The sequence below is a fragment of the Tachypleus tridentatus genome, chromosome 10 (assembly GCF_004210375.1).
Source record: "Tachypleus tridentatus isolate NWPU-2018 chromosome 10, ASM421037v1, whole genome shotgun sequence".
Taxonomy (NCBI): domain Eukaryota; kingdom Metazoa; phylum Arthropoda; class Merostomata; order Xiphosura; family Limulidae; genus Tachypleus; species Tachypleus tridentatus.
Window position 1 is genome coordinate 183,001,770 of NC_134834.1, and position 288,358 is coordinate 183,290,127.

The window sequence follows — 288,358 nt, forward strand, 5'->3', positions numbered from 1 at the left end:
GAAAACTATGCATAGTAAATAAATAAATGACAAATCTGATTGATGCAATAATTTTCCTACCAGTTCTCCTACTTTATTTAAAAATGGTTTTCCTGATTCAACTGACATGTTTTGAAGTCCTTATGCTTGGTCAATCTGATGGTAAAATTTAGATTAAATAACTTAAAATTGAAATTTTTCTTATAGGTCTAACCATTGTTTTCTTATATAAAGTAAATAAATAAATAAATAGAAGAGTTACTGCTAGTACGATCTCTTGGAGCAGAATGCTCAGGGTTGTAATATATAAACTTAAATCTTCGTTGAATAAATTAACAAATATAAAGGGCACCACCATGCAAAACTAATCTTCGTACATGTACTTTTTCTCTGTCAGAAGGAGTTAACGTACATTATTTGACGATAACTTTACGTCATACACGTTAATTCGTTTACGTGCTGCTGATATGCTTTAAAATTGTATATAAGAAACATTTATTTAACAAAAGTGGTTTTAAATTCGATAAATACTGTTACGAAACACAGATGGCACTACCAGTACTGAGTAAAATATCAACTGCTTCTAAGTTCAAGTGACCGACGTCGTAACCAAATGTGAGAGTTTTGTACTATTTTTGTTGTTGTTTATGTTTTTAATCCGAAGTTACTTAATTCATAAATTCTGCTACATTTCTTTTATTAATAAGTTTATATTTTAATGTGGAATTATTTTCATTACACAAAGAAAGGTAAATGAAAGAAGTACTTTTAAAGATGTTTTTTAAGTTACAAACCTTAAGTTCTAATTATATTTTAAAATCATTTCCTGATTGTATAAATGGCAATCTGCTGCTATTTATTAGTATAAATTTTACTGGATTTCTCGTGTTATATTAATGTAGAATTGTTTGATTGTTTTGAATTTTGCACAAAGCGGTGCCAGCTGTACCTAAGTCAGCAAACTATAAAAGCAACCTAATCTGGATCTACTCTTTTACCACCAAGTAGTGGAATTGACCGTCACATAATAGCGCTTCATGGAAGAAGGAGCAGACATGTTTGGTGTGACTGGGATTCGATCTCGTGACTTTTAGCTTGCGAGTCGAGCAAGGTGGCGAGTATATTATAAACCTCGGAAGTTATAATTGTGATAAACGCTTACTATTGTGCATTGAAAATTTCGTGTTGCATATACATCCTTTGAAGCGAGTATCAAGAGGTTTTAACGTTATTGTTTGTAAAACTTGTTTACTTTATTTCAAGTGTGTTTTTAACAATGAACATTCTTTATCACCTATGCATGTAAGTTTTAATAGCTATAGATGAACGCAAATTATTATTATTTAATTATATTAACAATATTGCTAATGATTCTCGATAGTACTTTAGTTACTATATTGTGATCTTCACTCTTTTTTAACCAATGATTCGAAACTGCATAAATTAAATCAAAAGAACTTTATGTCTTGAACAAATAATGTTTTCAATACGCAAAACATTATTATACCAAATAAAAATAATTATCTGAATAAATAATGAAATATTGTTTGAATTCCTTTAGTTAAGGCATCACTTGACTTCAGATTTACACAAACGTAGTTAAATACAATAGTAAAGCTATTTCGTATTATTTTTACTTTGATATGGATAGTGTTTTTACTTGCGTGATGTAGGTCTTTTGACTTATGACGCAAAAAACAAAAAATAGGACTTCGATACTGGTGGTCCCGGGATGGTCAGGTGGTTAAGGCGTATGACTCGTAATTTGAGGGTCGTGAGTTCGAATCCCCGTCTCCCCAAACATGCTATCTCTTTCAGCCGTGGGGGCATTATAAATATGACGATCAATCCCACTATTCGTTGGTAAAATAGTAGCCCAAGAGTTGGCGGTGGGTAGTGATGACTAGTTGCCTTCCCTCTAGTCTTACACTGCTAAATTAGAGACGGCTATTGCATATAGCCCTCGTGTAACTAGGCACGAATTTCAAAACACAAACAAATCGATATTGCTGAGGCGTAGCATAAATAAACCATTCTTTAGTTTTGTAGTTTACAACAAACGAACCAGCTGCTGTTTTCAGTAGCTGGCAATAGTTTGACTGACGGGTGTTATAAATGACGTAAAGAGAGCCAACCGAAACGTAGCTTCCTACCGCTTCGCTCAGTACTAGATGTTTTTAATATCATTAATTACTGTAGTACTTCGTAGCAGGGGTCATCGTAGGAAATGTTTGAATATTAACAAAGACTATTTCACGTTATTGTCTGAGCAATACTTACACTTATTGTACTTGCAAATTTGTCCTGTTCGCAACATACGAGTTTATGTGAGTCAAAATTTCACAGTTTCACTGAATTTTTTACCGAACTAGGTAAGTGACTTTTCTATGTAAAAACACAGAAAATATAACGAACCTAAATATTCTAATTCTTTCACCGAACGTTTTCAAGGTCCCAATAATTCCTTTCTCATATCGAAAAAATAATAGTTTGTTTGGAATTTCACACAAAGCTAATCGAGGGCTATCTGTGCTAGCCGTCCCTAATTTTGCACTGTAAGACTAGAGGGAAGGCAGTTAGTCATCACCACCCACCGCCAACTCTTGGGCTACTCTTTTACCAACGAATAGTGGGATTGACAGTCACATTATAATGCCCCCACGGCTGAAAGGGCGAGCATGTTTGGCGCGACGGGGATGCGCACCCGCGACCCTCAGATTACGAGTCACACGCCTTAACCCACCTGGCCATACCGGCCAGCAAGAATAATGGTACAGTTGCATATATATATATCATATATAACGGACAATACGCGACTTTGAGCATATAATTAGATGTGAGGGTAGATTAGTTACCGCTCTGTTCAATAATAAAATCGATTCAGGAAGACATTTAACCCACGTTTGATATTACTCACCCACACAAATACAGACAATAAAAAGGAAACAAACAAGTGTAATAGAAAATTGTTTAAATTTCATAAAGACAGATAAGGATAGATATACACATAATCTATCTGGCTATATTAATATAGAAAGTTTTAATGCTACAAAACGTATTGAAACAAGGAAGGCAAAAACATTATCGTTTGATATTATCAAACCAAATACTAAAGTACTTAATATTTATGTGGTGTATCAGAAGCTTCGCAGACTGCTGTAAGGAAGCCATGTTTCTCCTTTTTAAATGAAGTGGAAATTGGAAACTTCATCTTGTCCAAAAGTATAGTAGATTTTATTGTAACTAGCACTAAGTGTGTCTGTTTATGATATAAATGAACCAAAGTTTGTGTTAAAAAATGTATATTTGCTGACTTACGCAAAAGTCAGAATGCCTGTCTTAGCCCACCACTACAACAATGTTGCAGTTTTAAGATAAACAAATAGATACACACACAAACCATACTGATCAGATCCCACGTTTGTACGCTCTGTAGGTCATCATAGTTGAGAGGGTGAGTACTGATTGGGCTTTGTGTGCGTTGGAAAACTGAGGCAGCGAGTGATTGAGTTCTGAGTGACCTAGAAAAGTGAAGCAAGGATTGGTTGAGATGTGACTGACCTAGAAAACTGAGGCAGCGATTGGTTGAGATCTGAATGACCTAGAAAACTGAGGCAAGGATTGGTTGAGATCTGAGTGACATAGAAAACTGAAGCAAGGATTGGTTAAGGTTTGAGTGTTCTAAAAAACTAAGAACGAGAATTAGTTGACTTTTATGAGTCATAGATATTTCAAACATTGGATTCATTGATCATAGTGTGTTGTGGAAAATAGGGCAGAGTTTTAATATGAACAATTTGAAAATGACCAACTTCATAAAGTGTTTCGTGGAACGAATTTCTTTATTATTATAAATTCATTTCCAAAGTCTGCAACATAAAAAAGGTAAGTTCATTTATGCAAATCTCGCCCCTCAAGTGTCTGTCCACCCTTCCAGCCGTTATGCATCTACTGTACGTCAAAACCAGAGGTTTCAAGTTCTCCTAATTTCACAACTAATCACATGAAAATTTAATAAAGATCCTGGAAACATAGCACGTGTGGCGTTGGAGCAGATTGTCGAACCACGGTGCGTGATATTATAGAATTAATGTTTTTATGTGTGAATGTAGAAAGTTGAGGCATATATTCCTCTAGGATGTTCGTGTTCTCGAGAGAGACAAAATAATATTTCATCTACTTCTACTGTAATGTTTACTGTAACTTTTAATTGTTTGTTCGTTTGTTTTGAATGTCGCGCAAAGCTACACCAGGGCTGTCTGCGCTAGCCATCTCTAATTTACAAGTGTAAGACTAGAAGGAAGGTAGCTAGTCATCACCACCCACCGCCAACTCTTGGGCTACTCTCTTACCAATGCTAGGCAAAATCTATTTAAAGCAATTCAACTGTGTACTAATGCTGATATTCAGTTTTATGTAGGATTTCTTTATATCATTGTGTGTTAGAAAAATAAAATACATTTCGAATAGTTTATCACTTCAAAATTTAAGTCCCCTCAGTGAAACAGCAGCATGTCTACACACTCACACCGCGAAAAAGCAGGTTTCGATACTCGTGGTGCGCAGAGCATAGATAGTCCATTGTGTAGCTTTGTGCTTAATTCAAAAAAACAAAACAAAAAAAGAACTAACAACTAAAGAAAGATAGCGTGCATCATATATAACGATATTACATGATATGAGTGGTGTACACTAAACTATACTAGTTGTACATGATACAGGTGGTGTACACTAAACTATTCTAGTTGTACATGATACAGGTGGTGTACACTAAACTATTCTAGTTGTACATGATACAGGTGGTGTACACTAAACTATTCTAGTTGTACATGATACAGGTGGTGTACACTAAACTATTCTAGTTGTACATGATACAGGTGGTGTACACTAAACTATACTAGTTGTACATGATACAGGTGGTGTACACTAAACTATTCTAGTTGTACATGATACAGGTGGTGTACACTAAACTATTCTAGTTGTACATGATACAGGTGGTGTACACTAAACTATACTAGTTGTACATGATACAGGTGGTGTACACTAAACTATTCTAGTTGTACATCATACAGGTTTGTATACACTAAACTATACTAGTTGTACATCATACAGGTGGTGTACACTAAACTATACTAGTTGTACATCATACAGGTGGTGTACACTAAACTATACTAGTTGTACATGATACAGGTGGTGTACACTAAACTATTCTAGTTGTACATGATACAGGTGGTGTACACTAAACTATACTAGTTGTACATGATACAGGTGGTGTACACTAAACTATTTTAGTTGTACATCATACAAGTGGTGTACACTAACCTATTCTAGTTGTACATCATACAGGTGGTGTACACGAAACTATTCTAGTTGTACATCATATAGGTGGTGTACACTAAACTATTCTAGTTGTACATCATACAGGTGGTGTACACGAAACTATTCTAGTTGTACATCATACAGGTGGTGTACACTAAACTATTCTAGTTGTACATCATATGAGTGGTGTACACTAAACTATTCTAGTTGTACATGATACAGGTGGTGTACACTAAACTATTCTAGTTGTACATGATACAAGTGGTGTACACTAAACTATTCTAGTTGTACATCATACAGGTGGTGTACACTAAACTATTCTAGTTGTACATCATACAGGTGGTGTACACTAAACTATTCTAGTTGTACATCATACAGGTGGTGTACACTAAACTATTCTAGTTGTACATCATACAGGTGGTGTACACTAAACTATTCTAGTTGTACATCATATGAGTGGTGTACACTAAACTATTCTAGTTGTACATCATATGAGTGGTGTACACTAAACTATTCTAGTTGTACATCATACAGGTGGTGTACACTAAACTATTCTAGTTGTACATCATACAGGTGGTGTACACTAAACTATTCTAGTTGTACATCATATGAGTGGTGTACACTAAACTATTCTAGTTGTACATCATACAGGTGGTGTACACTAAACTATTCTAGTTGTACATCATACAGGTGGTGTACACTAAACTATTCTAGTTGTACATCATACAGGTGGTGTACACTAAACTATTCTAGTTGTACATCATACAGGTGGTGTACACTAAACTATTCTAGTTGTACATCATACAGGTGGTGTACACTAAACTATTCTAGTTGTACATCATACAGGTGGTGTACACTAAACTATTCTAGTTGTACATCATACAGGTGGTGTACACTAAACTATTCTAGTTGTACATCATACAGGTGGTGTACACTAAACTATTCTAGTTGTACATCATATGAGTGGTGTACACTAAACTATTCTAGTTGTACATCATACAGGTGGTGTACACTAAACTATTCTAGTTGTACATCATATGAGTGGTGTACACTAAACTATTCTAGTTGTACATCATACAGGTGGTGTACACTAAACTATTCTAGTTGTACATAATACAGGTGGTGTACACTAAACTATTCTAGTTGTACATCATATGCGTGGTGTACACTAAACTATTCTAGTTGTACATCATACAGGTGGTGTACACTAAACTATTCTAGTTGTACATCATACAGGTTGTGTACACTAAACTATTCTAGTTGTACATCATACAGGTGGTGTACACTAAACTATTCTAGTTGTACATCATACAGGTGGTGTACACTAAACTATTCTAGTTGTACATCATACAGGTGGTGTACACTAAACTATTCTAGTTGTACATCATATGAGTGGTGTACACTAAACTATTCTAGTTGTACATCATATGAGTGGTGTACACTAAACTATTCTAGTTGTACATCATATGCGTGGTGTACACTAAACTATTCTAGTTGTACATCATATGAGTGGTGTACACTAAACTATTCTAGTTGTACATCATACAGGTTGTGTACACTAAACTATTCTAGTTGTACATCATACAGGTGGTGTACACTAAACTATTCTAGTTGTACATCATACAGGTGGTGTACACTAAACTATTCTAGTTGTACATCATACAGGTGGTGTACACTAAACTATTCTAGTTGTACATCATACAGGTGGTGTACACTAAACTATTCTAGTTGTACATCATACAGGTGGTGTACACTAAACTATTCTAGTTGTACATCATACAGGTGGTGTACACTAAACTATTCTAGTTGTACATCATACAGGTGGTGTACACTAAACTATTCTAGTTGTACATCATACAGGTGGTGTACACTAAACTATTCTAGTTGTACATACAGGTGGTGTACACTAAACTATTCTAGTTGTACATCATACAGGTGGTGTACACTAAACTATTCTAGTTGTACATCATACAGGTGGTGTACACTAAACTATTCTAGTTGTACATCATACAGGTGGTGTACACTAAACTATTCTAGTTGTACATCATACAGGTGGTGTACACTAAACTATTCTAGTTGTACATCATACAGGTGGTGTACACTAAACTATTCTAGTTGTACATCATACAGGTGGTGTACACTAAACTATTCTAGTTGTACATCATACAGGTGGTGTACACTAAACTATTCTAGTTGTACATCATACAGGTGGTGTACACTAAACTATTCTAGTTGTACATCATACAGGTGGTGTACACTAAACTATTCTAGTTGTACATCATACAGGTGGTGTACACTAAACTATTCTAGTTGTATTTCATACAGGTGGTGTACACTAAACTATTCTAGTTGTACATCATACAGGTGGTGTACACTAAACTATTCTAGTTGTACATCATACAGGTGGTGTACACTAAACTAGTTCATAGTGGTGTACATAAACTATTCTAGTTGTACATCATACAGGTGGTGTACACTAAACTATTCTAGTTGTACATCATACAGGTGGTGTACACTAAACTATTCTAGTTGTACATCATACAGGTGGTGTACACTAAACTATTCTAGTTGTACATCATACAGGTGGTGTACACTAAACTATTCTAGTTGTACATCATATGAGTGGTGTACACTAAACTATTCTAGTTGTACATCATATGCGTGGTGTACACTAAACTATTCTAGTTGTACATCATACAGGTGGTGTACACTAAACTATTCTAGTTGTACATCATACAGGTGGTGTACACTAAACTATTCTAGTTGTACATCATACAGGTGGTGTACACTAAACTATTCTAGTTGTACATCATACAGGTGGTGTACACTAAACTATTCTAGTTGTACATCATACAGGTGGTGTACACTAAACTATTCTAGTTGTACATCATATGCGTGGTGTACACTAAACTATTCTAGTTGTACATCATACAGGTGGTGTACACTAAACTATTCTAGTTGTACATCATACAGGTGGTGTACACTAAACTATTCTAGTTGTACATCATACAGGTGGTGTACACTAAACTATTCTAGTTGTACATCATACAGGTGGTGTACACTAAACTATTCTAGTTGTACATCATACAGGTGGTGTACACTAAACTATTCTAGTTGTACATCATACAGGTGGTGTACACTAAACTATTCTAGTTGTACATCATACAGGTGGTGTACACTAAACTATTCTAGTTGTACATCATACAGGTGGTGTACACTAAACTATTCTAGTTGTACATCATACAGGTGGTGTACACTAAACTATTCTAGTTGTACATCATACAGGTGGTGTACACTAAACTATTCTAGTTGTACATCATACAGGTGGTGTACACTAAAGGTAGGTGTACACTAAACTATATTCTAGTTGTACATCATACAGGTGGTGTACACTAAACTATTCTAGTTGTACATCATACAGGTGGTGTACACTAAACTATTCTAGTTGTACATCATACAGGTGGTGTACACTAAACTATTCTAGTTGTACATCATACAGGTGGTGTACACTAAACTATTCTAGTTGTACATCATACAGGTGGTGGTGTACACTAAACTATTCTAGTTGTACATCATACAGGTGGTGTACACTAAACTATTCTAGTTGTACATCATACAGGTGGTGTACACTAAACTATTCTAGTTGTACATCATACAGGTGGTGTACACTAAACTATTCTAGTTGTACATCATACAGGTGGTGTACACTAAACTATTCTAGTTGTACATCATACAGGTGGTGTACACTAAACTATTCTAGTTGTACATCATACAGGTGGTGTACACTAAACTATTCTAGTTGTACATCATACAGGTGGTGTACACTAAACTATTCTAGTTGTACATCATACAGGTGGTGTACACTAAACTATTCTAGTTGTACATCATACAGGTGGTGTACACTAAACTATTCTAGTTGTACATCATACAGGTGGTGTACACTAAACTATTCTAGTTGTACATCATACAGGTGGTGTACACTAAACTATTCTAGTTGTACATCATACAGGTGGTGTACACTAAACTATTCTAGTTGTACATCATACAGGTGGTGTACACTAAACTATTCTAGTTGTACATCATACAGGTGGTGTACACTAAACTATTCTAGTTGTACATCATACAGGTGGTGTACACTAAACTATTCTAGTTGTACATCATATGAGTGGTGTACACTAAACTATTCTAGTTGTACATCATACAGGTGGTGTACACTAAACTATTCTAGTTGTACATCATACAGGTGGTGTACACTAAACTATTCTAGTTGTACATCATACAGGTGGTGTACACTAAACTATTCTAGTTGTACATCATACAGGTGGTGTACACTAAACTATTCTAGTTGTACATCATACAGGTGGTGTACACTAAACTATTCTAGTTGTACATCATACAGGTGGTGTACACTAAACTATTCTAGTTGTACATCATACAGGTGGTGTACACTAAACTATTCTAGTTGTACATCATACAGGTGGTGTACACTAAACTATTCTAGTTGTACATCATACAGGTGGTGTACACTAAACTATTCTAGTTGTACATCATACAGGTGGTGTACACTAAACTATTCTAGTTGTACATCATACAGGTGGTGTACACTAAACTATTCTAGTTGTACATCATACAGGTGGTGTACACTAAACTATTCTAGTTGTACATCATACAGGTGGTGTACACTAAACTATTCTAGTTGTACATCATACAGGTGGTGTACACTAAACTATTCTAGTTGTACATCATACAGGTGGTGTACACTAAACTATTCTAGTTGTACATCATACAGGTGGTGTACACTAAACTATTCTAGTTGTACATCATACAGGTGGTGTACACTAAACTATTCTAGTTGTACATCATACAGGTGGTGTACACTAAACTATTCTAGTTGTACATCATACAGGTGGTGTACACTAAACTATTCTAGTTGTACATCATACAGGTGGTGTACACTAAACTATTCTAGTTGTACATCATACAGGTGGTGTACACTAAACTATTCTAGTTGTACATCATACAGGTGGTGTACACTAAACTATTCTAGTTGTACATCATACAGGTGGTGTACACTAAACTATTCTAGTTGTACATCATACAGGTGGTGTACACTAAACTATTCTAGTTGTACATCATACAGGTGGTGTACACTAAACTATTCTAGTTGTACATCATACAGGTGGTGTACACTAAACTATTCTAGTTGTACATCATACAGGTGGTGTACACTAAACTATTCTAGTTGTACATCATACAGGTGGTGTACACTAAACTATTCTAGTTGTACATACACATATTCTAGTTGTGGTGTACACTAAACTATTCTAGTTGTACATCATACAGGTGGTGTACACTAAACTATTCTAGTTGTACATCATACAGGTGGTGTACACTAAACTATTCTAGTTGTACATCATACAGGTGGTGTACACTAAACTATTCTAGTTGTACATCATACAGGTGGTGTACACTAAACTATTCTAGTTGTACATCATACAGGTGGTGTACACTAAACTATTCTAGTTGTACATCATACAGGTGGTGTACACTAAACTATTCTAGTTGTACATCATACAGGTGGTGTACACTAAACTATTCTAGTTGTACATCATACAGGTGGTGTACACTAAACTAAACTATTCTAGTTGTACACTAAACATCATACACAGGTGGTGTACACTAAACTATTCTAGTTGTACATCATACAGGTGGTGTACACTAAACTATTCTAGTTGTACATCATACAGGTGGTGTACACTAAACTATTCTAGTTGTACATCATACAGGTGGTGTACACTAAACTATTCTAGTTGTACATCATACAGGTGGTGTACACTAAACTATTCTAGTTGTACATCATACAGGTGGTGTACACTAAACTATTCTAGTTGTACATCATACAGGTGGTGTACACTAAACTATTCTAGTTGTACATCATACAGGTGGTGTACACTAAACTATTCTAGTTGTACATCATACAGGTGGTGTACACTAAACTATTCTAGTTGTACATCATACAGGTGGTGTACACTAAACTATTCTAGTTGTACATCATACAGGTGGTGTACACTAAACTATTCTAGTTGTACATCATACAGGTGGTGTACACTAAACTATTCTAGTTGTACATCATACAGGTGGTGTACACTAAACTATTCTAGTTGTACATCATACAGGTGGTGTACACTAAACTATTCTAGTTGTACATCATACAGGTGGTGTACACTAAACTATTCTAGTTGTACATCATACAGGTGGTGTACACTAAACTATTCTAGTTGTACATCATACAGGTGGTGTACACTAAACTATTCTAGTTGTACATCATACAGGTGGTGTACACTAAACTATTCTAGTTGTACATCATACAGGTGGTGTACACTAAACTATTCTAGTTGTACATCAGGTGGTGTACACTAAACTATTCTAGTTGTACATCATACAGGTGGTGTACACTAAACTATTCTAGTTGTACATCATACAGGTGGTGTACACTAAACTATTCTAGTTGTACATCATACAGGTGGTGTACACTAAACTATTCTAGTTGTACATCATACAGGTGGTGTACACTAAACTATTCTAGTTGTACACATCATACAGGTGGTGTACACTAAACTATTCTAGTTGTACATCATACAGGTGGTGTACACTAAACTATTCTAGTTGTACATCATACAGGTGGTGTACACTAAACTATTCTAGTTGTACATCATACAGGTGGTGTACACTAAACTATTCTAGTTGTACATCATACAGGTGGTGTACACTAAACTATTCTAGTTGTACATCATACAGGTGGTGTACACTAAACTATTCTAGTTGTACATCATACAGGTGGTGTACACTAAACTATTCTAGTTGTACATCTAGTTGTACATCATACAGGTGGTGTACACTAAACTATTCTAGTTGTACATCATATGGTGGTGTACACTAAACTATTCTAGTTGTACATCATACAGGTGGTGTACACTAAACTATTCTAGTTGTACATCATATCATACAGGTGGTGTACACTAAACTATTCTAGTTGTACATCATACAGGTGGTGTACACTAAACTATTCTAGTTGTACATCATACAGGTGGTGTACACTAAACTATTCTAGTTGTACATCATACAGGTGGTGTACACTAAACTATTCTAGTTGTACATCATACAGGTGGTGTACACTAAACTATTCTAGTTGTACATCATACAGGTGGTGTACACTAAACTATTCTAGTTGTACATCATATACAGGTGGTGTACACTAAACTATTCTAGTTGTACATCATACAGGTGGTGTACACTAAACTATTCTAGTTGTACATCATACAGGTGGTGTACACTAAACTATTCTAGTTGTACATCATACAGGTGGTGTACACTAAACTATTCTAGTTGTACATCATATGAGTGGTGTACACTAAACTATTCTAGTTGTACATCATACAGGTGGTGTACACTAAACTATTCTAGTTGTTGTACATCATACAGGTGGTGTACACTAAACTATTCTAGTTGTACATCATACAGGTGGTGTACACTAAACTATTCTAGTTGTACATCATACAGGTGGTGTACACTAAACTATTCTAGTTGTACATCATACAGGTGGTGTACACTAAACTATTCTAGTTGTACATCATACAGGTGGTGTACACTAAACTATTCTAGTTGTACATCATACAGGTGGTGTACACTAAACTATTCTAGTTGTACATCATACAGGTGGTGTACACTAAACTATTCTAGTTGTACATCATACAGGTGGTGTACACTAAACTATTCTAGTTGTACATCATACAGGTGGTGTACACTAAACTATTCTAGTTGTACATCATACAGGTGGTGTACACTAAACTATTCTAGTTGTACATCATACAGGTGGTGTACACTAAACTATTCTAGTTGTACATCATACAGGTGGTGTACACTAAACTATTCTAGTTGTACATCATACAGGTGGTGTACACTAAACTATTCTAGTTGTACATCATACAGGTGGTGTACACTAAACTATTCTAGTTGTACATCATACAGGTGGTGTACACTAAACTATTCTAGTTGTACATCATACAGGTGGTGTACACTAAACTATTCTAGTTGTACATCATACAGGTGGTGTACACTAAACTATTCTAGTTGTACATCATACAGGTGGTGTACACTAAACTATTCTAGTTGTACATCATAGGTGGTGTACACTAAACTATTCTGTACATCATACAGGTGGTGTACACTAAACTATTCTAGTTGTACATCATACAGGTGGTGTACACTAAACTATTCTAGTTGTACATCATACAGGTGGTGTACACTAAACTATTCTAGTTGTACATCATACAGGTGGTGTACACTAAACTATTCTAGTTGTACATCATACAGGTGGTGTACACTAAACTATTCTAGTTGTACATCATACAGGTGGTGTACACTAAACTATTCTAGTTGTACATCATACAGGTGGTGTACACTAAACTATTCTAGTTGTACATCATACAGGTGGTGTACACTAAACTATTCTAGTTGTACATCATACAGGTGGTGTACACTAAACTATTCTAGTTGTACATCATACAGTGGTGTACACTAAACTATTCTAGTTGTACATCATACAGGTGGTGTACACTAAACTATTCTAGTTGTACATCATACAGGTGGTGTACACTAAACTATTCTAGTTGTACATCATACAGGTGGTGTACACTAAACTATTCTAGTTGTACATCATACAGGTGGTGTACACTAAACTATTCTAGTTGTACATCATACAGGTGGTGTACACTAAACTATTCTAGTTGTACATCATACAGGTGGTGTACACTAAACTATTCTAGTTGTACATCATACAGGTGGTGTACACTAAACTATTCTAGTTGTACATCATACAGGTGGTGTACACTAAACTATTCTAGTTGTACATCATACAGGTGGTGTACACTAAACTATTCTAGTTGTACATCATACAGGTGGTGTACACTAAACTATTCTAGTTGTACATCATACAGGTGGTGTACACTAAACTATTCTAGTTGTACATCATACAGGTGGTGTACACTAAACTATTCTAGTTGTACATCATACAGGTGGTGTACACTAAACTATTCTAGTTGTACATCATACAGGTGGTGTACACTAAACTATTCTAGTTGTACATCATACAGGTGGTGTACACTAAACTATTCTAGTTGTACATCATACAGGTGGTGTACACTAAACTATTCTAGTTGTACATCATACAGGTGGTGTACACTAAACTATTCTAGTTGTACATCATACAGGTGGTGTACACTAAACTATTCTAGTTGTACATCATACAGGTGGTGTACACTAAACTATTCTAGTTGTACATCATACAGGTGGTGTACACTAAACTATTCTAGTTGTACATCATACAGGTGGTGTACACTAAACTATTCTAGTTGTACATCATACAGGTGGTGTACACTAAACTATTCTAGTTGTACATCATACAGGTGGTGTACACTAAACTATTCTAGTTGTACATCATACAGGTGGTGTACACTAAACTATTCTAGTTGTACATCATAGTTGGTGGTGTACACTAAACTATTCTAGTTGTACATCATACAGGTGGTGTACACTAAACTATTCTAGTTGTACATCATACAGGTGGTGTACACTAAACTATTCTAGTTGTACATCATACAGGTGGTGTACACTAAACTATTCTAGTTGTACATCATACAGGTGGTGTACACTAAACTATTCTAGTTGTACATCTATGCGTGGTGTACACTAAACTATTCTAGTTGTACATCATATGAGTGGTGTACACTAAACTATTCTAGTTGTACATCATACAGGTGGTGTACACTAAACTATTCTAGTTGTACATCATACAGGTGGTGTACACTAAACTATTCTAGTTGTACATCATACAGGTGGTGTACACTAAACTATTCTAGTTGTACATCATACAGGTGGTGTACACTAAACTATTCTAGTTGTACATCATACAGGTGGTGTACACTAAACTATTCTAGTTGTACATCATACAGGTGGTGTACACTAAACTATTCTAGTTGTACATCATACAGGTGGTGTACACTAAACTATTCTAGTTGTACATCATACAGGTGGTGTACACTAAACTATTCTAGTTGTACATCATACAGGTGGTGTACACTAAACTATTCTAGTTGTACATCATACAGGTGGTGTACACTAAACTATTCTAGTTGTACATCATACAGGTGGTGTACACTAAACTATTCTAGTTGTACATCATACAGGTGGTGTACACTAAACTATTCTAGTTGTACATCATACAGGTGGTGTACACTAAACTATTCTAGTTGTACATCATACAGGTGGTGTACACTAAACTATTCTAGTTGTACATCTAGTTGTACACTAAACTATTCTAGTTGTACATCATACAGGTGGTGTACACTAAACTATTCTAGTTGTACATCATACAGGTGGTGTACACTAAACTATTCTAGTTGTACATCATACAGGTGGTGTACACTAAACTATTCTAGTTGTACATCATACAGGTGGTGTACACTAAACTATTCTAGTTGTACATCATACAGGTGGTGTACACTAAACTATTCTAGTTGTACATCATACAGGTGGTGTACACTAAACTATTCTAGTTGTACATCATACAGGTGGTGTACACTAAACTATTCTAGTTGTACATCATACAGGTGGTGTACACTAAACTATTCTAGTTGTACATCATACAGGTGGTGTACACTAAACTATTCTAGTTGTACATCATACAGGTGGTGTACACTAAACTATTCTAGTTGTACATCATACAGGTGGTGTACACTAAACTATTCTAGTTGTACATCATACAGGTGGTGTACACTAAACTATTCTAGTTGTACATCATACAGGTGGTGTACACTAAACTATTCTAGTTGTACATCATACAGGTGGTGTACACTAAACTATTCTAGTTGTACATCATACAGGTGGTGTACACTAAACTATTCTAGTTGTACATCATACAGGTGGTGTACACTAAACTATTCTAGTTGTACATCATACAGGTGGTGTACACTAAACTATTCTAGTTGTACATCATACAGGTGGTGTACACTAAACTATTCTAGTTGTACATCATACAGGTGGTGTACACTAAACTATTCTAGTTGTACATCATACAGGTGGTGTACACTAAACTATTCTAGTTGTACATCATACAGGTGGTGTACACTAAACTATTCTAGTTGTACATCATACAGGTGGTGTACACTAAACTATTCTAGTTGTACATCATACAGGTGGTGTACACTAAACTATTCTAGTTGTACATCATACAGGTGGTGTACACTAAACTATTCTAGTTGTACATCATACAGGTGGTGTACACTAAACTATTCTAGTTGTACATCATACAGGTGGTGTACACTAAACTATTCTAGTTGTACATCATACAGGTGGTGTACACTAAACTATTCTAGTTGTACATCATACAGGTGGTGTACACTAAACTATTCTAGTTGTACATCATACAGGTGGTGTACACTAAACTATTCTAGTTGTACATCATACAGGTGGTGTACACTAAACTATTCTAGTTGTACATCATACAGGTGGTGTACACTAAACTATTCTAGTTGTACATCATACAGGTGGTGTACACTAAACTATTCTAGTTGTACATCATACAGGTGGTGTACACTAAACTATTCTAGTTGTACATCATACAGGTGGTGTACACTAAACTATTCTAGTTGTACATCATACAGGTGGTGTACACTAAACTATTCTAGTTGTACATCATACAGGTGGTGTACACTAAACTATTCTAGTTGTACATCATACAGGTGGTGTACACTAAACTATTCTAGTTGTACATCATACAGGTGGTGTACACTAAACTATTCTAGTTGTACATCATACAGGTGGTGTACACTAAACTATTCTAGTTGTACATCATACAGGTGGTGTACACTAAACTATTCTAGTTGTACATCATACAGGTGGTGTACACTAAACTATTCTAGTTGTACATCATACAGGTGGTGTACACTAAACTATTCTAGTTGTACATCATACAGGTGGTGTACACTAAACTATTCTAGTTGTACATCATACAGGTGGTGTACACTAAACTATTCTAGTTGTACATCATACAGGTGGTGTACACTAAACTATTCTAGTTGTACATCATACAGGTGGTGTACACTAAACTATTCTAGTTGTACATCATACAGGTGGTGTACACTAAACTATTCTAGTTGTACATCATACAGGTGGTGTACACTAAACTATTCTAGTTGTACATCATACAGGTGGTGTACACTAAACTATTCTAGTTGTACATCATATAGGTGGTGTACACTAAACTATTCTAGTTGTACATCATACAGGTGGTGTACACTAAACTATTCTAGTTGTACATCATACAGGTGGTGTACACTAAACTATTCTAGTTGTACATCATACAGGTGGTGTACACTAAACTATTCTAGTTGTACATCATACAGGTGGTGTACACTAAACTATTCTAGTTGTACATCATACAGGTGGTGTACACTAAACTATTCTAGTTGTACATCATACAGGTGGTGTACACTAAACTATTCTAGTTGTACATCATACAGGTGGTGTACACTAAACTATTCTAGTTGTACATCATACAGGTGGTGTACACTAAACTATTCTAGTTGTACATCATACAGGTGGTGTACACTAAACTATTCTAGTTGTACATCATACAGGTGGTGTACACTAAACTATTCTAGTTGTACATCATACAGGTGGTGTACACTAAACTATTCTAGTTGTACATCTATGTACATCATAGGTGGTGTACACTAAACTATTCTAGTTGTACATCATATGGTGGTGTACACTAAACTATTCTAGTTGTACATCATAGGTGGTGTACACTAAACTATTCTAGTTGTACATCATACAGGTGGTGTACACTAAACTATTCTAGTTGTACATCATACAGGTGGTGTACACTAAACTATTCTAGTTGTACATCATACAGGTGGTGTACACTAAACTATTCTAGTTGTACATCATAGTGGTGTACACTAAACTATTCTAGTTGTACATCATACAGGTGGTGTACACTAAACTATTCTAGTTGTACATCATACAGGTGGTGTACACTAAACTATTCTAGTTGTACATCATACAGGTGGTGTACACTAAACTATTCTAGTTGTACATCATACAGGTGGTGTACACTAAACTATTCTAGTTGTACATCATACAGGTGGTGTACACTAAACTATTCTAGTTGTACATCATACAGGTGGTGTACACTAAACTATTCTAGTTGTACATCATACAGGTGGTGTACACTAAACTATTCTAGTTGTACATCATACAGGTGGTGTACACTAAACTATTCTAGTTGTACATCATACAGGTGGTGTACACTAAACTATTCTAGTTGTACATCATACAGGTGGTGTACACTAAACTATTCTAGTTGTACATCATACAGGTGGTGTACACTAAACTATTCTAGTTGTACATCATACAGGTGGTGTACACTAAACTATTCTAGTTGTACATCATACAGGTGGTGTACACTAAACTATTCTAGTTGTACATCATACAGGTGGTGTACACTAAACTATTCTAGTTGTACATCATACAGGTGGTGTACACTAAACTATTCTAGTTGTACATCATACAGGTGGTGTACACTAAACTATTCTAGTTGTACATCATACAGGTGGTGTACACTAAACTATTCTAGTTGTACATCATACAGGTGGTGTACACTAAACTATTCTAGTTGTACATCATACAGGTGGTGTACACTAAACTATTCTAGTTGTACATCATACAGGTGGTGTACACTAAACTATTCTAGTTGTACATCATATGCGTGGTGTACACTAAACTATTCTAGTTGTACATCATACAGGTGGTGTACACTAAACTATTCTAGTTGTACATCATACAGGTGGTGTACACTAAACTATTCTAGTTGTACATCATACAGGTGGTGTACACTAAACTATTCTAGTTGTACATCATACAGGTGGGTAGGTGTACACTAAACTATTCTAGTTGTACATCATACAGGTGGTGTACACTAAACTATTCTAGTTGTACATCATACAGGTGGTGTACACTAAACTATTCTAGTTGTACATCATACAGGTGGTGTACACTAAACTATTCTAGTTGTACATCATACAGGTGGTGTACACTAAACTATTCTAGTTGTACATCATACAGGTGGTGTACACTAAACTATTCTAGTTGTACATCATACAGGTGGTGTACACTAAACTATTCTAGTTGTACATCATATGGTGGTGTACACTAAACTATTCTAGTTGTACATCATACAGGTGGTGTACACTAAACTATTCTAGTTGTACATCATACAGGTGGTGTACACTAAACTATTCTAGTTGTACATCATACAGGTGGTGTACACTAAACTATTCTAGTTGTACATCATACAGGTGGTGTACACTAAACTATTCTAGTTGTACATCATATGGTGGTGTACACTAAACTATTCTAGTTGTACATCATACAGTGGTGTACACTAAACTATTCTAGTTGTACATCATACAGGTGGTGTACACTAAACTATTCTAGTTGTACATCATACAGGTGGTGTACACTAAACTATTCTAGTTGTACATCATACAGGTGGTGTACACTAAACTATTCTAGTTGTACATCACTATTCTAGTTGTACATCATACAGGTGGTGTACACTAAACTATTCTAGTTGTACAGGTGGTGTACACTAAACTATTCTAGTTGTACATACAGGTGGTGTACACTAAACTATTCTAGTTGTACATCATACAGGTGGTGTACACTAAACTATTCTAGTTGTACATCATACAGGTGGTGTACACTAAACTATTCTAGTTGTACATCATACAGGTGGTGTACACTAAACTATTCTAGTTGTACATCATACAGGTGGTGTACACTAAACTATTCTAGTTGTACATCATACAGGTGGTGTACACTAAACTATTCTAGTTGTACATCATACAGGTGGTGTACACTAAACTATTCTAGTTGTACATCATACAGGTGGTGTACACTAAACTATTCTAGTTGTACATCATACAGGTGGTGTACACTAAACTATTCTAGTTGTACATCATAGGTGGTGTACACTAAACTATTCTAGTTGTACATCATACAGGTGGTGTACACTAAACTATTCTAGTTGTACATCATACAGGTGGTGTACACTAAACTATTCTAGTTGTACATCATACAGGTGGTGTACACTAAACTATTCTAGTTGTACATCATACAGGATGTGTACACTAAACTATTCTAGTTGTACATCACAGGTGGTGTACACTAAACTATTCTAGTTGTACATCATACAGGTGGTGTACACTAAACTATTCTAGTTGTACATCATACAGGTGGTGTACACTAAACTATTCTAGTTGTACATCTATACATCATAGGTGGTGTACACTAAACTATTCTAGTTGTACATCATATGAGTGGTGTACACTAAACTATTCTAGTTGTACATCATACAGGTGGTGTACACTAAACTATTCTAGTTGTACATCATACAGGTGGTGTACACTAAACTATTCTAGTTGTACATCATACAGGTGGTGTACACTAAACTATTCTAGTTGTACATCATACAGGTGGTGTACACTAAACTATTCTAGTTGTACATCATACAGGTGGTGTACACTAAACTATTCTAGTTGTACATCATACAGGTGGTGTACACTAAACTATTCTAGTTGTACATCATACAGGTGGTGTACACTAAACTATTCTAGTTGTACATCATACAGGTGGTGTACACTAAACTATTCTAGTTGTACATCATACAGGTGGTGTACACTAAACTATTCTAGTTGTACATCATACAGGTGGTGTACACTAAACTATTCTAGTTGTACATCATACAGGTGGTGTACACTAAACTATTCTAGTTGTACATCATACAGGTGGTGGTGGTGTACACTAAACTATTCTAGTTGTACATCATATGCGTGGTGCACACTAAACTATTCTAGTTGTACATCATACAGGTGGTGTACACTAAACTATTCTAGTTGTACATCATACAGGTGGTGTACACTAAACTATTCTAGTTGTACATCATACAGGTGGTGTACACTAAACTATTCTAGTTGTACATCATACAGGTGGTGTACACTAAACTATTCTAGTTGTACATCATACAGGTGGTGTACACTAAACTATTCTAGTTGTACATCATACAGGTGGTGTACACTAAACTATTCTAGTTGTACATCATACAGGTGGTGTACACTAAACTATTCTAGTTGTACATCATACAGGTGGTGTACACTAAACTATTCTAGTTGTACATCATACAGGTGGTGTACACTAAACTATTCTAGTTGTACATCATACAGGTGGTGTACACTAAACTATTCTAGTTGTACATCATCATACAGGTGGTGTACACTAAACTATTCTAGTTGTACATCATACAGGTGGTGTACACTAAACTATTCTAGTTGTACATCATACAGGTGGGTACACTAAACTATTCTAGTTGTACATCATATGGTGGTGTACACTAAACTATTCTAGTTGTACATCATATGGTGGTGTACACTAAAACTATTCTAGTTGTACATTCATACATCATACAGGTGGTGTACACTAAACTATTCTAGTTGTACATCATACAGGTGGTGTACACTAAACTATTCTAGTTGTACATCATACAGGTGGTGTACACTAAACTATTCTAGTTGTACATCATACAGGTGGTGTACACTAAACTATTCTAGTTGTACATCAGGTGGTGTACACTAAACTAGGTGGTGTACACTAAACTATTCTAGTTGTACATCATACAGGTGGTGTACACTAAACTATTCTAGTTGTACATCATACAGGTGGTGTACACTAAACTATTCTAGTTGTACATCATACAGGTGGTGTACACTAAACTATTCTAGTTGTACATCATACAGGTGGTGTACACTAAACTATTCTAGTTGTACATCATACAGGTGGTGTACACTAAACTATTCTAGTTGTACATCATACAGGTGGTGTACACTAAACTATTCTAGTTGTACATCATACAGGTGGTGTACACTAAACTATTCTAGTTGTACATCATACAGGTGGTGTACACTAAACTATTCTAGTTGTACATCATACAGGTGGTGTACACTAAACTATTCTAGTTGTACATCATACAGGTGGTGTACACTAAACTATTCTAGTTGTACATCATGGTGGTGTACACTAAACTATTCTAGTTGTACATCATACAGGTGGTGTACACTAAACTATTCTAGTTGTACATCATACAGGTGGTGTACACTAAACTATTCTAGTTGTACATCATACAGGTGGTGTACACTAAACTATTCTAGTTGTACATCATACAGGTGGTGTACACTAAACTATTCTAGTTGTACATCATACAGGTGGTGTACACTAAACTATTCTAGTTGTACATCATACAGGTGGTGTACACTAAACTATTCTAGTTGTACATCATACAGGTGGTGTACACTAAACTATTCTAGTTGTACATCATACAGGTGGTGTACATAAACTATTCTAGTTGTACATCATATGGTGGTGTACACTAAACTATTCTAGTTGTACATCATACAGGTGGTGTACACTAAACTATTCTAGTTGTACATCATACAGGTGGTGTACACTAAACTATTCTAGTTGTACATCATACAGGTGGTGTACACTAAACTATTCTAGTTGTACATCATACAGGTGGTGTACACTAAACTATTCTAGTTGTACATCATACAGGTGGTGTACACTAAACTATTCTAGTTGTACATCATACAGGTGGTGTACACTAAACTATTCTAGTTGTACATCATACAGGTGGTGTACACTAAACTATTCTAGTTGTACATCATACAGGTGGTGTACACTAAACTATTCTAGTTGTACATCATACAGGTGGTGTACACTAAACTATTCTAGTTGTACATCATACAGGTGGTGTACACTAAACTATTCTAGTTGTACATCATACAGGTGGTGTACACTAAACTATTCTAGTTGTACATCATACAGGTGGTGTACACTAAACTATTCTAGTTGTACATATTCTATACATCATACAGGTGGTGTACACTAAACTATTCTAGTTGTACATCATACAGGTGGTGTACACTAAACTATTCTAGTTGTACATCATACAGGTGGTGTACACTAAACTATTCTAGTTGTACATCATACAGGTGGTGTACACTAAACTATTCTAGTTGTACATCATAGTGGTGTACACTAAACTATTCTAGTTGTACATCATATGGTGGTGTACACTAAACTATTCTAGTTGTACATCATACAGGTGGTGTACACTAAACTATTCTAGTTGTACATCATATAGTGGTGTACACTAAACTATTCTAGTTGTACATCATACAGGTGGTGTACACTAAACTATTCTAGTTGTACATCATACAGGTGGTGAACACTAAACTATTCTAGTTGTACATAATACAGGTGGTGTACACTAAACTATTCTAGTTGTACATCATACAGGTGGTGTACACTAAACTATTCTAGTTGTACATCATACACAGGTGGTGTACACTAAACTATTCTAGTTGTACATCATACAGGTGGTGTACACTAAACTATTCTAGTTGTACATCATACAGGTGGTGTACACTAAACTATTCTAGTTGTACATCATACAGGTGGTGTACACTAAACTATTCTAGTTGTACATCATACAGGTGGTGTACACTAAACTATTCTAGTTGTACATCATACAGGTGGTGTACACTAAACTATTCTAGTTGTACATCATATGTACATCATAGTGGTGTACACTAAACTATTCTAGTTGTACATCATATGAGTGGTGTACACTAAACTATTCTAGTTGTACATCATACAGGTGGTGTACACTAAACTATTCTAGTTGTACATCATACAGGTGGTGTACACTAAACTATTCTAGTTGTACATCATACAGGTGGTGTACACTAAACTATTCTAGTTGTACATCATACAGGTGGTGTACACTAAACTATTCTAGTTGTACATCATACAGGTGGTGTACACTAAACTATTCTAGTTGTACATCATACAGGTGGTGTACACTAAACTATTCTAGTTGTACATCATACAGGTGGTGTACACTAAACTATTCTAGTTGTACATCATACAGGTGGTGTACACTAAACTATTCTAGTTGTACATCATACAGGTGGTGTACACTAAACTATTCTAGTTGTACATCATACAGGTGGTGTACACTAAACTATTCTAGTTGTACATCATACAGGTGGTGTACACTAAACTATTCTAGTTGTACATCATACAGGTGGTGTACACTAAACTATTCTAGTTGTACATCATACAGGTGGTGTACACTAAACTATTCTAGTTGTACATCATACAGGTGGTGTACACTAAACTATTCTAGTTGTACATCATACAGGTGGTGTACACTAAACTATTCTAGTTGTACATCATACAGGTGGTGTACACTAAACTATTCTAGTTGTACATCATACAGGTGGTGTACACTAAACTATTCTAGTTGTACATCATACAGGTGGTGTACACTAAACTATTCTAGTTGTACATCATACAGGTGGTGTACACTAAACTATTCTAGTTGTACATCATATGGTGGTGTACACTAAACTATTCTAGTTGTACATCATAGTGGTGTACACTAAACTATTCTAGTTGTACATCATACAGGTGGTGTACACTAAACTATTCTAGTTGTACATCATACAGGTGGTGTACACTAAACTATTCTAGTTGTACATCATACAGGTGGTGTACACTAAACTATTCTAGTTGTACATCATACAGGTGGTGTACACTAAACTATTCTAGTTGTACATCATACAGGTGGTGTACACTAAACTATTCTAGTTGTACATCATACAGGTGGTGTACACTAAACTATTCTAGTTGTACATAAACTATTCTATACACAGGTGGTGTACACTAAACTATTCTAGTTGTACATCATCATACAGGTGGTGTACACTAAACTATTCTAGTTGTACATCATACAGGTGGTGTACACTAAACTATTCTAGTTGTACATCATACAGGTGGTGTACACTAAACTATTCTAGTTGTACATCATACAGGTGGTGTACACTAAACTATTCTAGTTGTACATCATACAGGTGGTGTACACTAAACTATTCTAGTTGTACATCATACAGTGGTGTACACTAAACTATTCTAGTTGTACATCATATGAGTGGTGTACACTAAACTATTCTAGTTGTACATCATACAGGTTGTGTACACTAAACTATTCTAGTTGTACATCATACAGGTGGTGTACACTAAACTATTCTAGTTGTACATCATACAGGTGGTGTACACTAAACTATTCTAGTTGTACATCATACAGGTGGTGTACACTAAACTATTCTAGTTGTACATCATACAGGTGGTGTACACTAAACTATTCTAGTTGTACATCATACAGGTGGTGTACACTAAACTATTCTAGTTGTACATCATACAGGTGGTGTACACTAAACTATTCTAGTTGTACATCATATTCTAGTTGGTGTACACTAAACTATTCTAGTTGTACATCATACAGGTGGTGTACACTAAACTATTCTAGTTGTACATCATACAGGTGGTGTACACTAAACTATTCTAGTTGTAAACATTCTACATCATACAGGTGGTGTACACTAAACTATTCTAGTTGTACATCATACAGGTGGTGTACACTAAACTATTCTAGTTGTACATCATACAGGTGGTGTACACTAAACTATTCTAGTTGTACATCATACAGGTGGTGTACACTAAACTATTCTAGTTGTACATCATACAGGTGGTGTACACTAAACTATTCTAGTTGTACATCATACAGGTGGTGTACACTAAACTATTCTAGTTGTACATCATACAGGTGGTGTACACTAAACTATTCTAGTTGTACATCATTGTACATCATACAGGTGGTGTACACTAAACTATTCTAGTTGTACATCATACAGGTGGTGTACACTAAACTATTCTAGTTGTACATCATACAGGTGGTGTACACTAAACTATTCTAGTTGTACATCATAGTTGAGTGGTGTACACTAAACTATTCTAGTTGTACATCATAGGTGGTGTACACTAAACTATTCTAGTTGTACATCATACAGGTGGTGTACACTAAACTATTCTAGTTGTACATCATATGGTGGTGTACACTAAACTATTCTAGTTGTACATCATACAGGTGGTGTACACTAAACTATTCTAGTTGTACATCATACAGGTGGTGTACACTAAACTATTCTAGTTGTACATCATACAGGTGGTGGTGTACACTAAACTATTCTAGTTGTACATCATACAGGTGGTGTACACTAAACTATTCTAGTTGTACATCATACAGGTGGTGTACACTAAACTATTCTAGTTGTACATCATACAGGTGGTGTACACTAAACTATTCTAGTTGTACATCATACAGGTGGTGTACACTAAACTATTCTAGTTGTACATCATACAGGTGGTGTACACTAAACTATTCTAGTTGTACATCATACAGGTGGTGTACACTAAACTATTCTAGTTGTACATCATACAGGTGGTGTACACTAAACTATTCTAGTTGTACATCATACAGGTGGTGTACACTAAACTATTCTAGTTGTACATCATACAGGTGGTGTACACTAAACTATTCTAGTTGTACATCATACAGGTGGTGTACACTAAACTATTCTAGTTGTACATCATACAGGTGGTGTACACTAAACTATTCTAGTTGTACATCAGGTGGTGTACACTAAACTATTCTAGTGTACAGGTGGTGTACACTAAACTATTCTAGTTGTACATCATACAGGTGGTGTACACTAAACTATTCTAGTTGTACATCATACAGGTGGTGTACACTAAACTATTCTAGTTGTACATCATACAGGTGGTGTACACTAAACTATTCTAGTTGTACATCATACAGGTGGTGTACACTAAACTATTCTAGTTGTACATCATACAGGTGGTGTACACTAAACTATTCTAGTTGTACATCATACAGGTGGTGTACACTAAACTATTCTAGTTGTACATCATACAGGTGGTGTACACTAAACTATTCTAGTTGTACATCATACAGGTGGTGTACACTAAACTATTCTAGTTGTACATCATACAGGTGGTGTACACTAAACTATTCTAGTTGTACATCATACAGGTGGTGTACACTAAACTATTCTAGTTGTACATCATACAGGTGGTGTACACTAAACTATTCTAGTTGTACATCATACAGGTGGTGTACACTAAACTATTCTAGTTGTACATCATACAGGTGGTGTACACTAAACTATTCTAGTTGTACATCATACAGGTGGTGTACACTAAACTATTCTAGTTGTACATCATACAGGTGGTGTACACTAAACTATTCTAGTTGTACATCATACAGGTGGTGTACACTAAACTATTCTAGTTGTACATCATACAGGTGGTGTACACTAAACTATTCTAGTTGTACATCATACAGGTGGTGTACACTAAACTATTCTAGTTGTACATCATATGAGTGGTGTACACTAAACTATTCTAGTTGTACATCATACAGGTGGTGTACACTAAACTATTCTAGTTGTACATCATACAGGTGGTGTACACTAAACTATTCTAGTTGTACATCATACAGGTGGTGTACACTAAACTATTCTAGTTGTACATCATACAGGTGGTGTACACTAAACTATTCTAGTTGTACATCATACAGGTGGTGTACACTAAACTATTCTAGTTGTACATCATACAGGTGGTGTACACTAAACTATTCTAGTTGTACATCATACAGGTGGTGTACACTAAACTATTCTAGTTGTACATCATATGGTGGTGTACACTAAACTATTCTAGTTGTACATCATACAGGTGGTGTACACTAAACTATTCTAGTTGTACATCATACAGGTGGTGTACACTAAACTATTCTAGTTGTACATCATACAGGTGGTGTACACTAAACTATTCTAGTTGTACATCATACAGGTGGTGTACACTAAACTATTCTAGTTGTACATCATATGGTGGTGTACACTAAACTACTAGTTGTACATCATATGGTGGTGTACACTAAACTATTCTAGTTGTACATCATACAGGTGGTGTACACTAAACTATTCTAGTTGTACATCATACAGGTGGTGTACACTAAACTATTCTAGTTGTACATCATACAGGTGGTGTACACTAAACTATTCTAGTTGTACATCATACAGGTGGTGTACACTAAACTATTCTAGTTGTACATCATACAGGTGGTGTACACTAAACTATTCTAGTTGTACATCATACAGGTGGTGTACACTAAACTATTCTAGTTGTACATCATACAGGTGGTGTACACTAAACTATTCTAGTTGTACATCATACAGGTGGTGTACACTAAACTATTCTAGTTGTACATCATACAGGTGGTGTACACTAAACTATTCTAGTTGTACATCATATGAGTGGTGTACACTAAACTATTCTAGTTGTACATCATATCAGTGGTGTACACTAAACTATTCTAGTTGTACATCATACAGGTGGTGTACACTAAACTATTCTAGTTGTACATCATACAGGTGGTGTACACTAAACTATTCTAGTTGTACATCATACAGGTGGTGTACACTAAACTATTCTAGTTGTACATCATACAGGTGGTGTACACTAAACTATTCTAGTTGTACATCATACAGGTGGTGTACACTAAACTATTCTAGTTGTACATCATACAGGTGGTGTACACTAAACTATTCTAGTTGTACATCATACAGGTGGTGTACACTAAACTATTCTAGTTGTACATCATACAGGTGGTGTACACTAAACTATTCTAGTTGTACATCATACAGGTGGTGTACACTAAACTATTCTAGTTGTACATCATACAGGTGGTGTACACTAAACTATTCTAGTTGTACATCATATGGTGGTGTACACTAAACTATTCTAGTTGTACATCATACAGGTGGTGTACACTAAACTATTCTAGTTGTACATCATACAGGTGGTGTACACTAAACTATTCTAGTTGTACATCATACAGGTGGTGTACACTAAACTATTCTAGTTGTACATCATACAGGTGGTGTACACTAAACTATTCTAGTTGTACATCATACAGGTGGTGTACACTAAACTATTCTAGTTGTACATCATATGGTGGTGTACACTAAACTATTCTAGTTGTACATCATACAGGTGGTGTACACTAAACTATTCTAGGTGGTGTACACTAAACTATTCTAGTTGTACATCATACAGGTGGTGTACACTAAACTATTCTAGTTGTACATCATACAGGTGGTGTACACTAAACTATTCTAGTTGTACATCATACAGGTGGTGTACACTAAACTATTCTAGTTGTACATCATACAGGTGGTGTACACTAAACTATTCTAGTTGTACATCATACAGGTGGTGTACACTAAACTATTCTAGTTGTACATCATACAGGTGGTGTACACTAAACTATTCTAGTTGTACATCATACAGGTGGTGTACACTAAACTATTCTAGTTGTACATCATACAGGTGGTGTACACTAAACTATTCTAGTTGTACATCATACAGGTGGTGTACACTAAACTATTCTAGTTGTACATCATACAGGTGGTGTACACTAAACTATTCTAGTTGTACATCATATGCGTGGTGTACACTAAACTATTCTAGTTGTACATCATACAGGTGGTGTACACTAAACTATTCTAGTTGTACATCATACAGGTGGTGTACACTAAACTATTCTAGTTGTACATCATACAGGTGGTGTACACTAAACTATTCTAGTTGTACATCATATTCTAGTTGTGGTGTACACTAAACTATTCTAGTTGTACATCATACAGGTGGTGTACACTAAACTATTCTAGTTGTACATCATACAGGTGGTGTACACTAAACTATTCTAGTTGTACATCATACAGGTGGTGTACACTAAACTATTCTAGTTGTACATCATACAGGTGGTGTACACTAAACTATTCTAGTTGTACATCATACAGGTGGTGTACACTAAACTATTCTAGTTGTACATCATACAGGTGGTGTACACTAAACTATTCTAGTTGTACATCATACAGGTGGTGTACACTAAACTATTCTAGTTGTACATCATATGAGTGGTGTACACTAAACTATTCTAGTTGTACATCATACAGGTGGTGTACACTAAACTATTCTAGTTGTACATCATACAGGTGGTGTACACTAAACTATTCTAGTTGTACATCATACAGGTGGTGTACACTAAACTATTCTAGTTGTACATCATACAGGTGGTGTACACTAAACTATTCTAGTTGTACATCATACAGGTGGTGTACACTAAACTATTCTAGTTGTACATCATACAGGTGGTGTACACTAAACTATTCTAGTTGTACATCATACAGGTGGTGTACACTAAACTATTCTAGTTGTACATCATACAGGTGGTGTACACTAAACTATTCTAGTTGTACATCATACAGGTGGTGTACACTAAACTATTCTAGTTGTACATCATACAGGTGGTGTACACTAAACTATTCTAGTTGTACATCATACAGGTGGTGTACACTAAACTATTCTAGTTGTACATCATACAGGTGGTGTACACTAAACTATTCTAGTTGTACATCATACAGGTGGTGTACATTAAACTATTCTAGTTGTACAGTTAAACTATTCTAGTTGTACATCATACAGGTGGTGTACACTAAACTATTCTAGTTGTACATCATACAGGTGGTGTACACTAAACTATTCTAGTTGTACATCATACAGGTGGTGTACACTAAACTATTCTAGTTGTACATCATACAGGTGGTGTACACTAAACTATTCTAGTTGTACATCATATGGTGGTGTACACTAAACTATTCTAGTTGTACATCATATGGTGGTGTACACTAAACTATTCTAGTTGTACATCATACAGGTGGTGTACACTAAACTATTCTAGTTGTACATCATACAGGTGGTGTACACTAAACTATTCTAGTTGTACATCTAGGTGGTGTACACTAAACTATTCTAGTTGTACATCATACAGGTGGTGTACACTAAACTATTCTAGTTGTACATCATACAGGTGGTGTACACTAAACTATTCTAGTTGTACATCATATACAGGGGTGTACACTAAACTATTCTAGTTGTACATCATACAGGTGGTGTACACTAAACTATTCTAGTTGTACATCATACAGGTGGTGTACACTAAACTATTCTAGTTGTACATCATACAGGTGGTGTACACTAAACTATTCTAGTTGTACATCATACAGGTGGTGTACACTAAACTATTCTAGTTGTACATCATACAGGTGGTGTACACTAAACTATTCTAGTTGTACATCATACAGGTGGTGTACACTAAACTATTCTAGTTGTACATCATACAGGTGGTGTACACTAAACTATTCTAGTTGTACATCATACAGGTGGTGTACACTAAACTATTCTAGTTGTACATCATACAGGTGGTGTACACTAAACTATTCTAGTTGTACATCATATTCTAGTTGTACATCATACAGGTGGTGTACACTAAACTATTCTAGTTGTACATCTTATGCGTGGTGTACACTAAACTATTCTAGTTGTACATCATATGAGTGGTGTACACTAAACTATTCTAGTTGTACATCATACAGGTGGTGTACACTAAACTATTCTAGTTGTACATCATACAGGTGGTGTACACTAAACTATTCTAGTTGTACATCATACAGGTGGTGTACACTAAACTATTCTAGTTGTACATCATACAGGTGGTGTACACTAAACTATTCTAGTTGTACATCATACAGGTGGTGTACACTAAACTATTCTAGTTGTACATCATACAGGTGGTGTACACTAAACTATTCTAGTTGTACATCATACAGGTGGTGTACACTAAACTATTCTAGTTGTACATCATACAGGTGGTGTACACTAAACTATTCTAGTTGTACATCATACAGGTGGTGTACACTAAACTATTCTAGTTGTACATCATACAGGTGGTGTACACTAAACTATTCTAGTTGTACATCATATGCGTGGTGTACACTAAACTATTCTAGTTGTACATCATACAGGTGGTGTACACTAAACTATTCTAGTTGTACATCATACAGGTGGTGTACACTAAACTATTCTAGTTGTACATCATACAGGTGGTGTACACTAAACTATTCTAGTTGTACATCATACAGGTGGTGTACACTAAACTATTCTAGTTGTACATCATATGAGTGGTGTACACTAAACTATTCTAGTTGTACATCATACAGGTGGTGTACACTAAACTATTCTAGTTGTACATCATACAGGTGGTGTACACTAAACTATTCTAGTTGGTGGTGTACACTAAACTATTCTAGTTGTACATCATATGCGTGGTGTACACTAAACTATTCTAGTTGTACATCATACAGGTGGTGTACACTAAACTATTCTAGTTGTACATCATACAGGTGGTGTACACTAAACTATTCTAGTTGTACATCATACAGGTGGTGTACACTAAACTATTCTAGTTGTACATCATACAGGTGGTGTACACTAAACTATTCTAGTTGTACATCATATGCGTGGTGTACACTAAACTATTCTAGTTGTACATCATACAGGTGGTGTACACTAAACTATTCTAGTTGTACATCATACAGGTGGTGTACACTAAACTATTCTAGTTGTACATCATAGGTGGTGTACACTAAACTATTCTAGTTGTACATCATACAGGTGGTGTACACTAAACTATTCTAGTTGTACATCATACAGGTGGTGTACACTAAACTATTCTAGTTGTACATCATACAGGTGGTGTACACTAAACTATTCTAGTTGTACATCATACAGGTGGTGTACACTAAACTATTCTAGTTGTACATCATACAGGTGGTGTACACTAAACTATTCTAGTTGTACATCATACAGGTGGTGTACACTAAACTATTCTAGTTGTACATCAGGTGGTGTACACTAAACTATTCTAGTTGTACATCATACAGGTGGTGTACACTAAACTATTCTAGTTGTACATCATACAGGTGGTGTACACTAAACTATTCTAGTTGTACATCATACAGGTGGTGTACACTAAACTATTCTAGTTGTACATCATACAGGTGGTGTACACTAAACTATTCTAGTTGTACATCATACAGGTGGTGTACACTAAACTATTCTAGTTGTACATCATACAGGTGGTGTACACTAAACTATTCTAGTTGTACATCATACAGGTGGTGTACACTAAACTATTCTAGTTGTACATCATACAGGTGGTGTACACTAAACTATTCTAGTTGTACATCATACAGGTGGTGTACACTAAACTATTCTAGTTGTACATCATACAGGTGGTGTACACTAAACTATTCTAGTTGTACATCATACAGGTGGTGTACACTAAACTATTCTAGTTGTACATCATACAGGTGGTGTACACTAAACTATTCTAGTTGTACATCATACAGGTGGTGTACACTAAACTATTCTAGTTGTACATCATACAGGTGGTGTACACTAAACTATTCTAGTTGTACATCATACAGGTGGTGTACACTAAACTATTCTAGTTGTACATCATATGGTGGTGTACACTAAAATTCTAGTTGTACATCATAGTGGTGTACACTAAACTATTCTATACATCAGGTGGTGTACACTAAACTATTCTAGTTGTACATCATACAGGTGGTGTACACTAAACTATTCTAGTTGTACATCATACAGGTGGTGTACACTAAACTATTCTAGTTGTACATCATACAGGTGGTGTACACTAAACTATTCTAGTTGTACATCATACAGGTGGTGTACACTAAACTATTCTAGTTGTACATCATATGAGTGGTGTACACTAAACTATTCTAGTTGTACATCATACAGGTGGTGTACACTAAACTATTCTAGTTGTACATCATACAGGTGGTGTACACTAAACTATTCTAGTTGTACATCATACAGGTGGTGTACACTAAACTATTCTAGTTGTACATCATACAGGTGGTGTACACTAAACTATTCTAGTTGTACATCATACAGGTGGTGTACACTAAACTATTCTAGTTGTACATCATACAGGTGGTGTACACTAAACTATTCTAGTTGTACATCATACAGGTGGTGTACACTAAACTATTCTAGTTGTACATCATATGAGTGGTGTACACTAAACTATTCTAGTTGTACATCATACAGGTGGTGTACACTAAACTATTCTAGTTGTACATCATATGAGTGGTGTACACTAAACTATTCTAGTTGTACATCATACAGGTGGTGTACACTAAACTATTCTAGTTGTACATCATACAGGTGGTGTACACTAAACTATTCTAGTTGTACATCATACAGGTGGTGTACACTAAACTATTCTAGTTGTACATCATACATGGTGGTGTACACTAAACTATTCTAGTTGTACATCATACAGGTGGTGTACACTAAACTATTCTAGTTGTACATCATACAGGTGGTGTACACTAAACTATTCTAGTTGTACATCATACAGGTGGTGTACACTAAACTATTCTAGTTGTACATCATACAGGTGGTGTACACTAAACTATTCTAGTTGTACATCATACAGGTGGTGTACACTAAACTATTCTAGTTGTACATCATACAGGTGGTGTACACTAAACTATTCTAGTTGTACATCATACAGGTGGTGTACACTAAACTATTCTAGTTGTACATCATACAGGTGGTGTACACTAAACTATTCTAGTTGTACATCATACAGGTGGTGTACACTAAACTATTCTAGTTGTACATCATACAGGTGGTGTACACTAAACTATTCTAGTTGTACATCATACACAGTTGGTGGTGTACACTAAACTATTCTAGTTGTACATCATATGGTGGTGTACACTAAACTATTCTAGTTGTACATCATACAGGTGGTGTACACTAAACTATTCTAGTTGTACATCATACAGGTGGTGTACACTAAACTATTCTAGTTGTACATCATATGCGTGGTGTACACTAAACTATTCTAGTTGTACATCATACAGGTGGTGTACACTAAACTATTCTAGTTGTACATCATACAGGTGGTGTACACTAAACTATTCTAGTTGTACATCATACAGGTGGTGTACACTAAACTATTCTAGTTGTACATCATACAGGTGGTGTACACTAAACTATTCTAGTTGTACATCATACAGGTGGTGTACACTAAACTATTCTAGTTGTACATCATACAGGTGGTGTACACTAAACTATTCTAGTTGTACATCATACAGGTGGTGTACACTAAACTATTCTAGTTGTACATCATACAGGTGGTGTACACTAAACTATTCTAGTTGTACATCATACAGGTGGTGTACACTAAACTATTCTAGTTGTACATCATACAGGTGGTGTACACTAAACTATTCTAGTTGTACATCATGGGTGGTGTACACTAAACTATTCTAGTTGTACATCATATGAGTGGTGTACACTAAACTATTCTAGTTGTACATCATATGAGTGGTGTACACTAAACTATTCTAGTTGTACATCATACAGGTGGTGTACACTAAACTATTCTAGTTGTACATCATATGGTGGTGTACACTAAACTATTCTAGTTGTACATCATATGCGTGGTGTACACTAAACTATTCTAGTTGTACATCATACAGGTGGTGTACACTAAACTATTCTAGTTGTACATCATACAGGTGGTGTACACTAAACTATTCTAGTTGTACATCATACAGGTGGTGTACACTAAACTATTCTAGTTGTACACTCTATTCTAGTTGTACATCATATGCGTGGTGTACACTAAACTATTCTAGTTGTACATCATACAGGTGGTGTACACTAAACTATTCTAGTTGTACATCATACAGGTGGTGTACACTAAACTATTCTAGTTGTACATCATACAGGTGGTGTACACTAAACTATTCTAGTTGTACATCATACAGGTGGTGTACACTAAACTATTCTAGTTGTACATCATACAGGTGGTGTACACTAAACTATTCTAGTTGTACATCATACAGGTGGTGTACACTAAACTATTCTAGTTGTACATCATACAGGTGGTGTACACTAAACTATTCTAGTTGTACATCATACAGGTGGTGTACACTAAACTATTCTAGTTGTACATCATATTCTAGTGGTGTACACTAAACTATTCTAGTTGTACATCATACAGGTGGTGTACACTAAACTATTCTAGTTGTACATCATACAGGTGGTGTACACTAAACTATTCTAGTTGTACATCATATGGTGGTGTACACTAAACTATTCTAGTTGTACATCATACAGGTGGTGTACACTAAACTATTCTAGTTGTACATCATACAGGTGGTGTACACTAAACTATTCTAGTTGTACATCATACAGGTGGTGTACACTAAACTATTCTAGTTGTACATCATACAGGTGGTGTACACTAAACTATTCTAGTTGTACATCATACAGGTGGTGTACACTAAACTATTCTAGTTGTACATCATACAGGTGGTGTACACTAAACTATTCTAGTTGTACATCATACAGGTGGTGTACACTAAACTATTCTAGTTGTACATCATATTCAGGTGGTGTACACTAAACTATTCTAGTTGTACATCATATGGTGGTGTACACTAAACTATTCTAGTTGTACATCATACAGGTGGTGTACACTAAACTATTCTAGTTGTACATCATACAGGTGGTGTACACTAAACTATTCTAGTTGTACATCATACAGGTGGTGTACACTAAACTATTCTAGTTGTACATCATACAGGTGGTGTACACTAAACTATTCTAGTTGTACATCATACAGGTGGTGTACACTAAACTATTCTAGTTGTACATCATACAGGTGGTGTACACTAAACTATTCTAGTTGTACATCATACAGGTGGTGTACACTAAACTATTCTAGTTGTACATCATACAGGTGGTGTACACTAAACTATTCTAGTTGTACATCATACAGGTGGTGTACACTAAACTATTCTAGTTGTACATCATACAGGTGGTGTACACTAAACTATTCTAGTTGTACATCATACAGGTGGTGTACACTAAACTATTCTAGTTGTACATCATACAGGTGGTGTACACTAAACTATTCTAGTTGTACATCATACAGGTGGTGTACACTAAACTATTCTAGTTGTACATCATACAGGTGGTGTACACTAAACTATTCTAGTTGTACATCATACAGGTGGTGTACACTAAACTATTCTAGTTGTACATCATACAGGTGGTGTGTGGTGTACACTAAACTATTCTAGTTGTACATCATACAGGTGGTGTACACTAAACTATTCTAGTTGTACATCTTATGCGTGGTGTACACTAAACTATTCTAGTTGTACATCATATGCGTGGTGTACACTAAACTATTCTAGTTGTACATCATATTCTAGTTGTGGTGTACACTAAACTATTCTAGTTGTACATCATACAGGTGGTGTACACTAAACTATTCTAGTTGTACATCATACAGGTGGTGTACACTAAACTATTCTAGTTGTACATCATACAGGTGGTGTACACTAAACTATTCTAGTTGTACATCATACAGGTGGTGTACACTAAACTATTCTAGTTGTACATCATACAGGTGGTGTACACTAAACTATTCTAGTTGTACATCATACAGGTGGTGTACACTAAACTATTCTAGTTGTACATCATACAGGTGGTGTACACTAAACTATTCTAGTTGTACATCATATGAGTGGTGTACACTAAACTATTCTAGTTGTACATCATACAGGTGGTGTACACTAAACTATTCTAGTTGTACATCATACAGGTGGTGTACACTAAACTATTCTAGTTGTACATCATACAGGTGGTGTACACTAAACTATTCTAGTTGTACATCATACAGGTGGTGTACACTAAACTATTCTAGTTGTACATCATACAGGTGGTGTACACTAAACTATTCTAGTTGTACATCATACAGGTGGTGTACACTAAACTATTCTAGTTGTACATCATACAGGTGGTGTACACTAAACTATTCTAGTTGTACATCATACAGGTGGTGTACACTAAACTATTCTAGTTGTACATCATACAGGTGGTGTACACTAAACTATTCTAGTTGTACATCATACAGGTGGTGTACACTAAACTATTCTAGTTGTACATCATACAGGTGGTGTACACTAAACTATTCTAGTTGTACATCATACAGGTGGTGTACACTAAACTATTCTAGTTGTACATCATACAGGTGGTGTACACTAAACTATTCTAGTTGTACATCATACAGGTGGTGTACACTAAACTATTCTAGTTGTACATCACAGGTGGTGTACACTAAACTATTCTAGTTGTACATCATACAGGTGGTGTACACTAAACTATTCTAGTTGTACATCATACAGGTGGTGTACACTAAACTATTCTAGTTGTACATCATACAGGTGGTGTACACTAAACTATTCTAGTTGTACATCATACAGGTGGTGTACACTAAACTATTCTAGTTGTACATCATACAGGTGGTGTACACTAAACTATTCTAGTTGTACATCATACAGGTGGTGTACACTAAACTATTCTAGTTGTACATCATACAGGTGGTGTACACTAAACTATTCTAGTTGTACATCATACAGGTGGTGTACACTAAACTATTCTAGTTGTACATCATATGAGTGGTGTACACTAAACTATTCTAGTTGTACATCATACAGGTGGTGTACACTAAACTATTCTAGTTGTACATCATATGAGTGGTGTACACTAAACTATTCTAGTTGTACATCATACAGGTGGTGTACACTAAACTATTCTAGTTGTACATCATAGGTGGTGTACACTAAACTATTCTAGGTGGTGTACACTAAACTATTCTAGTTGTACATCATACAGGTGGTGTACACTAAACTATTCTAGTTGTACATCATACAGGTGGTGTACACTAAACTATTCTAGTTGTACATCATACAGGTGGTGTACACTAAACTATTCTAGTTGTACATCATACAGTGGTGCACACTAAACTATTCTAGTTGTACATCATATGCGTGGTGCACACTAAACTATTCTAGTTGTACATCATACAGGTGGTGTACACTAAACTATTCTAGTTGTACATCATACAGGTGGTGTACACTAAACTATTCTAGTTGTACATCATACAGGTGGTGTACACTAAACTATTCTAGTTGTACATCATATGCGTGGTGTACACTAAACTATTCTAGTTGTACATCATACAGGTGGTGTACACTAAACTATTCTAGTTGTACATCATACAGGTGGTGTACACTAAACTATTCTAGTTGTACATCATACAGGTGGTGTACACTAAACTATTCTAGTTGTACATCATCTAGTTGGTGGTGTACACTAAACTATTCTAGTTGTACATCATACAGGTGGTGTACACTAAACTATTCTAGTTGTACATCATACAGGTGGTGTACACTAAACTATTCTAGTTGTACATCTATTCTATGTACATCATACAGGTGGTGTACACTAAACTATTCTAGTTGTACATCATATGGTGGTGTACACTAAACTATTCTAGTTGTACATCATACAGGTGGTGTACACTAAACTATTCTAGTTGTACATCATACAGGTGGTGTACACTAAACTATTCTAGTTGTACATCATACAGGTGGTGTACACTAAACTATTCTAGTTGTACATCATACAGGTGGTGTACACTAAACTATTCTAGTTGTACATCATATGAGTGGTGTACACTAAACTATTCTAGTTGTACATCATACAGGTGGTGTACACTAAACTATTCTAGTTGTACATCATACAGGTGGTGTACACTAAACTATTCTAGTTGTACATCATATGCGTGGTGTACACTAAACTATTCTAGTTGTACATCATACAGGTGGTGTACACTAAACTATTCTAGTTGTACATCATACAGGTGGTGTACACTAAACTATTCTAGTTGTACATCATATGAGTGGTGTACACTAAACTATTCTAGTTGTACATCATATGAGTGGTGTACACTAAACTATTCTAGTTGTACATCATATGAGTGGTGTACACTAAACTATTCTAGTTGTACATCATACAGGTGGTGTACACTAAACTATTCTAGTTGTACATCATACAGGTGGTGTACACTAAACTATTCTAGTTGTACATCATACAGGTGGTGTACACTAAACTATTCTAGTTGTACATCATACAGGTGGTGTACACTAAACTATTCTAGTTGTACATCATATGAGTGGTGTACACTAAACTATTCTAGTTGTACATCATACAGGTGGTGTACACTAAACTATTCTAGTTGTACATCATACAGGTGGTGTACACTAAACTATTCTAGTTGTACATCATACAGGTGGTGTACACTAAACTATTCTAGTTGTACATCATACAGGTGGTGTACACTAAACTATTCTAGTTGTACATCATACAGGTGGTGTACACTAAACTATTCTAGTTGTACATCATACAGTGGTGTACACGAAACTATTCTAGTTGTACATCATTCAGGTGGTGTACACTAAACTATTCTAGTTGTACATCATACAGGTGGTGTACACTAAACTATTCTAGTTGTACATCATACAGGTGGTGTACACTAAACTATTCTAGTTGTACATCATATGCGTGGTGTACACTAAACTATTCTAGTTGTACATCATACAGGTGGTGTACACTAAACTATTCTAGTTGTACATCATACATGGTGGTGTACACTAAACTATTCTAGTTGTACATCATATGAGTGGTGTACACTAAACTATTCTAGTTGTACATCATATGCGTGGTGTACACTAAACTATTCTAGTTGTACATCATATGCGTGGTGTACACTAAACTATTCTAGTTGTACATCATACAGGTGGTGTACACTAAACTATTCTAGTTGTACATCATACAGGTGGTGTACACTAAACTATTCTAGTTGTACATCATACAGGTGGTGTACACTAAACTATTCTAGTTGTACATCATACAGGTGGTGTACACTAAACTATTCTAGTTGTACATCATACAGGTGGTGTACACTAAACTATTCTAGTTGTACATCATACAGGTGGTGTACACTAAACTATTCTAGTTGTACATCATACAGGTGGTGTACACTAAACTATTCTAGTTGTACATCATACAGGTGGTGTACACTAAACTATTCTAGTTGTACATCATACAGGTGGTGTACACTAAACTATTCTAGTTGTACATCATATGCGTGGTGTACACTAAACTATTCTAGTTGTACATCATACAGGTGGTGTACACTAAACTATTCTAGTTGTACATCATACAGGTGGTGTACACTAAACTATTCTAGTTGTACATCATACAGGTGGTGTACACTAAACTATTCTAGTTGTACATCATACAGGTGGTGTACACTAAACTATTCTAGTTGTACATCATATGAGTGGTGTACACTAAACTATTCTAGTTGTACATCATATGAGTGGTGTACACTAAACTATACTAGTTGTACATGATACAGGTGGTGTACACTAAACTATTCTAGTTGTACATCATATGAGTGGTGTACACTAAACTATTCTAGTTGTACATCATATTAGTGGTGTACACGAAACTATTCTAGTTATACATCATATGAGTGGTGTACATTAATCTATTCTTGTTGTATATTTATAAAGGAACTGATAGGTAATTATTATTTCGATAGTTGGTATTTTTACTTGCACTTTATGTGAACTTTCACACAATTTTGTGTTTTTAATATCATTCGTACTCTTCAATAAGAAGGTAAAACTACGTTTGTTACTTTTCTGTTTCTTGTATTTTCAGCCATTAAACTATAATGTAGTGACAGTAAGACAATGATAGAGACAATTTTAAATCGTATTGTACACATGAATTGGAAAAGTCTACGCGGGTGGCTCTTTATTCGTCAAATGGGCTGAAAGTCCAGGTCAAGCTCGTTATACGACAAGTATAATGCCTGGGTCAGAGATCCAAAAAATAGATTATTGACTTGTGAGAGGGAGAGAGAAACCAGTGAGGGATGAGTGCTCCTATTGCTACAACAGCTTTGCCCAGCTTTTCTGAATCGAAAATATTATTTCATTTTGTACTGAATAGGTCTTTGTGTTGACCACAGAAGCCTACTTTTTCGCTCTATTCTCAAGACATAGGGCAAAAGTGAAAAATGAAACGATGCAGTAGAGCAATAATTACTTGAGTCCTGAAAAAGTGATGAATAGAGAGGTATAGAAACCAAGGCAGTGAGGTGTATGATCTTCTCTAAAGGAGGCTCAGTTAGGAAAGAAAACATTATATTTACTACTCACCCACACTCTTTGTATTCACATAAATTTAGAAATGAAATATCATTATCCTCAAATAAACTGATAATAGTGAAGAAAGAATAGAGTTATTTAAACCACGTGCAACACCTTTCGTCCTTTCATTTCCCACAGATGCTTCTTGGTGGAGATTCGGTTTAAATTGTGTGTTTCTCCAAAGCTACTCTCTGCTATCTGTGAAATAGACATCTTGGAATGGACGACATCAGAACAGTTGAAGCGTATCGCAACGTGATACAACATTTGTCGATAAACCAAACCAAAAAAATATATATATATATATATATATATTTCTTTTCCCTTCCCAAACTTCTGTTTTAATAACTGGTTCATTGATGCTTGAAACCTTATCACACCGGCTGTTTATAGCTTCTTGGATGACGCTTCATTTCTGGTTACCACATCTATGTCTGGATAGATTTGAAGCAGCTTGAAAGAGCTGTGAGGCAAGAGAAAATGCGTTACTGTACGAGAATTTCCATTTCTTTCACTATATCATTCTTTCAGCAAGTGGCCTACTTATGGTGACGCAGTAAATTTATTCGTTATTTCAATTTAAGTTTTATTGATTCCAATGGCAGACCATCATGAATGATTATAAAGAAAAACAGGGAAGATAGCCCTGGTGTGGCTTTGCGTGAATGTTCAAAACAAACAAATAAACAAAATAAAGAAAAACATTGGCGAAGAAAGAAATAGTAAATGATAAATCTATCAATCTGTTTACGTTCAACATCTTAATTGTTTATTTATTTGTTTAATTGAAAGCAAACCCATGTTGATCTATCTACTGTGTCCATCGCAGAAAACCAAGTCGTTAATTTTTAGCGTTATAAGTCCGTACACTTACCGCTGTCCCATCGAAGAATGACTTTGCTGTATATCTTTTATATACTTAGAGGTTTATCATATAAAGAATCCATCAAATACGTCGTTCGTACACGCAAATTTCTTCCACAGCTTGTTAGTAAGTATATTCAAAACGAAAGTTTAGAACTTTGTTGTTGTTGAAATAAACGATTTCCACCGATAATTAACAAAAATGAAATAATGATCTTTAAAAAAACTTTAATTTTTGTTTTCTTTTTTTATTAACCGCGGCATTACGGTTCATAAAATAGCTTTGTGTTTTTCAGGTACAAACTTTGCATGGCCGAGCGCGTAAGGCGTGCGACTCGTAATCCGATGGTCGCGGGTTCGAGCCCGCGTCGCGCTAAACATGCTCGCCCTCCCAGACGTGGGGGTGTATAATGTGGTGGTCAATCCCACTTTTCGTTGGTAAAAGAGTGGCCCAAGAGTTGGCGGTGGGTGGTGATGACTAGCTGCCTTCCCTCTAGTCTTACACTGCTAAATTAGGGACGGCTAGCACAGATAGCCCTCGAGTATCTTTGTGCGAAATTCCCAAACAAACAAAGTACAAACTTTAAGCTCATAGCTTTGCCATCTCTTGACCGATTTGAGATTTAATAATAATTTTGGATTCAGGAAGTCACACAAATTCGATTAATGTACTAGATCATGACGAAGATGTCATAAATTAATTTAATCTGAATCTGGCTAAAAGAACTCCAATTCGAGAGTAGGCTATTAGAGATTCTGGTAAATAGTAAAACTGAATCGGGTATAGGCGTCTCTCACACTTGTTATTGTTGGAGCACAAAAATAAAAGTTAATAAAAAAACAGCCATCAAATAATATACTCTAATCCTGCCTAAAATATTCAAGCGCCGTCGATATTGAGGATTCCTCTTGTCGTTCTATTTGTTAACACTGTTTTTCAGTGTGTATGTTTATTAAGTGGATAGAGGCCTAACTTTCAGTCTGCGCCATCTGCTGGCAAATATGCAATATAAATGTAAAAGCCATCTCCTTTTTTATTCTTTCATTTATTTTGTTTTTGTGTTTATGGGAAGAAAAATCTAAAGAACGAGAACAGTCGAAAACTGAGCTGCATTATAAACGAACTTATATTCGAAGGTTGTTTCTTTTGATTTAAATATACATTAATCATAATGAACTGTCAAGTGCATTGAAAATACGAACAGCTTAAGCAGCTTTTGAAGAAATGCAGTATCTCAGAAAGCTCGAGGGATCCAACAAAATCTTTATAAGCTTACGTGTAAGGGAGCTGGGTAAATTAGCATTTATTAAGCATCAGTAAGAGAACTGTCTTATTAATATTAACTTTGGCCTTATTAAACAGAGATTAAAGGTCCTTTAAATCAATGGTAAGACAAAAAATTATCAGTGTGGTGTTGGTATAGTAAAAAAAAAAAGCTTAGTCTGTTCGCTGGTAATTTATTTGTTTTCTTTTATCATTATTGATTTCTTCTAATAGTAAAAGCACCAGAGTTTGTAACACCAAACAATATGTTACGCATTGTTATTGCATAATTCATTCTCAACACTATTGATGATTAATAACTGTAAACTCCTACGACTTTACCCTCATTAAAATATTTGTATAAAGTAAAGAACTATTTCAGCCAGTCAAAATTTCATTTTTTGATGTGCAGGAAGTGTCTTGTTATGAAATGATTAACCCCATCTCGTCACTGTGATTCGTTATCTTATCTGTTACTTTGGTTCACTTCTTATTAAACAAACTACAAAACTTTACAATGTTACATATATTCCCAACATCACTGAAAAATAACCAACATTTAAAAAAAAAACAACTTATAACGAAACACAGCATTTCAGTAAGCTCCAAATTTATTCAAAAACCAGGTACAAAACGAAAGTCCATACTTTGTAAAAAACACACTGACAAACACAAAACCAACATTATTTACAAAATAAATGCTTCAACTCTCACGACTTCTGTGTTGACGAAACAAGCAGAAAAAATGGAAACCAGATTCAAAGAACAACAACAACAAAAAAACACCTTCACACGTTTTTGAAAACTGCAAACCAAATAAACACAACACAACATAACTATAGAAAACACTCAGATACTAAGTTGGAAAACAAATATAAACAAACGCAAAATCAAAGAACTCCTACTCAAATAATAACTAAAATCAAAATTAAACCAATGATAGGAGCACCTTTATATCCGCACTAATTAATAACCAAAAATCTAACTGCAACGCCCCCTACAATCCTGTACCCATTTACTCTCTCGTCCCTAAGACATGTGTCCGGCAACGGTCAGTTGCAATTTATTAACGTGAAGAAGATGTAAACATTGTTCTGTACTTTATTTTAATTAAAGTTATTATACCAATATCAGCCATCTTTAGAATACATTTATACTTCAAGTGTGTTTCTCATGATCACGAGATCTAGAGAAAATTACAATAGCTGATCCTTCCATCGATTTCAAGAAGCGTGAATTGGTGCATTTTTGTTTATAGGTGAGTGAATCTGGAATATTATATTTCTACACTTTCTCCATGACCGATGGGGAACCGCTCCCAAACCTTAGGTCTTCGTGTGTGTGTGTGAATCGATTCAGTGAAAGAGACTACTCATCTCTTCTGTTTGCCTTGAGCACAGAAACTCTTTTTTTTGTCATTATCCGGAGCGCTGACTAAGCAGGACGAACAAAAACTGGCCAACCAGAGTAACGTTTTGTCTGTGTGCATTATCGGACGGAAGAGAAATTTGAAAATTATTTGCTGAAGTGTGTGGCTGACTAATTAGTCTGATACATTTTCTTCGATATTTTTCCCATTTAAAATATAAATGTTAGAAGACGAATTTTTTTCTTAGTCAGAAATCGTGTAGCCAGAAGTAAGGCGCTTTTCAGTGCAAGGCACAAAGGATCCATGTTATATACGTGTACGTATACTCTCTAAGAAATAATGCTGAATTATAAATTATACGTGACTATTTTTAGTGAGTTATTTGTAATTAGCCCAAAGCTAATAACAGTAAGCTATCTGTGTTATGCCCACAACGAGTATCGAAACACAGATTCGAGAGTTGTAAATTCGTTCAAATACTGTTATGTCACTGAAGAGCATTTCCAATGGAATTGAATATTGACTGTGAGTTTCTAAAAGTTTTCAAATCTGGTTTTGGCCTATTGTTTTCTACTTCATAATATTTTCTTAATTTATTTCAAATACTTCCCACGTATATACATACGTATGTGTGTCAAATATCTATGAAAGCACTAGTTGCAGTTTTTATTTAAAATGTGCAGTGTTTTAAAGGGCCCGGCATGGCCAAGCGTGTTAAGGCGTGCGACTCGTAATCTGATGGGTGCGGGTTCGTCGAATCCCGGTTGCTCGCCCTCCCAGACGTGGGGGAGTTATTATGTAACGGTCAATCCCACTATTCGTTGGTAAAAGAGTAGCCCAAGAGTTGGCGGTGAGTGGTGATGACTAGCTATCTTCCCTCTAGTCTTACACTGCTAAATTAGGGACGGCTAGCACAAATAGCCCTCGAGTAGCTTTGTACGAAATTAAAAAACAAACAAACAATTGTTTAAAAGAAAGATGGCGTATTAGCTTTTAGAGATTTATCAAACTTTTGCATAAAATTATATAACAGGCCATTTTTAAGAGGGAGAGAGATAAGTGATATAGAATATTAAAATATTTTTTTTTAAATTACACAAACAAAGAAATATTGGCTCTTATCTTCTTACACAAGAAACCATCTCATGCCCAAATTAATATAAAACAGGACAGAATGAAAACAGAACACATCAAACCGCAAGAATAAAAAGTTCTAACATTTATTAACTCAGATTAAAAGTAATTCCGTCAATTTCGGTGTGACAGACTTGCCAAAGAATGTTAGGTCTGGCAAACCGAAACTATCGAAACACGTTTGGTTTGTGCTAATGTTGAATACTGTAGTTTAAAGCTATTTGTTTTCATGTTTTATTAACAGTTTTCCAATTTGCTTTTTTTTTTTTTGTATTGTCTCGCAGTAGCAAATTGATAGACTGACTGGTTTACCACTATTGAGTTTTCGTGATTATAAAATTTATGGAAGTTTCAATAAATCAGTCTTTGATGCAAGAACATTGACTATGGATATTTATTACAACTAGTACTTTCTTTTGATAAACATATATGTATATAATGTTTTTATCAATAAAAGGACCATTTTACCTTTTTTTTTAAATTTCGCAATTGATAAAGATATTTCTGCTTTGTTAATGAAATAGAGGAAAACATTAATTTAATTATTTTTATTTAGTTTTTTTTAAAGCATAACGTGATACTTTTCGGGTTTCGATACCTTTGGTGGGCAGAGCACGGATAGCCCATTGTATTAATTTAAGTTTAATTACAAACAATACATTTGACAAAATAGTTTAGTGGTAATAAAGGTGCCACTGTGTGCGTGTGTGTCTTATTATAGCAAAGCCACATCATGCTATCTGCTGAGTCCAAGTTTCCTCTCCAGAACGGATGTTGTTTCATAAATGATTTTTGAATGAGTATTATAAATGTTAAACTGTTATTTAGTTTTACACTTTTTAGTAAAGTTCAATTACTGTAACTTTTATGTTGTTGTTTTTTCTAATTTCGCGCAAAGCCACACGAGGACTATCTGCATTAGCCGTCCCTAATTGAGTAGTGTAAGACTAGAAGGAACGGAAATAGTCGTTACCACTTACCGCCAACTTTCGGGCTACTCTTTTAACAACTAATCGTGGGATTCATCACAACATTATAACGCCCCCAACACTGGAAGGCGAGGATGTTGGTGGGACGTGGATTCGAACTCGAGACCTTTAGATTACGAGTCGAGCGTCCTAACCACCAAGCCATTTTAATGAAACTGTACAAAGATATATTGCTCTGCTAACATAAAACATGGATAAGTTTGTTTTTTTCTTAAGAACCCGGTTATACGTTATAGACATTTCTTCGCATGAAAGAAGGCTAGTTAGCAGTATAAACGAGTTTTAATGCATGTTTCTGCATGAGAAACATGCCTGAACTCTAATGTCACTAACCCGACATATTAAGACGTTCTTCTTTCTTATGCCTTTTGAGATTCATTACTGAACCTTTTGTGGGATCCAATTCACTTATGATGGGTATTGCACATGTAAGCAATATCTTGGAAAGTTCTAATCAACCAATCAGGAAAGAGACGATTAACCTAATAAATCTTTCTTTTCCATCAACCATTTCCCTGATGCTGACTCAATGAATGCACACAAGCCTTGTGCATGCGTAGAGGTTCCCTGAGATCTGGAACACAAAGAAACAGTAGGAATATAGGGTGATTTTACTGTTATATAGACTTTCTGTAGAAATATTTTTGGTAGCATTATAAGGTGCTGATCACAATGCACGTGTTTCACATATAATAATTTTTGTATTCGAAAATTTAAGATAATGAAAATAATCAAATTTCTTCCACAGGAATTTGTTTCGTACTTTAATTAATTAAAATAAGGTTTTACTGAGAGACTCGTACTGTTTTTTAATGGTGTTCTTGTTTTGATAAGTGACAGTTCATGTGAAATATTTAGTTAATTTTATGTGGCCCCCGTGGTAGCTGTGGGTCACGAGAACACGTGGATTAATTAGCTAATCATGAAACCTTTACTTGTAGACACTGAGTAAATCTAATTCCGTTATATCAGTTATACCTTGACAACAACATACGTTTCTAGAACAGAAGTCTATGAGCTCTTTTTTATGTTTAAAAAATATTTTTATTTCTACGGTCTATAGCCCCTCCTTAAAAATCAGCTTTTAAACGTTTTACTCTTTGTCTGTTTTTGAATTTCGCGCAAAGCTACACGAGAGCTATCTGTGCTAGCCTTTCCTACTTTAGCAATGTAAAACTAGAGGGAAGATAACTAGTCATCACCACCCACCGCCAACTTTTAGGCTACTCTTTTACCTACGAATAGTGGGATTACTCGTGACGTTATAACGTCCCCACGGCTGAAAGGGAGAGCATGTTTGGTATGATGGGAACTGGAACCCGTGGCTCTAATATTACGAGTCGAGTGTTCTAACCACCTGGCCACGTTTTGTTACGGATAAAATTTTAAAAAATATAATTATATTAACGGCGCGAAGTGGTGGTTAGAACACTGAACTCATAAGCTGCGGAATGCGGGTTCGCATCCTGTCACCAAACATGCTCACACTTCCAGTGGTGGTGAAAGTTATAAATTATTAATAAATTACACTAGCAAAAGAAAAGAAAATATCCAAGAGTTAACGGTAGATGGTGATGATTAGCTGCTAAATTAGAGACAGTTAGCACAGACAGCCCTCGAGTGGTTTTACGCGAAATTCAACAAAACAAACAAAAACCAAACTAAGAAGAAGCAATCGGAAGGATCTTTGGTTCATAAGTTTTGCAGTTGTGCCTGATTGCTTCGCGTGGACCGAGCTTATTCTAGTTCTTTCTTCTAATTGGCTTGTGTATCTGTTATAGAAAATTTGCACGGCTGGGTTATTTTTATAACTTGGTCCTTTCTTACATCTTATGCGTTATCGTAAACATAATTACAAATTCAAAATCACGTGGAGTTTAATAGCATAATAAACACTTTGGTTAAAGCAAGTCTTGTAATTACATAACCAAAAACCAGGAGATGGACTCCTTCTATAAATAAACTTAACATAAGCTGTTAATACTAGATAACGAAAGAATAGGTGTTTTATAAGTTGATACAAGTTATAATGGTGTGATTAAACACTGTACATAACAGCGGTGGTTGGAATGAGACCACGCGCATGCGCCAAGGATTAAGCTATTCGAGAAAAATTGGGGAAACTCAAAAAAGCTGTAAACCAGATACCATTAAGCACATACATGAGGCTTATGTTACGCAACTAGTAGAATATGGTGACATGATTTTACGTAACATGTCTGAAAAAAATGCTGTTTAATAAACTACAGAGCCAACAACATTATCCGTTCAGAATAACCTACGTACTATAAATAAATACCCTAATAACCTGTCTCGCTTTAGTTAGAAATGTTCTTGCAATCAAGAATCGAATACATAAATAAGGCCGTTAAAACTGTTAACCGTAATTCGTTAACCAGTTAATTCTCAACCAGTTCACCCATTCCTGAAACACCTATATTTCTCCATTGAATCTAATTAACACCTTGTACAAATGACTGATTTTATGCACTAATAAGAGTTCAGATTGCAGAACAGAGCATGGTTACCTTCATTGGACCATTGTTATAGTTCTACACATCATAGTAAATTAACCTACGTTATAACCCTTAAAAAACATAGACCCTTAAAGACTATTCGGCATTCAGGTAGTGAAAATGAGTTTTTCACAGAGTACTCCAGTTTTACTCCCAAACCTAAATTTTGGGTGTTGGATCACCAGTCAAGTTTTTAATTTGGAAGAAAAACTACTAAACCTCTAGTTGTTTTCAGATTTCTACTTACTGTAGCCCCCCTTCTTTCTTTCTTTCTATTTTCTCCCTCCTCAAAGGGATCTCTCGTTACAATTCATCATTCAGCAGTGGGGTGAAGAGAAGCAACTTTCTGATCCCACCAAGACTTCATTTTACCCCGAATTTAGGGTAAGGAGAACTTATAACTGAAATCTTCACAAAGTTGAAGTAAGGAAATCGTGCCCGCGTTAATAATGTAACCCCAGCGTAGATATTTGGTTTATTGCTTTGAAATTTTTTTTTAGAATGCAGAGCATGTATGTGTCTGTGTTTTTTATTATATGAAAACCACATATGGCTGTCTGTTGTGTCTACTGAGGGGAATCGAATCCCTGATTTTAGCATTGTAAATCCAAAGACTTAATGCTGTCTCACCGTGATACGAAGGTAGAGCACGTGACTCCCTAGCTTTTTTTCAATATTATATGAAGAATAAAGTAACCGGTTACATAATATTCCATAAAATATTTAAAGTCACTAACATTCTTTGGGAAAATAGCACCAACAGACCTCGTGTTGTATAATTTAAGAAATTGCGAATTATTAAAAAAAACAACAATTAAAATGATCCACAAAATATAAGGAAAACCTCACTCACTATCAAAATATTTTAATTAGTCCAGGATATTTGCTAAAGTTTACAGGCCCGGCATGGCCAAGCGCGTAAGACGTGCGACTCGTAATCCGCGGGTTCGCGCCCGCATCGCGCCAAACATGCTCGCCCTCCCAGCCGTGGGGGCGTTATAATGTTACGGTCAATCCCACTATTCGTTGGTAAAAGAATAGCCCAAGAGTTGGCGGTGGGTGGTGATGACTAGCTGCCTTCCCTTTAGTCTTACACTGCTAAATTAGGGACGGCTAGCACAGATAGCCCTCGAGTAGCTTTGTGCGAAATTCAAAAACAAACAAGTTAAAGTTTGCTTTAACAAGTGAAATTGGTCGTAACACTATAACGTCCTCAAAGCTGAAAGGACGAGCGTATTTAGTGTTACGAGGATTCGAGCCCGCGACCCTCAGATTAGGAGGCGAGTGCCTTAACCACCTGGCGATGCCGGGCTGTCTGCTGAACTGTCATGAACACTTTACAAAATATTTTCTACATATGTTCAGTAATTCTATTGTTTTACGACACTTTTAACATAACTTTAATGTTTGGATCTAGATAATTTTATAAAAAATACTAAAATTAAGCCAGTTTAAACCTTCATTCCCAACATATAATAGTAATCAATGAATCTGACCAAGTGCGAAATCACATTAATCAACAATGGTATACGTTTTCTCTGCTAACATAAACTATATTTGTTGAACTTATAAACAGACTGTTTAAAACAACTTTTATTATATTTGAGAGTTGTTTTCTGTTTTGTTTGTTTTTTCTACGGAGCCCTCATTGGTTAATAATGTAGAATTGTTGTAGTTCTATATATTAATTTATCTACGTATTGACTCTCAATAAACGTTTGACTGTTTTTTTTATTAACAATCGTATAAGCTTATTACCAAAGCAACAGAGATGGGTATATTTTATTTACACCTAAGGCGGTTTCTCTTATCTGACGAGTCCCCAGTGGCTCAGCCCTACGTATGCAGGGTTACTGTGTTAAGAATCCGGTTTCGATACCTGTAGTGGTCAGAGCACAGATGGTACTTGTGGTACGAACCAGATTTAACCGATGGTAAAATATTCATAAATAATATAATAATTAAACAGTACCAACTATTATGAGATGTGTCTGCTTAGGTTCATTCATTGATAGTTAGTTTATTATTTGCAATGACTAGCTATAACTAAACCACAACACGCATCAAATGTAACTATTTATAAAAAGAAACAGGCAACAACTTTGTATATATAAGTCAAATGTAACAAATGCCATTTTACAATCAGCGGAGTTGTTTTTTTTAGCTAAGCCAACCCTCTGGTAGTCCAGCGTAGGACTTGTGGACTTATAATTCTCGGTACTCAAATCCCAATGTTGACACAATGCAGTTAGCCAATTGTGTTGATTTGGTTTTAAACTAAATAACAAACAAATATGAAACTTTAACTCTTCACCACTGCAAGAAGACGTTGCAAAATTAAGTATACTGTGATTAGGTTTTATTAGGAGCTCCGAAAAGACTTAACACATAACTGTGCTGGCTTAAGTAAAGAGTCCATCCTTAAAGATGGAACGGGTACTTAAACACATATTAATAACCACTTTGTTCAGCAAAATTTAAATCCTTTAAGATCTTGTTCAGGGGTTAATAAAATGCCTTTGTTTTTTACTATCTTCACAGATGAACTGTGGCTACTATCATCACACTACATGTTTTATTCAACAAACCATAAATTTTTTAACATCGTATTTTCTGTTGGTGTATTAAATTTAATAATATCCTGATATAGCACGTGAGTGGTAATGCTCTCCAGCGAAGTTTATAATTATAAGCCTATTAGTGCAGTCATGTAAGGTTCTAAGTATACACGCATCGGTGTAAGCTCCAATCTTTATTTTCTCGTCACAATAAATTATCTTTTGATTTATGGTTATAAGCGTAGTCCAGTCACCGAATTTTCATACAGTTTTTTCCCAAATGAAAATATGAACTCTGAAAATAAAAAAAAAAAAAAAAACGCAGTGAGCGCGAGGTTTTATTTTCAGATATAGGTCGGCAGAGAAAATGAGTGTCAATAGCAAGTAAGACTCCATTTTGTTATGTATTTAGAAATAGATTAAAACCAAATTCACAATTTCTGGTAAGTTGACTTACGTACATCACTGTATACGCATATAGAACGTCATTGAACGGTTGTTGAAAATGCGATTCAGCTGACGTTTCAATTCGTCCTTCTTCACGTAATTCACTTGAATTTTCTTTTTACTAAAACGGGTTGTTGATGGAAGTTATGAAACCAGGACGATTTTTTTTATTTTATTAAAAATGTTCTGAATGCACCAAGTGAACACGGTCCCTTAAATTTCAAATGTCTCTTGAATAACTTAATTCAATAATCTATCGATTAATTAATTGATTGATTAATCTATTGATGTTGCATAAAGAAAATAGATAGGAATAATTGTGAATAAAATCACTTTATTTCAAAATAATTTTCTGTTACTTTATTTTGAAGTTCGTGCAAAGCTACACGAGGGCTATCTATGCTAGCCGTCCCTAATTTAGCAGTGTAAGATTAGAGAGAAAGCAGCTAGGCATCACCACCCACCGTCAACTCTGGGGTTACTGTTTCACCAACAAATTGTGGGATTGATCGTAACATTATAACGCCCTCACGGCTAAAAGGGCGAGCATGTTTGGTGCGATGGGGATTCGAACCCGGGACTCTCAGATTATGAGTCGAGTGCCTTAGCCGGACCTGGATAAAAATTAAAAGAGCAAATACACCGGATCTGTTTTATGCATCCCTAAATTCAACTTAAAATAACTGAGATATGTCTTTTAGTTGTAATTTTAAAATTTTATTAAGAACAATGTTAAATGTATCGATTCAAATCCTACATCTTCCTGTAACTGCTTTATCAGGGAGCTTAATATATATAAGCACTGAGAATCTGAGTGATAGCATAATGTTGTTTGAAGATATCATCTAATGACTAAGGAATAATATTCTAGATGTTATGACAGTTTCTTAAAAATATTGTTTTAACTTTTGTTTGCATTTAAGCACAAAGCTACACAATGGGCTGTCTTCTGTGATTTGCCCACAAGGGGTATCGAAACCCGGATTCTAGCGTTGTAAGTCTGCATACATACCTCTGTGCCACTTGGGAGGCGTTTTTGTTACTAGCTTCTAGATTTGAAGTACGAAGCCGAAATCCATTGGAGCTGCTATGCCAGCTGGCGCAACCTCATGATCAACTTGTCTGGAATGTAAATCCGAGGATTCAAGTTTCGCGACCTGTCCCTGTAATAACGTTCTTCTCGTCATTAGATAAGACAAGAGTGTCTCAAAAGTTGACAATAGGTACTTTTGTCTAGTTGTCTTCCCTCTGGCCTGCTAGTTCGGAATTCAGAGCAGCTGTCAGCATGTGACCCTTGTGTCACATTACAGTGTAAAGCAGACAGATGATCATCCATACATCGGACATTTTCATTCTTCGTGCGATTTAAGTTTTAAGAGTTCCGAGACAAAAGGTAGATACATCCTATTGATAAAGATATTTTGTTAATGAAATAGAGGCAAACATTAATTTAATTATTTTTATTTAGTTTTTTTAAAGCATAACGTGATACTTTTCGGGTTTCGATACCTTTGGTGGGCAGAGCACGGATAGCCCATTGTATTGATTTAAGTTTAATTACAAACAAAACATTTGACAAAATAGTTTAGTGGTAATAAAGGTGCCACTGTGTGTGTGTGTGTGTGTGTCTTATTATAGCAAAGCCACATCATGCTATCTGCTGAGTCCAAGTTTCCTCTCCAGAACGGATGTTGTTTCATAAATGTTTTTTGAATGAGTATTATAAATGTTAAACTGTTATTTAGTTTTACACTTTTTAGTACAGTTCAATTACTGTAACTTTTATGTTGTTGTTTTTTCTAATTTCGCGCAAAGCCACACGAGGACTATCTGCATTAGCCGTCCCTAATTGAGTAGTGTAAGACTAGAAGGAAGGGGAATAGTCGTTACCACCCACCGCCAACTCTTGAGCTTCTCTTTTACCAACGAATAGTGGAATTAACCGTCATATTATAACACCCCCCAGCTGAAAGGGCGAGCACGTTTGGTGTGACAGAGATTCGAACTCGCGACCCTTGGATTACGAGTCGAGTGCCTTAACCACCGGTCATGCCGGGCCTTTTATTTTGATAAAAACAAAGCATGAACAAACTTAATTATTTCTGTAAGATCATGATAAGCCATTTGGTACGTGTATAGAATATTTGCCTTGTAACCACCATATACTTTTCACTGCCCTATATATAATTAAAAGAACATGGAACTAGTTTTTAGATAATTATTGGGGTTGTTTAGATATTGTTCGATAATACTTGTTCAAGGTAAATCGTAGATCTGAAGAATGTCAACGTAGTTTATGATAATAAGAAAAATAATAAAAAAAGCTCGAAAGTAACGTAAAAATAGTCTAGTTTTATTATTCATTGGGTCATGTCAACTTACCTACAGTTGAGGCAATTAGGCACCAATAGTTTCTACTGAAACTGCGTAAATTGTAACAAAAAATAAAAATCTATCAAACAGCAAATAAAAACATCATTCGGAAATTACTTTTAATATGATATTTTTTTCTCTATAAAGATAAGTTAATAAATGCTTGTTTGTTTTTGTGCAAACCTATTCAATTATGGACATCATAGTGGTTGGTGAAGGTTGGCAGCAGATGATTCGCCTCCATAACATGGTTTGATATTATGCCCTTTGAACATGAAACTGTAGGGCACCGGTTGATAAAAACAGTACCTTTACCCTTAACGATTTGCATTAGTACCACATGAAAGTACCACATAACTTCTCGCTTCTGGTACATTGCACGTCCTGAAAACTAATTTTTCTACACTTTGGACGTTTTCTTTTCCAAGCGAGGATCAGGTAGCCTTCTTTCTGTACCCAGTAAAGCAGCTCATTATCGCATTAAAGGCAGACTGATGTACAATATGAAGTGACCTTAAAGGATTATGTTACCCTGCATTTAGCATCTCTATATTTGAAATCCCGTAGCTTCTACCTCACAGTGGTTTCTTCTTCAATAGAAGTCATTCCCTTGGTTTATCATAACTGATACACTGGTCTAGAAACATGAGAATAGACCTCTTGGAACCTGCTAATGGTTTCATTGTAGATCTGAAAGGTAAGGAAGAATAATATTTACTGTACAAAACTTGATATGTTTTAAACGTTTGTGATAACACGTGCTATAGAAGCAATTCGAAAGATAATCCTTTCTTCGTTTGTCCATAATGAAAATGTGTTCATTATGTTTGTAGATTAAAACACTCAAAGGATTAAACTTTTCTAGCATATAATTAAGAGATATTTATTCTAAGACCGATCAATGTCTTTATAATGTTTGTCCATAGCTTGTAACCTAATAATGATAGGAACATCATGTTTGACTCTAATGTCATGTTTGGTTTGGTTATCTACATTTGATGATGTACGTGGCAGCCTTTTGTTTTTTCTTACAAATTTGAGGCCAACAAACTAAATTTTGCTCTTAGTTAAAAAAAAACACAAAAACAAGGCTCATATTATTTGAAAAATAATGATTTATCCATTTTTTTTTCTAAAAGAGTTCTCCAAAATGTATACAGAAACATATCTGTAAAATTAGTCTAAACTGACACTGGGATATTTGTCGTACTACTCAGATGTAGAGCAAACTGGTCTAAATGACAAACAATAAGCCCTTATTATATAGAACGAAACATCTTAGTTGTCACCATGATGCCCATGTTTCAAAGGCCAACCTTCAGTGAAGACTAAAAAAATTGCTACAACATGTTTTGATGAGACAACTGAAAGTAACTGGATGAAAATTTATGCTTTCATCAAATAATCTTACGGTAGGCAAAAACAAACAACAAAAAGTAAGGTGTAGGAATTGTACTTTTTTATATCAATTAAACATGTTTGTTTCGATTATTCGATCAAAGCAAGACAAAAGCTGTATTTTTCTGTTCTGTCTATAAGGAAGAAAATTTGTCATCAACGTCCACCTTTTACTGTTGGACTACTTTAATCAGGTAGTGAGATTTTACCTTCACTTTTTTTATTACATCTATCTCCTCAAAGTGCGGAGCGCCATTTTGTGTCAAGGAAACGCAAACCGTGGATGGTACACTAAAAACTATACCATACCTAGTCCTCATATTAAGTACTTATTAGAAAGTAATAAATAAAGTTCTTCTGTAAAAATGAGTGAAGCCTAACTTCGTTGTCGTATGACACAACACTTCTTTACTAGAACTACTTTTTGTTTTATGGATACTTATTTAATTATAGAATGATTTCATTTTAACCATCATAAATAAGAACGGTATATTGAATTAGCTATATTAATTGCAGCGGTAATCTGGTTTGATCAGAAGCCAATGATACCATCTGAGGTAACTTAATTAACAAATCTGCTTTTACAAAGTAATTACAAATGGTCTCAGATGTCATGTGAATATTTAAAGGATTTTTCTCTTGTTTCTTTATTACAGATTTTGAATGAAAAGCTTGTTCGTTCGTTTCTTATTAAGCACAAAACTGCACAAAAAGCTACCTGTGATCTGCCCATAGTGGATATCGAAACCATATTTTAAGCATTATAAGCCACTGGGAGTTTGAACTAAAAACATGCAAGCTTTGAAAAATAAATTATAATATCATACACATGTTTATTATTGAAACCCAAATACATGAACTGACACTTATTTAGCGGCGACGTATATATTTTTATTCTTATCTTCAATATTTTATTGAACGTTTCTAGAAATACATAACTTCATGGGGAAAAAAAAACTGGAAATTTCACACATACTTATATATTTACACAACTTTCATAAATCTCAGCCCACTCCCTTCAGTGGTACAGCGATATGTCTGTAGACTTCCAACGCTAGAAACCTGGTTTCGATACTCGTGTTGGGCAAATCACAGAGAGCCTATTGTGTAACTTTATGCTTAACTTCGAAAAAACACAAATCTCAAACCAAATCTCAAATCTCTTTGTTAACCTGAAGATGACCTAGAAAGGTCGAAACGTTGTTCTCTGCTTATCAATAAAAGTGTTAGTATCCATTAGAGCCATCTGAGATACATTTTATTTCAAGTCGACTTCTCTTCATTAAGGAAACTCAAACCAATTAAAGGCCTGAAGAAGCCATTTAGAAAAAGTTCAGTAATACCCCAAACCAAAACAAATCTTCTCGTACTCGAAACAGTAATTAAAAAGATCCGAAGTAATTGAACTTTAACTGAATCTAACTAGCTAATAGCGAAATTCGTTATATTATAAAACAATTTACCTTTAACTAAACTGAAATAATCATAGATGAGAAAAAACAACAAAACTCATTAAAATTATGAATCCAAACCTACTCAATCTTTCTGGGGTAATTGTTTTTCTCACAGAGTTGATAAAACTGCATATTTATCATTTTAATAATGTCAAGACATATAATAAGAATTATGATTAAAATTTCGTACACTGAGCTTGTGACATAGCAGAACATGCCACAATGGTATGTGTTGAATCAATGATTTATATGATACAGCAGAACATGCCACAATGGTATGTGTTGAATCAATGATTTATATGATACAGCAGAACATGCCACAATGGTATGTGTTGAATCAATGATTTATATGATACAGCAGAACATGCCACAATGGTATGTGTTGAACCAATGATTTATATGATACAGCAGAACATCCCACAATGGTATGTGTTGAACCAATGATTTATATGATACAGCAGAACATGCCACAATGGTATGTGTTGAATCAATGATTTATATGATACAGCAGAAAATGCCACAATGGTATGTGTTGAACCAATGATTTATATGATACAGCAGAACATCCCACAATGGTATGTGTTGAATCAATGATTTATATGATACAGCAGAACATGCCACAATGGTATGTGTTGAACCAGTGATTTATATGACACAGCAGAGCATGCCACAATGCTATGTGTTGAACCAATGATTTACCATTGCTTCATTATATGTCTGTAACGCGAGCAACAGTATATTCTAAAATTATTATTCCTTTCAATATTATTTAAGTTAATCTTACAGATGAATAATAAGCAGTTGTAATTTAGTTACTTTGGTTCGTATATTGTAATGTTTACTTGCTGTACATATACTGTACTTCAAATGACAAGCAGACTGACGTATGAAACACACACCGGCAAGAAGTTAGAAATCTAAGTTTTCAAGTAACAAGTATGTTGCTAGTTTGTATCAAGTAATCGTGAATTAAAAGTGAGGCAAGTAAAAGAGTCATTAACGTCACAAGCATATTGTGACATCAAACACGAACAAGCAAATAAGAAAACAGATTTCTTGAAATAACAAGCGAGTTGTACAACTTGTAAGTAATCGTTATTAAAATATTCTAGGCTAATTCGTTGTACGTGTGTGTGTGTTTTCGTATAGCAAAGCCACAAAGGGCTATCTGTACAGCCCACCGAGAGGAATCGAACCCCTGATTTTAGCGTTGTAAATCCGGAGACATACCGCTGTACTAGCGGGGAGCGTGCAACTTGTAACTAATTATTGTTGAAACATCCTATACTAATTACGAATTATATACAATAATTAAAATAAATTTTACAATAACGATAAGAACCAATGCTTGGAAACTTAAATTACTATTATAATTAGTGGGACTATATTTATTTTACAAACAAGTGTAGAAAGTACCAACATAAAGTGAAAATAGACTCAATGGCTGAGTTTGCGTATGAACCCGCTTCCTCTCTTATAGATCTCTATGTAACATTTTGATTCTAGAGAAACAGAATTGCCACGCTGTGTGCAATCTGTTCAAATAAATTACCACAGGAAAAACACGAGAATAAACGTGATTAGATATTAAGTTCGACTATAATGACTGGTCTCTAGGATATTCAAAAATAATTTTCTAATAATATTTTTAAAAAGTAAGTGTTTTGACAAAGAAATATCTAATCCTGGATCCTACACAGAGACACGCTGTAGTTATATTACTCTAACCCCTTTTGGCAGTTCAACTTGGAATATCCATAAAATGAGCTCCAATGTTTCAAGAGAGATTTATTCCATAAACTAATAATAGCCTCACGAATAGCACGGTTCTATATTAAACTTTGTCAAAAGGCTGTGATTAATAATTAATACCTTTCTTTTGTTGGACAAAATTCGCGCCCCATTTACTGAACAGATTGGTAGTTTCTAAAGGTACCACTTCCTTTCTGCACCCCGTCTCTGACACAACAATGGAACATAGCGTTGGTAAAGAAATAATGATTTCCTGGTTAGTCAAGTGTACCTTGAAGATAAGGGTCCGTATTTTCTCCATTTATTATAGCATTTTCTGTCGCTTAAAATATATTTTGCAACCACATTGCTGAGCATAGGAAAAACAACAACAAACAAAGAAGCTGTTATATACCATTCCGCTATGAGCAAACTCTGTGCGAAGTTAACTTTGACAAGAAAGATTATATAAACTCACGGACTGAAGGAGGGTGCCACTTTCTCTTCCTACACTATTAGTCATAATATTGCTAAGAAGGCGACTTCCGCAAGATAATAGAGTTCGCAAATCCAACATTTACACCTTTGTAAACAAGGCATCGAAGTCTAATAAGAAACTTTGCTGTTCTTATAGGTAAAACCGTGACACTGATTAATGTTTCTCATTGAAACTTATTATGTTTATTCTAAAGCAAGGCAAAACACTCGTCTCTGATTCGTGAATGAAACAATGTTGTCAGCAGCTTTTGATAAATAGGTAATAAAACTTCGTTCCTTTTTACTTTGTGATCTGCTGTCGTTGATAAATCATGTCAGATTTCTGCAAACAGTTTATGTAACTAACACTACTTTACTTTCGTCTTTCTTTAAGAAATAAAGTGAATTGGTGTCATAGCTCCCGTTGACATGCATGTATTTACACGGCACAGCTGTATCTAACTGTGAACTACTTAGAAGAAAAAAACAGCCAAGCGATCGGCATTCGTCGTCATAAGTTCAGTGTCCAACTCCTGGACTGTCCAGCATGGTCAGGTAGTTAAGGAATTCGACTCGTAGTTCGAGGGTCGTGGGTTCGAATCTCCATCGCACCAAACATGCTCGCCCTTTCAACCGTGGGGGAGGGTCATAATGTTACGGTCAATTCCACTATTCGTTGGTAAAAGAGTAGCCCAAGGGTTGGCGGTGGGTGGTGATGACTAGTTGTTTTTCCTTTATTATTACACTGCTAAATTGGGGACGGCTAGCACAGATAGTCTTCGTGTAGCTTTGCTCGAAATTTAAAAAAAAAAAATTCAAACCGAAATTCCTGGACCTATTACCTGGCAGAAATGTTTACACTCAATAGACACAATCTCTTACATTCTGAAGCGTGTAAAAGTGGCATCTAGATCAAATGTTAGGTTTTGTATCGCAGAACAGCTGGTATGAGTATTAACACTTTGATTGCTAAGGAGAGAACAACGTTTCGACCTTCCTAAGTCATCTTCAGTTTATGAAAGAGGTTTCCCGTCATCAAGAAATATTAGGTTCGATCCATTTATCGCAAAATTTAAATATTTGAAGCAGTGGTTCTTCTGCACAGAATTCTCTTGGTGGCTTAGCAGTAAATGTGCAGACATACGAAGCTAACATCCAGTATTAATTTGCCCGTTATAAAAACATTTCTACAAGAAACTTGTTTTCTTGTTCATTTTAGCGCTCGTTGAGAAAAGCGATAAAAATTTCTTTGAAATAACCCAGAAAAACATTTAAAATAAATAAAATTTTGATATACATATAGTTTAGTTTAAGAATCAGGAAATCGCAGTTATGGTCAGTCTTGTGTATGTAACTATATTATGCTTACAATATTAGCAAATCAACAAACAATAATTTAGAAAGCATAATGGAGGAGCACATCATATCCTTCGGTAGAACATTGGTCAAACACACCGCATAACAGTAAATAAATATCTATATATCAGTAAATGCAAAGCCATGGAAAATTTGTAATATATAATAGTATTATTGAAAAACGAAATTGCACTATTTAACGCGATTTATTTTTACTTATTATACTCCTGTGTTTCGCACGAGAGGGCAGCACTATCGCAAAAGGCAAATGTTATTGACTTGATTAAGTAGGGCAGCCCGCGTGGTTGGACAGTTAGTTTATAGACAGACGGCACAAGAAGTGAATACCATCTGGGTAGATGTTACAAGAGTAAATTTATGCATGACGGTATATGTTTATTCGTATGTGTACACATATCTGTCTCTGGGGTAGAATTAACTTAAATACTGTCTCGAACAATGTAGTTCTACTTCGATAAAAATTTCTGACAACTATTTTACGAAAATGAGGATACCAGTTTTACAAAATATTGTCGTGTTCCATGTGATAAATAGTTCCATATATTTTATCTTTCTTTCTCATTTTTGCCTTTTAAAAGGTGTTTCCTGCTTGATGATAAAACGTACTTTAAAAGTCTAGAATGTTTGTTTCACACACGGATAAATTGTTCGGTTTCGTGTAGATTTTTTCTCTCCTTCTGTCCGATAAAACCAGAGACACTAAAGCCTGACAAAACAAGCCATTTTGTATATAAAAATGATTTCCAGAATACAAGTATTAAGTCGTGAGCTTTGAAGCCTGCGAATGCCCTCAAAAATGAAGCTAAGATTCGTCTTATGTCAGCTACTTCTCTACTTCCAAGGTAAGAATTTTTGTTTGTTGTTAAATACAAAGCTTTACAATGGGTTGCTTGTGCTTTGCCAATCGTGGGTATCGAGACTTGTTTATTTGTTTTTTCTTAAGCTCACAGAGATACCGTTGAGCCACCGAGGGCTCAAAGGTAGGAAATGAGACTGACAGTTATATTTTTGGACTTTAGTTATGTTTCATTATTTATAATAAGCACCCAACAAAGGTAAGTAATGACACGAACAGTTGTATATTTGGACTTTATCTATGTTTCATATTTATAATAAGTACCCAACAAAGGTAGGTTATGAGACCGACAGCTGTATTTTTGGGCTTTAGCTACGTTTCATTATTTCAATGACAACCCAGCAGAGGTAGGTAATGAGACCGACAGCTATATTTAAAATAATAACAACAAAAGTCATTGTAATTGCTGCTTATTATACATTTACGATAAGTACCCATTTTTTTCGGAGCAAATGCTTTTGAATTAAGGAGTGATAGAAGTATTCAAATGAACCAGTACAGTAAATGAAATATGTCGACACGTCTCTGAGTAAGGTTTACCATACGTCATTCACATCAGCTTAAATTATCATATTAAAAGGTTTGCCAAGCAATTGTATGAGAATAACTCTTTAAAATGTTAACAAAGTTTCTGAACAACGAAAGTAAATTGTGTTCATGTTCGAAAACTTTAAGTATAGCTTCACGATGCATAAGTGTCTGCTGTAATGACTTCATAAATCATTAGAGTAAAACTTAAATTTTAGGACTTATATGCGTATTTCTTATTAGTTGTTGTGTTCTAGTTTCATATATAGTTGAACAAAAACAATAGTATGTATTCCTTATTAAAACTCTGACGAGATAAACATTTTTTTTACTGTTCTTATTATTACACATATATTTAACTACAGTGTTTATTATTTCGTGAGAGATACTAAGTACAAGCCGAGAAATTCAACCACAAAGCATCAAGACACAACACACACACGCACGTATACATAGAATGTTGTTGGAATTTAACCCTGAAAGCTCAGATATATAGTATAAGGGGTTATTAGAAGTTTTCTCTGAAAACTTAGGCTAAGAAACGTTTACAGGCTTTTCGAGATTCTACTGTGAAACTGCAATGAAACGTTTATAGTGTCTAACAAACTTTCTTCAATATGACATTATTACACTCGTCACATAGACCTATTTTGTGTTTGAATCTGCGAATTCAAACATTTTTCAATTAGATACTACCTTGTGTTAACCTGTTCGTGGCTAATCACTGAAGAGTAGCTAGATATTCTCTGCTGCTGTCTCAAAATAAAATGGCCCAAGCGTGGCTCAGTGATAATTCTACAGGCTTACAATGGTAGAAATTCGGGTTTCGATACTTTAGATAGGTCCAGTATAAATTGTTCACTGTGTAGTTTTGAAGCCCAGCATGACCAGGTGGTTGTTAGAGCGCTCGTCTCATAACCTGAGGGTCACGGGTTCCAATCCCTGTTACACCAAACATGCTCGCCCTTTCAGCTGTGGGGGCGTTATAATGTGACGGTCAATCACACTATATGTTGGTAAAAGAGTAGCCCAAGAGTTGGCGGTGGCTGGTGATGACTAACTGCCTTCCCTCTAGTCTTACACTGCTAAAATTAGGGACGTCTATCGCAGATAGCCCACATGTTGCTTTGTGCGAAATTCAAAACAAACAATGTAGCTCTGAACGTAAAATTAATCAAACTTGACACCTGTCGTAAGAATTTTGCAGTTGAAAGGGCACCTACTTTAACGTCTCATTTTGATTTTACTTCGTTGTAAAATATGTATATACATCTTTACGTTTGGAAAGATGTTGTTGATTCTAAGGACTTTAAGTAAACAATTATATTAGATTAAAGTAAATTTATAACAGCTGATGGCTGCTCAAATTTAATCAGCTGCTTCACCAGATCGTTCTAGATTTTACTCTACATGGATTGTAATATTTTCGGGCCAGTAGTTGTAGAACCATTTCAATAGAACTTTATTTTTCCTTTGTCGAATATTTGTAGTGAACTCAAAATGCAATTTGAGGTGATTGAAAATACCTAGAACCAGCTTCGAAGAACAATCTGTATTTTGTCCTGTTTCATAAAATTTGGTTTGGTTTGTTTTGGATTTCGCGCAAAGCAACACGAGGGTTATCTGCGCTAGCTGTCCCTAATTTTAGCAATGTAAGACTAGAGAGAAGGCAGCTAGTCATCACCACCCACCGCCAACTCTTGGGCTACTCTCTAATTAACGAACAGTGCGATTGACCGCCACATTATAAAGCCCCCACGGCTGAATGGGCGAGCATGTTTGGTGTGACGAGGATTCGAACTCGCGACCCTCGGATTACGAGTCGAATGCCTTAACCACCTGACTATTTCGGGCCTTCATAAAATTAGTCGGAGCTTATGTTTCCTGATTTTCACGGCTTTATCATATGAAGTTTATCAAAAAGTGATTTTTAAAGCAGTTTTCTAGTAACCTCTCAGTGTATTTGAGAATGGTAATGAGAGTGTCCCAAGGTATTTTCCTGAATATTCAATTTAAAGTTACTTGAAATATTTTTACCTCGTTTATTTGTTACAGCTGACTCCGTAGTGCCCAATGCAGGGATCGAATGATACATTTCCGCGTTGTAAGATCTCATATCGATCGCTGAACTTCTGGAAGTTACGAATTACAAGTTTGCTGTTATTTTGTAACAGCAAGAGCCGTTTTTTTTAGACATAAAATTATTAATGTTTTCAGTATCATTTTCGTCACATTGAATAGTGATTTTGTTTTTCATCTTCATGAGTTCTTAAGTGTCATTTTTTGGAACGTTGAGTGGTTATTTGGTGCTTTATTTTATGGTTATTTTCGTCATGTTGGTTGATGTTTCGGAATATTGTTATCAACACTGTAGGTGGCGCTTCTAGCTATTATTTTCATAATGTTGAATGGCTATTCTATCTTCTATTTTCTAAAGGTTCAGTAGTTATTCTACGTTATTTTCCCAACGTTGAATGATATTTTAATTTTTTCGTAATGCTGAATAGCTATTTTAAGCGTTCTTTTCGCAATATTGGTTAACGTTTGTAAGTGTTATTGTTGTAGCATTGGGTGGATTTTCTAAGTACTGTTTTCAATTGCGAGTCGAGCGCCCTAACCACCTGGCCATGTCGGGCCTAACAGTTACTTCTAACTGCTTTTTAATATTCTAGAGAATCAATTTTCAAGTGTGTTTTTTTTCTCGTGCTCATAATGATTCTCTTTTTCATAATCCGCTTTTCATATAAGTAAATAGTAGTATAAACTGTATGTTGAAAATGGAGATTATACATTTACTGGAAAATGGCTGCATGAGAAGTTAAAACTGTAAAATTTGCAATAAGTAAGTTTGTTTTGTATTTCGCACAAAGTTATACGAGGGCCATCTGCGCTATCTGCCCCTAATTAAGCAGTGTAAGACCAGAGGGAAGGCGGCTAGTTATCACCACCCACAGGCAGCTCTTGGGCTACTCTGTTACTAACGAATTGCGGGATTGGCCATCTCTTATAACGTCCCCACGGCAAAAAGGGCAAGCATGTTTAGTGTGACAAAGATTCGAACCCGCAACCCTTAGATTATGAGGCGAATGCCATAACCACATGGCTATGTCGGGCCAGTCCAATAGGTATTATAAGATTAATCGTATATGCACTGCTGGCCAAAATCTTAAGGCCAATGAACATAGAGAAAAAATATGCATTTTGCGTTGTTAGACTCACCCACTTATTCGAGTAGAGCTTTGAAAGATGAAAATAAGAAAAGGGAAAATAAAAATAAAACTTTTTTAACAATTAATAGGGAAAAGTGAACACTATGAAATTAGCCTAAATACTAGCTGGTCAAAAGTTTAAGACCATACTGAAATGAAGCATTAATCGGTAAACACGTAACGAAATTTATTCATTTGTGTTCAAGCATTAGCGTTGTCAACATCTCCTGTGTTATATTGGGTAAAAACATGGTAAAGACTAAAAAGTTGACAGTGCTTGAACGTGGAAGAATCGCCGAGCTGCAAAAGCAAGGTCTCTCTCAACGTGCCGTCGCTGGTGAGATTGGGCGTAGTAAAATTGATGTTGCAAATTTCTTAAAAGACCCTGAGGGATACGGAACGAGAATTTCAAGTGGTCGGCCCAAGAAAATTTCGCCGGTGTTGAGCAGGAGGATTCGATGGGTTGGCCGGCAAGACATCAGACGATCGTCGAACCAGATTAAGGCCCATACGGACGCAAAAAGAACAATAAGATAGCATCTACGAGATAAAGACTTTAAAAACCGTAAACGTCTTCAAAGGCCACGCTTCCACATCACGCATCAACTCGGTTAAACTTTGCTGAGTAGCACCAAATATGGGACGTAGAAAAGTGGACGAAGGTTTTGTTCTCTGATTAGAAAAAAAATTAATCTGGATAGTCCAAATGGCTTCTAACGTTACTGACACGATAAGAATAACCCATTGGAGACATTTTCTACACGACACGGTGGAGGAGGTTCCATCATGATCTCGGGTGCTTTCTCCTTCCATTGAACAATAGGGCTTCAGGTTATACAGGGGCGTCAAACAGCAGTTGGCTACATTGGCATGTTGGAAAGAGCATCCTTATTGACTGAAGGCCCTGGGTTGTGTGGAAATGACTGGATCTTTCAGCAGGACAACGCTGCAATCCACAATGCCCGCAGGACAAAGGACTTTTTCATGGCGAATAACGTGATTCTTTTGGACCATCCAGCGTGTTTGCCCGAACTGAAACCCATTAAAAATGTTTTGGGGTGGATGGCAAGGGAAGTCTATAGAAATGGACGTCAATTCCAAACAGTGCATTATCTTTGTGAAGTTATCTTCACCACAAGGCGTAACATTCCAGCCAGCCTTCTGCAAACGCTTATATCGACCATGCCAAAGCGAATGTTTGCAGTTATTTGCAATGACGGCCGTGCAACTCACTACTGAGATCTCTTGTTGGACATTTCCTACCCTGTTTAGGACTTATTTTTGGTATGGTCTTAAACGTTTGACCAGCTAGTATTTAGGCTAATTTCATAATGTTCACATATTCCTTATTAAATGCTAAAAAAGTTTATATTTTTATTTTCCCTTTTCTTATTTTCATCTTTTGAAGCTCTACTCAAATAAGTGGTTGTGTCTAACAACGCAAAATGCATATTTTTTCTTTATGTTCATTGACCTTAAGACTTTGGCCAGCAGCGTATATATATCTATACAGCTAAAAAGACGCTCCCATGTGTCACAAAATAGATATTTAGATAATGTAAATTAATAGAGCACACCGAAAAACCTACTGGAGCATAATTTATAAAACCTCAAATAGTCGTAATGATACTCGACTTAGTTTTCGAATACTTGCTAATGGTACGTTGATGGTTTGTATATTATTATCTGGATCTAAATAATACATACATATAGATATATAAACATTGCATACTTTTTTATTCGGTTTATTTGGCATATTCGAGCAAAGCTACACAAAAACTAAACCGTTCCACCTAAATTTGAACTGACAAATCAGATAAAAGGCAGAATAAACAGCGATAACTGTCAATTATTTGGCTACTGTAATCGAATAGTGACATTTAACTGTCACTCGTATAACGCAAGCACATTGTAAAATCAGGAGAGTGATGTTTTTCGAAGTACCGGGAATCGAACCTTGGACCCTCGTACCGTGAGTCCGGTGCAATAACTATTGTGTTTGATATACACAAAAAAATCTCGTTTCTGGTAAAGTGATGCAAATACAGAATCTGTCGTAAATTAACTATAGCACATTTGAGTGATTTGTTTAATTTTATTCATTTCGAGTTTTTTGTGTTTATTTGTGTTATTTTGTTGTTGTTTTTTCGAACCAATCGCTGTTCGTTTTGAAATCGCACGTTCAGTATCTCAGGTTATAGCAGGGAACTTCAGCTTTGATAACGGGATTTATTAACATTGTTCAGTGTTGTTCTAAGCGGTTGTAAAAGAGATACTTTGCTGATAAGAATCGCTGAACTCCTTACAAGGTTTAATTTGTGTCAAACTCACGTGGCTGTCCAGAACTTCAACTTTACAGGGCACGTATGGCAACTTTAGCAATAAATCCATGTCCAGTCTGATACAGCCACCTCAAGTTACACGACCGTGGATTCGGTAAGGATCTTTAAGTGCTCGTAAACGGAAATTTTTATTCCCGACTTTTTTATGTGTGGGGGCGGAGGCGGGGGTATAATATAGGAATGTCTGGTCTTCCGGAAACGTGGAATTATAGGAAACTGATAGACATTTGGGCAATAAGACTTAATGCTACATGAATAAGTTTAGCATAAATTTTAAAACTAATATTAATGATGAGCTGTTTTGTAACGAGAATGAGGCTCAGTTTTCAGTGATGTCGAGAAAACCCACTTGTAGAGAAATATATATGTAAAAACGGCTCGTTTGGGTTGAGAAAATATTTTACGTCGAGGAACTGATGACCGAAGAAGGTCGAAACGTTGTTCGCTCCTCTACATAAAATATTTTCTCAACCCAAACGAGCCGTTTTTACATATATATCAGGCTTAGTGTTAGTTGAATTGATACACAAACGCGTAAAGTGAGTACATAAAATAAGCAAAATTTTGCACATTTTATTATTGCAACGCCATCTGGTGACAAGCACATGACAGGGAAGTCTACTGAAGCTATATTTGTACTCTTTAATCGTATACAAAGTACACAAAGAAATAAAATATGTTACATATTATTTTTAATCTTATTCGTTGAGGATAAACTGAAATAGTAATTTTACTTGTGATTAGCTTGATCTGATTTAACCAATCATAACACAATAATCAACTCATTTGAAAACAAACCAAGATTGTTTACTTTTTAATGTTGCAAAAAGCTACACGAGAGCTATCTGCGCTAACTGTCCCTAATTTAGCAGCGTAAGACTAGAGGGAAGGCAGCTAGTTATCACCACCCACTGCCAACTCTTGGGCTACTATTTCACCAACGAATAGTATGATTGATAGTAACATTATTACGCTCCCAGAGATGAAAGGACGAGTATGATTTGGTGTGACGGGGATTCGAACCTGCGACCTTCAGATTACGAAATGATCGTTCTAACCACCTGGTCGTACCATGCAGTCAAGATTGAAATTATAATCTCTGTCCAAAGGCACTATCATTCCTGACTTAATAAATAAAATTTAATAAAAATAATCTCGCTTTACTCACAATATGAGGGTCGCGGGTTCGAATCCCATCACACCAAACATGCTCGCCCTTTTCAGCCGTGACGGTGTTATATATTACAGCCAATCGAAATATTCTTTGGCAAACGAATACACCAAAAGTCGACGATGGGTGGTGATGACTAGCTGTCTTCCCTCTAATCTTACACTGCTAAATTAGAGACGGCCAGCGCAGATAATTCTCGTGTAGCTTTGCGCGAGATTAAAAAAAAACTTACACCCAACCACCTTAGTATGCTCTCTTACAATAAACAATATTCATAATGTGTATAAACCGTTCTTTATCAATTTACTGTTATATTAACAAAGTGTTTTCTCGTATAAGGGTAACGGAATATCAAATTTGAGTTATGATCCTTTCAGTATTTTATTATCACTGAAACTGCACACTAAACCCCATACCAGTAGCTTCCTCTATGAAAATAATGATACTTCTTATAGAATGTAGGAAATCAAAATTTCTATCGCATTTCATAGTGATCTATTTATAAATGGTGAAAGTTGATATATCTTTTTTTGTATATTCTTAGATGCTTGGTCGAGTTGGGAAGATTGGTGGACCTACGATGGCATATCAGGTAAGACTCTTCCCGCCATTTAACATAACTTTTTATTTTAAATTATTTGATGAAATTAATTTAATCTCTTCCTTGGCAATTTTAAGAGTACTTTAGATGTAACTTTACACACACACGTTTATAGAATTGTATTAAATAATAATTTTATTTGGTAAAACTTACTGGAAGTGGAAATGAAACATATTCGGTTCATTTTCGTGAGGGACGAACAGAGACGAACTCTTTGCAAAATTGAATTTAAAGAAAATATTGTTTGTTTGTTTGTTGAATTTCGCACAAACCTACTCGAGGGCTATCTGTGCTAGCCATCCCTAATTTAGCAGTGTGGGACTAGAGGTAAGGCAGCTAGTCTAGTCATCACCACCCGCCGCCAACTCTTGGGCTACTCTTTTATCAACGAATAGTGGGATTGACCGTCACATTATGATGCCCCTACGGCTGAAAGGGCGAGCAGGTTTAGCGCGACGGGGATGCGAACCCGCGACCCTCAGCTTACGAGTCGCACGCCTTAACACGCTTGGCCATGAAAACTTAGGTGTTAGATACGATGTAGGCCTGTTTGTACCTAAGTTCCTTTTTAAGATAATAGTCACTGATCGTTAATGTCTTCTACCTGGAATTGAATAAAAAAAAAGACTTTTGACGCTAGATTTGTAAAGTAACTATGCATAAATTGAAAATGTTTTCTTTCTGCCTCATACGTCAGAAAAGACGAAGGTAGTTTCGAGTTATCGGAACTGCAGTGTGGGACTCCCACTTCAGAATGTTTTAAATGCTGTCCTTGTTTCAGGAATGGTACACGAAGTGGACGGTAAACGGAAGGCGTGTTTCTAGCCATGCATTAGTCAAGACGCTTTGAACATTATAAATTATTAATATAAAATTTATAAATCAACTAAACTCGTTTATATTGTATATATGTATTAAGGTGAGATGTAAGGTAATGCCATATATTTCAGAACAATTCTCGTATAACGGAATAATCTTAAAGTTCTTGAAACCTGTAACACTAAACAGCGAATGAATCACAATCGGTGTACAAAAAAAAAGAAAAGACGTACAACAGAAGAATTGAATATTTTCAATATGATTTTACGTTACATCTTTTATTAATTAATGCTGTAACATATTTATATTTATGTGTTTAGAATAATTTTAAAAATGTATATGAATAAGTTTTAATTAGTATTAACTTCAGATTAGAGCAAGTTACGTGCTTAGAATGATATTAAAATCAACCTGGCAAACAGTGTAGCTAATTAAATATACTTTTTGCGCTTTCACTTATAAATGTTATAATTTTTTCATCATTTGGGCGTTCTCAGCGGTAATTTTAATAATAACTGATGAGCAACACATATATATGTTAAGTTGGCAATGCAAACTATTTTTATGATAAAAGTAAAACAGGAAACCATAAATTAAAATAAGTAACGGCATTTGATATACCATGTAGTATTACCACTACTAGTAATCATACCATAATGGAACTCTTGCTTATATGATACTAAAATAACGTTTTTATTACGAGATGAGCAACACCTAAATTCGCGACATTTTTTTCTGTGTGCATGTAAATTTGCAATAGGTGTCACGAGTTTTCCATTTCATCTCCGTTTCCCGTCACGGAGAACATAATGTTTTGCATTTTAAAGGTGCAAATATGACGTCATGAACACTTCACACACGGATCTGCACTAGCGTCATCTATATAAATGTAATAGTACTATCTGTTGTATGTCCATGTAAATACTTCGCAGGGTGTGGATGGATCTTCATCAAAAATGGTATGGAGGTTCATTAGGTTTATGGGGAAATAAAAAAAAATTTTCAATTTTGCATTTTGCAGTTTTTTTGAGTGTTTTTGCAGGTTTTTTTTACAACTACTTTGACCCTGTTGATGGATCTTCACGAAATTTAGTGTGAAGGTTTGTTAGATCCATGAGGAAATGCATGCAAATTTATAGTTTCACATTTTGTGGTTTTCTGTTATTATGGGTGTTTAGGTATTTTAAAATTATATATAAAGGAAACAACTTTTCATGTCTTAAGATAACCGTTCATTAATCGTGAATTTACATAACTTCCGTCCAGGGTACGGTACCCTAGCGAGTAAAAGTAGAAATAAATACCCTACTTATCAAACACAGCAATTCTAGATTTAAACTCCAATTACAGTCGTAGAAGAAATTTGTTTAAAAAACATAACTTTATTTTTTCTTCCCCTGGGCCTTGAACAAAAAATTATTTTAGCCACGCCTACTATCTAGCGTTACACACAAGGTATATCTGTATCCAACATCACGTCTCTGCTTAAACTGTGACGAATTACAGCAGTATTTAGCCATAATACAACCAAAAGAATTTTGGTTTGGTGTTTCGAATTTCGCGCAAAGCTACTCGAGGGCTATCTGTGCTAGCCGTCCCTAATTTAGCAGTGTAAGACTAGAGGGAAGGCAGCTAGTCATCACCACCCACCGCCAACTCTTGGGCTACTTTTTTACCAACGAATAGTGGGATTGACCGCCACATTATAACGCCCCCACGGCTGAAAGGGCGAGTATGTTTAGTACGACGAAGATTCGAACCCGCAACCCTCGGATTACGAGTCGAACGCCTTAACCCGTCTGGCCAAGCTTGGCCTCCTAAATATCTCTCTATGGAGAAATGCAATAAGAAAAAAAAATGGACACCACATTTGTAATACTACATGAACTCTACCCGAGTTATGCCAGCTTCCTACTTTCATCCGTGAAACATTCTGCGATCAATGGAAGTCAATCAATTAATCACATGAAACACTGTAGAAGGACACTAAGAGCTGGGTGTTGAAAGCTGGTAACAGAAAGCACCCCTACCTTTTCCTACAAAGTTATTCTGACCACGTTACAGTATTTATCTTGTTTTAAATATAAACATATTGATTTTTTAAAGCTTATACAACACTTTAGGTGAGATGATAACAAACACTGTAGTAATATGTTATGTTATAAATAACTTGTGTGAATATAGTGAACAACTGTAATGTATGGGCCATCATTTCACATCCAATTAATTTAAGATATTAAATATTGTTAATATTAACTATGTACCACTAAGATATATTAGTATGACATTACTTTGCGCAGTTAGTTAAATAAGGTTTTGATTATTACTTTCTAAGCCATTCTAATGGCCGTCGTAACATTTCTTAGTATTATTATTGATTTTTATACTTTCCAGTGACTTATCGGTTTTTCTTTTACAGAAGATTTAGTACTATTTTTTTATTTGTAACCAACTCTATGTGTTTATTTAAATGAATCGTTAAAATAAGAGTGTATAGGTTTTATACGTGCATGCTTTTTTTATAGCAAAGTCACATTAGGCTATCTTCTGTGTCCACTGAGGGGAATCGAACGCTAATTTTAGGGTTGTAAATCCAAAGACTTACCGTTGTCCCAGCGAGGAAGAAGTTTCATATGCCCCACAAACTGATGTTTAGTGTTTTGTATTTATTGTATTACGTTTAAAATTGTTGCGTTTACACAGCCAGTTCAGCGATTTATTGTCTTGTACCTTAATAAGCATTAATTATTTTAGAAGTCCCGGCATGACTAGGTGGTTACGGCACTCAACTAAATATCCGAGGATCACGGGCTCGAATCCACGTCATACCAAACATGCTTGCCTTTTCAGCCGTGAGGGTGTTATAATGTGACGGTCAATCCCACTATTCGTTGGTAAAAGAGTAGCCCATGAGTTGGCGGTGGGTGGTGATGACTAGCTGCCTTACCTGCTAAATTAGGGACGGCTAGACCAGATAGCTCTCAAGTAGCTTTACGCGAAATTAAGAAAACAAGCAAACATATAGTTAAGACGTTTATGTGCCCTCTACCCGCTGTATGTTGTGTTACAAAAAGTTTAGTAGTTTTCTCATTATAAGCACATAGCGCCATCTATGAATTAGATAGCGTTAACATACGTCAAATATTGTAAATGCCGAATAATAGCAATAATTATAGGGAGGGATGGAGTGTTATGAACCAATACTAACATGCCCCTTGTTCCAAACTATCATCTCACAATATTTGATTTATATTGGCCCAGCGACCTAGAAGAAATTAGATAACGGACAAACAGACAGATACACGTATATTTGTGCTTTATATATATATGAATGAATTTATGAGTTATACTCACAAAATCTTCTAATGACGAATCAATTCTATTAGTAGTTAATAACCTGAAAGTAATAAACATTGCAACATTACTTATTTGGAATATTCATATGTGGAAAGTTTTAAGTTATAACTTTAAAGCTGTGAGTGTTCGTTTTATATAAAAGTTTAAATACAGGTGCTCATTTGACGATACATATTTAATTGAAAGAGCTTATTTGACACCGACTATCAATAAATGATCGTATTACTCTTAATATTGAAGATACTTCGAATAACTTACTTCTTAAAGATCATGTTTGGCTACAAATATAGGGAATTTTAGTTTCTCTTATCATAGATATAAATTGAAATTAACACGTTGGCTGCTATATGCATTATCAGGGAAACATTATTAGTACGATACATTTTTATTAAAAGTTTCCTGAGTCTGATGAACAAACGAGGGTTACTTCGAAAATATAATTTTATATACTAAAAAGACCATACAGTCGGTGTTACACCATCAAACTGAATTTTGTCTTGTTACCACGTGTATTCCTAATGAACCTTTCCCTTTACAGTAGTTTATAGTAAAAAGCATACTTATAATAGACTGAAATGTTTGATATAAATTCAAACAAGTCTCCAAAAGACAGTAAACCTACAACACAGGAAGAACGTGTTTTTTTTTTCCATTTACTGTTCAACAGCTAACGTGTTAAGTTTTCTTAGCCCACCAAGATATTCAGAGTATTTATTATAAATTGCTAAGTAGAAAATTATTATAATATTCAATATTTACGACCTGGTTTTCATATTAAAAGAAGACATACAAAAGTCCTAAAAATGCATTGCATCCTGCAACCCACAACAAGGTGTTACTGAATACCCGTAACACCAATACCGTTCTGGTAAATATTCATAGGATATTTATGTTTTAGAATATGATCGATTACCTGATGGATTTCTTAGTAAAAAGAAAACAGTTCGAAATGGAAACGCAAATAAATACACGGGCTTTATATTTTTATGCAGTGTTAGAAGAATATTGAAGAATACTTTTAAATTGTATTTTCTGGTTTAGTAACAATACACGAAAAGCAATAAAAATGGAATCTCAAGAATTTAGTGGATGAATTTCCCTTTCAGACATCGGACACCTTCCCATATCGTCACAGATACTCCCACTTAGAGGCTTCTCATTGTTGGATTTTTTATCTGAAAAGTACAGTAGTACTTTTTCCGTAAAAAGTCATTTTTTGCAAATACGAAGGAAAACATTTGCACCTCAAGCTTAGAAAGGCATGTTCAAATATGCTTTATATCGAACATTTAATAACAACAATGATCAACATTCTTCTGAAGGTCAACCGACGTTCTCTCTTCAATATTAGGATATTATTACTCCGTTGTTGTTTGTTGTTCTGTATTAAGCTCAAAAGGTACACAATGGGCTATCTGTGCTCTGACCACCACGGGTATCGAATCCCGGGTTTTTAGCGTTGTAAGTCCGAAAACATTCCGCTGTGCCACTGGAGAGGTAGATATCACTATGTAGATGAGGCGTAAGGTAGCTAATAAATCAGTGCGTTTTTTATTAATATTTCGAAATAAGCAGTATACAAAATACATGTATTTCAAGCAATAGCTAAAAAAATCTCCCTTTGAATCAGCTGGTCATTCGTTTCTTTTACAGCATAACATTAGTGTATATCTCTGTTTTAATATTGTAACACCAAAATGCACCGAGAAAAGCTGTTTTTACATAAACGAGGGATTTTTTTTCTTATAATTCCAGATCTGTTTTCCCACTGGAGTGGGGGTGAAGAACTTCAAGGGGGTTATGTACAAGTGTAGGTTCCCAGAAATGTTTAAATTCAAACTACTAACTTTCTTTATATAGGTGCACATGTTGCTTATAAATGAGTAATTTTATAATTGTTGCCTATTATAACAATCAACGTAATGGAAATAAACTGACCGAAAACAATTACGTAAACTCACTCATTCACGTTGTAAAACACATAGGAGACATCAATGGTAGTGAGTAGTGATATTCAAGCAATGTTGCTGTGCTTACAGCAGTACTGAGGGTATGTTTGTTTACATTTTTTTTTGTATCACTGCTAAAGTATTAGGGAATCTGTTTACAAAAAGTTGTGGACTCACAACCAAGTCCAAAACTACTTCGTTATAGAAAACAACTTTTGGCCATTGACTGCAAATCTCCATAACTTTGATTGATAGTGGTACAAACAAGTGAGTTTGCCCGGGTTTATCTGTGTATTGTACAATATTTACATTTGGTCTCCCTGTGGGTCACCAGTAAGCTTACAATGCTAAAATCCAGGATTTGATTCGTCACAGTGGCAGCAGGTAGCCAAGTGTGGCTTTGATTTAAAAACAAACAAACTTTGACAACTCATTAAATTAATCAAGACTCATAACTGAGTCATGTTTGAAATCACTCTTTGCTGATACTGCTGTTTGCTCTTTGTTGTTTTTTTTTTTGTGTGAAGTTAAGCAATAACTTATAGGCACTCTGACCACCATGTGAAAGAATTTCATATTGTAGCATTGTAGTTCGGAAACTCACCGTTAACAAAATTATTCCTTTTGCATGACATATAACTGAGAATTATCATTGTGTCATATATTTAGGACACCCCCACATTTATTCCCACTTAAAATGGCTCAACTTACACACAAGTGTATCACACCAGTTGCACATAATTAGAAGATTGTTACCCAGCATTTTGAATAAGGCTTGCTCTATTTAAACCTCAGATATTTAGTTTGGAGTGCTCCTGACTGTTGAAGTGAGAGTGAGCACCATGGTAAGAGCAAAAGAGCTGTCTGAGGCCTTCAGAAAGAAAATTGTAGCAGCTTATGAGTCTGGTAAGGGATTTAAAAAGATCCCAAAAGATTTTTAAATCACCCATTCTACTGTCCAGAAAATAGTCAACAAATGGAGGGCTTTCAAAACAATTGCCAACATGTCTAGGTCTGGTCGTCCAAGCAAGTTCACACCGAGAGCAGACCGCAAGATGCTAAAAGAGGTCTCCAAAAACCCTAAAATGTCATCACAGGACCTACAGCAGGATCTGGCTACTGTTGATGTGAAAGTGCATGCCTCTACAATCAGAAAGAGACTGCACAAGTTTAACTTGCATGGGAGGTGTGCAAGGAGGAAACCTTTGTTCTCTAAGAGAAACATCAAGACCAGACTGAAGTTTGCCAGAGAGAATGTAGACAAAGACCAGGACTCCTGGAATAATGTTCTTTGGACAGATGAGTCCAAAATTAAATTATTTGGACACCAGAACAGAGGACATGTTTGGCATAAACCAAATACAACATTCCAGGAAAAGAACCTCATACCAACTGTGAAGCATGGAGGTGGAAGTGTCATGGTTTGGGGCTGCTTTGCTGCAGCAGGACCTGGACAGCTCACAATCATAGAATTCACCATGAATTTTACTGTGTATCAGAGGGTGCTTGAGGATCGTGTGAGACTATCTGTACAAAAGTTAAAGCTGAAGCGGAACTGGACCCTGCAACACGACAATGACCCATAACATACCAGTAAATCCACCAAAGACTGACTGAAAACTAAGAAATGGAGAGTCCTGGAATGACCGAGTCAAAGACCAGATCTTAATCCCATTGAGATGCTGTGGGGTGACTTGAAATGGGGTGTACATGCAAGAAACCCCTCAAACATCTCACGGCTGAAAGAATTCTGCATTGAGGAGTGGCGCAAACATTCTTGAGACCGATGTCAGAGACTGGTAGATGGCTACAAGAAGCGTCTCACTGCAGTTATTTCAGCCAAAAGGGGTAACACTAGCTATTAGGGAGTAGGGTGTCCTAACTTTTTCCTCAATTGGAAGATGCATTTTTGTAGAATTGTATTTACAGAAGATCTTGAAAAGTCTTTTCTTCAGTTTTAATTGTTTAGATATATTCCTATAATCTCTCAGTATTGTTGAAATTGAGATTAAATATCTATATACCCAAAAATGTTACAAAAATACACAGGCTTTCATAAGGTGTCCTAACTTTTTCACATGACTGTATATATATATACACCTCATCTATATAAATGGATTATATATGGTGTATGTGTGTTTTCCTATAGCAAAGCCACATCGGGCTATCTTTTGAGTCCACCGAGATATATATGGATGGATTATACTTTCGATTGAATGTCTATCAGAGTGTATCAACTGTAATTATGTCATGCTTTGCAGTGCATGTCTTCATTGTCATATATCGTACATTATAAAGTGGATTAACAGACGCACGTTTCTAGTCTGTGGTTATAGGTCATTAATAAAATGTGTAACGGGCGCTTCACATCCTTGTTAGTGACATCATCGAATGGATAATAGTGGAACTATTGGTATTATATACATCACAGTATCTAAAATATAGTTTCCACATAAATACACGTGAAATTGATGATACGTAACCATTAAGAAGATTACAAAATTTTCTTTTTCTTATTATCGTGTATGGGGTGTATTACAAAGTGTCATTACTTACTAATACTAACAGTGTCATCATTTACTAATACTAACTGTCATCACTTACTAATACTAACAGTGTCATCACTTACTAATACTAACAATGTCATCATTTACTCATACTAACAATGTCATCATTTACTCATACTAACAATGTCATCATTTACTAATACTAACAGTGTCATCATTTACCAATATTAACAATGTCATCACTTACTAATAATAACAGTGTCATCATTTACTAATACTAACAATGTCATCACTTACTAATACTAACTGTGTCATCATTTACTAATACTAACAATGTCATCACTTACTAATACTAACAATGTCATCATTTACTAATACTAACAATGTCATCACTTACTAATACTAACAATGTCATCATTTACTCATACTAACAATGTCATCATTTACTAATACTAACAATGCCATCATTTACTAACACTAACAATGTCATCATTTACTAATACTAACAATGTCATCACTTACTAATACTAACAATGTCATCATTTACTCATACTAACAATGTCATCATTTACTCATACTAACAATGTCATCATTTACTAATACTAACAGTGTCATCATTTACTAATACTAACAATGTCATCACTTACTAATACTAACAATGTCATCATTTACTAATACTAACAATGTCATCACTTACTAATACTAACAATGTCATCATTTACTAATACTAACAATGTCATCACTTACTAATACTAACAATGTCATCATTTACTCATACTAACAATGTCATCATTTACTAATACTAACAATGCCATCATTTACTAACACTAACAATGTCATCATTTACTAATACTAACAATGTCATCACTTACTAATACTAACAATGTCATCATTTACTCATACTAACAATGTCATCATTTACTAATACTAACAATGTCATCATTTACTAACACTAACAATGTCATCACTTACTAATACTAACAATGTCATCATTTACTCATACTAACAATGTCATCATTTACTAATACTAACAATGTCATCATTTACTAATACTAACAATGTCATCACTTACTAATACTAACAATGTCATCATTTACTAATACTAACAATGTCATCACTTACTAATACTAACAATGTCATCATTTACTCATACTAACAATGTCATCATTTACTAATACTAACAATGTCATCATTTACTAACACTAACAATGTCATCATTTACTAATACTAACAATGTCATCACTTACTAATACTAACAATGTCATCATTTACTCATACTAACAATGTCATCATTTACTAATACTAACAGTGTCATCATTTACCAATATTAACAATGTCATCACTTACTAATAATAACAGTGTCATCATTTACTAATACTAACAATGTCATCACTTACTAATACTAACTGTGTCATCATTTACTAATACTAACAATGTCATCACTTACTAATACTAACAATGTCATCATTTACTAATACTAACAATGTCATCACTTACTAATACTAACAATGTCATCATTTACTCATACTAACAATGTCATCATTTACTAATACTAACAATGCCATCATTTACTAACACTAACAATGTCATCATTTACTAATACTAACAATGTCATCACTTACTAATACTAACAATGTCATCATTTACTCATACTAACAATGTCATCATTTACTCATACTAACAATGTCATCACTTACTAATACTAACAATGTCATCATTTACTCATACTAACAATGTCATCATTTACTAATACTAACAATGTCATCATTTACTAATACTAACAATGTCATCACTTACTAATACTAACAATGTCATCATTTACTAATACTAACAATGTCATCACTTACTAATACTAACAATGTCATCATTTACTCATACTAACAATGTCATCATTTACTAATACTAACAATGCTATCATTTACTAACACTAACAATGTCATCATTTACTAATACTAACAATGTCATCACTTACTAATACTAACAATGTCATCATTTACTCATACTAACAATGTCATCATTTACTCATACTAACAATGTCATCATTTACTAATACTAACAGTGTCATCATTTACCAATATTAACAATGTCATCACTTACTAATAATAACAGTGTCATCATTTACTAATACTAACAATGTCATCACTTACTAATACTAACTGTGTCATCATTTACTAATACTAACAATGTCATCACTTACTAATACTAACAATGTCATCATTTACTAATACTAACAATGTCATCACTTACTAATACTAACAATGTCATCATTTACTCATACTAACAATGTCATCATTTACTAATACTAACAATGCCATCATTTACTAACACTAACAATGTCATCATTTACTAATACTAACAATGTCATCACTTACTAATACTAACAATGTCATCATTTACTCATACTAACAATGTCATCATTTACTCATACTAACAATGTCATCATTTACTAATACTAACAGTGTCATCATTTACTAATACTAACAATGTCATCACTTACTAATACTAACAATGTCATCATTTACTAATACTAACAATGTCATCACTTACTAATACTAACAATGTCATCATTTACTAATACTAACAATGTCATCATACTTACTAATACTAACAATGTCATCATTTACTCATACTAACAATGTCATCATTTACTAATACTAACAATGCCATCATTTACTAACACTAACAATGTCATCATTTACTAATACTAACAATGTCATCACTTACTAATACTAACAATGTCATCATTTACTCATACTAACAATGTCATCATTTACTAATACTAACAATGTCATCATTTACTAACACTAACAACGTCATCACTTACTAATAATAACAGTGTCATCATTTACTAATACTAACAATGTCATCACTTACTAATACTAACAATGTCATCATTTACTAATACTAACAATGTCATCACTTACTAATACTAACAATGTCATCATTTACTAATACTAACAATGTCATCACTTACTAATACTAACAATGTCATAATTTACTCATGCTAACAATGTCATCATTTACTAATACTAACAATGCCATCATTTACTAACACTAACAATGTCATCATTTACTAATACTAACAATGTCATTACTTACTAATACTAACAATGTCATCATTTACTCATCCTAACAATGTCATCATTTACTAATACTAACAATGTCATCATTTACTAACACTAACAATGTCATCACTTACTAATACTAACAATGTCATCATTTACTCATACTAACAGTGTCATCATTTACTAATACAAACAGTGTCATCATTTACTCATACTAACAGTGTCATCATTTACTAATACTAACAATGTCATCATTTACCAATACTAACAGTGTCATCACTTACTAATACTAACAGTGTCATCATTTACTAATACTAACAATGTCATCACTTACTAATTCTAACAATGTCATCATTTACTAATACTAACAGTGTCATCATTTACTAATACTAACAATGTCATCATTTATTAATACTAACAGTGTCATCATTTACTAATACTAACAGTGTCATCATTTACTCATACTAACAGTGTCATCATTTACTAATACTAACAATGTCATCATTTACTCATACTAACAGTGTCATCATTTACTAATACTAACAATGTCATCATTTACTCATACTAACAGTGTCATCATTTACTCATACTAACTGTAATCATTTACTAATGCTAACAATGTCATCACTTACTAATAGTAACAGTGTCATCACTTACTAATACTAACAGTGTCATAATTTACTAATACTAACAATATCATCACTTACTAATACTAACAACAGTATCATTACTTATTAATACTAACAACAATGTCATTACTTACTAATAATAACAACAGTGTCATTACTTACTAATACTAACAACAGTGTCATTACTTACTAATACTAACAATGTCATCACTTAGTAATACTAACAACAGTGTCATCACTTACTAATACTAACAACAGTGTCATCACTTACTTGCATGTTTAATCCAAGCAGCATCTTTCTGAGACATGTGGGTTAAATAGTCAGATGAGAGACCTCAAGATGCAGACAGAGGCGTCCTTCTCTTTAAGAACTGCTTACCAGAAAAAGGTAAACCAGTCAGAAGAATTCACAGCCCACTCAATTACTCTTGGACAATTAACACGATTGGTTGTTACTTACATGACGCTTCTACAGCTGAAATTGTGAATCATATTTAGTGTCATGTCTCGGCTGGAGCCACAAATTTTCCGATTCAAAAATGGCACGCTAATCTTCTGGTAACACCCTGCCCAAATGCCTGTCTGTAATCCAAGCAAATTTATCAATTAATAGGCATTATAGCTATTGCACAAGGTTGTTAATTAGAGAACCCATGTTTCGTGCGACTTTGATGCAAAATCGCGCTCTGTATTTTAAAGCATCAGTGCATTATAAGTGTCATAACGGAATCTCACTGTTAGATTAGAGTAGTAATTAATGCCTTGAATTCCCAATGATTCAAGGGTAAAATTGGTTTGGTTTGGAATTAGCCACAAAGCTACACAAGTGGCTACCTGTGCTCTGTCCACTACGGGTATCGGAACCCGGTTTCTAGGGATAAGAATCTGCAGAGATTCGTTTTTACAACTGGCGGGGTGCGGTTCAGCTTATTAATTCCCCCTCCCTCCTTCCATCGCTAAATCTGAAAGCTTATAACCTTGAAAACCAGGTTTCGATATTCGCTGTGAACACAACAAAGAAAGGTCATTGTGAACACACGAATTATAATATACTGAGAGATGCATCATTTGCTTTTAGTGTTCTTAGAGAAGATTGTATAAACGTAAATAACAAATTATGTTTATTTGGAAATTCCGAATATACATCTTTTCTCTATTTTTTTTATTTCCAATGGACTAACCAAACGTAGTATGAGAAAGTAGAACAACAACTTAGTATTTGAATAGTATCGGATAACGAACTTTCTATGTTTTCACGATAAGACGATCAGAATAACAAAGAGACAGATATAAATGATATATGTAAATAAAGTCCTACACAACTGCACAGTAAGACTCTGAGTAGGAATTACAATTCATAATTTATTGACCAAAGTCAATTTTCCTAGTTTTTCACCCTTTCATCAATGAAAGAAGAAATACACTAAAAATGTAATGTTTTCAGTGTCATCTATCTTGGTCATATTACGAAAGTAAAACGTCGTTTGATCTATGGTGAGTGTCATCTTCTTTCCAGTTTAAAATCTACTGAGTACAATGGAACTTCTGGGAAAACAATTCTTTAACGTAATTCTTAATACCAAAAGAAAATCCAATAATTTAGAAAGAAGAAAGTTATGACAGTAGGAAAATGAAAACGCCCTAGTATTCAGCATAATTTTTCTTAGATCCATCTTTAGGTGAAATATTTTGAATGATCAAAATATTGGTTTTGTGATCACACAATAAAGATAGACACTTATTCCTTGACATAAAGCAGGTTGAAATCAAAGACTTGTGGTTACATAATACCATTATTAATCCACTAGTTTACATTTCCACTTCACTGTTCTATTTTTTCTAAATTGACGAACAATGTACCTTTGATATTGAATCTTAATTATTAATTGTCAATCATTTACAAGTTTTCCGGAACTGTGATAAATATTTGAATAATATTTTATTATCTCAGCATCTCATATTTTCGAGACAATATTTATTTTGTATTAAAATATTTTTAAGCCGGCCGTTAAGCTCTTCTTATGTTTTTGTGGAACACTGGACAGAATGAACTGTTCCTAGAATAATATCGTAACAAAGAGACTCCTTCTTCAGGAATGAACTGTTCATAGAATAACATCGTAACAAAGAGACTCCTTCTTCAGGAATGAACTGTTCCCAGAATAACATCGTAAGAAAGAGACTCCTTCTTTTGGAATGAACTGTTCCTAAAATAACATCGTAACAAAGAGACTCCTTCTTCAGGAATGAACTGTTCATAGAATAACATCGTAACAAAGAGACTTCTTCTTCATGAATGAACTGTTTCTAAAATAACATCGTAACAAAGAGACTCCTTCTTAAGTAATGAACTGTTCATAGAATAACTTCGTAACAAAGAGACTCCTTATTCAGGAATGAGCTGTTCATAGAATAACATCGTAACAAAGAGACTCCATCTTCAGGAATGAACTGTTTATAAAATAACGTCGTAACAAAGAGACTTCTTCTTCATGAATGAGCTGTTCCTAAAATAACATCGTAACAAAGAGACTCCTTCTTCTGGAATGAACTGTTCCTAAAATAACATCGTAACAAAGAGACTCCTTCTTCAGTAATGAACTGTTCATAGAATAACATCGTAACAAAGAGACTCCTTCTTTAGGAATGAACTGTTCCTAAAATAACATCGTAACAAAGATACTTCTTCTTCAGGAATGAACTGTTCATAGAATAACATCATAACAAAGAGACTACATCTTCGGGAATGAACTGTTCATAGAATAACCTCGTAACAAAGAGGCTCCTTCTTTTGGAATGAACTGTTCATAGAATAACATCATAACAAAGAGACTCCTTCTTTAAGAATGAGTTGGTAATTGAATCATTCTTAGCGAACGAAGACTCGCATATCGAAATCTATCGGGTCACTGAATTCTTTATATTGTAATTTATCCCATTTTTTGTTGTACGTGTTTTCTAAAACCTCACACACACACACACACACATATATATATATATATATATGTATAATATGACCATTTCCAACACATTCTTGGCTATGCATTATGTACATGTGCTGAATAATCCCCACGGAAAATATCAGAGAAGCAGAATTTTGAAATAATTTTAGAAAAACAAAAATTATCTTTGATCTTATAAATAAGAGTGCACTTTACTCAAGAACTGAACAGTGAAATATTTAAGAATTTAAAAAAATACACAGTAAATTATGTATTATTCAAAAGGCGCACAACTAGAAATAAAATCTAAAATACATAAATATAGACATGAAACATGAAGGTATAAGAAGAAGAAAGATAGATCTAAAAAAAACTATTTTCCACGGGCGGAGTGACAATGAGTTATATATGTTTCCAAACCCCAATTTTTGCTCAATTTCTCAAATTATGTGAATAATTTCAGAGATTAATTTAACATCACTCATACCTAACCAAGGTATTTCTCTGAGAGATCCCAATCTTTTTTTAAAAGTGCTGACAATAAATTGTATTTTCACTATATGTGCGTTTGTTTTCAAGCAAAGCCACATTAGACTATTTGATGTGTCACCTAAACTTACCACTGGAACCGTGAAACGAGTATGCGGAGAGAATTAAGATATTTTGATAATGGTTTATTTATTTGTTTATTTATTTTGAATTTTTCGCAAAGCTATTCGAGGGCTATCTGGGCTAGCCGTCCCTAATTTAGCAGTGTAAGACTAGAGGGAATGCAGCTAGTCATCACCACCCACCGCCAACTCTTAGGCTACTCTTTTACCAACGAATATTGGGATTGACCGTAACATTATAACGCCCCCACGGCTGAAAGGGCGAGCATGTTTGGTTCGACCAGGAATCGAACCCGTGATCCTCGGATTTCGAGTCGAGTGCCTTAATCACTTGGCCATGCTGGGCAGTCGTCCAACGAAACGAATTTCGACAGACAATTTGGTTACTGGATAATTGAACCCGTAGGGCAAAAGTACTTCATTTAGAACATTCTAAAGCGTAAAAATAACTTCACTATGTTCGTTATTTCAAACACAATAATTATGTAACAAAAAAGAAACGTCCAAAGCACCATAATTGTCACAATTAATTTCAACGTATAAATGTATGGGGAATCGAAACGTAACTGAGGCAATACATGATAAACGACCCTTCTGCCCCCCGAACCTCGTTGATAAATATTAAAAGTTGTCTAGTAAAATGTAATTGTGCAAATAATTTCGTTCAGTGCTGAGAATGTGTTTTCACTGCATTCGTAATAAGTAATGACTCATTGTTGACTCTATGTTTTTGATGCATTTAGAATAGTGATTGTTCAATGTTTACTGGTTTGTTTTTACAAGCAGAGCAGATGATAGCTCACTATTGATTATTTGTATTGATTTTTTGCATGCAGAGTAGTTGATGTTTTAGGGTTAACTCTGTAATTTAATATCCATTTTATCATTAAAATCGACACATTATTTACTTTTTCTTGACCTTTTGATTTTTTTTATTTTTAGTCTTAATACCCTAATGTTTCGTCAGACAACAAGTATCACTAACTCCGAAACAAACGTGTTTGTTATGGTTTATGTAATTTACTACAAACGTTATGAATTTTACTGTCAGTCTTTTATTCATTTTCGTAATGTATCCCTGAAATTCCGCTGGTATAAATGTCATCTGATCATACAAGCTAAGGTTTCTATTACAACAGATCCAAGATGGGGTCATTTTGCGTTTTTTGTTGGGTTTTCTTTTTAATTTCGCACAAATCTACACGAGGGATATCTGATCTAGTCGTCACTAATTCTGCAGTGTAAAACTAGAGGGAAGGCAGCTAGTCATCACCATCCACCACCAACTCATGGGCAAATCTTTTACCAACGAATAATGGGATTGACCGTCACATTATAACGCTACCACGGCTGAAAAGGCGAGCATGTTTGGTGCAACGGGGATTCGAACCCGTGAGATAAGGGTCTTAAATGTTTTATAAAGTACATTTATCGGTTATTTACTTATATCTCACGATGTTTTCAATCCGCTATTAAAATTAATGCTTTAGTTAATGTTTTATAAAAGTTTATTAAAGAATGATCTATAAATATAAAACATTTTCCGCCATGACGCTTCGCTCCTGCAGAGAATGCAAGAACTAACATAAAAATCTGTCTGCAAATTATGATATTTATTTTTTATTATTTTGTTTTAACTTTGCTTTGGAACGCTAATGTTTTACGTTCCTTAATAGTATTTGTCGTCTAATACCGATAATTGTCAAATGCGATGCTTTGTTTATGAGTTAACCCTAAAAATTATTATTTTTTCCCTGAACAAGAGAACAGCAGAAATGGAAAGGGAAGTTATGGTTCTGCGACGTGTTTTGTTTAATCGTTAAACAAAATGATAGGAATTCCTCCCACGTAGAACTTAGAAGAGTTCTCATTAATGGAATGTAAGTTTCTTCTATTTTTTTCTTCTACACGAACCAAATAACGTTTTCAGTTCTTTTAGCTCACATACGTGGTTTGATGTAACACAGGTGGGATACTTCAGACAGACAAAATGAACATATAAAAATATCTTACGAAATTAATTTCGTATCTAATTAAGTTTCAGGGTTCTCATGGAAGAGTAAAACTGCTAAAGATCTATTTCTCCATATTTCACCGTTTAACGTCATTTATAATTATCATATTTTAATTAGTATGATGTAACACTGAAGATGGCCTGGCATGGCCAAGCGCGTAAGTCGTGCGACTCGTAATTCGCGGGTTCGCGCCCGCGTCGCGCCAAACATGCTCGCCCTCCCAGCCGTGGGGGACGTTATAACGTGACGGTCAATCCCACTATTCGTTGGTAAAAGAGTAGCCCAAGAGTTGGCGGTGGGTGGTGATGACTAGCTGCCTTCCCTCTTGTCTTACACTATTAAATTAGGGACGGCTCGGTGCAGTGGGCTAACAACCTACTCACTTAAATACTTGTTGAAGAATCCGCAAGCGATTGCGGCCCTATGTTCCTAGATGGAATCTAATGGTGATAACTCACTAACACTAAAGATAATTGTAAGTTGTAGATAATTGAGGAGCTTCACTTTACTCGAAATGCTTCTGTAGAAGATAGACACCCAGCGCTACTCAAAATTGGACCTTTCTTCTTCAGGGACAATCGGTTTAACATTAATATTATTGTCAGCACTCTCGGATATATTCTCTGGTCGATTGATAGTACAGAGTGTCTGAAAAGTCTGAAGCCTCATGTACTTTAGTAGTTTGGTTTGTTTTGAATTTCGCGTAAAGCTACACGAGAGCTATCTGCGCTAGCCGTACATAATATAGCAGTGTAAAACTAGAGGGAAGAGAGCTAGTCATCACCACCCACCGCCAACTTTTCGGCTACTATTTTATTAACGAATAGTGGGATTGACCGTCACATTATAACGTCCTTATAACATTATAAGGAATTAGGTAAAATAAAACAAAACCAAAAAGAAGGATTGAGTTAGAAACAGCAGATCTAAACCTGTGACTAGTGTTAGTTTGTTGTAATCAAAAACAAGCCGAAACAAAAATACAAAAAAAACACTGCATCAATTGAAAGGATGCCAGGATACACGTTATAATGTAGGATATAAAATGTATCATAGGTTTTGGAGGTGTCTGAAGAAGTAGGACCCACATTGCGGTGGGAATATGTCGTCTATTAGCCTTAACCTTCATTCGCCAGTCTCGCAAAAAAGAAATAAAAATAATAGAAATAGAAATTGGGAGAGAGAGATGTAGGTGCGAAAGCCCACAATGTCTCACATCTATATCGCCCTTCATTCTCGCAGACAGCAGTGTGAGGGTGACTGCTCCCCAAAGTAAAGAAGAAAAAAAATGAAATGAAAAAATAAGAATATGGTATTACTATTTGAGAGGAAAGTAAACTAAATAAACTTACTTTTTGAAATTAGCATTCCAGCCCTCATTATAGCAGAAAGGCACTAACTGGTAGCCCAGTAAACGAATTATTACCAGTTACCTAAACTGTCTAGTACAGCTTCCAACCACCACCCATTAAGTTTACTGTAACTGTTAATTTTCATACTCTAAACAATTATGTATATACGATGAGACGTTCGTCTACATAAAGTATTGAGTGTCAAGTTGTTAAATGATTTTATTCATCAGCAAATATAGTTATTTTTAGTAGAATTTATTTATATTTACTTAATACATTCTTATATTTATTGCACAATATTTTAATAATTTTTAGCATTTATTTATTAAATCACCTTGCCGCATATAAAGACTTGTTTAGTATATGAAAACTGATAGTTTTATTATTATATATAATAATAAACATCAGGAAATGTTTCGTAAAATCCATTATTAGTTAGGTCCGGCATAGCAAGATGGGTTAAGGCGTTCGACTCGTAATCTGAGGGTAGCAGGTTCAAATCTCCATCGCACCAAACATGCTTGCCCTTTCAGCCGTGGGGGCGTTATAAAGTGACGGTAAAACCAATTATTTGTTAGTAAAAGAGTAGCCCAAGAGCTGGCGATGGGTGGTGATGACTAGCTGCCTTTCCTCTAGTCTTACACTGCTAAATTAGGGACGGCTAGCGCAGATAGCCCTCGTGTAGCTTTGCACGAAATTCAAAAAACAAACAAACCATTATTAGTTCAAGTTTTCATCTTAAAGTTAAAATAGATAATGACTGTGGCAAGAGCTACTAAATGCTTTGGGTATATCCCATCTACCGGACAAAACACAAAGGCTGATATTAAGCTGCCCCAACAAGCCTGTGAAATCAACTAAGGGCATGGACTTCAGTGTTTACACACGCAACGTCTGCAGCCATTTGTTGAAATCCAATTAAAAATTCCTAATTCTGAACTAGAAATGAAACAAGGATGTACTTCACGATATTCCACTGTGTAGAATGAAGTGTAATTTATTTATTAACTTGTGATATGTGTGGTCTTAAATATGTAGGACAAACAACCAATCTCTTACATCTATGAATCAACCTGCATAGATCTCAAAATAATAAGTTTCTCTCATTCGATTGAAAGTATCATTACAACAAACATTAATTTAGTGATGTCAAAACTATATACAATGAAAAATCTGTTAAGAGAAGGAAAATAATATTTTGTTTTGAAAGAAAAACTCTATGGATCAAATGAAGATATTTTCAAAATAAAAATGCAAAAGCTTTAAGTAAAAATATTCGTATTAGAAACTTGTTTCAGGTACATTTGTAGCAACAGATAAAATAAATGTAGGTGGATGTAGAGAATATAAAATAAATTTGAAACATTTTGTAAAAGTCTATACTCTTCTATTGAAAGGTATGTAAACCTGTTAAACTATATAATAACATAATAATTTGAATTAAAAAATACAAAATTTAAATATTTGTCAAACGTGTTAAATTTCGAATTTGAACAAATTCACAGCAAATATTTAATTATGGATTTAGTTAAATTTAGGTTAAAATGGAATCACGTACCAAAAAAAACAATCCTTAATGAAGAAAAAAAAATTGTATTTATAAATTTTATAAAGAGGTTATATGATGACTTAGTTCTATCTATATTAATACATAAAATATTCAAGAAAACATTTTCTCCACAAAATCAGGCTCCCCGTTGGTACAGCGGTATCTGTGGGTACTCAAAACTCTAGAAACCGGGTTTCGATACTCGCGGTGGGTAAAGCATAAGTAGCCCGTTGCGTAGCTTTGTGCTTAACTTCAATCAAACAAATCATTAAATCAACCTAGCCTATAACTTGCTTTCACTGTAATAGACCATAGGGCCTCTTATTTTCAACTAAAAATATTCATTAAACGATTTAATCCAATAGAAGTTGATAAATTGCCTTGTTACTGTAACAATCATTAATTTAAGGGCCGTTTTCACAATCATATAGAGTAATTTAGATGTTAATAAGAAATTATAATCAGTATTGGAGAAAGGTACTAAATCCAGAATTTGAAAAAGCCTAAAAATATAAAATCTTAAAAGATTTTGAAAAAAAATATTGATAACTATATTACAAAAATAAATGAAAAACACATACCATTTCTCATGTTTATTTTTGAATAGAAATTATATTTTATCAATTACATAAAAACTCTATTAATAAATTTAAATATATCTTAATATAAAATGGAAACTTCTTGGAATACCTTCAAAAACAAAACACAAAAACTTAAAAAAAAAATTATTATTACCTGGATTTAATTTTGGCTTTATATGTAAAAATATTATATGCTTAAAGTTTAATTAAATGAATCAATAATACAAGAATATTTATATAAAGTATTTTAATGAAATACATTATTATTACTGATATAGAGAAATCCATTAAAAATAAGTGTGTGATTATGTGTTTTCTTATAGCAAAGCTACATCAACTTATTTAGTGAATCCACCGAGGAGAATCAAACCCGCAGATTTTAGCATTGTGAATCCGTAGACTTACCGCTGTACTACGGGGGGGGGAGCATATTAAAAGTTGAATATACATACAGATTCTACTTCTCAACTACCATTTATTATACAATTCAAAAATTGTATAAAACCCCTTAAAGTTCAGATTTATAACTGATTCTTTAAATACGGTTACTAAATCCGCATTTAATTTCCTTATAATGTTCTGAGTGTTTTGTTTAAAAATATTTTAGTCGCTATTTTAAAATAATTCACATAATTATTTTTGGATTATTAAAACAACATTCCAGTATTGGTATGTTTAAATAACGTAAATGCTTTATGTACGGTCATCTCTGTTTCTACGTTCGATTTTACTACACTGTGTGCTAAAATAGATTGGAAAGGCACAACCAGAGTATTCCATGTGTAGTTCGATAATTTAGTAAATAAAGAAATAAACATTCCGAAGTTTAAATTTACTGAACTTTAATGTAAAAATTTTTCTTCAAGTACAGCCAATTTGTATTGTAGGCTTCTCATCATATTTTTTATTACTGAAAACAAAGTTGAGTGTTCTTAATAAAGAAATTTAATGTTCACTTCTCGGTATTCCCCTTCCCAGTAGTTTAAGTCCACTCATTCTTTATTTTTCAGCTAAAAAGATTTTTAACAATTTATAATAACGATAATGCTTTAATGGATAATGTTATATTATTAATAAATAAACTAGAAAATTTATAGCTACAAACTCTGGCAATTAAGATTTTTTTACACTATTTTATAAGAAATATGAAAATATTTTAAGAAACTAATTTTCTGTAAAGTAAATATCTCTTGGTCTCCAGAGGTCGTTAGGTATTTTTAAGTAGCTAAGATTAAAATTATAATTTTATTCAATACACCAGGACAGAAAGTAGATGGACTTGTCTCACCTTTCTCGTATTATACTTGAATAAATTTTCAAAAGTATCTGAAATAGGTTGGGAGTATGAAATACATAAAAATATTAAAATAGGGCTCGTAGTTCTATTTAAGATCTTCCATTATTTCATTCATTTCGTAAGGACGGAAATTGAGAGTTACGTATAGTAAAAACATTGGGATGGTTTCATTTCTATTTTATAAATTAAGAACTTTTAAGAGAAACTCCATTCCTACAACTGGAGGTAGGCAGTAAGATTTGAGACGTTGTGGGTGTACGCCTTCAGTTCCATAATCTTAACTGATTTTTCATGATTGCTGTCTTTGTTTGATATCAGCAGTTGGATTTTGTCCAATAGATGGGATATTCGTAACGCCATTTATTTAATTTTTATAGTTTTTGTCTTATTATTGGAAGCTCAACTGTATGTATATATATATATATATTAGTGAAAATAAATACATTTTAATGAAGTTAAATAGTAAAATCACAAAAAAGAACCGCTTTAAAAAACAGGAAATCCAAACTTCTCTCTAATTATATTACTTTGTATAACTCAAAAACATGCCGAAACAAAAACAAATTTAAAAAAAACGTTGCATCTACTGAAAAGATCCCAGGGTACATATTATAATCCCACATTATAACTTATATTATATCTCTGATATCATTCCGTGACTTTTCTGGTGTTTTTCAGTTCTGTACTTTCCGGAATACTCTTTTCCTTGTATTTAAACAACAACATTAATCACTCACACCTAGTGACGTTAATACGTGTACACTACAGGCAAATACTATTATCATTATGTGATAGATTAAGGCACATATTGTTGGATCAGATCTGTTTGTTTTTTTCATCTGCAAGTTTCAACTGTTTTATAAGACTGGTGTCTAAGTTGTATGTTATTTTGTTTTGTTTTGTCATGGGTGTCCTACTGATTCCACTGTTGGACAGACGGTAAGTCTGTGGACCCGCAACATTAAAATCTGAGGTTCGATTCCCGTTGTGGAACAGAACAGATATCCCAAGTGGCTTTGTTCTGACAAAAACAATCCGCCTGTCGGATGAAAAGGGTTCTCTTCTGTATGGTTTGGTTTTAGTAAAAATTACTCCATTTATTTTAAATTTTTAGAGTGATTTTCTTTACAACCCTCAATAGCTTCTTAAATTTTAAATTAAATTATTGTAACACCTTTTATAAACAAACAAACTGGTTTCATCCCGTCCACTTTCGCATTTGCCTTTTGTAATAAACTGAGAGTTTTTAAATATTTAACCGAATCTCAGATTCTTCAGTTAAAGTGTCATCAGCGACAACCATTGGATAGACCTATAAAATCTGGAATGTAGGCAAGTAATGAAAACAAATGATTGTTGTAAAAGTTCTAAGTATCTTATTATTTGATAGACGTTTTTCAAGTTCTTGCTCTATACATGTGATAGAGTTAACATTTAATTACAAATTACGTATTGTTCCTTTTACCTCAAACAAACAAAACATAATTACAAATCATTGATATGTTTCTTTCTATCGAGACTTCACACAAATCTACACAAGGACTAATCGTCCCTAATTTTGAATCGGTGGATTAGAGACAGGCCTGGTATCGATTGGCAATCTGCGGATCGCTGGTTCGAATCTACATCGTCTAAAATACTCGCCCTTTTCGTCGTGGGCACTACTATGTAATTATTCGCTGGTAAAAAGAGTAATCCAAGAACTGACAATGGATAGTGGTGACTCACTACTTTCCCTGTAGTCTTTTACTGCTAAATTATGGACGGTTATCTAGAGAGGAAATCGTCGACATCAGATAATTATATCTCAAATTTACCAATGATGCATCAGCATCCAAGATACCTCAACGATCGTAAGCGGCTAGAACTTCTAACATGAAGTCTTGGGTTCAATTCTTGGCCACGACCAACCCTACGATACCTCAGTCGTGTCGAACGTAAACTTAAACTAAAAGACCAAGTTCTAATTAAAATTATTCGACATGTTCTGTGTAAATAACATTAGATCAAAATCAAAATCCGAAATGAACCATTCGTTCTACAGTAAATATTACAGTTTAAAAACAGGCGAGTATAAAAGGAAACAATTCGTTAAGCCTTAGACGATCCAGCTGATTATCTGTTTATTTATTTTTGAATTTCGCGCAAAGCTACACGAGGGCTATCTGCGCTTGCCGTCACTAATTTTGTTAGTAAGACTAGAGTGAAGTCAGCTAGTCATCACCACCCACCACCAACTCTTGGGCTACTCTTTTACCAACAGGTCGTTGGGGCGTAGTGATGACTAGCTGCCTTCACTCTAGTCTTACACTGCTAAATTAAGGAGGGCTAGCGCAGATAGACCTTGTGTAGCTTTGCGCAAAATTCAAAACAAACAAACAAGCAATTTTACCAACGAATAGTGGAATTAACCATCGCATTATAACGGCCCCGCGTCTGAAAGGGCGAGTATGTTTGGTGTGATGGAGATTCGAATCCGCGACCCTCAGATTGCAAGTCTAGCGCCTTAACCACTTGGCCATGCCGGGCCAGCTGATTCTTTATTGGATATATCAGGAAAACATACAAACTCCAGGGTATTACCTTCACAACGGTTCATTGATTAGGTATTTCTATCATACGATTACTTAATCTCGTCATAAGTGCTTGCTGTAGCAATGAGGTTTCACTTCATTAATAGTTAGATGTTCAGTTAAATTTTCAAGACGCTTCCAATTAAATTAATTGAAGTTCTTCGTGTATGTAGAATTTTTTATATATTTTTTCTAGTTTTCGTGACAGCTCGTTCACTCGCTGCAAGACCCCTCCCTTCAGTGGCACAGCGATATATCTTTACACTCAAAACGCTTGAAACTGGGTTTCAGAACCCGTGGTGAACAGAGCACAGATCGCCTGTTGTCGAGGTTTGTGCATAACTACAAACAAACAAAAAAAACTCACTACAAAATTATGTGCAAATAATCTAATCAAAAATTAATAATGCTTTTTTTAGTTTTTGTAATTACCCGTTAATTTGATAATTAACGGTTTTCTTATTACTGTTATTATGTGGAATATGACATTGTCCAGATGGCTATTTGTTTCGTCGCATGAAACATTCTTTGAATAGCAACAACTAATTCCTAGCAAGTCATGAACGTTCTGAGCATAACATGGTTTTACGAAATGTATGAAATGCTTTGCAAATAACAAGCCGAAGTTGAGACCGAATCCAGTTGTCACGTGAGAATAGAAATGACAATGTGCAGTCACTCCTTCGACAAAGATCTCTCGGACAACACGAGATTTTGTTGCATTTGGTCGAAAAATTTGGTTGAAGTTTAGAATAAACAAAAGGAAGCGCACTCACTATATATGCAGATTGCAGAAATTTAATAAGATCCACTGTTACCATTTATCTTTATCTGAGGTAATCTGATCGATAACCAAACTTTTCTGGATGGTTGTCCTTCCTCCCCAGTGGCACAGCAGTATATCTGGAGTCCTACAACTAGAATCTCGGTTTTGATACCCGTGGCGGGCAAATCACAGATAGCTCATTTTGTTAATTTCTGTTCAACTTCAAACAAAATAAAAATTTGGGTGATTTTAATTCATTTGCTTCTTTTTATGGTTACAATTAAGGATGAAATATATATTGAAACAAACCACCATTCAATTAATTTTTGACAATATTAATTAAAGGAACATCTCGTTTATCATTTAATTATAACAATTGTGTTTCACAATTTCCATGTAAAGATACATACAGAATCGTCTGCACATATTCGTCCCTACTTTTAAATTAATAGACTAGAGAAACTGTAGTCTGTCAACATTACCCACCAACAACTCTTGGTCTTTTCTGATCAAATAAAGCGTTTTGTTTCATATACAATATCTTACTTTAATTATGTTCGTATTTTATCTTTACTACAAGTGTATTAATAACGAACATACTGTCTTGCTTATATATTAATAACAAACACATTGTCTTGCTTATTAATTACAAATACTCCTCTAATGAACACATTGTCTTGCTTATAATTATAAACGCGTCAATAATGAACACGTTGTCTTGTTTATAATTATAAATACGTCAGTAATGAAGACTTTGTCTTGCTTTTAAGTAACAAATACATAATGAACACACTATCTTGCTCATAGGTCAAAATACTTTAAGCATCCCATCCAACTAGCCAGTAGGATCATTTCATGAGGAGCAGTACATCATTACGTGGTTGTACTGTAAAATATGAGGAGCAGCACATCTTTACCTGGTTGTACTGTAAAATATGAGGAGCAGCACATCATTACGTGGTTGTACTGTAAAATATGAGGAGCAGCACATCTTTACCTGGTTGTACTGTAAAATATGAGGAGCAGCACATTTTACCTGGTTGTACTGTAAAATATGAGGAGCAGCACATCTTTACCTGGTTGTACTGTAAAATATGAGGAGCAGCACATCTTTACCTGGTTGTACTGTAAAATATGAGGAGCAGCACATCTTTACGTGGTTGTACTGTAAAATATAAAGAAAAGGCACATCTTTACACGATTATACTGAAAAATAAAGGATAAACGGACTTTATGATTTACCATAAAAAGTTACGTTTGACGTTTTAATACCGCAATATTAACCAATCATAATAGGTTTTGCTGTATCTTCAACTGCGGAGGGAAAACGCAGTCTGAGTGTGTGTGTATGTATATATATAGAGAGAAAGTACTAATTTTCTTGACTTTAAACACAAGTTAATTTATTTAGATAAGTAATGAGCGACTTCACCAAGGAAAATGTACTGATAAAGGCATTCTAAGTATCACATCAAACACCATATTAAATGTATGTGGCTACGCAGATGAAGCATTATCATGACGTATTTCATGGAACGAGGAATTTAATACTCTTAAGTTGTAAATAATTTCAGAGGAAAATGCATGAGGACGTTTTGGGTTTGAGAGCAAGTAATATAAGCTACTATAACGGTGTTCATTACATTGATGAGTCGTATAATGATCGATACAACAATATTTTTCCTCGCGGAAAAGTAGTTCTTCACATACATACACACACATATATATATATAGAGAGAGAGAGAGTAAGATAACCCTTGAAATTAAAATAGCTTTTTTATGGCCTGATATTAATTAAATTACAGCTTTATAACACTGAGAGTTATCCTGGGATCTCTATAAAATTTAGTTTGTAATTCTATGAGTGGATGGATGTACCTCCTGAGATCGAAATTGATAGTCATGTGTTTACGGTATATTTGTCATGATTATTTCAATTTTGTATAAGCGTTACAAAATTGCACACGCTCATCTAACTCTACATGATCGCAAAATCGTAAATTCTGAACGCGCGCGTTTACACGTGAGTTTCTGTACAAGAAATTGATTACTTCCTACCAGCCAGCAGAGTGAGCCAAGTTCCGGTCTTTCTATCGTTTAGCTACAGAGCAGTGAAACACGAAGGATGTATGGTTCACGTGACAACAAATAACCCAAATTATTCATTCTTAGATCTTAAAAGTAACTACTGTTACTTTCTATAGATCATTTCACAAAGATTAATTTTGTTCTTTCACGTTCCAAAGTTTAGAAGATTATTTGTTTGTTTATAATTAAACACAAAGCTGCACAATTGGTTATCTGCACTCTGCCTAACAAGAGTATTGACGTAAAATAAACAATTATTCAGATAATTTGGGAAATGAATTAATCTATAGAAACCTGACGTATAAAGCTGAAGACAGTTGTGCAGATTAATGGCATAAAAGAAAATTTAAAGATTTTAGCTACACACTGCATAAAAACATTAAACTACAATATTGTGCTTATTAACTTAAAAGGCTCGGCATGGCCAGGTGGTTAAAGCACTCGACTCGTAATCTGAGGGTCGCGGGTTCGAATCCCCGTCACACCACATATGCTTGCCCTCTCAGCCATGGGAACGTTATAATGTGACGATCAATCCCACTATTCGTTGGTAAAAGAGTAGCCCAAGAGTTGGTGGTGAGTGGTGATGACTAGCTGTCTTTCCTCTAGTCTTACACTGTTAAATTAGGGACAGCTAGCACAGATAACCCTCGAGCAGCTTTATGCGAAATTCAAATCAAACCAAACAATTACCCTAAAAAAAGTAAAGCAGGCAAATTCAGTGTATATTTGGTATTTACGGCGAAGCTACTTATGCTATATGCAGCAGCCCCTAATTTTGGACTACTCACCAGAGAGAGAGAGAGCAGCTTCTTTTCAGGATCTTACCTCTCACCATAAAGGATTGACTGTCACTCTTATAAAGCTTCGTCAGCCTTGTAAGTACCGAATTGCAGCACTCTGTTCTTTAATAATTCAAATTGGTTTTGAAATTGTGTAAATGATGCATAAAACTCTGTATCCAACTTATCGTTTGAAGGAAATAATTTCATTTAGAAATAAGCTATTAAACTAGTTCCAAAATATGATCAGTCAGAAACTAGAGATGGATGTATTTAAAAACAAATTAACTAAGCTGATAACGAGATTACTGATCATTATTTTACTTCTTAACTTTGGCGAAAAATTAATAACCAATCATTATTTGGTCGACTGTAAATTTGTTTCCAGAAATTTGTGTAATAATAGATCTAAAATCGATTTCTTCATCCTGAAAAGGAGAAATATTCAACTGTTTTTTTTTTTATTTCGCGCAAAGCTACACAAGGGCTATCTGCGCTAGCTGTCCGTAATTGAGCAGTGTAAGACTAGAAGGAAGGCAGTTAGTCATCACTACCCACTGCCAACTCTTGGGCTGCTCTTTTACCAACGAATAGTGGGATTGATCGTCACATTATGACGCCCCCACGACTGAAATGGGGTGAGCACGTTTGGTGCAAAGGGGATTCGAACCCGCGCCCCTCAGATTACGAGTCGAACGCCTTAACCCACCTGGCCATGCCGGGCATATTTAACTGAAACCGAAAGGCGTGTTTTATATTTTAATCTCTTTAAATAAGTCATCACGAACAACTTTTTCTTTCAGATATATAGGTACAGAGAGTAATCAGATAGCAGTATTATCCACTCTACAGAATTACACATTTCTGAAAAATGAATTACGTTAAGGAAGAGATTCCTGGAAGGAAAGGAAACAACAACTCCGTGAAACACTTAATAACCGCCATTGTTGGAAAGAAAATTGTTATCAAAGTTTAGTGCACATTAAACAAATGAATGGCTGCGACACCTTTCCAAAGAAATAACCTATGGGCATCATAAAGCCCACCACGGGTATCTGGAGCTTTACACGATAAAGAATACGAGAATAAAATATATCATAAAAACTATGGAAGACTACTGAAGCGAAAACAATAATAAAGATTTACAGGCGTTGATTGAACAATTAATAGAAAGTTAGTTAATTAGTTAGTTATCACCATTAGATTCCATCAAGGAACATAGGGCCGCAATCGCTTGCGAATTCTTCAACATGTATTTAAGTGAGTAGGTTGTTAGCCCACTGCACCGAGCCGTCCCTAATTTAGTAGTGTAAGACTAGAGGGAAAGCAGCTAGTCATCACCACCCACCGCCAACTCTTGGGCTACTCTTTTACCAACGAATAGTGGGATTGACCGTCACTTTATAACGCCCTCACGGCTGGGAGGGCGAGCATGTTTGGCGCGACGCGGGCGCGAACCCGCGACCCTCGGATTACGAGTCGCACGCCTTAACGCTCTTGGCCATGCCAGTCCGAAGTTAATTAGTAAATACTGATTATTTTTGTCAACTTACGATTGTCGCATTTCAATTTGCACGACAAACATAATCAAATGAAAAGCAGACAAAACCGGCCCAGTTTAAAACACGTGCTCCTAAACGAACTTATATAATTTTTAGTAATAATTAAATAATTATCTGAGATTAAAAAACGGTAAGAAAAGCTTCATAAAATGCATTTTATCTGTATGCACACAATGGTTTCTTGTATAATGTCTAGGCCTTTTTTTTTTATTTTAAGAATCGAATGCGCGAGACGGTATATCTCCTCGAGCTCCAAAGAATTCTGACTTATCTCCTAACATAATACGTACTAAATATGTTGCTTAGGCTGTCATTGAATAAAATAAAAGCCAATGGAAAACGCTAATTAACTTCTAATTCCGAGAAAAATGTCATTCATTTCCATCGGCAAATTTAAAGTTCTTTTTTCTTTGTTTGTTTCTTTCCGTGCAAAGTCATTGAAGAAACATTCTTTTTTTAACGTAAATTAGGCTTAGCATTGTTCTCAGCTTCGTACTTTTCAAGCACGGTTTATGACACTTGAGAAAATTTTTAATTATTATAAGTTTTTCTAAAACGTCTTATCTTAAACATTATGCTTTGATGTACTGTTTGAAAGATACATCAGGATTGAAAACGGATATTCACCTCGGATAAACTTTTTCTCCGCAATAAATATGAAAGACGTACGAACAGTCTAAGTAGTTATTAAGAAAGGAAGGCATTCTAACATCAGAAGTCTGTCCTAGAAGAATACCGAGACTAGCTCACATAAACTGAAGATAGCATTCAACAAAAGAACAAAAAGTGACTCATCAAAGCATTTGAATTCTTATCTATTCATTTATAATAGATAACACGTTAATGATATAAGTTTAGCCTTTTTATCGAAATAAACTTTTTAAATATGTCTTCTTTTTTTCCTCCGCGATAAAAGTTTATTTTTATCACTTGACAGCTGGAACTGATTTAATTAATATCTTTCAAACATTGCATGTATAAGCAATATTTTGTCATTAAAAACAATCGTAAATTCAATGGTTACATTGGAACGTATTGCCGTTTTAAGTTGAAGTAAGTTAAATGAGTTGCTTCTTGTTTTGTTTGTATACTAACCTTTGACCAAAATATCTCGTTGTACATTACTCTCACAATGAACTGCTTAGAGTTATAGTGTTGTTGAATAGGAAAAGGTGTCATTTGATAATACCAGGAACCTACCTGGTCCTTGCTGGTCGATTTTAAAACTAGGTTTGATGAAGTAGATGTTTTTCTTTTAGCTTTCTGTATGTCAAGAACATAGCCCTTCTACCTCATGTATTTTATGACTGGTAACAATTGTTAACGCCCCCAGTGGCTCAGCGGTATGTCTGCGGACGTACAACGCTAAAAACCGGATTTCGATACCCGTGGTGGGCAGAGCACAGATAAACCGTTGTGTAACTTTGTGCTCAATTAAAAACAACAACTTTTCGAATCTCGGTCGCAACAAACATGCTCGCCCTTTCAGCTTTGGGGGCGTTATAATGTGACGGTCAGTCCCACTATTCGTTGGTAAAAGAGTAGCCCAAGAGTTGGCGGTGGGTGGTGATGACTAGCTGCCTTCCCTCTAGTCTTACACTGCTAAATTAGGGACGACTATCGCAGATAGCCCTCGAGTAGCTGTGCGCGAAATTAAAAAAAACAAACAATTGTTAACACCATGGTATTCATTTTTATACATTTAGATATCGAAAAAGTGGTATTGTGAGATGAACTATTCAAATGTTTATTACATGAACAGCTGCGTATTCGTCAAATAAGGTTTTACGCTATAATGTAAAGACATGGACTTCAGCCTAGAGGATTAAATAGCTTGAATAAACCTCTCACATTAATTACTGTCCATCACCAATGAGAAATACGATACCCTACAATTCGACTGCTTTTGAAAGGTCCAACTTTGGAAAGTGCTCGTGTAAAAGTGTATTGTATTTTTGTGTTAACTTGATTTCTTGAACATGTCCACTATCTAAAGTTTCTAAGTAGCTGACAATTTCATCTGTCTTCTTAATTATAATGGAAACTTTAATTAAATCTCTCTTGACAAAATATGTGTATGTTGTTCTTATAGTTAGGCCACATCGAGCTATCTGCTGAGTCCACGAGAGGAATCGAACCCTTGATTGTTAATGTTGTAAATCTGTAGACAGAATATGAGGAAATGCGTTTTTTGATTTGTTTACTGCTTTAAATCTTTTTTATCGTCTATTTTAAATTCGAACTGGCTAGCATTAATTACCTGAGTCATCCGGATCACTTGTAAGATCCATACGAAATCCGGTAACTTGGATAAGATGAAATAGAATAAATGGATATATACGACTTGACCTGACAAGTTTTCTGCTGTGGCTTTTTGTTGTTCCTGGTTTCTGTCTGTGAAAAAATTAACCACTCTTGATGCTTTCGTCATGGCTGTCCACATCTTTTGACAACTGTGTGAACATGACAGGTCTTTAGGAAAGCGTGCATCTCTCAACCGCTTGGTATTTTTATTAACACCAATGAAAATTCTTCCCCGGCCTCATTTACAGTTTCTTGCTCTGCAGTTGGTTGCCTTTCACGATTATATCCACATCTTCTGTGCTGTTAGCACGTCAAGAATGTTTTGCTCCATCTTACGAGTAAGCTTTTAACGTAACGCTTCTGACATTTGTACTTCGGGATATGAATTAAACTTGATAAAAAAAAATCTGCTGGTCGACTTTACAGATGACCTTACAAAAATGTCTTCAAATATTGTGTTGCAATAACGCTACGATCTCGGAAAAGGTTTAGTTAAACAGTTGTCCATTTACTATCATTGTATCTAATGCCAGGTGGGTAAAGGCACTCGACTCGTAATCCGAGGGTCGCGGGTTCGAATCCCCGTCACACCAAAACATGCTCGCCTTTTCAGTCGTGGGAGCGTTATAATGTGACGGTTAATCCCACTATTCGTTGGTAAAAGAGTAACCCAAGAGTTGTGGGTGGGTGGTGATCACTAGCTGCCTTCCCTCTAGTTTTACACTGATAAATTAGGGACGGCTAGCGCAGACAGCTCTCGCGTAGCTTTGAGCGAAATTCAAAACAAACAAACGAACAATCATTATATCTTTTTCAGTAATTTTCAGTTTATGGGTTGACGCATAGAATACGCAAAAAGCTGAAAAAGTACTAAATATGTGCCCTCCGAAAGTAAAATGACTCGGTTGACGAGGCAATTCGTTAAATACAAAGGCGTATGGCTTGTAACTTCGTAAATTGTTCACTAAAGCGTAATGATAGTTCCTTCATAGCACAGTGAGTATTACCAAAAGGAGTCATGACATAATGTTGAAAGAGATATCATAATATACCTGCACTGTCATAAGTTATTATTATATGTTTTTAAGCTATCATAAAAATAGTGTTAGAAAGTATTTATAATAATGTATTAAAAAGCATTGTTTGAGAATAAAGAAAAAAAAGCGCAAAGCAAAAACAAATTAAAGATTTTGTGAATACAATGGGCCTCTTTTACCTGACATTGTGAATAAAATGGGCATCTTTTACCTGACATTGTGAATACAATGGGCATCTTTTACCTGACATTGTGAATACAATGGGCATCTTTTACCTGATATTGTGAATACAATGGGCCTCTTTTACCTTCTGAAATAGATATGTTATAAGCGAAAATTAATTCGTTTTAATTATGGTTAAATACCTCTCTAGTTTTTAGTATTTTTTTTTTCTATTTTTTCGAAACTCTCAACCAACAATTTTATATTTCTGAAAATTAGATTTGAAATATTATACTAATTATGCCCGCAAGATATATTTATAATTACATATCCTCAAAATGCTTATTGCAACAAAAATATCAACTTTAGAAATTTCATCGTATGTCTACATCATTGTAGCTATTTAGTGGCTCAACAATAAACCTATAGGTTTATGACGCTAAACATCTGGTTTCAATACTTTTGGTGAGTTCACCACAGATAGCCCTTTATGTAGCCCTGTACTTGTTTCTGGATATCAGTGAAAGACAGCAAAAGTGCATTTCTTCGTATTGTGTTCTGACGTTATATTTATAATTAACGCTCTATCGTGTTGTAACTGGCGTCAAAAATAGAAAAATTAAAGAGTCGCTTTGTGAAACCAAAATTGAATTATTAATTTTAAGATTTTTTATTTCCTATCAAGAAGATGATGTGGTTTTGAATTAAGCTCAAAGCTACTCAACGGGCTGTCTATGCTCTGCCCACCACGGGTATCGAAACCCGGTTTTTAGTGTTGTAAGTCCACAGACATACCGTTGAGCCATTGGGGGGAGGCTATCAACAAGAAATAGACGTGTGTTGTTAGAGCAGATTATATATTTCTATTGTTACTATTATATAGGTGTCATTCTGTTTGTGATTAAATGACCAAAATTCTGTTTGTAAATTTTTTAATGTAACTTCAGTTAAGCACAAGCAATATTAATCAGAAAATACACTTGTGTCCTTATTTATTCACACCAAATTATAATGTTTTTGTTTTAAAGTAAATAATCATTTGTTGCTGTGTTTTGTATAGCCCATATATTTTTCATTCTAATCCTCTAGCTTACGAAAGACGTTTGAATGAATTCCACAGAATCAACAACACAATAAGAAAAACATATACAAATATTTAACGTTCTCCAACAGGGTAGTAAACTTTCTATTTACTGAGAGAGTAATGTAATAATGTTAGCGAGGACTGTACAAATAGCCACATAATATAAGTAGAAGCCACAGATGAACCAAAACTATTCTTGGAAAAGCGCCTGCTCTGAAAGGGAAACACTTCTTGCTACGAATCTCACAAACGTGTGCTTTCAGTAACACACATCCGAAAATAATTCAAATTTATTTACTTCGAATTTGTATTACAAAATATTCCTTTGTGCAATAAGCCTGTAAAATATTCTGGAGTTTCGTTAACCCTATTTTTTTTTTTTTAATTTAAGAGTTGTTTTTTTCATTGACACTACAGATTTCTATTTTCAGTTTTTCCATTAACTCTAACGCTTTCTAATTAATACATTTCTGCTCAGACTTGTTTGACCTAACCCAAAATAAGCTATAAACTTATTTAAAAAAACACACATAAAATAAGATATTTTAACCGTGCTCATCTGTTTAACGACGTGTAAATTAAATATCTGTTTATTACAGGTTTATTCTATTATATAGAATAGATGAATAAGAAAAAGAATAGCGTAGACACTGATGTAACTGATACAGATTTAATAATAAACTGCATACGGACAGCTTTCAAATTATCCTTCATATTGTAAGTTCCTCGCTTACTGACAACACTAATTATAACCTCGTTAGGTTTAATTTACGTGTTGATATATCTGAATTTATGTTAGCTTCAGGGATTTAAAATATTTGAGTTCTATTCTATACGGTGAAGTTATTTCAATAATACTTTCTTCCGGCACATCAGCAGTGGTTTATTTAACTGTTTCGTGATTATAGTAGGAACAAACTGCGAAAGAAAATTTCAATTGAAAAAAAGATTTTTTTTTGAAATGTCAAAGAGGGAAAAGTAGTCTAAGCAATTTTTTTTCTGGAAGACATTCCTTTTTACTGGATGAAATTGATGCCCAACACGTGAAATGATCCCGTGAAGCAAACTCTCGACATACGTCAATATCCTCGCGCCTATTTCTGCAAAAGACGGAGTATCATACTGGTGTGAAAGAGATTCCATTTTCAGATACACACTCATGTGCTAATCAAAACGGTTTTATGGCGACCACGTGCGGTTGACGGACTCTTAAAGAAAACAAAAAAACATCTGAAATCAAAGTGACTTTTTAACTTCAAGGTTTAGGCTTGAAGATTTTCTGTCAAGTTATCTCCTAGAATCAGGACAATCAAATAAAGGAGTGAAACTTTGGACAAAGTGACACCAGCAACGAAAATCAATGTTCCAAAGTCATCACCGAGTGCAAAACAATTTCCTTCAGTTCTCAGATTATAGGGAACAGTTGTATTAAATTTACGATTTTTTCAACTAAAACTCGTAATACTTTCAGTTGAGAAACAGCGATTCTGAAGAACGTTATTATAAAACCTGTTGCAGGCAAACCAGAATAAATGTAAGAACTTTATACGCAATTTAAAAAAAAAACTGAATATATGTCTATCATCTTCAATAAATGTACATAAGTTTAAGAATTTGTTATCGAGGTACCATGTGTACAGTATGTTCCCAACCTTTCAGAAGACATTACATGATTTACATGTGTACAGTATGTTCTCAACCTTTCAAAAGACATTACATGATTTACAAGTGTACAGTATGCTCTCAACCTTTCAGAAGACATTACATGATTTATAAGTGTACAGTATGCTCTCAACCTTTCAGAAGACATTACATGATTTACAAGTGTACAGTATGTTCCCAACCTTTCAGAAGACATTACATGATTTACAAGTGTACAGTATGTTCCCAACCTTTCAGAAGACATTACATGATTTACAAGTGTACAGTATGTTCTCAACCTTTCAAAAGACATTACATGATTTACAAGTTTACAGTATGTTCCCAACCTTTCAGAAGACATTATATGATTTATTTGTTGATAAATTTATAGGGTTTTAATTTTGAAGCACTAATAGTAGCCGTTGGAAGTTAATAACTGTTAATGAAAGTCTTTTAAACAAAAATCAAACGTGCTTATATCACCATTTTCACGTTTAAATACCACAAAGCTGAGTGAAAATAAAACTCAAACATTTCCACTCTAAGTACCATAAGGCTGAGTTCATCGAATATTTCTGACAACAAAGGAAAAAAGAAACTCACTAAATCAAGCACTAGTTTCATAGCTCACGTAAACAAAAAAAGAGTATTGATATATATATATATGTATAATATTTTTATGACCGAACAACCAATTAGAAGAACGTAAACAATTGCGTATGCACTCTTTATTCATCAAAACTGTAACATACATTTTTCAGTTTATAAGTCACGTATCCTTAAAACAGCAAATTGGCCTGATTAAAAGTAATTTATTAAGTAAAGTCACCAGCACAACTGGTTTTCCGAAACAATCGAATGTTTTGATGGTTCTCTTAAGACTATAAGCTATCGAATACTTCTGGTATCGATTTTGTATACTACCATAGCTAAGCCGTAGAACAATATATTAATACTTGATTTAACTCAGTAAAGTCCACTTTGATAAGTTTAAGACTGATCGTTAAGCACTCCCAGGTACAGTGCGTGCATATCCTACATTAGGAGATTAAGGAGACGCCTGTCTGATCTCCTACTGTCTGTACGAAGCCTGAACGTGTCAAATCACGCACGATAAAAATGTTTTGTGTGACCCATCTGTACACTCTAAACTTGTCTCGCGATGCTCACGAAACGTGGGAGATAAGAAAACGCGATAAAAATGTGTGTAGAACAAGCGATGTGTAGATTATTATACGACTGTGAAACGAAGGAGTGTGACAACATTACGATAACAGTAAACAACGCAATACGACCAGCTTTTGTTACTGTTTGGAACGTAACGCACCGAAGTAAAAAGAGCACACTAACGTAGCACGTGCTTCGTTCGTTGAAAACCGTTCGGTGTTAGGGTTTTTATAAAATTGTGGAATAAATAATGAAAATGACAAGAGCTGGTTTTTACTTTATAAATAGGACAGATGTGATTCATCAGTTCTTCAAACTGTAACATACATTTGTTCTCACTGCAACAGATAAGAATTTATTTTGAGGAAATTTAGCAACAACAAATTCATTTCAATAGACTGTTTTAACGTTGCTCAATGATCACTCAAATATTTTATTTTATTACTGATAACATGACAGTGACTCAGGTATTGTTAAATTATATATATATATTTTTAATTGTTTCGAAGAAAATATTATAGCTCCAAATTCCTGAAGTAATAACTTATTTCAACATCATTGTGTTGGCACGTAAACAATTATAAGACAGTTTTATTAAAACAATGCGCTATTTCTGACGCATTGTTAGATTTCTTTTTTTCTCGTATAAAATGTAACAATGCGTATATGAGGTTTGACCAATACCCAATAAAGATAAATGTGTGTGTTTTATAGCAAAGCCACATCAGGCCATCTATTGTATCCATCAAGGGAAATCAAACCTATGATTCTAGCTTTGTAAATCCATAGGCTTATCGTTTTCCCACCAGGGGGTCCAGTGAGAAAATGAGAGACTCTAATGTGCGCGTGTGTGTTGTTGTTTGTTTTTAAGAGAAGCTAGGGCTTTAGCTGTTTTTTGGGCTCGTGAGTTGGGAAAAGCATGAGTCTTTTAATGGTGGAGCGAAATATTTTGTTTTATAATCTTCTGTGTTTTCGAAAACTAGATAGATGCATAATTTTTTTATGTTTGTATGACAGATAACTTGTTATATTTGCATAAGCTTACGATGCTAAAATACAGGATTTGATTCCCCTTCCATGGGAAAATAGCATGTTGTGTAATTTAATGCTAAAAACAAACGGATAAACCTAATATCATTACAAATTATCGATTCTAGATAGTATAAAATATATCATCTACAGCGTCAAAGCCTTTAAGTCACACGTGGTAGCCCACTAATCTTTTAAAAATGGGCCACTTTATGGCAGTGAAAAAGACATTTTTTTTTCTTTTGCTTTGTTTTTGTTTCTCAATGTGAGGGACTAACTGTTGGGGAAATATAAATCGTGTTCTTCGTTATTATATATATAATTAGGTTCACTTTATAACTACTCTTTTCTGAAATAGTCAAGCGTGGCCTAAGAGTTAGCAAACCCTCATAATGAGTTCAATAATTCACGTTTAACATGCCGTTACTGCGAAAATTACCTTCGCACTTTGGGATTCTTGTGTGTGATATAAGAGTTGCTGGCAAATCCCACTATTCGTTTGCACTAAAGTAGCTCAAGAAATGCCGAACGGAGGAGCCAGGGGTGCTACTGGCTTTACTCTATCAGTTCATTAGTTAGAGACGTTTGCACAGATTATCTGTATGTGAATATTCACAAGAAATAAGAAAATAAACATAAATAATTAACACTTTGCACGGACGTTAACCAAAAAAAATTAATTTAGCTCATGCAGAACAAAATAATTAAGGGGATGAAATCGGGTTTTTATTTAGAATCACTGTTTTAGATAAGAAACAAGTCAATTTCGATTCAACTTTAAGTTGTGCAATGGAAGTGAACTGATAAAATGCTCGTGAAGTTTTCTCTCCCACATACATATGGTTATGTTTTAGAAGTTAACAGGCGTATCTTGATGTCCTGGTGTTCGTCAAATGACGTGTTATGTTACCTATGATAATTTATCTCGGAAGAGTCTCCCATTTATTATGTTACATATTACGATTTCAAATAACCGAAAATTTAAATTTAGAAGTTAATTTAATATCGATATCTATCAGATTTATGACATTTCCCAACTAGATTGATACCCACAATATTCTTTCTTAACTCAAATATATTTTAATAAACAAATAACGATACAATTTATAGTGACTGTTATTACAAATTATAGTTTATAAACAAAAGTTTTACAATCTTGCAAATAATACTGAGTCTTCTATCTGGTCTGGTACTGAATATTTTATCGACGGTTCATCAGTAGCTAATTAATTCTATGTTGATACATAGGTGTAATTAACTTGACGTGGAAGCTAGCTAATTGCTTCAATGAGCACACGTAACTTTTTCACAGACTAAAGATTTAATGTCCTCGTAGAAATACAAATGTTCGAAGTTAATTCTCTAAAGATAAACACTCCTGTTCAAATATATGTAGTTTTACGATTAATAACCGTTTATCACAATAATACCTTTCTGAGATTCATAGTATACTGACGGCCCGGCAGAGCCAGATGGTTAGGGCACTGGAATCCCTGTCGCACCAAACATGCTTGCCCATTCAGCCGTGGGGGTGTTATAATGTGACGTTCAATCCAACTATTCGATTGGTAAAAGAGTAGCTCAAAGTTGACGGTGGGTGGTGATGACTAGCTGCCTTCCCTCTGGTCTTACACTCCTAACTTAGGAACGGCTAGTGCAGATATTCCTCGTGTAGCTTTGTACGAAATTCAAAAACAAATAAGTATACTGGATGTAGCAAACCAACAACAATACCTTAAACTGTTCTTCTGCATATTGCGATTTATAAACTTTAAGGTGAGGTTCTAAAAAGTTTAATTGGCAATCTTTAGTATTTCACATACACACAGTATACATTTTTTATTTTTACGCTCGAGAATCTTCTACAAATTTAGAGAATAGGCGACACCTTCGCAGTACATATTTAACAATGTAAGTTACATATATTTAACTGAAACAGACATCAATATTAAAATAAATATATATAAAAAAATCCGTTACAACTACATGAAAACTGATGGAATTTATGTAGATATGGAGTAACAAGTGAACTTATAACCTATAGTGAATTTCAGTCTCAAAAGTGCATAATATTATCCATTAGAAGTGGATCTATTATAACTTTTGTAATCAACCCAGTTGTGGCCCACCATAACCAGGTGGTTAGAGCACTCGACTCTTAATCTGAGTGTCACGGATTCGAATCCCCATCACACCAAACATGCTCGCCCTTTCAGCCATGGGAGCGTTATAACTTCACAGTCAATCCCACTATTCGTTGATAAAATATTAACCCACGAATTGGCGGTGGGTAGTGATGATTAGCTGCCTTCCCTCTGATCTTATACTGCTAAATTAGGGACGGTGAGCGCAGATAGCCCTCATGTAGTTTTCTGCGAGATTCAAAACAAACAAAAGAAAAAAGAACCCGAGTGATAGAAAAATTAAATATAGTAAATGAAGATTTCGAAAGGTGGCGGAGCAATAGAAAAATTCCAATCCAATATGTATCTTTTTATCCTTTTATAAAGAGATCTAGTGCTTGTGGTGGCGACTGAAAGTTTCTGAAAGTTCCTACTATTTAATAAGTGTTTTGATACCTGTTTTTACTGATTACATGAAATGCAATTTTTCTCTCGTCGTAGAGATTTAGTAATTTATTTTCACAAGCTAACCATTTATTAAAACAATAGAATTTCAAATGGAAAAGCACAGGCAACTAGTAAACTTAAGAATATTTATTATGGAACATGAGAAAACTTTAAAACAACTCGTTAGCGTTAACCGAAGCATTTCCAAAAAACATCAACTTTTGGTAAATGGAATACGTAAGGATATATGAAAGCGGGAATGTTATAGTTTCTGTATATGCAGGCCAATGAAAGAGACGAATGAGTCATTTTGGTGAATTCGAATATGCATTTATTCATTCAAGTCATTGTGAGTAAAAATAAAGGTTTTTTTTAGGTCTCAAGGTCTGTTTCGTCTTACCATTAAACCACGTTAGGGTCCACCCTATACATTAAATTGAATGCCATTCATTGATGGAATTTTACTGTAATGCATGCAGAGGGCGTTTCTCTTCCATGTGTATAGCTCAAATGAATTTTTCTGGCAAAGACAATAGCATACAAATTATATTAAATCGGCTTTTTGCCACTGATATTATCTTAGAAAGAGGTTTATATATAACTAACTCGACACATATTACAGCATTTCAAACTTGGTCACACATATCTGTTCTCTAGCTCAGTATTTCGGTATTAGTATTTTACAAATAAATGAAAACTGTGGAGTCACTGAAACAAACAATTTAGATAGACTAATAATTTGTTTGTTTGTTTGTTTTCATTTCACACAAAGCTACTCAAGGGCTATCTGCGCTAGCCGTCCCTAATTTAGCAATGTAGCATTAGAGGGAAGGCATCTAGTCATCACCACCCACAGCTAACTCTTGGGCTACTCTTTCACCAATGAATAGTGGGCTTGACCGTCACGTTATTAAGCCCCACGGCTGAAAGGGCGAGTGTGTTTAGTACGACGGGGATTCGAGCCCGCGACCCTCGGATTACGAGTCGAGTGCCTTAACCACCTCGCTATGCCGGGCCCGCAAATAATTTGAACAGAAACGTCTGTGTAGTGGATATTTGAGTGTGCATGCTTTGTGAATGTGATTTTTCCTAACTCGTGCTTGTTTCCTTCAACACTGCACGAAAATGCAAAATACAGACCACAACATGAAAAAAAGTCGTATTTCAGAAGTCAAAATTTTTATTTTTATATATTTTGGTTTAACCGTGTCGAAGATAAATATGTTATCAAATAAGTTCAATTCCTACGTACTTGTACTATTACTTTTACATTAATGTTGCAAATTAAGTGTTTAAGTCCTGGGAACCCAGAAGTTAATGCTTATAAAATACTTCCTTTTTACACTGTTTCGTCTCGCGGCTTCTTCAAAGGTCTACACGAGGGTCATGTTTCAAAACAATGTTTCTGTAAACAAATGACCTTCTAGAGTCAAACGATTTGAAGTTATAAGACTATATTTATCATCATATATAGAATGCAAATCTGAGTTTATGAGATAGTGATCGCATAAATCAAATGATTTGATACTATTATAATCGTTTTTAAATTGGATATAAAATGGAATATATATATAAACGAGAAATTTATAAAATTTATGCTACAAAGAATATACCACCATTTTCACTTTTGACACACTTTATAATTTGCTCTATATTATAGAAAAATGTTATTTACTTTAATTCGACATATTTATTATGGTTCCAATGCATTATTTGTTTTACCTTACGTGTAAACAAAACTATCTGATGGTGGATTAGCAACCATTCTATCGAAGTGGACATTGAAGGGTCTCGGGTTCAACACGTGTTGTCGCAAAATACTCTTTACATTTTGAGTTGTAGGTCGTTAAGAGAGTAACAGCCAATCTATTCTATTAACTACTCGATTAAGAATAGCTGCTTCACACAATGTGTGTGTGTGTGTATGTATGTGCTGATAATTGCATGTCTTTCTTCTGATCTCTAGTTCCAAATTAGGGAAGGTTATACTTGAAGTACAGGGGTCTCTTGACCTGACTGTTTAAGGTTATACTTGAATCACAGGGGTCTCTTGACCTGACTGTTTAAGGCTATACTTGAAGTACAGGGGCCTCTTGACCTGACTGTTTAAGGTTATACTTGAAGCACAGGGGCCTCTTGACCTGACTGTTTAAGGTCTTTTGACCAGACTATTTAGCCCTCTGTGTGCATTGGTGTCATTCAAAAGGGTAAACAAACAAATAACATAAAATATCAGTAAATAATCTAAGTAATTACTTTTTATTGTTTTCAGTGTTTTTTAATTATTAAATTAACACAATTAAAACTTAAGGTATCGTATTCAACAGAAACTAAATACTTCGGTTAGTGTAACGAAATGTATTGCTGCATAAATGCGTTATAAACATACATCCTTGAAAGAAATAGTTTACCTAGCTAAGCATACCACTGACCAGTTGTGTTTAATGAAACATCTGGTACAGCGGTAAGTCTACGGATTTACAACGCTAAAATGAGGGATTCGACTCCCCTCAGAACTCAACAGATAGCCTAATGTGACTTTGTTATAAGGAAAACACTAAAAATGGCTACTTTTACCAAACGTGTTCATTCGTTACTTTTGAGTTTGCACAAATACAAAAACTAGTATTTGTTTTGTCTCTTGGGGCTATCAAAATATATATATATATAGCTTTACACATTTATTTACCATCGTCACCCATCAGTAGTTGTCATTCAGAGATGTGAAACCCAACAAACCAGATCTCTTAACAGAGACGATTTCCCTGTTAGTTTGTAATGTGTTGGTTAGAGCTGACACATCCCAACAAATTATCTCACTGACAAGGCTGTGCTCTGATTTCTTGGTGAAATTACTTCTGCGGCGCAAAGACGCTGGTCACATCCTTCAACCAATAGTGCACATGGTTTTCTAATAGGGAGCAATGGATCTTATAGGCTTGATGAAGACAAATAACTAGATGATAGTTTTTAGCATTAGCGTCCAGCACTGAGGGATATTTCGTTTCTCAGAAAACAAAACAAGAAACGAAAGGATCCACTGAGGTGTGTATCATTAATTTCTGTCTACACGAAACATTTTCGTTGTTTTCTTCAACATTAATTCTTATCTCGTTGATGGAAATCAATTTTTCACTCGCAGTCTAAATAAACAAACTGAAATGAATCGCCTTACCTCCATAAAGGTAAAGTCCTTGCTATGACTCAAAACGTCCATACAACCTAATGTTGTTTCCTTCTCAGTACGAAACTATACAGTTGGTATCCGCAGTATCTGCCGTTGGGAATTGAACTAAAGACTTTAATATTACAAGTACGTAAACTTACCTCTGACCCCTCCGGATGACATCTGTAAGCAGTAGGATAAATTTGCCAAGATAGATATTAATGCTATATATATATATATACATTTATATAACGGGCCCGGCATGGCCAGGTGGGTTAAGGCGTTCGACTTGAAATCCGAAAGTAGCGAGTTTGAATCCCCGTCGCACCAAACATAAACGCCCTTTTGCCGTGAGGGTATTATAATGTGACGATTAATCCCGCTATTCGTTAGTAAAACATTTTGTTTGTTTGTTTTGAATTTCGTGCAAAGATACTCGAGGGCTATCTCCGCTAGCCGTCCCTAATTTAGCAGTGTAAGATGAGAGGGAAGGCAGCTAGTCATCACCACCCACCGCCAACTCTTGGGCTACTGTTTTACCAACGAATAGTGGGATTGACCGTAGTTTTATAATGCCCCCACAGCTGAAAGGCCGAACATGTTTTGGTGCGACCGGGATTCGAACCCGCGACCATCGGATTACGAGTCCAACGCCTTAACGCGCTTGGCCACGCCGGGCCTGGTAAAAGAGTAGTCCAAGAGTTGGCGGTGGGTGGTGATGAGCAACTGCCTTTACTCTAGTCTGACACTGCTAAATTAGGGACGGCTAGCGCAGATAGCTATCGTGTAGCTTTGCGCGAAATTAGAAAAAACACAATAAATATTTTTTTTTTTTTTTCGGAATGTGGTGACGGGGGAAGAAGCTAGGGAAAAGTACAGGCATGAAAAATTATTGCACTATGTTAACATTAAAAGTGATTTAAAGTATCATCGGTGCAAATATAAATCACCAGTTCAAATGACTTCCAGACAGTCCGATTACGTACATGAACGATACTGAATAAAATAAGGGATTTTATTTTCCGAGAAGTAATTTGATTTAAACTACTGAAATCGGCCTAAAACTACGAGTGCTTTCGAGAAGTAGAATTTTCTTCAACAGCAGAAAATTTTCAATTTCAAGTTTCTGATTTTACATTAAAGGTACTTCCCAGAATTTAAAAATAATTTTTTATAAGTGCATTTGATAAAAACGTTCAACTTTAACAAACTTTGCTTAAATAAAGTTTCTATGCACAAAGATGTGTGCTAGTACATTTAGTTAACAATATACCTTGGCTCGTGATCTGGAAGGGTCAGGCAGTAGCTTGACCTTTTCCTTCACGCATTTTATTTTTTTATGGATATATATATACACCAAACATGCTAGCCCTTTCAACAGTAGGGTCGTTATTACATTTCAGTCAATCCACTATTCGTTGCTAAAAAAATAGCCTCAAAGTTGGCGGTGGGTTGTAATGACTAGGTGCCTTTCCTCTACTCTTGCGCTGTTAAATTAGGGACGAATAGCGCAGATAGCCCTCGTGTAGCTTTGCCGAAATTCAAAACAAACGAATCTCGATACGTTTCCGCGCTAGCTGTCCTCAATTTATCCGTAATAAAGTAGAGGGAGGACAGACAGCTACCACGACCCTTCGCCAACTCTTGAGCCACTCTTTTACCAACGAATAGGGAGATTGACCGTCAGATTATAACACCTCAGGGGTGAAAAGGCAAACATGTTTAGTGTGACAGGGATTCGAAACCGTGACCCTTATATTACGAGTCCAGCTTCATAACCACCTGGCCATGCCGGGCATTGAAAAAGATCACCAGACTATTTCATGTCAAATATTCCTTATTTCTTTTACATTACTTTCAACGAACAAATATGTAAACAAACAGTGGGTATTTCAATTAGAGCTAACTTAAATTCAAGTACAGCCAATTTGTATTTGTTCTTTTATGAAAACTCTTTGTTTAGGTTTCACATCATATTTTTTATTTCATACAAGGTTAAGTTGCCATAAATTTTCTTATACTTAACACCAAACTTGCTATATCCTAAATAACTAACAATGAGAAAAAACAATAACAATGATACATATATAAACTATTTAAAATTAGACGTCAAGTTAGTAGAAATGAAAACAAAGTTGAGTGTTCTTAATAAAGAAATTTAATGTTCACTTCTCGGTATTCCCCTCCCCAGTAGTTTCAGTCCACGCATCTTTATTTTTCAGCTAAAAAGATTATTAACAATTTATAATAACGATAATGCTTTAATGGATAATGTTATATTGCTCATAAATAAACTAGAAAATTTATAGCTACAAACTCTGACAATTAAGATTTTTTTACACTATTTTATAAGAAATATGAAAATATTTTAAGAAACTAATTTTCTGTAAAGTAAATATCTCTTGGTCTCCAGAGGTCGTTAGGTATTTTTAAGTAGCTAAGATTAAAATTATAATTTTATTCAATACACCAGGACAGAAAGTAGATGGACTTGTCTCAGCTTTCTCGTATTATACTTGAATAAATTTTCAAGAGTATCTGAAATAGGTTGGGAGTATGAAATACATAAAAATATTAAAATAGGGCTCGTAGTTCTATTTAAGATCTTTTTTTTTCCTTTATAAGGGTGGAGATTCAGAGTGACATATTGTAGAAATTCAGTACTTATACAAATTTTCTCTAGTAACATATCGAGTGTTAGAGACGGATCCATTTGTAGTAGTTTAGTTGATAACTCAAGGATATTACAAATCTTGTTCATGATGGCAATTAGAATATTTTCAATGTTATTATAGTTACACTTGTTTATGGATGAAATAAGTAAATTATTAAAATACTGAGTTATCAACTAAACTACAACAGATGGATGCGTCTCTAACACTCGATATGTTACTGGGGAAATTCTGTACAAGTACCAGAAATTATATTTTAAAAATTAAGAACCGTTAAAGGTAGCTGCATTCCAACAACTGGCTAAAGACGGAGAAAAACAGTAGGTGTGTGTGGAGATGTTGAGGGTGTAATTGATTTTCAATTATTGCTGACTAGTTTAACATCAGCGTTTGGATTTTGTCTTGTAGGTGGGATATCCACAACTCATTTGGGGACTATTACTACGGATAATATCCGATATGACCTTGAGGTAAAGAATTGTTTGTTTGTTTTGAATTTCGCACAAAGCTACTAGAGGGCTATCTGTGCTAGCCAACTCTTGGGCTACTCTTTTACCAACGAATAGTGGGATTGGCCGTAACATTATAACGCCCCCACGGCTGAAAGGGCGAGCATGTTTGGCGCGACGGGGATGCAAACCCGCGACCCTCAGATTACGAGTCGCACGCCTTAACCCACCTAGCCAGATCGGGCCCTAAGGTAAAGAATAGGATCGAAAATGGATTTGGGGACGATCTTCTGAATGCTTATTATATATATAGAATAAGTTCATCCCACAAAGTCCAAATTGAAATTCTGAGTCACGTTACGTGGATACTCGTGGACAACATCTGAAAACAAATTCTGTCTCTTTGGTTTATTTCATATATAGTATATTTAACGTCCTTATTTTTCACAATAAGAGATACTGCCATGAAATGAAAACTGTGTAATCTTTGAGCTGTTGAACCTTGGCTGATCCTGATAAAGCACGTGATACTCGAAGAGATAGATTTCAGAAAGTAATGAATGTAAACGCCTACGAAAAGAAAAAGTAAGTGCGGTATTAATTCACAGCGTAATCTTTTAAAACATAAAAAATATATTTAAAAGAAAAATTGAACTGGAGTGTGTGGGTTTTTCTTATAGCTAAGCCTACCGAGGGGAATCGAACCCCTCATCGTAGCGTTGTAAATCCGGAGACTTACCCTTGTACTAGGAGACAAGTAAAATGGAATGTTACATTTATAACTAATACGTTGTGAGTGATTATTTTTTGTAAAAAAAGAAATGCTACCATTATTCCTATGAATTTGTCTCCTGCGTACAGCGGTAAGTCTACGGATTTACAACGCTAAAATCTGGGGTTCATTTCCCCTCGATGGACTCAGCAGATACCCTGATGTGGCTTTGTTATGTGGAAACTCTCACGCACCTCGTGAATTTATTGTTCGGTGGTTCAATGGCAGTCTTGAGGGTTTGTAACGCTAAAATTTGGATTTGCTAAGCAGTAGGCGCATCGCATGTAGGCCAATATGTAGCATTGCGCGTAAAGAAAAAACAACCACTGAGAATTAAAGGTTCTTTAGTGATCTGATTTTCATTTCAAAGACGGGAAAGTGTTAACTGAAATATTATATTAATAGATAATATAATGTATATCGTATTTCAAAAGCAATACGATATTAATATAATACAAACTTCTGTTTTAATGACCTCAGAAGAGAAAATTGTTAATGAAAAAAATCCATATATCTAATATCCCGAAAGTGACATTTCAAAAGCAAATACTGTGCTTAACACTTGTTATGTTACGTTTTAAAGTGAAATTTAACTGTTAATAAAAACACAGCTGTATTTGCTAACCTTAATCTTGCTGATACTACTGTATTTTCCAACCTAAACTCTAATATCGTTAACAGTACTGAAGAGAACTGATTAACAGAGAATACAAATAACGGTCTAACTCACAGTACCAACACCAGGTGTCCAAATACTACGTAAATTTATTCTGAAACCATTATAAAGTTGTTATGATCATAATTGAAGCTGAAGCTTCATTATCATTCACATTTGAAGCCCAAGATCTTTTGAGTGAAAAACGAAACGTGAAAAACAGCATTACCCCCATTAAACAGCATTGAGTGGTAATGTAGTGCGTTTTATACGATACTGATTTCTAATAGAACGTGTCGAAATTCGACAAAACGTACAGAGTTGTGGTATCAAACCAAAGTCTAAAACTAAGGGCTATCGAATTCATATTAGAAAAGTTGTTTCCAAAATTTCAATGTAAACAGCATTGACAGTATTTGTCCTTTCGTCAAATTAAAGAGTTTTTAACCGATCGAACGACCGTACACTAGACAGCCCGACTTAAGAGTTGACCGTCAGAAAGTATTGGCTAGGGTCAGTGCACCACCTATGAGCAAAGATCCGTTTTCCTGAATTACGTTATTGTAAAAGAAAATAATGTTATTTGCGTTCTATAACTAAGCGTGTGTCGTGTTCATATAAATCATATGGAACATTTGCGTGTAAATTGTGATCGTTATTGATTGGATAGAACGTGTAAAATAAACTGCCAAGTTAAATAATACTGATAAATCACCGAATACAAGAACTGCATGTGACGAAAGTATTTTTTATTATTTTTTATTATCCCAATTTCGACTAAGGATCTAAAATATACATTACTAGTCCATTGTTATTAATTAAAATAAATTATTAATGTAGAATATGTTAGGAAATGTCTTTTTTTTTTAATATGTGAATGGCAGGAAGTTTTACTTAGAGCATATAGCAATGGCCTTTGCATTGTTCATTTTACAACCAACTGTTTTAAGTTTACACGTTTTATAAAAGGTTTTCTGTATAATGGACCTGCAGGAAACGTGAAACAACTCTCCTTACAAGAAAATACCATTTTAAACACTATAAGTAGATAGGCTTTTTTTCACATACTCAATTTATGTCGAAGCTTTTCAGAAAGACCCTCTTTGTTCTAACCATTACCTTATTTTATACATGATGGTGCTGTTGAAAGGAAAAACTTTCGCATCTCATGCGCATTCACATACACTGTATAAAGTTTGATGAGCCAATATCGTTAAACGTATGGTGTTGGTAATGTCTCAGTTCGTATCCATAGGATGAATTATGGTTGTATGATGTATTTAGCCTCTTCTTCCACTATTTAATTGCTGTATAAATCATATACATAACGTTCTGAGTTTTCTTTTAACTCAACTCTCTGGTGAATCGAATAATAAATCGGGCCTCGTATTTATTTTTTATTATTTTTTTTTTACTATCTATATCGTCAAATAATACATTTTATTGTCCACTTATAAACCTTTTTTGTTATTTCGCAATGTATATTCGCTTTAATAATATTAGTCAAATTGCACTGCACAACAAGGTTTTTGCTTCTTGAACACTGTTGGGTGTTCCTTTTAGATTTTTTGGTTGCTGATCACGGAAACCACAACCAAATTTGCCCATCACGTACCGTTTCATCGAAATATTGTAGTTTTGCTACAATGGAAAAACGATATCAGGGCAACTAGAATCCGTCAATGCTTGCTGACTACTGTTTGACACTGCAACGTGATGCACCGGGCATTGAATACAAACGAAAATCAGGAGCAAAACACTTTTAATTATGTTGAACTTAATAACGTATTAGAAACATAAACTCAATTAAATACGTTATTGCTTGTAAACAGTTAACTGTCTATTTTTCAGAGTTCCTACGTGATGAACCAAAACCAAAACTATGTTTGCACACACCCACCAAATACCTGTCACAATCAGTAAAAACTTTTCAAAAAAAAATTGTTGTGTAGTGTTATTTACTAGTATTAAATTTCTTAGTAAGGGGAAGACATGATAATAATGAAATGTTCCTTAAGCAGCTTTAGTTATCACCGGATCTTACTTATATGTATTTAAAGATAGGTCATTACTTTACACTTTTGCTCGTTAATATTCGTCTTTATTCAGCTCTTCGTTTTGTATCCACATCTATTTAAAAATCTTTCACTATAAGCTTTTTCTCCTCAACTGATTTTCTGGTGTTTTCTTATACACTAGGGACTGTTCGCTATTTCTGGTTTACTATATGTGTTTTATCTTCTTTCCAGTAGATTGAGCTGAATTTTTATTTTTATCAATACCTGTTGCATGTGAATATACAATAATATTTACACATTTCATTAGTTTTAGCAAAGAAGTTAGCAATGACTTTGTTTATAAAACGTTTACCTTTCAACTGTGTATTTCTATATAGAAATATTTTTTGCAAAGCACTCGCTAACACAGATTCAGGTATTTTGTATCGCCCGGCAATAAGACTATTAAATAACTGAACTTGGATACAGTTCATATGTATCAACTTGTAACAAGAGGATAAATGAAAAACTGAACTTAGTTTGGTTTGGTTTGTTTTGAATTTCGCGCAAAGCTACTCGAGGGCTATCTGCGCTAGCCGTCCCTAATTTTGCAGTTTAAGACTAAGTGGAAGGTAGTTAATTATCACCACCCACTACAAATTCTTTGGCTACTATTTTACTAATGTATAGTGGGATTGAACGCATATTATAACGCCCCCACGGCTGAAAGGGCGAACATATTTCGTGTGATGGAGAGTCAAACCTTTGACTCTCAGATTACGATTCGAGTGCCTTAACCGCCTGTCCATGCCAGGCTGTGTGTTGGTTTGACATGGGCTGGTGGTTATGACACTCGACTCACTATCTGAGGGTTGCGAGTTCATATTCCCGTCACACCACAACACGTTTGTCCTTTCAGCTGTAGGGTCGTTACAGTGTGACGATCAATACCGCTATGCGTTAGTAAAGAAAAAAGTAGCCAAAGGGTTGGGAGTGGGTGATGTCGATTAGCTGCCTTTCCTCTAGCCCATCACTCCTAAATTAGGGACGGCTAATGCAGACAGCCCTCGAGTAGCTTGCCCGAAATTCAAAACAAACCTAACTTAATTACGTTGCTACATCGAAAGAGAAGGGAACTAAAATTATTAGACAGGAAACGTTTAGTTAAATAAATTGAATCGTCTAAAACTATTCAGCATTGCCATCTCGTGACAATTATGATAACTGAATTAATTGACCTTCATTGTGTTGATGTACACAATAACACAAATATACCACGTGCTTATTTTTGTAATTTCTTCATCAAGTGACAATGTCTAAAGCCTGAAGGACGAGTTTCTACACCCATATTCTGATAAAAGAATAATATACAGTAATACATTCATAGGAACGATACGCTGTTTTTACCTTCGAGGAATAATTTAAAAGAGGTATCTTCAAGGGAATAATATGTGCAGTTTACCTCTTAGGTACTCATGTTTACATATATTATCCTAAACTTCAATCTCCACGCCCGGTTACACTGATACCAGAAAGCTATATTTTGTGTATATTTATAATTGTACGATTTCGCTGAAATTAAAATTCTACGCGGTGTGACAACAACAACACCAACCATTACATACATTACGGTTGTTTATAAAATTCAAATTCTGTGCCATGTGGCACTCGCACCAGTAGTAGTAACCATTACATTGTTTATATTCATAAAGTAAAATCATGCTGGACTTAAGCTTGTCGTTATGCGGTATTCGCACTAGTATATACACTGCGCATGCTTATAGGTATAAAATTATGCAGAAAGTCAAACCAATAGAGGGCCTTTTTTTTTTTAGTTATTCGCAAATTTCTATTTTGAATTATGTGAATAATAGAAGTATAACAATGTTAATACGTTCATGATAAAGTATAGTTTTGTCTGTGTGATGATTCGATCTAATCAAAATTGTTAATTAAATCAGCGTCTGTATAAACTTCCTTTTCTTGGCTACAGTTTTATCGGTTATATTTTATTAAAGAACCTCCATCACCAAATCGTATAATTTTTACCATTGCTGGTCTAATTGTCTATGGCTAATGAATTTTCAATATTAGTGAGATTAGGTGTAAATTATTCACAGAGATTTAACAAAGCCACGTCTATGTAGAATCCATTGTACATATTGTAAATTACTGCCTCCTTTAAATAATATTGTTATTATGGACAAATGTATAACAGTTTTAGTAAAGTACAGTTGGGTAACGAAGAATATGAAACATTCCGATGTTCCAAATGTCAAGTAACACATTTTGTAGATTATAGATGAGAAAAATTTGTTTCTTTTATCTCTCTAATAGTAGCTTTCTTTAAAAGACGTTCTTGCCGATGTCTGGGCTTAAAAATAACGCATACATTTTGTTGTTTAATTCTTAAATAATACGTAAAGTGGTCAGTATGGTCGGTTAGAAACTCATCAGTATGATTGAACTTGTTATAAGTTAGAAACAATGATTTGCATGTTGTATTTACTTATATGTAAGTATGTTTAATATTTTGATGTACGCGTTAAACAGTTCAACTAAAGTGTAAATACAATTTTAGAAGGCATAATTACTCTGCCTTTATGCTTCAGTTGAACTGCCAGAATTATTCCCATATATAACTAACTATACGTATCAGGATACTTTACTTTTAAAAAGTCTATAAAATAACATTCTATACCGTACTATACTGTGCTATGTTTTCATTAATACGGATATTAAGTACGTTATGTAAAAATATTTTCGAGTCGTTATGCTGCATGAAACCACGTTCAGTCATGCTCTATCTAACGACTGTTCAACCTGACAATAGCCCTGTAGCGTAGATTCAGTTGGAAGAGGCTTCGTTGCAAGTGTTACGTCAAAAGTACAGCCTACTTCTACATTGTTTCCGACCATCTATCTAGTGTAGGTATACGACAGTTTCTCAATGCCTGTTTCAACAGTTCGATTTCACAAAACTTCATAGGTGTTTCTACATATAGAATAGCATTAATACCCGTTTTATTCTCTACCTGCTGAAGGTATTCTATGGTTCAACAGATATGTCGTGAAAGAAACTTGTGTTGTTGTTTTTTTAGTCGAAGTTCATTCTTAATTATGTTGCGTACTGTTTCCTGGCGTTTGAAAACAGATTTTGGCATTGTGTTTCTAGATCCTTATCTATAACAATATAACACACGTTTGAAGTACGACATGTTATAGATTCCTATATGGATGGTTCTGGAGCCCCAAGCTGATCCATATTCTTTTGTTTTCCTATTACACTAAGTGCAAGGTGTATTCCAGTCCTTAAAATTCTAAATACATGATATGAAAACATGTTTACGATTTGAGTGAATGAACATTTTGTGGCTAAAGATCTGTTAGATGCTCTTCTCAATATAGATCAACTTTCAGTGGTATCAAACTATTTAAGCGTTGGACAAAGTTTAAATGTACTTGTGTAACGTGTCACTCCACTGTGGCTTCATACTAGCTGTGATTGTTACCAAACATTCTGATGTGCACATTGAAAATCGTTTTGGTGTGGCGTATGTAATTATCTGTATATATTGTAACAGTGTATTATGTTCCATAACACTTATGGTAATCGTTAATAAATATATAAGATTTATATGGTACCAAATGATTCACCATAAAATATTTAAAACTCAGCTCGTTATACCAGATTTACTTTCTCAGAAGTAGTAGTTTATATGATTATAATCTTTAGAAGAAACGCACGTTTAAAGCAGCCTTTAGGTTTAATTCGGAGACTTTTCATAGTAAGTCATCATAAAATCGACCATATCTTTTAAGTAATTATGACCAATACAATAATATACGATGTAGTAGAAGAGTTAACGTTTACTTTAACGTCTACCATCTTATATAACCTATATAAAAGTCAGTGCATGTCAGGTCACACTTCATTTCTCAAAACAGAAGTCATGAAAACCAAAATGCATTTACCAGATCGAACAGATCGATTACTGACCGCCAATTACGATTTAAGTGACGATGGTGCAAGAAGTCGGTGAGGATGATGTCGTGAAACCTTATAAGTATAGTGAGTGTTAATAAAATAAGCCGAATATAAAGATGTAGTGCAAGGTTACCTACTTTAGAACCACGTGCATAAAATTTATCATGAAAGTAAAAATATCGATTCGGTTTTACACACGAATTGTTTCCAAATTCTATTTTCTGCTATATCACGAACACTTTAAATAAAAAAAACAAAACCTATTTTAATCAACTGATACTCCAAAGTGAGAAATCAACAAATATTTTTATAGTTTTGTTTTCTAAGCATTGAGTTTTATTCTCTCAGCACGTGAACTGACGACAATATTCGGTTCTACTTTGGTTGCTAAGTAACATTGCATAGAGACCATTGTTGAGACGTAGTGTTAAGAAAGCGCACCGGCTTTTCTATGTATTAGAAGTTGTACTTGCCACATCACTTTTGATAACCTATACGCTAGTTTTCATAAATAAACAATAGACCTTATGAAACTCCGGAGCATTAATTGAGTTATAATTGTAAACCCTTTTGTTTTGGAATTTCGCACAAAGCTACTCGAGGGCTATCTGTGCTAGCCGTCCCTAATTTAGCAGTGTAAGACTAGAGGGAAGGCAGCTAGTCATCACCACCCACCGCCAACTCTTGGGCTACTCTTTTACCAACGAATAGTGGGATTGACCGACACTTTATACACCCCCACGGCTAGGAGGGCGAGCATGTTTAGCGCGACGCGGGCGCGAACCCGCGACCCTCGGATTACGAGTCGCACGCCTGAATGTCGTTTGTACTTCATTGTTGACAATAAAGTTAGTTGGTAGTCTTTAAAATTATTTCTAGAAGAACTAAAATGTACTCAGCTCAATACAAACAAAAAAAAACACGAATATCCCGTATATATTACTTTACCATCAAATAGATTTATTACTAGAACAGTGGTTATTTGTTTTGGTTGTATTACCTGATTTATTTTCTCATACTATTCGTTGTTGTTTACTTTTACTAACTTGTTAGTTTCACTTCTTCAGATTAGTGCTTCGATTATGATTCCTGGCACGGCAAAACGTGTGTAATAACACCTGTTATAAACTATACAAAATAACGACTAGTTCCTGGTAGCTCATTGCTGTGGAGAAATAATTCTGTCATAGTTAAACCTACACTTATATTAAAATTCTCCACTAAGAAACACGTACTTAAATCGCACAACTGAGAATGTGAGTTGGCGTGATAAAGATCCAATCAGTTGCTAGTTTTTTTTTATTATAAGACAACATTAATATATATTTAATACTTATAAATTATTGGACTGTTGTGAAATGTTTCCAGCGTCACCTTTCTTCCACCGTGTCTTATGATGTGCCAGACAGTACAATATTTGTTATTGTTCGAAACATTATTATTATTTTCACAATAACTGCAAGAAATCAAAAGTCAGATTCTACGCATTTACATAACTTTAATTAGCCAATAGCAAAAGAGAAATAATACGTTTTTGTTACTCGAGCGTAGAATAAATTCGTTTGACTATCTTCAACAAAATAATTCGCTACATTATTGTCTAAACACAAACACTTTAATTTAACACACTCTCAACACGATTAGTATTTGCTAACCAAACCTGTATTAATTAACAGATAAAACTGAAGGCAAGCAGACCAGAAAAATATTTACAGAGAAAAAATTAGAATTTATATTAATTTACAAAGATTAATTTCTTCTGAGGTTTGTCTCATAAAAAGAACCAGGACTCTGGTTAAGTAATATGTTAAAGTTTAAGTTTTGTACAACTAAAACAATAATGTAAAAGTACAGTTAACAATTATAGTGGACGTAACTAAAGTATAGAAAACATTTTATAAGAAATAAAAAGCTAATTTTGTTTTCGTCAGGGGACAATGAGGTATTTGACAGTTGTCAAAACCAATAAGAAGAAAGAGAACGTATGGATAATTAATACTAGATTCCATGATTGTAAAAAGATTTATTTGCTGTCCTGAAAGAATCTTCAAACGTATTTTAGTTGAATATTCGAACACTTAAAATTGAATGTATCAATTAGGCTAGACTCATACGGGTACTCTTTATAAACGAATCCAATAAGTGTCAGTTTCGTAGTAACGAAAAACATGGTTACCATTCACTTATTATGGCAATATTAGACCAAATACACGATGCCGTTCGTCTAATATATTTCTCACCTGCAAGAAAAATCCAATAAATAAATGCTTTAGAAGTGGCTGTTTTATTAGTGTAATGTCAAGGTTTGAAAACTAACATGACAGCAAGTGATCGCAAATGTTTATTACACGCAGATGGAGTGTGCATGTAAATAAGTGTAACCTAACCTGCAACGAAGCTGACAGTTGAACATTTGATGTGTGTTAATGTTGATGGTTTCTTCGTTGCAACACTCGAATATGTATCTCAGAGTGAGGATGAAAACATAAAACCGTTCAATGAAGCAATTATTAGGTTTAGCGACAGTTTCGTTAATGAAAGCAAAATGAAAACGAAAAATACTGACTTTTCGTTTACTCAAACTTGAACGAAAAGGAAAATGTATTACTTAATTGAAACTAAACCTAAATATTTCTTCACAAATTATCACAAACGAAAATTAAAAATCTCAAAACGGAGACAGTAATTAGTAAAAAATTGTTCGCTTGGTAAGGTTTCAACTTAGAACTAATTATTTTTTTTCCAAGGCAAATGTTCTAAACTTTTTATGGTTTTGTAAAGCGTAATAAAAGTCAGTCTTCGAATGTTTCTGAGTTTACATAACTGTTTGTTTTGTTTTTGAATTTCGTGCAAAGCTACACGAGGCCTATCTGCGCTAGCCGTCCCTAATTTAGCAGCGTAAGACTAGAGAGAAGGCAGCTAGTCATCACCACCTCTTGGACTACTCTTTTACCAACGAATAGTGGGGTTGACCGTCACTTTATAACGCCCCCACGGCTAAAAGGTCGAGCATGTTTGGTGCGACGGGAATACACACCCGCGACCCTCAGATTACGATTCGAGCGCCTTAACCACCTGGCCACGCCAGGCCCAGCCATAACTGTTAGCACAGAATAGGCTTATTATCCCTTACTCACAAACTCAGTGGATACTAATTGCTATAAATAAGTTATTTTTTCAGAATTGTTTAACAACTTGTATATTGTAAGATTAAATGTTCGTCTGTGGAAGAAAGGGAGTAATGACGAAGATTATACTTGTATTTCGTTTTATTTAACTCGTAGAATATTCACATGACAAGATGTAAGTCGACTGAATAATTACTAGTAAATATTTTAGTGAAAATAATTACATTTTAATGAAGTCAAATGAGTGGCATCGTAAGGAAGGACTGTGTTAAAAACAGCAAATCCAAACCTCTGATTAATTATATAATTTGTTATAAACCGTCTAGCACTCTTAATCTCCATTCGCCAGTCTCACACAAGGATTAAAGAATAGCATCCGATATAAATTAGAAATAGCAATTAGGAGAGCGAGATGCTGAAGCCCACAACATCCCACATCTGTATCACCCTTCACTGCCTGCAGACGGTTGTGGGAAGGTGACTGTTGTCCAAAGTAAAGAAAAAGAAGAAATTCATTGAAAAAGAAAAATAAGGCACTATTATTGGGGTTAAATAAACCTACTTTTTGGAGTCAGCATCCCAGCCCCCATTATAACAGCACCTTATTTTTATTTTTAAATTAATTTCCTCTTCTTCTTTACTTTGGAAAGCAGTCCCCTTTCCACAACTGTGCAGGCATTGAAGGGTGATATGGATGCGGGACGTTGTGAGCTTCAGCATCAACATCACGCTTTCCTAATTTATATCTATTGCTCTTCTTTATTTATTATGTGAGACTGGCGAATGGAGGTTAAGGCTTAGAGACAGTGCATCCCCACCGCTATTTGGGTCCTACTTTTTCAGTCCCTTCCAAAACATGGGGTACATTTTGTGTGTCTTCTTGTAGCAAAACCACATCGGGCTATTTGCTGAGCCCACCGAGGGGAATTGAACATCTGATTTCAGTGTTGGAAGTCCGTAGACATACCGCTGTACTAGCGGGAGGCAGGAGCACATTTTATAATCCCGCATTGTAGCTTGTACCATGGAATCTTTTCAGTTGATGCAGCGTTTTTGTTTAATTTGTTTTTGAGTTAAAATAACAAATTACTACTAAATATGCGCTTAAAATTATCACTCCATAAACAAATGATTTTGATTTAAATTTCAAAACGGAATGAAAACTAAAATGAACGTTAAATGCTCAGAACTAAAACTGAAACTATTATTAAATAAACAAAACTAAATTTTAAAATTGTAACATCAAAACTGGGACTACTACTAACAAACAAAATGAAATAGAAAATAAACCTAAAACAATGCAATCACCAAAACCGAGACTACTATTAACAAACAAAATGAAATAGAAAATAAACCTAAAACAATGCAATCACCAAAACCGAAACTACTATTAACAAACAAAATGAAATAGAAAATAAACTTAAAACAATGCAATCACCAAAACCGAAACTACTATTAACAAACAAAATGAAATAGAAAATAAACCTAAAACAATGCAATCACCAAAATCGAAACTACTATTAACAAACAAAATGAAATAGAAAATAAACCTAAAACAATGCAATCACCAAAACCGAAACTACTATTAACAAACAAAATGAAATAGAAAATAAACTTAAAACAATGCAATCACCAAAACCGAAACTACTATTAACAAACAAAATGAAATAGAAAATAAACCTAAAACAATGCAATCACCAAAATCGAAACTACTATTAACAAACAAAATGAAATAGAAAATAAACCTAAAACAATGCAATCACCAAAATCGAAACTACTATTAACAAACAAAATGAAATAGAAAATACACCTAAAACAATGCAATCACCAAAATCGAAACTACTATTAACAAACAAAATGAAATAGAAAATACACCTAAAACAATGCAATCACCAAAATCGAAACTACTATTAACAAACAAAATGAAATAGAAAATAAACCTAAAACAATGCAATCACCAAAATCGAAACTACTATTAACAAACAAAATGAAATAGAAAATAAACCTAAAACAATGCAATCACCAAAATCGAAACTACTATTAACAAACAATGCGAAATATAAACCTTTTTTTTTTTAACTAACGCTTCACCGGCGGTTTCCTCACAACATTAAAACAGATTTATTACTTACAAATATAACGAACGTACAAAAATAAGTTTCCAGCAGATAAGTAAGATAGTTTTAGTCGTGACAAGTAAGAGTTTTTTTAACTTGAGTCAACTCTATGTGGACCTAAGATCAAGGTTCTTAATTACGATATACTACCCGTGCAGAGATAGCGTTTTGTTGCCCGGGCAACTGGCAGCTTGGAAGAAGATAAATGAAGGATAAAGATATCATCATAAGTTTCCATTATGTATTTCGAAAATAATAGGCATTTGAATATTTTAATGGTTTTTGTTTGTTCTTCAGTCACAATGTAACTGAACAGTCATCAGAGATGTATTTGCAAGATACCTGCTTCAAATATACACTTTTATTAACTACTGTTTTGTTTTGTTAGGGTGGCATATTTAAATAGGAGCTAGAGGAAGCTTAGCTCCAGGGCCCATGGTTATAATGGGGGTCCATTGACAATTTTATTCTATGTAAAATTACGTGGAATATAAGGCCCACAAAAATTATTACCTTCTGAGCCCACACAACCTTAAATCCTTCAGTATAACATTCTTTTCTTATTGAACACACTTCACGCGTAAGTTGCCAAAGATAATGTCACAGGACAATCTAGTGACCATGTCCAGTTTTATATAAAATTTTATATGTACACTGAATGATAGTTCGTACTGGACATTTTAATAAATGACAGTTTGGTAGAGAGGGCCCGGCATGGCCAAGCGTGTTAAGGCGTGCGACTCGTAATCCGAGGGTCGCGGGTTCGCATCCCAGTCGCGCCAAACATGCTCGCCCTTTCAGCCGTGGGGGTGTTATAATGTGACAATCAATCCCACTACTCGTTAATAAAACAGTAGCCCAAGAGTTGGCGGTGGGTGGTGATGACTAGCTGCCTTCCCTCTAGTCTTACACTGCTAAATTAGGGACGGCTAGCACAGATAGCCCTCGAGTAGCTTTGTGCGAAATTCCAAAACAAACAAACAAACAGTTTGGTAGACATTACAACAAATGACAAAATTTTGATAAACTTTACGTTGAATGACAAAATTTTGCTTGACATCACACCAAGAGACCATATTTTGGTTAAAATCACATTGACTGCCAACATTTTGGTAGATACTGAATGAGAACATTTTGGTTGAAATTACACTGAATAACAATTTTTATAGTTACTATACAGAACGAGGAACTTTCGGTACGTTACACTGACGAGACATTTTGGGAGTCATTACTCTGAATGAAAAATACCTTGTTAAGCATTTGTAGAAGCGCATTTTTCTGTTATTGTCATTCATTGCTAGGAATCATTGTTGGGATATGTCTAACATGACACATTCAGCTATGCTTATCAGTTGTACCCTGAAATGTTCCTTAGATCAAAGTGTGTTTTGTAAAAGACAATATACCATTTTTTATTCAACATATATATAGTTTAATTTTTTCCTGTTCATCGTTCATGCACGAGTCTACGTGAGGCTTAGCATTTTATTTTTTATACTATTTAACGTTTCAGATTTTTCTTTCTGAAGAGCGAGTGATTGTTGGCACTGCCCTGGTTAACTTTAACTGTAGCTATGGCTCATTGTTGATACTGTCCTGGTTAACTTTAACTGTAGCTATGAATGATTGTTGGCACTACCGTGGTTAACTTTAATTGCAGCTATGGCTCATTGTTGATACTGCTCTTGTTAACTTCAACTGTAGACATGGCTGATTGTTGGCACTACACTGGTTAACTTTAAATCTAGTTGTGGCTCCTTGTTGATACTACCCTGGTTAACTAATTATAGCGCATGATTCGTAATCTGATGGTCGCAAATTTGAATCCCCGTCACGCTAAAACATGCTTGCTCTTTCAGCTATGAGGGCGTTATTATGTGACGGTCAATCCCATTATCCGTTAGTAAAAGAGTAGCTCAAGAGTTGGCTTTCGGTGGTGATGACTAGTTGCCTTCCCTCTAGTCTTACACTACTAAATTAGGGATAGCTAGCGCAAACAGCCCTCGTGAAGCTTTGAGCGAAATTCAATTAACAAATAAACTACACCCAAACCATTTATCTTTAGCCACCTTGCACGTAGCTAAGAGGTCACGATTTTATCTCTACATATATTTCATCAAACAAAATTTGGACTCTTCTAAACGACCGAGCGTGTCTTTGTAGTCAAGGTAACTGTACAACGAATCCAAGAGCTGGTGTTTTGCGTCCCATTCACCTAAATCACGCTTCACATTTTTGGGACAGTAAGTATTAATGACAGCTAAATACCACCTTTTGGTTAGATAAGAGTAATCCAGTAGGTGGTGACCGTTAATGTTATCCATGTGCTTTCCGTATAATATATCATTTCAAGATGAATGTATGGTTAGCGCACATGTCCCTCGAATAACTTTGCGCGAAATTCAACAAAAGAAGCATGTATCCTTTTCGTTTTGCTTTTCGCTAAAATCCCAAAAACCAAAGAAAGGAAACCAACTGTCGATTTCTCATCTGACATTACCCTGGCAACATCACATTCTATATTTAAACTCCTGTTTAATCATGCTGCAACTGTTTAAAAGGCCAAAAGGGTCTTGTTTAAAAATAATTAGCCACTCATGACTTTCATTGAGTGTTTTCATTACAGCCAAACACCAAGAAACGTAATAAAATTATGTAAAGGTTATGGAATGACACATTTATTGGGGGTGGGTGGGTTATCAATGTTGAATATCTCACTAAAATGCCTTTTTTAATAAAGGTCAAAGGTTTAAAAAAGTAACTTTGAGCAGTAGCTTGAATCTTAACTACGGACCTGCTTGCAAATAGCGAATAACGACTGTAACATCTAGTTAAAAGTAAGAAAGTAGACTTGTACTATGTTACTCTTGTTCCAAATGACTACAGTTTATTGATACAGCGGGATGACTACGGGATATACGCTTAATATCATAGAAATCTGTCTCGTTTGCCTATGCCATTGGAACTTCTTTAAGCAGTGCGAACAAGGTTACCTACATTGTGTGTTTTGTGACTATACCAACAAGAATGTTCTCCCAAAATGTCATTAGGGAGAAACGATTTCCGATAGTTGATTAACTTTTATCAAAACCTTGCAGTTTTAATATCATTATAACTCCCTTTATCACGATCGTTGTGCGTTTAATCAACAAAGGATCTCTGGAAAATCGATACTAAATCATTTCTTCCGGCCAAACCGACTGAGAATAAATTTGTAGGTGAGCCTATTTTGAACTGTATTTATAAACGTGTCTTGTCTGTAATTACGTTGTAATTTGATAATTATTGGTATTTTTACCTCAAGCGGGCCCTACGTTTCTTGCAATATTACGTTCTCTGGTTATTGTCGTTGCATGCTTTGTAAAGAAGTAATATTTTTCTCTTTAAAACGTGCGATAACCTAGAAAATGTATAATTAACTTAATATCTCATTATCGTCTTGGAATTGATATTTACTAGATGACTAGATCTTTAGACCTCATAAGGGTGAAAGTGTGGGTCACGGACCCACCCATACACCCTGTCCCTCTCAAAGACGCGTTCAGGCACATCCCCAATTTGTTTTTCATACTTGCTTAAATACTTTAAATTTGGTCGGGCATGGTCAGGTGGTTAAGGCACTTGACTCGTAATCTGAGAGGTGGGTTCGAATCCACGTCACACCAAACATGCTCGCTCTTTCAGCCGTGGGAGCGTTATAATGTGACGGTCAATCCCACTATTCGTTAGTAAAAGAGTAGCCGAAGAGTTAACGGTGGGTGGTGATGATTAGTTATCTTCCCTCTAGACTTACACTGCTAAATTAGGGACAGCTAGCGCAAATAACCCTCGAGTAGCTTTGCGCGAATTTCAGAACAAGCCAAATCAATACTTTAAATTTAATCTGTAATATTGATGGAAGCCATAAAATCAAAATGAATGGCTAATATTATTTGACTTTTAAATCGTAGAAATGTGCCACGAGTTGGCTACTGTAGTGGTGTACGGTCTAAACCGGGTCAAATGAATAAATTTACAAGCCCTAGGAAAGGGATTGCATAAGAAATAAATATTAACAAAACAAGGGGTTTCCAAACATCGTGTATATTTTAGTTCATACGTAGAATTAGTTCTATAAAAACGTATTTTTATCGGATTAAAACAAACAACTGCTGCTAAACGTTTTCACCTATGATATCTTAACTAACACTCACACACAATTATAAAACTCACACACAGACTTGAGTGTTAAGATAATTTTTTCTAACCTGATCCTGATGACGCATATTATAAAAAGAATATGTTATTATTGCAAGAGTGGTGATTTAACGCTTGGAAAATATTAATATATGAATATCCACACTTGAGTCACTTAAGACGAGTAACTCAATAGCACAGTTAAGACGCTGAAGATGAATAACTCTGCAACACAGTCTAGTCCTTGAAGAGGATATTTTCTACACCTACTGTTCCCTTCGTTTCGCAAGTCTTATAGATACGTACGATTCAATTTTTCTTCTGTCGACCTGAATATACTCCGTTGCGGTTTGAAGTTGTTGTTTAAAAACCAAACAAAATAAGACTCTCTAAAAGCCAGTCAAACATTCGGTTAACTTATGTTGTAGTAGTTTTATATTTAGGTTGATAAAAGAACCAACGTTACTTAAACCTAAACCAACAGCATGTAAAATACAACATTAATACATACGAGGAACTCAGGAGCTCCCAGTCATCTGGCTTCTTTATTCAACGCATCGACTTTTCCAGTACTGAACACTTTTGAATGAAGTTTCTGTTTATATGGACAGCATATTTTCTATTAAACCACCAGTTGTCTGGTTGAGTTTACATTTTAATCTCCAAATATTTTAGTCGCAAAACAATAAAGCCTTAGATAGTAGAAGGATTAAACTTTTCGTAATGAACGTGACTATTTATATATATATATATATATAATTCTCAGATGAGTTTAATAACTCGATAATAGCCTAGCATATACATAAATAATACAATTAAGTCAAAATAATCCTCTCGTAATTCATTTGGCTATTATTAGATTTTAGCTGGTGGTTCTTGGATGATTTGACTCGCTCAGCAATAGCTTATCAGATAGATAAAGGTTTAAACAAAATCAAAACATTCTCTCAGTACATCAGTTCTCACTAGAGTTTTTTTTTCTTTGCTGATGGTCCTTGGTCGAGTTTGCTCGCAGAATAATAATTTTTCAAGTGGAAACAAGAGGTAATCCTTAATAGCAGCGAAACTTAATTATTTTAGGCAGTATTACAATGAATTAAAGTACTCGACCTTTATAAATGATAAAGGTTTCCTTTTCTGTTACCTATAATATTGTGCACCAGGGTTATCAAGGGTGGAGTGCGGAAACTTACCCAATTCGATTTTATTATTTATAATATATCTACCACCCTACTCTCAGACTGAAATTGTTTTGGGCATGATTAGAATAAATTAAGCTATTAGACCTTCAGTGTGGCCAAATATATCAATTGAGAGGGTTTGACATCCTAAATCTGAAATTGTAATTATTGAATTTTAGATTGGTCAAAAGATGGCGAAGACTTTGAAAAAGAAACTCAGATCCATTCTATGGACCACCATGCTGCGTTTAGAAAGAATAAACTAAGTCCAAAAAAGGCCTTTATAACTGGTTGGGTTCTCCTTAGATTTTAGTTTTCAATTCTTAGACGATATTTCTGGTTATCTAGAACCCTGCAGATAACAACTCAAGCATAAATTATAAAGTCCTTACAGCCGCATTGTGTTCAACATGCATTTATTGGTTGTTTTAGTTTTGTTTGTTTTTGAATTTCGCGCAAAGCTACTCAAGGGCTATCTACGCTAGCCGTTCCTAATTTAGCAATGTAAGAGCAGAGGGAAGATAGCTAGTCATCATCACCCACCGCCAACTCTTGGGTTACTTTTTTACCAACGAACAGTAGGATTGACCATCACATTATAACGCCCCCACGGCTAAAAGGGCGAGCATGTTTGGTGCGACGGGGATTCGAACCCGCGACCCTCAGATTACGAGTCGAACGCCTTAACCCACCTGGCCATGCCGGGCCATTTATTGGTTGATTGAAAAATTGGAACCAGTAAAGAATGAATAATAGTATTGTTACGAATATCATTTAGGTAATCACAGAACAGACCTGTGAAATTAAACTTCATAAAAGTTGTTTTAAGCTTTACTAATTAATTTTCCATAATTCGGCTGCAGAGACTTCGAAAAAAATATTCTTTTTTTTTTTTCCTGTCACCTTAGGATTTTACCACAAACCGAGAAGGAAGAAAACTTACTTAGATCAAATTATTTCGTTTACCACAATGAAATTTTTTTCTCACTTAATATGAACAAACTAAAGAAAAGGGGAGAACAGTGATGACAAACGAATATGTATCCACATTTATTCTGTTTCGTTTTGTAAAATCTACGTGTTTTAGTTTCAAAACTACGTGTTGGGTGATCGTATATGTATTTTTGCAGCATTTCATTTCAATGATTATCAGTAATCAGCCATCAAGCTGATGTTCCACATACTTTGATACCTCCTCTCTGGGCCCGGTCTGGCCAGGTGGTCAAGGCACTCGACTCGTAATCCGAGGGTCGCAGGTTCGAATCCCTGTCACACCGAACGTTCTCGCTCTTTCAGCCGTGGGGGCGTTATAACGTCACTGTCAATCCCACTATTCGTTGGTAAAAGAGTAGCCCAAGTGTTGGCGGTGGGTGGTGATGACTAGCTGCCTTTCCTCTACCCTTACACTGCTAAACTAGGGACGGCTAGCGCAGATAGCCCTCGTGTAGTTTTGTGTGAAATTCAAAAAAAAAAAAACCTCGTCTTTTTTTCCCTGATGGCACCGAAAATGTTGGGGAAATTGTCAATACGTAAGTGTAAGAAACGAACTTTCAAACTCGTATCACAACTCAACTCTTTGAATTTATTGAGCATGTTATTAGTAACAACAATTATTAGTTGTTGTATCTTCAACAACATATTTAAAAACAATATACACTTCTTTTTCGACTTTCCTCATTTTTCTTTCAAAATGTTTATCCAAAGTCAATTTCCTAATCTGAGGCCCAACAAAAATTCTTTAAGTTACGCATCTGAAAGAGATGGAAATTGCTCACATAGATACGAGAAACAGTCGCCATCTTTGCCTAGGGCCTATATAAAGTGCCTCATTAAGTCCAGTTTTATGTGAAGCGAAGGTAATAGGATTTATTTTATCAACCAAACTTTTATGTTGTCTGTTTTTTGATCGTGGTGTCAGGTTGAATCTACGTGACCATTGCTTTCTTATACAACAAATACCACAAATACAACCACATACGTTTGAGTCATTTACACAATTTCTTGTTGCCACAGTTACAAATAGATAATATGGAAAGAAAAACTAATGTCAAAGTGCACGCACGAAGAAATATATCAGGAAATGACACGCCATACGACCTGTTAACGGTTCATATACCAGCGGTGTGTTTCTCGTGAATTCTAGAACAATGGTGCACAAAGTGCGGCCCGCGATAAGTCGCCGAGAGGCCCGTGATGTCCAACGGCAAAGTCAAACATAGATAGTTTGCGTCTGCGCGAAGATTAAGCGCTATAGAAGAATATGCATTAGATTAGATACTGGATGGTTCCATATTTGTGTCGAGCAATAAAGAAAATTTAATAAGCAAATCTCGTTGATGCACAGGTATTTAATCATTGGTGCAATGACATAATATTTCCGTAATTACAAAATCTCACGCTTTCCAATTGTTCTTCGAGATTTACTTACGAGCCCTATTTTGATATTATTTCGTTAAAAAATGGCATCTAATCGTAAAAGAAAAGTTGACGACGAAAACCGGCAGTTTCATGATGATTGGACTGCGCAATACTGTTTTGTCCAACAACAGAAGAATGTGATTTGTCTGCTGTGTCATTCGACAGTAGCAGTGGTGAATGTATCCAATATAAAGCGTCATTATGAGTCGAAGCATAAAGATTTCCACAACGTTGTTGAAGATGAACGAACAGCTCGAAATGAATTTTTTGCGGCGGTCGCTTAATCACCAGCAGAACGTTTTCTCAAAGCAGTCATCAGATTTAGGTGCAGCATGTGAGGTCAGTTACAATATTTCGTTGATGATAGTGAAATCTGGCCGGCCGTTCACTGATGGTGATTTTGTCAAGCAATGTATGATTACTGCATCGGAAAAGTTGTGTTCGGAAGCAGTTCGCAAGCTACAGACGGTGGCTTTGAATCGTATGATAGTTCAACGAAGAATTTCACACCTCTCAGCAGACGTAACAAGGCAGCTTACAAATAAAGCAGCCAAATCTACTTCTCTTTGGCAGCAGACGAGTCGATTGACATCAGTTCAACAGCACAGAAACTAGTGTTGTTTTTTGTGCGTGGTGTGTCGTCATCGTTTGATATCACAGAGGAACTAATCGGCATGGGTTCCATAAAGGGTCAGACAACTAGGTATGCTCTATTCGAGGAGACAGTACGACTGTGAAGTAGTGTTTCATTGGATTTCACGAAACTGGTAAGTGTGACAACTGATGAAGCACCAGCCATGACCGGAGAAAGTAGCGGGCTGGTAGCACTGTTGATGAAGCATCGAGGAAAGAACAGACAGTTGGTGACGTTGCACTGTATTATTCACCAACAGAACCTGTGCAGTAAAGAACTTGGTTTTCAGGCACTGATGGCATGAAACCTTTAATTTCATCAAATCACGAGGGCTCAATCACCATCAGTTTCGAAGTCTTCTTGAAGAAATTGATTCAGACTGGGGTAACCTTGTGTATCACTGTGAAGTACGCTGGCTGAGTCGAGGGAAGATGCTCAGAAGCTTCTGGGAGTTGATTGATGAGGTGATAGAATTCCTCAGAAGCAAGAACAAAGACACAGAAGTGATTTCCATGACTGATCCAGCATGGCAAGCTGATTTGACCTTTCTAGTCGATATGATACAACACCTGAATGATCTGAATTTGAAGTTGCAAGGCAAAAATCAGCTTGTCTGTCAGCTTGCAAATCGCGTCTCAGCTTTCAGGACAAAGTTGCAGTTGTTCCAGCAGCAAACAGCATCAGGCATCTTCGTGCACTTTACCACTTTTTAGTTACAGCTACAGAAGAATCAGGACATTGACACACAAGTTTATGTTTAGAAGCTAGATACCTTGATTTAATCCTTCAACTCACGGTTTCATGACTTTGACCAATGTTGATTGTTAATGAAACTTTTTGCTGATCCGTTCAGTGTGTCAGTGGATGACTTGTCAGCAGAATATCAGCTCGAACTTACTGATCTCCAGGCATCTGATGAACTGCGTGCCATTTACCGAGAAAACAGTTTGCTTGACTTCTACAAAACGTTGCCTGATACATTTGCTAATCTGAAAGAGAACGCACTTGTTTTGCATGTTTGGTAGCACGTACTACTGCGAACAGGCTTTCTCACATATGAAACTGAACAAAAACAACACTCGCAATCAGCTGACTGATGATTATCTGGAAGCAGTCTTGCGTCTTTCAACGTCAAACATCAAGCCGAACATTTCTAAGCTCGTAGATGACATGCAGTGTCATCCATCAGACTGACTTTGTGACAGTTGACGTATCATAACATTTCTTAGAATAATGTGCAAAGTCTTTGATGTAATCATTATTTGTGTGTTCTTAAATGTGATGTTCATCTTGTGTGAAACAACTGTGGTACGATTTTAATCTTCACTTTTTTGTGACCCCCAACGGTTACAAGAAGTCTGTTTGTGGCCCCTGACTCAAAATGTTTGTGCACCTCTGTTCTAGAACAATCGATAAGACTCACGTCGCGCTTGGTCTAGATAATTCTATAGCATAACAAAATATGACCGGATTTTAACGAAAATGATGTACTTTTAACGTATGATGTTTTGTAAAAACATCTCTACGTGACAGAGAAAAAATGATATTTTCGGATTTAGCGTACAGTTATTGTTGTTAAACGTGTAAACATTTCAAGACAATAAAATCTTCGCAAGCACGTGTCATTTTAATCTAACCTTTTAGTGGCACATTATAAATTTGTAGAGAACTGTAGATTTTGAGTACAAGAGGTTTAATTAAAAACACAGACGTAAATAATGAAATCATATCTTGATCACACTGTTGTTTCTTAGGGTAAATACTGAGGGTCGCGGGTTTGCATCGCCGTCACGCCAAACATGCTCGCCTTTCAGCCGTGGGGGCGTTATAAAGTGACGGTCAATCCCACTATTCGTTGGTAAAAGAGTAGCCCAAGAGTTGGCGGTGGGTGGTGATGACTAGCTGCCTTCCCTCTAGTCTTACACTGTTAAATTAGGGACAGCTAGCGCAGATAGCCCTCGAGTAGCTTTGCGCGAAATTCCAAAAACCAACTAAACCAAAACTTAAGGTAAATAATTAACACATTGTTACATAAAGCGTTTAATTTCACTCGAATACCAGTAGCACAGCGATACGTTTACGGACTCTCATCGCTAGACCCAAAATTTTGGATACCCGTGGTGGGCAGAGCACGGATAGCCCACTGTGTAACTTTGTGCTTCATTCCAAAGAATCAATCAAATTCACTCGAATATAAATTTACACACGTGGGAGTAATTGTAATGGTAATATCTGTTAAGAACAGTAAGGGGTCATTCTTGCGAGCAAGAAACGTCACGGAGAGGAGAGAAAAATCTCAGTGAAAATTATAAATTGTCAACTTTTGAAAATGGCGCACGGAAGACATGCACCTATTAGCCTGCACCTAATAGTAGATAAGAATAATATTGATCGATTAATACAGAGTCTACGTCGCGTTGGATTATGGTTGATATTAATTCAAAAAAAGTGCAAATAAAATATTAGAGGTGTTTTAATATACTGACAACATGACTGCATTTTTTTTTTCAAATGAATACGATTTTAAAATAAATAAATTTAGTCTTACAGTTGGTTCAGAATCGAGGGCTGATATCAACAACCGCCAATTATCAACGTGTCTTGAATTATACTGTAGAATCTTCTATAATTTACAAAGCTCTTTCGGCAATCATTGAAAAGGCGAAAGAACACTGAACGTAAAGCAAATAATATTAATGACGGCCATGGCCAGGTTGTTAAGGCACTAGTCTTGTAATCTGAGGGTCGCGGGGTGGAATCCTCGTCGTACCAAACATGCTCGCTCTTTCAGCCGTGGGGGCGTTATAAAGTAACGGTTAATCCCACTATTCGTTAGTAAAAGAGTAGCCCAACAGTTGACAGTGGGTGGTAATGTCTAGTTGTCTTCCTTCTAGTCTTACACTGCTAAATTAGGGACGGATAGCGCAGATAGCCCTCGAGTAGCTTTGCGTGAATTCAAAAACAAACTAATGGTTGCCGTTGAAAGTTACGTCACTGCAAACTCTATCATAAACAGGAACATCTTTTACGATTAAATGTTTTAAAAAGAATAAATTGAAATAGAGAAATTTATCATTTCATAAATTCACTATACATATATATATATGTGAGTCTATGTATATGCATATATACGAGCAGGTGAACCTGGAATATTCACCTTTCCTTCGTGCTTAAAGCTGTAACCGACAAACCTAAACGGCAAGCCTGCGTAATTATTTGTGTCACGCAAATTCTGGCGCCTTAATGCGTCCATGGCGTGACTTTTAGTGTACAGTAAGAAGTGTTATGCTGGGTTAAATGCTTATGGTAAGCTATTATTACTCACTTCGAATTTCTTCTTGTAAAAGTGACCCTGCAAGAGAGAATAAGGTGGTGAAACCAAGTGTTTTTCGCTAATTAAAAACGACCATCCCATTTCAATCATTCGAGCAACGGTAATGCAGTGCTTTTTTGTTAGACTAAATCAGTATAAAAAGCATAATGAAACGGAGAATAGTTGTATATGCTAATACCTATTAATAATAATTTTAATTGCAGTTTGAAACTTAGGTCTGGTAAGTTGTGAATCGATCCCCAATAGTTATATTTTTCTTGTTTGTTTTTTTAATTTCGCGCAAAGCTACTCGAGGGCTATCTGCGCTAGCCGTCCCTAATTTAGCAGTGTAAGGCTAGAGGAAAGACATCTAGTCATCACCACTCACCGCTAACTCTCGGGCTACTATTTTACCAACGAAGAGTGAGAATGAACGTAACATTATAACTCCCCCACCTACTGAAAAGGTGAGCATGTTTTGTGCGACGGGGATGCGAACCCACAACTCTCAGATTACGAGTCGCGCGCCTTAATCCACGTGGCCATGCCGGGCCTATATTTTTCTTTCTGGTACATCAGAAACAAAAACTGATTCTTTTCCGCATCTAAAATCATTTCTTAGTAACATGAAGTGAAACATTCTTTTAAACTCTTAAACGGCGACCGCCATCAATTAATATCGTTCTCCACAAAGTTCCCGCTGTTTAAAGGTTAAAGCTCGTGACCAAACTCAGTTTTCGTCTCTTTATATCACGTATGCCAGTTAACTGTACTCGTGAATAAGTAGATCCTGAAATAACCCTCTGTATAAATTATATTTGGATTAGCTACATAGTTTAAGAAAAAAAATTGAAAAGTCTATTTGACACTTCAGTTATAAGTACTGTTTAAAAAATGTCTATATCAAACTGTTGTATTTCGAGTTCTGTTTACAGTTCCACAGTTGGTAGAATATTTTGCCATTAAGCTAAGAATATCAACTCTTAACCAGAATATAAACGTACTACTTCGTCTTCAACTGTGGACATGTTAAAACGGAACATTAACTTGGATATTTCTTACGTTGATTAACTAACTATCCAAACTTGTGTTATATTTTTAACGTCTTCGCAGTTGAAGACAGAGTACATTTCTAATGACGCTTTTCAAATTATTTGGTTAAAAAACAAAACAATTAAAGCTCCTCCTTTATATTTCACTCATACCTATTATTTAACTATGTTAGTGTCATTTCCCATTGTGCAACTCACTACTGAGACCTCATGTTGGACATTTCCTACCCTGTTTAGGACTTCATTTTAGTATGGTCTTAAACTTTTGACCAGCTAGTATTTAGGCTAATTTCATAGTGTTCGCATTTTCCCTATTAAATGCTAAAAAGTTTTGTTTTTTATTTTCCCTTTCCTTATTTTCATCTTTCGAAACTCTACTCAAATACGTGGTTGAGTCTAACAACGCAAAATACACATTTTTTTTTTATGTTCATTGACCTTAAGATTTTGTCCGGCAGTGTATATTCAGAAAATTAATAGGAGGTATTCCTACCGATGTTCCTCACAATCGACACTCAAAACGTTCTTTGTATAAGTCATATTTTATGTACAGTTTCACTTTATTTGAAGTGATTAATGTTATTTAAACGCATACTGTCATCACAAGAAAAATTAAAAGACAATTATCAGACTATTTTCTGAAAGTGCACTCTTCTTTATCAGGTGTACATTCTCATTTCCCGAGAGTCCCGGCATGGCCAGGTGGTTAAGGCACTCAAATCGTATTCCGAGGGTCGCGGGATCTAGTCCCTGTCACACCAAACATGCTCGCCCTTTCAGCCGTGGGGGCGTTATAATGTTCCGGTCAATTCCACTATTTGTTGTTTAAAGAGTAGCCCAAGAATTGGCGGTAGGTGGTGATGACTAGCTGCCTTTCCTCTAGTCTTACACTGCTAAATTAGGGACGGCTAGCACAGATAGCCCTCGTGTAGCTCTGCGCGAAATTCAAAACAAACCAAACCATTTCCCGAAAGAGATTGCTTTTAATTTACTTGTATATATCTTGGTCGTTAATCAACAAATAAACCACGAGAAAGACAAAACTTCTTTATACATTCGCGAACACGCGAATGAATTTCAATTGTTTCTCTTTCTCGTGGTTTATCTGTTATCAAACAAAAAGTTATGCAATGGATTATGTACTCTGCCCATTGAATTATCTAAACCTCATTTTTATATTATAGTCCCTCAAACTTACCACTGAGCCACAGGGGGTGGCTCTGCCATGGAACATCTCACTGACTGTTAAGTATATTGACATCATTTGTGGTTAGTTATGTTTTAAACCAATTAAATATATTGTTTCAGTCTCGGTGTAGTTGTTACTTGTTAAATCGAATTATCAGCTACTTTATAAATTCCAGAAACTTATAACGATGTTTCAAGGATGTTCTTTTTGTCTTCAAGAATATTAAAATAGACCATTACTAGTAACTTTTACAACTATGTGGGAGTGAAATTATTAGCTTTTGACTGCTTAGCTTAAATTTGTCTAATTACACGCTGTAATTGCAGAATGCTGCGTAAGTCATTTTCGTACCTGAAGAAGTTCATAACCAACTTTCTAGCCTCGTGCTGTAAGCAGTTGTTGGCATTCCACGAATGATTTATTTTATTGAGGGTGTGTTCAATGAAGTTTAGATATACAATGTGGTAATCTACTTGCAGTGAAATAATTCTAAAAAATACCTTTTGTATATTAAGGGAACTCTCGGCCCGGCATGGCCAGGTGGTTAAGGCACTTGTCTCATAATCTGAGGGTCGCGGGTTCGATTCCCCGTCGCACCAAACATGCTCGCCCGTTCAGACGTGGGGGTGTTATAATGTAACGGTCAATCCCACTATTCGTTGTTGACGGAGTGGCCCAAAAATTGGCGGTGGGTAGTGATGACTAGCTGCCTTTCCTCTTGTATTACAATGCTAAATTGGGGACGGCTAGCGCAGATAGCCCTCGTGTAGCTTTGTTCGAAATTCAAAACAAACTAAACCAAAAATGACTGTTCTCTCAAGCATTTCATATTTTGTGCTAGATTTAGTTCTTAGAATGATCAACCTTTACCACAATAGAAATATTTAGATCATCTGAAGCTTTCGTAATTATATTCTCAGTTAATCGTTTATGCAAGGACAGATGATATAATTCTATACATAAACGAAGACTGCCTGAACAGTAATAACTATTCCCTTTAAGCCTTTATCGGTTTAAAAAACAGGGAAAATATATTTGCACGGTAAAAATCACAATAACGGTATAAGATCTTGCTAGCAAATGGGTGAAATGGCCATGTGATCCTCAAATTTCAGCTTAGCCACTCCTACTCCCGAATTACGAACCAAAAGAAAAGCAACAAACTGGCAGCACCTTAACCGAATAGGAAAAAACACTGTTACGTTTATAACACACCCACAACTGCAAGTGCAAAGACTCGTCTCGAACCATGGACCCTCGAGTCACTAATCCGATAAGATGTCACGTTCGGGTCTCAGTAGCAAATAATTCATTACTCAAGATAAGAATGGACTAAACTTTCATATACTTCGATCTTTAAGTGTAACAACTTGTAATTTTCGTGCAAGTAACCGTGTAACAATCTGAGTAAGTGTGGTACATTATGTAAGCCTAACTTCAAACTAAATTCCACGTGTTTGGAAATATGTATTTAACGTCTTTGAAAAAGCAAACGCTTCGCATATCTACAATAACCTAGGCCTATGATCCTTGCAATTGTGTTTTGTTTTTTTTTTTGCTATGAAATAATTTCCTAATGAATGTTTAGGAGCTGAGGCATAGCCTGAATCGCTTTCCATTTTATTCATTTGGGTTTTTTTTTATAATTTAAACGTGAATAGTGTCATTTCCAATTGATAATGCAGACACTCATACGAGTTTTGCACTGTATTAACATTTTCAACAATATTTAAATAAATATGAACCTTAACACCAGAACATAAACTGAAAGTCTGTGAATTTTCTTCCGTGTATACTAGAATATCGATAAAAATGTATAAATAAATAATTATTTGGTACCTATGTTACCTATAAATCAATATTTTAGGCGAGTTTAATGTTTATTTAAGCACTACTTATACGTCAATAAAACTTTACATGTTTATTTACAGTATGACGGAGTTTTAGCCTCAGACTGGTTTAACACCAATGTGCTACGTACGTATTTGTCATTGAAATCAGAGTAGAGATCGTGCTTAACAAGTGGCGTTGAAGTTGATTATATTGGCTCAAAATGTCCTTTAAAACACTTTGTGCGAATAAACGCAACTTAAAAAAAAAACGCTGAACTTAATAAGAAAAAGGAAACTATTTCGCATCGAATCAAGTTAAACCCTGATATGGCACTAAAGAAACCGTTAAGAAAACTTTATTTAAGACGATTCTAAAATTAGTTAATAAATATAATAATGCGGGAAAACAGCTTACTAATGACGTAGTAAAACAGTTCTTTGAGAAGACTTAGAATCGCATCTAATCGGGTAAACTGGATAAATATCGTTACATAATGTGTCATTGAGGTTGTTCGAATTATTACAGGAGACACACACACAGATAATGAGTCTCTAGATATATATATACTTTGTCTATTTTGTTTTGGGCATGATAGCTTTGAAACTTTAACCAGCTATCAAGAAGGGAACGTAATTTTTTAACATCGGTGAAAATATGTGTGTGTGTGTCTCTAGATATATATATACTCTCTCCGTGTGTATATATATATATATATATATATATATATATTATACTTTGGCCATATGTGTGTGTCTCTAGATATACATATATACTTTATCCGTGTGAGTGCGGGTCAATATATATTATACTTTAACCGTCTGTGTGTGGGTCTAAATATATATTTTACTTTGTCCATGTGTGTGTGTCTCTAAATATATATATATATATATATACTTTGTCCGTGTGAGTGTGGGTCTATATATATTATACTTTAACCGCGTGTGGGGGGTCCATATATACAATATACTTTGTCCATGTGTGTGTGTTCATAATATATGATATACCGCTTCTCATCTCGTGCGTATTTTTAGCCTGTAGTGTTGCAACTTGTTTTAAGATGCATAAAATAAACAGAACGAGAACCAAACTTGTTTATCAACTACTCTGTATTCAAGAATATATTTGTATTAAAATGTTCACTTTACTTCTTATCACGTAAAAAATGAATATTAAAGAAGAATAGAATGTTGTTTATTCCATTTTGGTAAGATATTGAATCTCTTTCAAGATATTTTTTATATCCTTAGGTCCCTTATTATATTATAAAGTAAAGAGAAATTCCACTTCACAAAGATTTTTTTGTTCTGTTTTACAGGTCCTAACTTCTGGGGACTCTTAAATCCAGAATGGAATTTGTGTAGTAAAGGACGACGCCAATCTCCAATTGATATCGATCCCAAGGCCCTGTTGTTTGATCCATATCTACGTCCAATCCACGTGGATAAGCTAAGAGTAAGGATGTGGTTATTGTACGCTAGTACTATAGTTGTTTTGTACATATGTTAACTAGGCCCGGCATGGCCAAGTGTGTTAAGGCGTTCGACTCGTAATCCGAGGATCTCGGGTTCGAATCCCCATCGCACCAAACATGCTCGCCCTTTTAGCTGTGGGGGCGTTATAATGTGACGGTCAATCCCACTATTCCTTGGTAAAAGAGTAACCCAAGAGTTGGCGGTGAGTGGTGATGACTAGCTGCCTTCTCTCTAGTCTTACACTGCTAAATTAGGGATGGCTAGCACAGATAGCCCTCGAGTAGCTTTGTGCGAAATTCAAAACAAACAAATAAACATATGTTAACCACGTGGAATTTGCTACGCAGCCAGAAAACAACGTGTATACAGTCCGTGATGACGAGAAACCTACTTGTAGAGAAAAATCTATATATAAAAATGGCTGGAATGGATAGAGAAAGCTCTATGTAGAGGAGCGAACAACGTTTCGACCTTCTTCGGTTGTCGCTGTTCGCCCCTCTACATATAGCTTTCTTTACTCATACCAGCCGTTTTTATATATATATTATGTGTATACAGTATATCAGTGTACTGTACTAGCAAATACAGAGCACTTTTGAAATGTACACTTTTGAGATAAAAATTTCCGTCTTGTTGAAGTAACATTTCACAGAACATTTCCTCGAATTTTGTATAGACCAAAAAGAGCTATGTAAACGATTTTGGTTTGAATCTCACGCAACGTTACTCGAGGGCTATCTACTCTAGCCTTCTCTAATTTAGAAGTGTAAGACTAGAGGGAGGATAGCTAGTCATTACCACCCACTACCAACTCTTGGGTTGCTCTGTCCAACGAATAGTGGGATTGATCGTTACATTGTAATGCCCCGAAGGCTGAAAGGGCAAGCATGTTTGGTGTGATGGAGATTCGAACCCACGACCCTCAGATTACGAGTCGAGTGCCTTAACCACTTGATCACGCCGGTCTTGTATAAACTAGCAAGGTGTGGTTTGTGTTTTTCTTATAGCAAATCTACATATAACTATTTGCTGAGTCCACCGAGGGAAATCGAACCCCTGATTTTAGCGTTGTAAATCCATAGACTTACCGCTGTACAGCGGGGAATTCAAAGTGTGGTATAGTGGTTAACATACCACACTGAGTCCAAGGTTCTATTTGCCATAAGTCAGAAGATATTCTCTACACTTATCTATGCGAACATTATAACCATAACCAATTACCCCGCTACTTGATCAGGGGTAGTAACTGTAGAGTTGCTGCTCAGTGATTCCCACTCACCCATTTCAGCTGTCATTTAGGATGAAAATACCATAATAACGGTAACGAATTGAAACCTTTAGATTGTATTGTTTGTTTTGTTTTTTTAATTTCGCGCAAAGCTACACGAGGGCTATCTGTGCTAGCCGTCCCTAATTTTGCAGTGTAAGACTAAAAGGAAGGCGGTTAGTCATCACCACCACCACCCACCGCGAACTCTTGGGCTACTTTTTTTACCAACGAATAGTGGGATTGACCGTCACATTATAACGCCCCCACGACTGAAAGGGCGAGCATGTTTGGCACGACCGAGATGCGAACCCGCGCCCCTCAGATTACGAGTCGCACGCCTTAACACGCTTGGTCATGGCGGGCCCTTTAAATTGTAATATTAAAGTATCTTATGAAAAAAAGGTCAAGATAGCTACCTACGTCTTGCTTTACATACAAAAATTTAAATTATATACATATATATAAATAAAATTGTGTTTCTTAAAAATTATTTATACATGCCAATGCAACAATATGTTGTTATAAACGCGAGTCGTATCATCACGTGCAACGTATTTGACTTGTGCATATTATTAGCTTTATACGATGTCCTTATTATTAAACAGTGCAATACCTTCACATTACCCTTATGCCTGGAGGAATGTGTTACATCTAAGATTGTTAAACGTAAACTGTGTAAAGTCAAGAGACACAACATTTTTGAAGAAAAGGTCATCTGTGTTTTTAACGAAAGTTAAATTTTTACAGCAGTGTTTAGGAAATCAATATAATCCAAACTCACAAATACAAAATTATACTCTGATTCACAAAGTGAAGACGATATCCACGAAAGTAAATTATGCAGTGCAGTGAAGTTGTCCATGTTTTCTAGGGTCATTAATAAGATGATAAACAATTATTTGAAGTCCACAAAATCCCACGGGCCAGATATTCCTCAACCTTTAGTTACTCCTTGAAAACAGTGACTGTTTAAATGACAAAAATGACTGAAGGAACTGAAATCATAACAATCCAGTTGGACCACAAGTCTTCTGATTCATTTCTGTTTGTGCCTTTTAGTTCAATGAAAAATGGCATTGAATTGAGTATATAGGAAGAATCTTTGGAGAGTTTATCGAGATCTATGGAATAAGCGTCACCTCACCAACCTTCAGAGAAGCTTGTTACAATAGAAATTTCAGTGTTGGACAACAGAGCGTAACCATGGCCAATATAATGAACAGGAACGATATTAGAGAAAGTCGTTCATAGGGAAGCTTGGGACTTGAAACGTTATTTTTACAAAACATAATTTGCTCTCAATATTTTGAAAAACGAAGAAGATCAGAACTGGTCTAATCCTATATCACTCTATTTTATTTTTTTACTGATAGAAATATTCTAAGTAGGGAAGGGTTGTTTTTTTTGTTTGGGATTTTCGCAGAAAGCTACTCGAAGGCTATCTGTGCTAGCCGTCCCTAATTTAGCAGTGTAAGACTAGAGGGAAGGCAGCTAGTCATCACCACCCACCGCCAACTCTTGGGCTACTCTTTTACCAACGAATAGTGGGATTGACCGTCACATTATACACCCCCGGCTGGGAGGGCGAGCATATTTAGCGCGACGCGGGCGCGAAACCGCGACCCTCGGATTACGAGTCGCACGCCTTACGCGCTTCGCCATGCCAGGCCTAAGTAGGGAAGGCGGTTAGTCATCACCACCACCCAACATGGTCCATGTCTTTACAGGTGGGTAAAGGAGTCCGAAGGTCCCGGATTCGAATCCCCATTGCATCAAACATGCTCGTCCTTTCGGTCTAGAGGCGTTATAATGTATCAGTCAATCCCATTATTCGTTGGATAAAGAGTACCTCAAGAGTTGGCGGTGAGTGATGATGACTAGCTGCCTTCCCTCTAGTCTTACACTGCTAATTTAGGGACGGCTAGCGCAGATAACCCTCGAGTAGCTTTGTGCGAAATTCAAAACAAAACCAAAACCAAACTTTTCTAACTCAAAACGTACAGTGGCGAGTAGTTTTGTTGACATTATTCACTGCAACCATTTGAAGGAGCTAGAAAGCGTGTTGTATAACAATAAAATAACTTATTACATATTACATTAAATATGTGGATCTTATTTAAACTTCCATCGTTATAAGATTTGCTTTAAGTATTTTACAATCGGTGCATTGAAAGGAATTATTTTCGATTTAATGCATATCGTATTGGAACAGGTTTTGTTATATTATTAAAAACTCGATGTTTGAATAAGTACACCAAGTCACGTGACAACCGAAGCCAATAGAAAGTCACGGTGGAATCGGACGTATCAGAAATAAATGTTTTTATTGTTTGGTGTGACCTAAATAGTGTAATGTCGTCGTTTTCCTGTGATAGAATATCCCTTGTACTTAATGCCATTGGAAAACAAAGGAGTAGGGATTAACATGGGGTGGGGACCATACAGAAAAGGACGTGCAACAAATTATACACAGTCGTAATCAGCAAAATGCATAGTAAAAAGTGGGTAAATTAAGGAATCTACCCTGGCGTAGATTGGCTAGGACACAACAGATCATACTTAGTAAGTCAACTACATCCAAAACCCATGACACTGGAAACCAATATCCACGTGGAGGTAGAATTAGGATCACCCTGCCTTCACTTCATGTTCGAGAGATTGGAGGTAATCCACAAACTAGAACCATTCTAGTGGGATCTGACATCCGATATCGAAAGGATGTTTATACAATAAAAACCAACTTCCCAACAACTACACTGACTGGAACCATTTAAAAAGTAGTAACGTCCTTAGCATAAGATACAGCAAGAAGGACAGAAGTGGAACAATCCCCCTTAACTTACAAATGTAACTAGCAAGGTCCGTCAATATGTTACAGACAACAGTGTGCAGTATAATAATCTTCGTCTCGAAAAACGACAAAAATGAGATATTCGCAAGCTGCTTTCGAGCCGTATCCATCCAACCGTGATATACTTCAAGAATGAAACTGTTATTCATGCTATTCTGCACGAAGAAATTATTTTAAATTTCTGCGCAATCGCAGTGTTAAAATAAGTACTGGGAAGACACCGTCCTTATACATTAGACTGACTATGTGAGGGACCTTATGGAGGAGTTGTGTACTTTGCACACAACAAATTTACCAAAAGTCAGGACGCAAGGTACTCAAATACAGTATGACAGGACGTGACAACATGGACTGTAACAACGCTGTGAGGTTCCTAAACAGTATTAATTTAACGTACTCAACATCTGTGGATTGGTCTTGTAATACACTGTAGAACAACGAGCTCTTTCGTCAAAAGATTTGTTTTCAGCGTTGCATTTTCGTAAATAATTTGTTTTGTGTGTTACACGTTATTAAACAGTTTGCTTTGGGCACTGTTTTTGTTTAAATATTATATATGTAAAAAGGTTATAATAGTCACGTCTGAATAAATGTATCTGTTAGAATCTGTAATAAATACCAAATGCTTTTTAAATGATATATTGCCGAATCTTGAAATTGCTTAGGTCAGTGGTACCATAAGGAACACTGGACACAGCATCATTTTCGAAGCTGACACAACGCCAAACGTGGCCAAACTGAACATCACAGGCGGCCCTCTGTCGTACAAATACCGTTTTCAGGAGATTCACATTCATTTTGGAAGAGTGGACAACAGAGGTTCTGAACATTCGGTTGGCGGATATGCCTTCCCTGCCGAGGTGAGTGTAGCGTAATTTGTACAGAAACTGTCTCCTATATTCAGAATTAATCACCTTACTGTTAGTTAAATACTTTAAGTGTAGATGTAACAGAAAACAAAAAAAAACAACGTTAATTGCTTCTTGAAACACTTAAAAGTTGCTTCTACATCCTTTGCGCAAATACTTGTTCGAGCGCACAATTTTGTTAACTAGGGTGTGGTGGAACGAAAACGGCGGTAATTCAACGTCATTGCATAAAATACAAATTATGTTAAAGTAATTTTGATGAAATGTTCTCAATTTTTTAAATTTTAGAACTGAGCCTAGAGGTTCGTCTAAATGACAGGTAGCTATTTAAACTTAGTTTATATTAACACTGAAAACAATATTTCTACATCTTCCTCATTATGTATCTCTTATCTGAAATCTGCGAAGAAATAATAACTTCCATAGTCTAGCGTGATTTGTTTTTGTCATGTATATTGAACCTCTTAACAACATTGCCTCCATGTCTTATCACGCTTATAAGAATGCACGATAATGTCCATATAAGCTTTTGTCTTTTATTAATTCTTTTGGTTATTTAAAATCGTTAGCCGTGATAGTGAGTGGTTCATAATAGAGATCGCACAAGAACTTGGTCGAAACTAATAAAACATTCGGGCACAAACATCTTACACAGTAGACTTATACTTGAAGCAATACTCAAAACCTTCTTTTTTAATAGTTAATACAACCAAAACATCGGTAATAAACAAAGTAAGTGATGTCACGATTGTAGACAAAATCAATGTTTACCCGTTTGTTCATATCATTATAACTATTGTTTTACAAACTTACAATAAAAATAGCTGGTTATTTTGCACTAAAACCTATTCAGATATACTATAAGGAACGCTACGACTGTCCATGACCTATTTAAAAGTATTATCTGTAGTTGATTCACGTGAGTCTTAAAATGCCTAATCGATGCATTGCTGTTCTGGGCGTCTACTTTTTGTATTCGACGCATGTTAAGCGCGTATTTACACGAAACACGGGGCACAAAGCAATTTGGGTCGGTAAATGATTACTTTGAAAGATTGTTTTGGAATTTCGCACAAAGCCACCCGAGGGTTATCTGTGCTAGCCGTCCCTAATTTAGCAGTGTAAGACTAGAAGGAAGGCAGCTAGTCATCACCACACACCGCCAACTCTTGGGCTACTCTTCTACCAACGAATAGTGGGATTGACCGACACGTTATAACGCCCCCACAGCTGGGAGGGCGAGCATGTTTGGCGCGACTCGGGCGCGAACCCGCGACCCTCAGATTACGAAGCGCACCCCTTAACGCGCTAGGCCATGCCAGGCCCGCTTAGAAAGATAAGAAGATTTATCTTCAATAACGTTTCAGATGTTTTATATGAAAAGACTGCTTTCCTATTCATAAAGTTTATACACGCTTAGTGTAGGTTGTGTCTTAATTTAGGCATATACTTGCCCATAGCTATTGCATTAACAAGTCATAATACAAAATATTTAAAAACTTAAAATATACAAATAAGGATCACAAACAAGCCGCAGATGCAATTCCGAGAGTTTGTTCAGGCTACAAATCGCTATGAATGGTTTGTTTTTCTTTTGAATTTTGCGCAAAGCTACTCGAGGGCTATCTGCTCTCGCTATTATGACTCCACTCTTAAATTATTACACGTGATATCTACTTTAGTGTGGAATCGCACAGGAAGATTACACAAAACTGAGATAATAGTCTTAAAGTTAAATCCTTAATCTTATCGTGTTGTGAAAACTTTCTTAATCCCCTACAATCCATCATCAAATATTTCGATGTTAGTTGAAAGCTACAAGTCGTGCACTTTCTATTACATTAATTGGAAACTCACGTGAAAATTCCAAATTTTGCTGGTGCATATTGTTATTCGAGTCGCCATTGTTCATGGTTACTTGAATGTGCTGTCTCTACGTGGAATTCCGCTACTGTATTTCAGCACGTTTTTTTTTCTTACTCTGACGATATCAGTGAATCTTTCTACTGTTTCTTACACTCAGCTGAAATCGTCTTGTTTATTTTGACTTCGCTAAAATTGATAAGTATTGTTGACATGGACTCAGAATAGGGTTTGTAGTCTGAGAAAATAACGTAGGCACTATTACCAGTCATGTTTGTTTACTTTTCTTAGATTCCCTAGTTGTAGGCTTGTAAATATAATCTTTAAATTCTGATTCAGCTCGTTTCTGTACTTTATTGACAAAGGCCCAGCAAGGCCAGGTGGTTGAGGTGATCGACTCGTAATCCGAGGGTCGCAGGTTCGAATCATCGTAACACCAAACAAGCTCTCCCTTTCAGCCGTGGGGGCGTTATAACGTGATTGCCAATCCCACTCTTTGTTGGTAAAAGAGTATCCCAAGAATTGGCGCTTGGTGTTGATGACTAGTTATCTTCCCTCTACTCTTACACTGCTAAATTAGGGACGGCTAGCGCAGATAGCCTTCGTGTAGCAATGCGCGAAATTTAAAAACAAACAAACAAACTTTATTCCTACTTTTTTTAAATTCATAGTTCTTACCAATTTCACATGTGTATATGTTTACAAACGGATTTTGACAATCATGCATTGTTAACCAATGTAATCAGCCATATCAGTCAGTTTTCATAGATAGTTTGTTTTGAATTTCGCGCAAAGCTGTACGAGAGCTATCTGCGCTAGCCGTCCCTAATTTAGCAGTGTAAGACTAGAGTGATAGTAGCTAGTCATCATCACCCATCGCCAACTCTTGGGCTACTCTTTTACCAACAAATAGTGGGATTGACCGCCACATTATAACGGCCCCACGGCTGAAAGGGCGAGCATGTTTGGCGTGACGGGGATGAGAGCCCGCGACCCTCAGATTACGAGTCGCACGTTTTAACACGCTTAGCCATGCCGGGCCCGGGAATCGAAGCCGCGACCCTCAGATTACGAGTCGAATGCTTTAACCACCTGGCCATACCGGGCTTTTCATAGCTACAATTATATGTCTAAGTAAAGCATGTTAACTTTGTATTTTTAAATAACGTTTGTAAATAACTGTTTCACTAGAAACGATCTTTAAAAGTGAGTGTCCTGAAGGTGTTACAGAAAACCTTAGAAACATGATTGTTTAATTTTCATAACGGGTTTACAATATGTACAAAAACCTTTTTGTCATTCTCAAAATACAAACCATTTCATTGTAATTCAGATATAAAAAAAACGACAAGAGTGAAACTTAATGATTTTAAAGCTATTGCAAAAGCTTTATTGCCATGTCTAATAACAGGGGTGACAGCAGCGCAAAGATACTTAAAGTATGAAACAGGCAACATGAAACCAAAATCAATGTCGTATAAATCCTAAAAATATATATCAAACATAGAGATACAAATGTCGAAAAAACATATCAATAATAAATGTGCTCGAATGTCCTCATTTTATATATTCTGCTACAAGAAGTAAAATGTAACTATTTATACATGAATCTATTTTTTAATGTGTAGTTAGGTGTTTGTGTGTGGGAAGAGAGAGCGACATCTCGTAATGAACCTCTAAACTATTATAGCATATCTGCAATGCCATTGAAAGTCTGAGGTCTACTGACTTCTTTTCGTTTCTTTCAACACATTTAATAACACAACAACCTTCAAATTTAATTTAAGAATTTATTTAAAACGTTTCTTGGTCATTTACTAAACAATATTTTAAGGGTACGTTTCTAAAGTTTAACAGTCAGATCTGAATACTGCGCAAGGTTTGGTAGAATTTTCTCATTGGATATTTCTCTATAAGTTTATCTTTGAAAGACATAAACTAACATGTGCCGTAAGACTTTTGTTAAAGAAATGTATTAAGACGTTATGAAATTTGTTATCTTAGAGTAAGAAATATTAAAAAATTACGCCTGTTTTAAAGGTAAAAATGGCGTACTTATATTTTATGATTTATTCAGGTACATTATGAACCTTTCTTCACAGTTATTTATTTTCTAAAGCTTGCTACTCATGACTTACTAGTAATTTGAACCTCATGTATTCAGTGTAATATCTCACCATAGTTTGTTTAACGAGTGCAATTGTACACTAGTGAATAAAACCTTCTCTCTGTTATAATTGAATATGTTATATTGCTGAGTTTCTTGTTTGATTTAGAGCAAAGTCACGTGGGCTACCTGCTGTGTTTATCGCGTAGAATCAATCCCCAAATTTTACCGTTGTAAGCTCGTAAACTCACCGCAGATAAACCATGGTGCCATTTCGATGCGTTGTGTTTGAAGTAAAGAAAACAAACGTTAGGTTAAACAAAATCAAACGCGATATTAAATCGTTCTGGAACTGAGCGACGCTCTTTCAATTTTTTTTTTTTTTTTACAACACTTAGTTCACGTTAATCATGTTGGCACACCGAGGAAACAAACGCCTTTTTTAGACATTCATGTCAGTGATATTTCGCTACCTTACGTTTTTGTCGTCTCGTCCAGCCATGTTCCCCACCTCCAATGACGCAGAGCGCTTAAGCATCATCCGCGTCGCGCCAAACATGCTCGCCCTCCCAGCCGTGGGGGCGTTATAATGTTACGGTCAATCTCACTATTCGTTGGTAAAAGAGTAGCCCAAGAGTTGGCGGTGGGTGGTGATGACTAGCTGCCTTCCCTCTAGTCTTACACTGCTAAATTAGGGACGGCTAGCACAGATAGCCCTCGAGTAGCTTTGTGCGAAATTCCAAAACAAACAAACAAACAAACGCTTAAGCTTATAGGGCTAAAATACGAGTATCAACACCCTAGGTGGACGCGGCACAGATAGTCTATGATATTGCTTTGTGACTAGCAATAAACAAACTTTCAGCCCTGACTTCCAGTGACACAGTGGTAAGCTTTAAGACTTATAACGAATGCTAAAAGAAAAAAAAAAACTTCGACACCCATGGTGGGTACAGCACAGATAGCCTATGGTATAGCTTTGTGACTAGCAATAAACATATAGACTTTCAGTCTTGCTTCCCATTGGCATAGTGGCACCTTTACAAGCTTACAACGCTAAAAAATCGAGGGTTTTAGCATCCGTAGTGAGCATAGCGCGGATAGCCCATGGTGTAGTTTTGCGCTAACAACAACCAAACAACCTCTCATCCCTCCTTACCAGTGACAAGGCTTAAGACACAGATATCCTATTGTGTAGCTCTGATAAATACCTAAGAAAAGCTCAATTATTTAAAATAACAATACGGTTAAAGCTAGAAATAAGCCTAGTATATGGTGAGTAATAGTGCGATCATTGAGTGTATGTAGTTAAGCTTGTCCCTCAAGCTTTTGTTTATTTATTTTATTTTTTACACTGGAAGTGGGGTGGTAAGAAAACTTACCATTTTTCCTTTAAACAATACGATCGTGTTTGTTGGCACGACGTGAGTTTTCCAACTGTCAGCTAAAGCTACAGTCTACGTTTCTACGATACCAAGTTCTCTGGAGACATATAAAAGGCTAGTCTGAGTGCTACTAAACAATCAACGTAGATTTATTCTCAATAACATATATATCAAATGTCAAGGGCAGCAAACAGTTAGCAACGCAAGCACGCAGCAGACAAATGAAACTGTACTTAAAGCACGGACTTGTTACAGTGGAGGCAGAGGAATGTACCTCAGTGAGAAAAGTTGGAATAACAAAGATATGTAGGCAACCTTTCATTCGCTAGCCTCACGTGAAACGCTTTGCGAGTAATTGGCCTTTCTATTACTATTTTAGTATTTCATGTTAATTTTGGAAATTGTTTAGTTTTAACCCTGTTTAGTTTAGGCTCGGCATGGCCTTGTGATTAAGGTACTTTACTCGTAATCTGAGGGTCGCGGGCTCGAATCCCCGTAACACCATACATGCCAGCCCGTTCAGCTGTGGGGGCGTTATAATGTTACGGTCAATCCAACTATGCGTCGGTAAAAGAGTAGCCTAAGAGTTGGCGGTGGGTGGTAATGACTAGCTGCCTTCCCTCTAGTCTTATACTGCTAAATTATGGACGATTAGCGCAGATAGCCCTCGTGTAGCTTTGCGCGAAATTCAAAAAAAGCAAATAAACAAACAAGTTCATTTCTCTTGTTATCACTACCACCCGGCTACAACGAGTTTAGTGAAATAGTCATCTATTTAAGTTACAAAATATTATTATATGGAATGACTTTATAAAATCAAACCAACGTGCCGAGTTATATTAATTATTTGATTGTTTTATAGTTGAGTACAAAGCTACGCAAAGGACTATGTGTGCTCTGCTCACCACGGGTGTGAAAACCCAGTGTCCAGTGGTATTAGAAGCTTTGTTTCTATTAAGCATGAATCCATATATTCTAAGCCTACAATGATTACATTTATGAAACCTATCAATTCTAGTACCTAAACATTTTACACGGATAGACCTATAGTTACAATTGCGTTTTTTTTCCTGGGGTGTTTTTGCTTCATTATTTATTTCAATTATTTTTCATATGGTAATTTTCTAAAATAAATTTATTTTTAAGATTGGATTAGATTATCAGTTGTCCTACTCTTTTATTTCTAAGACTGTGATACGGTTACCTTTTTAAAAATTTGACTTAATTACAGATCATATCGAATCAAAGTTACCATGGTAATCGCCAGTCAGTAGAGTTGCGAATGACGTTATTCAAGTAAGGGTCAGACTTCATTCATAGTTGAGGTTAATTAAAATAGATTTCTTGTAAATTCGTGACGTGAAAGTTACAAGTACATTCAAACATAACTTTAATTTATATGTGGTATAGATTTAATACTCCACAAATCTTCAGGGTATTAATGTTCCTTATACCACCTGGTCCACCACTTAGAGGTTTGCATCTTACGAAGCACCGTCATCCTGTTTCTTGTTATCTACAAGTGTTCGAAATGTCTCCATTTAAAACGTGATTCATGGCTTCTCCTGTTGCTATGCTTGCACGTACGTAGTTTCCACTCCAAACTTTTATTAATTTTATACATGTTGTACCTATTCCTGTCGGGAGTTGACTCATACATAGTTAAAAGTACCAAACTGGTGTTCAACACTAGTAATCAATAACACATAGGCTTGAAAATGTTTTTAATTTCTCACTTGCCATGAGTTACGTTTTTCCTTCGCCTCTATTAGTTTTTACTTGCGTCTGACTTGATCTTTTATTGTTCGTTATTTGATGTTGAACTCCTGTCTTTATTTATTTTAATGTATACTTTCTCAAACACCCGACGAGCCGATCTTTTTGTTTCAACCCATGGAGGTGAATTCCCATACGTTTGTTTTTTGAATTTCGCGCAAAGTTACACGAAGGATATCTTCGCTAACCATCCCTAATTTAGCAGTGTAAGACTAGAGGGATGGCAGCTAGTCATCACCACCCACCGCGAACTCTTGGGCTACTCTTTTACTAACGAATAATGGGATTGACCGTCACATTATAACGCCCCCACGACTGAAAGGGCAAGCATGTTTGGTGCGACGGGGATTCGAACCCGCGACCCTCAAATTACGAGTCGAACGCCTTAACTCACCTGGCCATGACGGGCCCTTCCAGTACGTGATGAGAGTAACTCCCAAATAAGGTTTTGCATTTTCAATTTACTTCCTTTGGAATCTGAACATCCACCCACGTGTTTGCCGTGCGTAGTGATCCGTGAAAGAGAGGAGATGATCCTGGTGGTTGAAGGATCCAACTTCAACACACCACTTTAGCCTTGAATTCCTGTACATGGTGACCTTTGTTTGTCTTCTTCCCCGGGTCTATTGTATAGTTCTATTGGGTTAGGGTCAACAAAGTATCATTGTTTGAAGTTCTCAAAGGAATGTTGTTCCTGATGCTAATGGTTTGGTATGGTGCTCTTGAAACTTTGGTGCTACTGCAGTGTCTTACTAACAGGACTCCATGGTAGATGAGGTTAGTGAGCACTGAATCTTTCTTCTTTCGTTATGGATCTCCGAAATACAAATTAATAAAAAACAAACAAAAGACTCATCGATAAACAGTTACGTGTTGAAGACTCAGCATAGCAGTCACACCTTCTTCTATACCTGTGCCTCATTTTCTTTTACTACATTCTTTATCAGACAAATCTTTAGGGCAAATATCTTTCTTTTTTATTCAAAAGGAATTATGTGATTTTGAAATTGATTTATTTTCATCTTCTATAATATTTTACTTTTGTATTTTTACAGTTTGGCACAGATAGCCTCGTTTCTTTGCGCCATCAACAACCTATCAATCAATCAATTCTCATCAGGACTGCATAGTCTCCATGTTTGAAATAATGTACATATCTCTACTTCCAAGTTAGCAGAAGCAAACTTAATGACACGTGCTTAAGCATCAGGGCGGATGTTCTGAAAGGGTTTTTTTTCCTTCGGTACGAACCTTCTTGAGGTACTTATACAAGTAACTGGGTGTAATGGAGGAGTTTGATTTATTGGAACTCTGTGGACCTTAACGGGTGGGTGGGGGTCTTTGAACGCTGAAGCAGGACATGACTATTTCATGTTAATAGTGGCTTCGTTTGTTTGTTTGTTTTAGAATTTTGCGTAAAGCTACTCGAGGGCTATCTGCGCTAGTCGTCCCTAATTTAGCAGTGTAAGACTAGAGGGAAGGCAGCTAGTCATCACCAACTTTTGGACTACTCTTTTACCAACGAATAGTGGGATTGACCATCAAATTATAACGCTCCCATGGCTAAAAAGGGCTAGCATGTTTGGTGTGACGGGGATTCGAACCTTGGACCGTTGGATTACGAGTTTAGTACTTTAACCACTAGGCCATGCCGCGCCCGTAAACACCAAGATGAGAAAAATAAGAACTAACTTTGGTGAAACATAAAAATCAGTAATAATTTGTATTTTATAAAAATCACTACAAAAAGTAGCAGAATGAAACATAGAAGTAAAGGATTTATAAACATTTGTTAAATGTAAATCAGTAGTAATTTGTATTTCATAAAAATCACTACAAAAAGTAGAAGAATGAAACATAGAAGTAAAGGATTTATAAATATTTGTTAAATGTAATTCATTGAAAAGCCAAAAGTGAAAGATAAGTAATATCCAAATGAAAAAGATAAACGTCAAACTATCTGGCAAATGAATCCAATAAAATCTTTTCACCAACTTCATCGGTTTCTAGGCTCAACCTTAAAAATATGTTTAAAGTGTCCGGTCCCATTAGAAGTTTTTGAATGGAATTCATGTAGCAATCAGAAGGTATTTCTGTGAACTTATCGAGAGACATAATTTTGTTCAGAAAAACCTGAAAGTCAATCCTTACAACAAACTCTAATCAGGGTCATGAGTTATACTATACTCCTATAAACCGAATACAAAGTGACAAATATTGTCGTTCTTAAAAACATTCAAGTAGGAACAGCTTGGCATTAATACTGTTAACGAAATGAACGATAAAAGTAGTATAATTCAAATTATCCGGATTTTAAAATTATATTTAAAAATTTAAGTGATTAGGGTTAAGATAACGTAATACAGCCACCTACACTTTGAATTTGGTTTTTCACGATTTAATAAAGTTAACGACATGAAAAAGAAACTAGTTTTAAAATGAAGTATTTGTTGTTATAAAACGCATTTCTAGACAAAACAAAGATAATAAAATAAAGCTATTTACTGTGATTGGGGATAATTTTACCTATAATATTGGATAAAACAGTCCCCAAAATGTGTGAAAATGGTCATATAATTCGTTATAAATGCAATTCAAAATAAATTCCACATTTATAAACTGTATTTAAACTCCTTTAAAGCTTAATGTAAATACTACTATGAGAAATTGATAAGATAATGTTAATACGTATTAGCTAAGATAATGGTGAAAAAAAAGTGAATATTTAACATGAACAAAGCATTTATGAGTACTAGTGTGGGTAAGACGGCCCCGTATGAATGTCATCTTACTCTAAGCCATTTGTTACGAAGCAATCAAAACGCTTCAAGTGTTTTGTTTTAGAGAGGTATTTGGGTGCCTATAAGTCAAAGGTGAATTCAGTAAAGTGAAATTGAGAAGCATCGATTTTTGTGATCGTGAAAAATTTAAAATACTTACTCTGTATTAGGATTTCAAGAAACATTCATATTCGCGTCCAGGCATGTATATGCATGAGATAACGTGACCAATATTTTTATATAATTCCCACACTCCACAACTGTTGACACAATGGAGTAGCTGCTCCACCGAAAGGAACCGTTTTATCTCACTTTCCCCCCCACAATGAAAGAGGGAAATATATTTCTCTTCATGCGAACAGCCGAGAATAAGTTCAATTAAAATAATTGGGTAGTGTTGAGAGAGTATCGTACACACGAGAGATACATTAAAATTGAGGCACGGTTAGATCAAAATTAGGGTTTGAATTTTTTTTTTACACAAAGCTCCACAATGAGCTATTTGTGCTTATATATGTTCACTACAGGGATCGAGTCCTGCCATTTAAAGTAATGCACAGTAAATACTGTGATAGTCTTAATTAACTCCAGTACTGCGTAGTTCCACAGACATAGATTTTACCGGATATGTAACAAACACAATTGATTGTCATATGTCATAACAATATAAACACGCAATTTTGTGCTGTGTGCGCAAATATCTTTTAAGTTTGTTATTGTTAGTAGATAATTGTATTCGCTTCTACAGAGTTATAAAACATTATTTCAAATAAAAAACTGTCACATTGAATAAATATAATTAATAATGATTCGTATACATTAAAACAGTAAGAAAGCACATAATTATACACTGTAGAAAATATAGGAAGTGCTTTAAATAGTTTACTAATATCCTATGAATAGCGAAACTTAACAGAAGCCAGACCACTCTCATATCAAGTAGCTCTATTTTCATCTAAAATTACCACGGGTTTGAAATATTTATTACTTTTTTACCTGCCACTTGTCTTCTTTTTTTCAATTTTGTTTGGGTACCTCGATGTATCTGTTGAAAGCAGTATTTCTCGAAACGTCGTATACTAGATACTCTACATGGCCAGTCAAGTTTTTCCAGACCACCCTCGGAAAACCATGTCTATATGGACCTCGTTTTGTGCACGGGGGCATTGTCATGCTGAAACAAAAAAAGGTGGTCCCTAAACTGTTGACACCAAGTTGGAAGCTCACAATTCTCTGAAATGTCAATGTATGCTGTAGCATTAATATTTTCTTTAACTGTAACTAAAGAGCCTAGCCCAAACCACGAAGAACAGTCCCATACCATTATTCCTCCTCTACAAAACTTTATAGTTAGCACTATGTATTCAGACAAGTAGCGTTTCCTTGGCTATGCCGTGCCGTTAATAGCGAGTTTCAAAAAAATTAAAACAGAGAAAAAACGCCAAACACTTTCCCACGCCCAAATTTATAATTTTCTTTAATAAAGAAGTAAGCCTTGTGATAGTAAACTCTCGGTATGTTATTAATATCTCTACATAGTTCTTGTGAAAATGACACTTCTATCAGGCTCTAACCAGTTCGTTTATTGGGAAAAGCTAGAAATATTTCCAAGTATCTATCGGATAGAATAAGTTGGCTTATTATCTCCAGTTTTATGCGAGTGCCAAACTAACCATGCACAGGTCTCTTCGGGATTGTGGAATTCTTAGCGTCAAGATAATGAAGTTCTAAGACAACTCCGTGTAATGTTATTGGAATTCTTTGCTCCTTGTTGTTGCTGTATAATACAAACTATTAACCCTTTCTGAGTATATCAGAAAATTTAGTTATGTTCACCTCATTTCATTTGTAGTTTTGTTTTTGTCTTTCTTCCAAAATCATCCCGAATTTTTATCCTCAATTTTGTCTCGTTTGGCAGATGTCTTTGTGATATCCATATGGTATTAAATGTGTTTTAATTTTATGTTACGTAGTTTTCGACGTAGTTTTTATATATCTTTTTTTCTCGAAATGTTTTTCCTAAGTTTCTTGAGCACCCCGATATAAAAGACCAAATAAAAATAATTACGTTGTGCGCTGATCATCAACAAAATTGCACTTTGCCATTAACGTGATCAATTGCACTTTTTCATTAACGTGATCTATAACTGACCATGTGTTTCTGCATTATTGGCAACAGCTCCAAAAACGGAATCATATAATACCCTTCATTTGGTTCTAATTAATATTTTAAATAAGTGAAGTGACAGTGAAATCAGTGAATGTCATCTTCCATTATATATCTTATTTCGACAAGTGGTAATGGCCTGCAGACTTAAGTAATAGCACATGTAAAATCTCAAATTAAGAAGGTGTTAATGTAGGATGTTCCATAGCATCTACACAGTTTTTCTTGTTAACGTTATCTGATGAATTATGGTAACTCTAACGAACGTTCCCCGCTGGTACAGCGGTACATCTACGGATTTACAATGCAAATATCAGGGTTCAATCCCCCTTGGTGGACACAACAAATAGCTCGATGTGGTTTTGCTATAAGGAAAACACACACAAACTTTGACGAGCTCATGAGATGAAAAGAAACATATACTTTGTTCCAACGAAATACAAGAGAGTCTTTTATCGATTCTGTATGAATAACAACCCTATGAAATAGTCAATATAACACCTACTGTACATATGAGTTTTAGTTAAATCAGTTGGTTGATGTGACTTGTCAGGGTACAAGTTTTCGAGTTTGCGTAAATTAAGTTTGATAAATATTTGTGTAAGATTATTTAAACATGGAATATGTATACTGATTAACCGCCACCATATTATTGAAGCTCTCGTACACATTTTCTGAACAGTCTATTAAGCAAAGCACGAATCGCTACTGCTTTCAAAGGATATTAATTAAACATAGTTTATTTTAATGGCTATTCAAAGTATCTGTCAGCAGTTTCTCTTGAGTTGTATTCCTTTACGTGGCAAGGAGATCTCGCAGAGAATGTTCAGTATTTTCAATTTACCTCCTCTGGAATCTGAACATCCACCCACGTGTTTGCTGTGCGTGGCAATCAGTGAATGGAAAGAAAGAATCCTGGTGGTTGATGGCGTCTGAGCTATATACGAGATCCGTCCCTAATTTAGCAGTGTAAGACTAGAGAGAAGGCAGCTAGTCATTACCACCCATCACCATCCATTAGGCTACTCTTTGACCAACAAATAGTGGAATTGACCGAAATCTTATAACTCCTTCACAGCTGAAAATGTTTGGAGAGACGTGAACCAATAACCCTCAGATTACGAGTCGAGCGCCATAACCACCCGGACATGTCTGGCTATATATGCTGAAATATTGATTAAATAATTTCGGAATGTTGAAATTAGCTTCCTTATTTTGCAGTCAAAAGAATGTGTGCGTGTGTTGTAGTGGATAAAATATATTTTAACATTATTTCTATGAATTTACATCAATACCACTATGACAATATATAAGTATGTAAGCCCAGATTATACTGTGGATTTAATGGGTTAGCAACCGAATATGTGCGTCTATCCTCTTACCAACAGAGTCGCAGGTTGGACCTGTGGTAGAGCTAAAGATATCGGAACTGACGTTACGTGCGACACCACGAAATAATTTTGGTACTCCAAACTATGGATGTTTTACAACAGTGACAGCCGATTCCTTAGTGTACATGGTCGTGAATTATTGGGAGCATCCGTCTGACTGGTTTCCCTCTGATTAATAGTTTAGAATTACTGAAACTACGGCAAATAGCTTTACATCACACACAAAATACAAATAGGTACTATTAATAGATGACATTAGATGTAATGCTCTAATCAACCTTTCAATTCGAGAATCATTATTCCAATATAAAAAAAAACTTGTGAATAAACGTCTTTCTGATATTAAAGTATATTGTGTATGATATTATTGTAGATGCTGTTTGCATTATATATATCTTTGACTTGTAATCTGAGGGTCTCGGGTTTGAATCCCTGTCACACCAAACACTTTCAGCCGTAAGCACTTTATAATGTGACTGTTAATTCCACTATTCGTTGATAAAGGAATAGTCCAAGAGTTTGCCGTGGATGGTGATGACCAGCTGCCTTCCCTCTATTCTTACACTCCTAAATTAGGGACGGCTAGCGCAGACAGCCCTCGTGTAGCTTTGCGCGAAATTCAAACCATATGTTTTTTATTCCTTTGTAATTCTGAAAGGAAACAAACCTGTAATTTTAAATTCTATTTCAGTTCACTGCACTCAATTTATATTCAAATTTGAAGGAAACCCAATTATTTTGTTTTGTTTTGAAATATTGTCGAGGAAGATGAACGTTTGCACTTTTTACATCTGTGAAATAGTTTGGACATTATCCGTAAAAAAAAAAAACTACTACTTCATGAAACTACATAATTTGTTTATAGAATAGTCCAAGTTTAATGTAATAGTATAAAATATTCTCATATGGTAACATTAGTGATTGTAAATTAATTTGGTTGGTTGGTTTGTTGTTGTTTTCTCTACGCAAAACTACACAATGTACTATCTGCGCTCTATCTCGAGCGGGGAATCGAATTTTAGGTTTTTAGTATTTTAAGTCTGAAAACTTATTGCTGATCCACAGTGGGAGAGAGAAGCACTACTTTATGGTACATAGTATTCCATCTAAACAGCAATGAAAGTAAGTTATTCCCTTATTCTAGGCCCGGCATGGCCAAACGTGTTAAGGCGTTCGACTCATAATCCGAGAGTCGCGGGTTCGAATCCCGGTCGCACCAAACATTCTCGCCCTTTCAGCCGTGGGGGTGTTATAATGTCACGGTCAATCCAACTATTCGTTGGTAAAAGAGTAGCCCAAGAGTTGGCGGTGTGTGGTGATGACTAGCTGCCTTCCCTCTAATCTTACACTGCTAAATTAGGGACGGCTAGCGCAGACATCCCTCGTGTAGCTTTGCGCGAAATCCAAAAACAAACAATCCTTATTCTATAAATACGTTGAATTTTTGTATTCATCGTTGCATATATCTACAATAATTAGTTTTTCTAATTAAGTGAACCTAGTGATAAACATGCTTGTTAAACAAAAGTCTCTGCATCGAATTTCATCGATTTTTGCGATTACGATTTGTTTACATCAGAAAAAAACATTGAAAGGATTTTCGAGATTGATAGATAGTCTTAAATTGGATTTAACTTTAAACTACGTACGAAACTCGGAACTTAAATTGGATTTAACTTTCAATTTCATGCAAAAGTCGGAACTTAAATTAGATTTAACATTAAATTTCAGACGGAACATGAACAAGGACAAAGTCAGTAATCATCATTAAATTTATAAGAGGAAGACTAAAAAAATGGAATATTGACAACAGTTATTACATAAAACATATTTATTATTATTACTTTCAATATTTAACAAGCGATTTTTCAGTCTAGTTATATTAACAGAAGGCTTAATTCTGCAGAATTACCAATAATTTAAGAACACCATAACAATCTGAATGTAACTCCAGTCTACCTTCTTTACATAAAGCGTATTTATTATTATTACTTTCGATATTTAACAAGCGATTTTTCAGTCTAGTTATATTAACAGAAGGCTTAATTCTGCAGAATTACCAATAATTTAAGAACACCATAACAATCTGAATATAACTCCAGTCTACCTTCTTTACATAAAGCGTATTTATTATTATTACTTTCGATATTTAACAAGCGATTTTTCAGTCTAGTTATATTAACAGAAGGCTTAATTCTGCAGAATTACCAATAATTTAAGAACACCATAACAATCTGAATGTAACTCCAGTCTAACTTCTTTACATAAAGCGTATTTATTATTATTACTTTCGATATTTAACAAGCGATTTTTCAGTCTAGTTATATTAACAGAAGGCTTAATTCTGCAGAATTACCAATAATTTAAGAACGCCATAACAATCTGAATGTAACTCCAGTCTAACTTCTTTACATAAAGCGTATTTATTATTATTACTTTCGATATTTAACAAGCGATTTTTCAGTCTAGTTATATTAACAGAAGGCTTAATTCTGCAGAATTACCAATAATTTAAGAACGCCATAACAATCTGAATGTAACTCCAGTCAAACTTCTTTACATAAAGCGTATTTATTATTATTACTTTCGATATTCAACGAGCGATTTTTCAGTCTAGTTATATTAACAGAAGGCTTAATTCTGCAAAATTACCAATAATTTAAGAACACCATAACAATCTGAATGTAACTCCAGTCTACCTTCTTTACATAAAGCGTAGTTATTATTATTACTTTCGATATTTAACAAGCGATTTTTCAGTTTAGTTATATTAACAGAAGGCTTAATTCTGCAGAATTACCAATAATTTAAGAACACCATAACAATCTGAACGTAACTCCAGTCTAACTTCTTTACATAAAGCGTATTTATTATTATTACTTTCTATATTTAACGAGCGATTTTTCAGTCTAGTTATATTAACAGAAGGCTTAATTCTGCAGAATTACCAATAATTTAAGAACACCATAACAATCTGAATGTAACTCCAGTCTAACTTCTTTACATAAAGCGTATTTATTATTATTACTTTCTATATTTAACGAGCGATTTTTCAGTCTAGTTATATTAACAGAAGGCTTAATTCTGCAGAATTACCAATAATTTAAGAACACCATAACAATCTGAATGTAACTCCAGTCTAACTTCTTTACATAAAGCGTATTTATTATTATTACTTTCGATATTTAACAAGCGATTTTTCAGTCTAGTTATATTAACAGAAGGCTTAATTCTGCAGAATTACCAATAATTTAAGAACACCATAACAATCTGAATGTAACTCCAGTCTAACTTCTTTACATAAAGCGTATTTATTATTATTACTTTCGATATTTAACAAGCGATTTTTCAGTCTAGTTATATTAACAGAAGGCTTAATTCTGCAGAATTACCAATAATTTAAGAACACCATAACAATCTGAATGTAACTCCAGTCAAACTTCTTTACATAAAGCGTATTTATTATTATTACTTTCGATATTCAACGAGCGATTTTTCAGTCTAGTTATATTAACAGAAGGCTTAATTCTGCAGAATTACCAATAATTTAAGAACACCATAACAATCTGAATGTAACTCCAGTCTAACTTCTTTACATAAAGCGTATTTATTATTATTACTTTCGATATTTAACAAGCGATTTTTCAGTCTAGTTATATTAACAGAAGGCTTAATTCTGCAGAATTACCAATAATTTAAGAACACCATAACAATCTGAATGTAACTCCAGTCTAACTTCTTTACATAAAGCGTATTTATTATTATTACTTTCGATATTTAACAAGCGATTTTTCAGTCTAGTTATATTAACAGAAGGCTTAATTCTGCAGAATTACCAATAATTTAAGAACACCATAACAATCTGAATGTAACTCCAGTCAAACTTCTTTACATAAAGCGTATTTATTATTATTACTTTCGATATTCAACGAGCGATTTTTCAGTCTAGTTATATTAACAGAAGGCTTAATTCTGCAAAATTACCAATAATTTAAGAACACCATAACAATCTGAATGTAACTCCAGTCTACCTTCTTTACATAAAGCGTAGTTATTATTATTACTTTCGATATTTAACAAGCGATTTTTCAGTCTAGTTATATTAACAGAAGGCTTAATTCTGCAGAATTACCAATAATTTAAGAACACCATAACAATCTGAACGTAACTCCAGTCTAACTTCTTTACATAAAGCGTATTTATTATTATTACTTTCTATATTTAACGAGCGATTTTTCAGTCTAGTTATATTAACAGAAGGCTTAATTCTGCAGAATTACCAATAATTTAAGAACACCATAACAATCTGAATGTAACTCCAGTCTAACTTCTTTACATAAAGCGTATTTATTATTATTACTTTCTATATTTAACGAGCGATTTTTCAGTCTAGTTATATTAACAGAAGGCTTAATTCTGCAGAATTACCAATAATTTAAGAACACCATAACAATCTGAATGTAACTCCAGTCTAATTTCTTTACTTATGCACAATATACTCTCTGTATCATTTTGAAATTTTTAAGAATATTAATAATTTATGAAAATAACTTCTGAGCATTTTTCCACAAATTTATCTATTTATATAAACTATTCAGTCCGCCTTCCATGAAGGAACTGATTTATTTAGTTGCAATCACGACTTTAAAAAAATGTTTAGAAAAATTGCCAAAGCTTTTTCTATACGCATCATAAAAGATACACGACTTGAAACTGTATATTTTTAGTTTGTTTTTCACAAGTGTTGCTGTAAGATATGATATAAAAATTACAATATTGGAATATACCTTCATGCCTGATTTTAATATCACTATTCTATACATAAAAGTAACAAGGCAAACAAATGGTCGTGTAATGTTTGTGTTTTTAGACGACTCTTGACACCAGTAATATTTTCGTGGAATATCTTTATCTTTAACTCAAAAGATAAACGTGTGTAAAATTTTATATAAGATTATCCCACTTGATTTGTTCAAATGGCTGCTCGAAATATAATAAAATTATTTGCTTTAACTCTAAGAAGTTAAACAAATAATATAGTAAATTAATAAAGAGTACTTTGATTTTTTCCAGTAATTACATAAGTTCATTTTTTTTGTATGTGTGTAATAACAGGATATTCTAAATGGCGTTTATAATTTAGCTCTTTTAAACACTTTAAGATTTTTAAGGTATGTTCAACCGAATAATGCTATAGATTCTAATATTAAACAGCTAATCATCAACTTAAGTCAGCTGTGTGTATGTGTAAAATAAATGCGAACTTTTATGTAAACCGTTCTCGAAATGACTAATTTTTTTTTATGGAAAAAGACGAACTCCAAGTGAAAATAGTTACGTAAAATGGTCTTGGCCAAAATCTCTGCATATTTTGAAAAAAATAAGATTTTTATTATTAAGATTGAATACAAATAGTTAACATTGTCAGACTGAACAATACATATTATAGTAAACATCTATATGTGTAATTTGTATAATGTGACAGATTATATATACATCATGAACGATTTGTTAGAACAGCAAACAATTTTATCAGAAACCTACAGAAATATATGTAATTCACCTATCACAACGATACTTTACTGAAACATATATATAAAGATAAAATATTATATCAGATTATAAAAATAGCACTTGTAACTTCTTACCAGTTCATATTATACATTTAAAACTTTGTTGGTCCTCTAATGACCTCCAAAAGTACACGTGGCATGATGTCGTTGAGACTGTTGATGTAATCTACCGTGATTTCATCCCAACTTGTCACAAGAAGGCGCTGCAACTCAACTACAGTCGCTGTTTTGGGGTCGTGGTAGTAATTTGCCCATTTATGCCCAACAGTTCTCAAAGAACTGAATTGCATTGTGGAGACTTTACTATGTCAATCTTATAATGTTCTCTCAGTTGAGATAATCCTGTACAATAGGCGCGTTGTTGGCAGTGTAATTGTCATTCTGGAACAGAATGTTATTGTCAAACCTTGCCCTAGCATATCGGAGACATATACTCTTCATGTGGTATACGTAGGTGGAGCAACTGACGTTTCTCTGGAGGATATTAATAACAGTTTTACACCATGATAAATAGTTGCCCAAGCGTGTACTGCACCATCTCTTGTGTGATCAATGTAGAAAATGAAATCTTCCATCATCTGTTTACTAGGCAAACAACGAACTCTAATCTTACCATCAGTTTAAAAAGCCGGGAATAGGTCTCACCTGAAAAGATGGCATATCGCCAGTGTCCTAACCGTAAAATGGCACGATGTCTTGCCTAAGTAACAGAGTGAAAATGGTGAATTCTGATTAACATCGGTTTGCAAATAACCCCTCTTGCAGTTTAATATTCACTGTTTTTACAAGTAGGCTGTAATGAATGTGTTCATGCCATTGCTGTAGTAAGATGTCGCAAGACTTCTTTTGACCTTGATGTGTTAACCTGATAAAAACCTAATCACATCGGGCAGTAGTTTTTCCATTTCTACCAGTATACGTTCCATGATAAAGTTTCCCTATAGTTTGATGGCATTTCAAGATTCAAGATAAAGTACACTGGAAAGTATCTTACTGTTCTCCCAACGTCTGTATGGTTCAAACCAGTTGTTACTACTATTTTACTCAATAACTACTCCACGCATGTAGCTAATAACATTAGAACTGTTTGTAAACATGTTGGCCAAGACTGTAATGTTTTACCTCATAGAACAATAGATAAGTACTTTTATGACTTCTTTGTACAAAAATGGCTTTAAAACGAAAGCTTTATTGTTTTCATTAAGAAATTATTTGAATCAAATTTGAAAATAAAATAATAAGTCCTGTTCAATATTTATTTTACAGTTACAAATGATTGGTTATAACTCCGACCTTTATCCAAATATGACTGAAACTGTGAAGGTACACAAAAACCAAGGATTGGTTGGTCTTTCCGTTATGATACAGGTAAGAATATTTCATTGCGTGTGTACAAAACATTACAAACAGTGTTAGTATTGTATACAATATGAAAAATTCAAAAAGTTTAATTTAGAACATTCATGATAAATTTAACATAAACAAACGAAAGACCTTTTCTGTGTTTATAAAGTTAACCAACAAAACCATGAGAGAAAGAAACGAAATCTACGTTTTATTTTGTGAGTTTCATTGTTTATGTCCTTAAATTTAGCGTCGACCCATCGGCAGAGGAGCGGTCTTATATACTTGTTTGTTTGTTTTGAATTTAGCGCAAAGCTACTCGAGGGTTATCTGCGGTTATCGGCCCTAATTTAGCAGTGTAAGACTAGAGGGAAGGCTGCTACTCATCACCACCTACCGCCAACTCTTGGGCTACTCTTTTACCAACAAATAGTGGGATTGACCGTCACATTATAACGCCCCCACGACTGAAAGAGCGACCATGTTTGGTTCGACTGGAATTCGAACCCGCGGCCCTCGGATTACGAATCGAATGCCGTAACACGCTTGGCCATGACAGGCTCGTCTTAAAAACACTAAATATTTAAATGTAAAAATAAAAGACATAGCATAAACATATATTACTAAAGTAAACGTATGTGCGACACTCAGATTATGATTCGAGTACCTGAACCATCTGACCATTCTGGTCTCCTATAATACTAAATATGCACAGTAATTCGTGGGTCGCGATTTCGAAGCTCCGTCACACCAAACCCTTTCAGCCGTAAGGACGTTATAATGTGACGGTCAATCCCACTATTCGTTGGTAAAAGAGTAGCCCAAGAGTTAGCCATGGGTGGTGATGACTAGCTGCCTTCCCTCTAGTCTTACATTGCTAATTTAGGGACGGCTAGCACAGATAGCCTTCCTGTAGCTTAACACAAAATAAACAAAAAAAAAAAACATTATAGGAGATATCCACGATCTGTAGCGTATTTACATATCGAATCTCCAAGATGCATTTTTTGTTATATTTCGGATGACGTGTAGTAACTTTCAAGTGTAGATGACGCCTAAACTGAATTTATTCTGTAACAGTTACGAATCAGACCACTCCAGTGCGAAGCTTTCCTTTTCTTAGGCCATAAAAGAAGTCAAGACGAATTTTAAACTCGCGAAAACTGTAACAGTGAAATGTGTAATTAGAGCAAAAAAGAAACAGACTTCTCCAAGATTGGCTACTAGTTACACACCGGAAGTAGTGACGGAAAGTAAACAATATTTTACAGAAAGTAACCTAAAGAGCATAGTGACTTATTGCAGCTAAACATACAGCTGAACAGAAGTTGTTTATATGTGACATATGTCTGCAAAGCTCTCGTCAATTTGTCACAGTCCTTCGACTGTACGACATTTTAAAATTTATAGAGAGTAAACCTTTATTGTTCTCGCAATTTACGGCTATGATGGTAAATTAACATCTAGAGGCTAACTTCTCTACAAAGATTGAAAGCCAATAGCATAGACTCCAACAAGACACAACATTCAGACACACACCCAAGTCAACGTGACATGTCTTCATAAGATGCAAATACAAACAATAATTCGTACCATACGCAATTCGCAGACACTTCTTCTTCCTAAAGTATGTAAAAGAATAAAAGAGTGACAGTATTGAACTCTAAGAGAAAAAATAATTCTCCTGCAACTGAGAGTTTGTTGAAAAACAATGTTTGATAACCAGACTCACCAAACAGAAGACCAAACATTGTAGAAGATGGAGCTGTAAGGAAAGACACCCATTCTTGCATTGTTACCATAGGTCGTAAATACTCCCATGTACAGCTGATTTAAGTAGTAATCGACACAGTGTAATAATTGTTTGTTTTGAATTTCGTGTAAGACTACACGAGGGCTATCTGCTCTAGCCGTCCCTAATTTAGCTGTGTAAGACTAGAGGGAAGGCAGCTGGTCATCACCACTTATCGCCAACTCTTGGGCTACTCTTTTACCAACGAATAGTGGGATTGACCGTCACTTATAACTCCCCCACGTCTGAAAGGGCGAGCATGTTTGGTGTGACGGAGATTCGAACCCGCGACCCTCGGATTACGAGTCGAACAGTGTATGTAATATTTACACTTTACCCGAAACGCCATTTATCTATTTCAGTGTTCTACAACCTCGGGAAAATTTCAGGTTTATTTTCGAATCTCACCCTTTATTTTGCTTTATTTAACTATAAACCTCGTATAGTTTTGCGCGAAATTCGAAGAAATAAATCGTCATAGTACCTGCGCTAGTCGTACATAATTTAGAAGTGAAACACTAGAGGGAAGGCAGCTGGTCATTACCATCCAGCGCCAACTCTTGGGCTAATCTTTTACCAACGAATAGTGGGATTGACCGTACCATTATAAAGCCCTCAGGGCTGAAAGGGCGAGCATGTTTCGTGGGACGGGGATTCGAGTCAAGCGTCCTAATCACCTGGTCTTACGTAAAAGAATGGCTCCAAGCTTAGTACATCAGTTTTGTTTGCTATTATGAAACTTATTACCGGCGTGCCATATTTACTTTACTACAAAAGCATTACGAGCGATTGATGGAATTACATTGAATAAAAAGGAGGCTTATCTTAATCGTCCACCAGAAATACGGTTCAAATAATCACAGTTTTTATCTCGGTCTTCCGCCAAGCTTTGAGTTAAAACTATCAAAAATTTGATCTTACAGTCACATGCGTTTAAACCACCACAAGATTTAGTCGTCCACCAGAAATACGGATTAAATAACCACCAGTTTTTTTTTCTCAGTCTTTCATCAGAATCTGGGGTCAAACCACTGTCCGTTTTTATTTCTATTGATGTGCTTGAACAGTGGTTTATGCAGTTAAACTATAATAAAATCAGTTACTGAATTTTGGATATGTTATGTTGAAAAGATCATTGCTAGCTCTACTACGGAAACAATACATAATGCTAACAACAAACGGCCCATTAATGTTAATGAGAATTACATTAAACAACTTTGATAAAGGATGTTAGGCTAAATTTAAGATTGAACACAGGAAGAATAACATATTAAAGCGATTAATTGTCCAAATAGAAAATGGAAAATGGGGAATTTTGTTCATTTCTTTTTGCATCTGTCTGTAAAGTACAGAGTCGTTAATGTACAGGGTAACCTCACCCTATTGAGTGTAGATAGTATGTTGAATTCTCTGCCATACTTTACGTCCATATACATGTAAATATTTTCGTAAAAAAAATCGGATAATTACTAAATAACAAATACTAATTATTTCCTAAGTTATAGAGTCTGGTCATGTAATTGGTATTATTCGTGCGCGTTCCTATTTTGTCTTTAAGGGTTAACATAATATAAAATGTTAAACTTGCTTGCTTTAAATTATTCAGACTTGTTGAAGACTCAGTTAACGTATGTTTAATCCAATTATATAGCTGATCAATCTATTCCACGAGCTTTCATAGAAACGTGAAATTTAACCAATTATTGGATTAATTGCAGTTTTTGCAATTAATTTAACAGATTAACGAGCAGAGGTGGTGTATTACGTGAGGAAGAAAGATAAATTAATTAATTATATAATTTATTCCCACTTTAGCTAAAAGAATGCAACACTTATGATGAAGGCCCGGCATGGCCAGGTGGTTAAGGCACTCGACTCGTAATCTGAGGGTCGCGGGTTCGCATCCCAATCGCGCCAAACATGCTTGCCCTTTCAGCCGTGGGGGTGTTATAATGTGACGGTCAATCCCACTATCCGTTGGTAAAAGAGTAGTCCAAGAGTCGGCGGTGGGTGGTGATGACTAGCTGCCTTCCCTCTAGTCTTACATTGCTAAATGAGGGAGGGATAGCGCAGATAGCCCTCGTTAAGCTTTGAGCGAAATTCGAAAAACAAACCAAACCTTACGGTGATGTGCGGTAACTTGAAAAGACAAGCATTTCAACACTTATGAATTTGTTTGTTCAAATGTAGAAATCTGTTAATCTTACCTGTATTCGCAGCTTTTTGTCGCAACTGTTATTATTATTTTATACAAGAATAGAACTATTATTTATTACAACAGTTTGTTAAAACATTTCGTCCTGTTTACTCTTTGAATCACCAGCCATAAAAGAAGACATAAGGTTAAATTATTATCTTTATGAAAGCCGCCTGTAAGTGCTATATACTATGACTTTAGAATGTATTACTATATACAGAATGTTATGTCTGTATGACATAAAATCACACGAGTCCAAATCTACGCAGAAGAGTTGTGAGCTATTATCTCAGCAAATTTGTTTGATTTATATGAAAATGTAAATATATATATTAATCTATAAAGAGAAAACTTAGTTTGCTAGTTTTTCCTCAGAGCTTTGCTCTTGGAAAGCGATAATGGTGGTTCCTGTGTTACGTCGTATATCAGCACATATAAGTGCGTCAATCTTGAATAACGTTTTTCTCTGATATTTTATTAGAGCAACAAGTATTGTATAAATGGTATTAAAAATATTTATTATTCCTACATAGAGGAAAATTGTAATTTATGTATGACTTACTGATATTTTTGGTGTGTCTTAAGCGTAGGACATTTTAATCAAGAACTGTTCAAAGTCCTCAACGAGATGTAAAAAAAAAAATTAACTAATTTCTTTCCCTCCGACTCGTGGTGTGCTATTGATAAATATATTCACATTTTAATTGTTTTTAAAAACTTTACGAGTGGAGCTTTTATATTAGACTAGCAAGTGCACTCATACTCTAAACGGAAGTTATGTGATTGATGGTTAATGAAAGGTTATCTTAAGACATGAAAAGTTGTTTCCTTTGTATATAATATAAAAAAAAACACTTATATAAACAGCATAACACAAAAGATTAAACCGCAACTTTGAATTTATCTCCTCATGGACCCAACAATTGTACCTTCATGCCAAATTTGGTGAAGATCCATCAACAGGGGCGAAGTAGTGGCAAAAAAAACCGCGAAAATACTCTTAAAAGCCACAGAATGCAAAACTGTACAATTTCTGTGTATTTCTCCATGAACCTTCACATCAGTTTTGGTTAAGATCCATCCATACCCTGCGAAGTATTTACGTTGACATACAACAGACAGTACTATAATATTTATATACATGGCGACCTAAGAATAAAGAAAAAAGTTCTCTTTGACAGAAAACGGAGGCGAAACGAGAAAATCGTGACCCCTATTGAAAATCTACATGCACACAGGGTAAAAATTTCTCAAAGTTGGGTATTGCATATCACGTAATAAAAACATTTTTCCAATATCATTAAAGCAAGAGTTCCATTACAGTATAATTTACTTTAGGAGCTCTCTGTATCGTCTAATGGCAACACAATAGTGACGGATGATTAATAAAAATGGAAAGTATTGATGAATCAGGAGAAAGTCCTTGTATTTTTTCGTTGTTTTAGTGCGAAAATATGAGAAATCAAACTCATTATTGTAGCGTTGCAAGTCCATAAGCTTGCCACTAACTCACTGTAGGATTTTTGCTTGTGCTATTTCGCAGATTTTTATTTATCTTTCAGAAAGTGAATTAATACATAAAATGTGATATATTTTGCTTCAAAGCTGTATAGAGAATTTCAGGCAATTCAATCCATTAGCTAAGCCTTTTTTTTAACTAATTTATTTTAATATAAAAGTACCTGCTTGTAGCAAGTAGGCGAAATGCATTTCGTCATCGACGGTTCTAGTGAGCCTTATAAGTTATGTCCCTTCTTGAATTTTATTTTGAGAAGCGAATATAATCCTTCAGTTATGAGAGATCATGAATAAACTCAAGTTTTCGTTTCATAGTTTTATCCTTTACTATCGCGCTCTCTCATAAAACTTGTATAGTTCAAATCCACTCGGTCCTGCATATTGTCGTTTCAAGTAGGCATCAACCAATGAAATTATAGAAGTTCAACAAGCGTAACTAAAATGAGACAGTATCAACCAAGAATTAATTTGCTCGTGATGGACGTGGGTCATTGATAAAATATTCAGTTTTGGACTGGGTATAAGACTCAGTATTGTTTGTAACTTTTTAAAAAACCTCTTGTATATAAACCGTCATTTCTAATATCTATTAGTAATAACCATTACTAAAAACTGTATTTTTTTGTTTGTATATTATGTTTCCAGATAACACGTGCCGCCATAAGGCTTTCATTCCTTAACATTGCAATGTATGTGGTACTAAAACTGAAAATAATTAGTTATCTAAACACGTGTTGAAAATTTTAGACGATTTGGTTTTAGTCAGAAAACATTAAGTAACAAATCTCCTGTTAACGAGTATCGTCTTTTAGCCTTTTTATTATTTATTAATTTTAGTTTATGTTTTGAGATCGTACCGCAAAATTACAGAATCATTAAATATTTGGTGCTTAATTCAATGTGGCAGCTCACCTTGATGCTTTGGTGTCTGTATGATTTTCAGGTATTGTTAAAATGTTCACGAAATGTTACATAAGTGAATGGTGTAATTTCGTATACTAATATTCTTTAAAAACGTTTCTATCAGTTAAAAATTTAACAAGAAAAGGAATTTGCTCAATTATAGTGAACGCTGCAGTGATCACAGAAACACTAACAGTGAGCGACGTTAATGTAGTTCACTTTGTTTTTGTGTGTGAGTTGTTTTTCAGATGTTAACGATTATTTAATTATCGTAATATATTTCAAATACGTCATCCTCCTTAAATAGCTTCATCAGTTAAATTCACTTGTTAAACAGTTATGTTTGAGAGAACTTAATACTAGTCACTGGTGTTGCGTGTTTTCTTATAGCAAAGCCACATCGGGCTATCTGTGGGCCCACTGAGGGGAATCGAACCCCTGATTTTAGCGTTGTAAATCCGGAGACATACCGCTGAACTAGCGAGGGGGGCACTGTTGTTTGAATTAAACACAAAGCTACAAAATGGGCTATTTGTGCTCTGCCCACCACGGGTATCGAAACCCGGTTTTTAGCGTTATAATTCCGCAGACATACCGCTGAAACAATGGGAGGTAATATGGGTCGCAGCTTGATCCATTCATACTCTGAGGTTTTTTTCTGTATTGCAGGGGGGAACTGAACTTGTAATGTGAATATCGAATTAAATTCACCAGAACTTAATTGTTTGTAAGAATCTTTTGTTACTAAACCTAACTTACTAAAGGTGTTACCAAGCCATCGTTCTTATAGGTTCGTTGTAGTACCATGAATTAGTGACCATAATTCTTCCAGGTTTATTGTAACACAATGTATTACTAGACCATATTTCTTATAGGTTTATTATAGCACAATGTATTACCAGACCATAGTTCCTCCAGGTTTATTATAGCACAATGTATTACCAGACCATAGTTCCTCCAGGTTTATTATAGCACAATGTATTACCAGACCATAGTTCCTCCAGGTTTATTATAGCACAATGTATTACCAGACCATAGTTCCTCCAGGTTTATTATACCAGACCATAGTTCCTCCAGGTTTATTACAGCACAATGTATTACCAGACCATAGTTCCTCCAGGTTTATTACAGCACAATGTATTACCAGACCATATTTCTTATAGGTTTATTACACTAATATGGATTAGTAAAAAATAAAATAATACCCACGTCGTTGTTTAAACACATTTCAATTATTTGTCTGTTGATTATGAGTACAGTTCGTAGGAGTAATTGTACTTGTTATCAAATATTTTGTTTGCTTGTTTGTTTTCAGTCGTCCCTAATTTAGCAGTGTGAGACTACAGAGAAGGCAGCTAGTCATCACCACCCACCGCTGACGTTTGTGCTACTCTTTTACCAACGAATAGTGGATTTGACCGTCACATTACAACGCTCCCACGGTTGAAAGAGCGAGCACGTTTGGTGTGACGAGATTTCGAACCTGCGACCCTCGGATTACGAGTCAAGTGTCTTAACCACCTGACCATGTCGGGCCGATCAGATATTTAATGTCACAACATTCTTATGGTTTGAACATCCACTGTTCGCTTCCTTCTTGGCCCGGTAGGGCCAAGCGTGTTAAGGCGTTCGACTCGTAATCCAAGGGTCGCCGGCTCGAATCCCCGTCGCACCAAACACGCTCGCCCTTTCAGCCGTGAGGGCGTTATAATGTTACGGTCAATCCCACTATTCGTTAGTAAAAGAGCAGCCCAAGAGTTGGCGGTGGGTGGTGATGACTAGCTGCCTTCCCTCTAGTCTTACACTGCTAAATTAGGGACAACTAGCACAGATAGCCCTCGAGTAGCTTTGTGCGAAATTCCAAAACAAACAAACAAACACATCCTTCTTTGACATATTTCTACTGTTTTTCTAAGATTCTTTAGCAGAGTATATAATATTTCACAATAGCTTTTCCTATAAAAAATTGAATATCTCTTAAGGGCTTTTTAACATTTTACTCCAAGAAGATTATTATCAAAACTAAGGATAAGAGAAGCACTTCAATTGGTAACTCATACAACTGGATTAAGAGGTACTACATACCAGTCTAACCATCAAAAATGAGAAAGAAGGTTTTTCCTTTATGTAAGATGTATGAATGAAACCCAACCAAATATTACTAAATCGAACAAGTAAATCAGTATCTATCAGGTACTGGATCAGAGACTCCATGATTTGTACCCCGTTACCACCTGTAAAAGAAAATCGCGCTGTCCGTTTTGGAGCAATGAGTGTGTTATAATAGTGACAGCCAGATCTCTCAACCTGGTCTTTATGATAGGTAGTATTCAATGAATTTCCTCCTTCTACCCTATCGCTTTAAAATTAGGGACGGCTTGTCGTTTAATGCGAAATTCAACAAAAGAATCATATTTACCACGATCCGTATCTTACTCTTTCCAGTTCTGTGCCTCCAGCAACGACAAATTACTATTCTATGTGCTTAATACATTGCGAAAGGGCACTAGTAAATTTATTCAAAATATTAAAAAAACTGATTATACAATTATTTATAGTTGATTCAGAGATGTGTGGCGATAAAATAAGTTGGGTTTTTATCCTCGCAGTAGGTACAAAACAGCTAAATTTTTAAGATGTTTGTATATATATGTATATATGTTTCAAAAATATTCTGTCAATTTAATTATGATATAGTGGAAGATAGCATAAGATGGCCATCTTAACTGAAAATGTTGCTTTTCCCAATTGTGAAGTACGGAGATCCATTGAGTTGTGGCCTGGCATGGCCAAGCGCGTAAGGCGTGCGACTCGAAATTCAAAACAAACCACTTAGTTGTAAATTTGCATTTCAGTAAATTTTCACAACTTTTATCTTTTCAATGTTTCATGTGTAACCCTGGAAACTAATCCGAGGGTCGCGGGTTCGCGCTAAACATGCTCGCCCTCCCAGCCGTGGGGGTGTATAATGCGACGGTCAATCCCACTATTCGTTGGTAAAAGAGTAGCCCAAGAGTTGGCGGTGGGTGGTGATGACTAGCTGCCTTCCCTGTAGTCTTACACTGCTACCTTAGGGACGGCTAGCGCAGATAACCCTCGAGTAGCTTTGAGCAAAATTAAAAAAAAAATCAGAAGGATCGTAGTCGGTCAGCAGCGCCTTATCACCCATCGTCTACACTAAGAGATTGATCCTTCTAACGTACCTACAGCTGAAATTATGAAGCTTATTTTGTGTTATAGCATGGATTCGAACTCGGATCGGCTACCAGCTCCGAAATCCAAAGCCATACCACAGACCCAAACAGTGTCCCATTTGCAAGAGCGTAAACGTATTCACTGGCTGATGAAGGCTTACGTAAATAAAACGGTAAAAAACACTTAAATAGATGTTTGTTTGTTTTTTGGACTTACGCTCAAAGCTATACAACGGCTATCTTGGGCTACTCTTTTACCAACGAATAGTGGAATTGATTGTCACATTATAACGCCTTTAGCCTTTTCATAGTCACTCCAGGTTCACCCAAACGTTCGTACCTACCTACGTCTCTCAAGCATATTTGTTTGATCTGAAAATGTCCATAGAATGCTTTCGAATAGTTTCTAAAACAGTTAGAAAATCACAAAATAAACCAAAAATACATGTACTTGCTGTTTTTTAATTCCTCTTTTTAGATGCTAAAACTAATTTAACTTCCGTGTTATCTTTATAGGTATATTTCTATTTATATTAAAGTTTTTAAGGAAACTTAAGTTCAGAGTTATTGACTGATTTAGCTTAGAATCACTAGTAACAATATATATAGTGGCTCGGCATGGCCATGTTGTTGGAGCATTTGACTCATAATCTGAGAGTCGCGGGTTCGAATCCTATCACACCAAACATGCTTGCCCTTTCAGTCGTGAAGACGTTATAATGTACGGTCAATCCTACTATTCTCTAGGGCTACTCCGTTACCAACAAATAGGATAATAGTGGTATTGACCGTCACACTATAACCCCCTCACGGCTGAAAGGGCGAGCATGTTTGGTGCGACGGGGATTCGAACCTGCGACCCTCAGATTACGATTCGAACGCCTTAACTCACCTGGCCATGCTAGGTCCTCTTAAATAGAACCGTTTTAATGATGTAAATTGCTTAATTAATTTAGATTTAAGTTAAGAAATGAACAGCTAATTGCGCTTCGTCTTGATTTTATGCATTTCCAGCTGTACATACATGTATGTATGCGTGGTGCGTTTGGCTATTATCCTACCACTTTGTTTTACAAAGCAGAGTAGACTGTTAAAGGAAACAACTGTTTAAATATCTTATTTGAATATTTCAACGTGTTGGAAACTACAGACTGCTTAATTTGCTCTTACTCTGAGATAGATGCAAAGATGGAACTGCGATAAGCTTGAAATTACCACCTTAAAGTCTTTCAGGTTCGATTCACAGTCTCCAGGGTTTTACACGTTGCTCTGACAGTAGACAACATTTCTAAGGTAACGTAGCGCTAGTAAAGATAACCTTAATCCTCTAAAGAGGATGTAATACAGAATACCCGTTGAGACTCTATTAAAATAATCTTTTTTGAAGAATCCGTTTATGTATATCCTCTTCAAGCTTGGCCGATTTTCATAGTTCGGTAAAAGTTCTGAAACTAGTTTTTTTTTTTTTCATTGGCATTAAAGAACTTCAGACATGTCATCCCATACATTACACATGATATTAACTATAATGTTGGAATTTAACCCTATTCAAACATCTTTCCAACAAGCGAGTGGCATATTGCATTTCATCTTATTTTGTATCTCATGTTCCGTTGAGATTTTTACCTTGATGTTGTCTAAATGTATCTCTACGTTTATCTTATTTCTTTAATGCAGAAATAAAAAAATTAAAACACACAGCCACGTGGTTCTTGAGAAATGAGAAAATGTCACTTTGTATGGAGTAAAGATTTTGCGCGTGTGACCTTTGAAAGACGATCTATTTCATGTTTGGTTGTAGTTTTTCAAACTACTGCTAGAAATCTGACAAAAACGAATCTAAAAACTACTTTGTAATTTTGTTGTCAATTGAAGATACTTGTATTTACACGGGATCTTTGCAAAGGTAAAATCTGGTTTCTGATGGAGTCACAGATGGTGGATAATACGATCAATGAGCTGTAAGCAAGATATTTACAAATCAATAAGAAATGTTTTCCTAACAACAAACTTTTTAGTTAAATATTTCACAATTTAGAATAACATTTTACGTTTCAACTTCTTGTTACTTTGATATAAGTAACAAAACACTTATTATTATTGTATTATTCAGTAACTAAACTTAAGGCCAGGCAGTACCTAGAATTTGCGGCGAACAAAATTTAAGTATATACAGTAAAACCTGTCTAAGGTGGAATCGCACGAGACCGAGTAAAATTTCCGGCTTAGACATAGTGAACATGCGTTTCCTCAGTTATATGCAATTTTTGAACGGAACGTTATACTTGCTTGATTGAAGGGAAGTAATACGTTTGTAAATAAAGTTATTGTACTGTTTATGTTATATTTATTCAAATAAGAACATAAATCGACATTCAAAATATACGTAAGTGCACAAAATATTAATCAAATTTATTTAAAAAAGTGCACAATTTCAACTGTTTCGTTTTTTTAATAGGCTTTCTCATGCGGTTAAGAGATAACGCCAATTCTACGGCCTTTTCATAAAGTTCATTTTCCCCCTTCATTTTTGCATACAGTTTGATAGCATTAATATAACGTAACACTGGCGATGAAGTAGGAATTTCTATTTCCTCACTATCTTTTCCATTTTGTTCTTCTTCTGAATCTCTCACATTGTTACCATCTTACGATTCTATTATAGAGTTTAAATCAGTTTCTGTTAAAACATTCTTGTCAACGTTCACAAAACTTTCCGTGTTCACAGAATCATCTGCATCAGTCTTCTCAATCAGAGTTTGGATTTCACTAGAATCATCACAACAAACAACTTCTCCACAATCTCCGCCATTATCAAGAATAAATTCACAGTTTTGAAAACACTTTATTATGCATTCATCTTTTACACATTTGATTGATTGACTTAAAAATACAATTGAATCTAACACGTCTGAAATGGTCATTTCAGATGCTCTCTTACAGTCGTCCATGTTTGTTATAATATGCTGAAGCAACAGTTATCTGTATAATTCCATTATCTAATGGCTGTAGAACTGATGTTGTACATGGAGGTAGAAAGATAATTTGAAAATTAAACTTTTGGGTGACAAGTTACATTATCTAGGAAAAGTAGTATATTCCTATTTTCTTGTTCCATTCTTTTGTTTAATTTGTTAAAAATTCCTCGAACGTAGCACTTGTCATCCACACTTTATTATTTGCTTTCCATTCCACAGGAAGTTAATTCTTCCTTAAATTTATGAAACAGCGTCGGATTTTCACTTTCACCTATTACCCATGGTAAATTTTCCCTAAATTTTAAAATTATGGAAAATAGGAATCTATTTTTTTCGTGAGAATTATTTAAAGAGTAGAATTTTTCACTTAAAAGACAAATACATTTCTACAAGTCATTAATAGAATATTTAACCAATACTTACTGTAACAAAATGTCCAAGAATTTATTAATATTTAAAGAAATTATTAATTAAACAAGAAATTATTAACTAATTAAGAAATTAATATTTAATCAAAAACCTTTTCCGCCTTACTCAGGTTCTAATGCTACTTGTTGATAGATGAGGTAGGTGAAACAGTTCACTGTCCGTGTTACGCAGGTTCCGCCATATAGAGGACGTTTTATAACATAAATCTTAAGATAATGCTCCAAAAGTTTGATATTTCTAGCTTGTACAGGTTTTACTGTATATCAAAAATGGCTGTTCATAGTTAGAATATTTTAATTCCCAACAAATATGCTTTTGTTTGTTTGTTTTGAATTTCGCACCTGAGGGATATTTGCGCTAACCGTCCCAAATTTAGCAGTGTAAGACTAGAGGGAAGGCAGCTTTACTTATTAGATGACTATACTCTAATCCAAGGGGTTCCTCACTGGCTAATAATTCCAACTGTGCATAAGAAAATTCTGAATTTTCCGGTTCATTTCTTTTATAAAAAGTAGGTACCACTAAGTTGTGATTTGAACGAAAATGCTGGAAAGATTCAGATGAATTACTAAGAATTATTTACTCAGAATACCACGTACAATTAACCTAATCACTGAAAAAGACATTGCACGAAAATAGTAAACTACCGCGTAGACGTCATTCGCACTTTATGGCTTGTCTGTATCGTTATAACACTGACAATTATCAGTTGGCGGTAGGAGATGTTCATTAACTGTTTCTTCTATTATATAATTTCATATTTGTGGAATACTATGCTAAGATTTGCGCAAACATCCTAAAGTAAAGAAGGTTTGGTTTTGAATTTCGAGCAAGGCTACACGAGGGATATCTGCAGCTAGTCATCACCACCTACCGCCAACTCTTAGGCTACTCTTTTACCAACGAACACTGGGATTGGCCGTCACTTTATGACGCCCCCTCGGCTGAAAGAGCGAGCATGTTTGGTGCGAAGGAGATTTGAACACACGACCCTCAGATTACGAGTCTAGAGCCTTAACCCCCTGGCTATGCCGGGCTAGGTTCTTTTTAGTAATACAAAAGCTATAAATCTTATTGTATAAGACATTTAAAAGTCAAATTTAAACTTCCTAAGTTAAAGCATTAAACGAAGGCCGGTATTAAACTTGCTTATATTCATCGGATAAAAATATACAATTTTTACATATTCCTCAACAGCTGTACAACTATAGGTTTGTGTTGGTCACAACAGATCATATAAACATATAAAAAATGAAAATGTTAGAGTAGCCCAGAAGAATTATTTTATAATATTTACAAACAAAAACGTAATATTTTTATTTATATAAAAATCACTCGATTTGAGCGAATACATAACAAAATGTTAACAGGCGACATTTAAGGGGTACGTACAGGGTGGCCCGTACGTCCCTACCCATTCATATGTCTTATGTATCCAGTGTATCAGTGTACTGCCCCTCATTCTCACTGTGCTCATGTACCCACGTGCTTGTCACAATACGCTCTTCAATTGTAAATGGGCTTACATCGGCCATATTTCTCTGAAAAACAAAGAAACAGATTTATAATCCATGCGTAATCAAATATAACATAATAACGTATGGATGGGTAGGGACTTACGGGCCATCCTGTAGTTTAAAGGTAACACGTTTCATTTCCTGTCACCAGTAATATTTCTCTCTCTTCACTCACATATTTGTTGATTTACATAAATTGAAAGTACTTTAGGGCCCAGCATAGCCAAGCGTGTTAAGGCGTTCGACTTGTAATCCGAGGGACGCAGGTTCGAATCTCTGTTTCACCAAACATAGTCGCTTTTTCAGCCGTGGGGGCGTTATAATGTGATGACGAATTCAACTATTTGTTGGTAAAAGAGTAGCCCAATAGTTGGCTAAATTAGGGATGGCTAGCGAAGATAGTCCTCGAGTAGCTTTGCGCGAAATTAAAAAACAAACAAACAAAAAATTTAAAAAGGACAAATCTCACGTTAGGCGTCACATTATCACATCACTTAGTTATAACTGTGTTGTATTACAAACTTTAATTGGTATAGATAGCGCTGACCGAACAAACTTCGAACTGTGTGTGGTCTTACGTTATTCCTTTGAAATAACGAAGTTACGAGTTTTACGAGAACAAACCCTTTTAACCTAGGATAGAGTTATCGTTGTAACGTCGTTAACAGAAGTAAGTGTAAGCTCACTGAAGTTTAGTAGATGCGTGGGTTTAGAAAAAGTAATACAACACTCCCGTTAGAGCTGAATAAGTCATCAGTGTTATCGAATGAACAGAGAACCAGTAATTGAATCGTTAATTACATCTACTGATTCGTTTAAAGATAAATCATGAGATTTTATTAGAAACTTTATAACAAAATTATCTTAATAGTTCAAAAAAATCTGATAAATTTGCAGTACTTCCATGTGTAACACAAATTTTATGAACCAAGTGATACAGAAATCATTGAATTCTATTTAATTACACTTGAAGTTAGGGGCCCGGAATGGTCATATATGCTGTGTCTTTTATTTTTACATTTAAAAGCGTGTTACGGCGTTCGACTCGTAATCCGAGGGTCGCGGGTTCGAATCCCGGTCGCACCAAACATGCTCGCCCTTTCAACCGTGGGGGCGTTATAATGTTACGGTCAATCCCACTATTCGTTGGTAAAAGAGTAGCCCATGAGTTGGCGGTGGGTGGTGATGACTAGCTGCCTCCCCTCTAGTCTTACACTGCTAAACTAGGGACGGTTAGCACAGATAGCCCTCGAGTAGCTTTGTGCGAAATTCAAAAAACAAACCCTTGAAGTTCGTATAATATTTATATTAAATTAAGTCTAATTGAATATAGAACTAGTCATTGAAAGTCCACTTGGCCCGCTATCGTAATTTTAATCATTGTTTGTCCTGATAACAAATTATATTGCGATTTTTTTTTTTCTTTATTTCAACAGTCTGGCGATCTTTCGAACGCAGAGCTACGGATCCTAACAAAAAATCTGGACAATATCACTTACAGAGGTAAGTTTAATAGTTAATCTTTCCATTGAACATTATTAAAACTGTTTCTAAAATATATAAATACTTTGTGTGTGTGTGACGACCTCTACAGAAGCGTTGTAAGGTACACAGCAAGTCGGTGATTCCAGTATTATTAAGATTAACTCTTTGTGTTTGTTTTTTGCTAACCCTTAAATGGCGACCATCATCAACTGCTACCTTCAACATTCCCGCTATTTAAGGGTTAAGCCTAAAGCCTCCCTTTTGTTTTCTTGAATAAATATAATTCCTAGTCTAGTTTTAGTTTTCGCAAGGGGAAACTTAGTCCCAGTAATTACGTAACATCTGTCAGCAGATTGTGCTCTTCAGATGTTGAATTGTGTTGCTTACGAGTCGTGCCAAACTCCATCTTAATGATCATCGAAGTACAAACTTAAAACTTAAGTTTTTGGCATTCGATATTTAGTATTCAGTAGCATGTGCTCGGGAAGCAGAATTATGGACCACTTTCCTATTTCTCAGAAAATTGGACATTTCAGGATTATTTAGCAATGTAATAAATAATGGTGTGAATTAATGTCATTTAAAATTAAACATCTATTTTGAACGTTTGAACCGTTTTGTATTTCATAATGTCGTTACTGTATGAATCAAACGCCCTCAGAAAATTGTTTTGTAACAATTCGCGTTAGGTGTAAATCTGTTCAATTGTTTGCCAGCAAAATCCTTCTACACTTTTGGAGTTAGCAGGACCAAACATGACAAGGGGGTTACAACGCGCTGGGAAGTCACACAGACATTATGGAGATTTCGTAGTAAGTGTTAAGGGTTGCTTAACCCGAATCTGGAATCAGACTTTGTGTTCTTAGCTCCACCTGGGGATCCAGGGGGCACCATATTTGAAAATGTATTCAAATCCCCTCTCAGAGATAAAGGTACCAAACTTGGACGACGTGCTCAGGTCCCGCGTGTTGGTGTCAAATAACAGCTTTTTTTGTTGTTGTTTCGAGTAAACGGAAATAAAATATATTCTATTGTCAAAAAAAATAAACTTGTGTTGCTCTCTGTTCAATTAAATGTATAGTATATGGTATTTCACAAATTCACATAAACTCACTAAAACACTTGTAATGCATTTCAATACATGTTTGAAAAAGACCTAAAACCATAAACATATTGAACAAATAACTCTGACATAAAGTTTTTTCTTATCGTTACTTAAGGACATCTTAGAATGTACGATTTTGAACCTGCGTTTAATAAAATAATTATCTAATGCAATAAATAAATAAATTAATTAATTAATGCAACATTTTCGTAACTGATCTTCAGTATGTCTGAGGACTTGCAATGCTAAAAATCGGGTTTTGATACCCGTGGTGGGCAGAGCACAGATAGCCTAACGTGTAGCTTTGTGCTTAGTTCAAACAAATGATCTCTACAAATGGATTAGCCCGTATATTTAATTAGGGCTTTTCAACTTCACTTCAATAAACGAACACTGTATAAAACCAGATGCTTTAAAATAAAACCAGATTTTCGTTATCAAGCCTGTGTATAGAAGGATTATTCCGTGTATAATTTGTTATTATTCAGTATTATCCAGTGTAAATAAGTATCCACTTGTCCAGCCGGTATGCTCAATTTTGACTTTAATGTGTATTAGATTTAGTTAAAATCATTAAACTTAGTTCATATTATCTCGCAAAATCATGTAAATCATATATAATAGAATATTTCAGGCCCAGTATGAGCAAGTGGTTGAGGTGCTCGACTCGTAATCTGAGGGTCGCAGGTTGAAATCCCCGTCACATCAAACCCTTTCAGCCGTGGGGGCGTTACAATGTTACGGCCAATCTCACTATTCATTGGTAAAAGAGTAGCCCAAGAGTTGGCGTTGGGTGGTTAGGAACAGCTAACGCAGATAGTTCTCGTGTAGCTTTGCGCAAAATTCAAACATCAAACAAACAACAGAATGTTTCCGTCATCTTCTGAGAATCCTATTCAGGTAATGTCAATAAAAAAAAAAAAAACTGTTCAAACAATGTGCAATGTCATAGTATCGATATTCATTGGTAACATTTTAAACGTTCTTGAATCAAAAATATTTGAGCAAATTAATAATAGAAACAAATAAAATATGTATCAATTAAAATACATACAAATATCAATTATTATTTGTTCAATAATATAAAATATACTGTGCTGTTTTGGTCAAGTCTTAAAATTATTTGGAATACAGCATTTTTCTCCCCAAGTTTCTCTGTTTGTACAAGCGCACAAACACACACACATCTAAATTAATACAATGGTATTACTTTGTTTGTTTCTTATGAAGTACAAAACTACACGATAAGTGCTCACCACGAGTATCGAACATCGGTTTTTAGCGTTATAAGTCTTCAGATCTGGTGGGCTAAAATTATATTACTTTTAATATATTGTGTGCTTTAGTATTTACTAGGCCACTCTCAGCCTTTCAAACACTTTGCATAGTTCCCGTTTAGAATAAAGCTTATGCATGTGAGACTGTCTTAAATAAAACTAATCAAAACGTGCCTTAGCAGCTAGAAACATTATTTTTTACATGGTAAGCAAATCAGCCCATAAACGTCTCCATTGTTCCAATGTCCCCAAATGATGTTTTTAGTGCTGTTTGAAGACTAATTACATCAAAATTATGATTTAGGAAAAGGAAAATTGAAATAATTAGTTTAACATAGAGCTTGGTTAAACCAAACACTTCAGAAAAATTCACTGGTGGTAAAAACTTCCGTGCAAGTGGAAAAAAGGTTTTGTTTTTCAGCTAAACTCTTCTTGCAAGCTTTCAATGATTATTATAAGTAGAGCAAAAAGTTCTAAGTATATTTTGGAATGAGACTTCAAGCATGTGATCTAATACCGATTATAATTAGGGTACAGATTTGAATAATGGGAGTTGTCTGGAAAGATGCGACGAAAAGAAAAAGTACAAATACGCGAGACACGAATTGTTTCGTCCAGTAATTACATCAAGATCTTCAAATACAATTAGGGAATCTCCGGAACGTACGAAACGTAACAAAAACAAGCTTAGGTGAAGTAAGACTCACTTTTACGTTAAAACATTTTTGGTGAGATACTTTTTGTTTACCCGAAATAATAAAGATTCCTCATTATTGGTGCACTTTATATAATTGGAAAAGCTCTTATCTTATTCTGTTGATCATTTTAAATGTATATATATATTGTATATCGCAAGGCATAGATGGAAGATGGTAAAGCATTATGTTCCTAGGAGAAAAAAAATTAGATTTGATTTTCAGTTATTAATATATATACTGATGTAGAGCTTATATTGTTAAATGTTATATATGCAACAGTATCGTTTCTTCTAGAGCAAAGACACGTTGAGCTATCTGCTGTGTCCATCTTCGGAAAAGGAACTCTTGATTTTAGTGTTGCGTGTCCGAAAACCTATCGCTGTTTCACCTGGGAGCACAATAATTATTATGGACAAAGATGTTGCTGTTTGTTGTTTGCTTTGGGGAGAGGCTTCTGTAAAATATGTAATAATCATGAACACTAGAACCTCGCGAAGGATAAATTAACCATTTAAATGTCTAGTCTCAACTTCATTGTTATGTAGCCGAACACTAAAATACATATATAATTATATCAAATAGTGATATGAACAGCATAAATACCATCTGAAGTGTCCAGTTTAAAAGTGTTATTATAGAAAGAGTGTAAAATGGTAGGGCGTGACTAAGCCTTACAGAGGAATAAATTAGCTTATTACATTCATTAAAGACAGTTCAAGAGCAAGTAGAAATTGAACATCCTTTGTTTCTTTCACTGTTTTATTTGATTAGTTGTTATTGGGCTGATTGGGCCGATGTTTGGCGTTATAAGCCCTCAGATTCGCCTTTATCGGTGAAGCTTTAACCATTTACTGGTAAAATTAATTAACGACATTCAAAATTCAATGGGTGTATGTTTGTGAGTGTGTGGTCTTGTAAGCGCAAAGCGAGTTAATCGATTATTTATGCCTTGTCCACCATTGATTTCAGTCTCTGACTTTTAGTTTTTCGTTTCTCAACTTTACCTCTGTGTCAACAGAGGAGAAGAACTGTAAATCTAGAAACAATTACGTTTTAACACAATATTTGAAAACTCTTCAATACAAAATTCGAAATGACCACGTTTCATGACTAGTTCAACATAATTCAACCAAACATTGATCAGTTTAATGTAATCTTTTTCTTGGTACGTACGGTACATCTTATGTACCCAATAAGAAAAAAGAACAATGTTATTCTGACTGAAACAGAACGTTTTCCTACAAACACATCAAATAAAGATACATCTATCGAGTGTCACCTTAAGTTGTGCCCTTGGAAAAAGATTGATTAGTTTGCAAGATTCTTTTGTATTTTTATGACTGAATTAATAAACACGGTTATATATACATACATATATCAGTGGCACAGTCAAGGGTGGGCCTGCCCAGACCACTTCCCGCCCACGCAACACCCAGTTCCACATAATCGTATTCTGCTTGATGTGTTTCACATCTATGTACGTCATACGTAATTTTTAACTCCCTTTAACTTGCTTCCGAGGGTTTCTACGCCTTTAGCCTTTCCGTGATTACTCCAGGTCTACCCAAAAGTTCGTACCTCCCTACGTCTTTCAAGTATATTTGTTTGATCTGAAAATGTCCATAGAGTACTTTCAAATAGTTTCTGAAACAGAAAATCACAAAATTAGCCAAAAATACATGTACTTGCTGTTTTTCAATTCCTCTTTTTAGATACTAAAACTAATTTAACTTCCGTGTTATCTTTATAGGTATATTTCTATTTATATTAAAGTTTTTTAAGGAAACTTAAATTCAGAGTTATTGATTGATTTAGCTTAGAATCACTAGTAACAATATATATATATATATAATGGCCCGGCATGGCCATGTTGTTAGAGCACTCGATTCATAACCTAAGAGTCGCGGGTTCGAATCTTATCACACCAAACATGCTCACCCTTTCAGTCGTGGGGACGTTATAATGTAACAGTCAATTCTATTATTCGTTGGTGAAAGAGTTGCCTAAGTGTTGGCGGTGAGTGGTGATGACTAGCTGCCTTCCCTTTAGTCTTACACTGCTAAATTAGGGGCAGCTAGCGCTGATAGCCCTCGAGTAGTTTTGCGCGAAATTAAAAACAAACCAAACCAAAACCCACTAGGGGAAAGTTAGCTTGCATTGACCAAGAATACTGACAAATACATCAATGACTTAATTATCTGGTACAATAGAATTACTAATAACAGTGTTACTACTATAAATTTTGCTTAGTTGTAAATAGAAAATACTACAATATCTGTCACTCAGACGCATTATTCTTTTCACATTGTAACTTGAAGTTCGGCGTTGGTTTTTGATTTTATAAAATGTCATGAAAGGCAAAGAGATGCTGTTTATTACGCCCTCTGTCATTTAGTTTTCAAACGGACCAGGTTAGCATAATGGTTAGCTTGCGCGTGCTGTGAGTCCGAGGACTCGTTCTTATAGTTCACCAACTATGCGACTCGTATTTTTAAGTGGCAATGCGATTCGAATCTTGACAGATAGCATCCGCAAACCGGCTAGACAAATATAATACAGCCATCAGTGGTGAGTACTCTGGACTAGCTGCTTTCCCCCGAGTTTGAGACGACCATTTGCGGACAGTCGTTTGCGTAGTTTGCGCCAAAAGTCTGAAACAAATAAATGAAGTGTTTGGTGTTTATGGCCCGGCATGGCCAAGCGTGTTAAGGCGTGCGACTCGTAATCTGAGGGTCGCAGATTCGCATCCCCGTCGCGTCAAACATGCTCGCCCTTTCAGCCGTGAGGGCGTTATAATGTGACGGCCAATCCCACTATTCGTTGGTAAAGGAGCAGCTCAAGAGTTGGCGGTGGGTGGTGATGACTAGCTGTCTTCCCTCTTGTCTTACACTGCTAAATTAGGGACGGCTAGCGCAGGTAGCCCTCGAGAATCTTTGTGTGAAATTCAAAAAACAAACAAACAGTTTTGTGTTTTTTTAAGTGGAAAACTTTTAAAATCCTAGGGAATAGACATATTTTAACAATATATGAAATTATTTGGGTTTACTATCCTAGTTTTTTTAGGGTTTTAGTAAGATTTTTTTTTGCTATTTAACGTTAGTTTCGCGAAGCTCCCAATGTTTGTGACACTGCGCTAGAGACGACATTAAACAGTCACTAGCTTAGTGTTTGGTCAACGTGCCTCGAATATTTCAATGGAGAAAAATAAACTTATTTATTGCTCTAACAGCATACTTTTATAAATCTAGTTTTCTTTAAATTTTTCTATACAGATAATTAGATTAAGTCGTCTAGTTAATCAGTCACACGCCCGAAATTAGATTAATGTTTGCACACATTTTATTGGTGTGCAATTTATTCAATTCGCCTAAACTAGTTTAATAAGCCCGTTTTAGGATTTCACGAAAAAAATACGCTATTACCCCAAATAGGTGGGACTGTAATCAGACATTGTGTTCGTTAATATTAATAATACAATAGAAATAAGAAAATACAGATCTGAGGTATTTATTATTTATTTTCTCTTCAATGCTTTATAAAAATATATTTTTCTCCATCACTGGATAATGTGGTCTCATTTGGATCTGGATCGAACGTTCAGCTGTCTTGCGACATTTCTACAATAATTTGTTGTTTAGCAAAAGACCTTTTCCATTAAATCTCTGTCTATATTGAAGCATGTTCTAATTTACATTTCTCTGCTGATGTCTGCTATGGGTTTAGTTAGCTCATTTATTTTCCAGCTTGGTGGGTTCCGTTATTCCAGAAGTCTCTTTAAATTACTGATAATTGTTCTCTCATTAAGCTGACGTGTTCCTACTCCAACCAAATTTTAAATGACCTTCACGAAGTGTCATTTACTGCCTTTTAAGGCAGGTGAATAAAACAGAATGTCACATTTTAATGAATCTCAACAATAGATCCCAGCAATTAAGCTCGCATTAGAATTTTTGTTTCTTTGCTCCATAAAGGTAAAAATTAATTTTTCATTATAATATGTTTAATTTTATCGTAAGTAATGTTATCGATTTTGAAATCGATATATATTATAGAGTCGGTACGAAGGGAGGAAATTTTGTTTCTTTATTTTGAATTTCGCGCAAAGCTACACCAGGGCTATCTGTGCTGGCCGTCCCTAATTTAGCAGTGTAAGACTAGAGGGAAGGCAACTAGTCATCACCACCCACCGCCAACTCTTGGACTACTCTTTTATCAACGAATAGTGGGACTGACCGTCACATTATAACGCCCCCCACGACTGAAAAGGCGAGCATGTTTAGTGCGACGGAGATTCGAACCCGTGACCCTCGCATTACGAGTCGAACGCCTTAACACACTTGGCCATGGCGGACCTGAAGGAAAAGATACTCACTCAGTAGGTATAATACAAATATGTACACTAAAAGTCAACAGTGACAGATTTACTTTAACAGATGGATTCATACTCATTTTTATTTATTTCTCTACCCAACAAGTCCAAAAACAAGACAAGAAACCATCACTAACATACCAAACCAGAAAGTAACCTATTCACCAAACTGTTCATCTTTCTTCTTCTTGTTTCAGTCTGGGTAACTCAACAACTATTTTATCACTAACGTCCGTTTAAACCTAACTCTACTCTGTGTGTTTGTGGAAAGTGCACTATGTTATCACTTAGTGGTAATAGCTAGTAGTATATTTACAATATCATAATTTTAACTTAAACAATGTTATCATTACTCCTTGAAGTTAGGTTTTTACAAACAGCTGTTGTTCCTTTAAAACGTCCCCCGCTAGTACAGCAGCAAGTCTATGGATTTACAACGCCAAAATCAGGGGTTCTATTCCACTCGTTAGGCTTAGCAGATAGCCCGATGTGGCTTTGCTATAAGAAAACATCCACACACACTCCTTTTAAAAAACTTGTATACAGTGTGAAACAGGAATTATCAACCAATGATAGATGAACATTAGGTGAATGTAACATGTAGACTCGATGCAAGATTATACACGGTAAAATTTATGTCTTTAAGGAGCCAATCTAAATACTATGTATGAAGTAAAGGATCAAAAAACTCAATACACATAATATTAAATTTTATTACACATACACGTATAATACACTAACTTCAAGTCAAGGAAAACATTTCTGGCATAGTACGTAATGAAAAATCTTTTGCAAATGTAAAAGAATGTAGGGATGACAGTGTCATGAAGAACGCAAACAAGAATATAGGGATGATACAACTATACATAAATAATCCTTACATGACTTTCAATTTTATGTTATACTGTAAAATTACGCGAGTAAAAACTGGTTACGAGGTCGGTCAATTTTATCGACCTCTTAGCGAGAGTCTGTAATACCATGTAATAATCAAGACGTGTTTTGACTCAACTTTGTATTCCTTGTACGTAAGTCCTAGACTTTTAGTTACACTACGTTGACACCTATCCTAACATGATTATGATATGATAAAGAAACCGCACACCAACAATTAGGAATATATAGCTTCTAATTGCAGTAACATAAAAGTGAAGTATGCATTTTGCAGTGTAACATTAAATTTTAATATTGAGAGTTATGTGAGGATGATGTAGGTAAAGATGCAAAATCCCTGTATTGTTGTTTGCATTCTTTTTGCACTCTCATTCTTACATCATTTTACATTCACAAAATGTTCTTTTATTACATATATTTATGATAGAGATTATCATGTTTGCTCTCGTGAGTTTTCATAAATCGAAGAAACTCAAACATTATGATTTTTTTTGGCGATGTAAGCAATATCTAAACGTCAGTTGTTATTGTAAAGTAGTTCATATAATAAATCACGTAAAATAACAGAAAAATAACTACTTTTTTTAGTATTATATAGAATGGTGGAGATTGGTATTGCATAAGAAGATTAGAAAATGACGTAAGTGAATGGGCAGAGCAGGGCTCATTGTTTAGTTCACCGGCAATCCGTGGTTTGCATTTCATTACCACCAAAACAAATCGCTGTCCACATTTCGAAGCTGCGTGTGCGTCAAAAGAGTGGTGGTCAAATCCCATCGTTTAGCAAGAGGGTGTCTTAACTGTCTGTCTTTCCTCTTGTCTATCACTTCAAAATTAGTGGCTGTTAGTGCAGTTATCTCTCAACTAGCTTGGGGCGAAATTCAACAAATACACAAGGAAAAAAATGAGCAAATGGAATAATAATTAGCATACGTTAAGAGTTTTGGGTTGTTTTGTTAATAACAGTTCTCACGTAAGAATCAGAATATTGCCAAGTATGGTAAAAAGAACTGAAGAAAAAGAGTTGTTCTTACGACTCATGTTGAAGATATGTTGGACAGGTCACATGTCAAAAGAAAATATTTCGGTACAAGAACAGGTTGCAGAAAGTGACCACTGACTGACATCACGAAACAGTCGTAATTTTTCGGACACGTCATAACGAAAGAAAAAATAAAATGTAACTAAAAAGGCTGAAGGAACGAAAGTCCGTAGAGGACAGAGGTTGGCTGAGGTCAAGAGTCTACTTAAATGGATGAATGTATCGGTATTATAAATTCTTTAAGCCTCATCAAGAAGAGATCTGTAGAAGACCATGGTCAACAACGTCTTATTTGGATGTGATAAGTAGAGATTTTATTACCTTCTATCAGTTCACAAAACTTATGTATTAATCTTGTAGTATTGTGCACAACAGTATCAGCAGTTTTTCCAACTATATTAAGCACAAAATCTTATTAATTTATTTTAAGCAGAAAAAAACTTGCTCATTTATATTAAGGAGAAAATAAAACTTGTTCATTCATATTAAGTACAAAAACTTGTTCATTCATATTAAGTACAAAAACTTGTTCATTTATATTAAACATAAAAAAACTTGTTCATTTATATTAAACAGAAAAAAAAACTTGTTCATTTATATTAAACAGAAAAACTTGTTCATTTATATTAAACAGAAAAAACTTATTCATTTATTATTTAACAGAAAAAACTTGTTCATTTATATTAAACAGAAAAACTTGTTCATTTATATTAAACAGAAAAAAACTTATTCATTTATATTAAACAGAAAAAACTTGTTCATTTATATTAAACAGAAAAAACTTATTCATTTATTATTTAACAGAAAAAACTTGTTCATTTATATTAAACAGAAAAAACTTGTTCATTTATATTAAACAGAAAAACTTGTTCATTTATATTAAACAGAAAAACTTGTTCATTTATATTAAACAGAAAAAACTTGTTCATTTATATTAAACAGAAAAACTTGTTCATTTATAAGGATTGAGTTCTTTCCGTGTGTGCGTGCGTGCCATTGGTCGTTCGTTAATGACAACATATGATTATTTAGTACAAATTATCGCTTGCATGAATGTGACACACCGCTGTGCTGTAATGAAAGGTTAACACATGAAAGATTATCGCACAAAGAATATTCTGTACTTAAGAAAAATTGAGATATAAATACTCCAGAGGTAAACCAGTTAGAAAGTACCATAAATGTTCTGTTGTTGTTTATCGTCATTGTTTAAATAAGTGGAATGCACAACTTATAGTTAATAAAGTGCAATACTTTAAGGAAAATAGCACATGTCTTGCTTATTATCTTGTAATCTTAAGAATATATATCAAAAATAAGTTTGAAACTCTTCCTAACACTTATATTTAAACTAGCATGCCAGTGTTGTAGTTTAGTTGTCTATCACTCACCACAAGCAATCTGTATACTTATATAGGTATTGTACAAGTTTAAAACTGTTCATTTCACTTTAAGTTAAACTAGCATGCCAGTGTTGTAGTTTGGTTGTCTATCACTCACCACTAGTAATCTATATACTTATATAGGTATTTAAGAATACATAGAATTAATACAACTTATTCCTCTGAGATCTTCATAGAGCAAACTGTTATAAGATAATATTACTGATTTTTTTGTTTGAACACCAAAAATGAGACATACGACACTATAAAAGAGGCCTAATCTATTCTTAAGTTAGCCACAGAGCTAAACGGCAAATCTAAATGGTGGTTTACAATTTTGTTGGTTTAATATGGTAAAGTTGAGTTGTTTTATGACGGTCTAAACGTAAGTTATTAATTCACACTACACATATGTAAAAATATTAGTAATTTCAATTATGAATGAAATATGTGAATATACTAAGTTTCTAAAGTGTAGTTTCTATAATATAATAAACCTATCAAAAGCTTTTATTTTTGGCGGGCCCCTTATTCATGGTTAAATATCCATTGTAGGCTTATTGCTCTTTTCCCTCAGGGATTGCGTGTGCTAAGTTTCTCTCAGTAATCTATTTGAAGCTTCTTACTTTATTACAATCCTTCTTGTGGATAACTTTGACATCGAAATAACTAATTAGTCATTAATTTTCGGAAATTTTGTTTGAAGTATCCAACAACCCTTTGAGGACATTACTAGATCTAGTATTATACGTGAGACATGAACATCAAACATATACGTCATAATTACAGTATTATCAAATGTTGTTTTAGAACTGTAATTAACCACAACAATAAGATATAGTGATATCTAATCTGTACTCATTTAAAACCACCAAGTAAAGTAATAGGAGTAGTGGTACATCACCAAGATCTTCGCTTACAAACAAAACCAAAAAACATAACGTTGAAAGAGCCTTATATCCAGAATGTATCAAAGTCACAAATATTTATTTTTCTCTTGGAACCAATAAATAGAATTACATAAAATTATTGTACTTTGCTTTGTTTGCTCCTGTCGTATCTTCCCCCCGCTAGTACAGTGGTAAATCTACGGATTTACGACGCCAAATTCAAGGGGTTCGATTCCCCTCGGTGAGCTCAGCAGATAGCCCGATGTGGCTTTGCTATGGGAAAAAAAAAAACACACACCCACATCACTGTGGTATCTGAAATAACTGCTAATTTTACCTTTTCACACGAGTACAGTAAGTATATTTTTAAATTATATTCGGATATTTTTGCTATAAATTTGCATTCAGTGTTTCTAAATATATAACCTCATCCTTTTTTTACCAGAATATCGCAAGTGTGTAAGCATGTGGTAATCCCTTCACATTTGTAAAACATACATGCTGTAACTTAACTTTTGATCTTACACAGGAAGCTCGGCTTGGAATACTTTAAAAATGTTTCCGTAATAGTGTTTTTAAATACGTAACCCAATTACTTATAGGATACCTCAAAGAGTCTGACTATAGATACCACAGAGAGTCTGACTATAGATACCTCAAAGAGTCTGACTATAGATACCTCAAAGAGTCTGACTATAGATACCTCAGAGAGTCTGATTATAATGTTGGTTTATTTCCAAAAAAAAAAATTTTCCTGCTATCTTTTGGTTACGTTTTTTGTCTGCCATCTAGTTCAAGAGCCAAATAATAGTCATAGAGACTGGAATGTAGCTAGTAAGCTGTTTCACCAGCTGTTTCGAGTAAAGATTTCACTAATTTGTTCAGTTGTCTTTGTGTGTTATTGTTTGACTTGTTATCTGATTGTACTAAACCTTTTTCGCTTCAATGTTTCGCAGCAGTGTATCTAAACACCACAATCGTTTGTTTTGTCTTGAATTTCGCGCAAAGCTACACGGGGACGCTAGCCGTCCCTAATTTAACAGTGTAAGACTAGAAAGAGACGCAGCTAGTCATCACAACCCACCGCCAACTCTTGGGTTACTCTTTTACCAACGAATAGTGGAAGTTACCGTCACATTATAACGCCCCCACGACTGAAACGGCAAATATGTTTGGCGTGACGAGGTTTCGAACCTGGGACCTTCAGATTGTAAGTCGAGCGCCCTGACTACCTGGCCATGCCGGGGCCTTACCAAACTCGTATGTTTCATGTATTTGTTGTATGTATATAATATTTCCTAAGCATTTGTAAAGGATCCTGATATTTTACATGAGTTAGCTTCAAGAAATCATGTTCTTACGAATGTTATAAACAATAACTAATCTTGCATCACAAAACATACGTTTGATGATTTAGTGCTATTATACAATTTAAAAGAAATCTCAGGTTTCTCGGAAACTAATTCGAAACTAATTTGTTTTTACTAAAGAGAAAAAAAAATGTTTTACTTCTCAACAACAATGTACAACAAATATTTGTTGTTGTTCACCTTCATTCGTCGGATTATAGCTTTCTCCTACAATGACTGATAAAATTGCTTTAGCCACGTTGTTCCCTTCAAAAGTTAAGCGTATCAGATGTCAGTATCATTAAAGTTTAGATATGTTATCGCAAAACACGTAAGAAATTAATTTTTTGTTTAACCTTTTAACTATTCCAGAAATTTCACTATAAAATTAATTTTCTCGTATTTTTCTTTGATTCATTCCGATTAACTTTACTGGTTGTCTTGAGTCCAGTCAATACTTCAAAATCAGGAATGGTAGAAGACACACCTTGTAATTTTGTCATACGTACAACATACAAACTACTGAAAACAACATATTAAGTAGTGTTTACAATACACACGTAGAAGAGAGAGTACACCGCTGACAACACTATGTAACAAAAATGTTTACTTTTTCTTGTTTCTGGACAGAAAGTGTTATTTCCCAATTGCGAATGCCTAAAGTAAATGGAAAAGACCTATTTTTCTCTTCAAACTTTGCTTTTGTGACCTGAGAGCGTATAACGAAAACATTATGGGAGACTATATTTAGGGTCTGATACACGAAAGTAATTTACATTACAGTCGCAAATCTCGAGAAACTACCCATTTTCACAAAGAAAATAGGTTAATTTCTAAATTTTATTATTCAGGTCACAAAAGCAAAGTTTGAAGGGAATAATGGCCATTTTTTTGTACTTTTTCAACATAAGCAATTAAGAATAGCACATACTATACGGGAACAAAATTTGTGTTACATAATGCAATCAATACTTTCTGCCTCCCCCCCCCCAGTGGCACAGCGGTATATCTGCCAATTTACAACGTTAGGAACTCAGATAGCTCATTTTGTAACTTTGTGCTTAAATAAACACAATCGATATTGTCTTATGAAATAATATTTTGGTTTCTTTTATGACTTTATATTCTTTTAGCCAGCCCACTGTATTGAATTATCGACATTAAGTAATCGGAAAAGGGGTAATTCTGATCTGTGTATGTATCTTGTTTTCATCATAATTTATCAATAAGTGATATATATATATTTCGCTGATAGTAGGAAATATTGCGGGAATTGTTTCGAGTTAAAAGAAGAGGGAATTTTCAATAGCCGCGGCACTTGAAATTCATTTAGGCAGGATTAGAGTAAATTATTCTATAAATATATCAATCGAAAAGATCTGACCTCCTCAGTCCAAAAATGTGATTAGATCTCAAATCGGTCAAGAGAAGATGGAGCTATATACGAACCGAAAGTTTGTACTTGGCACACTTGGAGCCATCCTATGAATCGCTATGTTACTTATAAAATGTGTTAATTATTTCTATTTATGACATTATCTGGTTTACTAATTTACTCACAATTATTCTTAAAACGTTAATTTCACTTGACATTTGACATTACTAACACAAACAACATGATTAACGTTTTTAGTTCTTTCAGATCCTACGAGTCACTTCGAACACAATGATTTTCATTGATGAATAAAGTCTTACGCAATTAGGCATAATTAATTAAAATCCTTCTTGTCATTTGCATAATTCATTATATCGATTTACGTGTATCTTAGTTTATCTTTGCACGTACCGTTCATGAAGTGATTTTCATAGAGAACAAACAAGTTGTACATTTTTTCGTGTTACTTATTTCTACATACGTTCATCCACATCTAATCTACTTCGTATTACAAATTTGTAATTTTTTTGTGCAGGAATAATGACATGTATTTTTAATTAGAACATTTCTTCATTTTATGTTTCGATCGAGTGCTCAGTTACACAAAAGTACCTTTAAAACGTTTAGTACCAAAACGAACTTTTCATTTTGTCAAACATCTCTATAAATGGTACGTGATAAGTCTTTGAGATGTTTTAACCGTTGAAAGATGCCAGATTTATCAATTTCAATGTATGACTGGTCATCTCAAACCGCCATACCTTACGAGTAGTGTTCACAAACAATTTGGATAAATCCTTAAATATTCAGTGCATTAACACAATAGGCACAAGTACGAAACGTATTAAATTGTTCATAGAACAAGTCGAAAGTTATGCAGTCAATACATGACTGGTATTAGCTGTAAAATACAGGGAAGAAAACACACGTGTTTCTGTAGAGAAATATCTACGTGCATCACGTATATCTAGAAATTTTCAAAACATTTCATCAATAATCTAGTGTTTAATAAATCTAATAAACCTTTTATTAACGCCTTATAACATGTATAATTATTCCCTTTCTTCTCCAGTTCGTAATAATTGTGTAAACACCATAACAATTATTGGAGTTCCAATCAGATCCCCCGCTGGGACAACGGTAAGCCTACGGGCTTACACCGCTAAAATCACTGGTTCGACTCCCCTTAGTGAACACAGTAGATAACCCGATGTGGCCTTGCAATAAGAAAAGTACATAGTTCTACTCAGGTTATATGAATGGTTTACAAATATAGTAATAAATGAAGAAAATACACGTAATAAACAGTGGGTTATTATAGCAATCACGTAAAAAAAAAGAAACAAACACACCAAATCTTAAAGAAAATACATAAACCGATACTTAAATACAGAAAAGATAGAAAAAAAAACATTAAAAGAAAGTTATGGGTGAATAACACGTTATAGAAACAGCTAAAAGAAAGTTATGGGTGAATAACACGTTATAGAAACAGCTAAAAGAAAGTTATGGGTGAATAACACGTTATAGAAACAGCTAAAAGAAAGTTATAGGTGAATAACACGTTATAAAACAGCTAAAAGAAAGTTATGGGTGAATAACACGTTATAGAAACAGCTAAAAGAAAGTTATGGGTGAATAACACGTTATAGAAACAGCTAAAAGAAAGTTATGGATTGAATAACACGTTATAGAAACAGCTAAAAGAAAGTTATGGGTGAATAACACGTTATAGAAACAGATAAAAGAAAGTTATGGGTGAATAACACGTTATAGAAACAGCTAAAAGAAAGTTATAGGTAAATAGCACGTTATAGAAACAGCTAAAAGAAAGTTATGGGTGAATAACACGTTATAAAAACAGCTAAAAGAAAGTTATGGGTGAATAACACGTTATAAAAGCAGCTAAAAGAAAGTTATAGGTAAATAGCACGTTATAGAAACAGCTAAAAGAAAGTTATAGGTAAATAGCACGTTATAGAAACAGCTAAAAGAAAGTTATGGGTGAATAACACGTTATAGAAACAGCTAAAAGAAAGTTATGGGTAAATAACACGTTATAGATACAGCTAAAAGAAAGTTATGGGTGAATAACACGTTATAGAAACAGCTAAAAGAAAGTTATGGGTGAATAACACGTTATAGAAACAGCTAAAAGAAAGTTATGGGTGAATAACACGTTATAGAAACAGCTAAAAGAAAGTTATGGGTGAATAACACGTTATAGAAACAGCTAAAAGATGTATCAATCGTATAAATATTGTTTTTTCGTTACAAGATGTAAGTTGTTTGGAAAACGAACATAATTAGTTCAAATAACCGATAATATCATTTGGACTTTTTTGTAGCTTCTCTGAAGGAAAGGTTACTACACATATATTTTGAATAACAAAATGTTATTGTTGTGAACTTATGATTGTGTAATATGAACCAGCTTTGACTTAATCTTTCCATTGTAATGTTTCGTGGACTTGGTTGGAATACGACAAATTTCTCTTCTCCCAAATTAATATATGTATATTTCTATACTTTTTGTAATTCAAACCACATACCAAACAGTTATTTAAACGTGTAGGTTGAGGTTGTAACAGAATGATAGAAAATATTATATTTTATTATATCTCTTGTACAAATGTGGAAACAATCGTTTTTATATGTTGCGTATCCTTGTTTTTCTAAACCATTGTTTCATAAAATTCTGTTTGTCTACTAATAGCTGGCGAACCGCTAAGCCGACTGTCACAAAATATGACGTACTTGTGAGTTTGGTTTTGAATTTCGCGTATAGCTACCCAAGGGCTATCTGTGCTCGCCGTTCCAAATTTAGCAGTGTAAGATTAAAGGGAAGGCGTCTAGTCATTACCACCCACCGCCAACTCTTGAGCTACTCTTTTACCAAGAAATAGTGGGAGTGATCGTCACATTATAACGCCCTCACGGCTGAAAGGGACGATCATATTTGGTGTGACGGGGATTTGAATCTGGGACATTGTTTGTAAGTTACAAGATCCTTAATAACTTATGGGTCACAAAAATGTAAGAAATTAACATAAACATTCCAATTAATCCCATTAAATTACTGACCAATTATTCAATGAACTTTACGTGAAAAATGGGTTATTTGAGTTCTTTGCAGTGAGTAATGTAACGCGTAAATCGTAAAAGCACATAATGTCGGTCTATCTACTTCACATATTGTTAGATAACTACACAATGGCTATCTGCGCACAGTGTTCCCTAATTTTAAACACAGATCCTAGTTAATAGCACCTATCTTTATCTCTCGTGCTATTCTAAGTGAATAGCGAATTTGTCCGTTACTTATAGTTCCTCTTCGTCATCAAACTTTGTTTGGTTTTTAATTCGGCAGTAGGATACAAACCGTGATACTCGGTTACACATTCCGACAGACTATAATTTCTAGGACACGCCCATACCACGGTATGTTTCTGTATACTTTATTATTAGCTTTAGATCAAAAAAATATTCCTACATAGATAAGGTAATATAATAGATAAATGCTGATATGCAATGACAAAAAATAACAAATATTATCGACATTTTTGTCCGTAATCCCAATAATACCTGACGACTCTCATAAGCTTTAAGTTTATCTCAAATTAATATGAATCTAACAACGGAATATAATCTTATATTTTAAAAATGTACATCAAATACTTTAACTACTGACACACTTTATCTGTCTATCTTTTTAGGGCAGAGGGCTCGCATCGATCATCTGTCTATCCGTGATCTTCTCCCTAATACAGACTTCTATATAACCTATGAAGGCTCAACAACACTTCCTGGATGTTACGAGACCATTACGTGGATTATTATGAATAAACCAATATATATCACCAAACAGCAGGTAGTACAAGAAATTATTTTTTAAGAAAATTAAGTCGATTGATGAGTGAACGTGATTGTTATAGACTTTACACGTAACAGATAAAATGGTTTTATTTTTGAAAAGTAATATGTCAACTTTACGGATGGTAGCTGAGACACAAATAGCCTGTATGTTATGGATTTGATGGAAATCTCAGTGCAACTGTGAAAGAAAAAATACATTTATTTTGATTTATACCCTCTTTGACTATATCTATCTATCTAAATCTCCATCTACCTACCAGTCTGTATTTATATGTGTACATTTCTTTTTGAAGGGATGTTAGTCAAATCAGTAACAAAGCAGTCGAACTAAAGAAAACACGTTTTTATTCTAGAAATATATCTAATTAAGACAATGGAATGTATGTTGCTTTAACAAATCAGTTACGAATAGGAATATTCAAGTTGCTTCACACATAACGCAAATCTATGTTTAGAGTATAAAGGTGGGAAAACAGCTGATATATATATATTAAATAACTTTTAACTTCCATGTTGTTCATCTATCAACAGAATGTATTATGAAATCGAATGCTGTCACTATTGCTTTAAACATTACAACGTATCTCGAACTGTTACACTAACAAAAAGGACTCTTTGGTGGTATCGTGATGTTTGATCATATTAACAACACATCAAAAATGGTCATACTTTGTAATCTACGGAATTATAAGTTCTTCTGTCTTGTTGTTTCAACCTTAAGCTGCAAAGTGTGTTGTACCTGTCAAGCGTAGTAATCTATTTAATTACTGTGATAAGGAGAGCCACCTGGAGGCAATATGGGATGGAAGAGCATTGTATTCTCTCACCTTACTGACAGCACATAATTTAACGTCTATGAAGAACAACTTTGTGTACAGGAATTTAATTACTGCAAACCAACCAACCTGATCAGCTTTGTTAGTGCTCGTGTTAACACTTACCTAACCAACCAACCTGATCAGCTTTGTTAGTGCTCGTGTTAACACTTACCTAAAACAATGTGTTGTTAAAACTCTAACATACACTATTTGAGCTCTTTTAGTGACCTAAAACAATATATTGTTTAAACGTCAACATACACTATTTAAGCTCTTTGTAATGATCTAAAACAATGCGTTGTTTAACGCTAACATACACTATTTGAGCTCTTTTAGTGACCTAAAACAATGTATTCTTTAAACGTCAACATACACTATTTGAGCTCTTTTAGTGAGCTAAAACAATGTATTGTTTAAACGTCAACATACACTATTTGAGCTCTTTTAGTGACCTAAAACAATGTATTGTTTAAACGTCAACATACACTATTTGAGCTCTTTTAGTGAGCTAAAACAATGTATTGTTTAAACGTCAACATACACTATTTGAGCTCTTTTAGTGACCTAAAACAATGTATTGTTTAAACGTCAACATACACTATTTGAGCTCTTTTAGTGAGCTAAAACAATGTATTGTTTAAACGTCAACATGCACTATTTGAGCTCTTTTAGTGACCTAAAACAATGTATTGTTTAAACGTCAACATACACTATTTGAGCTCTTTTAGTGACCTAAAACAATGTATTGTTTAAACGTCAACATACACTATTTGAGCTCTTTTAGTGAGCTAAAACAATGTATTGTTTAAACGTCAACATACACTATTTGAGCTCTTTTAGTGACCTAAAACAATGTATTGTTTAAACGTCAACATACACTATTTGAGCTCTTTTAGTGACCTAAAACAATGTATTGTTTAAACGTCAACATATTGTTTAAACGTCAACATACACTATTTGAGCTCTTTTAGTGACCTAAAACAATGTATTGTTTAAACGTCAGTCAACATACACTATTTGAGCTCTATTTGAGGTGACCTAAAACAATGTATTGTTTAAATGTCATACACTATTTGAGCTCTTTTAGTGACTAAAACAATGTATTGTTTAAAGTCAACTCTTTTAGTGACCTAAAACAATGTATTGTTTAAACGTCAACATACACTATTTGAGCTCTTTTAGTGACCTAAAACAATGTATTGTTTAAACGTCAACATACACTATTTGAGCTCTTTTAGTGACCTAAAACAATGTATTGTTTAAACGTCAACATACACTATTTGAGCTCTTTTAGTGACCTAAAACAATGTATTGTTTAAACGTCAACATACACTATTTGAGCTCTTTTAGTGACCAATGTATTGTTTAAACGTAAAACAATGTATTGTTTAAACGTCAACATACACTATTTGAGCTCTTTTAGTGACTAAAACAGTGAAAACAATGTATTGTTTAAACGTCAACATACACTATTTGAGCTCTTTTAGTGACCTAAAACAATGTATTGTTTAAACGTCAACATACACTATTTGAGCTCTTTTAGTGACCTAAAACAATGTATTGTTTAAACGTCAACATACACTATTTGAGCTCTTTTAGTGACCTAAAACAATGTATTGTTTAAACGTCAACATACACTATTTGAGCTAAAACAATGTATTGTTTAAACGTCAACATACACCTAAAACAATGTATTGTTTAAACGTCAACATACACTATTTGAGCTCTTTTAGTGACCTAAAACAATGTATTGTTTAAACGTCAACATACACTATTTGAGCTCTTTTAGTGACCTAAAACAATGTATTGTTTAAACGTCAACATACACTATTTGAGCTCTTTTAGTGACCTAAAACAATGTATTGTTTAAACGTCAACATACACTATTTGAGCTCTTTTAGTGACCTAAAACAATGTATTGTTTAAACGTCAACATACACTATTTGAGCTCTTTTAGTGACCTAAAACAATGTATTGTTTAAACGTCAACATACACTATTTGAGCTCTTTTAGTGAGCTAAAACAATGTATTGTTTAAACGTCAGCATACACTATTTGAGCTCTTTTGGTGACCTAAAACAATGTATTGTTTAAACGTCAACATACACTATTTGAGCTCTTTTAGTGACCTAAAACAATGTATTGTTTAAACGTCAACATACACTATTTGAGCTCTTTTAGTGACCTAAAACAATGTATTGTTTAAACGTCAACATACACTATTTGAGCTCTTTTAGTGACCTAAAACAATGTATTGTTTAAACGTCAACATACACTATTTGAGCTCTTTTAGTGACCTAAAACAGTGTATTCTTAAAATGCTTATTTACACTCTTTTTACTGGAAACTACATTTAGAGACTGTTAAACGTTAAAACCAATTTTAAATTGTCATGGTGTGAAGGTTTTAAAATAAAACGAATTATGCAAATCTCGTTTATTTCTTTGGTGGATAGAAGGACATTACGTGTTCAAATAGAGTATCAGTTGCCTTCACAACTTTCTAAGTTAAGCATGTTATGTCACAGACAACACATGTTATTTAACAATAATTGCATTTATTAATAAACAAGTAGATATCGTTTGTAAACATTAGTATAATATTGCTAGTGTACACGAAGCTCTAAAGGTCCGAAATGAAATGAAGGAGCTCCACACACACATATATAATGTGAGTACGGGTATTGCACATATGTGCATTCTTTATGTATATATTATATATATATACTTACAAATGGACCTTCTAGGTAATAATTCCTCATACAAAAAACGTCTCCTTCCAGAGAATATCATTACAAAGTTTCTAACCACTGTCGTTCCTCAGTGGCAAAGCGGTTTGTCTGCGGACTACCACAGCTAAAAACCTAGTTTCAATACGCGTGGTGGGCAGAACACCCATAGCCCATCGTACAGCTTTGTGTTTTTATTTCCAAACAAACAAACCCCTGTTGCTTTCGCTCTGAAAATTAATTAATATTTCACTGTGAAACATTTTTACATGATTAAAATAGTAATTGTTTTGTTACTGTGAAACTCTAACGTTTGGTTAAGGTTAGGATGACACTTGTTATAAGTTTTCACCCAGATGTATTAAAGAAATACATCCAACGTTTAATAGCACACAATTAAAGTTGCACTGTAAAATTATCAAGTAAAATAGTTTTCATTTTATTTTGAGATTGGATAATTTTTATTTGAAATAATTATTGTGTACGATCAAAAATTGAGTTTATTTCTTTTACACATCTAACTTTTAATGTAAAATAAACAGTTATGTATTAGTTCCTCAAATATTAAGGTTATTTATAAACTTGAAAGACTATTTTCCCTCGTGACGTTTGTCAAGAAATAGACGAATTTTACAATATGATAATTTTTGAAATCAAACTTTTGTTCTCAAAGTAATAACCACATTAAGTATAATACGGGAGTAGTGGTATTGGTTTGTATTTAAAAATGCATTATTTTTTTTTTTAACAACGCAATTGGTTTCTATTTTCCAATTTTGAATTTTGTCGTATGTACTGATACACACTGATGAACATTAGGTTGGATAATTAATGAAACATAATTGATAATTTTGAAAAGTGTTTCCAAAAGGATTAAATTAGTATCGAGGCTCCATGTTTGTTCACAAACTCTGGATTCGAGCCCTGTAGATAACCTATTGCACAGCTTTCACTAGCAATAAATAAGCAAGTAACACTCAAGTTTAACAAATGTTTTCTTTAAACTGTGAAATCGTTTTTAGTTACCAAATGTCATTTCACGAGTTTTAAATTATCAACGGATTTCGTAATTAGCATACAGCGAAACCAAACTAGGCAAAGTAATTGTTAGTTTGCTTGTGTTTTTACTGGCTCACTGTCATGGATAGTGGAGCTTAATTCACTGTTTAGTCAGGCAAAAAATGCACTGATTACTTCCTGATTAAGCGACATGTCATTTCACAGCAAGAAGCGTTAATTTATTCGTCGTAAATGAGCTCGTGCTTAATGCTATATCCACTTTATTAACCTAAAATACTTTGACTGTAAGCTGTGATATTCATATCAACCACTGAATTGTAAAGTGCAAAATAAAATCATTAGTTTTAGTTATGTGAATTTAACCTTTTAATTTTTATTGATTATAGCTTCTAACAGAGAATGACTCCGCGTGAGGTTAATTTTAGAACATTAACCTCAACTTAAAGTACTAACATATTAACGTTAAGTAACAGTTAATTCTATATCTAATTACTTCTTCCATGTTTTCGTTTAAAAAAAGTATCTTGCTATCGACTCGCTTGAGTAATATTTATTCGAAAATAAAACAGTTTCTCTAATACAGTCATAAGATAATTGTTAGAAATAGTCTGAGAAAAGTATTAACATTGGAAGTATGCGAAAGTAAACCTTTAAAATTACTTTCAGCGACTGGTATTTTCACTACAAACTGCTTCTAATGGCTTGGAATTTTACTTCGTAACTTCTTTTAACGGCTTACAACTTTATCACCTAACAACTTTTAACGGCTGGTAGGCTTACCATTTAACTTCCTTATACAACTATCACTTGACTATGTAATCACTTTCAGCAGGTGGTAGTTTCACCATAAGTTGTTCTCAAAAGTGTATTATAGCTTCACTGTATCACTTTGAATGGTGGCAACTTACACTTGACAATCTATAGATATCGATCTTCGTATCAAAATTTGCATCAGTAAAGCATAGTTTTAATGTCCAGAAGTAGTAAAGCTAATGCGAATTATCTTCAAATTATTGTACGCTTCGATTCCACATTTCCAACAAACAGAATATTGCATATTTATTCAAAAAATTGTGGTTTAACTGCGCATTAGTCGTACTAATTTTAACACAAATTATACTGTATTTTATCTACGTATTCTAATACATTTTGTTAATCCTGACTCAGAGTACTCTTACTGAATATTACCAAATAATATTATGCACAATTAATATGTATCAGAATTTCTTCTTCAGAGACAAAATGAGTAAATATTAACATTTTTTGTGCTGCCATCTATTGCTTACATAATGTAATATTAGTTAATGCTCATTTCTTTAAACATCACGCCTTTTAATTTAACACAGCTTATCCATTGCTAGTACGATATGAAGAGAATAATGTAAAGAGGAGTCCAGCTCTATTTACCTTAATTTACTGATGGTGTCCATTTGTTTCTTAAATCTATTTTACAAAACTGTTTATGCAATAGATTTCTTGGAGGTTCAGGTTCTTGTTGTAAACATGGTCACTAATAGTACATTTTTATTTGTTTTGAATATTTAAAGGATATTGTTACTCGCCATATTTAATTTTGAAATGAAAATCAGCTACCATTTTTCTGTCTAAATAGTTGGATCTGACCGTCTTAGAACATCATTAACAAAGATATCAGCAAATTTGTAATAAATCCTACACAAGTTTACTACATTATATCAAAAATGATTTTGTACTTTCACTATGTCCTTGCAGTACATGTCCGGTTATACTCTGTCTGACAATCTTTGCAATAGTCTTGTAACGTAGTTACCATTAAGAAAAACTCAAGCATAAAGATCTCATGCCCAACGCTTATCACTCCTCTCTGCTTGCTTTCCATAATATATGTAGTGGTTCGACAATCCAGTAGTATAAAATTCCACATGCACAGCACCCGGTGAATTGACCAGTTTGTTTGAATGAACACCCATTTAATTTTCCAAATATCTGAAATATACGACAGTTAAACGTGAGGTATGACTCAAACCCGTATCTCTGTGAACTGTTAGCTACGTTTTAATATTATTTCTGGTTATTCTTAATACTATAAATTGATTCTATTTCTTTGTTCTCCAACGCCATTAAGTAAAAAAGAAAAGAACTCCACGTTTTAAACATTCTGAATTATACCCCCTATCTGAATAAACCTTTGTGATCTGAGTGTGTGAATAATTTGCTTCAGAAATGGCTATTACACGCCCTTTACAAAAGCAATCAGTTTTCAGTGAAATTGCCCATCATGGCTAGGTGGGTTAAGGCATTCGACTTGCAATCTGAGGGTCGCGGGTTCGCATCCCCGTCGCACCAAACATGCTCGCCCTTTCAGCCGTGGGGGTATTATAACTATTCGTTAGTAAAATATTAGCCCAAGAGTTGGCGGTGGGTGGTGATGACTAGCTGCCTCCCTCTAATCTTACACTGATAAATTAGGGACGGCTAGCGCAGAAAGCCCGAGTGTATCTTTGAGCGAAATTCAAAACAAACAAACAATCAGTGGAATCTCTCTATCTACTAAATGCCAAAATATCTTTCTCATGCATACATAACTTTACTTTATGTTAACTGTGGTTCTCATACGACTTACAAAACTTGTTTACATATAGCCATCTCTCTCCTCTGCTTATATAGAGTTTCCTGGGCATTAATATAGAAAATTAGTGATTTTATCCAACGTTTTTGTCAATTCGTTATGGCGAGAAACCCACTTGAAGTAAAAACAACAAAATATATCTCAAGATGGCGGGTATGGGTAACATCAAGACGGCTGGTATGGGTTACCTCAAGACAATTGGTATGGGTACTAAAAATTTTATTAAAATAAAGTAGAGAACAACTTTTCGACCTTCGGTCATCTTCAGGTTAATTTTCATTTTTATTTACTACTACTTTATCGATGGGAATTATACTTTGCATAATATTGAGGAAGTGACAAAACATAAAATTCCTCAATATTATGCAAAGTATAATCCCCACCGATAAAGTAGTAGTAAATAAAATGAAGGTAATTTGAAGTTTAAGATTATAGTCCTCAAAAATGTATGGTTTCATAGAACACATAACAAATTAATCCAAAAAAGTCTCCAAAGCAGTTTGTGGTGTAAACCTTAATCAGAAAAAAATATATATAAATATCTGTAACGTGTTAATTTAAAGTAATTTTTCTCAGAGTAAACATTAATAGTTTATAAAAGAAATAAATAAAACAATACAGTAAGTTTTGTGAAACTGCATGTGTCACTTTAGTTTCGTGATACTACAAGTTATTTGGGCGATATGGGGACGATTATAACATACATTCTGATGAGAAACGTTTACTCATTGGTGTAAGGTGTTTATTTTTAATCACAAAATATATAACGTATTTAAAACACACGGTACCTCTCGTAAACGATCTTCTCAAACCCTGAAGAAAGAAAATCTTTTATCATATTACCAGTTTCCGTGACACTATCGAAAAAACGAGATAGTCGATATAAAGTTTATCAAATGACACGATGAGTTAGCTTCATGAATCACGTGGTAAGTACTGGCTTCAGGGTTGCTAATATCTTATTGTCTTCCATACGAGACGAAACTGTGCAACGTTTCTCCAGAGTTAAAATTATCACTTTAATATATAACATTACTGTTCGTTTTTGTTTATGATTGTTTTACTTATTCCAAAGGTACATCTTAATTGTGAATTTCAGTACTAATTTAAAACGAGTGGGGGGTCAACATTTGTTTTTCGCCTTTCCTTTGGCACGTTTTCTGACCCTCACGAAAACATAACAGACATCGTATACATAAACTGTTAACGAAATTAAGTCAAAATACCAAAACATCAATTAGGTTAACTTTCATCCATTACTATTACTGTCCCTCGATGGGACAGCGGTATGTCTCGGACTCATAATTCTAGAATCCAGGGTCCGATTCCCCGCGGTGGACACGGCAGTTAACCCAGTTTAGCTTTCTTTTATAACAAACAAACTTTAGTCTTAACATTAAATTAATATAACGAAGTCTACCCTTATATATGGCCTTTTTTTCTACATTTCAAGTACTAACTTAGTGATTTAATCCAGAAACTTACACTCTTACTTTTATGGTCCCGGCATGTCCAAGTGGGTTAAGGCACTCGACTCGTAATCTGAGGGATGCGGGTTCAAATCCCCGTCGTACTAAACATGCTCGCCCTCTCAACCGTGGGGGCGTTATAATGTGACGGTCAATCCCACTATTCGTTGGTAAAAGAGTAGCACAAGAGTTGGCGGTGGGTGGTGATGACAAGCTGCCTTCCCTCTAGTCTTACACTGCTAAATTAGGGACGATTAGCGCAGATAGCCCTCGAGTAGCGTTGCGCGGAATTCGAAACAAACAAACAAATTGTTCTTCGTTGGACGTCGTCTCGCTCATATATAAAAGAAATAGGCTTAAACTGTTTATTTTTACTCTCTGTAGCCTTATTAAAATACGTAGAAATAATGAACTATTGTCAGTTACAGTAAAAACGTCCACAGTTTGTAGCATAATTTTCAATTCAATTATTTGTAATAAAATAATAAGTTCAGATTAAGCTGACGAAAGACTATATGCTCTTCACCACAGTTGCATGCCCTCAGAGAGACGAAACAAGGTGACAATGAAAATCCAAAAGCACCTATAGCCGATAACTATCGACCTGCTCAGCCAGTGAACAATCGAGTCTTGAGAACAAATATTGACTCCAGAAGGAAGCAAGTAAGATAATTCAGCGATACATAAATCTACTTAACTTTGCGATGTGTACTGAATACCTTTAGCGTGAAGAAAGCTTAACGAGATTGTTTTGTCTTTCTATATTTTTAATGTCTCCTTGTGCCACTGTTTGTGATTAGTAAACATTAATTACTCCAACTGAAAGAAAACTAATGAGTTACTGGTTACAAAAACTTTTCATTATTTTAATGAAAACTTTGCTCGTATTTAATTAATTCATTCTGAATAAGTTTTTATGCATTTGGTTGATTTTTATTTCATTAGTAGAAGAACTTCATGCCTTTATTATAATTATAATGTATTTTGTTCAACAAACCTTCCAGTGGGATAATTGGCTCGGCATGGCTAGGTGGTTAAGGAACTCGACTCGTAATCCGAGGGTCGCTGGTTCGAATACCTGTCACACCAAACATGCTCGCCCTTTCAGCCATGGGAGCGTTATAATATTACGGTCAATCCCACTATTCGTTGGTAAAAGAGTAATCTAAAAGTTGGCGGTGGGTGGTGATGACTAGCTGCCTTCCCTCTGGTCTTACACTGCTAAATTAGGGACGGGTAGCGCAGATAGCCCTCGTGTAGCTTTGCGCGAAATTCAAAACAAACTAAACTATTGGGATAACTAACGAATAAAATGTAATGTAAAACTCGAAAAATTTCTAAAAAATTCACTCCACAACCTTTGAGGTTCGAATTGATAGAAACTATAAATGTATATTCCTCTTTTAAAAACTAGTCTTAACAGTACAGAACTGCACAAAATGCAATGTAATATTGAAAGTAAACTATCACGAATAGTAAATGTGTATTTATAAATATTTTATTCTAACAATATATCTTGTTTTAAAAATATTTTATTCTTCAAAATTATACCATCCCACCTAACGTTAGCTGATATAGAGCTGTTAAAAAAAACTACATTCAAAGAAAACATCCTTTACTCTTGAATATAGGATGAACTAGAAAAGGAAAATTACTGTTTCTTTGCAGTTGATTAATATGTCGTAACCTCCCTTTCTTTACTCTAAGTCTGAAAGAAAAAACAACAAAGAAAAATATATTAAGCCTTTTTTGAATATACATTTTTTTTAAATATTCCTGTATAAGGCGAACGTTTAGAAAATTAGAAAATCTAGAAACTTGCATATTTACTATATTACTATGTCGCTGTACTTTAGTGTGCTATGTAATTCAATTAAGTTTTACTGCTCGTCGTATCTGATTCCAGTTTCTCTCTGTAATTAAGTACATTAACAACTAGTTTTGAAACTTCGCATCGTAACAGACTTCACTGAGAGATGATGGACTTTTTAGGTTTTAATTATTGAGGAAGAATTGAAGTTTCACAGCTTTCTCTGTTCATTCCGTCACTGAGTTTGTGAAATATTTTATGAAATCTTATTGGTTGTTCAGTTCAGGTCGAGCCTGGAATGATTAACATGGTTTTTTTCTGACTCTTACTTTACGAAAGGAAGAGATTACAGTTAATTTAATTAACAGGTTAAACGGCATAAATCTGTCCCTTGTGTAAGTAGTTCATCTATCATTATAGAAGTAGATGATTGGCGACTTTTTTTCCTAAAAGGTTCTTTTATAACGATTTATATCTGAATCATACATTAGACCCTCACCGCTAGAAATTGGGTTTCGATACTCGTAGTGTCCAGAGCTCAGATATTCCCTTGTATAGTTTTTGTGCTTAATTTCAAACACTATGCAATATAACACAAATTTTTCTAATCCACATTGTGTTGTAGGGTCTCGGACAATGAGCAAGATATCAACTTTCCTAATCTACAAACGCGCTAGAAACTTAGCAGTCGGAATCTTTGTAAAGTAGGACCTGAGCAGAAGTTTTAAAATCTGACTGTAAAGGTGGTTTATGAAAGATTGTGTTGCTGAGATGAGAACAATAATGACTCGACCGTACTTTACTGTATACTGAGAAACAGATAGTGTTGTGGTGTGTTTAGAGTACAGATCTCAGTGCTTCAGTTATTGACGCTTTTTTATAGAAAGAAAACTCATGTTTCGTAGGTCTAAACTGTAAGACGAAAATACAGAGCGAAGTAACAGTATCACTTGTAAGTGAATGAATTTGAATCTAAGAAAACTAAAGAAATACTTAACGACTTGGTAAAAGAAATTAAGGTTGTTTATCGTGTTAGGTTTTAATACTAATACTACAGCACTCACAAAATTATCGTCGCTAATTGTTCAACTCCTGGGTTTAATAATCGTTGACTCCACACGATAAACAATGAGCTTCTGAAACAGTTGAATGCGATATTTCACACCAGACTGTTTGTTTCAAATAAATTATTTGTAATAATTACTTAGTTGAGTGGTATTGTAATAACACAATGTTTATAACATTATGTTTTTATAATGCTCAAGCTGTGTATATTTCCAGGGAGAAAGCTGCCCGACTATGTACGAGGATCGTTTTTACAAGGGTAAGTGTAGAACAGACAATAACATTCATGCATTCTAAATTTGACTCTTTAATATATCGTAAGTACACATCCTTTAATATATCGTAAGTACACATCCTTTAATATATCGTAAGTTCACATCCTTTAATATATCGTAAGTTCACATCCTTTAATATATCGTAAGTTCACATCCTTTAATATATCGTAAGTACACATCCTTTAATATATCGTAAGTACACATCCTTTAATATATCGTAAGTACACATCCTTTAATATATCGTAAGTACACATCCTGATACGTTAGAGTAAATCGCACTGATTTCATTTAGTGAGCTTGGAAAGAAAACGTTTGTACGTTACAAATGGATGCCGAATTACTCTAATGGTAATACAATGTTGCTTACTGGCCTTGAAGGAAGGAACCTGGATGTATTTCAGTTGAAGGAGTCAAAGATCACATATGCTAATTTGTCCCCCAATTTAAGAAACAAATTTAAATTCAGACACGTGAAATAGGTATAGAAATAGAATCCACTTGTCCCCACTTCCACATAGCACCTTTCAGAGATTAGCCGTATAGATATCATAACCAGCTATGTCGTTATAGGAATTCTGGGTTAGCACCGCTGCCAGAAATTTGCCATTTAATTATTAGCACTTATTTTCATTTCTAGAAAGCCAGTTTTTACCTAGTTTGAACTCCGACAACGATATTAAGTTAAATCCACAGATTGGATCTTGGAGACTATTTAGTTTTCCGTTTAGTGTGCGTATGGTGATCTTATGCAACGTAAAACTAACACTTATAGCGTTGTACATCAAAATAAGTTGATTATTGAGTCCAAAATGTTAGCAAATTAAACGTAAGTTGTTAGTGATTCAGAAACAATTCCTAGCTTACCAATCACAGTGGGTTTTTACTGCAAGTTAAAATATGAATTTTGTTTGTATATGTGGCACTGTTATATGATAGTCTATTGCGAATATATATATATATATATATATCTGAGCTGAATGATAAATGTTTGTCAACTATAAGACTTGGTTAGTTAGGGTACATGTCATATCGTATCGTGTTAGACTACTTGCTGGAGTAATGATTTTCTTGTTAAACATTTTCGTTGTAGTAAAATGGACATTTTAATATTTTTACTCTCACGACGTCGAAGTGGCTTAATTCCATAATAATTGGTTTTCGATCTCTATCATTAACATTTGGACCACACAACTTCTGTTACAGACAAATAGAACCGAAAAGGTAAGTTGGAAGTTTGATCAGAATGGCCCTAAAATAATGTTGGTATTTCTGTTACGTTTCAGGCTTATTGTGTGTATCCAAGTTAAGAGGTAATTCGCTCAGCTTAATGTTGCACTTATAACATGTTTCCAATACTATCGTAACTTTTGTATTATCTCAACTACATTGAAGGAAGTATATTATTAATAAGTAATGTGATACTCCTAAACGTAGTAAATACAGAATAAATAAACTGAAACGTCTTGAAAATATAAAATTAAAATACAGTAAATGCTTGGCAAACCCAGACCGTATTGCATTAATACATCAAATACATTAAATGAATAACAAATACGAAACATATTGTACTCATACCATTAAAGTGTAAAAACACGATAAACGTGAAACATATTGTACTCATACCATTAACATATTATAAATACACGATAAACGTGAAACATATTGTACTCATACCATTAACATATTATAAATACACGATAAACATGAAACATATTGTACTCATACCATTAACATATTATAAATACACGATAAACGTGAAACATATTGTACTCATACCATTAACATATTATCAATACACGATAAACGTGAAACATATTGTACTCATACCATTAACATATTATAAATACACGATAAACATGAAACATATTGTACTAATACCATTAACATATTATAAATACACGATAAACATGAAACATATTGTACTCATACCATTAACATATTATCAATACACGATAAACGTGAAACATATTGTACTCATACCATTAACATATTATAAATACACGATAAACATGAAACATATTGTACTCATACCATTAACATATTATAAATACACGATAAACATGAAACATATTGTACTAATACCATTAACATATTATCAATACACGATAAACATGAAACATATTGTACTCATACCATTAACATATTTTAAATACACGATAAACATGAAACATTGTACTCATACCATTAAAATGTAAAAACACGATAAACATGAAACATATTGTACTCATATCATCAATATATTATAAATACACGATAAACATGAAACATATTGTACTCATACCATCAACATATTATAAATACACGATAAACATGAAACATATTGTACTCATATCATCAATATATTATAAATACACGATAAACATGAAACATTGTACTCACAACATTGAAATATTGTAAAAACACGATAAACATGAAACATATCCATCAAAATAAATTAAGTTTATGACAGACCCAAAATATCTTGAGCTAATACATCAAGTACAATAAATAAATAACAAACAAAAAACGTCTTACCCTCATACGATCAAAACACGGGAAATAAACGTGGAACGTTTCTCCCTCTTGCCAACAAAAACACAGTAAGTTATTAAACCGTTTCGTTAATAAGCGCAGAGAATGAAACGTCGTGAAGATAAGAAGTACAGTAATATGAATCTTTAAAAGGTTTTCAATGTTAGTGATTTTGTAAACGCCAAAGTTAAAAATGGAAGATGAGACATGAGCTGATATGAATTTAGACAATCCATCTTATCAGTTCGTACTATATATGATGTTAGACAATCCATCTTATCAGTTCGTACTATATATGATGTTAGACAATCCATCTTATCAGTTCGTACTATATATGATGTTAGACAATCCATCTTATCAGTTCGTACTATATATGATGTTAGACAATCCATCTTATCAGTTCGTACTATATATGATGTTAGACAATCCATCTTATCAGTTCGTACTATATATGATGTTAGACAATCATCTTATCTTATATATATGATGTTAGACAATCCATCTTATCAGTTCGTACTATATATGATGTTAGACAATCCATCTTATCAGTTCGTACTATATATGATGTTAGACAATCCATCTTATCAGTTCGTACTATATATGATGTTAGACAATCCATCTTATCAGTTCGTACTATATATGATGTTAGACAATCCATCTTATCAGTTCGTACTATATATGATGTTAGACAATCCATCTTATCAGTTCGTACTATATATGATGTTAGACAATCCATCTTATCAGTTCGTACTATATATGATGTTAGACAATCCATCTTATCAGTTCGTACTATATATGATGTTAGACAATCCATCTTATCAGTTCGTACTATATATGATGTTAGACAATCCATCTTATCAGTTCGTACTATATATGATGTTAGACAATCCATCTTATCAGTTCGTACTATATATGATGTTAGACAATCCATCTTATCAGTTCGTACTATATATGATGTTAGACAATCCATCTTATCAGTTCGTACTATATATGATGTTAGACAATCCATCTTATCAGTTCGTACTATATATGATGTTAGACAATCCATCTTATCAGTTCGTACTATATATGATGTTAGACAATCCATCTTATCAGTTCGTACTATATATGATGTTAGACAATCCATCTTATCAGTTCGTACGTACTATATATGATGTTAGACAATCCATCTTATCAGTTCGTACTATATATGATGTTAGACAATCCATCTTATCAGTTCGTACTATATATGATGTTAGACAATCCATCTTATCAGTTCGTACTATATATGATGTTAGACAATCCATCTTATCAGTTCGTACTATATATGATGTTAGACAATCCATCTTATCAGTTCGTACTATATATGATGTTAGACAATCCATCTTATCAGTTCGTACTATATATGATGTTAGACAATCCATCTTATCAGTTCGTACTATATATGATGTTAGACAATCCATCTTATCAGTTCGTACTATATATGATGTTAGACAATCCATCTTATCAGTTCGTACTATATATGATGTTAGCTACAAGTAACAGTACAAATTCAAGTGATGAAGCAACCAAACGGCTATGTTGAGTAACTCATCTTTTGTACATGTCTGTACGCTAGAGGTGTAGCTGATCTGTAACATTCGCCCCCAGTGACACAGCAGTATGCATGAGGACTTGTACTGCTAAAAACCAGGTTCCGATACCCTTACTGGGCAGAGCACAAATAGCCCTTCTTGTAGCTTTGTGCTAAATAACATAAAAAAGCTTCAACATTTCAAATATGGTATTTTTAGAATGCAATGTAACTATAATGTAGAAATTAGAAAGTATTTGCTTTTGTATTTATTTCTGCTGTTTACTGTAATGATACTCATTTAATGAGTTAAAGCTGTATTATAATTATGCTATTGTTAAATCACAATTTCTACACCACACAGTTCCAGATTTAACTTTAAACATAAATGTTTTAAAAGAATTACACCGATACCTTATAACGTTGTCCTCTGTAACATAAATATTTCTGGTTAGATAATCGAAGATTTTAGAAATAAACATGCACCATAAATGAGTCGTATCTGTCTTTTTATTTAACAGCCAACACGCATTTGTGGAACCCGGGTTCATGATTTCCACAGCTGGTGACGTATCTGTGTTACAATGGAAAACGCCGGATGGTGGGCCCGTAATATTATTTTATCGACGTTGTGAAATTGTATATCTTCTGCTGTAACCTGAATAACTAGTGACGTTCCTGGTTGCAGAATTTAGTGCCCAAAAGACGCTTTAGTTGTTATAGAAGTATTTTATTCAACTACATGGAAATAACTGTATTTCTCGAGCTGAAAAAAACACACCAAAGTTTTAAAACTGTTTCCCTCTAACATTGTTAATTTAACCCGTCTGAGGCAGACAGCTTGACTCAGATCGATTGTTTTAAACTTCTCTGACTACACGTCACGAAAACTGGTAAGTGTTTCTGGTTCTTTGTCAATATATGCAAAATACCTCGTAGAAATGGTTAGAATTAGTGGAATGTGGAATAAGTGATGGACGCATTTGTATTTATTAGTTTTAACTATAAGATGCTCGTTTGTGTTGGTGGTGTTTTATTCTCAAATTGCAGTTTTATTTCCATTTGGAAATAATTCTAAAACTGTATTATTTTGTTGTTCTTTTATACGTTCCTTAAACCCAAGATTTATAATTCCTAAGAATATAAAGAACAGGCATTGTGATTGGACACTTACTGTTTTTTTCTCGTTCTTTTTACAGTATTTCTAAATGGTTTGGCTGCAATGTGTCCATTAAAGAGATTGGACCTCGACATTTAATATTATAAGCTGTTATTGAAGATTATTGCTGAGTCAATTTGTGAAGTACATTTTAGAACCTGTGTTTTCTGCTTTACACTATCCAACGTCTGTCTCATTTTTAAGGTATTGGTCAGTGAGTCGTAAAATCAAACTCTCCTATAACTGCACTTTGCTCGATAAATGGGAGATCAATATTGCTTCATATAGAAAGATAAGAAACGATCAAAGAGTTCTAAAACTATACTAAAGAATTGCAGTAAAAAAATTTCAATTAAACGAATATACTTGACAAATCATAGATGGATAATAATCATTAATGAAAGGGAACTAGAACCTGGATTGTAGAAAACATTATAGCTATAAACAAATTCAATAAATTTCTGCTACCATCATCTATCTTGGAAACAAAACCTCTATGAGTATTACTTTAAATATAGCTGGAGTCTTTTTCTAGTAGAAGAAATACGAAAACAACAACTAACGGGCGGGAAGTAAAGCTGAAATTGGTAAAGTAACAGTTTGAAAGAATTGTTATTAAAAAATCAGTAAAATATTCAACTTCGGAAAAATATATTTAGTAAGGGAAACTTTTACAAAGCTTAGAAATAACAGTGTGTGTTTTGTGTGTTTTTCTTATAGCAAAGCCACCTCGGGCTATCTGCTGTGCCCACCGATGAGAATCGAACCCCTGATTTTAGCGTTGTAAATCCCTAGACTGATCGATGTACTAGCGGGGGCAAAAAAAAGGCTCAATCTGTTTTGTTTTGAATTTCGCGCAAAGCTACACGAGGGCTATCTGTGCTAGTCGTCCCTAATTTAGCAGTGTAAGACCAGAGGGAAGACTGCTAGTCATCATCACCCACCGCCAACTCTTGGGCTACTTTTTTACCAACGAATAGTGAGATTGACCGTTACATTATAACGCCCCACAGCTGAAAGGGCGAGCATATTTGGTATGAAGAGGATTCGAATCCGTGAAGTTCAGATCATGAATCGAACACCTTAACAAACCTGGCCATGCCGGGTCCAGTAACAGTGTCTTGAAATACTTGTAACGCAATTTCACTTCAATATACGTATTTCTATAACCAAACATGAAAATTAAAATTAGCGTTTTTTTCCAGAAGGAAATTACGCACTATAATTTTTTTCTGCAGTATTATAGCGCGTATTTTCCTTTACCATCAATTTTCTGTTTTCCGTAGTTATATGATACGAGCATCAAAATTGTGTGCCTGTAAAAAGTGCGAGCAAAGTGAAGCCTTGGATACTCGTCAAATACAATTTTTTTATTTCAGTTTTAGGAACGACATAAGCTTATGCGTCTTCTCTACTTTAGAGCTAGAAATTAACTTTCAGTAAAGTTTTCACTACGGACTAAAATTCTAAGAAACTTGATATGGTGATGCAGAAGTCTGGTTTAAAAAAATATTGTCGTAGCTTTGAATTAGATGGCAAAGATGTATATTCAAAAACTATTTATGTAGATCAGTTCGTTTCTAGAAAAATAGTTTTACTACACTGACGCCCGGCATGGCCACGTAGTTTAGGCACTCAACTCGTAATCCGAGGGTTGCGGGTTCATATCTCCGTCGAACTAAACATGTTCGCCCTTTCAGCCGTTGTGGCATTATAAAGTGACAGTCAGTCCCACTATTCGTTGGTAAAATGTAACCAAAAAATTGGCGGTGGGTGATGATAACTATCTGCCTTCCCTCTAATCTTACATTGCTAAATTAGGGGACGGCTAGCGCAGATAGCCCTCGTGTAGCTTTGCTCGATATTCAAAACAAACCAAACCAATACTACACTTATGCATAAAGGGATTCCTGTTTGGTTGTATTTGGAAGAGCTTTGCTCTTAAAATTATCATCAAAATTATCCTCTAAAGTCATTGCCTTCCATTTCTAGTAAATATTATTATATAAAGTATCTTAACATTGTAATGAGGAGCGAGGCTTACACTTGGGTATGTCTAAAGAAACTAAATAAGTACACACACACACGTCTCACTTCTTATATGTATCACGAGTAATATTACGGATCGTTAAATGTCTTTTCTGAAACAAATGTAATTGATGAACTACTGAGAAAAAGAAACTCATTCTATTTCTGGCTTTATCAAACCAAATTAATTTCTCCAAACGATCACATAATAGCGAAGATCGTAGTATATTACATATCAACAAAATACGCCTTTACTTACGAACAGACATTACAATTCTCGTTTTGGTAAAGAAAATAAACATGCTGCTGGGCGACATAATACTAGTCACATGTAAAACGTGTGTTGCTGTTTTTTAATTAAAGTTGGGAACTTTGGAAATAAGGAACTTTCAAAATGACATCATCCAAATTGATCCAAATAAGGCTCGAATCACAACTTCAGACATTAGGTCTCCAATACTGAAATCAACAGATTAATAAACATGTTATAATAATCGAAAATCTGATAAGACTATACGTAATTCCATTTTAATCAAAATGTTATCATTCGTTTCAACTCTTCGTGATCAAATTAAATTGATATCCATCAATAAAGACAGTTTTTATGTATGTTGCTATAACAAATTGCGAATCAGAATATTTTTTTATTATATAACTTATTTTGTGGATCGTTCCGTAAAATAAATCTCACATTTTGTTATCAATCTTACCATAATGTAAAAACAGAACAACAACACAATATAGGCCTTTCATGGCCAGGTGGGTTAAGGCATTCGACTCGTAACCCGAGGGTTGCAGGTTCGAATCCCCGTCACATCAAATATTTTCACTTTTCAGCTGTGGAAGCATAATAATGTAACGGTCAATCCCATAATTCGTTGGTAAAAGAGTAGCCCAAGATTTGGCAATGGGTGGTGATGACTTGCTTCCTTCTCTCTAATCTTACACTGCTAAATTAGGGACGGCTAGCACAGATAGTCCTCGTGTAGCTTCGCGCGAAATTTAAAAAAAACAAGCAATGTGTTATATTAAGCAAAGTAATGTTTGGAAGATAAACAAAGAATCGCTTTACAAATAAATGTCTTCTGTTTGTATTGAACTTCAAGTATTTTGTAACGAAAACGCTGTATGGTATCATTGTAATCTGTTGTTTCATTCTTTATATCTCCATTTTAGCTCTAACTGGTAAGATTATCCGGTTTAAAACTATATAATCTATGATTATTAGAATAGAAATCACAGATTTCTAAGAAATACATTATTGTTTTTGATGTTATGAGAACAGCCATTCCACTTTGATACTAAAACAACACCATGTAATTCAGATTGTTATAAGCACGGTTTATCCGGATTGTAGAAACATGATAATTAAGCTTTTGGTACTTATGAATCCTTTCTTGTACAATAGATTATTTTATATTTTATTTCATTGTGAAGTATTCAATTGTATTTTGATTTTGTTGTTGTTATTTTGCCTGTTATTTGGTAAACTGTCGTTTAAATCGAATTTTAATGTAAACCTTGCTTGACGCACGTACTAATAATCCGTATTTTGTAGCCTTACCGTCAATCGTTAGCAATTGTATGTATTAACGACGTGTGTGAGATATTGCGTTTTTAAAACCTATTACGTCATCAAAAGAAAGAATTTTTAACTATAAGGTTAGATAAAAAACATTGTTTGCACGTTGGAAGGAAACTAGTTCCACGTGGGCTGATTATATCCCGTAAGGAAAAATCGTTTATTTTGTCTATTTATGCAATCCTCTTCCTGTTCTTACACAAATTCTGAATCGAATATGTTCATGCACCGCACAGTTTGCATGTTAAAAACAAACGTTGTTTCTTTAAACATTAATCATTGTGCAGAACAATGTCCCCTCGAAAATCAAATACGTCATGTATTGTTTTTGATCCAGCACCTAAACTTTTCATTTTGTTCTACAGATTACACCGCAAACAAACGGTACTTCATCGGATCAGAATTCATCATCTTTGGAGATTGTTGTTTTATTTTCTTTGTTATAAAATTGTACATGTATATATGGGATTATTCGTGTATCGTGAAGTATCTCTTAGGTCACGTTCAGTTGCATTACAGCTTTTGAATAATAAAAGAAGGGAAGGTTTGTTTTACAGATTGATTTCTTGAACAACAATCCAATAATGTCCTAACACTTTTTTTTATTATTATTATTATTACAATACAGACCCGGCATGGCCAGGTGGGTTAAGGCGTTCGACTCGTAATCTGAGGGTCGCGGGTTCGAATCCCCGTCGCACCAAACATGCTCAACCTTTCAGCCGTAGGGGCGTTATAAGTAACGATCAATCCCGCTATTCGTTGGTAAAAAGTAGCCCAAGAGTTGGCGGTGGGTGGTGATGACTAGCTGCCTTTCCTCTGGTCTTACACTGCTAAATTAGGGACGGCTAGCGCAGATAGCCCTCGCAGATAGCTTTGCCCGAAATTCAAACCAAACCCTGCGTTGGCACAGAGGTATGTCTGCAGTCTCACACTTCTAAAAACTGGGTTTCAATACCCGTGATGGGCAGAGCATAGATAGCCCATTGTGTGGCTTTGTGCTCAATTCTAAACAAAGAAACAAGCGAGACTTAACAAATAAAGCACTTTGAAAAGTGTAAGTAAGGTAAATTATATATATACGACGTAAATAAAATAAGATATAAATTTGATAAAGAAATGCTATATCTGAAAATTTATAGGATGTTGAGAGATTAGTGTAAAAATCCTGATACCAAACTAAAATTAAAAGGATTTAAAAAATAAATGTCAAACGTTTTATGAGGTATTTAAAACCGGAAAACAAAAATAAATGTAATTAATGTATTGAAATTGAATAAAACTAAAAACGTTCAAAAGATAATTGTTTATGATTCAGAGAACTTACAATGTTAGAAATTGAGGTTCGATATCTGTGGTGAAGAGAGTACTGTGGATGGTGATGACTAGTTGCCTTCCCTCTAGTCTGACGCTGCTAAATTAGGGACGACTAGAGCATATAGCCCTCGTGTAGCTTTGCGCGAAATTCAAAAACGAACATTCAAGATATCTAGTCTGAATTTTAAATACAATAAACAAAATATTTAATATGGTTATTTATATCGACAATGTTTCTTCAATTACGAATAAACTCAAAATTTCTTTCGCCTATAATAGTTACTTGTCAGCACAGCATCTCGAATAAAAAATTCTTACGTGAATAATAAAGTTCAGTGATTTTAATATTAACGTAATGATCGTAAGTACACATAAAATTAGAGCAAGTTATGCCAAGAATTCTGAGTGAATCATTATTGTGTGTGTTTTTGACGAATGAAGACAATAATAACCGTGCACGATACATTTCAATGATAATATCTGACGTCTTTTTTTTTTTGCAGACAAGAAGACTTTTGAATATGAGGACAATTTGCTGAAATAGAAAACTTGTCGGTTTTCAACTCTCGTGATTCTATCAATTTACGTCATTTTTATGTTGTTGCCGATAAATCCAAGTGTGTGATGTGTGAGCGGGTCTTACGTCAAACCCAAATAAACAAATAGCATTCCGCTTAAAGTTCTAAGTTATTTTAAATCTCTTTCAGAATTTTATCGATTGAGACATTTATCAAGAAATAACAACAACAAAAATTCACTACTGAATTGTCTAAATATTAAATGTATTTTTGTTTGTCTTTTAATCGATTTATGTTACAAAAGAGATTTCGAAATTTCTTATGGAAATAGACGAGTCCGTGTTGACTGTATTATCTAATAATCAAGGAGAAAACATAACTATGAAATAAAGCGCTTTGCGCTTACGTTACGCAACGCAGAAGACCTGCAGGGAAATGGACGAGTCCTTGGTGATTTTGCCATTTGAGGTTGACGGAAAGACATTTCACCAAAGACAAAAGTGTTTTAGAATTATGTCCGTTGTTGTCGGAGTTGCGTCCATTTTTGAAGAAAATAGAACGGATGATTGTTATTTGTCTGTAAACTTGTTTGTAACTTGTTTTCTTGGAAATATAGTTCTGTGTTCTGTCATACAACATCCATGGAAGGTTTTTCGTGCATACCAAAGAGTTATACCAAAAATTGCATACCATTAACCACTTTATAATGGTACAGTATTTAATATACATCATGTTATCATGGTTTAAAGACATTAATATCGTATATCAAATCAGAATCCACTTAAGGAAAAACACGTATGAAGTGTAACTAAGTTTTATCTTGTCGAATCCTCCCTTAGCGATCTAAACTCTTATGACATTGACACACAACACCAACAACATGTTAACAACTACATACAAATAAATCAACCTTCCTTCTTACCACAGTTCCCTGGTAACACCCTAAACAATCATTCCGGTTCAATTAATAGAAAATACAACACCACTGAACTCAAAATTAACATTAAAAACTGTATATTAGAAAATTGTATATTTAAAAACGGCTGGTATGGATAGAAAAAAGCACTAGTAGAGGAGCGAACAACGTTTCGACCTTCTTCGGTCATCGTCAGGTTCGCAACATCTCACAAACATCATGATTCTCTCACTAACAACAGATTATTACCCCGACACTTGGAAAAAAACACTATTATCACCTCTATTCCCAAGAAACAAACAAGCAGGACTAATCCTAACAACGTCCGTCCCATTAACCTGTTAAGTTGTCTTGGCAAACTGATGGAGAAAATAATATCAAATCGCCTCCTTCGTTTCTGCAAAACAAATAATATCCTTTCCGAATCTCAAAACGCTTCCAGGAAAAATAGACAAACAACAGGTCACCTCACACTACTCACTGAATCAGTTTACAAAACATTCAATAACAATCAGGCGAATTGTTAACTTGTTTAAAAGCATTTGACAGTGCATAACGCTATCAAGTATAAATTAAACAACTTGAAAGTAAATCAAACTATTATCAGATGGATATCAAAGTTCCTTACAGACAGAACAGCTGAAATAAGAGTCAACAAAACCTTGTTAAACTCTTTCAATATAACCGCAGGAGTTTCCCAAGGATTGGTCCTCTCACCACTCTTTTACATTATTTTCGTTAGTGATGTACCTTTCCCTAGTCTAACTTACAATTCACAATACGTTGACGACATTGCTATCTGGAACATTTCTAGAAACCCGCTAATAACCACGTGTCGTGTTCAGAAAACACTAAATACTGTCGTGAGCTGGAGCAACAAGTGGAGAGTGGTTTTAAACCCCACAAAAACACAAACAATCACTTTTTACAGGATATTAAAGAGGCACAGAAAAACGCTAGAAAAAGTAAACATCTCACTCGGCAACTCGCCTATTAACATGAGCAAGAACATCACATTCGACTCCAGATTAACATGGAAAAAAAAATGTCAACAATACACATTTATCCATCCAAAAACACATTTCACATTTGTTGACCATAACTAGCAAACATTCAAACTGCTCACCTGAAATCATCTTTCAAATATACAAGACTTACATCCGCTTGTTAATAGAATATGGGTGTTAAGTCACATACAACATGTTTAACAACACAACACAGAAACTACAAATACAGCAAAATCAAATACTGTGAGCAGCAAACCGGCTAGAAACACACACACGCCAACTATGTACACAAAATCAGTAATCTATATATATAAAAACGGCTGGTATGGATAGAGAAAGCTATATGTAGAGGAGCGAACAACGTTTCGACCTTCTTCGGTCATCGTCAGATTCACAAAGAAAGAAAAAGGTAACTGACCGATAGCTGACCACGTGTTTGAAGGAGTTTGTGTAATTGAGAGTAGAAATGTAGAGGGCGTTCAAATCCCAGTCGCACCAAAAATGCTCGCCATTTCAGCCGTGGGGTGTTATAATGTGACTGTCAATCCCAGTGTTCGTTAGTAAAAGAGTAGCCCAAGAGTTGGCGGTAGGTGATGATGACTAGCTGCCTTCCCTCTAATCTTACACTGCTAAATTAGGAACGGCCTGCGCAGATAACCTTCGTGTAGCTTTGCGCGAAATTAAAAAAAAAAAAATTTGTTGAATCTCTGGAAACGTGTTCACATAACCAGCCGACTTCTCACGGTTATCCATAGTTTGTCACATGCTATGACGTAACATACGAAGTTTCATTTTATTATTAGTATTTAGATATAATATGTACATAAAATCTCATCTCAACAAAACTTAAAGTTTTTGAATAGTTTATTTAATTATAGCAAAGATACTAAAATGGATTACACAAATTCTGGTAATTTTTCTGGTTACTAAAGCCATATAAAACTGCAACCTGGTGTCAGAAAAAGGTAAAACAAAATATGTAAATTGCACAGGAGTAATGTTATTCATTATAATAAGATTTCAAGAAACATTTTGCCCTTCTACGCGAAATAACCCTCTTAAAATATGTTAATTTTCAAGAACTGTCGCTAATATTTTATCACGAAATGCAAAATGAGTCCTTCCGTAAATGACAGTTAAACTCTATACATAAATGCAGATATATAACTACCTCACTAGGTTATTTTTATTATTTGCAAATGAGATAATTACCGTTAGGTGTAACTAATTAACTGTTTTCATGTACTGCTAGTGTTCATTCCATCAAGTGTCGGAAAATGAGGCTCTTAGCAAGAAAAAAACATTAATGCCTAGAGCGATATAATTTTTATTTCGTTCAACTCATTTAATGTATTTCAAAAGTTTTCTAACACCAGAAAGCCAAGCATGGTGGTGATTAAGGCATTCGACTCGTAATCTGAGGGTCGTGGGTTCGAATCTCCGTCGCACCAAACATGCTCACCCTTTCAGCCGTAGGGGCGTTATAACATGACGGCCTATCCCACTATTCGTTGGTAAAAGGGTAGCCAAGAGTTGGCGGTGGGTGGTGATGACTAGCTGCCTTCCCTCTAGTCTTACACTGCTAAATTAGGGACGGCTAGCACAGATAGCCCTCGAGTAGCTTTGTGCGATATTCAAAAACAAACAAACAGAATGCATGTACATACCTGTGTTTTATAAAATGGTTTTCCAAACACATCAATGCTTCGTGTGTGTGTGATGTCTCACAGCGAAGCAACATCGGGCTATTCAGATAGTTTCTCTGGATTTAATGTAAAGTCTTACCTCTTCTAATGCGAAAAGTTATCGGGCGTCAAATTGTTCATCTGTTCAGAACTGATACGAAGCAAATGTACATTGCCAGAACAATAGGGTACACCCTGGTGTACTGTATCCAGAATCCTGATGAGTCACTGGACCACAGGAAACTTTCTTCTTGAAAATTCTATTGATAGACACCAAGAAACTACTGCCCGAGATAACTGTGTTTTGATCAGTTAACACGTTAAGACGTTCTGCGGCACATTCTTTATAGAGTATTCATAAGAAAAGGAGAGTGACCAAACAAAGTTATCTTGCAAGAAGGGCCATCTGCAAAACCGATATTAACCAAAATTCGACGCCGTAATCATGTTACTGAGGCAAGACATCATGCCAATTTACATTTAGAACATTGGCGACATCTCGTCCTTTTACGTGAGTCCTATTTCTGGCTTGTTAAGGTTGATAGTAGGATTCGAGCTCGTCGTTGGCCAGGAGAACGAATGAAGGAAGACGCGAGAGATGGTGCAGTACATGTTTGCACAGCTATTCATCATAGTGAGAAATTGCTCTTCATATCCGACAAAGAAACGACAATGTCTTCTCTTATAGGCATCACAAGGAGATGGTATGTCGGCCACGTGCTAGAGCAATGTTTGGCAATAACTTTATGTTTTAGAATGACAATACCACTACCCATAGTACATGTACGGAAAAGGATTATCTCGACTATGAGAACGTTACAAAATTATCATTAATAGCAAAGTCTCTGCATTGTAATTTCATTGAGAGCTATGGGCAGCACAGATAAAAAAGTACTAACCATAACCCGAAAACAGCTACTGCGGCGTCCTCTTATGACAAGATAGAATAAAATCGCGGTATATTACATCAATAACCTCATCGACAGCATTTTACTTCGTTCTGCGGAGGTTATTAGAGTACTAGAAGGACCAATAAAGTACTGAATATTTGAATATAAAATGATGTAGGTTACAGATGTTATTTGTAATAATTTGATATTATATCTCATATTTCTATACTTTTTAGTAAGATATGTGTGATAGATGGAATGCTGAATTACATATCTTTATGCAGGTGTCTGATATAATTGTTTACTGTTCAAATAAATCGTCCATGCTGTTCATAGAACCTGTCTCATTATACAAATAGCACGTGTAGATGTTTGAGAAAACACGCATTTCTAAGTTAGACAACACTTACTCTATTTGTTTTCCATCTTAATAATAATTATCTTACTTATTACAAAATATACAAACATCTTGAATAAGACAAATATTTTGAACCAATCAGAAACCACATTTTTCTACAAAATACATTTTTCCAACACTTTATAATATCACGTGGTGAGACTGAAACTGATTTATTGGTTTAAAAAAAAAATGCGTGTAACCAAGAACCTGAACTCCCATACTGAAAGATATCTCTTTGTTTTATGTATCACCAGCGACATTGCATAGTCACGTTAGCATTGGTTGTACCAGTACTGACAGTTTTACACTTTAAGCTGAAATTATTTTCGTTTCATGGGTGTCAGTATTCTGCACAGAATACCTTTTATTAAGTCTCGGACTCACTAAACTACTATTTGTTGTAAGGCAAAGTTCTAATAATGTTCGACATACGTTAATTTTGAAAGAAATATAACATTTTACGAACAATTTCTTATCACACAATGAAACAATTAACGCTAAATGAGAAAGCGTTATATAGATTTGAATAGTTTATCGACGCTTCTGGAACACTGTGCTCCTACACTTTTATGTTCTTCATTAAACACCAATATTCGAGTGTTTCTTTTATACATAATAGATATTTTAAACATGTAATGAATTTCATTTATAATTTTATACAATGTGTATCAACATAATATTAAAATTTTGTATGTTTTTGTTATACTATAAAGTAAAGGATTTATGTCATTATTTACCCAAATAGCGAGAAACTTCAGTTTTAGCCCTTCATGGCCAGGTGGTTGAGGCATTCGACTCGTAAACTGAAGGTCACGGGTTCGACTCCCCCGTCACGCTAAACATGCTCGCCCTTTCAACCGTAGGAGCGTTATAATGTGACGTTCAATCCAGCTATTCGTTTGCAAAAGAGTATCTCAAGAGTTGGCGGTAGTCTTCCACTGCTAAATTAGGGACGGCTAGCGCAGATGGTCCTCGTGTAGCTTTGCGTGAAATTCGAAACAAACCAAACCAAATTTCAATTTTTATATACACTTATACACCAGATCTCAATAATGAATGAACATGTCAAAATTATTTTAAAAATCCATCTTCAGTTTTATTGATAAACGATAGGAATAAAGTATTAGTTCCATTATCCTTTGTTAATTAAACAAAATATCAACTGACATTTAATAGTTCTGAGTAACATTCATGTTTTGGGGGCTGAAGAGTTCTCTATCGTAACCATAACTTTCATAATGCTCCTAATTAAATTGGATTAAAACAGAGAGGTTATTGCTGCTCTTTATGCCTTTTTATGAAATTTTTCTGTTTCGATGAAAATTAAACCCCGAAGACTTTCTTCTCCTGAGTTTTGTGAGTTTTGGTTTTATATTTCGTTTTATGAAATGTCCGTTCTTGAAAGCTCGTGTAACTTAAACTATCGAATGTTGGGGAGTTCGTCGTGAATCATATACATGTAGGTGCTAACCATGATTTTCACGGCGCCACAGCTCACATCTGTGTCGCCACTGCATTAGTATATACAAATCTTTCTGGCAAAATCGAATAAACTTCTGTGTTATTGTTTCGCTAACATTACCTTTATATTGTAATAATTTCTTATATTGTCGACAAGACTCACTATAAACCAAGATGTATTGGGTTTTCTTATCTACACCTTTATTTTTTTCATTTAAAAATCTTTAAACTCATGAAATTGTTTCTGTACTATTGCAAGTCTAAACGACTGGGCAGTTACTACAGCAAAAACCTTAACTTTACCTAAAGACTGAATTATTTAGCATTCTAGTATGTCCTTACTGAGTCATAATCTAATTTGAATTTGTTAATTATCTAAGCAGGTTAAATCCTAGTTGTTAGTTTAGAGCGAAAAATAAATCTGTGATTTAACAAGTGTGCATTTAAACAACCAATTGTCCATTTTTGCTCATTCGTATAACGAGTTGCTTATTTAATATCAAGCCATTATTGTTTATCCGTAATGAAAATACACTTTTGTTCGTGTAATGTACAATGGGAAACGTAGATTAATAACACTTATATGGTTTTAAGTTCGTTTTACTTCACCATATCGGAACCTAAATTAGCTTACGTGTGTGAATAATGTTGTGACATTTCGTAAAAGGTCCGGCATGCTCAGGTGGTTAGGGCGCTCGACTCGTAATCTAAGTGTCGAAGGTTTGAAACCCTGTCACACCAAACATGCTAGCTCTTTCAGCCGTGTGAGCTTTATAATGGCTAATGGCACAATCAATCCCACTATTCGTTGGTAAAAGAGTAGCCCAAGAGTTGGCGGTGTGTGGTGATGACTAGCTGCCTTCCCTCTAGTCTTACACTGCTAAATTAGGGACGGCTAGCACAGATAGCTAGCTTCGGACGTTATTCAAAGACCAAACAAACATTTCGTCGAATTCAGTCTTCAAACCAGTATATTTTTTTATGATATTTTCAAGGGGCGAATTCAAAGTACCTTTTCAGAGAAACCGTACACTATACTTTAATAATTACGTTCTACCGGAACGTTTTCTATGCTGTGGACCATTCCCTTCCATAAGAAATGAAAAAATGGAATTGTCTATCTTGTAAAAATCTCAACAAAAAACCAAATTTTCATGTAAGATTCAACCTTTTTTTTTACAAGGGTTTCCTCGTGTGCAAGAAAAATCCATATGGGCGATGTATGTAACAGCCTTGCCAAATATAAAACTATTATATTCTTTATACTACGTTACTATGAAATATTAAAATCATAAGTATTTCAGATGTTATACAGGTAGATATTTATAATTACAAAGGGGTCATCACTGGTGAGTTGAAAAACAAAAATCAGTGGTTTCAGTACCGTAACACGAACTAAAAATATACGTATATAAGTCTTCAAATTATTTGAATATTCATCTCAAAGCCCCCTGGTAGTTCAGCAGTAATCTTGCTGATTTATAACGCTATAATTATGCAGTTATATATTTAAAGCAAACTCAAAATCTATGTTCCGAAAACGTCTACCATATATATATTGCATATATGAATGTACGTATATATATCGAATACATAGAAACTCAAAGAGAAATTTTCTATCACTTCTGTACATACGTCTATATACCAGAGCTGACTCGATTTCGTAACTGTTAAAAAACAACTCGAACCTGAAATATGACACTTTTCACACAATTGAAAACACGAGAGTGAATAATGTCTATATTTATAATAGAGAGGTGAATTTATATGGTGTCTCCTTTCTTTCTTGTTAAACACAAAGCTACACAGTGGACCATCTCTATTACCCTCATCACTGAGCCACCGGTGGATTATTTGGTAGAATTGTAGAGAAAATGAACATCTGTTGTCCTGTATAATAAATGCAAAATAAAAGCAACTCGAACCTGTAACTTGTTCAAAAATTTATATTTTGTTATCTTAATAGCCTCGTTTATACATATATTCCTACACGCAGAGGTAAAGTAGTTCCTTCATATGACATTAATTACAAAATATGTTTGAAGAACGTAAGTTGTCATCAGGAGAAAACACAGATGTAAAATAAAACCTATCACCAAAATATATGCGATTATCTAACCATTTATCATTCAAGGTAATATCTTTAATACTTTCAACCTGAAAGACACATCGACTAAATTACTAGGTCAGTTAAGCTAAGGCTTAGACATAGTTGTTCTTAATTCTAAATTGTTGAACAGATAAAGAGCAAGCGCTCAGGAGAACCCAATTTATACAAGTTTTCTTAGCCGAGCAGCAGGAATGACTGTCACTTTTATAACGCTATCACACTTCAAGTACAGAAAATTTTCTACAGCAAGTCCTATGCTCGAGCCTTGACCTTCCTCGGTGTACAAGCACTAAGACACAAACAATCCATTGTCTGCGGAATTACGACGCCAGACACTGGGTTTTGATACTCGTGGTGAGGAAATCACAGATAGCTAGTTGAATAGGTTTGTGTCTAACTTCAAACAAGGCCCAGCATGGTCAGGTGGTTAAGGCATTCGACTCGTAATTCGAGGGTCGCGGGTTCGAATCTCCGTCACACCAAACATGCTCGCCCTTTCAGCCGTGAAGGCGTTATAATGTTACGGTCAATTCCACTATTCGTTGGTTAAAAAAGTAGCTCAAGAGTTGGCGGTGGGTAGTGATGACTAGCTGCCTTTCCTCTAGTCGTACACTACTAAATTAGATACAGCTAACGCAGATAGCACTCGTGTAGCTTTGCGCGAAACTCAAAACAAAACTTCAAACAAACACTTCTTTTACAGCTCAACATAGCCAGGTGGTGAGGACGTATGACTCGCAATCTGAGGATCGACGGTTCGAATCCCCGTCACACCAAACAGGCTCGTCCTTTCAGCCATGGGAGTGTTATAAAGCGAGAGTCATTCCCATTATTCGTTGGTAAAAGAGTAGCCCAAGAGTTGACGGTGGGTGATAATGACTAGCTGCTTTCACTCTAGTCTTTCAGTGCTAAATTAGAAGGGCTAGCGTAGATATCTCTCGTGTAGCTTTGCACGAAATTAAAACAAATAACCCATTTTAAACAAAAAAATAATAATGAAACGAAAAAGATTGCTAGGACACTGTATCGTGAGTTCTACGATGTATATTAGTCCTAAGTAATGAATCAGTAGTGTGATCTTCTATGTCCTACTTGTATATATAATACAGAAGTATAGTTTCCAAATGAATTCTTGTTTTACTGAAATACTACACGTAAAAAATACAGAAGAATGGTTGCAGAGAATAAATTATAGAATATCTTTTAATTATTAACAGTGGCAGTAAAGTGTCTACCAGTCAGTAGCTATGGAAGGCAGATCACGAAATGTAATTAACAGCACGAGCTAAATCTATATTGGCCACGAGTTCTAAATCTGTTTAATTAATGCACCTACTATCACTCCAACAAAGAACGGCCTTGGACGAATAGTGTTAGTGTAATTAAAAATGCTAGCTAATGGATGAGACCATCTCATCTCTAATACCTCCAATAAGACTTATGGCTGTTAAGTGCATTTCCTGATCGGAACCTCTAGTGACCTGCGCGGATCTTCCTTAACTCAGTTCAATATTGTTTTTGATTTGTAAAAGGTTCAATACTACATAAAAGTGGCACAACGGTATGTATGTGGACTCACACTGCTAGAAACCGGGTTTCAATACCCGTGATGAGTAGAGCACAGAGAGCTCACTGTGTATCCCAGTGTTTAATTTCAAGAAAACAAACAAACCTTATCCGGTATTGTAATAAAAACTTGGTGATGTATATAGACTTTATTATGTATTCGTCAGTTAAACTAAATTCGATAATCTTAAACTTTTTTAAAGGCTGACAATCAATGAAACCAGTATCCGTTACCATCCTAAGATATGTCCTTGTTAGGACATGTAATACCATGTAGTACAGCTACACGAAGTGTTATTTTTTTTAAATTATTTGTACACTATAAAAACCCATCAAGCACAACATGCTTAAAACAATCTGTTAAAAGATCTTATTGGTTTTTTGGCTTTAGTTAAGCACAAAGGTATACAATGGGTCATCTGTACTCTGTCCACTACGGGTATTGAAACTAGGTTTCTAGAGTTGTGAGTTCGCAGACTTTTCTCTATGACCATGGAGGACAAGCTAAACGGTTGGAACACGATTGGTTTGGTTTAAATTTTGTGCAAAGCTGCTCGAGGGATATCTGCACTAACCGTCCCTAATTTCGCAGTGATAAGCTAGGGTGAAAATCAATACCGCTAACCGCCACATCTTGGGTAACAACGAAAAGTGGGATTTATTAAACAATATAACACCCTCACGACAAACGGTGACGGGGATTTAAACCTGCGACCCTCAGACTGCAAGTCCATTTCTATGACTGTGCTAGGTCCTAGTAGCGTAATAAAGACTAAAGGTTAACAACCATGACTGGTCCGTGTGTGGTCTTGTTTGCTAGTTTGCAGAGCTGTTCATGGAAAGTTTTAGGGTTCGAGACGTTTATGCCACTCAATACGATTTACATTTGTGGCTGTGTGTACAAAACCTGTTATTCTGTTCAAATAGTCAGGTAAAGATGTGACTGTTTCTTCCGGTTGGTTATCCTTACTCTAATCCATTGTTAGAAACAAAAAGATGGCTATACTCTAATCCTAGGAGCCTTTCAGCTGGCTATTACTTCCAACTATGGATAATAAAATACTAAATTAAAAAAGTCACTCAGTATATTTCTCAAGATAAAAGTATCACGCTGTTAAAAACACACTAGTCTCTTCATGGAGATGATTTAAAAAATTAATTACCAGTTTGATAAATCTCGTCTTTTTTGTTGTTGTTGTTTTTGCTTAACTCAATTTGGAATAATGCGGATTAACATTCTAAGTACATGTAGTAAACATTAGTCAGGTGTCGTTAGATTAACAGGCAATTTCTGGGAAGCTGAAAAACAACTATTCATATAACGAATTATTTTCTACCTTTAGAAAGTTTGCGTAGCTACGTATCCTACATGTTGTATTTTTTAAACGTTTACTTGTAACTGATTGCCACTTTATAAGAGGATGCTATTTGTTACAGTGCTCACCGCGGATGAATTAGTGTATTATTATGTTTCGGTAATTTATTCGAGTATATAGTAACACGTCCCAGAAGAGCTAAATTCATTTCCAACGAACATGTTACACATATGTCAGCTTAACGTAACTTATTGATAGCCGTTCAACAAAAATGTTTGTAAAAAAAACAAAAAATCTTCACTACCACAAATGAATAATGATTTATGGTGTAACGTGGTTTGTCTCAGAGCAGTGGAAATGACGTAAGGGTTTACTCTTTAGGGTACGAGTGCAGATGCTTACACGTTTAGAACATCAAAGAAGTGATTTGTACTACCCAATTTAAATAGACTGTTAATTGGAACCTGTTATGGCCTGGTAGGTAGGGCGCTCGACTCGAAGTCTGCGGATCAGGGGTTTGATCCTTGTTACCGAACACACTAGGAAGAGTGCGTTTTAATGTGATGGTCATTATGGTCCACTTATTAACTGGTAAAAGAATATCTCAGGGGTTTGTAGAACGGCCACTTTCCCTCTTGTCTATCACTGCTACATTTGGGATGGCTAGCGCAGGTGTCAAATAACTTTGCGCGAAATTCAAATCAAGTCCAACTAACTCAGAGTTTATTATGTCTTTACAGCTTATAAAAAAAAACTTAATGTTTACATTCTTGTAAACCAAAGAGATCGTTTGGTAAAAACATGTTTTCTTACCTTTTTCTATCTTGTGATTGCTGCGTAACTTCCTACGACATATCAAACATGTAGGAATTTTCAAAAATGCTTATCATTTAGTCTAGAACGTAAAACTAATTCTTTTCTATCAGTTTCAGATTACAGTACGTGTATGTGTTCAGAACTACAAAAACATGGACACTGATGGTCTAAAGTTTGTGGAGTTTCATGGTACAAGTCATACGTTGATCAAACTGAGGAAATTTGAGCGTAAAACAGCTACGTTTTCAAGCACCTTGTAGAACAATGTCACGTTAGTATATGTATACGAACTCGTCCTATCACAGTTCACATATCAATGTTATGTGGAGCTAGCCTTAACCTTATGAACTAGTTCTTAACATGTGTTCTGCTGTCAACACTCTTGGTACTGTACTTAACATGCATTTATCAATAACATAACCTTCCCCTTACTAACATGAATTCGTTAGTAAATCATGTTTAGTACCGTTTCTAACATAAGTACATTAATTGTTCTATACTATCTGTACCAAAGGTATATCAAATATTCCGAATTATTTCTACCAGCGGTGCATTAAATGTTCTGTACCGTTTCTAACACTGGTACATTAAATGTTCTGTATCGTTTCTAACACTGGTACATTAAATGTTCTGTATCGTTTCTAACACTGGTACATTAAATGTTCTGTACCGTTTCTAACACCGATACATTAAATGTTCTGTATCGTTTCTAACACTGGTACGCCAGATGTTCTATTCTATATCTAACCCGAGTACATTAAATGTTTTGTACTGCTTCTACCAAAGGTACATTAAATGTTCTGTGCCGTTTCTAACATTAGTACGGTAACATGTTCTGTACAGTATGTACGTTTCCAAGTTTTTTACTAGTGCTTTCACCATAACCATAACTATTACACAAGTAGTTTTATATCAAAAGACGAGTCATGTTTGCCAAAGAATCATGATGATACTGGATTAATGTTGCTTAAACGTTGTGCTATTCCAGATCCCATTCTCAACATATTCTATCTTTTATTACCGAATTTCGTGGGAAACCCACAAAGCTTGCAACAACAATTTGTGATTTAAGAAAACTTAAGTTTTTAACCGTAACAGTAGCAGCTTTTCCCTCCAACAAAGATAACCTTTCTAAAATGTCTTTTTTTTTTCCTTAAATGTTTAATAAGCTGTAATACTAGTAAATAAATAAGTCTATTTAGTAAAAATATATCTCTGAGTACAGACATACATAAATCTATTACCTGTTTTATAATTACGAAGACCATAGAGAGTGAAGTTAGCTCATTAGTCTGTATGCACACTCTGTATACAGGTTTCTACCCAGAGTAAAAGAAACATACAAACTACACGAAGCATTATTGTTAAGTCACAGTGTAGGATCTAAGTACACGTAGTAGACGCTAGGTGTCGTTAGATTAACAGGCAATTTCTGGAAAGCTCAAAAACAACTATTCATATAACAAATTATTTTCTACTTGTAGAAAGTTTGTGTAGACACGTACTATATATGTACATATGTTGTTTGTGTTTCGTTCTTAACATTTGTCGCTAATGGAGAATATTCAATATCCAATTTCTTTCGTAGAAAGCAAGGACAAATTAATACTACATTACGGACTTCAAAATATTTCTTTAGAAGAAGTTGGTACCACGGCCATCTGTACTTTATTTTAGCTTTATTTAAATACAGTTACTATTTGTACATCAGTAATTATCTTCTAGATAATTAATGAAAAAGAAACAATGCAATACGTTAAGTACGTCTCTTGTAATCAGTGCTTTATGATCCACAAAATACTAACTCGAAAACAGCTTCTGGTGATTTGTGAGCACGTGGAATTTATCATATGACGTCGTTAGACCCAGATTTTAATCCTTGATGTATTTATATAACTTCCATTACCTGTATGACGTACTTTATCTTATTAAATAGTCTTATGGGTTTATTTCACTCACAAATTAAGAAAAATATTGAGGTTAAATTTGTGTGATATGCTTGCTATTAGAAACTCTGTAAGCAACACAAGTTTTAATGTATAGGTAATTTAGACACACGTGTTTATCAAAAGCTTATGGAGCTATTAGACCCCATCGGTAAATCTGGAAGTTAAACTGTTGCGTTGTTTCAAACTGGACTATTACATGAATGTGTTCTTAGTTTATAGACAAAAGATATTATAGTAGTGCTTTATCATTCCTTGATTTCCGTTATAAAATATGCGTTTTTATAGTTTCTAAACTACGCGCAATTGATCACCTAATTTTTAACTTAAAGATCGGATGAGCCATTCGTTGTCTCTTTTATAGATCGCATGAACCAGATGTTGTCTTCTTTATAGACGGAATGAACCATTCGTTGTCTTCTTTATAGATCGGATGAATCATTCGTTGTCTTCTTTATAGATCGGATGAACCGTTCGTTGTCTTCTTTATAGATCGGATGAATCATTCGTTGTCTTCTTTATAGATCGGATGAACCGTTCGTTGTCTTTTTTATAGATCGGATGAACCGTTCGTTGTCTTCTTTATAAATCGGATGAACCGTTCGTTGTCTTCTTTATACATTGGATGAACCATTCGTTGTCTTCTTTGTGGATCGGATGAACCATTCGTTGTCTTTTTTATAGATCAGATGAATCGTTCGTTGTCTTTTTTATAGATCGGATGAACCGTTCGTTGTCTTCTTTAAAGTATTGGGCTGCTTTGCTGTACTTGTAACCTACAGTTAAATGTTTTATAAAGTTGCGGCATTTACAAAACTGTACAAACAAACGAAAAAAAAAAAGCCATACAACCCGAAGTTTCCTCACAAAAAATAAACGTGTGTAAGTACAAGTGGAAACATCACATATTAAAGAACTCTTAAGCCATTTCAGAAGTGAAATTTAAATTAAAATACTCGCATACCCTTAGCAGTGTGAGTGACGGCTTTATTTTAAAATTAGGAGTTCAGTACCTGTGATGGGCTTGACGCAGATAATTTGTTGTGCAGCACACTGAGTTATTAGAGAACTGATGTGCTTATTGGTAGAGTGTAATGTAACCATGATTTGTGTAACCACACAAAATTCGATGTCATTAGATTGTTAAACTAGGTCAATATAACATCGCATATTAGTACAGTAATTTCAGCCTGTGACGTCATCCATAATGTGTTTGCCCTTTTCGTTTCCAAAAATATTCCAATTTTCCTGTATTGTCTAAGGAACAGCATATTATAAATTTTGTCATAATAAAAGACCACTGTCCTAAACGTGTGTAAGTGAGTGCTTACATTATTAATGTATTTCTATTATATACATATATGTTGGTGTTGTTAGTTGTAAAGCACAAAGGGCTATGTATCTCTGTTATGCCCACCACGGGAATCCAAACCCGGTTTCTAACGTTATAACTCCATGGATATATCATTTTGTCACTGGGGAGAGGGCCCGGCATGGCCAGGTGTTTAATGTATTAGACTCGTAATCCGAGGGTCGCGGGTTTGATTCCCCATCGCTCCAAACATACTCGCCGTTTCAGCCTTAGGGGCGTTATAATGTGACGGTCAATACCACTATTCGTTGGTAAAAGAGTAGCTCAAGAGTTGGCGGTGGATGGTGATGACTAGCTGCCTTACCTCTAATCTTACACTGCAAAATCAGGTGCGTCTATAGCAGCTAGCCCTCGTGTAGCTTTGCGCGAAATTCAAAATAATAGTAAACACTGGGGAGCTATATATTAAATGCAACTTCACAATTTCCACTGTATAAATGGAATATGTCATTAAAGTACACATAATACTTGGTTTTTACTTTGTCCAGTCGGCTTTTGGTGGTGTTTTAAAATGATGGTCGGCGAATTTACGACCGACCTATGCAGTAACCAGAGATCTTTTCGGCTTCTAACCTGGCAGAGCCTGAACGGAAAGTTTGCCCTGAGGAAAGGTGTGTGTTTTACAAGCACAAAGCTATACAAACAGTTACCTGTGCCGTGCGTACCATAGGCATTGAAACCAAATTTTCAGCGTCATAAGTCATCTGTCTTGTCGCTGAAGCACAAGGAAGGGGATCTGATCTCGGGTGGCAAACAAACATTCGTAAAGATATTCATCTGGAATATAAAAAAAGCAACTAATGGACACTACGAGGGAAGGAACTGGTCAAGAGTCCAGAAAAAAAGTCATAGCTAAGTTGGAACTGATAAACTATCGGAAAGGCAGACATTCATCAGCATCCACTTGTCTCCCTCTTTTCAGTGGCATAGCGGTATGTCTATGGACTTTAGAAATAGGGTTTCGATACATTTCCCATTGTGTAGTTTTGTGCTTGACTTCAAAACAAAAGAACTGCACCCACCACCAACTCTTGAAATACTCGCATCATGCTACATTCTTATAACGCACCCATTGTCTCAAAATTGGCAGTCCTTTTAGAAACAATGGATCGCGAAAAGCGTACACTTGGATTCACAGTCCGAGCACATTAACCGAAAGACCATAATCCTCTTTGATCTTCTAAAAAAAAAACATTTTTTCGCCTTTATTTTTATTGTTTGAAACTACTGTATTGAAAGTACTTTTCAAGATACTTGAACACCATCTGAATCGGAAATCAGCCAAAACGAGATATAAAACCAAAAATCACACAGAACGAGAAAATGTTGAAACTATACCATTAAAAGTGAACTGAGCTTTAACTCCTAGAAGTCACTTCCAGTTCATCTAGGGCCGGCATGGCTAGGTGGGTAAGGCACTCGACTCGTAATCCGAGGGTCGGGGGTTCGAATCCCTGTCGCAGTAAACATGCTCGCCCTTTCAGCTGTGGAGGCGTTATAATTTACGGTCAATCCCACTATTCGTTGGTAAAAGAGTAACTCAAGAGTTGGCGGTGGGTAGTGATGACCAGCTGCCTTCCCTCTAGTCCTACACTGTTAAATTAGGAACGGCTAGCGCAGATAGCCCTCGTGTAGCTTTGCGCGAAATTCAAAACAAAACAAACCAGTTCATCTGCTTTCTCACCAAGGCCCGGCATGGCCTAGCGCGTAAGGCGTGCGACTCGTAATCCGAGGGTCGCGGGTTTGTGCCCGCGTCGGGCTAAACATGCTCGCCCTCCCAGCCGTGGGGGTGTATAATGTGACGGTCAATCCCACTATTCGTTGGTAAAGAGTAGCCTAAGAGTTGGCGGTAGGTGATGATGACTAGCTGCCTTCCCTCTAGTCTTACACTGCTAAATTAGGAACGGCTAGCGCAGATAGCCCTCGAGTAGCTTTGTGCGAAATTCCCAAACAAACAAACAAAACAAGCTTTCTCACCAAGTGTGCTCTCAAGATATTTTCACAATCAGGGATAACCTAAGCTTTATGAACAAACTTCTTCTCAGAACACTTTATATGGCAGAAAGATGTAAATGAAATAGTCGAATCGTGGCGCTGAGATTTTGTTCTAAAAATATAGTTTAGTCTTTACGTTCATTTAGCTAAATACATGGTACTTTGTATATTTTATGACTATACTGGTTCATCCTTTGTTGTAAATGTTCATTGTATAAGGATTTGTTATAAAGTCCGTACACTTAAAGCGACTGCATCTCAATCTTGTAACAATACATCACCGAAACTAACTCTTTATATTATAACCCTACATATAACCCTACAAATTGAGTTTTGATAGTCTCGGTGTGCACAGTACAGATAGCCTACTGGGTAGCTTTATGCTTAAAAGCAAACAAGCGAACGGTTTATGCAGAAAACGCTTATAAGATGAATTCAACAAATTATCTCGATGAATAAAACATTGTTTCACTGATTTCTAAATCTCAGAGTTCAACATTTGCTATATCCTTCTCTTTTATACTTTCTTTACCTGTTTGTGATACTCTCTCAACCTGTTGTAACAAACACTCTAACCATTCAATCTTCTTTGATTAGTCTGTGATTAGAATTAATTTACTCTAAGTAATTTGAAGCGATAATAGCGCAATATATATATACCGAAGCTGCATGGTAATATAGTAGGACACAGAACTCATAACCACAGGAAAGGAGCTTTGTTGAAACTGTCATTAAAAATATGTCATGTTACAGAAGAGCATCCATATTTAGTCGGGTGTCAATTAACGTGCTGAAAGTCTGATATTTCTGGTTCGCATCCCGATACAGAAATCCGATTGAGTTTTGAGACTATGTGTACGTACCACAGCCGTGAGGGCAACTCCAATATTCAGTTATGCAATAGTAGCCCAAGAGTTACCGGTGGGTGTTTTTATATAACTTCTTTCTCTATAGGCTATAAGTTTATTAAAACTAGGGAAGGCTAAATACAGTTTCATCCAGAACATAGACTATATCTAACTAGGGGAGAATGTATAGTAAAACGAAAAGCCCAACTGCCAATCGCTATCAGTATGTGGTTGTCCAATATCCTCTCAGTCATTTAGGAATGGCTGAAGATGTTTTTCAATAGCACATCAATACATCCTCAATATTTCACTAACATCATCCAATTTTCATTTTACTATAAGTTACAGATTTTACAGTAAGAAATATTGTATTGTAGAATAGGTGCGATATTGATTTAAGTAAAAAAACACCTTCTTTACTGTTTGAACTTGAGAATGATTAAACTGTTATCGAAACGTCATACCAACCTTTTGAAAAAAATTACCTTCCTTGCGGTAAAAGCTGTAACTTGTAGTAAAATAATATTTAATCAGTGAGTAAGCTCAACCTGAAACTATTTTCTTCTTTGTAGAGTAAGCGTTTGAAAAGTCTGTATCGACAGTACATTGACAAGTGAGAAAGGTTTGGTTCTGTATTCAGTCTTACGTTCAAACCTGGTTTGAAAACTTGATATCTTTGGTTTTGTTTGTTTTTTTTAATTTCGCGCAAAGCTACACGAGGGCTATCTGCGCTAGCCGTCCCTAATTTAGCAGTGTAAGACCAGAGGGAAGGCAGCTAGTCATCACCACCCACCGCCAACTCTTGGGCTACTCTTTACCAACGAATAGTGGGATTGACCGTCACATTATAATGCCCCTAAGGCTGAATGGGCGAGCATGTTTGGTGCGACGGGGATTCGAACCCGCGACCCTCAGATTAAGAGTCGAACTCCTTAACCCACGTGGCAAAATACTTTCAGTGAAGTATTTCACGTATCTGTTTTTCCAAATTTTGTGGCTCTGTTTCACACTTCAAAGTTCTTAATACCTGTCTGACAACTAGCTATAATATACTGACAGCGTAAGAACAAAATATAATGTAAAATTCATGCAGTATTCCTTGTATTTTACTCTCTGTTAGTTACATATTAAACGTTAGATGTAACCCAGAATTTTACAACGATGCTAATTTGTTTATACCTCTTTATTATGTAAATACGTTTCTCTACATCTGAGGGCAGTTTTAATTCTTCTAAGGATCTTGTTTCATGTTCTGATGCTTTTCTGAAAGTGTGTTTATTTCACAGTTAACCTATTTTATTAGTCCTCGTGACTTTACAACACCTTCGTCAATTAGTCCTTCATTTGGGTTGTCACATATTCCGCAAGGTCTGGGATGACACGGTAGTAGGTCGCGAATTTGAATCCCCGTCGCCAAGCATGATCGTTCTGTATAGTTGCTGACTGAGTCAGTCACCAGGGTGTCAGAAGTCTTGGCTTACAAATATGTCAACCTACTCCAAAATAGTTGGAATCAAAGTCGCAACGGAGAACAAAATACAGCCCTTCCGCTTTTGTATTTCAGAAATTCAGCTTCTAATAATTTGTAATGAATATGGATAACTTTAGATATTTTTTTCTTGGTATAAACTGTATGGATTTACTATTATATATCTGTTTTAATATCAGTGTTTTTCTAAGTTAAATTTGTATTTATAAACATACATAACTTGTACTGTTAAACCTGTATTTCAGAATTCCCGTCTATTCGATAAAGTTGTAGAACATTCTTAAGAGTAAGAATCAACAACATATGTGTATATCAAAACACGAGTGTATGTTCTACATTGTTGTGTAGGCTGAAATATCTTTTAACTATCCTTACACCTATAAATGTAACCAACACGACACGCCAAGAGATAATGTATATTAGTGGTTTCCTACAATTGGTGAGCTATAAACCTCAAAAATCTTTAACTGTGATTAGCGCTTATTAATTGGGAACTTCATATAATTGACCAGGAATATTTATAGATTTCGAACATCACATACTTTATAATTCTATGTTTCATAAAAACCAACTTGTGAAATTTTCTAATATCCACGAATAATTGTAGTATTTTTCCTGGGCTATCGGGTATTCCTTAACTTCATTAGATCAACTTCGAAGAGTCGGTAACATTTACGAGCAATTCTACATGGTCTCCATTCACTCTGTAGGCAGATTACGATGTCATTTTTTATTTGAATAATTTTTATTAACTACTAAAAAATTTGTATTAAGCTCTCTACGTATTTAATGTATGTAGAAAAATATTCTATAGCCAGGGGTTATTGAAAATCTCTAACCTGATGAAAAAAATGTTACGTTGAGTGAGAAATAAAATGTATCAGATTATCCCTTAAGTAATATGTGATTTTATGTTCAGTTTTGTTTTGGAATTTCGCACAAATCTACTCGAGGGCTATCTGTGCTAGCCGTCCCTAATTTAGCAGTGTAAGACTAGAGGGAAGGCAGCTAGTCATCACCACCCACTGCCAACTCTTGGGCTACTCTTTTACCAACGAATAGTGGGATTGACCGTCACATTATACACCCCCACGGCTGGGAGGGGGAGCATATTTAGCGCGATGCGGGCGCGAACCCGCGACCCTCGGATTACGATTTTTGAATTTTACGTTTTATCTGTTAACAGTGTTATTGTTTTAGTTACTTTATTATGCATTATTTGATTTGAGTTTCTATTTTTGAATTTTACCTTTTATTTGTTAACAATGTAATTGTTCCAGTTAATCTTAAAATGACATTATTTGTGTTTTTATTTTCGAATTTTACTTTTTTATTTGTTAACAGTGTAATTGTTTTAACTTTATTATGACATTGTTTGATTTATGTTTCTATTTTTGAATTTTGTGTTGTATTTGTTAACAATGTAATTGTTTCAGTTAATTTTATAATGAAATTATTTGATTTATGTTTTTATTTTTGCATTTTACGTTGTATTTGTTAACAGTGTAATTGTTTTAGTTACTTTTATGATGGCATTGTTTGATTTATGTGTCTATTTTAGAAGTTTACGCTTTATATTTGTTAACAACGTAATTATTTAAGTTCATTTTGTAATGACATCATTTGATTTATGTTATAATTTTTAAATTTTACCGCCGTACGATTTACTTTTGCTGATTTTCTAACATATAACATATGTTTAGTTTTAAATGCCATTTCATTTTTTAGCCTTACGTATCGTTTAATGTTTTCATCACTTTAAGACTTTTCATCCTCGATGTTTATGGTTCAAGATCAGTAGATAAGATGTACTGTTTCAAGATTCCTAATCGTTTATTTTTAATGTTGTTTAAAAGTTTATTTTAGTTTTAAATTTTTGTTGTTTTTTTTTTGGGTCTGTAGTTGGTTCTAGTCTAAGAAAATAATAATTTTAAGAAGCCTAATTTTAGTAGTATTTAAGATTTTCATTGTATTGTTATATTGGCCCTACATCCATTTCTAGCAACCTCGGAAAAATATTGTTTCTATTATAAAACATTCATTGCTAAAAATTTAATTAGCGAATTCGAACCAAATGCCTGAGTAACTTTCTAATTGGTTACTTCATTTATGAATAAAAGTTATTTATTTGTTGTTTTTTTAAATATGTATAACTATAATTTTCTTGAGATAGAACAGAATAATTGATTTTTGAAAACGATATTAAATTCCTACTTTTCTTTCACATCGTATGGTTGTTACGTAAACGCCTGAATACCAACGTTCTTATGCTGCTCTGACGACCCACGCAGCCATTAGCGAAAATTAATCTTCTCGTGTAAAATTTCATCAGATATTTCCCTCGAGATGTGATTTTAAAGGGCATGAAAACCCATTATATGAAAGAGACATCTCCTTGACGAGTCTGAAAGTAATTCATGTGTTGTTACTGCCTTCAGTTTTTAATTAACACTGCTTGTTCAAATTAATTTATTATAATTAAATCTGAATTTTCGAGACATTGCTGATCAGTGACCTCAAGTGAAATAATCTAACACTAGTTAACATTTTTTTTTTGGAAGAAGTATTTTCATACCCTTTATGTTTTACCTTTAAATGGTAATTTAGATATGAGAAATGGATTAACAATTTCTGTTTTGAATTTTGCGCAAAGCTACTCGAGGACCATCTGCGCTAGCCATCCCTAATTTAGCAATGTAAGACTAGAGAGGGAAGGCAGGTAGTCATAACGGCCGCACGGCTGACGAGGATTCGAACCCGCGACCCTGGAATTACGAGTCGAACGCCTTAACACGCTTGGCCATGCCGGGCCCACGTGGATTAACAAGCAAGTCGTGTAGATGCATGTATTAACTGTTTATACATGTATAAACAGGCGCTTTCACCTTTTTTTTTTTTTTACGATAATAAAAGCAAATTTTGTTGACTTGTGTAATTTTCAAGGTTTTAAATTAAAGTAACTGATTTACAAAACAGATCCTGTTTTTGATTATAAAAAAGTGAGAAAAGGTTCTGTACACGGTTTCGCGATTGTTTTACCCGCGGCACAAGAGCTCACATATTGTTTTACCCGCGGCACAAGAGCTCACATATTGTTTTAACAGCGGCACAAGAGCTCACATATTGTTTTACCCGCGGCACAAGAGCTCACATATCTCACATATTGTTTTACCCGCGGCACAAGAGCTCACATATTGTTTTAACAGCGGCACAAGAGCTCACATATTGTTTTACCCGCGGCACAAGAGCTCACATATTGTTTTACCCGCGGCACAAGAGCTCACATATTGTTTTAACAGCGGCACAAGAGCTCACATATTGTTTTACCCGCGGCACAAGAGCTCACATATTGTTTTACCCGCGGCACAAGAGTTCACATATTGGCTCCGATTTTTTTGTTTTTCAACCAAAAACATTTTTCCGATGTCTCCGTCATCTGCTGACCGCTTTTAGACGCAATCACAGTTTGTGACTCAGGAGGCCAACAAACTCGTGTTTAATCACGCCCAAAATCTCACAGGTTAATTTACTTTAATCCTGCTTAAAAGAATTTCAATTTGAGGGTAGGCTAGATGAGAAATAAAATCGAATCGGACACTCACGGGCCTAATGCACAAAAAATACGGTTAGTAAAAAAGTAAGCCTAATGCTAGGCACACAAAAAATAGGGTTGGTAAAAAAGTAAAAAAAAAAGTCTCCTAGACTAGCTTACTCTAATTTTGCCTAAACGAATTGCAAGTACCGCGGTAGGCCTGGTATGGTCAGGTGGTTAAGGAACTCGAGTCGTTATCTGAGGGTCGCAGGTTCGAATCCTTGCCCCACCAAACCCATAAAACATAGCAACATTAAGTACTATGTCAAACCATGAAGCTTACTCTTTGTCAGTTTCCATGTATACTAACTGTAGTAAGGCTCCTGTTCTATACGCAGATCTAACTATACTTGTACCCCACCTATTTCTTTTTAAAGGTGTTCAAACGTTACACCTTGCCAAAACTCTAAAGACACGAGTGTATTAATATTTTACTGATACACACATCTCGGTAATTAGATCTAAAAAGACTCACATAGATATATGATGCGGTAAAATATTTATGCTTCTCATAAGATATTGAATACTGAAGAATAAACATTGTTAACAGAATTGTTAACACAATTTTTAGTTATTAGTAGTTAATCACACAGCTTGAGACACTGTTGTAACTAATAAATCTATTATTTCATTCTCCATCGTTGAAACCTTATTTCTTAGTGTTATAAGCCTTTATACTTGCCACTGAGTCGGCCCAGCATGGCCAGGTGGTTGAGGCACTCGACTCGTAATCCGAGGGTCGGGGGTTCGAATCCCCGTCGCAGCAAACATGCTCGCCCTTTCAGCTGTGGAGGCGTTATAATTGACGGTCAATCCCACTATTCGTTGGTAAAAGAGTAACTCAACAGTTGGCGGTGGGTGGTGATGACTAGCTGCCTTCCCTCTAGTCTTACACTGCTAAATTAGGGACGGCTAGCGCAAATATCCCTCGTGTAGATTTGCTCGAAATTCAAACCAAGCCAGAGAGTTATTCTTTCTTTTTAGATTTTTGTTTGATTGTTGTTTTTAACTATGCCGCGGTTTTATGTATATGTATGCTTTAAATGTTTCTACAGTAAGTGTCAATGACTTGTTGACGATATATTCCACAATAAACTGACAGTGTATCATCCATAACACTATGTAACAGAATTTTTACTTTTTCTTGTTCCTGGGCAGAAAGTGTTATTTCGCAATTGCGAATGCCTAAAGTATATGGAAAAGACCTATTTCTCTCTTCAAACTTTGTTTTTGTGACCTGAGAGCGTATAACGAAAACATGATGTAAGACTATATTTGGGGACTGATACATGAAAGTGATTTACATTACAGTCGCAAATCTTGAAAAACTACTCACTTCGAAACATTTTTGTATATCTTTGGTATAAATATATGTAAATCTTAATTCATATGTTGTTTTATTCAGACCTTATGTAAATGAAAATGTGCAAATTTGCCCGTTTATACATAGAAAATAGGTTAATTTCTAAATTTCATTATCCAGGTCACAAAAGCAAAGTTTGAAGGGAATAATGGTCATTTTCTGTATTTTTACAACATAAGCAGTTAAGAAATAACACATAGTATCCAGGAACAAAATTTGTGTAACATAGTGTAATATATTAAAATAGATTCAACTTTGTACAGAAATTTTGTGCACTACGGATATCACAATTGTATCTCAAACTTTAAATAATTCTCTTTTCTTGTCAAAACTCCACATAGTCTGGCTCAATTACTTTAAAACGCCATTGTCAAAATAAGTTATTCTCCTTACCTCTTCTAAACTGTGAAATTCACTTTAAAATATCTTCCGTTTCTGACCGAGTTGCACTTGACTTGGGCTCGATTGGCCGTCTGTATTTATGTTCTTCACTGAGACCTCGAACTTTCTCTAAATTACAGGAGCGACACTATAATGTAACCTGAAAAAGACCGAAGATTAGAGTAATGTGACGTCAACAATATTTGTAAAACCTGGGCAACAACCTACGACAAGTACAAGAGTGATGTAACAAAATTTGTCACAACCAACACTTTTAAGACAATCTATCTTCAAACTCCTGTCTTGAAAACTAAACAATCATGAAATTTTAAGTTGCAAAATAAACTAAATAATAACACATACACTAAAAAGTAAATATTATAATAATATCTTATTATCAACGTATATTTTAAGTTAAAGAACACCATAGTAAACGTATGAAATTACAGAAGCAGGTTTACTGGTTCAACAGTATAGTGACTAATTATCATGACCGCCTAAATATTCAGCTCAGAAAATACCAATTTTGTTTTGTTTTATAGTAAATATTCAAGCACTCAATTCAATTTATAAAACTAGTATAATGTACCGTACCTGTTCGGAGTTACATTTGTTAAAGAAATAGAATTAGCTTTTCCTTCAGGCCCGGCATGGCCAGGTGGGTTAAGGCGTTCGACTCGTAATCCGAGGGTCGCGGATTTGAATTCCGCTCGCATCAAACATGCTCGCTCTTTCAGTCATGGGAGCGTTATAATGTGACGGTCAATCCCACTTTTCGTTGGTAAAAGAGTAGCCCAGGAGTTGGCGGTGGGTGGTGATGAATAGCTACCTTCCCTGTAGTCTTACACTCCTAAATTTGGGACGGCTAGCGTAGATAGCCCTCATGTAGCTTTGCGCGAAATTCCAAAACAACCAAGCTTTTCGTTTTCTGACAATGTTTGTAATCAAATTTTCAAACATACAAGCACATATGAGATGTGTAAAAATAAAAATTCCAGAAAACAATATGCTTTAGAAGAAGGGTATAGACGTTTTTAAAAACATTACGCCATCTTTCCAGTAAGATAAAGTGAAACACTGACGTAAGTACAAGATTTTGTTTTATTTCTTAAGAAATCGATTTTAGCTCGTGGCTTCTCGTTCGAATTCTAAACATATTTTTATTTCCAAACTGTTCTAAGAAGGATACTACGGGACTGAGTTTTCTTTCTAGTTCCGTTTTGTTTTAATTTTTAAGTTGTCGCTGCCACGTGTTTTTAGCAAAAGCTACTTTTTATGTGTTCTGACTGTTCTTTGTAAGAACTTATTGGTTCTCGCTGAGCTTGTTTGATGTAAGGAAATCACAGATGTGTAGAACCATTACTTCTTACAGGCTGAAATTTATACATCTTTGTTTAAATACGAAAAAGTAAAACATCAAACTTCTGACCTAGTGTTTCACTTTCTCATTTTCCTTGTCCTTTGGCACACGACGGATAAAATACTCGTTTCACAAAATCCATTTAAAAAAGCCAATCATTCAAGCTTTCTCTGCTTCTCTCAGCAATTCCCCTTTTTCCTTGTTTTTCCTATAATTGAAAAGTTCTAATAGCGTTGTTTGTAAATGTTGGTATTTCAAAAAATTTTAATGCATCGCTCGAAGAAGCAAAGATAATCGGATGTAAGTTCAGAGCGACAGCGTACGTAAAAAAATTACTCATAAGCCTAGAGACAGTCTTACGAACAGACAGCATGCTAACATTAAAGAACACATATTCGTTTGACTCGTATGTTCATAAACATACCTTTCTGATAAGTACTGTGGTCTCAGTCACAGTACTATATGTGTAGAGGTAGCAAACACATTAACGTGTTGCCATTTTTTAGTGAAGAATACTTTGTGTTACCTACATTTTTGTTTCGTCGTATGTGTGTGGGGAAGTTTCTTGGGTGAACGGAATACTTGAAGAAGCTGGACTCGGTTGTCTCTGGCTGACAACTTTGGAGACGTCGCTTCTTGTACGTATGGATATCTGTTTTACTCAGTTAGTATAAGAAAGTCAAGGTTAGAAATGAGGTTTATTGCTTAAACAAGCGAAACAATGTCAGATTACTTTTCAGAGGAAGTAATTCTAGAGCTTTCTTCAATATAAAAGTCTGTGTATTTTTTTTTTTTGTCATGGTAAAATGTTCTGCGTCATTAGAAACGGATAGCTTTTCAACATAAATATCCGTGTGTGTTTTTCAGGGTAAAATATTCTGTGTAATTAAAAACGGATACCTTTTCAATAGAAAAGTGTTTGTGCTGTTTTTATTCTGCGTAATTAAAAACAAACAGCTTTTCAACTCTTTTTCGAAAATGTAAGCAATCCATTGCCACCAATTTTTACTAAATAACTATAGTGAACAATGTATATTAGTCTTGCAGGCTACAATATCCTTGTTCACAACAATCAGGATTAATTAAGGTTTTTAATCAGATTCAAACAAAATATTACAAATACGTTTTCATCAGTAGCCAAATAACATGTACGGATAATACAATTTTCTCAGTCATCAAGCAGTATATTCGGATAACATAGTTTTCTCAATGGAAGAATAACATATCCGAATAGCATAATAATTGTCCAGGTGGTTAAAGCACTCGACTCGTAATCCCAGGGTCACGGGTTCGAATCCCCTTTACATCAAATATGCTCGCCCTTTCAGCCGTGGGGGCGTTATAATGTGACTGTCAATTTCACTATTCGTTGGTATAATGAATAGCCCAAGAGTTGGCAGTGGGTGGTGACGACTAGCTGCCTTCCCTCTAGTCTTACATTGCAAAATTAGGGACGGCTAGCGCAGATAGCCCTCGTGTAGCTTTGCGCAAAATTCAAAAACAAATAAATAAATAACATAATAATCATGTCGTTTATTTTTTTACTTTTAACTTAAAAGCAAATGCAAGACCAAAATACACAGTTTTATATATATAATTGTTGTAATAAAATAAAATGGTAAATACTGAAATAAAACCAAGTGACACGTTTTAAAGTATAAGCAGTTTGTGCAAGTATTTTCAAAGAACAAACTTGTATGTGTTTGCTTTCACTGGTGTTATCTAGTACAACATAGAGGACTACAAGATGTGTCAACTGATCTTCTCTAGTTCTACAATATAGCACTACAAGATGTGTCAACTGATCTTCTCTATTTCTACAATATAGCACTACAACATGTGTCAACTGCTCTTCTCTAGTTCTACAATATAGCACTACAAGATGTGTCAACTGATCTTCTCTAGTTCTGCAATATAGCACTACAAGATGTGTCAACTGATCTTCTCTAGTTCTACAATATAGCACTACAAGATGTGTCAACTGATCTTTTCTAATTCTGCAATATAGCACTACAAGATGTGTCAACTGATCTTTTCTAGTTCTGCAATATAGCACTACAAGATGTGTCAACTGCTCTTCCCTAGTTCTGCAATATAGCACTACAAGATGTGTCAACTGCTCTTCTCTAGTTCTACAATATAGCACTACAAGATGTGTCAACTGCTCTTCTCTAGTTCTGCAATATAGCATTACAAGATGTGTCAACTGATCTTCTCTAGTTCTACAATATAGCACTGCAAGATGTGTCAACTGATCTTCTCTATTTCTACAATATAGCACTACAAGATGTGTCAAGTGATCTTCTCTAGTTCTGCAATATAGCACTACAAGATGTGTCAACTGATCTTTTCTAGTTCTGCAATATAGCACTACAAGATGTGTCAACTGCTCTTCCCTAGTTCTGCAATATAGCACTACGAGATGTGTCAACTGCTCTTCTCTAGTTCTACAATATAGCACTACAAGATGTGTCAACTGCTCTTCTCTAGTTCTGCAATATAGCACTACAAGATGTGTCAACTGATCTTCTCTAGTTCTACAATATAGCGCTGCAAGATGTGTCAAGTGATCTTCTCTAGTTCTGCAATATAGCACTACAAGATGTGTCAACTGATCTTCTCTAGTTCTGCAATATAGCACTACAAGATGTGTCAACTGATCTTCTCTAGTTCTACAATATAGCACTACAACATGTGTCAACTGATCTTTTCTAGTTCTACAATATAGCACTACAAGATGTGTCAACTGATCTTCTCTAGTTCTGCAATATAGCACTACAAGATGTGTCAACTGATCTTCTCTAGTTCTACAATATAGCACTACAACATGTGTCAACTGATCTTTTCTAGTTCTACAATATAGCACTACAAGATGTGTCAACTGATCTTTTCTAGTTCTGCAATATAGCACTACAACATGTGTCAACTGATCTTCTCTAGTTCTGCAATATAGCACTACAAGATGTGTCAACTGCTCTTCTCTAGTTCTACAATATAGCACTACAACATGTGTCAACTGCTCTTCTCTAGTTCTGCAATATAGCACTGCAAGATGTGTCAACTGATCTTCTCTATTTCTACAATATAGCACTACAAGATGTGTCAAGTGATCTTCTCTAGTTCTGCAATATAGCACTACAAGATGTGTCAACTGATCTTTTCTAGTTCTGCAATATAGCACTACAAGATGTGTCAACTGCTCTTCCCTAGTTCTGCAATATAGCACTACGAGATGTGTCAACTGCTCTTCTCTAGTTCTACAATATAGCACTACAAGATGTGTCAACTGCTCTTCTCTAGTTCTGCAATATAGCACTACAAGATGTGTCAACTGATCTTCTCTAGTTCTACAATATAGCACTGCAAGATGTGTCAAGTGATCTTCTCTAGTTCTGCAATATAGCACTACAAGATGTGTCAACTGATCTTCTCTAGTTCTGCAATATAGCACTACAAGATGTGTCAACTGATCTTCTCTAGTTCTACAATATAGCACTACAACATGTGTCAACTGATCTTTTCTAGTTCTACAATATAGCACTACAAGATGTGTCAACTGATCTTCTCTAGTTCTGCAATATAGCACTACAAGATGTGTCAACTGATCTTCTCTAGTTCTACAATATAGCACTACAACATGTGTCAACTGATCTTTTCTAGTTCTACAATATAGCACTACAAGATGTGTCAACTGATCTTTTCTAGTTCTGCAATATAGCACTACAACATGTGTCAACTGATCTTCTCTAGTTCTACAATATAGCACTACAAGATGTGTCAACTGCTCTTCTCTAGTTCTGCAATATAGCACTACAAGATGTGTCAACTGATCTTCTCTAGTTCTACAATATAGCACTGCAAGATGTGTCAAGTGATCTTCTCTAGTTCTGCAATATAGCACTACAAGATGTGTCAACTGATCTTCTCTAGTTCTGCAATATAGCACTACAAGATGTGTCAACTGATCTTCTCTAGTTCTACAATATAGCACTACAACATGTGTCAACTGATCTTTTCTAGTTCTGCAATATAGCACTACAAGATGTGTCAACTGATCTTCTCTAGTTCTACAATATAGCACTACAACATGTGTCAACTGATCTTTTCTAGTTCTGCAATATAGCACTACAAGATGTGTCAACTGATCATTTCTAGTTCGACAATATAGTACTATAAGATGTGTCAACTGATCTTCTCTAGTTCTACAATAAAGCACTAACTACAAAATGTGTCGACTGATCTTCTCTAGTTCTACAATATAGCACTACAACATGTGTCAACTGATCTTCTCTAGTTCTACAATATAGCACTACAACATGTGTCGACTGATCTTCTCTAGTTCTACAATATAGCACTAACTACAAAATGAGTCGACTGATCTTCTCTAGTTCTACAATATAGCACTAACTACAATATTAGTCGACTGATCTTCTCTAGTTCTACAATAAAACACCACAGTAGAGAACTGAAAATGCGCAAGCTGTTGTATTATCCTACAGTTTAAATGTGATTATTTATATCTAACATTATGCAAAAGGACACACAGATCTTATTAATGTATTCAACTTATACACGTTTACTTTATAACCATATTTTCCATGTTTCCCATTGTGTTTTAGGAATAACGTTTTGTTTAAAGCATATTCTACAACAAATTTTGATGGCACACATTGTCATTTGATAGTCATTTTTTGTAACATACCTTAAACATTAACTTCTTCTTTCGGAGAAAACATGTTGTTCCTTTGTTTTTCCATGAACATGTTTTTTTTCTTTTCATTTCGTTTCTTATTTCAATGATACACTCCTTGTTTTTCCATATTATTTTTATCTAATTCTAAAAGTCTTTTCAGGGTACAGAAAACCTGTCTTTATTGTCGGAGTATTCATCTGGGAATAAAATACGATTACAAATACAGGCATTTTATCAAAGAAAATGCCCTCTTGTAATGCGAATCATGAAAAAAATTATACAATTGTTTTAGCTTCAGATTATATCAACAAAAGCTTACTGTTTGTAAACACGTAATATCATTGCTTTACAGGCAAAGATAGGTTACTTTTCTCATATTCCTTATTTGTTTTTAATATACGAAATTCTTCAGGACAATAGTCCTGTTACAGTGAACAAATATAGCACACATTTGTTTATCCATTTCTGACCCGGCATGGCCAAGTGTGTTAAGGCCCTTAACTCGTAATCTGAGGGTTGTGGGTTCGAATCCCCGTCACACCAAACCTGCTCGTTTCTTCAGCTGTGAGGATATTATAATGTGACGGTCAATCCCACTATTCGTTGGTAAAAGAGTAGCCCAAGAGTTGGCGGTGGGTGGTGATGACTAGCTGCCTTCCCTCTAGTCTTACACTGCTAGATTAGGGACGGCTAGCGCAGAGAGCCGTGCGCAAAATTCAAAACAAACAAACAAACAATCTACGTTTTCGGTTTTTTCACTTCGTATCAATCTTTAATTTTTGCTTATTTTCTACATGTTTGTCCTCTTCCCTCATTTACAAACTCATTTATAGAGTTACGGTTTAAATTGAAGTCTATACAAAGTAACAGTAATGTTAACTGTCTTTGTTTTGGGTTATGCTTATTTTATAAAATAAAACAATCAGAATTTTGAATTGAGCTTTGAAAGTCATAAACAGAACCTAACTAATGCATTTCCTTTTTGTCGTTCTCTCTTTTTCTCTCTATCTTTCTATATGTGTGTGTGTGTGCATATGCAAGGTAGTTGTTGACATGTTCAGAAAAAGGTTTAGGCTTAAAGTACAAAAAATATTTATCTTCTCACCTGCGATAGAAAAGGCAATTTTGAACCAAATGAAACAATAGATATGTACAACCGGCTGGTATGGGTAGAGAAAGCTCTATGCAGAGGAGCGAACAACGTTTCGACCTTCTTCGGTCATCGTCAGGTCCAACATCTAAGTACGCCCTCTACATTCCTATACTCAATTACACAACCACCTTTAAACATGTGGTCAGCTATCGGTCAGTTACCTCTTTCTTTCTTTGTGAACCTAACGATGACCGAAGAAGGTCGAAACGTTGTTTGCTCTTATACATAAAATTGTTTTCAAACCAAACCAGCCGTTTTCACATGCAAATTTTTTTCTACAAGTGGGTTTTCTCGTCATCACTGATTATAGGAACTATTGTCTTTATTATGTTGACTGAATGAACGCCCAGATGACATTTATTTATATGAAATATTGTCTTCATTAAGCTGAATGAAGAAACACCTAGATGACATTTTGAAATCATGGGAAAAATTAGTTAGAATAATTCACTACTTAATGAGTTAGTTCCGCTTATACGTTCTTAAGAGTTTAGAAAAGTGCACGCATCTGTTTTTCCCTTTGCAAACGTATTTTCCCATCCATTTGATTAAATAACATTTTCAAAGAAGCTTATAAAATTACTGGAGTGAAACATACCAAACAACTTTGTATAATACCATCTATGAAAGCCCATTGTTACTTGATATGCGTCTGCAGTATTTCTTGTAACGTTCATGAAATATTTTAAGGATGTATCTATATCTCTTACGTTAGTCTGTAAACAGGAACTTGCAAACACCCGTGGCTACAAAGTAAAAATTAATTTTCATACTCACATTAGTTAGTCATAGTACTGCTCATGTTCCAAAATAGCTTTTACATTACAATATCTGGTATACAGAAGTGCGACAAAAATTCAAAATTGCTATTGGTATTCCAACACACTTAACAGTAAAAGCTACATTACCAAGCAAACTATCACGATATTTTGTTGGATTTTTTTAAATATGAAAATAATTGAGTCCAAATTAATAATTAATTACATCGACGGTTCGCCGGCATCTATAATTTACACGTAAACTCAAGAGCAACACAATGTTAGGGATAAAAGACATCACAAAATAACTGTAATTTAATACTTTTATGAAAGTCACGTCACACACTTTTTAACAATAACAACATTCGTCTAGATTCGTGTGAATGAGTCATGATTTTACGATAATAGTGAGCTTTATAATTGTTATATTTCTGATACGATATTAGTATTATGCTCATTATATTTTAAAACTCCATTCTTTATCTTGTCCTTTAAGGATAGTCATGGATTACAAGGGTGTTTAATGACTATTGGATTGATGAAACGCGTCGTCAGCAATGGATGTGGTAAACGCAGCGTGGTTGGAATACTGTTGTTATAGTCTCTTCTAATCCTAGAAAAGTCTCAAGGAACTGCATAACGAATGTAGAATAATGTTTAAAAATATAATAGGCCTAATACTAATGTCGTATGACAAGTATATTTAACTGTAGTCATGCTTTGCCAGACTGAAAATGGCGTTCACTCCATAACACAGTACATTGTGTTACACGTTGTAATTGCAACTGCTGAACAACCTTGGTTTCTGTGTCGTACTTTCATTTTCTAATTAAAACCGCTTCATTGTATTTTCGTGTTCAGATCGTTTAATGGGTGTTTTTTATACGTTTTAAATATTCTAACTGATAACATTGTTTCATGAGTTTATTCTCCCATATTTTTCATGCACTCGTCTTATATACTGTACCTGGCTGTATGTTGATTTGTCGCGAAGCTTTTGACGTATTCGATTGTATACGACCCGTTTACTCATAAAACATACTAATTTATATGGTTTTGTCACGTTTTATTCTCCTGGTGTCTAATTCAAGGATCGTCTCTCATGCAAAGACATTTGTTTGTTTTTAATCTTAAAGCCATGTAATGGCGTATTTGCGCTTCACCAACCGCGGATATCTCGACCCGAAATTTAGGGCTGAGCAACCAGGAAACTGCTACATAGAACTTTCTCCATTTAACATACGTAACTATACAAAACAGATTTTTAAAATAACAAAAGCTTTGAGTACGTTGTTTGGTAGCAATACGCCCCCCTCTCCCGTATCTGACCCAAACAAATAGTACTTGAGGAGGAACACAACATGGTTCCATCTTTATTGGCACACGCGATCTTTTTAGAACTTTTCTAAAGCTCTTAGGGCATAACAAACCGGGATATAAAGTAATTTAACTCGATGATATAAGATAAATAACATCGCCTTTTATAATAAAAATTGTAGCTTATGCTTGCAGTTTAAATATGCTGAATATTAGAGTATTTCTTTTTATTCAATGCACATTTAAATAGCACAATATATTGCACAATAATAGAAAAGTCTTTATTCTAAAGGTAAAGACTGCCTGAGTATGCAGTCTGATCGTCTATTCCGCTTATTCGAATGTATTTAGTTGTGTTTACGGTGAATACAATTTAGGTGAGGTTAATTATTGTCGTATTTCTACCATAAACCTCTTGAGCTCTAGCTAAGATCCACATATTAACGCAAATACATTTGGTATATTAGAGAGCTTTATCCAAAAGCAAGTGTAATTCGAATCCAGATTGTTCAGTGTAACAGTTGTTCTCAACTACTCTTCAGTAAATCCTCGGCATGGCCAGATGGTTAGAGCGCTCGGCGCATAATCTGAGAGTGGTGAGTTCGAATCCCAATCACACGGAATATGCTCGCCCTTTCAGTCATGGGGACATTATAATAGGACGACCAATCCCACTATTCGTTGGTAAAAGAGTATCCCAAAAGTTGGCGGTGAATGGTGATAACTAGTTACCTTCCCTCTAGTCTTACACTGCTAAATTATGGACTGCTAGCGCAGATAGCCCTCGTGTAGCCCTGCGCAAAATTCAAAACATACACAGAGAAGCTGAACTTATTCTGTCACTTATTAGGTCAGCGGTAAGTCTATGAGGCCCAGCATGACCAGGTGGTTAAGGCGCTCGACTCGTAATCTAAAGGTTGCGGGTTCAACGAGTCCCTTCCGTACCAAACGTGCTCGCCCCATTTAGCGATGAGGGCGCTATAATGTTCGGTCAATTCCACTATTCGTTGGTAAAATAGCAGCCCAAGAGTTGGCGGTGGGTGGTGATAAGTAGCTGCCTTCCCTCTAATCTTACACTGCTAGATTAGGGACGACTAGCGCTGATATCCCTTGTGTAATTTTGCGTAATATTCAAAAAACGTTTTAGAAAAACGCCAGAAAGCCGATTCATTTGATAAATCTTTTATTCCTCCGTGTATATCATCTGGTCATTGCTTGTGATGTTTGAAACAAAGTATGTTTAAATGTTAAAAACAACCAATGTGTGATTTTAACGCTTCATAAATCACTCAGTTTGTCTTCCATCTTATGGCAGACACTAGTTCACCCCTGTTAAATTGTTAAAACAAAGCCAATGTGCAGTTTTAACGTCAACTTCATCGAACATTTTTGTCTTACATTTTATGGCAGATACTAGTTCGTTCCTGTCAATTATTAATCTACAATTGTTCCATTGAAAATTAAATAAATGTCTTATAATAGTACGTGTGACGTGTTAACAATATTCGAAACATAACAATAGCAAAAAACCACAGAAACGTCATCCAATGACAAGACAGCAATGGAACATTGTTATAAAAAAACACCAGTCATTATTATGTGAAATCTTATGTTAAATTTTCCCTTACTGAAACAACTCAGCTGAGATTTTGCTGTTTTGTTTTCTGATATTCTAAATATCTACTTAAGTAGCACAATTAATCCTTATTATACTCACACAGTTTAATTGGCTTTCAAACATTTACTAGCTCATTAAACAATCACACTTGCCTATTTTAATTCCAACTATCTCTCATCTCTATAAGGTGTTCAAATGCGTTTGTGGAGAATTTTCCACTGTGTGAGTTAGTAATCAGAATTGTGGATTTGTTAACCAGGAAGCTTTCGTCTAAGTTCGATTTCTCGACTATTTAGACTGTATTATCTCAACTAATATTACCTTCAAACATAAAAAAATGTTAAATGTGAGTTATTTAATTTTTCATCAGACCAGTAAACTTGGATGCTATGAAATAAAAACTAACATCAAACCCAAAACATCGTCTCTCAAAAAAAAAAACAAAAAAAAACACCCGTAGAAGTCCAAGTGTTCGAAAATGTGCCTAAAACCACTTTAAAAGAATCAAAGTGTCAGATATTTAAATGCCTAGTTTGTTAGAAATGGGTTATAATTTTTTTTCATCTTAAAAGTCACTCAAGCAAATTACAAAGTACCTTTTAATAGATGTATACATTATAGTACCAGAATTTACTGCTTAGTATCTGACGACAAATTAACATTTCCTTGGTGGTATCTCGGTTTATTGTCCTGTGTTTGGTAGAAATTACCATTTTACGTTATTAGGCCCGAACTTACTTCTCATTATCAGACGGCCAATTAACACTTTCTTGATGGTACTTCAGTTTATTGGTATAAATCTGATAGCCTATAACAATTAATTTTATTGTATACATGAACTTACTCTTTGTACATTACCATTAATCACCATTAATATTTATTGCACTTCTATGTAGAGGGCGTCTTATCGTTTTCTCGCAACCGTAGTAGCACAGTGATATGTCTGCGGACTTATACCGCTAGAAACCAGATTTCCATACCCGTAGTGGACAGAGCACAGATAGTCCTTTGTGTAACTCTGAACTTAATAACACACAACAATCGCTTTCCATATTCCTTCTCCTTAACCATCAGTAAATGGACCAGTCACCTGACATTTGAAGCAGCGGCTGGCTAGCGTTTCTGTCATATTGAATCATTAACAAAGATCAGGCTTACGGTAATTATGGTGTGTATAAAGACTTAATACGTCAGACACGGCTGCAACCAGCTTCCTATGTTCTCACTCAGGATTCAATAGAGAGAGAGCCTCGTGGTATGCAGAGCATGGATAGCACTTTGTGTAGCTTTGCGCTTAACTACAAACAAACAAACGGATTGTTCTCGCTCGGAAACTTTGTGATTTTAAGCACCTTTAAATTTTGCTCTATTTTAAGAGCCTGGGTATTCGATTAGAGTAAATGAATTCTAAAAAAAGACGAGAAACGTTGGAGAGAAAAAACCCAACAACATACATAACACTAGTGTTGGAGAGAAAAAACCAACAACATAACACTAGTGTTGGAGAGAAAAAAACCAACAACATAACACTAGTGCTGGAGAGAAAAAACCCAACAACATAACACGTTCCTGCATACTCGTAGTCAAAACGTAAATATTTTTTTCTAGTGAAAGCGTAAATTAAAATATTTACGTCATTATGTTTCTAAACAGAGGGCAGATTGGGAAAAATGAATATCAAATGCTCGGTGTGCTTCAACAGAAATCACGTGAACAGGCAAAGTTATTTTATTGGAATTCTCATCTAGAATTAAAAGAATTCAGCTTGTCGTGTATAAGAGTTTAAAGAAATACATGTTATTGTGTTGTTACCAAATACCATAGCTATTACCAACCCGGTAAAAAAAAAACACCCTGTCTTGCTTTTATTTTCGGGCTACAGTTGTTAAGCCTAGTGTATCATGTACTTTAAAAAAATGATTTATTTTATATATTAATATTAAAACTGAAAATTCAGTTTCAAATTGCTATAAAAAGATCATTTTCGAAGACAAAAGAGAAACGAGTCAAATGTATGATTATTTCTCATGATACTGCACAATGTGAGAGATGGAAAATTCTATTTTTTATTGTTTTTGAATTTCGCGCAAAGCTACACGAGGGCGATCTGCGCTAGCCGTCCCTAATTTAGCAGTGTAAGACTAGAGGAAAAGCAGCTAGTCATCACCACCCACTGCCAACTCTTGGGCTAATATTTTGCCAACGAATAGTGGAATTGACAGTTATATTATAACGCCCCTACGGCTGAAAGGGCGAGCACGTTTGGTGTAACGAGGATTCGAACCCGCGACGAACACCTTAATCATTTGGCTATGCCGAGCCCTATTACACATCCTATTAATGTAGTAGAAGCGTATGTAAATTTATGATCATATGAGTTGTACTCTCCTGACATATTCTGTGAATAAACTGTATTTTTGTGTTTGAACCCTGATTGGTACATTTTTCGTAAAGGTTGAATTGAAAGTAAAGATGTTTGTTGTTGTTTGATTTTCATCTTGGTACATATTGATTAATTCAACAATATTTTAAATTCAGTTGGCTAATAAGTTATCTAGTGTTTGAAAGTAACTGCGTTACGATGAATACAAGTGAGTCTAATGAGGCAAACTTGAAGTAGTCTGTATAGTCCGACAAGAGAACCTAATTTTCTTCCCTTCAACCACAAACATCGAGACCCCACTTCAACTGGAGATCTTTGGAAAATTAATCAATTAAAAAATCCCTCTCTCCTCCCTCAACTTCTTTGAGAGTCCGACAAGGGAACCTAATTTTCTTCCCTTCAACCACAAACATCGAGACCCCACTTCAACTGGAGATCTTTGGAAAATTAATCAATTAAAAAATCCCTCTCTCCTCCCTCAACTTCTTTGAGAGTCCGACAAGGGAACCTAATTTTCTTCCCTTCAACCACAAACGTCGAGACCCCACTTCAACTGGAGACCTTTGGAAAATTAATCAATTAAAAGACCCCTCTCTCCTCCCTCAACTTCTTTGAGAGTCCGACAAGGGAACCTAATTTTCTTCCCTTCAACCACAAACATCGAGACCCCACTTCAACTGGAGATCCCTCTCTCCTCCCTCAACTTCTTTTGGAAAATTAATCAATTAAAAGACCCCTCTCTCCTCCCTCAACTTCTTTGAGAGTCCGACAAGAGAACCTAATTTTCTTCCCTTCAACCACAAACGTCGAGACCCCACTTCAACTGGAGACCTTTGGAAAATTAATCAATTAAAAGATCCTTCTCTCCTCCCTCAACTTCTTTGAGAGTCCGACAAGGGAACCTAATTTTCTTCCCTTCAACCACAAACATCGAGACCCCACTTCAACTGGAGACCTTTGGAAAATTAATCAATTAAAAGACCCCTCTTTCCTCCCTCAACTTCTTTGAGAATCCGACAAGGGAACCTAATTTTCTTCCCTTCAACCACAAACGTCGAGACGCCACTTCAACTGGAGACCTTTGGAAAATTAATCAATTAAATGACCCCTCTCTCCTCCCTCAACTTCTTTGAGAGTCCGTCAAGGGAACCTAATTTTCTTCCCTTCAACCAAAAACATCGAGATCCCACTTCAACTGGAGACCTTTGGAAAATTAATCAATTAAAAGATCCCTCTCTCCTCCCTCAACTTCTTTGAGAATCCGACAAGGGAACCTAATTTTCTTCCCTTCAACCACAAACGTCGAGACCCCACTTCAAGTGGAGACCTTTGGAAAATTAATCAATTAAAAAATCCCTCTCTCCTCCATCAACTTCTTTGAGAGTCAAATATATATTCTGAAAGATTTATTATAAGACAAACCAGCCAATAGAAATTCACATTCTGAACAGTTTATCGAAAGGAAAAACCAGCCAATATTAACTACATATTCTGTTTATAACTATGCCTTCTTCTTTATATATATTTTTAAACAAAAGTTTGTAGATGTTCAGTTTCCCAAATAAATCAAGTAGTTTTGTTTTCTTCATCGTCTTATTTTCTTTTATTGAAACAATAAATACATTTATCTCATCTCAAGTAACAAACCTCACGTTTCACTTCAGCTTCTACAATCTGTAATCATCATTTATTATGAATAATTAGGCGTATATCTAAAAACCACTCGCTTCCAGTTAAAATTTCATTAGACAAGACACTGCAACTAAAGACAGAAGCGCTACCTTTTAAACAATAAAAACATAAAGCTCACAAACGCATATTGTATACTTTAGGATTAAATCGTCCGACTAGTTTAACAAGGGTACTTCGTTCATTCGGATTTGGTAGAGTTTAAAGATAAACGTCGTAAACTGCTCTTTAATAATGATTCTTGGACCGATCTTCCTGCTATTAAGTCGGAGTTAAATGACACATTAATGATAGTCTAAGTAAAGAGACTTTATCGGCGTAAAGGCTTAAGAATGTAATACGCGATAAATAAAAATAAACTTGCCAAATGCACGAATTCGGTTCTCATTATTCTGGATAATAGCAGAACGACAAAGGGCAAGTTATACACACTTGTGAATGATTTTTCTTGAAGAGATAAACAAGTGAGATTACAAAAAGATAGCTCAGAAAAAAAATAGCTAAATTACAGGCTTAGGAAGAATAGAAAATAAATATAATAAGAGATTGTTGCTGTACAAAAGATGTGTATGTGAATATAACAACGGTTAGTTGCTATAACACTTATCTTCCTGTTCATTAATTCCAAAAATAATGTTTTACACCTTGGGTTTCTCTTTGTGAGAAAGGACATCACAGTGTCTGATACCATGTAAACTTTATTACCATGTAAACTTCAACAATGACTTAACGGATTACGAGAATGTGTCAATAAATTCCGAAACGTCTGGTAAAACTACATGTTACCTACAAATAAATAGGTACACACGAGCACGTGGGAAATGCAGCAAGTAGCTGATATAAGCAAACTGATCCACCCGAGTCTTTGTATCCGATTACAACCACCCCATACTTCTTGAAACGTTCTAAACTGTCGACTCTCAGAACCCCACTTTACTAATTTTTTTTTATTAGTGAAAACGTTTCTATTTTCAATGACCACCCAACACTGAGTAACATCACCCTCTCTCAGTTTTCATTAATTTAACCAATTTCAGATTATAAGTGTTTTATTATTTCTTAATCATTGTTATTTTAAAGCTACAGTGTTTATAATTATAATTAAACCTTTTCTATAATTATTTCTCTTAACAATATTAGTTAAAATCGTGCATGCCGCACGTTTTATCGTACATTCCATTGTATTGTTGTACTTTAAAGATGTTCTTTCTAACCTTACGACTGAATACGAACACTCGCTCAGTGTTTGTATTATTCATGTTTAATATAAAGTAGTTTATATTTACTTGTAACAACTGTCAATGGCTGACACTGGTTAGTTGGTCATTTCTTTTTACTTTGTTTGTTTGTTTTTGAATTTCGCGCAAAGCTACTCGAGGGCTATCTGCGTTCCTAATTTTGCAGTGTAAGACTAGAGGAAAGGCAGTTAGTCATCACCATCCACCGCCAACTCTTGGGCTACTCTTTTACCAACGAATAGTGGAATTGACCGTAACATTATAATGCCCCCACAGCTGAAAGGACAGAGCATGTTTGGTGCCACGGGGTTGCGAACCCGCGACCCTCAGATTACGAGTCGCACACCGTAACCCACCTGGCCATGCCGGGCCCTTTTTATTTTAGTCATTATTCATAAGTATTGTAAACTTTCTATTAATGCTTATTGTTACACTTTAGCAATACATCCAGATTTAAAGTTCGAGAGAACACTAGAGTACGAAACTAGTTTAAATGTATTTTTTCAAACAAAGAATATTCTATAAGTTAATGCACAACAACTAAAACCTTTAGAATATCTGTCTGTGCGTTGTGTAATACGCCATATTTTCCCCATTGGTTGACTAGCTAAAGCTTCTCTTAATTTAGACAATAACATATAGAAACAATTTTGATGTACTTTTCTTTGGCGTATCCTGTCCTATCAAGAAATTTCGAGGCCACAGAAATATGGGTAATGAACCCCAAAGAAATGCCACAAACAAGGTTTGCGTTCATTTATATTCAAACCTCCAAACAAATTGTTAACAATAAGTTTTAGATCGATTGTTTTAATCATCATACCTTACAATGTTCAAATCCTATCATTGCTAGTTAAGGCTTAGCAATGTACAAAATTAGCTGTATCTTACAACTGAGAGATAAACACGTGCTCCGCATGCAATGCATGTACTAGCATTATTTGAGTGTTGAAATATTGTTCGGAACTTTTCTTTTCAATTTATATAGACAACCTCCCGTTCGCGAATCGCGTGCTGCGCTCAAATATATATATATTTTTCTTTGCATATGCAGATTGCTAAGTGGAGTACTATATACGTATGTGAAATATACTTATTGTAAAGAAATAAATCATTTAAACATTTGACTATTGTACTATATACTTGGAAATTAATGTAACAGAAACTCACTGAGTATAATCTGGAAGTATGTGTAGACTTAAACTAAAGAAGGGTAAAACGTAACATGACAATAAACATATCTCTGTCCACAACATTTTTTTCAATAAACATCTTGTCATAGTTTTGTACTCTTATATAACAAGGCTCTTTCACTGTTCCTCAGGAACGTAAAACTAATACTGTACAATTTGCCAATAGGAATATTAGGTTTACGTGTGAGCTAGAGCGGATACACGACGGATCAGCGTGTGTTTTCCTTAAAGCAAAGCCACATCGAGCTATCTGCTGAGCCCACCGAGGGGTATCAAACCCCTGATTTTAGCGTTGTAAATCCGTAGACTTACAGTTGTATTAGTGGGAAGCCCAACGAACGGACACACATTGTTCTTTTAGCTACGTAGACATGATATCTGTTACATTAAAATATATTACAATTTTTTATTGTAATATTTTAGTTACATAAATAGAATATCCGCTCGAATAAATATAACACCACTTGTTTTACTGCAAATCTTTTAGTTATATAGATATGATATCTGTTACAGTAAAATATACCACCACCTTTTTGTTTTACTGGAAAATTCCTTTACACCTCCTGTTAACATACCTTTAAAAATAATAGCTACTTAAAATTCAGTGTGTATGGTATTTTTTTAATAAATCAAAATATTTGGCGTTTTCATGCATTATTGTGAAGATATTAATCATTTATTATACAATTAAATTCACACAAAATGACTGAAAAGATTATTTTTGAAATGATGTACCATATGCGGTAGAATACTTATTTCAGATCGCAATCGGACATCACCCATTCCATTTTGTAGCATAACTTTTACCTATGTTTCATCTGCAGGACAACTTATCTTTGTGTATCTTTTACTGTTTCTTGGCGTCTTATTTTTCATTTTCTTACTTCCCAGAAAAGCTTCCGAGAATAATTGAGTTCGGTTTTACTTTATCGAGAACGGACATTCTTTAACAAATTTATTTTACTTTTGTTTCTTGAAGATGATTTTGTTTCAGCTCGATAAAACCCAAAATTCTTGTTTGCTATCTCAATCAATTTGTTTTAATTGTTTCGATTCTTTGGCAAAACAGATAATGTATTTTGGAAGAAGTCGTTTTGTTTGAGTTCCGTTCTCTGAGGGTAGGTGCACATCTTTAAAACTCATTAGATGTTTGACGATTACTTTTTTATAATTTATTGGATTGATTAGTATAATTAGATTGTAGTAATTACTTTATAGTTACGAATGTAACTCTTTTTCTTCTGAAATGGAGCTTATCTCTCATTAGATACTTTGTCTATTTGCAGTTTCTTTCTATTGTGATTTGATCTGAGGGTCGCGGGTTCGAATCTCCGTTGCACCAAACGTGCTCGCCCCTTTCAGCCATGGGGTCATTATAATGTGACGGTCAATCCCACTATTTGTTGGTAAACGAATAGCCCAAGAGTTGGCGGTGGGTGGTAATGATTAGCTGCCTTCCTTCTAGTCTTACACTGCGAAATTAGGGACGGCTAGCGCTGATAGCCCTCTAGTAGCTTTGCACGAAATTCAAACAGACAAACCAACAATCAGTTGCAATTGAAATGTTTCAAGCAATAGCTTAAACATTGTTACGTAATATTTAAAAAAATCCCACTAGATTGGACCACTATCCCTATCACACCAAACATTCTCCCCTTTCAGCCGTTGAGGCGTCATAATGTTATAGTTAATCCCACTATTCGTTGGTAAAACAGTAGCCCAAAAGTGGCGGTGGATGGTGATAACTAGCTGCCTTCCCTAATATCTTACACTGTTAAATTAGAGACGGCTAGCGCAGATAGCCCTCGTGTAGCTTTGCGCGAAATTAAAAAAATAAACAATAATTCCCTCCAATTTTAAAAAGTGCCTAACAGAGGAAATCCCGGAAGTCTCACGAAAATTAATCCACATTTTTATCCATCAGTTTATATTTATTATTAAATAGCAGAAAATCTGCACATATCTACAACTCAGCCTTCGTCAGAGCTCTTCATACCTTTATTAATCTTTAATAACAGAAAGGGATTTTTAATCCCATCATTAACGGTAATGAAACTTTTGCTTAACAGTTGATTTTCTATATGAAACTAAACCGCACATTTTGTAAGATTATTTATTTGTTTATTTGTTTTTGAGTTTCGCGCAAAATTACACGAGGGCTATCTACGCTAGCCGTTCCTAATTTAGCAGTGTAAGCCTAGAGGGAAGAGAACTAGTCATTATCACCCATCGTCAGCTCTTGGTTACCTTATTTGCCAAGGAATAGTGGGATTGACCGTTACTTTACGACTCCCCATGCTGAAAGGCTAAGCATGTTTGGTATAACAGAGATTCGAATCTGCGATCATCAAATTACAAGTCAAATGCCTTAACCACCTGGCCATGTCGGACCCCATTTTGTAAAATACACAGATAACTGTTAAGAAGATTGAAGCTGTACCAGTGTGTGTTAATAAGGTTTAAGCTGTGATGCATCAAAATGTGACTTCGATATCACGTCACCTTCTTTATTTGACGAGAGTTTGTGAAAAATTGTCTTAGTTTCGTAGACTTCATTAATAGTGATCGTTTGATGTTTCAACCACTCGTTTCTTAAAACCGTGGCCCGGCATGTCCAGATATTTAAGGCACTCGGCTCGTAATCTGAGGGTCGCGGGTTCGATTCCCCGTCGCACCAAACATGCTCGCCTGTTCAGCCGTGGGTGTGAACTCTGACGATCAATCCCACTATTCGTTGTTAAAAGAGTAGCCCAAGAGTTGGCGTTGAGTGGTGATGACTAGCTGCTTTCCCTCTAATCTTACACTGCTAAATTACGGACGCCTAGCGCAGATAGCCCTCGTGTAGCTTTGCGCGAAATTGAAAACAAACTTATGATAATACATTTATTTGTGTTTGTATGTGTAATCCAAGGTGACTTCATTATTTATCATATTATGTCATGACAACACATGTGTACGTGTGTTTGTATGTGTATAAAGTCACCTTGTATTACACATACAAAACACGTACACGTGTGTTACCATGAGATAATATGATAAATAAAAAGTCACCTTATATTACACATACAAAACACGTACACATGTTACCATGAGATAATATGATAAATAATAAAGTCACCTTGTATTACACATACAAAACACGTACACATATGTTACCATGAGATAATATGATAAATAATAAAGTCATCTTGTATTACACATACAAAACACGTACACGTATGTTACCATGAGATAATATCATAAATCTTAACAATTTTTTAACTGCTAGCTATAGAGTTATATTTTGTTTTTACTCTGTTTCTTTTTTCCCTTTTCGATAAGTTTTTAAGTTTTTGAACAGAAAACCTACCCTAACTCCTTTTAATTAAGTTTTTATCAAAATTAATTTTTGAAAACTAGTCACTTGTTTAAAGAACGTATAAAGCGAGATAATAACATTTGAAACCTCACGTAGAGTTGAGGAAGAAATACGTGAAAGAATTACCAAAACACAGGAAAAAGAAAAGTATTCCAAACAAAGCATTTTTATGTTTTTCTAAAGGCGGAGCAGCCGTAAAGGCTAATTTGTTGGAGATTAGGCCTAGCTTACTATCATGCCCCTTTCAGAGTTCTAGAGATAAGGCTTTTGTAAAACACAGAACGTTCGGTTCGCAACTTTGTGAAATACAGAATTCTGTTCGACCAACTAGAAAAGATAAGGCTTGGCCTGATGAGGTCCTTCTTTGGATCTAGTGTAAAAATTTAAACAGACAAAAGCTGCTTTCCTAACAGAGAACAATAAAATTCGATCGTAAGACTATAAAATGTATTTAAGAGAACTACCATGAACCCATGTATCGTGCTCGTACAAAGAATAGAGTTTCAAAAACAAAACAAGATTTAACGTTTTCTGTTTGTTTGTTTGTTTTTTCTCTCTCTCTCTCTTTTCTTTATTGGCATACGCTTGCTTTGAGAAATTACACAGACTAACGTGGTTCGCTGAAATATTGCTTACACTACAAATTGGGTAGATAGGCATAGTGTTACAACGTGGTAATACGATATAATCTCAGAAGTCAGGTCTCCTACAAACAGTAAATTACCTATTTGAAAACATGCTGTGCATTTGGACTTGGTTAGACATTTCTTTGTCGAAAAAGGTTTTAGCGAATCAAAGTTCATAGATAATTAGTAAATTTTCAGTGTTTTTTTTATTTTTAAAGTAGGATTATTGTTCATAAATAGCTGCTACACTTCCATTTGAATTTCATTTGTATTTTCTTTACGACTAGTTCCACTTAATTTCCAACATATATATATATATATATATGAATGTATCGACTGTTTGTTTGTTTTTGAAATTTGCGCAAAGCTACACGAGGGCTGTCTGCGTTAACCGTCTCTAATTTAGCAGTGTAAGACTAGAAGAAAGCCAGCTAGTCATTACAACCCGCCGCCAACCCTTGGGCTACTCTTTTACCAACTAATAGTGGAAATGGTCGTCCCATTATAACGTCTCTACGGCTGCAAGGGTGAGCATGTTTTGTGTGACTGGAATTCGAACCCGCGACCCTCAGATTACGAGTCGAGTGTCTCTAACCACCTGGCCATTGCGGGATCGAATGTATCGAAACGGCAAAGTGCATAAATTGTACGTAAATTCCAACTCTACCAGTTAAACCTTAGAAGTCTAACCAATATAAACTAATGTGTTAGGGAATTATTGAAATCAAATTATAATACAGTTTACCTCAAAGTAACCTGTTCGATAATACTTGTGTTTAACAATAAACAAATAAACAGTGTACTCATAACCAACAATTCTAAGCCTTACATAATATTTTCTTAGAAAAACTCATTTTTAATAATTAATACAAAACTAGGTCAGTTTATTAAAATATTTTGGAGTTAACAAAATACATAGGTTAAAGGTGTTGTTTTTTATTCACTTCAACTTTAGGTTCATTTATCGTATGGAGTTCAATAAAGCACGTGCTTAGATCCATATACTGATTTTATTGCTCAATTTGTTATCTGCTTTGGTTCAAATACTTTGTCATCTACGTATAGTGTAATAATAATCAGTTGTCTTCCTCTGCAGACTTACAACGCTAGAAATCGAGTTTCGATACCCGTGGTGGGCAGAACACAGATAGCCTATTGACTAGCTTTGGACTTGATTACAAACAAACAGATTAGACAGATACAGATATATCACTCCAGTTTCTCCCTCTTTATAACGCTCTATAGTACACAATGATTTTTTATATTATGCTTGTTATAGCTAATTCAATCAAAACAAATGCATTAATAACACCCGAAGAGTATTAGAAACCAAAAGTGTAATACCAATATACAAAAACAAAAACAACAACAGTAGAATAATTAAATAATAAATTAAGGTGTTAAACCCATTCCGAATTCCCCCCTTCCTCAGTGTTAGGTAGAACACAGACAGGCAGTAGAGTTGTCTTGTGTTTAATTGCAAGGAAACAAACTGAACCCATTCACTCGTTGCGAATCATTCTACACGGTTGCCGTCTATTGCGAGCTAGGGTTATGGTAATTAGTTAGCCCTTAAAACCAGTTCTAGGTCATTATCACAATCTTAATGAACTCAGTCGCCACTATTTATCTAAATATTTACGTAATTACATCACGGTAAAATGTTGCCACTTATAAAGAACTATGCCGTCCTTTAATAGAGTCTTTGTGACTAGTAATATAATCAATCCTCTAGTTGCTACCGATAATTTCACTTTTTTTTTTAATAGCTGCTTGCAACGTAATTACATCACACTCTCGCTCAACGTGAAACTTCGTGATTATAGAGAACCTTATTTGGTCAAGAAAGTCGCTGCTACGTTTTCTCCTGAAAACTCCTTCAGTTTACTTTCACCCTTCAGCTAATATAAGTAATCAATAACTATTAACCAAACAGAAATGCCTCCCTTATCCTATTAGTGACACTTACACAACACCATAAAATATTAAACCGTTAATAAAGGTTTCGAAAGACATTAAACATGTACTGTATGATGGAGTTAGAGTTTCAGACTTTTATTTAAATGATGTTTTTTTATTATTAGATTTCAGGTTTCTTCTCTAGATGTCCTCTCCCCAGTGACGCAGCAGCATGTCTGCGGACATATTACAGTGTAACCCGAGTTTCGATACTCGTAGTGGACAGAGCACAGACAAGCCCTCTGTTTATATTTGAGCTTAATAACAAACAACAACGATATTTTCTCGATATATGTTTGCTGTTCGATTCCTAATACACTAAAAACCGGGTTTCGATACCCGTGGTGGGCAGAGCACAGATAGCCCATTGTGTAGCTTTGTGCTTAATTCAAAACAAACAAATAAAATCGATTCCTAATACAAAGTTCGAAGTCGTAAGACAGTATTTATTAGGATCCATACGTAGACACTAAGAAACCAATATAATAAGATATCTATCTTCAGGAAAACCTCATAGTGTATTAAAATCCTGAAAAAAATTAATATTGTTTTGAACTAATTCCTAAAGCTTATTAAAAGATACTATGTGAAATATATTAAAGCACAACAAATAATAAAAGTTATACGGCTGCATTATTAGTTCAAATATCATTATAGTTTTAGAATTTTCTGCCAAAGCTACACCTAGGACTATTTGTCATAGCCAAAGACAGCGAACCATAATTCCTCAGACTCACACTCCAACCCGTTAGCCTCTAACCACGATCGACCTACATTCTAAAGAATATTGTGGTCCAACAACAACAAAAAAAAAGAAAATTAAACAATAACTGTTTCAAATATAATATATTTTAGTAATTACATAAAAATAAACTAGGGGTCATTTTCGTAATAATGATTTGTTCTTAAAACTCACTTCAAAGACAACGATATCAAAACAATGAAATCGTTTTTATGTTTCTTAGTAATAATAAAGTAAGCTCGAATGACTTAGAAGTTTTGATAAATTTTATCTTCTTAAATTGAAAAGATAAAAGATATCAGCTAGTGTGCTAAACTGTCGTAAAAGGTCTTAAGAATGATGCGGAACAATGAAAACATGTTGAAAGACATAATTCAGTTCATAAAGTGAAGTTTGATATCGTAACTTACGTAACTTGCGTTTCGCACTGTTACTGAAGTGACGTATTTCTTGTGCGTCTTCTAACTGTTACAGAAGTTTCAGACAGTTAACAAATCGTTGGTATTAGAATCTAGTGTTCGTACTTTAACCTTAATGAAAGAAACGTAGTTTTAGTATTAAAATATCAATTTTCAAGGTATTGTTGTTTTTCTAGAAGTTTTAGAAAGAGCATGTTTGATCACTAGTTGCTTTAGAATGGTGTAAACAACTTAGAACCTGTGTGTATATTATATAATCGTAATTTGCATAAAAGGAAATTACAAAACAATATAGTCTTTAGTTTTCTAAAATAAAACATTTTTTTTAAAATTTTGCGCAAAGCTACATAAAGGCTATCTGCGCTAGCGGTTCCTAGTTTAGCAGTGTAAGACTAGAGGCAACTAGTCATCGCTAACCACCGACAACTAATCGTTGGTAATAATCAAAACCTTATAACGCCCCTACGACTGAAAGAGCAAGCAAGTTTGGTGTAACTGGGGTTCGAACTCGCGACCCTCAGCTTACGAGTCGAGATCCCTAACCATCTGGCCATGGTGAACTGGTTTCTTTTGGGTGTTCTTTTTTTAAAACAGTACTTTTGCAAGTTTATTCTTATTGGTAATTGTCATCTTTCAAAACGGAATCAATATAGACAGAAACAAAACTTTTGTTTATTAGATCAGTTGTGTTGTTATACACGTGAATCATTCACTGCAAAACCAAAGAGCAGCGTCACAGTCCTGATGGGTTTTACCTTTTATCAACACACGTTGTACAAGCACATCATATTATATTTAGCATAACAGTTATTGTAACGTTCATCAACAAATTCCATTAGTTATAAGACAGAAAAACTGTAAAAAAACTAATAAAGATTCTAAAGTTACTAAACACAGTCAATGACTTTAGGTTCGTACGAATATAATTTCTATATTTATTAAACTATCATTAGACGTTATTAAATTATCACTTTAAACAGCTCTAAATTTATGTTAAAGTTTGATCCAAAGTTAAAGTTCTCATAGAAAAAACGGTAAAAGCAATATCTGCTATCATAAGAAGACATGATATGTGTAGGTTTCAATACGGTATCCTGTTAGATTAGAAGACAATCGTAAGCGGCCCAACCATTCACTACTGGAATTAGGTCACAATCATCAATAATATGGTCCATCATGGACTGCACATAATGGCTCACTTCATATTTAAGGGTTTCAGCATATCTAATCTCCACTTGGACTCATCAAAATAATACCACCTTCTTCTAATGTTAAAGACATCTCTTATAAATGCACTTTATTTTACCTGCCCTCACACGATTTCCTTCTATAATTTTGTTCTGAGCAACACTATAATAAGCTGTAAATTTGAACTAAGCACTGCCTTGAAATACCCCCTGGTGTAGTCAGATCCTCCCTCCGGGCTTAATATCAATAACCTTGATACCCCTGGTGTAGTCAGATCCTCTCTCCGGGCTTAATATCAATAACCTTGAAATACCCCCTGGTGTAGTCAGATCCTCTCTCCGGGCTTAATATCAATAACCTTGAAATACCCCTTGGTGTAGTCAGATCCTTCCTCCGGGCTTAATGTTAATAACCTTGAAATACCCCCTGGTGTAGTCAGATCCTTCCTCCGGGCTTAATGTTAATAACCTTGAAATACCCCCTGGTGTAGTCAGATCTTCTCTCCGGGCTTAATGTCAATAACCTTGAAATACACCCTGGTGTAGTCAGATCCTTCATCCGGGCTTAATATCAATAACATTGAAATACCCCCTGGTGTAGTCAGATCCTCCCTTAGAGCTTAATGTGAATAAGAACGTCCGTCGTAGGCTAACAGCAAATAGTTAATTGCTAACATAAAATCATATGAATACATATTATATCATTATGTTATATCATTCATCACAATACATCTTTACTTGTTTCCAAGAGCTTCGACAAAATTTCTTCATAAAACATGACATTTCACAATCTTAGCAACCTAACAATCTTACCAATACATTCACTCAGTTTTGTTTGGGATTTTAAAATACAACGTAGTAGAAATTGTAAAAAGTACCCGAAGTCTTGAGATTTTTTTATTCTTCCTTTTACGACTTTTGAATGATATGTAATTGAAATTTTAAAGAAAAATCGATAGTATTATTAACGTATAATTTGAATTTGATGATTCGTGAGTTGTGTCCCGTTACTTCAAAAACGCAATCCTCACTTTCAGACTATGGAAACATTATAAGAGTAACGGTCAAAACTCACTATTTCATCAACAATAGAAAGAGATTTCATTTTTTTCTCTGTTCCACTTGAGATAACTACTGACATATTTATTGGATAACAATACGAAGTCCCGAACAATAATTACCTTACCCAGAAAAATATTTCAAAAAGGAATAAAAGAAATTCGGGTTTCCGTCTTAAACAAATGATGATTCCTCAAAAGAGTTGAAAACGAAGCAATTTTTATGTCTTGTAATATTAATGCTCACGTGATCATTTTCTGTCACTGATTGGCTGGATATTACCAACGTAAAATTTCCACTAAAAGGCTAAATTTCACACACAAAACCTGTCTTTAGTAAGTATGCTCCGTGATCATGTGTTTTATTTAGTTGTTGTTGAATGAATTATTTTATTAATAATCGTCATAAAACTAAGTGAAAATGTGTGCTTAAGGTTTGGGACACTTGAATTGGAAGAAACGGTTTTGTTTGTTTGTTTTTGAATTTCGCGAAAAGCTACACGAAGGCTAGCCGACCCTAATTTAGCAGTGTAATACTAGAGGGAAGGCAGCTAGTCATCACCACTAACCGCCAACTCTTGGGCTACTATTTTACCAACGTATAGTGGGATTGACCGTCACATTATAACTCCTCCACGGCTGAAAGGGCGAGCATGTTTGGTGCGACGGGAATTCTAACCCGCGATCGTCAGATTACGAGTCGAACGCCTTAACCCACCTGGTCATGGCGGACCAAGAAGAAACTCAAATAATTAGAAGTAGCATTTAGCTTAAGTTCGTCTTTTTCTATTTTGTTTTTCTTTCTCTGTGGATAATAGCAAAGTTACAGAATTGTCTATCTGTTTTGTTCCTATGTGCCTAGCATGGCCAAGTGGTTAAGAAACTCGATCTATGGGTCGTTGGTTCGAACCCCGTCACACCGAACATGCTCGCCATTTCTTCTGTAGGGGCGTTGTAACGTGACTGTTAGTTCCACTATTATTGCAAAAAAAGTAGCCATACAGTTAGCCTTGGGTGGTGATGACTAGCTGAATTCTTTCTAACCTTTCACTGCTAAATTAATGACGGTCAGCGCAGATAGCGATCGTGTATCTTTGCGAGAACCTCAAAAAACAAACAAAACCCAATTATAGATAGATAAGCCCTCAGACTTGACGTTTAATCACCTTAGAAAAGAAATAGATCATTACTTCCACTCTCAATCAATTAAGCTCAATATTTTGTTCTAATATTGACTTAATACATTATTGTACTAACTTATATAAATGTTTGCTTTGTTTTTGCCTGTTTGTTTATTTGGTTGTACATAATATACCTACAACATACAAGAATTGAATGAGAGAAATTAGTTTAGAAAACAGGGATCTCAATAGATAATCTTTAGATGAAATAGGCCTAAATGAATTATCATGTTGGGAATGTGATTTCAATGTTTAGGGTTCGCGTCCGTCTGCTACTACTACTGTTGATTACCTTCTCTGTAGGCCCGGCATGACCAAGTGGTTAAGGCACTCGACTCGTAATCTGACGGTTGCGGGTTCGAATCCCCGTCGCACCAAACATGCTCGCCCTTTCGGTCAATCCCACTATGCTTTAGTACAAGAGTAGCTCAAGAGTTGGCGGTGAGTGATGATGACTAACTGCCTTCCATTTAATCTTACACTGCTAAATTAAGGACGGTTAGCGCAGATAGCCCTCGTATAGCATTGCGCGAAATTTAAAACAAACTAAACCTTCTCTGTAATCGATAAATTTCTATTAAGGACGGCTAGCGCAGAAAGTTCTCTTTGCGAATATCCGAAATAAACAAATTATTAGTTGATCTCAATGTGCCTTCGAAAACATTAGTTGTTTTTTCAATCTTAATTCACGCTAATTCGCCAACAGGTAGCGAATCAGTAAGTCTGAGACAACAGGTAGCGAATCAGTAAGTCTGAGAGCTCACGTTATTAAAAATTGAGTTTCTATACTTGCGATGGGCCAAGCAAAGATTGTTCATTGTGTAGTTTTATGCTCAGAAACAAACAATCCTTTATTTACGTTATGTTTCATTGCATATATATAAAAATATATAGGTGTCTGTCTGTGTGTAGATGTAATTGATAAAATTTATCAAAACCATGCTAAACATTTATATGACAAGTGTTACGTTCTATTAATTCAATTATAGAAGGCGCTCCAGTATTTTACTGGTAGTGTTCCAATAAACCAATTATCATATGCTACTTTTCACACTTTAGTATCGTGATATCTCCTTATAAGGCTTAGTAAAGTAGATCAGCGAGTTTAGAATGTGGGTTAAGCCTCGAGATATTTGTCATCTAGATGTACAAGCCAGGTACTGATGCAAGAGTTAATAATGGAATTTCCTAGGAACCGTCACTGTCTATCACATAACCCAATACAAATAATCCCATACCTTTTCCTTCGTGTACTGTAATTAGAAAGATCCACAGTTAGGATTACACTACCAGTGAGTATGTCCTACGCCATTAGAACTTATAGATATATGGACAAAAACTATTCATTGAATGTTCTATTGCACGAAATGCTTAGACTAGTACTTAGTAAGAAATATTCTCGCACGAAACGTGATAAAATATCACGTAGAAAATGAAAAATAAACACGGAAAGGTGTTATTTTAAATAATAAACGACTGCGTTTAAAATTCAAATGAAAAAGCTAGATAACTTTAAATAAAACCTAAATTCCAATAGATGTTAACACCTTTCCTTTGTTGGTATTACATCCTGAATACATTTTTTTTTAATCTTTAAACTAAGAAATATTTTATTCAATGTATCTTAAGGTATTAATATTGCACTATATTTACATTAGGAATGGCTTCAAGGCAACTAATAACGAATAATAAATTAAATATTAATACATGATTCTTTCCTGTCTCTTTTTCCTTTATGTCCCCCAGTGGCTCCGCGGTATGTCTGCGGACTTACATCGCTAAAAACCGGGTTTCGATACCCGTGGTGGGCAGAGCACAGGTAGCCCGTTGTATAGCTTCGTGCTTAATTCGAAACAACAACAACTTTTCCTTTATATTTAAAATATGTATGTGTGTGTGTGGAAACATAATCCAACAACAACTAACATTTGTTGATTATGGAAATGTTACGTTTTTAGTAAAGCAAACAAACAAATGAAAACCATAAACGCAGCTAGCTGGTCAGCAACTTTTTCACACGTCGATCAGATAAAGAAGTGGTTCTACCATACAAAGAACAAAACAAATGTATTGACAGTTATTGAAACTGAACAGTCTATTGTTTACAATCATTTATACCTGAACTCGAAAGTTGTATTCAATAAGATATTATTACAACAAATACAGATAAACTCTGTGTAAACCAAATGGAAAGTACTCCTTGCCTTTCCAAGGAACAGTGTGAACTAATCGGCAAAGTGTCATATGGACGAAAGTGACAAACTTTTAAGACGACAGTTTGAATGAAACCTATAGTGCTATTTGACTGAACGACAATTTTTGCAGGAGTCTAGTAAAGCAATATCTTAAGTTTCAAGATTTCGGTAACCTATATTTAAAAGCATGAATATTCGACGATGAAAAGTAAAATTTCAATGGAGCAAGATAAACCTCACATGTTAACAGATGATTAGAAAACCAACCTAGAGAATACAGTAACGGTCACAAGTTTGAACAGTCTAAAACAAAATGGAAGTTTTCAGATCAGACACAAGTCTTAGCTTCGTAAAAAAATGATATATAAAAATGTTTTTTATTCATCGGCAAAAAAGTAAAATATAAGTTATTTGCTAAAACATAAATATTAGTGTGTATGTGTGTGTGCTTTCTTATAGCAAAGCTACATCGAGCTATCAGATGAGTCCACCGAGGGGTATCAAACCCCCGATTTTAGCGTTGTAAGTACATAGATTTACCGCTGCATAAATATTAATCCTGTAACCAAAATACACGATATTTTTCTATGTTAAATAAAAAGTAAACAACAATTTCTCAGCTTAAAAACTAAATTTTAAACCAGTAAAACCATGCAATAACTTTTCTCCGTCAACAGAAACGAATGTTCAGTTTTAAGAAGTAAAACACTGAATTTAATTCAACGAATACAGTGTCGTTGTTCATTTTCAATAAGGTCGTTTAGATATACATTCAAATATTCGTTTCAAAATGTATTTTTTGGCGTTGTATCCCGGTGGAACGGTAATAAGTCTACGGACTCATAATGCTAAAATCTGGGGTTCAATTTCCCCGCGTTAGTCACCGAAGATAGCCCAATATGAGTTTCTCTAAAACAAAACCTTATCAACTTATTACCCATCCCTGGTTGATGAACAATAAATCATAGGGCTTTTTAACCCTAATAATCAAGTTTCGATACCCGAACAGATAGTCATTTGTGTAAAGTATAAGGTTAATTAAAAATAATTATAAATCTAATTAACAAGTTACTCACGTTTAAACGCAGAAACGATAACAAACATCAACTCTGTGATGACCATCGGTAATTAAACACACTGTTCTTGCGTTGACACTTATTAATAAAGTAAAATAATGGATTATTCTATCAGTTGGATACCCTAACTGTTCACGATATATTTGGACATGATCCAATAAATTCTCACGAGACTCGGCCAGGTGACAGACTTAGGTTAATCCTAAATCCGTTTACTAAATGAGTTATGTCTGTAATAAAACTGTAATAATAGAAGCATAATAATGCCAGACCTATTAAACATTTCATCCAATACTGTTATTGAAGTTAACACTAAAAAAAGGATAGCTTTTACCTCATAGACAACTGCACTATCTCATGTCGTATTCTGTCGCACTGAGATATAAGTCACTTTCATGTTGCACTTCTTCATTTGCACCTATCCCCAAGTGCTATAAACAATTTAACTTCCTATATAAATAAAAAGGAGCTTGCATGCCCTTTCAGTTCATTCAAAAATAAATACAATTGAGAGGTTTGTGTGCAACCATGGTCTTTAATCTCAGAATGTACGTCAAATTTGTTAACACTATTTTGAAACCGTTACACATATAATTTTACAACTGCAGTACATGTTCGTGTACATTTATTAAACTACCAGTTTTACAAAACGAAACCTTGTGTCTAATCAGTAAGGATGAGTCCTTATAACATTAAATTTTAAAATTCCATTCGCTGCAGCGACGAAAGCGCGGAGTGTCCATTTTGTTGCTTTGCTCTTAACAGAAAGAATTGTTAATGATTCTTGGATCAAATAACCACGTGATCAGAAAAATAGACTAAAAAGTAAATATATGGATATTTTTTTATTTTAGTTATTAAAGAAATATACTTTCATATTACTTACAAAAGACGACGGCTTGGCATGGCCAAGCGCGTAAGGCGTGCGACTCGTAATCCGAGGGTCGCAGGCCCGCGTCGCGCCAAACATGCTCGCCCTCCCAGCCGCGGGGGCGTATAATGTGACGGTCAATCCCACTATTCGTTGGTAAAAGAGTAGCCCAAGAGTTGGCGATGGGTGGTGATGACTAGCTGCCTTCCCTCTAGACTTACACTGCTAAATT

The 288,358-nt window shown here is 34.9% G+C and overlaps 1 protein-coding gene and 1 long non-coding RNA gene across 3 annotated transcripts; one reads left to right on the top strand and one right to left on the bottom strand.

The window, feature by feature from the left end:
* The first annotated feature begins 62,743 nt into the window (after positions 1-62,743).
* LOC143231076 (carbonic anhydrase-related protein 10-like) lies at positions 62,744-231,535 on the top strand. Its single transcript, XM_076465612.1, has 11 exons — positions 62,744-63,278; positions 71,087-71,134; positions 148,637-148,773; positions 153,580-153,774; positions 174,092-174,193; positions 190,134-190,200; positions 208,280-208,434; positions 217,614-217,745; positions 220,174-220,216; positions 224,817-225,188; positions 230,885-231,535. The coding sequence occupies exons 1-10, from the start codon at positions 63,221-63,223 to the stop codon at positions 224,846-224,848; spliced, it is 969 nt and encodes a 322-aa protein (XP_076321727.1). The 5' UTR covers positions 62,744-63,220; the 3' UTR covers positions 224,849-225,188; positions 230,885-231,535.
* Positions 231,536-244,566: 13,031 nt separating this feature from the next.
* LOC143228286 (uncharacterized) lies at positions 244,567-258,070 on the bottom strand. 2 transcript variants are annotated; one of them, XR_013015303.1, is made up of 3 exons: positions 257,943-258,070; positions 256,065-256,212; positions 244,567-245,788 (listed from the first exon to the last, which is right to left on the bottom strand). It is a non-coding gene; the product is annotated as an uncharacterized LOC143228286 (long non-coding RNA). The 2 variants fall into 2 exon arrangements; XR_013015302.1 differs by lacking the exon at positions 257,943-258,070 and adding an exon at positions 256,647-257,268 and having other exon boundaries at positions 244,568-245,788.
* Positions 258,071-288,358: the final 30,288 nt, after the last annotated feature.

Bases quoted from the DNA above. Each gene is read 5' to 3' on its own strand.
- LOC143231076 (XM_076465612.1), top strand. From the start codon at position 63,221: ATGCCCTCAAAAATGAAGCTAAGATTCGTCTTATGTCAGCTACTTCTC. The intron at 153,775-174,091 runs GTGAGTGTAGCG...TTTATTTTACAG, and splicing joins GATATGCCTTCCCTGCCGAG to TTACAAATGATTGGTTATAA. The intron at 220,217-224,816 runs GTAAGTGTAGAA...TTTATTTAACAG, and splicing joins CGAGGATCGTTTTTACAAGG to CCAACACGCATTTGTGGAAC.